This window comes from Camelus ferus, chromosome 22 (assembly GCF_009834535.1).
Source record: "Camelus ferus isolate YT-003-E chromosome 22, BCGSAC_Cfer_1.0, whole genome shotgun sequence".
Taxonomy (NCBI): Eukaryota; Metazoa; Chordata; class Mammalia; order Artiodactyla; family Camelidae; genus Camelus; species Camelus ferus.
Window position 1 is genome coordinate 18,445,519 of NC_045717.1, and position 221,280 is coordinate 18,666,798.

Sequence of the window (221,280 nt, forward strand, 5' to 3'; positions counted from 1 at the left end):
CACAACGCCCTTTTTAAAGATGGGAAGAACATGTCCCTCAAATTTTCCAGGAGGCTGTGTGCTGGAATTATGGTGATTTTCTGTATTTGTATCTGTTTGCTTGGTTGTTTTCTAGGTGGCCATGTATATTAGTCTGCTAGGGCTGCCACAACAAAATAGGATATGGACTGAGTAGCTTAAACAACAGAAATTTGTTTTCTCGCAGTTCCGGAGGCTGGATGTCCGAGATCAAGGTGCTGGCAGGGTTGGCTTCTGATGGAAGTGCTCTCCCGGCTTGTGGGTGGCCACCTTCTCACTGTGTCCGCACGTGACCCTTTTTTCTGTATATGGAGAGAGAGCTCACTGGTGTCCTCTGGTTCTAAAGCTTAAGCTCTTCACTCTACATCTCATGGCCGTGACAATGCCACGGCCCTATTCCCTTTAATGTTCCTTTGGCCCCTTGACCAACTGCTTCTGTGCTGCTCCCTAACCCTACGGATTCCTCATAATCCCCAATGTGCCCCTCCACCACCCACAAGCCTCTGGGGCTTTACAACCCACCATTTGATTGATAAAGATCTCCCCAGATGGAGATATGAATCCAAGATAACAGCGACAGGCAGAGGCACCAAAACATGTGGAGTAAAAAGTGCACCTCCAACCACAGAACACCGTGGGGATGGAGACCTTGGTCAGAAGCCCCGAGGAACAGGGTGGGAAGGGATAAATTGGGAGTTTGAGATTTGCAGGTACTAACTGCTATATATAAAATAGATAAACAACAAGTTTATACTGTAGAGCACAGGGAACTATATTCAGTATCTTGTAGTAACTTATACTGAAAAAGAATAGGAAAATGTGTGTGTGTGTGTATATATATATATATTCATGTGTGGCTGAAGCATTATGCTGTACACCAGAAATTAACGCAACATTGTAAACTGACTATACTTCAATAAAAATACATTTTAAAAAGAAGCCCCAAGGAATGGAGGACGCTAGCTGCCAGCCCAGGACTAGAAAGTGGAGGAACGGAGGGATGGCTGCTATCAAAAGACAAAGAGCTCAGGAAATTCTGGGAATTGGGGGAGAAAGAAAGCATTTCTCTTAACCCCAAAGGAAGTGTTTCTGGGGCTTTTAATTTGCAGAATAAGCCTCCTCTCCCCTACACTCCGTTGATGAAGGAACCCAGACCCCAGTGGGCACTCCCCAGCTTCCATCACTAATGGGGCTGGCTGGGCAGACTCACCTCCAGGGTTCAGGGCTGCAACTCCCTGTGGCAACAGCAGCAGCATGCAGTGTGCTGGGGCAGAAAGACAGAGGTGACAGAAAGGAGGATAGAGCTCCAGTTTCACCCTCTGTCCCCAAGGCCACTGCCTCCCTGCCTTTCCACTAGGTGAGTCTGGTCCTGCAGCCCACAGCTTTCCAGCAGAGTCCTGGAGGCTCCCCTGCACCAGCCTCCTGCACTTTGCATAGAACTGTAGACAGGGCTTTGCCCTCCAGCTCCCAGGATCCCCAGGGAATCAGTCACCAACAGCCACGTCCCTCTTCGAACATCATGTCTACAGGTAAGTCAGAATATAGGCAGGCAGCTGACAACAGGGATATGTCTTGGAAACTTCGGTCTCTCCCAGTCGATGGGATACATGTTAAGGGAGAAAGTCTTCAGACTGGTGTGCCTTTGTCCCTATCCAGACAATAGATGGAAGATGTCTGCCTTCCCTTCAGGAATTTCACTCGCAGAATTAATCCTCTACCTATTCCAGGGCATACACGTGGAGAGCGGGTTTTGAAGTCAGACAGCCCAAGATTTCAATCCTAGCTCCTCCACTGGCTGACTGGACGACTTTAGTCACTTAACCTTTTGAATCTCAGTTTGCTCAACTGTATAATGGGTACTATATTAATGAAAATACAATGCCGTAATTATATAGGGATACTGTCAGGGTTCATTGAGATGTTAAATGAAAGTGCTAAGTAGAAAAAGAAAAGGAAGAAGCAGTCCTTCCCTTTTCTCTCTACAATTTTTTTCCTGACCTGAGGCACCCCTAACTCTGAGTCGTACTCAAGGATATGGCCATAAATGCCTTTCTTGGCCTGGGCCTCCTAAGGACAAGATTCTTGCCCTTTTACTGATTCCCATTCTCCCCAGGAAGCCTTCTTCCCTTTGCCCACGTGGCACAGCATGATGTTCAAGTGGGGGAAACCCCACAACAAGATGGCCTGAGTTCAGTCCCCAGCTCTGACAATTTTTAGCCATGACATTGGGCAAGCCCCAGTATCTTCATCTGCAAGACGGGAATTATAAGAGCCCTTACTTGCAAGGCATTTGTGAGTCCATGACTGTAAAGATGGAGAAGAGGGCTTGGCACCTAGTAAGTGCTTAATAAATGTTAGGCTATGGTAACACCTCCCTGAGTTTCCTTGTTATCAGACAGGACAGTGCAACTCGAGTAAATTATCCTCACTATTACGTTTCTCTTGTGGAACTTTACTATTTTATTCAGAAAAATAAGAATCAGAAAAAATAAATAAATGAGTAAATGGGGGGAATAACATTTAATTCCACTCCTTCAATCTTTGGAACTCATTTAACCTATTCAAAACTGGTCATTCCTTAAAAATACTTCTCTTGATTATGCTACCCTCCCACCACGCACACACATATGTGCGCACGCACACACACACACACAGTACTACTCTGTCCCCTTCCCTTTGTTGACAGATTTCTAATAGGCAGCGTCCAAGGTGAGTACCTGCATTTCATCACTTCCTACTCATTCCTGGGCACTACCTATGAAGATGTGGTGTCCAGAGTCAGAAGTGGAGGCTGAATCTGTGTCATTCAGGCCCAGTTGAGTGTCTCAGGTGTTCCTAGCCAATAGCATCGCTGTCAATAGGCTGATACTGACAAAATACCTGCCAATAAGCATGTGAATCCTTCCCCAGTCAAGCCTTGAGATGAGACCACAGCTGCAGCCAACAGCTTGACTGAGGCTTGATGAATTTTTGTGTGTGTAAACCTGTGTAACCAAAAAGTCAAGACATAAAATATTTCCAGTACACCAGAAAGTTTCCTCTACATCTTCCCAGTTGATAATTCCCCAAGGCAGGCACTATCCTGTCTTCTCTCACATTGATTATTTTTTCCTGTTCTTAAAGATTCCCAAATAGTTTGACGTGGACTATACAGGTGATTAGAATTGTACCTTCCTGGGAGAAATGGTAAATACCTACTCTTTATGGTGCAGAGGCAAGCAAAGTCAGCTGTGGAGAACTTTCTACTTTTGCTTTTAAGTTAAAAATTTTCCTATTCAAATAAACCACATGAGAATTCCTATGTGTGGGCTCCCTAGATAAACTGACAGGAAATATCTCGCAAGGGGTGCTTTCTTCGTCACATTTTATTATCAGATCCACAGTTCTGCTTTTTATTCTTGACATTACCAGTAACAGTACAGCCAGCCTACTTGCTGGTGATTCAGATTTCCTATCAATAAGGAAGCAAAAAACGTGATTATGCCCTGCCCCCAGAAAGGAAGTTTTCTGATTAACTCACCGTAGGTAGCTTTAAGTGAGTAAGTCACGGGATCCAGGTCAAAGTTCGCAATAACCTGCGTGTGTGTAACAAATACATGTACATGTACGCATGCGCTAGGAGCATGAGTCCGCATTATGAACAATACGCATGCGCGGGCATATTAAAAGGACAAGTGCTTATGCCTGAGTGTGCGTGCCACCCGCTTGTACTGCAATAAAGTGCTGTTTTGCTCCATGTGGGCTCCTCGCGCCTTCTTCCAGTTGGGCAGCTCACCTCCTCGAATCCCTCTTCAGCCTCCCCACGGCTGACACTCACTAAAGGATTCCTACAACTCCGTAAAATGAGCATCAATCTACTGGTCATTCAATGAGGAAATGTGTCTGATATCACAAAACTGGTGACTGGCAGGGCCAAGAATCAGATTCTAGGCTGTTTACTGGCAAAGCCTGTGCTCTTTCTACTAAATTGCTCTTGTTTAACTAGTATAACTAGAGTGGATGCAAAGAGAAAAAGGAAATGAAAAGAAAAATAACTTGAGAACATAGCTCAGTGCCTGGCAACACATAGGGATGGGCATCAAATGTGAGCTTTATGGCATTATTTGTAAGATGAAACCTGAAGAATGGATAGGCAATAGGCACCGTGGGCTAAGGGATAAGACGATGGAGCATCTCAGAGGTGGATTTTCTTCCAGATAAGTAACTAGGATCACATGACTACAATCCTTCAGGGCCAGGCTAGGGAATTTGAACTTTATTCTGAAAGCAGTAGAGGTCCATGTAGGAATCTTAGGGGAAGGATGTTTGGCCAACCAGAATCTGTGGGAAGTGTGTGTCTGGGAGGAGTTAAGTTGGAGGTCAGCACAAGCCCAAGATCCCTCTACACTGGGGACCAAGACTCTAGCTGGCATTCACCTCTGCAATACAGAAACTCACTGGGAAGTCTATTCCTACACAGAAATCAAACAGGCATCCAAACACCAAAGAAAAAAGGGCTTCTCTGTTAAGCTGCCAACACTGAGGCGATCAGAAGAGCATCACCCACAACCCCCGATTCACTGGGTATGGCTGTCAAGCAACAAACGTAGGAGAATCAGTCTCAACCTGTCCCCTTCTGAGGAGTCATGGAATTGCAGGAGTTTGAAACAGAAGTCGGATATCTCCAGAATCCCCAACCCGGAAGTCCTGGAGTCTGGACCCAGAACTGGAAGTTCAAAGGGGCTGTGATTCTGCCTAGGTTGGAATCTATCAACCCCGGGATTTAGGAGACCAGAGAGTAGGTCGGGTAGACATGGATTGGGATTCCTGAGGTCTGAGCATGTCTGATGGCCAGCCTGTAGTGTGTTTGTTTGGTTGGTTGGTTGGTTGGTTGGTTGTTTTCAGCCTGTAGTGTTTTGGGGAATCAGCAATTGGAGTTAAAATGTGGAAGGACAAAAAAAAAAAAAAAAAGTAAATTTGAAGTGATCAGGTGACCAACAGACTCTGAGGAACCAGGAGGCAAAGCCTTGGGCAGACTGACCCTGGAATCCACCTTCTTCCAGTGAAGGGCATGGCCTCCTCCTGAGGTATACCACTGTGAGAAATACAGAACTCTAAATCCAGGGCTGTTCCCAGAGCCTGCACTGAGTAGAACTGGTATAAAATCCCTGTGATGAATCCATTTGCTGCTTGCACTCCTCTCTCCTCAACTCCCCTCTGCCACCCACTCATGCTTTTTATCCAATGAAGATGACTTTTAGATGGCTATCTAAACCAGAACCAGAACCAAGGTCTCATGCTTTTTATCTAATGTGGATGGCTTTTAGATGACTTCATCGAATCCAATAACATGGATCAACCAATGGCTTTTTCTGATTAGCAAAGTTTTGCACTTTCACTGAAAAAAAAAAAAAAAGGAATAAACATAACAGCAAAAAAGGAGTCTCAAACATTACCTAAAACCCTGCTTATTTTGGCTACCACCTAGTGTGTACTTTTCCAGCATGCTCAACTTACCCTTTAGTTTATAATCCGGAAGTACCCCTCTTGGGACAAGGTTTCCTTTGAAGGTTTGACAAGGGGATTCGTCTTCTCAGGTAGTCTTTGATCCTCACACACACTTCTTTTGCCCTGTCCAGAGTCTAAGAGTACAGCCTCAGGCTGACCCAAATGCCTAAGAACTGCCTCTTATTAAATTTTCCATGGATGCCAGGCACTGTGCTCTCTTCATTCTGAGTAGAGACTGCTGAGCAGTGGTGAATTTCAGAGGCAGTGGCTTTGATTCCTTGTGGGTGAGAGGAAGCAGACCACAGGAACCTACAACCTAATCGGCTAAGAGATCATACATGCTCCACCTAGGAGCATGTGCCACAATATGAATTCATGTAGACGTTATACCATCTGAAAAGCTTGTTTTCTGCCCTGCGTAGTGCTAGGCCTAAAGGAAGTCACAATGAACGAGCTCCATGTGGTCTCTGATCTCAGGGAACTTACAGAAAAGAGGAAAAGAAAGTCCGATAAGCAATTCCTGGAAGTAGTGTGTTTTAGGAAGTAAAGAACCCCAATACTATACAGCTACAGTCATCAAGACAGCATGGTATTGGTACAAAAACAGACATATAGAACAATGGAACAGAACAGAGAGCCCAGAAATGAACCCACAAACTTTTGGTCAGCTAATCTTCGACAAAGGAGACAGGAATATACAATAGAATAAAGACAGTCTCTTCAGCAAATGGTGCTGGGAAAACTGGACAGCAGCATGTAAATCAATGAAGCTAGAACACTCCCTTACACCATACACAAAAATAAACTCAAAATGGATCAAAGACTTAAACATAAGACAAAATACAATAAACCTCCTAGAAGAAAATATAGGCAAAACATTATCTCACATACATCTCAAAAATGTTCTCCTAGGGCAGTCTACTCAAGCAGCAGAAACAAAAGCAAGAATAAACAAATGGGACCTAATTAAACTTACAAGCTTCTCCACAGCAAAGGAAACCATGAACAAAACAAAACAACCAGCTATGGAATGGGAGAAAATTTTTGCAAAAGATGAAACTGACAAAGGCTTGATCTCCAGAATATATAAGCGGCTCATATGACTTAATAAGAAAAAAACCAAACAATCCAATCGAAAAATGGGCAGAAGACCTGAACAAGCAATTCTCCGAGGAAGAAATACAAATGATCAATAGGCATACGAAAAAATGCTTAATATCACTAATTATCAGAGAAATGCAAATCAAAACTGCAATGAGGTATCACTTCACACCAGCCAGAATGGCCATCATTCAAAAGTCCACAAATGACAAATGCTGGAGAGGCTGTGGAGAAAAGGGAACCCTCCTACACTGCTGGTGAGAATGCAGTTTGGTGCAGCCACTGTGGAAAGCAGTATGGAGATTCCTCAAAAGACTAGGAATAGACTTACCGTATGACCCAGGAATCCTACTCCTGGGCATATATCCAGAAGGAACCCTACTTCAGGATGACACCTGCACCCCAATGTTCATAGCAGCACTATTTACAATAGCCAAGACATGGAAACAGCCTAAATGTCCATTGACAGATGACTGGATAAAGATGTGGTATATTTATACAATGGAATACTATTCAGCCATAAAAACCGACAACATAATGCCATTTGCAGCAACATGGATGTCCCTGGAGAATGTCATTCTAAGTGAAGTAAGCCAGAAAGAGAAAGAAAAATACCATATGAGATCGCTCATATGTGGAATCTAAAAAAAAAGAACATTAATATGAAATAGAAACAGACTTATAGACATAGAATACAAACGTGTGGTTGCCAGGGGGGAGGGGATTGGGAAGGGACAGACTGGGAGTTCAAAATTTTATAGATACTGACAGGAATACATAGAATAGACAAACAAGATTATACTGTATAGCACAGGGAAATATATACAAAATCTTGCGGTTTCTCACAGCAAAAAAGAATGTGACAATGAATATATGTATGTTCATGTATAACTGAAAAATCGTGCTCTACACTGGAAATTGATACAACATTGTAAATTGACTATAACTCAATTTAAAAAAATGTTAAAAAAAAAAAAAGGAAGTAAAGAACCCGGTTTATTGGATGCAGAAGCCTGTTATGCCTTGCTGCCACCATAGCCAAAAGAAAATGCTGAATAATTGACAAAAACGTAACTTTCTTGAACCCATCAAGAGAACTGAGTTCACAGGCAACCAGCTAGCCTGAAATCTAGAAGAGAACAGACAGGAGCGCTAGCTCACCTGTAACAAGGATGAAGACAGCACCACCTGACAAGAGAGTAAACTTTCTCCTAAAAATCTTTAACCAGTTGCTAAGGCCAAATGTGGGCTGGTATGGTAGAGAGTCTAGGGGCCTCGGGCACAAGGAAGATTCTCACCTACTCGCAGGGTCTCCTTGGACCACCAGGTACTCACGAGGAAGCCTGTGGGTAGGACCAGAGATAGGGAAAAGCCTCCCTCCTCAGCCAGATCCACGACGTTACTAAGTACACGTTCTATCTTCCAAGGTACCGCAGACATTTTTTGCCAGTTGTTTCCCTCCCAAATAACTACATAGCCTTCTTCTAACATCTAGTGGCAGTTTTCTTGTATTTCCAGCCATTAAGCTGCTTTCTTGCTGCTGAGTTTTAAAGTCAATGCCTATTTTAAGTTTTCGTGACAACAACATCCTATTTCTGACACTAACTTCTGTGTCTGTTATCTACTGCTACCTAACCACCGTTGTGTGCTCATAATTCCGTGAATCAGCAATCTGAGCTGAATTCAGCTTGGCAGTTCTGGTGCCCAGGGTCATTTATGCACCTTCAGTCACCTGGTGGCTTGTCCGGGGTCAGATGGTCTAAGAGGGCCTCACTTGCTTGCCTGACGATTGGTGCTGACGATCAGCAAAGCCTCTCTCCCCATGTGGTCTCCCATCCTATAGGAGGCTGGCCCAGACTGCTTCACACTCTGCTCTCAAGAGTCTAGCCACAGACAAAATTTAGAGGGCAAAGGCCAATGTGTGTTTCAAGCCTGTTTCTATCATGCTTAATAATGTTCCATTGGCCAAAGAAAGTCATGTGATCGAGCTCATCTTCAAGGGGTAGGAAAGTAAACTCCACCTCTTAAGGAGCATCAAAGTCACATCAAAAAGAGACGTACGTAGAGGGACGGGCAAAATTATCATGGCAACAATCTAACCACATCATTGTTCACCAAAAAAAAAAAAAAAAAAAAGAGGCAAATTAAAACACAAGAAACCACTTACCCACTAATACAGCTAAAATTAAACTGACAGCACCACATTGTCAAACAAATGAAACTTCCATTCATTGATGATGGAAGTATAAATTGTTCCAGCCACTCTGGAAGACTGTTTGGCAATATCTACTGATGCTAAAGCTACCCTACCCAACACTTGCCCAGCAATTCCACTCCAAAGTTTATACCCAAGAGAACTGAGAACATACGTTCACAGTAAGACTTGCACACAAACATTCTCAGCAGCTTTATTCATAAGAGCAAAACCCGGGAAGAACCCAAATGTCCATAAACAGAATAGAGTTTTTAAACTGCAGTATATTCGGGCAATGGGATACTACATAGCAATTTTAAAAGAGAATAAACTACTGATAAAGTGACAAAGACTTGATTTCATGGACACTATATTAAGTGAAAACACCGGGCACAAGAGGGCATACTGTGTGGTTCTATTTCTCTGAACAGGAAAAACAAAACTAAGGTGATAGAAGTCAGAACACTGGTTACCTCTGGGGATGGGGCTTATTATTGACTGGGGTAGGACCCAATGGAACCTTCTGGGGAGATAAAATATTTGTATCTTGATGTGGGTGGTGTAGACATACATAAAATTCATTCAGGTGTACACTAACACTTATGAACTTTTACATAAGTTATACCTCAATTAAAGAATATTAAAACACAAAAACAGATCCCTGTATGTACAGGTAAAAATGGAGAATGGCCCCAGGAGTGAAGCTCTAGAGAGCATGGATCTTGGAGCCAGACTCTGTCCCTTAACATCTGCATGACCTTGGTTAACTCACCTCAACTTGCCGGGCCTCAGTTTCCTCATCTGTGAATTGGGGATAACAGTACCTTCCTCAAAAGTGTCATTGTGAGGACTACATAACTCCAAAGATGCAAAGTTTAGGGTAGTAGCTACTATCCAGTAATAGTAAGCTCTAAATAATTATTTGCCGTTGTGATGATGAATGAGTGGATATTCACAGAGAGATAGTCACTCTAAGATAAAAGGAACAATTTTCTGGAAACTTATAAAATGTCAAAAATGTTTTCACTTAATTCCATTGCTTCAAAATACATAAGTGTTTAAGTTGACAGAATTACAAGATATATTCAGGAACCCATAATCATGGTGGGAGAGTTTAATGTAGCTTTCACAGTAAATGACAGATCAGAGACTGCTAAGGACTGAATGTTTGTGTTCCCCAAAATTCATATACTGAAGCCAATCCCCAGGGTGATGGTGTTAGGAGGTGGGGCCTTTGGAAGGTAATTAGGTTAAGAGGGGGGGATTAGTGCCCTTATAAAAGAGACCCCAGAGGGTTCTCTTGCTCCCCTTCTGCCACGGGAGGACACAGCAAGCAGATGGCCATCCACCAACCGGGAAGCAGGCCCCCACCAGACATCAAATCTGCCAGCCTTGATTTTGGACTTCCAACCTCCAGAACTCTGACTGTAAGAAATAAATTCTGTTCTTTATAAGCCACTCAGTTGATACTATTTTTGTTATAGCAGCCTGAACTAAGACAGAGACCAGTATTTTAAAATGTGTAGACATTTCACTACTGTATCTAAAATAGATAAACAACAAGGACCTATCATATAGCACAGGGAACTATATTTAATTTCTTGTAATGAGCCGTAATGGAAAAGACACTGAAAATATATATACGTGTATGTATATGTATAACTGAATCACTTTGCTGTACACCTGAAACTAACATTGTAAATCAACTACACTTCAATAAAAAATAAGAAAAATAAATAAAATAAAATGTGCAGACTTTGAAATACAAATAATATGCTCCATCTAGTGGACACATGTAGAATACAACACACTGACTTCAACCATTCATAAAAATTGACCATATGCTAAGGGCATCAATTAGAGACTGCACTCAGCCACAATAAAACCAGCCCAGCCTTCCCCCCAGACTCCCCCCCACAAAAAAAAAAATGCAGTGTCATGTACCAGTAAGAAATATATCTTTTTTATATAACAAGATGTCCAGAAATAAACAGCCCAGGACTGGTACAGCCACACAAAGATGCCAAGTGGGGAACCAGGATGGTTGTGACTTCCGGCCACACTTCTGGCTTTCACTCTCATGGTCACAGGATGGCCCCTCTGGCACTGGACATGGTCTGCTTGCACAAAAGGCAAGAAGGAGAGGGTTCTGACTGAATGAAACCATTCCTTCGCAACATCTTTCCCAGGACTCACACCCAATGATGTCTCATACTTACACTGGCCAGGACTAGGGGGCGTGGCCTCCCTGGTGGCAAGAGGGACAGGGAAATAAAGGGCTTTTTTTTTTAATAGTGCACATTCCCAATCTGAACAGAAAAAAACCTAGGTGCTTTTGTAAGTAAGAAGGGACAAATCTGGTAGGCAAGTAGCAAGACATGCCACAATAGACCTAAAAGCAAATCTCCACAAATACTTAACATTCAACAACATAAAACCACACACTCTGCTCATAGCGTAATTAAATGAGAAAGCAACAACAGGAAGGCAACTTTAAAAATACCCACATACATGCAGGAACTTTCCAGAATGAGAGCAACAGTATCTTGAACGGGGTGTGGATCACACATGTGTATACCTCTGTCAAACTCATCCAAATGTACACTTAAGACTTATGCATCTTCAGTGTGATTTACACCTCTATAAAAATATCCCCAGGAACTGTTATTTAAAATCTAATTCCATTTAACACATGCATCAAAGAATAAGTGAGAATGGAAACTAAGACAATATGGAGAATTAAACCAAAATGAAAATACACATTGAAAGGTGTGATGTCGCTAAACAAGCACTAGGAAAGATGATTACAGCCCTGAAAGTTTGCGTTTTTTACAAACTGGAAGTTAATCAGCAAGCGGCCCACGGTAGGGAAGCGAAGCTGATAAAGGCAGGCCGCCCATCCTGACGCCCTCCCTCCCGGCGTGAGTCCTCTTATGCACGGTAAGCGAGGAGCTGTGCCGGAAGGCCTTCTCACACTGGTTACACGCGTAGGGCTTCCCCGCCGTGTGGGTCCGCACGTGCACGATCAGGTGCGAGGACTGACCAAAGGCCCGCCCGCACTCCTGGCATGCGTAGGGCTTCTTGCCGGTGTGGGTCCTCGAGTGCTTCCTGAGGGACGAGGGCTCGCTGAAGGCTCGCCCGCACTCCTGGCACGCGTAGGGCTTCTCTCCCGTGTGGGTCCGCATGTGGCTCTTAAGGGTGGAGAGGCGGCTCAAGACCTGCCCGCAGGTGGCACACTCGTACAGCTTCTCCCCCGTGTGGATCCTCTTGTGGACATTCAGGTGCGTGCTCGTCCGGAAGGGCTTCCCACACTGGCTGCATTCGTACGGCTTCTCTCTGGTGTGGGTCCGCAGGTGTGTCTTCAGCGACGAGTGTTCCCTGAAGGCTTTCCCACACTGGCCACATTCAAAGGGCTTCTCTCCCGTGTGAGTTCTCACGTGGCTCCTCAGCGACGACGGCTGATTGAAAGCCTTCCCGCAGTCCTTGCACTCGTAGGGCTTCTCGCCCGTGTGGTTTCTCTGGTGCAAGATCAGGTTAAAGTTCCTCGTGAAGGTTTTCCCACACTGACTGCACTCAAAGGGCTTCTCTCCAGTGTGGGTTCTCAGGTGTCGCCGCAGGTTCGAGGAATACTTGAAGGCCTGCCGACACTCCTGACACTCAAAGCACTTCTCCGCCGTGTGAGTCTTCTCGTGCCTGAGGAGGTCGGAGCTGTACCTGAAGGATTTCTCACATTTGTTACATGCGAAGGTTCTATCCCTGCTACGGGTCTTCTCAGGCACCACCAGGTGAGCGGTCTGGAAGAAGGACTTCCTGCTCTCTCGGCATTCACAGGGGCTCCCTCCAGCATGAACCCCCTGGTACTGAAAAAGTGGTTTGATGCTGTTGAAGGGTTTCCCAAGTTCACTGTATTTATAGAGTTTTTCTCCAGTCTGAGGTTGGTCCTGTCAATTGAGGAGAACGGGAGACCAGAGGCTTTACTGCATTCACGGCTACTATATCCTCCCCCAGGCGAACTGCGTGGAGGAGACAGACTCTCCTACAGCTGCCACCTCTGCCAGTTTAGTGAGTCTACACCACTGCCGCCCTGAGTTCCTCCAGGCAGGCGCTCCACCACAGAGTGTCTTTCATGGGGCCTCTTAGATGTAAACTTTTTCTGAATTGTTTAAGGCTAAACTAAACTTTCAGTGCTCTACATCTAGGTCAGATTTACGAAGATGGTTAGCTGTGGGGGCTCTGTGAAGACACGTCTTGCCCTACATTTAGAGTTTTCCCCCAGTTCGTGCCAATCACAGACTCTCCCAAGAAACGGCTTTCACTTGGACGAGTCCCGCTTGCCTTGACTCCCTCTGGGCTCCTGGGCTTTGCTTCTAACCCACAGCCGCCCTGGGCTTTCCCTTCTGCGCAGGACCAAGAACAGCCCCTTGGTACCTTACCCCTTTCATGCCAAAGGATGGAATCCCCGCAAAAAAATCTTGGTTAGGAACTGAGTCTTGGGGTTGAAGTTGAGGTTCTGGAATGAATTAAGGGGAGACAGGGATATTAAGTGCACAGAGAAGGAAACTGTGGAATCGAGATGACCTATAAAGTAATCTAGGCACATGCAGATTTTTTTTTTAAACACTGATTGTTAGTATAGGAAGAAGCTGTGAAGAGGAGGAACGTATCAAAGTGCAAAGGAAAATTTTAAGGTGTTTGGCTATGTGAGGAGTTACCTAATCACAGAAACGATGAATGGAGATAGTAAATAATTTGCTAAGAAAGGGTTCTATGAAAATCGGGACTGATGTTGAGAAAAAGCACTAGTAAGAACACTCAGTGGGGAGGAACTGGACGAAATATACACACGGAAATGCTACGTGTGAAAAGGAGGTAGGATGATCTGTCCATGAAACCAGAGCAAGGTATTAGAGATGAACAGGGAATGGAAAGAGGAAAGAAAGTGGAATTTACTAAGGGAGCTCAGCCAAACAGCCTTCCCCACCAAGGGCGCTGAAAGCGGTTCTTCTTCCCGACAGTTTCCAAATCTAACACTTCTCCCTCCCCATCAAAGCCGGTGCTCCCCTAATCTGCTGGATGCTCACCTGCATGGGCTCCTGGGAAGAGCCCTCTCTCGGTGATGCAGAGCTCCTCTCTTGGCTCCAAATTGGAGAACATACTGGGTGTGCAGAGTTGATCTCCTGCTCGTGCGGAAAGATGCAGGGGGTGAGCAGACCGTGCCTGCCATGAGATGGGGGCCTATATTCTGGAGTCTTTAGGGGCCCTGGAGGTGGGAACAGCAAAATGACAGCACCTCCACTCTGATGGCACAGCTGAGGTCTCTCACTAAGGAACCAAAGTACAGGCTCCCTCAATGGGCCCCGGAGGACACTGGGACTCTCCAGTCCCCAAAACCTGGGGCCTGACTCAGGGGTGGACTTGAGAAGCCCAGAAATAGCAGATAGACCTTCATTTCCGCAGGGAAGCCACTAGACTATAAGCACCACGAGGACAGGACTCGTCTGTCTCTTCACCTCTCAGTTTCCCAAACCATCATCATACCAGGAACGCACCGAGGCCGCGGGAGTGTGTGGATGAAGCACCAAGGCCGGCCTTACCCACAGAGGCCAGGTTCCTATAGTTCTCCAGCATCACGTCTCTGTACAGGCTTCTCTGAGCAGAGTCCAGAAACAGCCATTCTTCTGGTGTGAATAGCACAGCCACATCGGCAAAGGTGACTGGTTCCTAAAATGCACGCACACCCACCCACTCCAGCTCAGTCAGGGGCCACCCCCCCCCCAGTACTCAAGAGGATGGTGGGCGGCTTGCAGGCCTGGGGAAGGGAAAACTCCAACCCCACCCCACACAGAGGATTTTCAGACAGGGTTCTGAGGTCTCTTGGCTCAAGCCTCAGAACCAGAACCCTTCTCCATCTACTCTTCCCTCCCGAAAGACAGCATCCCGAGGTGTGGCAGCAAAGGACCTCAACTTCACGTCAGGGCTTAGGACCCTCCAGCTCCAGGGCCCAGCGGACCTGAGTGTGCTGCAGGCAGAAGGAGGACACTTGGTAAAAGACACCGTTTGCTCTTGGGAGACTGACGACTGTGAGACAAGGACAGCTCACATCCTCACCCTGCTTTCCCTCCTGCTGCTCAGCTGAACATGGCCCCCAGTTCCCCAGGGAAGGCCTGGATGAGGGAGTGTGGTCACTGCCTCCCCACTGCTAGAAGCCCAGTGCCTGGAAGCCTGGAGACCAGCTGAGGGGACGAGAAGCTCCCAGACAGGGGGAGGGGACAAGGAGGCAAAGCAAGAAAAAGGCTAAGGATTTCTTACTCACCTGCAGACAGGCGGTCAGTACCCCAGGAGCCACAGCTTCACCCCCTGTGCTCACCTCCTGGGGCCAGGCGGGGTCCTGAGTGGGCAGACCTACAGGAGAAGAGGGGGCCCTGAGGGACTGGGCTGGCCCAGTGAGGACATCAGTTCTTCGGGATCAGGACTGCACCCTTATGACCTCATTTAACCCTAATTACCTTCCCTTGAAGCCCGGTCTCCAGTAGAGTCCAATACATGGGAGGTCAGAGCTTTAATATACGAATTTGAAGGGGAGAGTCCATAGCATCTGAAGACATTCTTGGATGTCATGTCTAGGATGTTATGGGCTGAATAGTGTCCCTCCAAAGCTTCATATGTTGAAGTGCTAACCCCAGTATCTCAGAAAATAACTGTATTTGGACACAGGGTCTTTAAAGAGGTCATTAAATTAAAAGGAGGTCAGTAGGGTAGGTCCTAATCCAATGATTGGTGTCCTTATAAGAAAAGGAAGTTTGGACACAAACACGGACAGAGGGAAAACACAGGAAGAAGATGGACATCCACGAGCCAAAGAGAGATGCCTAGAACAGATCGCAGCCCTCAGAAGAAACCAACCCTGCCAGCACCTTGATCTTGGACTACTGTCCTCCAAAACTGTGAGAAAACAAATTTCTGTTGTTTAAGCCACCCAGTCTGTGGCAGTTTGTTATGGCAGCCCCGGCAAACTAAGACAGAGGGAGGTGGTATCTGGAGGCCAGTGAGTGGAGGCCAGGGATGCTGCTAAACATCCCACAGCACACAGGTCAGCCCCACCGCAGAGAATGACCCAGCCCCAGTGTCAGTAGTGCTGTGGTTGAGACTCTGGTCTAAACTCACATTTCCCACAGTTCCTCTCTGCCCCCCAAGATAAAGCCCTCCTGTTATATGTTTCCACTGCCCTCTGGTCTCCATTTTAAAATCTGACCACCAAATATATCCAGGGGAAATTCTGATTTGAAAAGATACATGCACCCCAATGTTCACAGCAGCACTATTTACAACAGCCAAGATATGGAAGCAATCTAATGTCCATCGACTGATAACTGGATAAAGAAGTTGTGGTATATGTGTACACACACACACACACACACACGTATACATACATACATACATACAGTGGAGTATTACTCAGCCGTAAAAAATGCCATCTGCAGCAACATGGATGGACGTAGAGACTGTCATACTAAGTAAAGTAACTCAGAAAGAGAAAGACAAATGTCATAGGATATCACTTATATGTGGAACCTAAAAAATGATACAAATGAACATATTTACAAAATAAAAACAGACTCACAGACAGAGAAAACAAAATTATGGTTACCAGGGGGAGAAGGTGGGTGGAGAGATAAACTTGCAGTTCAGGAGTACAAACCACTACATGTAAAACAGATAAACAGCAAGGTCCTACTGTATAGCACAGAGAACTATATTCAGTATCATGTAATAGCCTATAATGAAAAAGAATATGAAAAGGAATATATATATAAAACTGAATCGCTATGCTGTACACCAGAAACTAACACAACATTGTAAGTTGACTATACCTCAATGAAAAAAAAAAACCTGATAGCCCAGCCCAGCCACACTGCCAGCTCTGCAGGGGAGGGTATCAGCGTCCTGTCTGCCATTGTTTCCAGTGCCCATCTCCCCACCGGGTGACAGTGTCACTTCTAGAGTACTTCAGGAGTACAGAGTACTCCAAGGACTTCAAGAGGACTTCACAGCAGGGCCTGGCACAGAAGGCTTACCAAAAATACACAGGAGAGTGACATATAACCCAAACCTAAAAATTACTTCCTGTCCGTGATCTGGTACAGATTCCAAATCTAAGACTGGATGATCTTGTTGAGAAACAAAGTTTATTTCTCTCACTCCAAGGCAAGATGGAAGGAAACCAATGCCTTGCAATTAAAGCTAAGATGTAATTTGTCCTCCAGAATTAACTTTTTCCCCCACATCTCAGGAGATGTGGCTTTCAACCTCATTTTTTGTTTTAAAGCTCAGTTCAAACATGTGCTGTTTATAGTCAATTCAAATTGTAACCTTCAGCATGGATGTGATTGCGCAGGGAAGAATTTAACTGTGCCCAAAAAGAGATCTGGCCATTGCCATAGCTGAGTGGGGTCTGCTCTTTCCTAACAAAAGGATCTGAGACCAAAAAAAAAAAAAAAAAAAAAAAGAATCCCAGCCCACAATCCTTAGAAAGTGCCCTTCCCCTTGCATACAGATAATGAGCAATGACTTCCTGTGTCCTCTCCCTGACGCATGGCAGTGACTACAGTCAAAGGAAAAGGCAGCAGGATGCAAATTCCCAGACACAGGACAGGAGCGGGGGCCCTGCGGCTGCCAGTTCCACCCAGCGCTCACTCACCACAACCTCCGGCCACCCACAGGTTGGGGAGGCCCCGCACAGGCTCCAGCGTGGCCACCCTCTGAATCTGCACAGCCACCTTCGGCCCCTGGACAGAGTGACGGGAACAGAGGAGAGTCACACAGTCAGTGGGATCCGCTCACACCTGCTCACCCGGACTGACTCTGCATGGCTGGCCCTGCTTTGGGGAACATACTAATAAAAGGAGGGACATGACCTGTTTACCTGGTCCAGACTGACAATTCTTCAATACAAAGCTCATCACTGTCATAGAATTTCAATTCCAAGATGGAACGGAGATAGGGGGCCCTGGTAGAGGAGGCCTCCTCTGCGTAGCCTCCAGCAGTGGGGGAAACGCTGGAGCAAACAGGGGCAGGGGGTGGCCAGCAGATGAAGGTGTAGAGAGAGGATACAGAGATGGACCCCTGCAAATGAGGGGAGGTGTAAATTATTCCCACATGGAAGCCCTGTGTGGGAGAAAGGACTCTCCTATACCGCCGGCCACTCCCTCCAGAAAGGTGTTCCAACTGACTTGCATTTCTAAGGGATGCCTCTGGTCTCTGTGTCCAGGGTGGGACCCAGTGGCAGCTGGCGCCTGTCCAGAGCAGTTCCCGGGGGTCCAGGAGAACTAATGGGGGCTCTGGGCAGGGTGGTGACACTAGGGCCAGGAGGAGCAGTCAGAGGTAGGTTTATATTTTGGAGGAAAAGCTGGCAGGAATTGGTGGTGGGCGGGAAGGGCAGGGCCTTCAGAGCAGGTGATGGGCAGGGACAGGTGAGACGAGGCCCCTTCTCCTCAGGGCAGGGCTCAAAGCACACCTTAAAGTGTCCTTCTCTGTAACTCTCCCCACCTCAGTACAAAAACACAAGGCCCTAAGCCAAGGGCTCTGTTACAGCCTGGACACTCCTGGCCCAGCCCTTGGATCACAGGACTCACTCATTGCTGTAGGCTTCCTGGCCATGAACTGGGGGGAAATGAGGGTGGAAGAATTGGAGGGGAAAAGAGCTGGACCCAGAGAGGCAGGGCCTAGGCCCCAGGTGCAAGCCCCTCCCCTAGGACTGCTCTGGGCCCGACATCACACTGGGGATATTTGCATTCAATACAGAAACGCTTGTTCAGTAGTTCTTACCAGGAGCTAAGCCCGGACCGCCAGCATGTCCCCAGTTCCCAAGAGTTGGCCCTAGATTCCTCCCTCCCTCCAACTTCCGCACTCACAGAAATCCTGAACCCCAGGCGTTCCTGGCCGGGGTTGGGGCCCTCCTGGCAAACCACTTTTCAGGCTTACTGTGTATCCAGAAGACCAAGGTGACTCCCGGAGGGCTGACCGGTCCTCTGGAGTTGGAGGTGCTCCCCTCGCTCCCATCGCGGGCCTGATCTGCATCCTCAGGTCCAGCCCTGATCCCTGGGGAAAGGCGTGCAGGGTGCTGAGCAGGACAGAGGTGACCTCAAGGCCCTTCTCACCCTCGGAGACCCTAAGTTTGGGGTCAGTGCCATCAGAAGTTGGGGAATGTGGGTCTGGCAGTTTCAGACCTGGTGACACCCGTTCCTACACTGTGGGCGCCAGCCACCAATGAGGGTCTTAGAGGATGGATTATGCTAGAGACCTGGAAACAGACCGACCTCTTTCTGGTTCTGGGGGGCCCTGGCTGGAGGTTAGGCCACAAGCCCTCGGAGGAGCTGCAGGACATGTTGCTAGAAAGGATTCTGTAGAAAGGCTGGGAGCCCTTGCCTTGGCTCTGAACATGAATGCTGTTCTGGTTTCTAAGAGTCTGCATTTGTCTATTTGGCATCCACCAATCACAGGCCCAAACTCATGGCCACGGGTGTTTACATCTCCCCTGTGATCCACAGCCCACACCCTGAGCCACCTTCTTTATTTAGTGCTCACACACCAAGCCAATATTCCTCCCCCAACAAATCACCCAGGCCAGGTACCAGACAACTGGGGACAGCCCCTTTGCCCCAAGGTCCCCAGAATTACTCAAACTCACCAATCCTATTCTGTTCACCCTGTTCTGCCTTGCCTTTCCTGCAGAAACCCCAATAAAGCTCTGGCCTAGACACCCTCCTCACTCCCGTCTGCCTCCTGACGGACCCTGGTGCTTTCCCATGTGGCCCTGTGTGGTGTGGCAAGCGCTCTCTTCTCAGGAAATGTAAGTCACAAAAACCTTCTCTGTGGACCCAACCTCTCCACATCACCACTCAGTCACCTCCAGAAATTAAAATCCTGCGGGCACTTTTTTTTTTTGTCTACTGAGGAACGGAAAGATGGCAGAAAGAGTCCGTGGTACCATTTTGAGACAAATGTTCTGAACTGAATAATTCTGAAACAGATTACTCTTCTTGAAGAAAAGGTTTTTAGGGGTTCAGCCTATTTGTTCAACATATACCTACTGAGCACTGCTGGGGTGGGCACGGTGGATCCAACAGAAGACAAAAGAGGTGAAACCACAGCCTCCAGGAGCTGGGTGTTGGGATCCCTGACAACTTTCCCATGTTCCTTACAATCAGAGTAGCCCTCCCTCCTGCAGTTCCAGCTCCTCCAGGAGCCTCTCCCACCACAGTTAAATCATCAGCTGCCTCCTCTCCAGGCAGAGTTTGCCCCTGACAAGGAGAGGATGATGACGAAAAGCTCACCAACATCCATGCCACTGGGGGCACGTTTTCATCGTTTTCAGAGGTGTGCCTTGTTCTCTGAGGACAGTGCAGGCTCCACCACTGGGCTTTCTCACACCTGTAACTTTCCCAGGGCGTCTCTAACAGGCAGCACGTCTCTGGTCGCTGCTGGAGAGCAAACCGTACTGCACACCATCGATGCCTGACTCTCGCTGATGGACACGTTTACTCGGGGGAATCTTGCAGGAAGAGAGAATCTTAAGCCATAGGTGGGGGTTGCCCACATTCATGAGTCACCGGTGCTCCCTGCAGACACTTCACGTCCTTGAGGAAGTGCCCTGGCTCAAACGTCTGCCTGGCCCTGGTGTGCATTTCCAACTCAGGTATGCCTCGACTTCTCCTATGAGAGGGAATGAAGAATCATCCGTGAACCTTACCATTTGCAAATCATGGGGTGAACCTGCCTCCAAGGCATCCTGCACAGGACTAGACCCTCTGGGTTTAAGCTGAGATTCCCAGTCTAAAATAAATAGAAAAAAAAGAAAAATTACCTTCTTTCAGAAAGAAGCAGTGGTATGAAATTGACACACACAACACGTACTTTTTTTTAGTACTGACCCTAAACTTGGGATAACACTGAAAGGGAAGAAGCTATCAGTGAGCAAAGGGAGACTCTGAGGAGCAGGGCTGTGTGTGGAAATTGGCAGTGATGGGAATGAGGTGGAAATAAGGGGTTTTTTTACCCCAGCGGAAGAATCCATGAAGATTGAGACTGATGTTGTCAGAAAGAGAGGGTTATCTGACAAACAAGTAAGAAGTGATTAGGTAGGGAACACACAAAGAAACGTTCACTTTAAAGAAGAAATGTACAATGAGTGTGTGTGACACGGAGAAAGCGGAACCCGCATCCACCGCTGGTGAGAAGGCAAAATAGTGCACCTATTTTAGAAAGCACTTTGGCAGTTCTTTGGAAAGTTAAAAAAATAAAATGACCCAGCAATTCCGCTCCTAAGGATATACCCCAGAGAAATGAAAACATGCCCGCATAAAATCCTGTACACAAATGTTCAGAGTAGCTCTACTCACAGTCGCTAAAAAGGGGAAACAACCCAAATGCCCATCATCTGATGAATGGAAAAACAGAATGCGGCCCATCCACATGATGGAATGTTGTTCGTCCTCAAAAAGGAACAAACCATTCCATGCTACAACATGGATGAACCTCAAAAACGTGATGCTGAGGGAAAGAAGTCAGATATCAAAGATCGAATGTTGTTGATTCCACTTCTATGAAATGTCCAGAACAAGCAAATCCAGAGAGACAGACAGTGGATTAGTGCTGCTGGGGGGGTGGGGGTGACTGCTAACAGGTACAGGGCTTCTTTCTGAGGTGATGGAAGCATTCTGGCATTAGAGAGTAGTGATTATTGCACAACTCTGTGAGTAAGCTAAAAACCTCTGAATGTACACTTTAAAGGGATGAATTTTACAATATATGAATATCTCAATTTAAAAAAAAAGAGACAGATATCAGAACAGATCTTTTTCTGAGGCAAACAGTAAGTGTGACAGGGCAGTTAGAAAGTAAAAACAGAAGAAAAGCTAAAGGAACTCACCCCAAATAGCCTCACTTCCCCTCAGAATAAAGAACCTTGAAAATGCTCTCAAATTGACACTTCCCAGCAGTACCAACCCCCGGACTGGGTGGGTCACAACACCCTACACCCCTGGTACTCACCCTCACCCGTGGTGCAGAGAATGCCTCGTTCCACTGCCCTCAGCTCTTCTCTCAGTGCCCCCTGGGAGACCAGACTGGGTTTGCATGGTGAAGTCCCTGCTCGAGGAAAAAGACACACATGCTGAGGGAGGGAGGGAGGGCTTGCAGAGGAAAATATATGCTTCTCCAGCCTGCCCGCCTTCCACCTGGGCCTCAGTTCCTGACCCTGAGCAAGTATTCGGGATAGTTAAGTGATCACGTCCAATATCTAATGAACTCAGTGAGTTTCTCTCACAAGGGCCCAAACCGCAAACACCCTCCTCTCTGCCCCATGGAGCTGAGGCTCTCTGAGTCCCCAAGCCCAAGACCAAGCTCAGTGGGACCCACACAGGTCCTGACAACGGAGAGAATTAAGTGGACGCAATACATGGAGCTGTTATCCCGGGGAAGCCAGTGAACATCAAATCCTACGAAATCCACACGGCAACTTTGTGGTCACATGGCAGGCACCTAAAAAGCATTTGACGCCTGCGTACAGGAAGGATCAGAGCAGTGCCAGCCTTACCCCTGGGAGCCAGGGTCCTGCAGTTGTCCAGCAGCACGTATCTGCACAGTTTCCTCCGAGCATCATCCAGCAACGCCCACTCCTGCATGAGCCCCACTGCCACATCCTCCAAGGTGACTGATTCCTAAGGCAGCACATATATTCCGGCTCAGCAAGGACCACCCCCACCATTCTGTAGGACGGGCGGTTATCACTGGGGCGGGCAGACCCACTTTAAGGACAGACAGAGTGCTCTCTCCAAAGCAGGGCTGGGCAAACCCAGCCTGCTCCCTGTTTGTGTAAATAAAGTTTTACTGGCACACAGCCACACCCATTCGTGTATCTCTATGGCTGTTTTTGTGCTAAGGGCAGAACTGAGGAGTTGCTAAAGGGAGATCATATGGCGTGCCCAGCCAAAAATAATTACTTTCTTTTAACATCTGGACAAACCTGGAAGTATAAGCTTTGGCTCTTTGTTGCTCCACTAACCAGTGAAGACAGAGCCTGATCTCAGCTTTAAAGACCTTTACCTAAACTCCTTATTTAAGTTATCAAAAGTTTTTTGTTTGTTTGTTTGTTTGTTTGAGGGGAAGGTAATTAAGTTTACTTATTTAGTTATTTAAATGGAGGTGCTGGGGATTGAACCCAGGGCCTCATGCCTACTAGGCACGTGCTCTACACTGAGCTCTACCTTCTCCACAAGGCATCAAACGTTTGGGCTTGACCTTTTAATATTCATGAAGTCCCTAGGACACCTCCGCAGAGATATATAAGACATACATAAGTCATCTTTTATGCCTGTTAAAACAGGACTTCCACTGCATCTGAGAAACTTCATGACCTTTTAATCTCAGAGTCTCTAGAACAGCACTGTCTGATAAAGCTCTCCGTGACGGTGGGAATGGCCAATGCCCATACCTTCCAAAAAGGCAGCCACCAGCACCTTTCCAGAAAGGCTGCTGAGCACTTGAGACATACAGCTTGGCTGACTGAGAAACTGAATTTTTCATTTTGTTGGGACTTTAATTAATTTTATTTTTATATATCCATGCGTGTTTTCAGGAGGTCTCACAAGGCATGGCAGGGACAGCCCCGGCTCTGAAGGAGCCCTGCATGCAGCCAGACTCCAGAATTAGGCCCAGAGTCGTGGAGCATTTGGGGGCACCCTCCTCCCAAGCCAGTTCCCTCCGGAGGTCAGGCATTGAAGGAGGTTGTCAGGTCCCGAGGGGCAGGGCTAAAGATGCCCCACACTTCCCCTTCCCTTTCTTCCTCAGTTGGGGAGGGGGGCAGGGAGAGAGGGGACAGGGCCCAGAGTACATAACTGTCCACCCCCCCAACCATCCCGACTCCCCCTTCCTCCTCACCATGACACCAGCGCCAGGGTTTAAAGTTTCAGTAAGTATCCTCCCTGCAATAAAAGAGACATGGAGGTAAAAGAAGAAATGAGGGTGGAAGCAGAACACCGAGCAGGTGTCTGGCACAGGTAACCCCATTTTTGTAGGCCACCAGCAGGACAGCCAAGCAAAACAGCGATACATGGAAATTATCTCAATAAGCAGCATGTTGGGCCCCGAGCCACCTTTCACACCACAGCCCCTGACCTCTTCTACTGGTTCCTCCCACCTAATAAAAGGATCGTTTCTCCTCTTATGTCCCCTCAAAACACCTCTAACACCCTCTCCTTTTCCTCCACTGCCCTTACCAAGTTGTGACTTCCATATTTATTTGTTTAGGTGAGTTTGCCTCGCTCCGAATACAGTGTAAACTCTCGAAGTATAGACCTGTGTCCACTTTTTTCAGGACTCCAAATCCTGCCACCAGCACAGCACGTGACGCCTACTAAGTACTTTCTGTATTAAAGGTTGGCAAATTTTTTCTGTAAAAGGCCAGATAGCAAAATGTCTAAGGATCTGGGGGCTATATGATCTGTATTGCCACTATTTCACTGTGGTTGTAGCACAAATATAGCCACAGAGAACACATAAACACGTGTGTTCCAATAAAATTTTATTCACAGAAACCAGCATTGGGGCATATTTGGCGCGCAGGCCATGGTTTGCCACCTCCTACTCTGCATCACGTGGTAGAGACTACATCAATCACCACACTCTCAATTCTACCTCCTACGCGTCTCAAACATTCCAACTTTCCCACTTCCACGGCCATCTGAGACTTGAACTTACTCAAGCTCCTACATGTGGACTTTGCATTCATTCTTGTCCAGCCCAAACTCCATGCTCAATCCAAAAGCTGGTGTTTTGTTTAAATCACAAAATCATATTCCACCCCTACTTAAAACTCTGATTCAGTGGCTTCCCAGTGGCCTTAGAACGAGGTCCAACGTTAACCATGACCTTCAGGGCTTTGCCTTCCTTTCCACCTGGCTCCTTCACTCCACACTTTTGTCTTCTGTATCTTAGCTCTCCCTGTCTTTCCTCAGCTCCTGGAATACGCCAGGCTTTGCACTGCCTGATGCACTGTGCTTCTCATGTTCCTTCAAATCTCCCCACTCCCACTCCACAGCCTGCTCCCTTGTCTAGTTACATATAATCCCTCTTTTAGGTTCAAACATTTGTCCCTTTTAAGACATTTTGCCTGACCTCCTCCTCAGCTTCTTCTGTTCTGTGTCTCTATATCACCCTTGTCATTATTCATTTAAAATCTGTCTTCCCAGCTAGAAAAAAGCCTCCACATGGGTGAGCACAGTATCTATTTTGGTTGCATTGTTTTCCCTATGCAGAGCCTGGCTCATTGAGGGCACACCAAAGGAAAATATGGCAAACAATCAGCACTCCCCAAGAATAATTCAGTATGGCTAGACTAAGAAGGCACGTGCCTGCGCCCCACACTCACATACAAGCACACAAAACAGCACAGAAGTCAAAACTGAAAATGACTTAAAATGCCTGTCCATATAACAAAAATCACAACATTAGGTTTCAGGTATCTTTAAGAAACATTAATTCTTTCTAAAAAGGCAAGGTGGGACATGAATTCTCTTTGAAAACAAACACCTCACTCATTACATTGAAATCAGATGTTTTTCTCCAGAATTAATTTTTTCCCCTCATTTCTCATTAGAAGTGAGCCCTTGCTAATTACCCCATAAATAAATAAATAAATAAATAAACAAATAAATAAATAAATAAATTAAATAAATAAAATAAATAAATAAAATAAATTAAATTAAAAAGAGGTGTGCCTTACAGGGGAGGGTCTAGCACAGTGACATTGTGTAGCTTGCTCGGCATGCATGAGGTCCTGGGTTCAATGCCTAGTATTTCCATTAAAGCAAACAAACAAACAAATAAACCTAATTACCTTCCCCCTCTCAAAAAAGAATAAGCTAAAGTGAGATTGAGAAATGTAAAAGGTACTTAATAAAAAGATTTTTTAAAAAAAAAAGAAGTGAGCCTTAAAACCCTAATATTAAAAAAAGACATCCCATTTACAGCCAACTCAACTTCAATTTCCAGTACTAATAAAGTTTGTGTCATCTTTTTCCCGGAGCCCCCATGTTTTGAAGCTTTATGGTGATTTATAGGATGGAGCCAACTGGAAAAGAACTGAACAGTCTTACTGTTCCTTGATGTTAACAAGGCTTGTGACAAGAGAAATGGATTTCTTAAGACACGCTCCCCTTGCAATGAAGAAAACTGATACTCACAAAGTAAAAGTCACAAATTAAAAGCACTGTCAAAAGAATAAGGAAAAGAAGTAAGGAAGAGAAAGGAAAGGAAAGGGAAGGGAAACGCAAGTTTAACTAACAGGTCCTAAGTTAAAGAACTGCAAATCGTCAGTCACCAAAAAAAAAAAAAACCTCATCTAATTCATCCCTCTATAGAGAGTACATTCAATTATTACAATTCACAGGCGAAGTCACTCAAACCAATTTGCGTATGTAGACTCAGATTTAACTTTTCATCTGCAGAGCTAGATAATATGAAATGTAGTATGAAATAAAACGTGATGTATTAGTAAACAGTTATCCTGCATAAGGGAGACTGGGTAGGCCTACAAATCAAGGAGGACGAGTGAGTGCTGGGGCCAGCCAACGTCACCATTCATTTGCTGCAGGACCTAGACTGTACTTCGTGATTTCCCTTTCAATAGCTGGATGACAGCCCTCTGCCCGAATAAGGGGGACCCAAGGGCGACAGACTGGGCAGGGGGAGCCCGGCTGCAGAACCGAGCTGTGGGGGCCCCATCCCGGCCCCGGGGCGACCGCGGGGAGGAAGCACCCTAGCCCGGGCAGCCGTCCTCAGCGCTCCAGCTGCTCCCCGCGCCCGAGGAGCCCTCCCCGCCCTCCCGAGAGGCCGGGCCGCACCTGCAGACAAGCCGGAGACACTCCCACCGCAACGCGCCGCGCCGCGCCGCGCAGCTCCACGCCGTCCCACACAGCCACCGCCGTCCGCCGCCGCTGCGCACTTCCGCTTCCGGTCTCAGAACAGCCGGAAGCGGAAGTAGCCGGGGTTCCGACTCTCAGGCAGTGGTGGAAAGGTTAACTCCTTCTTCATCCAACCTCGGAGGAGAAATTTTAGTTTCCTTCCAAGTGGGAGTGAGCTTAGGCTCTGGGGTGGAGTCGGACCAGACCAGGAGTGTGGGGATAGGGGCGGGGTGTACTCCAGATGAACTGGTCTAAAGACCGGGCTTAAGCTGAATGGGCGGGGATTGAGGAGAGGCGTGGTCTCGCTGGCACATTGGGATGTTCAATGTTTTTTGTGTTGAAGTGTAGTAGGTATACAGTATTATGTTTCTGGTGTACAGCAAAGTGATTCAGTTATACATATATATATTCTTTTTCGGATTCTTTTCCATTATAGGTTATTATAAGATATTGAATATAGTTCCCTGTGCTACACAGTAGGTCCTTGTTTATCTCTTTTATGTAGTGTGTGTATGTTAATCCTGAACTCCTAATTTATCCCTCCCCCACACTTCCCCTTTAGTAACCATAGTTTGTTTTCTATGTCTGTGAGTCTATTTCTGGTTTGTAAATAAGTTCATTTCTATCCTTTTTTTTTAGATTCCACATATAAGTGATATCATATGGTATTCTTCTTTCTCTTTCTGGCTTACTTCACTTAGAATGGTGATCTCCAGGTTCAACCATGTTGCTGCAAGTGGCATTATTTTATTCTTCTTCATCACTGAAGAGTATTCCATTGTATAAATATACCAAGCTTCTTTATACAGTCATCTGTCAGTGAACACTTAAGTTGTTTCCCTGTCTTGGCTATTGTAAATGGTGCTTGTTGCAGCAGTATTTATTATAGGGTAAAAATGGAAGCAGCCTAAGTGTGTTGTCCATCAGTGGGGGGTTGAATAAATAATTCCTTACAGTGCAATATGATGAAGACATTAAAACTGAAGTGGCTTGTATTTTAAAATACTTACTCAAAATACATCAGTAGTATGAGTTAATTATACAATATCCTTATTTTTTTCTCCTCTGACATGTACTTATTCTCAGACTTGCTCTGCACCCACTGTCTGATTTTATTACCTAGAAGTATTTCCATGAAAAGTGTATTTTTTAACAAAGGGAAGAAAATCAGATTTTGTTAGTACTGTGAATGCATTCCTCCTGAATACTAAATGAATTGGCAAGATTAACCCCACTTGAAATGAGAGAAAAATTGAGAGTGAGTGAAAGTAATCACCCTGACATAAAATCACTGAGCACAGAGAAAGTATATCTTAAACATTTGCTGGATGGATAAGTAGATGATAGGTGAATGGATGGGGGGATGATGGATGGGTAGGTGGGGGGATGAATAAGTGTGAAGACCAAGTTCCTACCTCCCATTTTTATGTACTTGTTACAAAGTTAAGCTTATTAACTTAATGAGAATCTTTAGACCTGAATTTTCAAGTGCGATAAGAACATACTAATAGATTTACGGTGATATGTAAAGGAACTAGTTAATATCTCTATAGGATTTGCTTCAGTCTTCATACCCCAAAGATTTAGACCTTCTTCTATACCTCAGTCCTGCTTCATAAACCCAGCATTTGAAAGTACTTTGAATTTCTTATTCCTTAGTTTTCCCAGAAGGTGGCAGTATGGTGTAAGGACTAAGTACTCTCTAGTTCCAAATTGGATTCAACCATTATCATCATCAATAAAATAGTATTGATAACTAGGGACTTTATCTGCGCTCTTCCGTAATCCAAGTATAATATTTCTTTTTTTCCAGGCATAAATGTATGTTTAAATTTTTACAATAAACAAAAACATACTTCTAAGTGAAGGTTTTCCCATATTTCCAAATAAGATGTTGAACATACCTTATAATGAATTTTGTATTTGACCTTTTTTTTTTGGTAAATACAGTTGTGAATATTGAGCTACAGACTCTTTAAAAAAAAAATTCTCCCCTTGAAAGGGCGGGGAGGGATAAATTAGGGGGTTGGGATTAACAGACACACGTTACTATATATCTAATAAACAACAAAGACCTAATGTATAGCACAGAGAATTATATTCAGTTTCTCATAATAACATATTAATGGGAAAGAATCTGGAAAGAAACTATATATGTATGTGTATGTATAAGTGAATCACTTGGCTGCACACCTGAAACTAACATTGTAAATCAACTACACTTTAATTTAAAAAAAAAATTCTTAAGTTCTCCTTAACATGCACCTTTTCTGAGATTGGTCAAGACAGGCACACTAAGGCAGCAACATCCAGGAAGATAATCTCCATTTTTTATCTTTAGTTTGAAGCCTTAATATCAAAAGAAGATCCTAAAACAATTCTTTCACAAAAATAAGTCAGCTTTATGCTGTAAAAACATTAGTTCTTTGTCAAAGGTCATGTTCATCTGTCCTCATTTGCTGTCGCCACCTGTCAGCATCATCTGGAAGAGATCAGAGATTTTTTCTTCACAGTGACTCCTACATGCAGCTCGTTAGCTGTCCAGGTATGATTTACAGCCTAAATGTCTAGCACTGTCAATCAAACAAGAGCTGCACTGTGGTTTCACGAGCCTGAACATGCTGACCTAATCCTAGTGTCTTCTACACGACTTGGCAGATCTTGGAGGGACAATACTGGAACTCCTCATCACAGTCCTTTCTGCTTTTGCCACAGGTCTCATAGCACCTGTGACGTTGGTTGCAGCACTTTGTTGGGGGAGGGGTGCCAATATTCAGATGAACCCCAGTGAAGGGCCACATCCATCTGGCAGGAAAAGTACATAACCATCACCTGGGAAGGTTTTAGACCCATCACTGCACTTACACTGGCAGAGCTGGTCCTCACCTCCCAGGAGGCCCAAAGTTCGTGTCTATCAGTCTGTGGTCTGGGCCTGCTCCTGGCACCTGAAAGCAGAGGTCAGGAGGAGGAAGAGGAAGAGGGGGCACGTGGACCGTGGGAGCAGCCCCACCCAAACCGCCCCAGACCCTGTGGGTTCTGGAGCCCCCTGGATGCCCATAGATGTGCGTTCATCACCAGTTGTGGGTTCTGGCCAGCAGAAGTCCCACCGAGATGAAATGATTTACTCAAGACTCTGTGGAAAAGTCAAGAGAGCAAGAGGGAGTCGAGAGCCAACTCCACGAGCCTCTCAAATCTCCCATATTTATTGAGTACAGTCAAAGGAGGAATACAGGAATTTAGGGAAGGACAGGGTGGGGTGACAATGAGTACAAAGGCTTTGTTTGTTGTTAGTGTTTGGCTCAAGGTCAGAAGACCCTTTTTGGTGAATCATGTTTGTGTTGAGCCTTTCAACTTATAACAGCAGAAAGTATGAGAATCAGCTGCTTAACAGCTTGGACTCATGTGGCTGTGCCTGTCTTAGGTTGCCCCCTTCAGGGGATCTTACCCGTCATTGGCTACCCAGCCTTCTCACCTCTGAGTCTGCAGCTTTTTATAAGTTGTTTACCATTCCAGCACAAGGCTGTTTTGGGGATAGAAGACTAACAACATGCACACCCAACGTTTATAGCCGGGGGCCTAGGTCATTGCTAAAACCTCAAGGCAGTTACTAAGTACTTCTTCTTTAAAGAGATAAGAGGCTGGGATCTGTTACAATTTGTTAACCCAATCATGGGCTCCCACACAGAGACTCAGGCCACGGCTGGCTGCATGCCCAAATCTCCTTCCCAGCCGAGAGACTGACCCTCGCGGTCTTTACTGGGTTCCCATGGGGAGGTAGCTCAATGTACAATATTTCTAAATCTTTTCTCAGAAAAAACACAGAAGGAGCTGGAAACCTTGAATTCTTTTTTCCTGTTTTGGTGACATAACCAAATAAACAAAGGATTGTGTTAGGTGAGGCGTTGGGTGCTCATGATTTGTTGAGGTTGCTACCAGGAGAGAGTGAGGAAAACTGGGTAAGGTAGATGAAGGAGTTGGGTAAAGATGTAGGTTCAGCCAGAGTTAAGAATCACCCTGAGTCCACGAAGAACTCTGGAGCATGAGTGAGACCACAGAGTTGCTCTCACTTTGACACCATGGGCTGGCCTTTGGTACCCCCCATCTCAGCCCATCATTGGCTTTCAAGATGCTCCCTGAGGATGAGGGTCACAGCCTCCCAGAGTAGCTTCTGTTTAGTTGAGAGCAATTCTCTGGAGGAAGTGGCAGACATAAGTGATAACAGCCAACTCACAACAGCTGGGGGATAGGTACAAAAAGAAACACCCATTTGTTTTTTGCGGGGAAATACATTCATGAAATTAGCAAATTTTAATTTTTCCCCTGTATTTTTTTAATACGTTTTCATGTATTAAAATGTATAGTTCTAAGCAGTAGACCAGTAAATGGGGCCTAGGGCAGGCACTAACAGCATCCCCTATAGAGGTCTACACCAACATTTACTTGAATTAACTGTGAGTGACTTAATAATCCTTGAGACTCTAAAGAACTGAGAATCACATGTAAGCTGCTCCTTGGCTTGATCATGTAATAGTGCAATATGGCTTATGGGAAATCATTATTTTGAACACTCACTTTAAAATTAAGAGGATGTAACATTCATATTCTGTGTAGCAACTCTTGAGGCAGTGGGGAAACAGCCAGACAAAGGTTTGAGCCATAGTGGACACTCCTGGTGCTCTGCCTGTATCCCATCCATCACTTTGCCTGTCAGGTTATGTCCCCACGCACCCATTCACGATGGGTCATCTCCACGGTACACACTCCAGAGCTCCCCCATGGAATTAGCTGGGGCAACCCCTATCCTCCCTAAAAAAATCATGGACTTCCCAACCCCTGCTCCCCACAACGAACCATGCACATCCCAACAATTACTCTCTGACAAATTATTTGCATGCTAACCATTACTCCACTCAACATATATGTGCATGCTAACCCTTACCCTCCCAAAAAAAAAATCATTTGCGTGCCAACCCTTACCCCTCCCACAAATTATGTCATCCCAACCCTTATTACCCAAATCATGTGGTCACAACCCCTGCCCTTCCGACAAATCATGTACATCCCAACCCTTACTCCCTTCCCCCAACAAATCTTGTGCATCTTAATTCCTACCTCAAGATCTGCTGATAGGCAGCTGGCCTAAGACAACCACATTATTATGCAAATGAATTAGTATAGGCTACATTTGAAGCTATTGTGAAGATTTCCTGGGAAGAAATGTATCTTCTGGATCTGAGAGTTGAAAGGGGATCTGGGGTTATAGAAAGGGAATTTCAGGTAGAGGGAACAGCGTGTGCAAAAAAAAGACTTCAGGAGAATGGAGATTTTTGCCTGTTTTGTTCACTGTTTTATTCCGTGGACCTAGAATGGAGCGATGCCCTCTGGGATGAGGCTGGAGGCTGAGCCTGGACTCTGAGATATGCAGTTGCCCAGAGATTCCCATTGTTGAAAGCTGCTGGCCCCTCTAGGACCAATTGATTCTGTAATCCCAAAGGTGATCAACAACAGCTAGGAAAACCTACTACAAAAGAAGCGTAAGAAAACAAGTGAAGAAAAGGTGTAGAAAATAAAGAAATAAAAAGCAGAACCATGGGTCTGGTGGTGAAAGACAGGAAGAAGTTTACTTTTCTGATAGCAATTTCCTGAGTCGGCTGACCTAAGACAAATGGCAATTCTCATGAGATTTCCTTGAGACAGGAAAAGTGGTCGGCTTAAAGCCCAGTAGGGAGCTTTGAGAGCTGGCTGGCGAGGGTCACCTGCACACAGGAATGCGAGGGCCACCGCTTCTTCCAGGTATGTGTAACCTTGACAATAACTGTACCTTGACCTACTGCCGATCAGGAGCTACATGGTTTGACAATTAGCTGTCTTTTCCTTCTCCTCGTTCTTCTGCTCTGTTTTGAACAGTCTCCTTTTTTTTTTTTTTTTTTTTTTTTTTTTTTTTTTTTTCCTGCTAAGAGTCCTTTTATTCTTATTAATATCGTTGAAATAACTTTCTAGGTCCAAAATAGGAGCTGTTCTTACTTAGGTGCGCCAGTTCAGCAAACCAAATCTTAGATAACTCTTGTTTCCCTGTCAATGCTCCAGTCAAATACAAACACAGTATATCTAGCCAAGCTAACTCTGGACGCTACACTTATTTCCTTGTTTCTTCTCACTCCAATTGACCCAGCCAACTAGATATTTTCTATTTTTTCATCTTCTTGTTCTTTTTTTTTTTTTTCATTGATGTATGATCAGTTTACAATATGTCAATTTCTGAAAAGAAATATCCCTAAAATTTTCCTTATGGTCTAATCCAATGAGTTGTTCATCTTCTTCACAGGTTTTTTTCCGAATTGATAGCTTCTCCTCCATGGTAGCTTCTGTGACCTAGCCCTGCCCTGACATTTTTTCTACCTCTCTTGATATTCTTTCTTTCCTCTTCCTTTTTCCTTTTCCTGAATATTAATAATGATAACCAACATTGGGCATTCACTATGCACCTTGTGTATTAATCCATTTAATCATCATAATAGGCCCATGAGATGGATACTAATATTATTACAGATGAGACAACTGGGGCACAGAGAGGTTATGTTACTTGTCAAAGGTCACACAGCTTATAAATGGCAGAGCCAGGATTTGAATCCAAGCCACCTGGCTCCAGATCTTTACTAATATGCCTTTGGTATTCTTCTCTTTTTCAACTTCCTCTCCCTGGAGGAATGCCATGAGCCCATGACTTCAGCCACCACCTCTGTGTAGATGGTTCTCCAAATCTGAAATCCCTTTCATTCTCTCCAGATCAAATAACAATATCAATAGCCACAATCTCAAAAGCCACAATATCAACCAAAGCTAATATATATTGAGCACCTGCTTTAGCCTGGCCTCAGGCTAAAATTGCTTTACATTCATTATTGCACAGCATTTCCACATTACAGATACAAAATGGCACCACAGGAAGGTTGCTCCAAGTCTCACAGTTATTTTAGTTGCAGTGGCAGGTCATAGATCATAAAGTCTATCAAAATAATATAAGCTACTTGAAGATAAAGGCCAGGTCCCTTCACCTTTGCAGCCCTTTCCACAACATCTTACATATAAGAGGTATCAGTATATATCTGTGGAATCAAATTTAAGTGCAATTTTTTATATATCAATTATACCTCCATAAAGCTAAACAACTTTTTTAATGAGAGACACTCAAACAAGATGTTTCCTGATTTTCGACAACTGCAGGCAGAGTCCCGGAAACTTCTGAGATGGATTGTTTACGAATTTTGGTAATCCATAAACTGCCCACATCACTAGATGGAACAGGCAGTCTAGTAGAATGAGTATCAGGTGAAGAATTAAAATAGAATTCTAGAGCAGATAAAATGATAATACTCTGCTTTACGCACTCCCTCGTTTATGTCATCACCCCAGCCCCAGGAGGGAGGCAATGCTGTCACCCCTGTTTCATGGAAGGAAATTTAGGGAAGTTAAGCAACTTACCAAAATTTACACATATGGTTTCTGAAGCACTTGACCCCTGGGGACCTGTTTCCTCATCAGCAAAAAGAGTCAGCTAATGATTTCTAAAGTGTCCTAGAAGTCTGGGGTTCTGGCATGCTAATGGCTCTTTGAGACCCCTAACCTAAGACCTATGCCCATATTATTGAGCATGGAGTTTCTGGCCGGGCTGGAAGGAAACCCTGAAGACCCGCCTCGAGGAAACGTGATGGTGCCCAGATTGCCTAAGTTTTAGGAACCTGGAAACTCTTTTTACTGTACTGGCCACCTCTGTGAACTATAGTCATCATTGGGACAGCTGAAATGTTACTGTAGCTGCTGCAAATTAGTTATTATACCAAAGTAGGGAAAAGGGAAATTTAAACCTATTAAGGAATATGACAGGATCTAGCCATCAAGTGATTCACGTCCCAGCTGAGACTATATTCATTGGAGAATCAAAAATATTCAAAATGCTCTGTGAGGGCAGCTGCATAAGTAATTGATCACGAGACAGACCTGGCAACTTCTTTGGGGAAAGCATAAAAACTGGGGAGAATGAATAATGCCTCCCTCCAAAGATGTCAACATCCTAATGCCCTGGAATCTGTGAATAGGTCACCATATATGTATGGGGAGGTAAAAATTCTCCTCTACCTTCTTAGGGTCTCCAGCTGGGAATAAGGATTAAACTGACATAAAATATACATCTATCAAAATTCATCAAAGTGCGCATCTGAAATATGTGTAGTTTACTGTACAGGACCCATGCCACCATAAAGGTGCTTTTAAAACTAAAACAAAAACTGAGACTTTAAAAAAAATTACACCGACATAAAACAGATTAATAGGAGAGAAGCGTACAAGTGTAATTCAATTTTAACGGGTACATGGGAGCCTTCACAAGAAAATAAAGACCCAGAGAAGTGACCAGAGCACAGAGCTTTTACACCTTTTAGACAAAGACAGGGTAAATTTGCGAGGAAACGAAAAGACAAGGGGGTTTGGGCGAGGTGCAAAAAATTGTGAGGAAACATCCAGGAGATACAGAGAAGGGAAAATTAGTGGAAGATACAGTTAGTTTAGTACGTGTGTTTATACAGATCTATTTCCGTGCCCATTCCGAGTCTCTGGTAGTAAAGGTGTTCTTATCCTGGTACAGGGAGGGCGACTTTCTTACGGGAAATTTTATAGCCGGTTTTTAGGAAGAAAAGGTCATAAACCCTTCCTGCATCTTTTGCCTCTCAAGTGCCTTCAGCTCAAAATAATCAATATGCCAAAGGGGCATATTTGAGGGTGGCATGTCCTAAATTCCTTTACATGGTCGAAGGGACTTGGTTGCAGAAGTGCTAAAGATCTTGAGATGGAAGGATTATCCTTGGTCATGCTGGTGGGTCCAATATAATCACACAAGGGAGGCAGGAGACCAGAAAGGAGAGAAGATGCTATGCTGCTGGCTTTGAAAATAGAAGAAGGGGCCATGAGCCAAGGAATGTGGGCAGCCTCTAAAAACTGGAAAAGGCAAGGAATGCATTCTCCCCTAGAGCCTCCAGAGGCATCAGCCCTGCTGACACCTTGATTTTATAGCCCAGGGAGACTGATTTTTGACAGAATTGAATTCCCTACAGAATTGTAAGGGAATAAACTTCTGTTATTTGAAGCCAGTAAATTCACGTAATTTGTTACAACGGAAGTCGGAAACTCCTACAGGGAGATCCAAAAAGTGTTAGTATTACCCTCCCTCCCACTCTTAAAGGGCCCCTGCTAGTCCTTTTCTTCCAAATCCTGCGTTTGGTCTGGATTGCCTCAAATGACCAAAGTAGCATATCACACCCTTACTGGACTTTGAGACTCCAGTCTAATCTAGAGAGTGGTATCTTCTGGAAGAAAAGGCACCCCTTCCTCAAGTCACTGTCATAATAAACATGCCAACTTGGTGTCTACAATCTGAACAGCACCTCCTCACATGCCCCACTGTGTAGGATTCCCGAAAAGGAGGTCATGAGGGTTGGCAGGTTAGCAGTGGAACCCAGAGACGGGTTTTAATCTCAGCTCTGCTGCTGAGTAGCTCTGGAAAATGGAGCAAGTTACTTACCCTCTCTGTTCCTGTTTCTTAATCTGCATACAATGGGGTTAATACTGATTGTACTCACCTCCTAAAGTTGTTACAAAGCTGAAATTCAGCTGCTTAAAATGCTTAGAACAATGCCTGGCATGTGGTAAGAGCTCAATTCCCCTTAGGTGTTGTTGAATCTGACCTTAGAATTTTGCCCAATCCCCTCCAACCAAGGAAATCTTCTCCCCAAGACAGGAGTCTCTCTTCAAGTTAGATTTCACCGGCTCATTCATAGGCAGGAGGGAAGTGTGTTTGCATCACAGGGCATGCCACATTTTAATCCATCTCCTCCAGGTCTTCCTTCATAGCCACTAGCTGCCAAATCTCCTGAACCTCCCTCCCCAAGGAAGCCTAGACATCCCCTTCCCAGCTTCTCCAGACTCTCAGCCTCAAATGGTCTCTCAGTCCCACCACTCTCAGTCCTCTATGCACAGGAATCAAAGTTTATCCCAGCTCCACCAAACTAGTCCACCCTCACTCAACCCATTATCCAACTTGGTAAACAGAGACCTTCCATAACCAGGACCCACTACATTTTGTGATGATGGTTTGTTACACAGCGATCGATGACTGATACCCAGCCTTTACAGAATATCCTGGAATCTTTCCTCAGTCATTTCATGTGTCTCCCTTCTGCTTCCCTGTTCCAGGACTCTGCTTTCTGCTGAGCTTGTCAGGAGTCCTGGCTCAGAAATCCAAAGGTGAGTGCTCAAAGCCTGACTTTTCCATAGCCAGGGATCAGGGAGGGTGTAGACAAATGATGCACCTGGAACCACTCACATCCTCCAACAGGCTAGAGAAAGGGGACTTCTGGGAACAGAACTGGGGCAGGCTTGCTCCTGTAATTCTTTTTAATTCATCATTTCATCAAATTTGGGTATCTTTTAAGTTATCTTATTTTTTTAACTACTATTTGTCTATTTGTTTATTTTTAGTAATCACAATGTGCCCAATGTAGACAGTAAATAAAACACACAAAGTCTTGTGAAGCAAACATTCTAGGCGGGGAGAGACAGAGCATGATGATAATCATTTCATTCTGATCACAAGCAAGTCAACAAGAAATGAAAAGATCATTACAAGTTAACTTTAATCCCTTAGCAATTTCATGAGATTCTCAGTCAGCAGGTCTGGGGTGGGGCCTGAGATTCTGCATTTCTAGCCAAAAGCCAGGGGACGTGTTCTGAGGAGGCAGGCTCTGCACGTGGCCCCCCATCATTTCCCAGCCTCCACTCCCTGTGGACCCTTAACAGTTCCCAGATTTCTCCATTAGACACAAAGCTTGAGGTATTTCCTCAGCCCCATTATTTCCATTCATTTTCAAGGGGCCTCAAGTTAAGATCTTTAGTGATCTCCATCCAAATGAAGTTATACGTGGGGTTACAAAGATAACATGTACCCTTATTAGACTTTACCTCCTGTGGTACCCTACAAATTCAGGTTTTTATAATCATAGCTGACACCTATTATGTGCCAAGCACTGCCCAAAGCGCTTAATATGTATTAATTCACTTACTCCTTATAATAGCCCATTTGACAGGTGAGGGACTTGAGGCACAGAGAGGTTAGAACACATATGCAAAGACACACAGGTAGTAAGTGGTGGAGCCAGAATCAAACCCAGAGTCCAAGATCTTAAAACTTATTCCCTTTTTATAAACTTGGCAATGATCTTGAGACTAGCACAATTACATTGCATGGAAATTTTGTGTTAAAATTAACTTGTTTAATGCCAACCCTGGCCCTTTATCATGCACAGGAATCACACGTTTTTTCCATAGCTTGGGTTTGGTATCTCTAATTTTTTGATGTACTGAGATCAAACAGAAGGAAAAAGGTGCAGCTTCCTCAGCCTTGAGCGGCCTTGCTCAGAGGCAAAACAAAGTGATAACAGGAGAGCTTCTGATGCCAGTGATGTCTGACCTGCCTCTCTTCTTGCAGGGACCTGTCCTCAGTGCCCCTTAAATGCTTCCTGTGTCAATGGTACTTACTGCACCTGCAACCCTGGATACACTTCTCAATCTGGGCAGAAATTCTTCACATTCCCCTTGGAGATATGTGAAGGTAAAGGGATAATATTCAAATCACCTGGAGGTGGAAGTGGGAGGAAGGCAGCACGAGGATTGTGGGGAGGTAACTGTAATGTGTGATGCTGAGAGCTCTGCCAAATCAACCTTCACCAAGAAAGCAATGCTCTCACGAAGTCAGGAAAGTGGGCTCTTCCAGAACCTAGCTAGATCTCAGTTTTCTTCTCCATAATGTGAGGATTATAATGTTAATGTCACTTCCATAAATGTTCAAAAAGGGGATAACCTCTACAAGTGTATAGCATATATAATTTTACCTTATTATTTTTATTATTCAGAATCTTTACATGTCAAGTATATGTGTGCATATTAATGAGTAATGTGCATTTGAATCACCTGGGGATCTTGTTAAAATGTAGATTCTGACCCCGTAGGTACGGGGTGAGCCCTGAGGTTCTGCATCTCTAACAAACTCCCTGGTGATACCCATGCTGTTGGTCCGAGAACCTCACATTGAGTAGCAAGAGTTAAAGCCATTGTTCAGCTGGTATTTTGTAACTGAGAGCGCAGGCATTCTCATGGGCAAAGTGGCCCAACCTGTAGGCATTCCTCCCTCTTATGTTAGATTAGCACTTCCAAGTTCTTGTTAGCTTCTCTCGTTTTCTCTATAATTCAGACTTCTAAAATATTACATTATTTAACGATTTAATAAAAATTATTCTATTTAAAGATATTTCAAGACCATGCAGCTTTCTTTTTATCAATACAAAATGCTCTTCTTTACCTGGCCTCATGCTTCTTTGCCTTGGACTCGACTCTGTATGATGTTTATCTTGATTTCTTTTTGTTTGAATTTTCCCAAAACGTGCCTTCCTTTCTCTGTTTCATTTCACCTTTTCCCTTCCAGTGTTTTCTGGGATCATCTCCCAAGTAAATACTTGCACTTGAATCCTTATCTCAATGCCTGCTTCTTGGAGAATCCAACCAAAGTCAATGAAGAAAGGAAAAAACAAAGACAACCATGACTTTAACTGAGTTGTCTTGGAAAGCCAGGATAGAACCAGATGGAAAGGGTGTAGCTCTGGCACATAATAGATGCTCAATAGGTCTTTGTTGAATGAATGACCAAGTTTCTCCTTTGTGTTCCAGATATTGATGAATGTAAACCACCCATTAGTATATATTGCGGAGTGAATGCTGAATGCCAGAATGTTGAAGGAAGTTTCTACTGCCATTGTAATGCTGGGTATAAACTCCTCTCTGGGAATGCACACTTCAATAACTCCAATGAAAACACTTGTCAGAGTAAGAACATTCTCTTCTCATTTCCCTTTCTAATTTTTAATTGAATGTGATACCAGAAAACATATATTTGTGGTCCATACATTTGTAGTGGGGCCAAGATGTATTTCTATTTTCTGGAGGGAAATGGGTGATGGAAAGAGGAAGGGGAAAGGAAAGAAGGAAGTTTGGAGAAATAATGAGGGTAAGAAGGCGAGTGAACTTTGGAGATGGAGGTCACTGAGATAGGATTCTTTGAATGGCAAAATAGAGAAAGCCACTCAGGCCAACTTAAGCAGAAAAGATGATAAGGATGCATGGCTATGTCTTGGAACTCAAGGACAAGAATAGAACTGGGATTCTGGAATGAACTGAAGCTGGGGACCCAACACTGTCAGGGTGTCCCAGTCTCCCATACTTTCTGGATCTGCTCCTTTCTTTTGTTTCATTACAAACTGGCTTTCTCTGCTTCCTAGTTCACAGGACTGGAAATATGGCCACAAACAGCTCCAGATCTTAGCATTGTTATTGATGCAATCACCCAAAGAAGGATCAACTGGTTCTTTCTTGGACATAATTACAAATTCTTTGGAAATATACAAATTGGCCCAGTTTAAGTCACATGCCTACCCTTGGATATTTGTCCGGGGAGAGGTGCTGTGTTGGATAAGCAGGACCAATGTCAAAGAAACCATATAAATGGGGAAAATCTATCCACAAGAAATATGGGACTTGGCAGACTATCCATGAGGTATTGGCTACAGTTGAAATCATACAAGAAAGAAACTTAAAAGCTAAATTTTAGGAAACTGATGAATGGAGAAACAATAATTCTGATAGATAATATTTATTTCATTTGTACTACATGCCAAGTACTACACCAAGTGCTTCACATTCGTTATTTCATTTTCAATAATTGCATGATGTAAGCACTGTTATTACAGATAAAGAAACTTACAGATAAAGAAAGAAGCACCCAAAAGTTAAGAAACCTGCCCAAGGCCAGCCAACTAACAAGATGATTTTTAACTTGAATCAGCCAATATTGAAAGTCCACACTCTTAGTCACTTGCTGCATAGCAACACGGGTCTCAGGGAAGCTATAAAAGGAACAAAGCACTCCTTTTCTGGTGCAAAATAAATGATAATCAGTCAAGATCCAGCCTAGAAAACAGAAACCACACTAGGTCTTTCAAATGTAAGTAATCTCATATAGAGAATTGGTGAAGGAAGGGCTGAGAAGTCAAATGGATAGTGAAGCAACCCAGAGATTAGCAAGAGAAGAAGTTGGCGGCCATCCTATACCTAGAGGGACAGGAGAGAAATGGTATTACCAGGACCCAAGAGCTGAGTCCATTTAATGAGAGCTGGAAATTTGGAAACTATTCAGCCAATGCTGGAGATACCACAAGAAGCAGGGGTGGGGGTAGGGTATAAGTACCCTGGTTCCTCCCTTCCTCTGCTCTCCAATATTCTACCAGTTATTTCCCATCTATCAGGAAGCCACAGGGCAAGATATTCTGTGAAATGGAGCTCTCCGTGAAACAGAACAGAGCATGGAAAAGGTAGAATGTGAAGGCAAATTGACAGTTGACTGGCAACCTCTCTTTCCCAAGAATATGAAGTCTTTTGCTTATAAATCTAAATTAGGGTGGGAGCCTGGTGAGACTTACCACAGAGATAGTCCATTTCAGCCTGTGTTGTCTAAATATGGCTGGTGGTTCTTATGATTTAGAGTAGTGGAGGGATCACTTCCTTCTTTCCAAGCTTTCTTCAAGAAGTGAAACTTCCTTATGAATCTCAGTTTCTACCTCTATGTTCTTAAATTTGTCCTATTCCATTTTTATCCTCCCTTAAGTAGTCTCTCAACTTTTCTCTTCAGTGTTGAGATTTTTGGTCACTGGGTTCATGTCTGAGCCAAGGTTCATCACTGATGACTCCAGTTGAGGGGGTAGGGAAAAGATCGTTGATAATGCTATGGGAGAAGCTGAATGACAAGTGTCTCCAGGAGTTCTCATCCTTCTCACTACTACTAACCCCATAGCTGTCACAGTTCCTTTGGCTTTAAGTAATATGATGCCTGACTGTAAGTGACTTATCAACAGGAATTATCAATGAGTCTCATATAATAAGAATCCCAGAGAGAGATAGTTTCTGAGTTTGTTAATGTGGCATCTCAATAACAGAAGAGTTCTAGACTGGCCTCTGTTGGCTCTCCCTCATGGTTCCAAAATGGCTGCCATTGCTCCAAACATCATGCCTTCATATATCCATACTTCTGTTGGAAAACAAAGAGAAGAGGATAGGTACTCCTGAGCCTCTCTTTTTACCACAGGATATATATATATATCTCCTCAGAAGCTTCCCAGAAGACTTCCCCTTATGCCTGTTTGGCTGGCTCTGGGTCAAATTCCCACTCCTAAACTCCAAGTTCCTGAAATAACAGAAAGAGACCTCTGGGCTTGACTCTAAGGGGAGGGCAGTGTCCACTTCACACATCTGAACAAAATCAGTGTTCTGTTAACAAGAAAGAAAAGGGGCATGGCTGCTGGGTGGGCATTCTCCAGAGTGTGACATGACCCTCAACTTTCAGATCCCTCTAATGATATGTCCTCCCCAATATTAGGTCCTAAAAGAGATGACGAGAAAAAGGAAACCCATAAAGAAAAGACTAGTAGATAATCCCAAGAGGATTATTATTTATTCTTTTTTAGCAAATAGACTGAAACAGCTGAAAACCAAGGCACAGTATAGCTATAGACTTAACCTCAGGTTCATGATAACAGGTATGTAAACATTTGCTAACCTTTTATCATCTTTCTAAAATAGAAATGGTTACCTACTGTGTAGCACAGGGAACTATATTCAATATCTTGTAAGAAGCTATAATGGAAAAGAATCTGAAATATATATATGTATATGTATATGTATAACTGAATCACTTTGCTGTACACCCCAAAACTAACATAATAAATCAACTACACTTCAACAAAAAATTAAATTAAATTAAATAGAGATGGTTATCCTCACAAAGTACAAGAAGCAACACACCAAGGTCTCGTTAACAGCTGATGATCGTAAACTGACATTCCTGTTGCCGTTGTTATTCCCAGCCAGGCTGAATTTTTAAACCTGAGGCATCTAATTTTCTGTTTCCTCAGGCATTTCAGTTATAATGCTCAGCCAGGACTGAATTAAAAAATTTGGAGCTTACAATCTTTTGCTTCCTCTTGAGCATCACCCCAGGCCTCCATGCACTCAATGCCAGTAACATACCTTTCGCCCCCAAATTGTGACCACCAAAAATATCTCCAGCCATCATCAATATCCCCTGGGGACAAAAATCACTCTAAGTCGAAGAGCACTGCTATATGGCACGACGTGGAATTTGGACTCTGATCCCCAAAAAGAGCAAATGACCTTGTCAGTGAATGTAAAGAGCATGAGTTCAGACCCTCTAGATGCAACAGCGTTATGCACCTTACCTGCCGACCTATCCACACTTTCACTCTCAGTTCCAACAGTAACTTCCTTTGATGTCCTTTTCAGAAACCACTTCTTCAAACACAACCACAGGCACTAAAGAGGTGAGTGGAAGCTGAGTCTTGGAGCCTAGCCAGGTAACAAACATTTACAGATCTCAAAATCAGCAAATGGAGGTGAATACTATATTTATATGCACTGTATGTCATATAGCATACCTATGATATTTACACTGTATGATTTATGACAACATATTTTAATAATAACATGTTAATTACATAGAATATTATGTTATATGATATGTATTATGTATAACTATGACATATACATGTATATTGCTATGTTTATCACTATATGTAGATCACTGTAGATCTCAATACAGATATAGATGATAGACACTGTGTGTGTGTGTGTGTGTGTGTGCGCGCGTGCATGTACTGCACCCTAAAGACAGGATCTATCCCAAGAAACACAGACTAAGCAAGACTGTATTAGGGTATGCTGAGATGCTACAACAAAGAGACCTAAATATTCAATGGCATTAAAAAGATGGATCTTTATTACTTTCTGAGTTAACAGTCCAGAGATGAGCAATCCAGGCTGGTGAAGGGATCTGCTCCATGAGGTCATTAAGGGTACCCATGTTCTTTCCCTACTGTTGCTCCACCACCCCCTGTCATCTTGTCCTCAACTATGTGGTCAAAGCTGGGTTGCTGCAGTGCTGCGTTTATACCAGTGGGGAGAGAGGGGAGGGAGTCCAGGGCAAGCTGTGTGGTGTGCAGGGTGAAGAGAGGAGAATGGAGAGAGAGGATGCATCTACTCACTATATGATGTGCTAATAAGGTTGTAATAAATTCCTTGGAGACGTGTGTTATGATGACAACCCAGAAGTTGCACATATCATGGCCAAACCTAGCTGCAAGGGAGCCTGGGACAATATGCTCTGTAGTTGGGCAGCATGCCCCAGGTAAAATCTGAGGTATTCATTCAATTGTTGAGAGTAAAATTAGGAAGGGGAAATGGAAATTGTAGGGCAGTTAAAAGAGAAAGCGACACCAAGGAAGTGCTTGACATGTAGTAATCATTCAGTGTCTGTAAACTGATTCTGAATTTTAACAAAGAGAATGGTCCATGTCTCTAAGAATCTATAGTCTAGTGGAATGGGCTTGTCCCTTCCTCCCCTCCCCCATCTCCCTCCCTCACCCTGCACTACTTTATTTTTGGAGGGGGTGGTAATTAGGTTTATTTATTTGATTTATTTGTTTTAATGGGAATTGAACCCAGGATCTCGTGCATGCTGAGCATGCACTCCTCCACTGAGCTTTACCTTCCCCTCCCTCCTGCACTACTTTAGGGGGACAGTTCATGCCTTGCCGTCCCAAGCTCCACACCTCCAGGTAAATGCTGTTCTCTCTACCTGAAACTCCTTTTTCCAGTCCTTCACTGGCTGATTCCTTCCACTCCTCCTTGATCGAGACTCAGTTCAGGTGTCACGTCCTCCCAGATGGCCTCCCTAAATGCCTCCATCTGAGTTAATATCCCCCGACTATATTCTTATGGTGGGGGACATGGGGGTGAGAAGTACAGACAGAGGTTCAAATTCTAGCAGCATAGTGGCAGGTGACATGGGCAACATGACAACTTCTCTGTTTTAGTCAGGGTCTCCAGAAAAACAGAACCAACAGGAGATATAAAGAGATTTGTTATAAGGAATTGTGGGGAGGGAAGTGGCTCAGTGGTAGAGGGCATGCTTAGCATATATGAATGAGGTCCTGGATTCAATCCCTAGTACCTCCATTAAAAAAATTTTTTTTTTAAGATTTGTTGTAAGGAATTGGCTCATGTGATTATGGAAACTGACAGGTCCCCGAATCTGCAGCCAATAAGCTGGAGACCCAGAAAAGCTAATGTTACAGTTCCAATTTGAATCCAGAGAGCTGAGACCCAGGAAGAGCTGATGTGTCAGTTTGAGTCTAAAGGAAAAAAATCAATGCCCCTGCTCAAGGCAGCCAGGCAGGGGGAAATTCCCTTTTAGACTCCCTGTTCTAGTCAGGTCCCCAACTGACTGGGTGAGGCCCAGCCACATCAGAGAAGGCAATCTGCCTCACTTCCTCCAGAAACACCCTCAAAGTCACACTCGGTGATGCTAGACCAAATATCCGGTAACCCATGGCCTGGTCGAGTTGACACACAAAATTAACCATCACATTCTCCAAGATCAGTTTAGTCATCTGTAAGACAGGAGTAGTAATGGCACCCACCTCCTTGGATAGAGGAGAAGGTTGGATGAGATAACATATGAGGATTATTCAGCACAGTGCCTGGTCCAGAGTACACATTCCATCCACATTATCCATGTTGTCTCTGGCAGACCGATCACATTCACGTGGTGTGTTGTCACCCTCTAAACAGTGAGCTTCCTGAGGACAGAATCAGACCAAGCCCACACTGGAAGTTCAACAACTCTTCATGGAATTTATGAACAAACATATTCATCATGTTATCAACAGGAACATTTCATTGTAAAATGTCATTGCCAGGTTCCTCAAAAAATTAAACATAGAATTACCATATGACTCAGTAATTCCACTCCTAGGAATACACCCAAAAGAACTGAAGGCAGGAACTCAAATAGGTATTTGCATACCTGTGTTCTTAGCAGCATTATTCTCAATAGCTAAAAGGCAGACACAGCCCAAATGTCCATCATCAGATGAATGGATAAATAGAATGCAGTATATCCATGCAGTGGAATCTTACTCAGCCGTAAAACAAGAAAATACAAAATTCTGATTCCCACTACAACATGGATGACTCTTGAAAACATTACGCTCAGTGAAAGAAGTCAGACACAAGAATTACATAGTGTATGATTCCATTTCTATGAAATGTCCAGAACAGGTAAATCCATGGAAACAGAAAACAGATTAGTACTTTTCAGAGGCTGAGGGAGGGCAGAATGGAGAGTAACTGTTTAATGGGTTTTATATGGGGGTGATGAAAATGTTTTGGAGGTGATGGTTGCATCATAACATCATGAATGTACTAAATTGCCTCTGACTTGTATACTTGAAAAGGTTGAATTGTATGTTGTATGAATTTCATTTCAATAAAAGAAAAAGCATTGCTGTAGAAAGATAGATGTAAAGTCATTATGTGGGTTTAGACACTAAAATAGCAATTCTGATGAGCCAATAGTTTGATGCCTTCTCTGTACCATAGGTCTAAACCAAAAAGACGTCAGCTGTCATTTAGAAGAGAGAGATGCTATATTTATATATAGGCCCCTAGCTCAGCTCAGAATTTCCACCAAGACTCATTAAACTAAACAAGTAGAGCATTAAATAGGTTTATCTGAACCCCAGTTCTGAAAGTCCCTCCAACCTTTTTTTACATATCACTCAGCTTATAACTTTTCGGTGTAATATCTTTTTCTACTGACCCTTGGGATGTAGATTTTTAAAATTTGTCAGATTAGATCTTTAAAGATTCTTTTTATCTTCAAAGCTGCAACAGGTTGTTAAGGACATTGAGTCACTTCTCACCAATAAGACTGCATGGGTAATGGAAGAGAAAAGAGACATCGCGTCCAAGGCCACATTTATTCTCCAGACTGTGGAATCAGACGTCATAAAAACTGCCTTGAGATCCCCAGACCAAAAAACCCAGAAAGTCCAAAACAGTACTGTGGGTAAGAGGACAATAAGGTGTGATACACACAGGAGGCTGGTTCCTAATTGGGTCTAGACTAAGCAATCAGATAAGTAAATATGTACAGCATGAGTCCATTTATATAACATTCTAGAAAATGCAAGCTCATCTATAGTAACAGGGAGGGGCGGGCGGAAGGGATGGAAAAGGGGCATGAGGAAATCTGGAGAAATTGTTGGGGGTGATGGAAGTGTTCCCCACCTTGACTGTGCGGTTTTACAGATGTGTGCACCCCACAACACTCATCAAAGTGTACGCTTTAATATGTGCAGTTCGTTGTATGTCAATTACACCTCCACAGAACTGGGTGGTTTTTTAATCACCAGTGGTTTCCAATCCTGAGTCTGGGATTCTGACTTAAAGGTAGTGTCTTTTTTTACTTCAGTGCCTATATAACCTGACAGTATATGTCACAGTGATGCTACATAAGCCACCCAAGAAAGAACATCTTAGTATATATTTTTAAAATAAAAGTGTCTTTATTATACTTGGCATACATATTCATTTTCTATCCATGTGATGAGATATGTTAATTAGCTCGACTGTGGTAATCATTTCACTATGTCTATATGTATCAAGTCTTCGTATCATACACCTGAAATACATACAATTTTTGTTTTTAAAAATAAAAACAGGGGGGAGGGTTTAGTTCAGTGGTAGAGCGTGTGCTTAGCATGCATGAGATCCTGGGTTCAATCCCCAGTACCTCCATTAAAAGTAAATAAACCTAATTATCTACCCCCTCCAAAAAGATGAAATAAAATAAAGAAAAAGAAAGTGCCTTAATAAAACCAAATACTAGGGGAGGGTATCAGAGCACGTGCAGAACATGCACAAGGTCCTGAGCTCAATCTCCAGTACCACCATTAAAAAATAAACATAAATAAACCTACTTGCCTCCCCCTCAAAACAAAACAAAAATATTAAAAACATGTATTAAATTTTTTAAAAAATTAGAAGAAAACACATACACAAAACTAAATTTAGACCAGCCAAATCTGCCCACAACCCAGTGCTCCAATCCAACGCCCACGCAGAGACATGTTTGGTGAAGAGTCACATATTTGTTGTATATGGTACGTTTTACTTTCAGTTGCAGGACCTGCTTTTCATTCATTACTAACATCTTTCCACGTAACTCATATACATCATCATTGCCTATGTTATTGTCTTCAATGGTTTATAGAGTTGCATAGTATATATAATTTATTTATACTATATCTTAACTTATACTATAATTTATTTATTTCCCTATTCTGGGAAATATGAGTTGTTACCAAAGAATCCTGTGACAAAGACCATAGAAAATTTATCTGTGTGTATTTGTTTGATATTTTCTTAGGATAAATTCATAAAAGAGGAATCATTGAGGTCAAAGAGGAAAAAACATTTTACAGACTTTTGATGTATATCACTGCAGTGGCCTCCAGAAATGCTGTGCCTTTGATTCAGCTCAGGGATGTCAATGTATTTGTGTATGCCTAGCCAACCCTTTTGTTTTACCAACTTGCATGATAAAATACTTTACATTTTATAAAAATTGTTTTTTTAATTTTTAATAACCTTCTTAGGAAACCACAATCTGGACACTTTCACTCAAAATTAAACCGGATTACAAGGAACTCTCATCTTTCCTGATTTGGCTAGGTCCTAATTGTTTAGTTGATGGTCAGTATCCTCACCTCAGTGGGCTTTAGTCTTCCCATCTGTAAAATGAGATAATAATGCTGCATATAGTGCACTTCAAACTAGGGCTGGTAATTGCTATAATTTTAATTCTTCTACTTTTCACTCTTTATTGTTAAAAGTTTTTATTTAAATAGTATCCTTTTCTCATATTCCTATCTACTTTATAATAATATCATTCTTTAAGTGCTATTTTGTAATGTGCTCTTTTTTTTAACTTTTTAACATATGCAAAAGGAGACATAATAAACCTACTGCATCTGTCACCCAGCTTCAATAATTTCCAGCTCATGACCAGTCTCATACTGTCTGATTTTTAAGATAAATATTTTCCTGAGCTTATTTCTTGTTTTTCTGTGACATCATTTTTATTGGAAGCATGGTTCCCCGTTATAGAGATAAGCCATAAATTATCAATTCCTTCTCATTAAACATTTAGATCATTTCCCATTTTTTACCATTATTGCCTTTGCTGCTGTGAACTTATAGCTAAATCTGCCCTCTTATCCATGATTGTCCTCCAAGAAGAAATTCCTGGAAATAGAATTGTTGCTTCAAAGATGGTGTGCTAGAGAATGTTATTTAAGAACTTGGTTTCAGGAGTTGGAGACTTACTTATATTCTGAACTTCAGTTTCCTCACCTGGATAATGGTCCCTCATGGGGTTATAAGATGACAGTGTATAAGGCTCTTAGCCCAGTGCCTGGTACATTCTAGACGTTCAATAAATGTGAGCTGTTTGTGTAGCTGTGTACATTTTTAAAGCTTATTATAATGGTAAGCTTGCCTGTTGTTTTTCTTACCAGCTGTTGAAACTCGAGTTGTCACAGACAGTTGCTCCAAGGGAATCATCTTCAACTTGATGGCCCAAATGAACTCATTGAGTATTCACTGCAATGACATCACCCAGGGAAACACACAAGGTAAATGTGGTGGCTGCATTCAGAATCCCTAAGACATACAGAGCAATATCCCTGTGTGAGTAGTAAGGTAGCATTTCCCAATGGCTCTTCCCTGATGGGTCTGTTACCCTAAGACTGTGTCATTTGAGTCTTTTCCTTTTTGGGGGGAAAAAAAAGTGCATCTTCCGAAAGTGGAGGCTTTCTATTCTTCAGCATGAAAGAGACTTCTTTGCAATTTAGAGGCTGTTCTGTCCAGGTCTCAACTTGGGTTCATTAGGAAACAGTCCCTGGGACAAGTGTAAGGAGTTCAAGTGTAATGATTTTATTCAGGAGATGATTCCAGAAAGCATCAGTCAGTATATTAGTCAGAGTTCTCCAGAGAAACAGAACCAATATGGTGTGTGCGTAGAGAGAGACAGAGACAGACAGGGACAGAGAGAGATTTTAAAGAATTAACTTATGTGATTGTGGAAGGTAGCAAATCTAAAATCTAGCCAGCAGGCAGAAGACCCAGGGAAGAGTTGTTGCAGCTCGAGTCCAAAGGCAGTCTCTTCCTTGGGGGAAGTCAGTCTTTTTCTTAACACCTTCCACTGATTGGATGAGGCCCACCCACACTCTGGAGAGCAATCTGCTTTATTCAAAGTCTGCTGATTTAAATGTTAATGTCAGCTAATGTTAATCTAGGTACTAAGATGTATCTATGTTGACACATAAAATTAACCATGGTAGGGGAGACAGGAGTGGGACAAGGAAGAGGAGGCAGCCCATATAGATATTATTATGTTAATGAGCAAATTACTGCTGGTGGTGACTGGGGTTCAATCCCACCAAGTTATCCCATTCAAGGAGAGGGAGCTGGACTGTTTATCCATCTGCTCTAATCCATCACTGGTTGAGAGCCCATCTGGGATGGGGTAGGGGAGTAAACTTCCAGGCTCTTCCAGCCTACCCTGAGTACAGATCAGACACATTCATTCGGGGGAAAACTCTCCAAGAGTTGCAGCTGCTAGTGGTAGCATCCAACAGCATAGAAAGAAACCACGAGTGCACCAGGGAATAAAGTCAGTGTCCCTAAAGCACCCGCTACAGCCTGTGTAAAAAGGAATGAATTGTTGCCATGAACTGTCCCAGTATTACCAGACTTTCTGATTTTTCAAGAGAAACCAAAAATTGGGTTGTTTGCACGAATACCTCCAATTTTTTAATTTGGCAAGCACACTTTTACTCTAAGCACGATGTAGTTGTAACTGCTATAGCACAACAAACTGGATCTTAAAATCCAGTCACATGAACATCGGGCACATCTGGTCTGTACTGTCACAGAAGGTCCCAGAGTAAAAACAATGAAACATACACAACTACCCACATGCTGAACTGAGAAAGTCCCACGAGGCATTAGTTTCTACCACTTCCTCTCCTCCCCCAGGAAGATAGGAACTTGAATCTTCCTCATCTGAGAATGGGCCAGGTGGAGGGTGGAAGCCAAAATCCAAGCACATAATTTCACGCTTGCATTGTCACCAGGTTCCTCAGTTCCTCACAGTTTGTAGAGAGAGCATGCAAGGCGTCACAGTTCAGGCCAAACCAAACATATCTGCAACTCAGTTTGCTCCTTGGTCACATTCTCAGGCACTAGGGGGTTAGGACATCAACGTATGAATCCAGGGAGGACACAACTCAGCCCGTAACAACTGTCTATGCTGAATTGTTTATGTGAATTATAAACATCACAACGCGAGTGCCACGTACCTTGGGGAGCACCTGGCATAGACATGCCCAGCAGAAGACTACTTATTTTCCCCTCATGGGCCCTGCGGTCTCACCTTGGAGCATTTGCATTGGCTGTTCCTCTGCCAGGAATGCCAACCACCACTCACTGGGTAGACTTTGACTCTTCTGCCAACATAGCTCAACTTTCACCTCCTCCTTGAAGCCTCCCAGGACTACCCATTTCCATCACAGCACCTTCCTTCCTCTGTTCTCCCCAGCATCTTGAACCCAACTTATGCTGGCATCTAACATGTTGGGTCATATCTGTCGGTTGACATATCCCTGTCTCCCTCACCATACTGGGATCCCTTAAGGGTGAAAACAATGAATTCTTTCTCTCTGTAGTCACCATTACTGGCACAGTATTGGAGAACAGTAACAAATGTTCATTGAATTAAATCCACATTTAGGTGGAGACCTGAACACTCCTAATGAGAGAGGAGAACCCATTGATGGGTGCATGACATAAAGGGACATTTTTCTGTCCTTCAGATTCTGCCATGGGCTGGATCATTCTTTGCTGTAGGGGCCATACTGTGTCCTATAGGATGTTAAGCAGTGTCCTTGGCCTTTATCCACTAGATGCCAGTAGCAGCTCCTCAGTTGTGACAACCCAAAATTCCTCCAGACATTGCCCAATATCGGCTGAGGTAGAGGGTGGCAGAATAGCCCCCAGTTGAGACCTCTGGTCTAAAGTTACCTTATAATTTATCTCCAAATGGTGGACAATTTTAATATTAGAAGGGGGTGCTATAAAATTACACCAGGACACCAGGTGTGAACTGGGATGTACAATTGTAGGTAACCCAAGATGTGCAATCACGTGACTCCTCTCCCTGTAAACCATCTCAGAGGACAAACCCAGGTCACAGAGACAGACCTTGGAAACCTCGACAGCCACTCTTCCCTTTTCTGCTTATGATTTTACTCTTACACCGACATATTGCAGCTCAAAAACAAGCAGTTTCCAAGTGTAAGATCAGGTGGATCTATCACCTGCGGAGTCTTCCAACCACCTACCACTGTTTCGTTCTGACAACGGAAACTGCTGTTAACTCAGAGAAACAGAAGTGAATTACCTACTTCTCCCTGGAGCCAGGCCAGAGAAGACTTGTTAGAAAAACCTGTTGAAGGATTTATTCCAGTAGGATGAGGCACACAGCTAGTAAGTGGCAAGGCTGGGATTTGAATCCAGAAACCTGGTTCTTGTCCCTAGATCCTTAAGTCCTTGCTGTATATGACCGCTCTGTCCTGTGGACTTCTCAGTAGCTGCAATAACAAATATTTACTGACATGAGAGTATGTTCATTACCATGTTATCACAGATACATGTATCCATATGTATACACATTACAGGTGTGTGTGTATGTATGTGTATATACGTTGTATGCTAGGGCTGCCACGACAAAACACCAGACTGGTTTGCTTAAACAAGAGAAATTCACTTCCTCGGTTCTGAGGCTGAAAGTCCAAGATCAAGGTGTTGGCAGGGTTGGTTTCTTCAGAGGCCTCTCTCCTTGGCTTCAAGACAGCCACCTTCTCACCGTGTCCTCACATGGTCTTTTCTGTCTGCATGCATCCCTGGTCTCTCTTTGTGTATCCAGATTTCTTCTTATGAGGACACCAGGCAGATTGGATTAGAGCCCGTCCTAACAGTCTCATTTAACTCAGTCACCTCTTTGACAGCCCTGTCTTCCAATACAGTCAGATTCTGAAGTCCTATTAGGACTTTATCATATGGATTTGGGGAGGGGACACATACTTCAGCCCATAATACTTTTAATGTTCATTGTAAATATTTATATATACACATACATATATATAAATATATTTTAAAAGTTGAACACGGTTAATGCCATTATTTCACATTCAGCACAGTGAGAACATTGTAAAAGTACCTAGCTGAAAAATCAACAATTTTTTACCAAGCACACATCATGACATTTGGCTGCATGTTGCCAAAAAGCTGTAAAACTGTATGAATTTTTTTTTACCCCACTAGAGAATACATACAAAGTCAACACAAATTATGCTAAGTATTACCCTTAACTTCTCATTTAGGAGAATATTAAAATCCATTACTTTCTAATCCATAAAACAAGAAAAATACACTTGGGTTAAAATCATTTGGCATTTCTCCTGCAAATAGCCATATGTCAGCCCCTAACACTACTGGTCTATGTTATGTGCATATTCTAATATATTTAAAAATTATAAATATATACATATTTTTTAGCCTATTAAAGTATGTTAAATTATGGCATTTTTTTCTTAAAACCCTCCAATAGCTTTCCACTGGCTTAAAATAAAAGCAAAACCCTCTCCAAGGTCCCTAAGGCCACACAGGATCTGCCCCCATCACGGCCCTGCCCTCACCCCCTCCCACTGTCCCCCTGACTCTGCTTCAGCTGCACCGGCCTCCTTGCTGCTCTGTGAGCAAGCTGGGCATGTTCACGTCTCCGGCATTTGCCCCTGCTGTTTCCCCCTCCTAGAGCACTCTGCTCTTGGAAGTGCTCCCTCTCTTCACTCTGCTGTCTGGAAACTGTCTAAAATGGGACCCTCCCATCTCTCACTGCCCCCTTACTATGCTTAACTTTCTCCATAGAATTGAGTAGTTTCTGATATATATCCCTTTATTTGTCTATGTTTGTCTGTATCCTGCAGCAAAAAGTAAGACCCATAAGAGGAGAAGCTCAGTTTATTTTGCCCCTCACTGTCCCCAGAATAATGTCTGGAATATGGTAGGCATTCCACCAAAAAAATTTTTTTTTGACTAAATGGATAGATAGATCCTAGATAGGTGGATAGATAGACGGATGGATAAAGATTTCTATATATGTTATCTAGATCTAGATCTGGCTTATTATATATATAGAGAGAGAGAGGAAACAATTAGACACAAATAGAATAAAGGTAGAAATTCGTGTAACCCAGCTGTAAGTGGATTTCTTTGGGTCCAGTCTCAACATTCTGTTTCATCCAAAAGAAACACAAACCAATTCTAGAAGTCTTGAAAAACAAGTTAGTCATTACTGAAGTCTCCTCAAGAGGCAACAGAGGAAGTGGAAACGCAAGAATTACCCAATTTCCTTTTACAGTCGTCCCTCAGTATGCAAGAGGACTGGACCCCCAGGACACCAAAATCCACAAATGTTCAAGTTCCTTATATAAAATAGTGTACAGTATTTCCATACAAGTTACACACATCCTCCCATTACTTTAAATCATCTCTAGATTACTTATAATACCTAAAACAATGCAAATACTATGTAAATAGTGGGTACAAGGCAAAATCAAGTTTTGCTTTCTGGGACTTTCTGGAATTTTTTAAAAAATATTTTCAATCCAAGGATGGTTGAATCTGTGAATACAGAACCTGCAGATGCAGATACAGATACAGAGGGCCAACTGTTCCTCATTTTTCCTTTTTATGGCTGACCCAATCTCTCTCCCTTCTACCTCCCTCGAAATTCCATCTGCCTCTTCTTTGCCCCTCCTCCCAATTTTTCTCCTAAGGGTAGATCCATGTCCTTTCTTATGTAAATCAGCTTAGCCTCTCTTTGTTTTAACATCTCCTCTTGTTTACCAAGTTTTAGCCAATTCAATACAAAAAGAGGTTCAGGGCCACAAACACAAAGTTTGCCTCAGAATGTGAGAAGAGGGGAGACACTGTGAAAGCCTTTATTTATTTTGACCCACATATATGGGTGTGTACACATGTGTGTGTGTATGTCTATACACATATATGCCATTTTCAAACGGGTAAATAATGACTCTCAGGCAAATATAAATGAATGCATATCAAAGATCATATTCAACTCATTAATTAATCAGGGAACCAATAAAATGTTAAGACAAGCTCAAAGGCAATTCAAAGAGCAGATATACATGCACACAAATATTCACATGTGGAATAGTCACAAATGCTGAAATCAATATGCTAGCGGTGGGGAGGGTATAGCTCATGTGCAAGGTCCTGGGTTCAATCCCCAGTACCTCCGTTAATAAATAAATAAATAAGCCTAATTACCTCCCCCCAAAGAATTTTTTTTAAATAATAGTAACAGATGCAAAAAGTGGTTAACATCCTATAGGGCAATACAATGCAGTGTCTGTCTATAACACAAAACAACTACATATCTACTAGAAAAAGGCTTTTGTGTCTAGGGAAAGAACCATTTCCACTACTATCAATTTGCCTACAGAGTTGTGAAATTGCCTGGCAATACGAAAGTCAATAAAAGGTGCAACAGTCCTATAGAATCAGATAATCCCCAATACTCAGCTCTGCATTTGAAGGGAAACTAGTCATATATTTTTCCCATTAACACATCTTGGACATATTTGATACACATACATATACTTAGAAAAAAAATCCACAACGCCAACAGTGGCTATCTCTCAATGGTACAATTTTATATAGATTTTATTTTCTTTTTTCTCTTTTTCTTATCAAAATTACATCATTTATCTTTACAAACAAGTAAGTTGTGGCATAGCAGTATGTGATATTCTACAGTAACTGAAATCAATAAACAAAATATACATGTATTGCTATGACTAAGTCACGAAAATATTAACTGGCGTGGCAAGAGAGAGTTGCAAAAGGGTACCTAACATGGGATACTGTTTACGTGAATTTTTAAACAGAGGAAACAATACTGTATATTATAATGGAAACATATATGTAATAAAATTACAAAAGTATTCAAGGAAAGGCTATACTTCCACACCACGTCCATGATTATTTCTAGAGAAGAAAGAAAGAGAATGAAATTGTAGTGGGAACTTTATTCATATCTAAAACACCTTATTTCTTTTTTTTTTTAAATTTTTTATTGAAGTACAGTCAATTATAATGTGTCAATTTCTGGTGTACAGCACAAGGTCCCAGTCATGCATCTACATGCATATATTCATCTTCATATTTTTTATTAAAGGTTATTACAAGATATTGAACATAGTTCCTTGTGCTATTACAGAATAAACTTTTAAAAACAATTTATATCTTTAAAAAATAATTCTGAAGCCAATATGGCAAAAATATAATATATGTTAAACATAAAACTCTGTAACTATAACATATATTAAAATGTTAACTTGCAAATGTCTGTTATGTCTTTTTCAATAGTTTTCTGAGTGTTTGAAATATGAGTTAAACTTTTTTAGGAAATATAGATGTTTTTAAAGAATTCACCATTTCCCACATGCTTGGCAGTGTGCTGGGGAGCCCTGTGGTTTCCAGATGAAGCATCCTGTATAGTCACTCAAGTCGTTTATTGGAAAAATAGAATTCACTTCACAGGAAATCATTAGCAGAAAATTGAATTTTCATTGGCAAGGCAGGGGCTGCCCTTGAAATATGAATTCAGAGAAAGGAGCATCTCAAGCTGCCTGAGGCTCTGGGGAAGACGTCCCAAGCCAGAGGCTGGGCTGGAGCTGGGTCTTTGAGGAAGAGCTATATTTGGGTAGGAAGAGGCATGAGAAAGTGAACGTCTTAGGGACACCTGAGCACAGGAAGTGGCGATCATAGGAGCCTGGAAGATGCGGGGCAGGAAAGAGGACAGAAGGAATGGTAGCACTTTTAAAGACTCCGTTGTTCTCTTTTCTCAGGTCCTAGTGCAGTTGCCTTCATTTCATACTCTTCCCTTGGGAACATCATAAATGCAACTTTTTTTGAAGAGACGAATGAGAAAGATCCAGTTTATCTGAACTCCCAAGTAGTGAGCGCAGCTGTTGGGCCTGAAAGGAACGTATCTCTCTCCCAGACTGTGATTCTGAGTTTTCAGCACGTGAAGGTAGGTGAGAGCTGCAATTTGAACTTGCTTAGGATTCATGGATGTTAGTCCAAACAATTTGCTTGTACTCTCCAGTTAGTGGTTCTGGACCTGCACTTTCCAACCAACATCATAGCCAGAAGCCAACTGTAATTATTAAGCATGTGAAATGTGGCGAGTCCGAATTGAAATTTTGAAGACTCCATATTTCTGGAGTTAGACTGAATATTTCCAGACTTTGAAGACTTAGTAAGAAAAACAATGTGTTAAACACCTCAATAATTTTATATTGATTACATGTATTTTCTTATATTGACATATTAAAAGATAATTTTGAGTATAGTGAGTTAAATAAAATATACTCATAAAATTAATTTGCCCTGTTTCTTTTCCTTTCTTAACGTGATAGCAGAAAACTTCAGGTTACATAAGTGGCTCACATATTTCTCTCGGGCAGCGTCATTCCAGTGCATGGAATTATTTTAGTTACAGGTACCTCCTACGTCTGTGAAAGTTGAACTGAGACATAATATTCATTCTCACACAGAAGCCTAGAATTAATTATTAAGACTGTATAACTCAGTCAGAAGAAAAACTTTTTATTTAATCCACTGCTTTTTCCCGTTCTCTGCCCAAACTCTTTTTTTTATTAAAATTTTATTTTGACATAATTGTAGATTCTCATGCAGTTGTAAGATATAATAAGAGAAATCATGTGTACTCTGCCCAATTTTGCCCAGTGGTAACATAGTGCAAAACTTTAGTACAAATATCACAACCTCTGCCCAAACTCTGAAGAGGCAGGAGGGTTAATTGTTAGACATAACCCGCTCTGTTTAGAAAGTAAGAGCTGAAGGAAAACCTGCCATTCTGACAACATGGATGAACCTTGAGGGGATTATGGCCAAATGAAATAAGTCAGACATAGAAAGACAAATACTGTATGATCTCATATATACATGAAATCTTAAAAAAACTAAACTCATAGAAACAAAGAACAGATTGGTGGTTGCCAGGGACAGGAGGTGGGAGAGATAATTATGATCAAAAGTTACAAACTCCCAGTTGTAAGATGAGTAAGCTCTGGGGAAGTACTGGAGACAGTGATGGCTCTAGTTAACCCTTGCTAACATTACTGTATTGTATATTTGAAAGTTGCTAAGAGAGTAGCTTTTAAAAGTTCTCAGCACAAAATAAAAATCGTAATTATGTGAGGTGATGGATGTTAACTAACTTTGTTGTGATCATCATTGTGCAATATATACATGTATCAAGTCATTACATTGTATACCTTAAACTTACACAACGTTGTATGTCAGTTAAATCTCAATAATGCTGGGGAAAAAATAAATTCTTTTTTTTAATTTTTAATAAAATAAGAATTAAGTAGGGGAAGGTGAGGAGAGGTAGGTTTTCTCTATTTGATGTGTAAAATCTAGGACTGGAATTTTTGATGTATGGTATGGGGCAGTGGGAGTGGGGAAAGAAATCTGAGGATGGTCTAGGGATTATCAAAGGAGATAAAGCCCGCAGACATCTGGAGAGCATCTGACTCATCAACTTGGCCTCCTGAAGTGATGCTCTTGGGACAAAAAGAAGAGGTTGGAGGTTAACTTTATTCTCTCTCTCCTGGTGTTGAGTCTTCCTACACTACCCCTGTTATCTCATGAGCAATTATTCTGTTGTAAGAGGTCAAGAGCAGAATGGCTGTGAAGGGACCAGAGAAATCTGACTTAGAAAGTATTGGGGAGAAAACTTTGGATGAGCCTTACACCCTTTTTGTTTGTTTGTTTTGACTCCCATGGTGGCAGACCAAGTCTTGAAACCAATCACGTCTTGTAAAATTCTGGCTGCCAGAGAGAGAGAGGTGGTCTTGTTTCCTGTTATGTGGCATTCCAATAGAGCTGGGACTTTGGGGGCAGGTGTCCTGGTGATCATCCTCTTCTCTTGAAATAGAAATCACCTGATCTCTCCTAACCCAAATGTCACCTAATTTGCACCCCACCAGCATAGACTGACTCTCTGAGAGTTGTCCCTCCCAAGAAAGAACATGATGAGTCCATTCTATTTTCAGATGAAGCCCCATGTCAAAAGGACCTTCTGCGTCTACTGGAAAGGCACAAAGGAGGGCGGCCACTGGTCCAGGGATGGCTGTGTCCTGATACAAGCGAACAAGACTCACACCACGTGCAACTCCACCCACCTGTCCAGTTTCGCTGTCCTCATGGCCTTTGACAGCCAGGTATGATGTAAATCTTTAATTCCTCCAGCTAATCCTTTTTGAGGCCCTGCTCCATGGTGATAAGTGCTCTAAAGAAAAGTTTAAAAGATTGAGCATCTGGAGTGTCTGTGTGCTACTTTAGACAGAGTGGCTGGAGGAGAATTAAATATTCGAGCTGAAATCTGACTATTAAGTCAGTAGTGTTACAATGTGGAATGGACCTCAAAAACATATGCTAGGGGGTAGGACATAATTCAGTAGAGCACATGCTTAGCATGCACAAGGTCCTGGGTTCAATCCCCAGGACCTCCATTAAAAATTTTTTTAATTAATTAAATAAATAAACCTAATTTCCTAACACACACACACACACACACACACACACACAAAGCAGAGTGAAGGAAACCTGACAAAAAGGACCATATGTTGTAGGATTTCACTTACATGAAATGTCCAGAATAGGCAAATGCATAGAAATAGAAAGCAAGTTGGTGGTTTCTAGGGGCTGGGGGAAACAGAATAGGGGGTAACTTCTTAATGGGCATGGGGCTTTATTTTGGAGAGATGAAAATGTTTTGGAAATAGATGGAAGTGATGGTTACACAAGACTATGAATGTACTAAATGCCACTGAATTGCACATTGTAAAATGACTAATTTTATATTATTTGGTTTTTTACCTCAGTGAAGAAAGTTCTCCGGGAAGAGCATCCTAAAAAGAGATACATGTATGTGTAAAGGTCGTGAGAGAGGACAAACTTGGTGTGTTCCACAACGAAGTGCAGTTGGAGCAGAGGGAATGGGAGGGAAGCGTTAGAAGTCAGGTTGTAGAGTCAGGAGCAGGGAAAATGCCAGACCTGCAACGGTCTGACAAACCACGGTCAAGAATTTAGATTTCATTCGATTTGCAATGGGAAAGCAATAGAGTATTTCCTTCAGAGATGCTGCATAATTATGTTACTAGAAGGTACCTCTGGCTCCTGGGTCAAGAATAGATGATGGTGCAGCAGGAGTGGACTGGTAGAGAGACGATGGTGGCTAGGATTTGGGTGGCGGCAGCAGAGGTGGTGGGAGAAGGTCTGACCGGACACACATCCTAGAGGTGGGGTCAGAGGACTTACTGATGACTTAGGCTGAGTGACAGCACACAGAAAGTCCTGCATCCCACTCCTCCCTGCAGAGATGGAGGAGGTACCCCCAGAACACATGGTGGAAATCTCTGACCTCTCCCATTACACAGGGAAGTGGGGAAGCTAAAATGAGTTTTAAACATAAAACGCTTCTTTCATTCATCATTACATTTAGAAAATTCATCTATGAGTTGAGCATAGCCTTGGTTCATCCATTTTCATTGCTATATAATATTTCCTTGTGTGACTGTCGTACAATGTGCCTATCCATGCTACAGTTAATGGGTATCTAGGTTGTCTCCTGTGGGCAGCTATTAAAAGCAATGCTACTTTTCTGGGATGAAGCATAGAAAATCCTATGAGGGATCCTCTAGGGCGATGAGGAAGCAGCAAGTCTGAGATGGTTTAACTACAAGATATCAGAGCCTCTGTTAATAGGTTTCTGAATGACTATGTGGAAAAGAGTACTTTTCCATCTATATAAAGTTTAAAAACAGGTGCAACTAAACTATATTTTCAGGGGTTGCATGAGAATACAACATGGTGGTAAAACTATAAGAAAAAACAAGAATTGCTTGTCATAAAAGGATCAGGGCTACCTCTGGGGGAGAAGGCGGTTGTGAACGGCTTCTGGGGTAAATGTCCATGGACTAGTGAGTGTGAGGAGGATGATAGCCTCTGCTACACGGGTCTCCCCACATCTCTTTGGGTGCAAGGCTTGGTCTGGCATGTCCATTCGTTTCAACTTGAATCTGCAGTACATAGAGCCTATAGTTAACAAGATGGTGCTGTGCACTTAAAAAACATGTTGGGGGTGTAGATCTCATATTAACTGTTCTTACTCTACCTCCAAAAAAATAAAGCAAGAGAATACAAGAAGTCTTTGGGAGGTGATGGATATGTTTATTATCTTTTTTTTTTTTTTAAGAAAGAAAACTGATGTTTATTGTGTCTTTTTTTTTTTAATGGAGGTACTGGGGATCGAACCCAGGACTTTGTGCATGCTAAGCATACGATCTAACACTGTGCTATTTCCCTTCCCCTACATTTATTACTTTAATTACGGGGGTGATATCATGGGTATGTTCAAACTCATCAACTTGTGTACATTCAGTATGTGCAATATTCTGCGTATTAGGTATACCTCAATAAAGCGGGGGGGAAAGACTTAGTCCAGCAGACATTTCCCACACTCTCTATCATCCAGTTTCATGGCTATGTTTGGGATGCTGCATCACAAGAGGGGGTGGAGTACAATCCCAGAGCAGGGAAGTGTGACTGTGGTCTCCTCTTTGCTGGGTCCCAGGAGGAGGATCCTGCACTGGCTGTGATCACCTACGTGGGGCTGAGCCTCTCTCTGCTGTGCCTCCTCCTGGCGGCCCTCACCTTCCTGCTGTGCAAAGCCATCCGGAACACCAGCACCTCGCTCCACCTGCAGCTCTCGATCTGCCTCTTCCTGGCCTACCTGCTCTTCCTCACAGCCATCGACCGAACCGAGCCCAAGGTACTGACGGAGTCCCAGAAGACTCCTTGCCCTGCCCCATGGGATGCTGAGTTCATGGAGCCATCAGACACCTTAATAAGATGGCCTTGGGTCCCAGAGGGAGGTTGGAGGAGTGGTGCCCTGGTGCTGGCATTGATTATCAACCACCTGTATTTTCAGTGACCTTGGTCGAACTTCAGGTGCTCTGAACTCAAGGACAGGGTAAAAGAGAGGTCTTCAGGCCATGCCCCACCCTGACAGCCCCGCCTGGTGACACCTCCCTCCTTCCCCAGGTGCTGTGCGCCATCGTAGCCGGTGCCTTACACTACCTCTACCTGGCCGCCTTCACCTGGATGCTGCTGGAGGGCCTGCACCTCTTCCTCACTGCACGCAACCTGACGGTGGTCAACTACTCCGGTGCGAACAGGTTCATGAAGTGGTTGATGTTCCCTGTGGGCTACGGAGTCCCGGCTGTGATTGTGGCCATTTCTGCAGCATCCAGGCCTCATCTATATGGAACACCTGATCGGTGAGCTTGACTCTCACCCTGTGCAGTGGACAGATCGGAGGGAAGTGTTCATGGTGTCGACTGGGACACCCACATCAAATGCACTCTGCTTTCCCCTTGCGTGTGAGGGCTTTCACCTCTCTCCCAGTGAAGCAGGGAAAGATGATGTGGAAAGTTCTGGAAGGAGGGAATTTTGCAGTTAGGTCCCAGCTTTATCTCTCCCATAGTTTGGTAACATGAGACCCCAAGTCTCAGTCCCTTCACTAGTGAAATTAGGATGGTTCCACCCTCACAATACTGGTGTGAAAATTCACCAGGACTGTGCTTGTAAGATGTTTAATGTAGCATTAACACACAGTAGTGAGCAATCAAAGCCTTCATTGTCACCAGCTGACATTTCAGGAGACATTGAAAAAGTTCTCTGTTAGGGAAAGGTGTCACTTCATGTCCATTTCATGTGCTTTCTCTGATCTCTGTGTCCCTTTTCCCATTGTTCTCAGCTGCTGGCTCCACCTGGATCAGGGATTCATCTGGGGTTTCCTTGGTCCCGTCTGTGCCATTATTTGCGTGAGTAAATATGTGACTCTGATGTCCCTGACCTGAGAGGTAGCTCCAGACATGCTGGGTGCAAGATAGCACAAGGAACTTGTATTTTCTCAGTTGTATGATTTGTTTTTTCCACCTGTTACCAGTTCAAACCCCTGTGCAGGGAAGTAGGAGTTGTATGCAATTTACAGGGGACATGGTACATTATAATTTGTATTCTACATGGTCTGTGTCATTCCTACAGATGAATTTCATATTTTTCCTCTTGGTTCTATGGATTTTGAAAAGGAAACTTTCCTCTCTCAACAGTGAAGTGTCAACCATCCAGAATATAAGGTAAAATGGGGTAAAGGTTGTTTTCTAACCCCCTTTTCCTCTACTCATCTCCTCCTGGTCCCTCCTACATATTCAAACAAACATACACCCCACAACCAGACTCTAGACTAACAAGGCCACTGCCATCTCCCACTGTCACAATTAATGAGACTCTGTATTAGCCAGAGTACAAGCTAAACTGCTGTGACCCAAAAAAGAGAGTAAAGTAGAATTTTATTTCATTCTCATGTCACAATCCAGAGATGAACAATCCAGGGCTGATGGGGGAAGCTCTGCTCCACAACGTGATCCAGGGACCCAAGTTCTTTCTATTTTGTTGCCCCACCATCCCCTAGGAAGTTGTCTTTATCGGTATTCCATCCATGAGAAGGCACTGACAAGGAAGCTGCAAGTTCCACACTTGCTCATATCTCATTGGCTGGACCTTGGTCACATGGTGACACCTAGCTGCAAGGAAGGCTGAGCAATGTAGCCTCTAACTGGGTAGCCATGCGTCCTTGATAAATCTCAAAAAGAGAAGAGATCTAACACTGAAAAAAAAAAAAAGAAGAGGAGAATGGGGTGGGGGGGGAAACCCAGCAGTTTTTGCCACACAACCCAAGAGACAATAGGTTTGGGAAGGATTTAAGTTAAAGTGTATTTTGTATAATCCTATTTCAAAAAAATCAGGAGCTGTGAGTATTTTTTTTTTTAATTTTACAGCATCCAGCTTGATTTGATTTATTGTTGTTTTCATTTTAATCACAAAAATAACACATTTGTTTTAATTTTTTTTGAAGTTTTCAAAATATACAAAGTTAAAAGTGAAAGTGGTCTACTCGCTTTTCCTGATACTTTCAATTGCCAGCAAAGCCACGGATAACAAACTGTATAATATGTGTGATATGACATATGTGATATTCTCCCAGGCCTTTTTCTGTGCATCTTCTATAGAATAGACAGGCATACATACAACAGCATCGCACGACACAGATTCTTCCTCAGCTAGCTTTTCTCACCTATGTAGTATTATACTTCAAAATTAAGGATGTATGGGGGATGGATAGAGCTCAGTGGTAGAGCGTGTGCTAAGCATGCATGAGGTCCTGGGTTCAATCCCCAGAACCTCCATTTAAATAAATAAATAAAATTAAGGACACATAGATACACAAGTAGGGTGACCTTACATCTCAGTTTGCTTAGGACAGTCCCAGTTTATGTTTATTGATGCATTGTAATTATTAGTGGCACCCCTTTTTATCTAAAAGCCTCCCTGTCTGAATAACAAATTATATGACCCCCCCATCTATACATGATATAGAGAGAGAAAGATAAAAAGCTTTATCTTTCTTTTTTTTTAGAATGCTTTATGTATGTATGGTACTAATTTTGTTCTGTATACTGTCCTAAATACTCTATGTATGTTGAAGTCTCATCTAATCTTTGCAGCAACCCTATGAAATAAGACTATTATAAAGATGAGGGAACTGAGTTACAGAAAGGTAAATTGCCCAAGGTCACACAGTTAGTTCGCACTGGCTTGGATTTAAACCCGGGCATTCTAGCTCCAGAATCCTTGCCATTAACAATGATGCTATAGAAGTGTTCATGTCTGTTATTAGCTTTTTTACATTATTAATTATTACTCCCCTCAGGATGCTGACACTCAAAGCGATAGCTCAGGTCTTCATCTTGGGCTGCACGTGGTTTCTGGGCATCTTGCAGGTGGGCCCAGCTGCCCGTGTCATGGCTTACCTCTTCACCATCATCAATAGCCTTCAGGGATTCTTTATTTTCCTGGTCTACTGCCTCTTCAGCCAGCAGGTAAACATTGACCTATCCCTTTATTGTTTTAAAGTTAAGAAAAATTTGGAGGTTAGTAGCTTAATGAACATTTAAATCCACGTGCTCTAAATTTTCATATGAGCTTGTGAGCTGTGTGTAAACACTACCTATATTTTCTCTGCTGTGAGATGCTATTGATTGTAAAATACATCAATTTACTAATGGCTTTCAGAAAGTAAATAATGGCTACATCAAGGAAATATCATGGTTTTTTTTTTTTTTCAGCTTTCCCATTTGCAATGGTTATCTGTTGCTGTGTAACAAACAATCTCAAAAATCTCAGTGGCTTAAACACAAACATTTACTTTTCTCATTCTTGAGTCTATAGGTTGATTAGGGTTCAGCTCAGTTTGGCTGGGCTCCAGGATGCAGATAGTGTTCATGTCTGCTCTTTGTGACCCTGAGGCTTGGAAGAAAGGGGAGCAGCTCCCCAACATTAGTTCTTCTCATAACAATGGCAAAATCACAAGAAGGCATGCCCTACTGAGCAAGGCCATCTCAGGCCTTGTGATTCTGTTTGCATCACCTCCACCAATATCTCATTGGCCAAAGAAGGTCCTATGTCCAAGCCCAAGGTCAATGGGATAAAAACACTCCATCCACTGTGAAGCTAAGTGTGTAATACTACTATAAGGGAGTGTGTAACTGAGATCAATAAAGCACCCCACCTTAACATGAATTCTTAAACACATTTCCATGTGATGGTATAGACTCTCTACTAATGCTTTAATAGCTCTATAATGAAATTACATAATAAGATAGCTTTTCCAATTTTATCATGAACATTTTCAAACATGCAAAAAAATTTAAAGAATCATGCAGTGAACACATACATACCAATCACCTAGATTCGGTAAGTAACGTGCTATATTTGTGTTATTGCATATCTACCCACATACCTATCCTTCTATCCATCCATCCATCTCATTGTGAACATCTAAAGCTTACCTATCCAGCCAAAGAAAACTGTAAGCAACTCTTCTCTGTGGATGTATGCACCTGAGTGAGCACAGTGACTTATGTGTACTCTTCCCCTCTATTCATCTCAGTTCCTGAAGCATCTCATAGTGTGAGCGTCCCGTTCTTCAAGATACATATTTTGTATTCAGTATGGCTACTAAACACAAGTCAATTCATGTATCTGTAGCTGAACAAAAAAACAGTGTGTGTATGACACTTGGGACTTGTTGTGATAAGCCTCTAAGATGATGTCTTGCTAAGGGGTGCTTGGGGATAATGTGGACTGCATGCTGGCTCTAGAACTGGACCCCAAGGAAGACGCAGCTCTACTGTATAGTACTGAACTATGTTGACATACTTTACATAGATTTAGCTAAGTTATTCTGCATCTTTAGAACAGGATGCTGTGCAACCATGAAATATAATGTAAAATACTGAAAGCCCAATGAAGCTGGGATCCATGTGGTCCAGGCCATGAAACACAGTGGCCAAATAAAGATATTCCAGCAACCAGAAGAAATACAAAATCACTCAAGGTCTTTGTTTGTACTTCTCAAATACCATGAAGAGGACACGCAGTCCAGGGACTCCTTTGTTAAGTTCAGCCACTAAGATTTGGTGGTGGTTTGTTACTGCAGCAAAACATGTCCTGACCGATATTCTTTCTTTCCTGGTATTCTTCTTCCTCTTCCTCTCCTCCTCCCCCTCCTCATCCTCCACTTCCTCATCCTCGCTCTCCTCTCTCTCTTCCTCCTCCCTTCTCTCCCTCACCCCCTCCCTCCCTCCCTCCCTCTTTTCCTCACTCTGTATCTCCACTTCCAAAGAACCAAACTGGGAAAGGAAGGAGGAGGAGGAAGAGGAAGAAACTGAGCCAACAGGACAGACACTCCCCAGAGAGCAAAGGATGAGCCTAGGCTTAGAACATTCAAATGTTAATTTTTGTCCATGTATAAGACTATTTGATATTCAAAATATATTAGTGAAAAGGCAAGTTTCAGAATATTGTTCCAGGAGGGTTCCATTTTGTTTATATAGTGTATATAAATATTCATTGCTTACGTTATTGTTATATATTTATTTACGTGTGGGTAAGGGGGTATATGGAAAAGTGCCAATTATTCTCAAGCAATTTTGCCACCTCTGGGAGGACAAACATTTTTGATTGTCACAACTAGGGGGAGGGGCACTACTGGCATCTATCTAGTGGGTAGAGGCCAGAGACATTGCTAACCATCCTCCAGTGCATAGGACAGCACCCACTCCAAAGGATGATCCAACTAAAATGCCAATAGAGCCAGAGTTGGAAACTTTAGCATAGCAGATGCTGTTGGTGGCCCTCTCCCGTCCCTTTGACATTCTGTTCTACATGCCCAGGGTTGCTTATTGCAAACACCGGTGACTCTGTGCCTGTGGGCTTCTTATTACCCTTAGGACGTGCCTGGTCCATGCACAGAGCAAGCTGATGGTTCCAAAGAATAATGGCCCTTGAGACCAGCCATCGACCAATGACTGATGGGAGCTGGTAGACAGATGCCCCAGCTCCCATGTCTCTGAGGTGGGATGACTCTGAGGTGTGCCCTATGCTGTCTCCAGAGCCCCTCAGTTGGACTGAACCCCAGTTGTCCAGAGTGGAAAGGATTATGCACCCTTTACTAGCTGCTTTCCCTTCCCTATCTCACTTCCCCTCTGATCTACTGGTGTTTCCTGGGATCACCCCTCAAATGAACTTTTTACACTTGAGCTTTTGTCTCAGATACTACTTCTGGGGGACCCCAAACCAAGACAAACGGAAGGATACCACCAAAACACCACCACTGACCTTTCACTCAGTTGAGGAATTATGTGTGACTTCTGCTTTCTTCCTTTGCATAAGCATATTTTGTTAATTTTCTACACTACAACAGTGATGTATTCTGTAATATGAAAAAATGCAGTAAAATTTATGTAACATAAATTTTACCATTTTAACCATGTTTGAGTGTATAGGTCAGAGGCATTAAATACATTCATATTGTTGTGCAACCATCACTACCATCCATCACTTTTCAATCATCCCAAACTGAAGCACTGCACCCTTTAAATGATGACACCCCATTCTCCCCTGCCAAACCCCTGATAACCACTATTTACTTTCTGTATCATAATTTGACCACTGTAAAGATCTCATCTAGGTGGAATCTCACAATATTTGTCCTTCTGTGCCTGGCTTCTGTATTTCATTCAATGTAATGTTTTCAGGGTTCATCCATGTTGTAGCACGTGTCAAAATTGCATTCCTTTTAAGGCTAAATAAGTCTGTTTTATGTATAGACCACATTTTGTAGGAAGTTTTTTCAAAATGTCTCTGTCCTCTTCCTAACTCACTGGCTTTTCTCTTCTCTAACGTTAACAAAAAATCATCCTGGTATTTCCTTTGATGTTCCAGGTCCAAAAGTGGTTTAGAGAGATCATAAAATCTAAATCTGAGTCTGAGACTCATACACTTTCCAGCAGGTTTGGCCCTGATTCAAAACCCAGTGAGGTAAGAGGACTTGTGACTTATTCTAATGTTTTACTCCTTGACACCCCCAGCTTCCTCCCCTTGTCTTAGTATGAGCTCCCTTTCCTGCAGGGTATGGGGAGGAGCTCTTTTCCTGATGACCTGGTTTGCATTTCTCATTCAGTGACCCTTCCCTGCTCACTAACAGTGCTTAAGCTGGCTTTTGCATATATTCTTGTCTTTCAAATAAGTATGGGTAAAGCAAATCCCCAGCACCACGACCATGTAAAGTAAGCTCCTTTAGGGGGAGACTTAGAATCATGGACATAGCAGAGTGGTCATCATCCCCTGAAATCTCATTATCTCATAGAGAGGTGGACTTGAGCCCAGTAGAGTTGGTGAATACCCTGGAAAGGGTGCCAGAAGAGGGACCCCACCTCTGATGCTCTACATAATTATAGGGGAGGAATGCCTATAATCACAGAGCCTTCCTGGGAGAACAGATGGTCCTGTTAGAGAGGGAACCTCTCAGGAACTTGGTTACTGGTTTTCATCTGTTCTTCCATTGAGCTAACTCAAGATCGATGCGCTAAGAAATGAGCTTCCAGCACAATCTGAGACTTCTCTCCACTGTTGTTCTATATGTGTTCTTTTAGAGAAATGAGAGAATATACTTGTAAGGAGGCATGTCACTAGATGAGTCGAATGGACTCCAAAGCTCATAATCCATAAAAATTCTCCCAATCCGATTTGGTTTTATGCCTTCTGTGTACATGCCTCCCACATCTGCTAGCCAAAGAGCCTTAGAATCTGTTGTTTTTAAGCTAAACAAAATTGAGAAATTTATGATACATGGATTTCTACATTTCTTGAGGAAACTGTGGGATTTTCTTCAGCAGTTACTGAAGAAAATTCTATTCCGTATTGGAGGGAGGGAAGGGGAATTCATTCTAATTTTTTCCAAAAGGACCAAGAGGAAAATGGAATCAGGAAAAAAAGTTTTAGAGCAGGCATGTCAACTAATTAGGGAAAAAAGTTATAGATATTAAGTTTAATCATTCTCAGTAAGAGTAAAATTGTGGGAAGTACTAACCATTGGCTGTGACCTTTGAAATGTTTGCCAGATAATTCAAAACAATTCCCAAAGCTGCCAGCACTCCAGCTTCTGGTTTCCCACAATGAATAAGGAAACTTTTTTATTATTGTTGCTTAACATTGTGGAAATTGAGTAAGACAAGTATGTCTTTTAAAAGGGAAATGTATATCTTATATTTATATGATCTGTTTTATATTTATTACACATTTAATATGTAGCTGCATTTCAGAAATACATTTGCTTTAATTAAAAGAATTTCATAAGCTTTTATTTTTTCTAGGCACAGAGTATAAGTAAAAAGCTAACAAAACTCTTTGTCCTCTATGGGCAAGTTTGGTCTTGGGTTAACGTTCTAGCTCTATACCCCAGAAACATGGCAACGTTGGAAGGCCAGTTGTATAAGTAGGCAATACTGTTAATGGGGGGAGTCACGATTGGCTGGACAGGAAGTTCTGTAAGTGAACTATAAATACGAGGAGGGAAGGCATGGCTTTGAACTTCCTGCACACAGTGACTCATAACTAAGCCAGATACTCCTACCCTCATGGGCTGCTGCAGGACATACTTGTTCTCCTGTGGGGTCTGAGGCTTCTAAACCACCCTGTAACTTGTAAGGGAATATCTGTTGAATTCCACAATGTGTCAGATACTATTGCAGGGAATGGACATACAAAAAGCAACAAGACCATCACAGTGCCTGCCTTCAAGGAGCTTAGAGTCTAGCCTAACTTCATGGACAAAAAGCAACATCCAGGGAGCTGAAATTCTAAAGTGGGATACATATCCATAATTTTTTCCAAAAAAAAATTCTTCATCTTGGATTTTTGAGAAGTCCTCCCACTACAAGCTAAAGAAGGCCACACCTGTCCTAGGATTCCAGAATGCTAGGATCATGCCATCTTTGCCTGCTGGGCAGAACTTTCTGTCTTTAACCCATTCCTACTGTTTCTCTCTGTTTTGTTGTTGTTTGTCTGTTTGTTTTATCCTTACATCTACCTTTAATCTAAACATCTTTCATTGTGGCAGGGGATGTTTTCCAGGGCAAGTGAAGAGAAAATATTAAAACTAGAACATTCAATTCCACATGGAAAGTGATACCTGTGGATCTGGTTGATATCATGAAGAATGAAGATTGGGACAGGAGAATCATTACACATCCCTGGAGAGGAAATGTTTAACCTTTACTTCCTGAAGTGTTTGTTCTTCATAAGGGGCTCTCAGTAAATGTGTGTTCAGTTGGATTTCTCTTCACTATGATGTATTCAATCAAGGCTTGTTCCCAGATATCCAAATCATGACCATTGCAAGTACTCCCTGTATTTTTTGTAAATGAGGAATCCCCCTCCAAGGCCCTCTTTCAGGTTCTTAGTCTCTCTCATCCTAAACTCGCTCTTGAAACTCATCCAGTCCCTCAAGCCGTCAGCTTATTCCAAACCATCGACTTTACCTCCTTTCTTATCCAAGCTAAATTTTGTGGCCAACCATGTCAAATGATTCTCACCCATACTTTCAGCACCTTTGCTTCCTCACTCTGATTCCATACATACCTAGGAAACCCTAAATCCAGGACTGATCCAGTCATAGCAGGCACTGTGTGTTGTCCACTCAGCAGCCATCACCACCATCACATGCTCCTTATTAACAGAATCTTGATTGTTTTCATATTTGGGACAGCAATGTGCCTGGGCTCAGGGGGTCAGTTGAGATTGGCCTAAGCCTGGTGACTCTCAACTTGAAGTGGTTTCTACCCCCCATTAGGGACATTTGGCAATGTCTGGAGACACTTTTGGTCATCCTGACTAAGGTAAGGGGTGATGCTACTGGCATCTCAGTGATAGACGCCAGGGATGCTGCTAAACATCCTACAACGCACAAGACAATGTCCACATACACAGCAAGGAATTATCCATCCGTAAATGTTGGTAGTGCTGAAGCTGAGAAACCCTGATGATATTCCTATTTGCTAGAAGGTTTATGATAGGCATTTGGACCAATTCTAGCCATTGAGATATAAGAAACACCTACTGGAACATACTTTTTCTCCTTTTAAACCCAAGACAAATTCAAGGAGAGCCTGCCTATGACTTCTTAGTTTTAGCTGCTATCATATAATAATATGATGCTTGGAGAAAAGATATCATGGATGAAAGGATGGAAGAGTGCAAAGATAGAAATAATCTGAGCTTTTACGAAATTATTGTGTTGCTGAACCAACCCTTGGATTTTTTCATATGTAAAACAAAAACCTTTTGTTAAACCACTTTGTGTCAAATAATCTGTTACTTGCAGCCCAAAGCATCCTTCCTTATGAACCAACTATGTCTCTTCTCCACTCTCCATCAAGGCAGTGAGATCCCAGAATCACTCAGGGAGGCCCCACTACAAATGCATGCTTTCTGATCTAAACAAGACCTTCCAGGCTACCTGGAATTCACTCTTCCCATCCCTAGTCAACTTCCCCACATGAGGAGTTCCAGTTTTTCAGTTCTTTCCTCAGTCTGCATCCCTTTTCTCTAGATAAGGTAGAAGACATTGTCTCCTACTTCACAGAGAAAATAAACACCAGCTGATGGAAACCCCCTCAACTTTCTGACATTCCTTACAGTCTACCCGCATCCATACCCATCCTTGCTTCCCCCATTGATGCCTGGGGTGTCCTCCTCCATTCTTCCTCAACAGCAGAGGGGTTTCCTCCTCTTGTTTAAAAGCTAACCTTGCCTTCTTTGCTTTGGATCCTGTCCCCTCCTGCCTCTTTGGTGACCTTTCTCCATTTATTATCTCCTCTCTCTTCTGAGTCCCCCACCTCTCTCACATCCTTTCTCCTGATTCTTCTCCAGTGGCATTTACATATGTTAAAGATTTGTGAGCAAATTTTTCCTGTAAAAGGCCATATAATAAATATTTTAGACTTTTCAAGCCATATATAGAGATAGATAGATAGATAGATAGATAGATAGATAGATAGATAGATAGATAGAGGTAGATAGATAGACAGGCAAAATATATGTATGTGATATATGTGTAAAGGGATATATGAGTATATCACTTTAGAAGTGTAAAAACCATTCCTAGCTCACTGGCCATACAAAACCAGGCTGCAGGCAGGATTTAACACCACCACCACCCCAGGCTGCAGTTTGCTGGCCCTGTGCTAAAGAAAGAGAGATGGCAAATTCTAGGAAAATGTCACCTGCACACATCTCAGTTCCTCTCTGCTCTCTACCATTGTGTAGCTGCCTCTTTGAACCAAAAGTCTGCTGGGACCCATGGCAGCTGAGTGGGCATGAGAGTGATATCTTTTGGGGAACCCCCAAAGGGAAATCTGGGGTTGAAATTTCTCCCCCATGTACCAGGTGGAAAGTTCTAAGATAAGATGAAGAGTGCTCTGGGTGAAAATCAGACACAGTTCATCCTCAGAAGAGTCTGCCCCACAGGGGTCCATGAACCTCCTGGGATGAAGTCAGCATCACGGCCATGTGTGTTTCTTATCTCTATGCCCCCAAGAATTCCAAAAGGAGCCCTGCTCCTGCATCTAGAAGAAAGCAAGGAGACTGAGGAGCAAGGAGACACCTCTGCACACCTAATTAGTACACACATGGACCCCCTGGAATGGAGAATCCATCTCCTTCCATCACTTGGGAAATTGCCACTGCTTAGAGTTCTCAACCCCCATATCTGAGCCCCAAAGAAAATGACAGCCCATGACAGGTCCCAGCAGCTGAAAAGAGGATGGTCCAGTATAACTGTCATCCAGCAAAATAGAGCTGCTGGAGCAGACAGAGAACTTTAAACAAGAATAATAGCAATAAGAATGTCAGGAAATTCAGGTATAGTACCAAAATGCTCTATGGAACAATATTTTTGAGGGAATAAATAAAAAGATAAATTTTGCTGGGTGAATTAAAGAAGAGGATGATCACCATCAAGAGCCAAATTAGTGGGGAAAACACCTCAAAAAACAGAGCAAAATGCCACAGAAGGAAAATCATGAAGGAAAAAAAATCAATCTGGGAGACCCAGGAGATCTATGGGTGGAGGGGGTTAAAAGAGTAAGGAGGAAGCATGTTCAGGTGTCTTCCAGCCAAAAAGTCCTCCCTGCTTCAATAACCATTCTCTCTCTCTCTTTCTCTTCACAGCCAAAATTCTAGAAAAGTTTATACTCTTCTGTCCCCACTTCCTCCCACCCCTCACTGCTCAGCCTGCTGCAGTCTGATTTCTGTCTCCAGCACACCCAAGAATGACTCAATGTTCCAAATGCTTCCTCAGTGCTAAGTCCACTGGCTTTTCTAAGTTGAACTTGGGGCCATATTTCATTCTGTTGGTCCTCCTTTCTTCTGTTTTTTTTAAATCAAGTATTTTTAATTTTTCCAGCTTTATTGAGATATACTTAACAAATAAAAATTGTATATACTTAAGAGGTACAACGTGATGATTTTATCTATGTATACATTATCCCCTTTCCTTTCTTGAAGCATTCGCTTCTCTTGGCTTCCCTAACACCACACTGTCCTCCTATAAGGGTGGTCAACTCACCCCAGTTTGCCCAGGACTTTCCCAGATTTGGCACTGAAAGCCCTACATCCCAGGAACCCCTCAGTCCCAGGCAACCAGAATCGTGTTTCAACTTCATCTTCTCCTGTCCCATAGTGTCTTAGTTTGGGCTCCCACAAGAGCAAACTCTGAGACAAGGATTCGAGTTTATCTTGGAGGCAATCCCAGGAAACACCAGCAGGGGCGCAAAGAAGTGCAGCAGGGGAAGAAAGGCAGCCAGCACAAGATGTGTTCAAAGATGTGTGCTAGAGCAGGCAGTGGGAGTTTACTCTCAGCAGACACCTCTGGGAAATCACACAGGACACGGATCTCAGAGTCCACTCACCTGAGGGGTGAGGGAGCTGGGGTATGCGCACACCAAGTACCGGCTTTGGCTGAGGACTGTCCTAGGAAGCATTTACCCCCAGCACTTCTCACCTGCCATCTGATGGATCAGGTGGGCTCCAGTGGCAGCTGCCGGCCATCAGAAATCAGTGAAAACAGGAGGATCAAGAATATAAGCAGAAGTGGGGGGTGGCTATGGCTCAGTGGTGGAGCATGTGCTTAGCATGCATCAAGGTCCTGGGTTCAATCCCCAGTACCTCCTTTAAAAAACAAATATAAATAAATAAATTAATTTAATTACCTACCCCCCCAAAAATTAAAACATAAAAAAATTAAATTAAAAAAAATTTAAGAATATAAGTAGGGCATGACCACATCTGCTACACACAAGATTCCATCCTTGACTCAAGAGAAGTCCTAAGAACTCAGCAGGAGTTCATGAACAACCTAAATTTAAGTGTGCTGTTTGTGTAAGCATTTTTTCATTCTCCATCTCTAGTAACCATAACTCCTTCTTTCCTGTTACTTGAGCTGAAAACCGTGGAGTCATTCTTTAATTTTCTCTTTCTCTCACACCGAACATCTAATTCATCAGCAAATCCCATTAGCTGTCTCTTCAAAATAGATCCAGAATTCTTTCTGCCCTGGTCCCCTGGTCCCCATCACCCCTCATCTGCATCATAATAGCCCCAGGAGAGCCACACAGATTGTTATCAACAGATCCAGCACCCAATTCCTGGTCTCCTGTCTCAGCCCAGGATGTCTGTTCTTCCACATCATAGTGTTCCTTTCCCATAACTGCCAGCTGAGGCATGAGCTACAGGGTTAGAGTTTTCAGGGATAATTCAGGTTTACAGTCCCTTGAAAGGCAGCAGGTGCTACAGAGAGAGATCAACCATTGGAGGCACAGACTGAATCCAAATACCAGCTCTCCTACTTATCCACTCAACACAATGGACAAGCTATGAGACCGCCCTGAGCCTCAGTTTTTCCAGCTATAAAATGGGGTTGATAATTATTCCAACCTCACAGAATCATCATGAAAATTAAATGAGAGCTGCTGTATCTATCTAGTGCACAATATATGCTTGATAAACTGTGGCATTTTTTTAAAACCACCAAGAATGCCCAACCTGTGGTCCCCTGGACCCAAAGTGGTAAAGAGAACCTCCTTCACATTTTCCTCTCTACCTGAAATTAGACAGTCATGAGAGATGTAGAAGAAAGATAGGTTTGGACTGGCTATACTGTGGACCACTGCCCCTCAGCCTGTCTCAGAGATGTGACCACAGCCCTTCTGCTTCCCCATTTCTCAACACACACAATGGGAGTTTCCTCTTCTGAGATGGGGGAACTTCCCCTGACCCCAGATAAACAGTTGCTTGGGCCAAAGGTCCCCTGGGTGGAGGGCTTAGAACAGGATGTCCACCCACTCTGTAGTCTATGCTGTATGCAGGATTAGCTTCAATATCGATGAGTTGGGGGCAGGTGTGGAGGTGAGAGGAGACAAGTACACGGGGATCAGGAATTGAACTGAACACCAATACCCCCCAACTCCCTGCTTCCCCTGCTCAGAGCCTCCTCGCCTTGTTCTCAGTCAAAACAGGAATGAATCTACTATTAACTTGTTGAATGCTAAATCGATTGGTTTGTACCCACCCCTGGAGACAATTCAGGGATTATCCAAAGGGATTGCTGTGTTGAGTTGTGCTCAGCCGGGGGAAGTACCAGCCATCTAGGGCGTGTTTTTGATTGGCACAGGGACAGGGAGGGGTACCTCTGGCTTTCAGTGGGTGTTACAGGCTGAATTGCGCCCACCTCTAAAACTCACATGTAGAAGTCTGTAGGCCCAGCACCTCAAAGTGTGGCAGTATTTGGAGGTAAGGTCTTTAAAGAGGTAATTAAATTAAAATGAAGTCCTTAGGGTGGGCTCAAATCCAACATGACTGGTATCCTTAAAAGGAGAAAGATTATGACACAGACACTTACAAAAGGAAGAACTTGTGAGGACACAGAGAGAAGACAGCCATCTACAAGCCAAGGAGGGCGGGCTCACCAGAAACCAACCACGCCAACACCCTTTCTCAGCCGTCCAGCCTCCAGAACTGCGAGACAGTACATTTCCATTGTTTAAGCCAGTCTGTGGCACTTTATTATGGTGGCCCCAGAAGACTAACAGTTAGCGAGGACCTCACGATGAACTGGCATTTTGAGAAGCTCTAACATTGCAAGAGCTAACAATCCAAGAAGACCCACTTATAAGTAGGGTGAATTACTTCATCAAAGAGTTGTACAGACCACAAACAGCCTCAAGGTACATGTGGGTAGATATCTCCATTGTCATCCTGAGGATCTGGCCAAGAGACACCGAGAACGCAGCTTGTCAAGAGTAATTTTGCCCCACCTGTTTCGCAGAAGCTGTGCACATCAGGTGGGCAGTAGGGATCTCAGTCCCAGAGCATCATGCCCAGAGGAGGCAGGGTATTTTCAGCTCCAGCTCAATCAGCGTCAGACCTGGAGCTCCCGGGGCCAGCATCATTTACTAAGAGCCATGATCAGGGGCTTAGTGAATTTCCTCCAGAGCCCAGAACTGGGAGACCATTACTAAGACATGGAGTCCCTTCAACTCATCATCTGCTATGGATTGAGCTGTGTATCCCCCCACCAAAATAAACTTCATATCCCAATCCCCACTGTGATGGTATTAGGAGGTGGGGCTTTGGGAGGTGACTAGGTCATGGGGGTGGGGCCTTCATTAATGGTATTAGTGTCTTTATAAAAGCCCCCCCCCAGAGCTCTCATCCCTTCCAGCATGTGAAGATTCAGCAAGAAGGGGGCATCTAGGAACCAGGAAGCGGGATGTCACCAAGCACTGAGTCTCCCTGAGCCTTGATCTTGGGCTTCCCAGCTTCCAGAACTTCGAGAAATAAACTTCTGCTAAAGCCGCCCAGTCTACAGTATTCTGCTACAGCAGCCTGAACAGACTAAGACACCATCCAACTGCGCAAGCCCCCTAGTCCTCGCCCTACAAATGGTCTGACTTGCACCCCAGGAAACTTGCTCCATCCAGGCTTTCGGCTCCGTCTGGGGCACATCCGTGTCAGTTCTCAGACGGAGAGGAGGTTCTCATGTCCAAGACCCGAGGGGCACCGGGTACAGACTCCCGCCCAACCTCAGCTCTGATGTTCAACAGGAACATTGCCGCTCACAAATCCAATATGTAGTTTTGTCGCAAGAGAGGTCATTCCAGGTGCCACCTCCATTCATGCTGGCACAGTCCTCATTATGGAGGTTGTTGGGTTCCTGTGGGTCCCAAAAGCTGGATGGAGGAAAAAGTGGGTGTGGGGATGGATGAATAGGTGGAGCACAGGGGATTTTTTCAGGGCAGTGAATCTACTATTCCATACGATACTGTGATGGTGGATACATGACATCATGCATTTGTCAAAACTTATAGAACGTACAACACAAAGAGCGAACCCTAATGTAAACTATGGACTTTAGTTCCTAATAAGTATTTCTATATTATTTTATCAAGTGTAACAAATGCACCGCCCTCATGCAAGATATTAACAATAGAAAAAAATGTGTGCAGAAGAGAAGGAATATGGGAAATATTTCTCTTTAACTTCTGCTCAATTTTTCTGTAAATAAATCTAAAACTGCTCTAAAGAATAAACTCCTCAGCCATAAAAAAGAATGAAATTTTGCCACTTGCAACAACATGGATAGACTTGGAGGTTATTATGCTGAGTGAAATAAGTCAGACAGAGAAAGACAAATACTGTATGATATCACTTATACGTGGCACCTAAAAAATACAACAAACTAGTGAATATAACAAAAAAGAAGCAGACTCACAGATACAGAGAACAAACTAGTGGTTATGAGTGGGGAGAGGGAAGGGGGAGGGGCAATATAGGGGTAGGGAACTAAGAGGTACAATTTATTATGTATAATATAAGCTACAAGGATGTATTGTACAACATGGGGAATATAGCCAATATTTTACAATAACTATAAATGGATTATAACCTTTAATCATTGTGACTCACTATATTGTACACCTGTTACTTATATACTCCTGTACTTCAATAAAAAGACAATAAAAGATTACAGCTCAGTGGTAGAGCACATGCTTAGTATGCACGAGGTCCTGGGTTCAATCCCCAGTACCTCCATTTAAATAAACAAACAAACAAACAAATAAACCTAATTACCTCACCCCCAAAAAAATTTTTTTAAAGAGGGCATATTTATAAAAAACAATAAAAGAAAAAAAGAATGAAGTCTACTAATTAAAAAATATATATCAGAAAAAGAAAAAAAAAAGGCCTTCATTGTTCAGGGCTCTTTCTTCCATCAGAATAATTTCTTCAGCCTTTCAGAATTAGCTGAAGATGCTGTATTATCCTCTTCACCCTAACTTGTCTAACTCAGCCCCACCTCCCTGTTCACCAGGAAGTCTCCCCACTCCTGAATCAGTTTCCTGCATCTGGTCTGTGTCTGCCTTCTCTTCCAAAGAATATTTCTATTACACCTGCGTTCCTCCCAACCTTCCAGGTATTGTAACGTCTTAGGTCATATTCCCTTAAAGCAGAGCCAGATTGGGCAGTTCAAGTGCATGGGATTTATTAAGGGTTGTTCTCAGGAGAGAAGGAGTGAAAGAAACAGGATGGGGCAGGGTAGGGAACTGAGCAAGGACGTGGGTTCTGCCTGGTCTAGTCTCAGCCTAATCCTACAGGGAGCTCTGGAATGTGAAGACACGACAGAGTTACCCCAATTTGAAAAAAGGGGTCCAGGTTTCTCTTAACCAGTCAATGTCTGTGGGATGACCCCAGTGGGAGCGGGATGAACTCCTAGTTGAGCAGGCTTCCATTCAGCTGAGGTCAACTCTCTGGAGGAAACATAACTATTAGCAGCCGATGCCCCCTGCTGGCAGAAGCCTGCACCAGCCCCATCAAGGGGTCTGAGCCGAGCATCTGCTGTGCCACACCATGTCACACCATCTCTTTTTACAGAGCTGTGCTTCCTTCCAGGAATCTTTAATAAAAAATAAAATCCCCAGACAAAACACTAATATCTCTAATTTATGAAGAGCTCTTAGAACTCAGTAAGAAAAAGACTGAATTCCCAATATAAAAAACACAAAATATGAATAGATAACTTACAGAAAAGTTAATACCTGTGGCTATTAAACATATGAAAAGATACCCAGCCTCAGTCATAAAAGAAATGCAAATTAATACTGCATTGGGATCCATTTTTCACCTACAGTTAAAGCAGCAAAATTTCCTAAAGTTTGATGACTGTGTGGGCAAAAATTATAGTCAAGCTAGTGAGAGAATAAATTGGTATAACCAGTATGGAGGACAATTTGTTAATATTTATTTAAAATACAAATACAAACTTACAACCAAGAATACTCTATCCAGTAAGGCTCTTGTTCAGATTTGATGGAGAACCAGTAAGGCTCTTGTTCAGATTTGATGGAGAAATCAAAAGCTTCACAGATAAACAAAAGCTAAAAGAATTCAGCACCACCAAATCAGCTTTACAAAGAACATTAAAGGAACTTCTCTAGTCATCAAACCACAAGGAAAGAGAACAAAAAGAAGAAAGAGAAAAAAAAGACCTACAAAACAAGCCCAGAACAATTACAAAATGGCAATAAGAACATACATATCGATAATTACCTTAAATGTAAATGGATTAAACGCTCCAACCAAAAGACATAGACCGGCTGAATGGATAAAAAACAAGACCCACATATATGCTGTCTACAAGAGACCCAGTTCAGAGCTAGAGACACATGCAGGCTGAAAATGAGGGGGTGGAAAAAAACATTCCATGCAAACGGAAGCCAAAAGAAAGCTGGAGTAGCATTACTCACACCAGACAAAATAGATCTTAAAATAAAATACAAATACATACACTCCTTGAGAAAGTAAAGCATAATGGCTAAGAACACAGACTTTGATGCCAGGTTGGTGGCACTGCCTCTTGCTAGATATCTGACCTTGGGAAGGTTGCTTACCCTCTCTGTGCCTCAGTTTCCTCACCTTTAAAATGGAGGTAATAATAGTACTTCTTTATAAGATTATTATGTTGCAATGGAGGGAAATTAAAAGTACAGGGTCCAGAAGCCCTATCAGAAACAAAAAGCACCCTTGTGCTTCCCCTGTCCAGCTCAGCCTGGGATTCTAGAGAATTTGCTGGTTTGGACTGCACAAGGACCCACAAGGAGAAGAGATCTGAAGAGACATGGATACTTGCCTCAAAGTGATAGGTGACCCATCCAGCCACCTCCAGTCCCCTTCAAGTTTTCTGTCATTCAGCCCCAGCCAGTGTACCCGCGGAGAGCCATGAGCCTTGGACACAAAGATCTGCAAGTACAGACTTCATTCAGCCATCAGTTCTCCATGCCCTCTGCTCTGTCACACACATTTAGGGCTTGTGAATGCCACCCCCGATACCCCTCCCAGTCCCTATGGTGTGCAGAGCAGGATCAACACCTTCCTACCACTTGAGCAAGTGCAGTGGGAACAGTCATGCTATTTTCTCATGCAATCTATGCTATATTAGCTACTCATACAAACGATGCTATGAAACAGAAAGATTTTTTTAAGGGACATAAAGGAAAAAAAAGTAAGATGGTAGGACTAAATCTAACCAAATCAATAATTACATTAAATGTAAATGGTTTTAAAACACCAATTAAAAACCAGATATTGTCAGATTGAAATTAAATAAAAAAAGACCCACCTATATGCTATCTATGAGAAATCTATTTTTTAAATAATGACATAGATAGGTTAAAAGTAAAAGGATGGGAAAAGGTAAACCATGCACACACTAATTATACGGTGCTATGAGGTTGACAGTCAAAAGCATGGACTTTGAAACCAGCTTCCTGGGCTCAAATCCCAGCTCCCGGTTACCAGTTGTAACAAGCAAGGTGCTTCAGCGAAATATGCCACAGTTTCCTCATCTGTGAAGTACTGGTATGTAATGATATGTCCTGTGTATAAATGCTATTACCACCTGGCTATAGTAACATTAAGTCATTAAAGTTGTTTACACATATTCCAATTCTCCTTCTATTTACACACAGCTGAAACTGTGTTTCCCTACCACCTTAAAGCATAGACATGCCCGTGGGACTTGCTGTACGAGTGCACATAGGTAGAAGCTCCAAGAGCCAATATATGACTTGCCTCATTCACTTTCACCATTGAGCTATAGGGACAGTCTGTTACTTTGGCGTAACGTAACCTCTCCTGACTCGCATACTAATTTATGAGACTGTCCTTAGAATTACGTTAATACATGTAAAATGTTTAGAATGCAATCTGGAGAGCAGAAAGTGCTACCTAAGAGATAGCCATTATTATATCTCAGTGTTAGAGAGAAAACAGAGACTCAGAGAGGATAAGTAAACACAATTAGGATGTAAACTCAAGCAGAGCATACCCCCTTAACCTTGCTATGCAAAGTCTTAGTGACTCAAAAGCAATTCCAGCTTCTCTACATCCAGGCCAGAGAAGGATGCATGAATCTCAGAAGAGAGGGAGGTTTGCCCTGCTGTATCTCAAGGGCTTGGAAGGAATGGCTCACCTGCTCAGCAATGCTACTGATGATGACCAAATGAGAGTAATTCTCCTGGCAGAACTTCCGGGCTTCATCCCATGACTTGGTGCTTGGAGAGAAGTAGTAACACTTACCCTGAAAAGGGAGCCAGCCTTCAGAGCAGGTGACGCTGGTACTATCTGGGGACAGGAGAGGATTCTGTCAGAGTGGCCCCAGGACCAGGGTCATGTACAGTGCACCATGCACAGTTGTGCAGGCTGTGCTCTGCTCAACTCCAGGGGGCACCATTCACATAGACTGCCCTGGGAATCACTCCCGTGGATTTGTGCAATGTACCAGCTCTGCCATGCCCCCCCGAGGAACTTCTCAGGGAAGTTCCTCAATCCTCCTCACCTAATAAACCCCGAAGTTCCAGCAGGGACTGGTTGGTGTAGGCGCTTACGTGATCAATGTCCTTCTTCAGGCCGGCCAGCCCTGCCATGCCGGTCACTGTCAACAGGGATGGGCTGGAGGGTTAGAGACCCAAAGCCCCATCTACCCACCTACCCACCACTGACTGCAGACACACCAGAGAGAAGCAAGAGCTGTGCTGTTGCACACATGCCACAGGGACAGGGACTATGTCTGATGTGGTCACAATCCTACCCACCCACCCGCCCCGACCCTGGTACCTAGCACAGTGCCTGGCAAAGATGGGGTCAGGGTGGGGTTGACCTTGAAGTTGGCTTTGAGGATCATGTTGGTGCATGGCTTGAAGGGATGACTGAAAGCACTCACCGTTTGCTTGCCATTCCATCTGCTGTAAGGTTAACATCCTCAGTTCTTCCACCACCTCCTGGTCTATGAGAAGGAGTCCAGCATGAGCCCACGTCCTCCCATACCTCTTCTCCAATTTCTCTGCATGCCCCATCCTTGCCTTACTCACACTTAATCAGGGTCACAACCAGACCAGTGCAGCCCATGAGCAGTGACACCACCACCAGCAGACACAGGTACACCATCAGTCTCTCCTCCTGGAAGAACCTAGAACCTCCGGACTTCTGACTGAGACAGGGCACTGGAGTCGCTGGGGGGGGGGATGGGGACAGAGAGACTAACGCTGGTGCTTCAGATAGTGAGGAAGGGACCCTTGAACTTTTCTCCAAGAGCAGGGAGACAAAGGTCTGTGGTCATGACTGTATCACCAGAAGGGGTCATCAAGAGAATGTCAGGGGGTGTGAACCCTGAGGAAGCCCAGAGCATTTATGGAACACACACTATGTGCTAAGCATTCCATTACACTCGTTATCTTATTGGATTCTCACTCTTACAATACTGATTTAAATATTCCCATTTTGCAAAATAGTAAACTGAGGGCTTGGAGACATCAAGCACAACCTCGACCCAGCTCTGCCCTTAACATTTATGCTGCATTATCTTCTACTTTCCAGCAACCCCTGCCCAAGCTGCTCCCAGGGGGCCCAAGCTGTGGACCCTTGCATCCGGAGCAGAGAACATTTCCTGTAACGGATGCATGTGGGAAGTGGGGCCTGAAGAGTACCTGGTAGACACCCTGGGTCCCCGGGGGATCTGGTCTAGACTCAGAAAGGAGGAGCTTCTGAAAGGAAATGTTTCTCTCCCAGGGTCTCACTCCAGAGCTACTGGTCTCAAATAAACTGGCCACCATGAGAGGGGAAACAGAGGCACATCTAGAGGACTTACTGGTTGTAGGCGGCTGGAATGGAGGATGCTCCAGATTAGTGCCTGGGAGGAAAGTGAGAGAGGTTTATTCAGAAGTCACTGAAAGACTCTGTGTTTCAAGATCAACAACCACGCGCCCCCTCCCCCGTGCCCTCTGATTTGCTCTCTGGGCAGAATTGGGGAACTGGAGGGAAGACGCCGGGTGTCCCCTCTCAGGCTTCTTAACAGGTATTCCCTCTTCTCACCAGGTTGAGGAGCTGTGCGGGAGACAGGGGTGAGGTTCTGTCCTGGAAGGGGTTGGAAAGACAACAGTCATGCAGAGCAGGGCTTCAGCCAGGTGACCAAGAAGGTCCCAATCCTAAATCCTTACCTGTGTTCATTGGAAGCTTGCAAGGAAGTGGGGGGTTCTCCATTTTCTTTCCTGAGGAGGTAGGAATGATTGTTCAGGCCCAGAGCAGGACAAATCCAGCGCTGGATCTCCTGTACCCACAGCCCAGCTCACCTGCTCTTTGAGGCCTTGGTGGAGCCACCGAAACTGCAGAAATGAAGCCCAAAGTTAGAGCTGCTTTGAGAATGGGAATGAGACTGAAGGCAGTGATGGAGACAGGATTGGGATTACAATGGAGGATTAGGGATAGGGTTGGGCATGAGACTGGAATTGGGCTTGGAGATGAGGACAGAGTTAAGATACAGTGACCAACCATCCTGAATTACTCAGGACTTTCTTACTTTTAAAACTGGAAGTCATTAATCCCTGGGCAAACTGGGACAATTGATCACCCTAAATTAAAGACACAAGTGAATTTGTGTATGGGGATGGGGTCATGGAGTCAACGCTGCAGTTGGAATGAGGGTTTGGACTGAGATGAGGATGGGGTTGAAGAAGGATCAGCAACAGTAATGGACGTAGGAATAGCACTGTGATTCAAGATAAGTTTGGGATGAAGAATGGGGTTATAGCTGCATCTAGGAAGAGGCTGAGATTGGGTTGTAGTTATGTTGGGGCTTGGTGATGGTTATGCATTTGGACATGGACATGGGATATGACAGGGGCCCAGATTTGACAAAGATGGGGATAGGGTGGGTCTTGAAGTTGGGTTTGGGGGTTGTGTGGGGCCAGGTTGCAGTTGGAGACAGACAATCAAACAGCAGAGTCCAGTTCACCTCCTAACTCATACTGAGCTCTATGGTCCCCTGGGACCTCCCAAGTTGACCCCCATCTGGACTCATAAGTGAGAGATGTGGAGCCAGATGGAATGGCCCCTGTCCGAGGATATTCAGGGGACCCGGCGGGAGTTGACTCAAGGAAACCTCAATTCCTCCACTTTTATATACACTTATCAGACTCTTGTTGAATCCCCAGCCAGGCAGGGACCACTCAAGTCTAAAGGCAAACCTGGGCCCCGGGTGTGAATGCGAGGAGGTTTGGGAGACAATGGTCTTTCTACCATCCCTCGAGTCCCACTCCAATGTCCCTTCGTCTGACCCCTAATCCTCCCACCAGTGAAGGGCCCTTCCCTCAGAGTCCCTCCCCTCTTGCACCACCTCACCCAAGACTGTACCCAGAACTGCCTCCCCAACCAGCCTGAAAGACCTCAAGGTGGAGGCATGGATTCTCCTACCACCACGGTGCCTAGCTTGGGCAGGCTGACCATGTACATCTGCAGTGCCTAGCCAGCTCCCCCTGAGGACTCTGCTCCCCCACCAGCCCCCACCCCTCAGGTTACGAATCCCTTCACCTAGCCTCTGAGAAGTCCTCTTACCTGGCTTGGGAGGAAGGTCCCTGTAGGGTGGTGCTGTGTTCTCATAATCATCATCATCATCCTCCTCTCTGGACCCTTCCAGACGAAAGGCAAGTGAGAGCCCAGCCCGTCCCCTTCTCTGTCCCTCTTGCCTTGGTCTCCAGCCCCAAGGGGTGGATGATGTAACATGCGTCCTGACCCACCCCTGGCCCCCAGCCCGTGCCTGGCCAGCGCCATACCTGGAAGGCCCCCACACCGAGAGTTAGTATACAGGGCGCACATGGCTACAGCTAACACAGGAGCCTGAGAAGGAGCAGGCGAAGCTTGAGAGCTTCTGCTTCTTGTGCCCCCTACTCAGGTGCCTTGGAAATCTCTCATTTCCTTTTTTCTTTACAAGTCAAGAAGATGCAAATCCATCTTGAGGGTAACACCCCATACCACACACACACACACACACACACACTTTCTCCCCAGTTTGGACTCATGTACAGAAGTAATAATGACAACAACCCCTTCATTTGAGTTCCTACAAAGCACCAAGCCCTGGGTGAAAAAGACAGATAAGCTCTTTCCTTCATGGAAATTCCATCAGGACAGGAGAGACAATAAACCTGTAAAGAAATATAGAAATGACCAATATGGTTTGGGTTTTTTAAAATTTTATTTCCAATAGTAACTAAGTATTATTTTAAAATAAAACAGCATAAAGGTACAGGATGGGGGCTAATGTAGAGAGGTGATCAGGGAAGGTCTCCTGGAGGTGGTGACATTTGCAACAAGATGTTAAAGTGATAGGAGCTAAGTACTCCCACATTCCACAGTGAAGTGCTAGGCTCAGTTAACTATGGCTGCATCACACATTAGGCACAAAACTTCATTACTTAAAATGACAATAGCAATTTATTACCACACAGTCTCTGAAGTTAAGGAATTCAAAAGCAGCTTAGCCAGTTGGTTTTGCCTTGAGAGCTGTCATGTGGTTGCATTCAAGATGTTGTGTGGGGCTGCAGTCAAAGCTGGGATGGGGCTGGAAGATCTGCCTCCATGATGGTGCCTTCACATGGCTATTGGCAGGGGGCCTCAGTTTCTTGCCAGATGAGACTCTCCAAAGGGCTTGCGTGTCCTCACAACATGGCAGAGGCCAAGGCGGAAGCCACAGAGACTTTAATGATGTAGCCTCACAAGTCACAAATTATGATCTCCACTATACTTATCACATGGATCAGCTCTGAGTTATTATAGGAGGAAACTATGCGAGGGCATGAGTATCAAGACCTAGGGATCATTTAGGGCCAACTTGAAGGCTGCCAACCATAGTCATACACACAGAACTTGCAAAGGAAGATTTTTCATGCTGCGCTTGTCATCAACTGGAAGATGTTTGAAAAGTGAATGTTAAAGAGAGAGGGAGTGATCTGTCCATCCCATGGATGAGGTTTTGACTCACACCCCAAACAGCGTGAAGTGAAAGGGTGGACAAGGGGGAAAGGGCTGCAGTAGGAGTGGCTGCATCTTTCAATACAGCAAGTATGTGGGAGTTTCCTGTGAACCCCATGAAGGCAGTGGAATGGCCAGACTGAGGCCCACGAGGCAGCCTGCCTGTTTTCAGAAAGGACCACCATCAGCCTTTGGGGCAAACAGTCCAAGACTTATCCATGACTCCTCCTTTCTCCCTCTTTCCACAGCTATGGAAAATTAAGTTTTCAAAAGATGGCCGCAACAATGTCTCATGTCCTACATGCTCCTGGGCAATGTGAGCATGCCACTCCACCAAGAAGTAGAGTCTAATTCTCCTCCCTTTAAGTCTAGGCTGGCCTTAGTGACTCTTTTAACCAATAAAATGTGGTGGAAGTGACAGCGGCCATGCAGCTCCCATCTGGCTCTCAGGAGGTGTGTCCCCGGCCACCATGTTGTGAGGAAGCCCAAGCCACATGGAAGTGCTCCCCTCGACAATCCCACTGAGGCCAGACTTCAAGTAATCCCAGTCCAGGTGCCAGATATATGAGTGAAGACACCTCCCAATGACTCCAGCCCTCAGGACAGTTAGAGTCACCTCCAGCCCTTTGGATCTTCCCAACCGAGGCCCTAGACTCTGTGAAGCAGAAAAGCTGTCCCGACCATGCCCTGTCCCATAGAATGCATAAGCAGAACAAAGTGGTTATTTTATGCCACTAAGTTTGGGGTGGTTTATTAAAGACCCTAGATAACTGGAAATATGTCCAAGCTGCTAGTAACTGTGGTTGGGCCTACCTTCACAACATGTCCAGCATCTAAGCCCTTTTCACCTCTTGGTCTGAGCCATCATCATTTTCCCACTGGATTACAGCAATAGTCTCCACCTTGGCCCACCTGCTTCTGCCCTTGCTCTCTTTGCAATCAAACTCATAGAAGCAGAGAGGTGGTTGACAGGGGCTGGGGGGAGGAGAAAAACATGGATGGATGTTGGTCAAGGGATAAAAGGTTTCAGTTATGCAAGATGAGTAAGTTCTGGAAAATCAGCACAGTATGACTACAGCGGACAAGACTGTATTGTGTACTTGAAACTGGCTAAGAGGGTAGATCTTGGATGTTGTTAACACAAGAAAGAAAAACTAAAAAGGAAATGGTAACTGTGAGGTGATGGATATGCTGACTGGCTTGGTTATGGTGAATATTTCACAATGGAGATGTCCATTGGGTTATCAGCTGGTACACCTTACATGTATACAATTTCAATGGTCAATTATATGTCAGTAAAGCTGGAAGGAAAACAAACAACCACAACTGTCTTTAAACTTTTGATAATTTTTTCACCATGGATTTTTTTCTTTCACTTTTTCTAAATACTGCATGAATATATAATTTAAAATGGTTGGGGGGAAAGTCTGAAATCAAGGTGTGGGCAGGGCCACACTCCCCCTGGAGGCTCTAGGAGAGGATGCTTCTTCGCGTCTTCGAGCTTCTGGGGGCCCCTGGCATTCCTTGGCTTGTGGCTGCATCACCCCAATCTGCTTCTGTCTTCACATGCCTTTTTCTCTGTGCATGTCTGTGTCTCCAATCTAGATGCTACACTGGTGGTTTTGGAGATACAGAAAGGAGCCGTGAGCCAAGGAAAGCAGCTCTAGAAGCTGGAAAAGGCAAGAAAACAGATTGTCCCACCAGAGCCTCTGAGAGAGAGTGGCCCTGCTAACACCCTAGTTTCCGCCACATGAAACAACTTTGAACTTCTGACCTCTGGAACTATAAAAGAATTAATTTCCGTTGTTTTAAACCATTGAATTTGTAGTAATTTGTTACAATAACCATAGGAAACTATTATGTGCCCCACAAGGCAAGACCCCCAATTTCCCCTTTTGAGGGCTTTACACTGAAAGTAAAGGGAAATACAACTCCAATTGGCTCAAACACCAGGTAAACCCAGTCAGGCCCATCAGTGAACAAGGTAGAATATTAGGCTGGTGGCTGTCACAGAGATTCAGAACAAGAGTGACTTAAACAAGATGGAATCTATGTCTGGGTGGAAACTCTCCCCCCAGCACGTGGGGAGCGGGGTGGCCCCAGCCTGAGTTGAGGTGGGAGGGCAGCCGCAGCCCAGCCCCTCTCTCTGGAGAAAGCTCACCCCAGGGGCTGGGCTCTCCCCTGTTCCTTTGATGCAATGTGCAGAGCCTCCCCAACCTGCAGGAGGTGTGGGTGTGCTGTCCCTGCTCTGCAGATGAGGACATGGAGACCTGTCTGAGAAGGGAGGAAAAGCCTGTCTGCCCAGCAAACACCCACTGAGCACAGCCAGGGAGCGTCAGTCTCCAGACGGGTATGGGGGGTCAGTGTGGAGGGACAGGGAAGGGACGAGGGGACACACCACCTGAGAGGACCGACAGCACCTCTGCCCGTCAAGGGCATCCTTTGAGGTGGGTGGGCCTAGGGCAAGGTACATGCAGTGAAGGCTGGGTGGTCTCACTGTGAGGGTGATGGCCGCATGGCCAAGGCCATCCAGCGAGACCTGGCACACAGTAGGTGTGCAGGAACTGGGAGCAAACTCTAGTCCCATTAACTGGGTATAGCATAAAGCCATGGGCCCAGGCCAACCCCAGAGCTGCCCCATTCCTACTGTGTGACCTCAGGGGAGTAGAACAACATCTCTGAGCCAAGGTCTCTTGATATGCCCAATAAGGATTGGGGATTCAGTTGTTCATCTAGTCAATAGATATGCATTGGCGACCTACTATGTGTTAGGCTCTATTCTAGGTACCAGAGATACACTGGTGAACAACAACAAAAAAATCCCTACCCTTAAGTGTAATAACAGAGGGACAGAGAATGAATAAAATAGATAAACAAAATATCTTATATAGAGATATAGTGGTTACCAGTGGGGAGAGGGAAGTGGGGGAGGGCAAGACAGGGGTAAAGGATTAAGAGATACAAATTATTATGTATAAAATAAGCAAGCAACAAGGATATACTGTACAGCACAGGGAAACATAGCCATTATTTTACAATAACTTTCAATGGAGTATAATTATAAAAATATTGAATCACTATGTTGTACACCTGACACTAATATAATATTGTAAATCAATTATACTTCAATTTAAGGAATATCTTAAAAGTTATGTTAGATAGTCATAAGCAGGAAAAAAAAGAAGAAAATAAAGCAGGAAAGAGGAATCAGATGTACGTGGCAGGGGGCTGGTGGGGTGCAACAGTAAGGAAGATCACTGAATGGAAATCATACAAATCATGGTCTTGGGCCAGACCCGAATTATACTAGAAATCACCGAATGATTATCTGGGAAATCCACAAGTCTTTGGAAATTAATTCACACCCACAGGTCAGACAGGAAGTCAAACGTAAAAATAAGTGAATGAAAGTGAAAAAACATACCATATCAACATGTGTGCGGTGCAGCTAACGCACTGCTAAGAGGGAAAGGAAGGGCATTAAATGCTTATTTTTAAGAAAGTGATCAGATATATTTGAAAGTTGCTAAAGGAGTAGGTTGTTTTCTTTTTTTCCTAGAAACATTTTTCTTTGCCTGTGTTTCTAGATACTTCCCTGCCTGCATTACAGAACTATCTGCACATTCATTCACTAAAGTAACACTGTTGGCAAATGGACGAGCAAGAAACAGCCAAAGAACGTGTTTTTACACACGAGTCCTAAAATACACCTCTACAGGCAAAAGCAAACAGTCAGCACATCACTTACTGATGTAATGCTCTGCTGATTCTGCTGAACAATGAGCACTGTCAGGACCACCTTCTTTACTTCTGCCTCTAAACAGTTCCTTACATGTATTACAGAACGTGTATCTGATCCATGCCCTTAAATAACACTGTTTTCAGATAGTAAGTAGCTCTTAAAAGTTCTCATCACAAGGAAAAAAATTCTGAGTCTGCGGTGATGGATGGGTGTTAATTAGACAGTGCAGATGACCACTTCACCGTGTATACAAATCTCACATCGTTCGGTGGTACATCTGAAGTTTATATAATGTTAACTGTCAATTATACCAGGGTTTTTTTTTTCTTTTTGGGAGGAAGTAATTAGGTTTATTTATTTTTTTAATGGAGGTACTAGGGATTGAATCCAAGTCCTTGTGCATGCTAAGCAGGTGCTACATCCTCCCACCCCAATTGTATCTCAATTTAAAAAGGAAGAAAAGAAGAAGAAGAAAAGGGTATGGCAATTGAAATCGACTGAAGGATGTTGGGGGAGGGCCCTGTAAATATCTGGAGGAAAATCATTCCAGGCTGTGCTAAGGCCCTGAGGACAGCAAGCTCTTGGTGTTTTCAAGAAACGGGAAGTCTGAGATCCAATGTCCCCTTCTCAGTGAGACTTTCTGAAACGACCCTATTTCAAGTTCCAAGCCAGCCCTTCTCCATACACTCCATTCATTACATTTCTCCTTAACAGTTATCACCATCTTATCACACATTAGATGTCTGATAGATGCTTGTTGAATGAATGAGTGACCATCTTGCCCACCAAGCCCTGACTAAGCCAGGCCCCTGCAGGCTCGCTCGACCCTCCACCGCCAGTCATGCAGGCACCAAAATCCCAGGGCAGCTTCCGGGCTCGATTAGAGGTGGCATCGGTCAGCCCAGCAGGCAGTGGCGAGGTCTTCCCTGGGGACTGTCTACACCACGCTGACTAATTTTTCCTCCTCCCCCGAACCGAATTACCCAGAGCTTCCGATCCCCCGTTCAGTGGACCGTAGGGAAGCGCAAACTCCGCCCAGAATTTTCTCCTCCACCCCTAGCCCCACCTGGGGCTGCTGAGGCTTTTCTGCCCACAAAATGCTAATAGAGACCCTGCCTGGGGCCACCCAGGGTGCGGTGGAACGGGATGGCGAGGGAAGGAGGAAGAAAGGGCGGGGAAGTTACAGGCAATGAGGAGGGCACCTCGGGGCGCGGGCGGAAACACAGGAAGGTCTCCTTGTCAGATGGTTGGTAGAGAGAAAAAAACAGGAAGATTGTGGGGCACGGGTGACTGAGGCCCGGTCCCCTCCTCACCCCAACACAGGGTGCCTAATATCACCCTCACTCTAATAGCATCGCTGCCAGGTCCCCAACTCTGAGTATGGACAGACCAGACCAGGCTGAAGCATCTAAGTCCAGGGACCTCAGGACTGAATGGTCCACATCCCCACCCACCCAGAGTCACCCCTGGCTTGGATCGCTTCATCCTTTAAAGAAACGACTAGTCGTGGGAGCTTCTTCTGGTTGTCTGTCTAGTTAAACAGTAGGACCCCAATGAAAGTAATAGTAGTGAGCATGTATTGGGCACCTCCTAGGTGCCAGGCAGGAAGTACTTGTCGCGCAACCATCTAACTGACTCCCCCAAACCACCCCCTATTCGTTTATTCATTTGTTGATTTTTGTCAAATATTTACTAAGCACTTACTGTGGGCCAGCTCCGTTCTAGGTACAGGAATACAGCTGTGAACAAGACAGATAAAATTCCCTGCTCTGAAGAACTGAAATTCAAGAGGAGAGACCAACAGTAAAGATATATAAGTCAAATGGATCTCAGGTTAGAGGATGCTAAGTGCTCATAAGGAAAATAAAGCCATGAAGGGGGTGGGAGCTGTTGAGTGGGGACCCTGATTGAGAACATTACAAACTAGGCATTATCGATCCCATTTTACAAATGAGTAAACTGAGTCTCTGAAAGGGGAAGTCACTTCCCAAGCTCACTCAGGGAAAGTGAGCTGGGACTATGATTTGCCTCTCTGGGTCTCCTCCCACTTCTGGCCTCTGGGTGAGCAGCTGAAGCACAAAGGAAGTAGGAGAAGAGATACACAGAACAGGGCAGGGCTGCCTGGTACTGCTGTGCAGGCTGTGCACTGCGCAACTCCATGGGTGCCATTCACAAAGACCATAATGTGAATGCTGCCCCCTGGAGACAAAAAGTGCACAAGAATCACAAATTGATGCCATGATCTGGGGACAGGTAGCCCTGGAAAGGAAGTCTCAGTCACCATTGGTCTGTCCTCTATAGCTTGCTTTTTTCACTTAATAATATATTGTAGCCACTTCTCTGTATCAGCACAGGAAAATCTAGTGAGTAGTTCTCCCAAGGTTGGTCCCCAGTCCAGCAATATCACCATCACCTGGGAACTTGTTAAAAGTGCAGATTCTGGGGCCCCAGACCTGTTGAGTCAGATGTTTTCAGGCTGGGTGTGGCTTTTGCTTCACATGAAATGGAGAGCTTCAGGAGGGTTTCAGCAGAGGAAGGACATGATCTGATTTCTGTTTTGATGTGTGCGCCCTGAGGGTGAGCAATTAGGGAAGGTGAAGACCAGGAGAAGACTACTGCATTCCTACTGGAGAGGTGGCCATGCTTTGCATGGGGCTGGTGGCCATAGAGGGAGGAGGAATGAGTCGTGTTCTTGATAGATTTCTACAGTGGAGCCAAAGGAATCTGCCAATGATTTGGGTGCCTGGAATGAAAGTAGGTCAAGAGTTGAGTGTGACTACCAGGTTTAGGGCTTGACCACCTAATGGAGCAGCCATTGCCCGAGACAGGAGACAGAGGGGGAAATGGGTTGAATGAGTGCAGAGAAATCAGGAGTGTGGTTTAAGTGTGTATTGTAGACTCCCTCTCCCCCCTCCCCCCCCCAAAATTCATATGTTGAAATCGAATTCCCAATGTGATTATATTAAGAGGTGATTAAGTCATACGGGTGAAACCCTCATGAATGGGATTAGTGCCCTTATAAGAAGAGACATGGGATCAAGTTCATCCCCTTTCCCCCATGTAAGGCCACAAAGGAAAGTTGGCAGTCTGCAACCCGGAAGAGGGCCCTTGCCAGAATTCAACCATGCTGGCACCCTTACTTAGGATATCCAGCCTCCAGAGCTGTGAGAAATAAATTTCTATTATTTATAAGCCTTTGTGAGAGCAGCTCAAAGTGACTAAGCCTGTGAAGTTTGAGATGCCCAAGGGAGGTGCCAGTCGGTGGTTAGATATATTCATGCACCTACAATTCAGGGGAGAGGACATATCTAGAGACAGATTCAAGGGTTATCCACCTATAAGATGGTATATTTGTTTCCTGGGGCCGTGCAACACATGGCCATAAAATGGGTGGCTTCACACAACAGAAATTTATTTTCTCAGTTCTGGAAGCCAGAAGTCTGAAATCAAGTTGTTGGCAGAGCCATGCTCCCTCCAAAGGCTCTGGGGAGATTCTGGTTCCTCGCTTCTTTCAGCCTCTGGTGGCTCCAGGCATCCTTGGCTTGTGGCTGCATCTCACCAACCTCTGTCTCCATCTTCACAGGACCTTCTCCTCTTTCTTTGTGCCTTCTCTTCTGCTGATGTCAAATCTCCTTCCATCTTTCTCTTATAAGGACACTTGTCATTGGATTGGGGGTCCAGGGACCTACTTGGTTACTCCAAGAAGATCTCATCTCAAGATCCTAAACTTAATTACATTTGCTAAGGCACTTTTTCCAAATAAGTTCCCATTCACAGTTTCCAAGGGTTAGGGTATAGACGTACCTTTTGGGGGACCACTATTTAACTCACCACAGGTTGTATTTAAAGCCGCAACGTAGGACTGAGTGTGAGTGGACAGAGATGCCCTCTACTCCCCTCCCTTATCTTCTTGTTCACCTCTGTGTCTTCAGGGTCTGACACAGCCTTTCATAAAAGTATGTAGCAGTAATAATAAGTAACACTTATCTAGAGCTGTGTGCAAAGCACTGCTATAAGTACTTCATATAATGGACACAGTCAATGCTTATAACATTAAGATTAATATCTCCACACATTACTGTATATAAATTAGATAAACAAGGACCTACTGTACAGCACAGGGAACTATATCCAATTTCTTGTAATAACATATAACAGAAAAGAATCTGAAAAAAAGCTATGTATATGTATAACTGAATCGGTTTGTTATACACCTGAAATTAACATTGTAAATCAACTACACTTTAATAAAAAATAAAAATTTTAAAACATGTTCCCAGGACAAAAAAAAAAAAAGGAAAAGAAAGAAATTATCTCCATTTTACAAAGAGCTAAAGGCACTTGCCGGGGCTACACAACGAGGGTTCTAATCCAGGACACTTGTTCTCTCAAATAGCAGGAAACCCCTTTGACCCAAGGGATCTTGCTTGCTTTAGAGGACCTCACGTGTTACATACATGAAATAAATTTAAAGAACGCGGGACGGCACTATCACCTGAGATCTTGTAATTAGTGCTGGCACAGAACAACCATAACTCTAAACATCATAACATCTCTTAATATCAGTGCCACTCACACCCCAGAGGAAGTGTTTCCCCACCTCTCTAGCTGATACCCTCCTGTACCTGAATTCCGTGATTCTGGTTGTGCTGATGCCAAGGCTAGAAAGAGATGCTGCTTTAGAGTGTGAGGAGGATTCAGGCACCAGACATGTTTAGATAGGAGAAAAGACAAATGATCCTGTGTATTTGTTCCCTGGGGTTGCCGTAACAAAATACTATGAACTAGGTGGCCTGAAAGAACAAAAATGTATAGTCTCACAGTTCTGGAGGCTGCAAGTACAAACTAAGGTGTGACCAGGGCCATGCTCACTCTGAAGGCTCTGGGGTCCCTGTGAGCCTTCCTGGCCTGGGATCCTTGGTGTTCCTTGACTTGTAGGTGCATCACTCCAATCTCTGCCTCCAGCATCACATGATATTCTCTCCGTGTGCATGTCTGTGTCCAAATTTCCCTCTTATAAGGACACCAGTCGTTGGATTAGGACCCACTCAAGTCCATTATGACCTCATCTTAACTTGATGACATCTGCAAAGACCCTGTTTTCAAATAAGATCACATTCACAGTTTGGGGGTTGGGGGAGGTTAGGACTTCAACATATATTTTGGGGTAGGGGACACAATTCAACCCACAACACCTTGTCAAATGAAATCTAATCTTGCATAGCCACCTATCACTTCCCAGTGTTGCCAAGCACTCATTGAACAGCTTCTCTTTCGTATTCCAATGTGCAGGATTCCAAAGAGAGTAACAAATTAACACAGCATTTGTTACAGGTGTATATTGAGGCCAAGAAGCATTTGGCAGTATTAAAGCAAGTATTATACTCTTGAATATACTGTAATATCGATTCTTTACAGTGGCAGCTAAAGGGATAGTAGAATCACAACTTATTTTTTACAAAAGTATTTAGTCAGATTTATTTAAAATTTCAGTTTCAAACAGTTTTATTCATAACTAACTTCTATTTGCTTATTTAAATTAAATTTAATTAAAATATTTATTTTGAATAATTGTATTTAAACTGTTGATATTTGCAAATTATATCATCAGTACTGTGTAGGGGTTTTTTATGACAAATTCGGATATTTTAGAATAAAAACATTTTTGGAATATGATAGAAAAAATAGTTTTCATCTGTGCTGTAACTTCGGGAGACCAGGGGCTCCCAGGGAGAGTGGGAGGAGAGCCCGGGCCCTCACCGTCCAACCTCCCGAGCTTGCCCACATTTTCAGAAGCTGGGTAACTCCCTCTGTCGATCAGCAGAGTGGGGCGCGAGCCTTGCCGTCTCGGCCGGAACGCCAGGTGGCGCCAGAGGAAGCTGAAGTCCTCCGGAATCGTTCATCTCTATGATCTACGCCGCGGACTGCGCAACCCGGAAGCCGTGGCTGACGAAGGGGTAGTGCTTCCGGGTAGGAGCTAGGTGACCCCGGACGCCGCAGGAGCCTGCGGCGACAGCAACGATGGGGGCGCACCTGGCCCGGCGCTACCTGGGCGATTCATCGAAGGAGCCCGACCCCCTGCAGATGCCCACCTTCCCGCCCGACTTCGGCTTCCCCGAGCGCAAGGAGCGCGGTGAGGCCCAGTGCGCAGGCGTGGCCGGCGGGAGTGGGGCGCGGGCGCCGGAACCCTAGACCTGCGGGTCCGCACGGCTGGGCTCGAGCATCATATACTGTGTCCAGGTTATCTGGGTTCAACCTTGACCTCGGCCCAGAGGACTTTAGAGGACGCGCGTGACCTTGTCTGAGTGTGAAGGCATTTCAGGCAGAGGACACGGTTTGAGCAAAAAGCCCGGGGGCAGAAGAGAGTGGCGATACTGGGGCTAACGCTCGCAGCTGGGCATAGTCCTGGAGACAGTGGGGAAGCCATGGGAGGGTTGATACGGAAGGGATGTGCTCATTGTACCTCTGTCCAGATGTCACTGCTGTTTTTAGGTATGGTCGAGAAAATACAAGTAGGGCTTACGCCGCACATCCCTATATTATGTATTAATATTACAAGCATATGGAGTGCCAGTCCTGGGCCAAGTCCCAGGTTGGGCACAGAGGAGGCAGCAGGCACTGACGAATGGGAACTCACAGCCCTGTGGGGGAAACAATGGAACCTGGCGGATCTTGTGGGGGTTTGGGGGCACCTCGGAGTATCCAGACGGGCTTCCAGAAGGCTGTTACTGGAAGCGAGACCGGAGGAGGATGCGGAGGAGTTGACCACACGAAGACCAAGGAGAGGGGAAAGCTTATGTTTCTAAGCATAGGAGGGACACTCAGATTTGCTTTGTCAAAAGGTCGCGATGGCTGCCAGGTGGGCGATGACTTGGATAGGAAGACCCCTAAGGGTGGGGGTAGTGCAGAGAGGTTGGGATTGGGGAAAGTGTTGGGAGGTAGACTCCTCCAGTGTCTCAACTCCTGGGTAGTTGCTTCAGCCCCACCTGAACCTGCAGTCCATCAGTGCGTCCACCTCTTACCACGTTAACCCTTACCACTGCCCCTCACACCCTGCTTTGCCCATAATCAGTTTTGCAAACACCCACAGCCCCCGCTCCTCTCTCTTGCTTAACCAAAAGCCAGGTTAAAGCCAGTGCTTCTCCTTGGCTCCTATGTTGATGCAGCTGAACATCAGGGGAGTAGAACACCCAACCTCCCTGCCTGGTCTCCAGTTGACCCTCCCTGTTGCTGATTTTCCTGTCTCATCCCCAGACCCTTCACTCTTTCTTGCTCCCCTCTAGACCACCGTCCCACGCCTTCTCTCTCAGACTCCAGCACCTCTTTTCAGCTAGCCACTTTGCATCCTCTTAAGAAAACAGAAGCAGCCAAGAGCCCTGTTGGGCGCTCTTCATCCCTGCTTCCTAAGAACCCCGAGACTCCCTCTTCTCTCCTTTTCCTCTAGATGATCTGCTTCTGCTGTAGTTAAGCCCCTGCTCCAGGTGAACCCTGTTGATGCCCTCTGTCCCATCCTCTCACCTACCCAAGGGCTACCCACGCCGTTCTCCCCTCTCGCAACATCAGTTTTCCCATCAACATGCAAATACACTATTATTTCTCCTATTTTGAAACCTCCTGTCCCCCCCCCCAGCATCTCCCCACTCTGTCCTAAGACAGGGCCTGGTCAAGCTTCCGCCCCACATCCACTCCAGTATCAGTTCTCCACTGCAGCAGCATCAGACACAGCTAGTCACTGCCGCTTCCTGGAAGCCCCTCCTCACCTGGTTCCAAGACCCCACAACTCCTTCCCACCTCCCTGCGTTGCAAATGCTGAGGTGCCCCATTCCATGGGTCTTCTGTCTCCACTCCCTCCCACTGCTCCCTTTGAGTCTCCACTAGTCCCCTGGTTTCAAATTCCTTCTGTGTGCCAGTGCTGGAGTTTTTATCTCCGGCTGGGCTTTAACCCTGAACCCTAGACTCATGGACCTCACTGCCTGCTTGGCATCTCCACTCGATGTTAGCGGGCACCTTGCCCTCAGCAGGTCCAAAACAGAGCTTCCTACCTCCTGTACTGAGCCCATGCCTCCCCCCAGCTCGGACCACCACATGCTCTGGCTGACATCCCTGGGGCAGCCCACCTGCCCTCCCATCTCAAGGCCTTTGCACCTGCTGTTTCCCTACCGAGAATGCTCTTACCCCAGGTGTCTGCGTGCCTCACTCCCTCACCTTCAGATGCCACCTTTTGAGGGACCCCTCCATGTAAATTTGTGACCCACCTCCCTACGCTGTCCCCCAATCGTTTTATTTTCTCCCCTAACACTTAGCATTGCCAGACATCCTGCAGCGCTCCAGCTCTACCTGTTTGTGCTGTGTCTCCTTTCAAGAGCAGTGATCGTTGTCTGGCATGTTCCCTAGTGTATCCCCAATGCCTCACGCACAGTAGGTGCCCGATAAATCCTGGCTGCTGACCAATTATGCTGGAGCATCAGCAGTGAGTGGCACCACACTGGCATGGAAACCATCAGGGGGCTGCAGGTGGACACAGGCCTGGGGCTTAGAAGAGCTGAGGGTGAAGGGACCAAGCTGGGGCTGATCTGTCTACTGGGTGGAGATTGAAGCTGTGGATTAGAATGAGCAGAGAGCTTTTAGCAAAAATTGCCAGAAGCCAACAGGCAGCCTTAGAGATGGGAGGAAGCCTGGGGAGGGTGTGGCGGAGGGGAAACACAGGAAGAGAATGTTCTAGAAAGAAGCAAGAAGCTGAGGTGAGGAAGAGCGGTGTCCTGGGGTCCCGACTGGCTCTGGAGAGGGCCAGTGTGTGGGCAGTGCTGGGGCAGAGTAGGGAAGCTGGCCAAGAGCAGGGCGCAGCAGTGGGAGTGAGGACCTGGGCCAGAGTGAGACAGAAACGTGGCTGGGAAGCAGAGGGGAGAGGAGCCAGCGCAGGAGGGTGGCATGTGAGCAGTGGATACTTTTTGATGCTGATGGTAAGGAGTTAGGACCAGGAAAGATGTCAGGGTAGTTTGCTAGGTGGGAGTGGGGTGCCCTGAGGTTGCAGGAAGGCTACTCAGAACCCATGCTGGGTAGGGACGGAGCTCAAGAACACTGGCACAGCGGGTATGGGTTGGGGTGTGTGCCCACAATTTCTAACAGCCCCAGTCGGCCTCATATAGGCTGGTTTCACCCAAGACGGGTTTATCGGGTGGGTGGGGGCACCAGGACCAAGGGTTATTAGTTCATAAGGCCAGCACCTAGGCACTTTACATACAGTAGCTCGGTTCACTTTGGAGCTGGGGACTGTTAGTCTACTCCTTAGGGGAACAAGCTGAGGCCCTGAGAGGCTATGCCTCCCTCCACTGAGAGGACAGAGCTGGGATCCAGGTCCCCCAGAGAGCCTGGCGCCGGCAGCACCAGGCAGAGGGGAGTACTGGGAGAAGGGTGTTCCTGAGCACAGGCGCTGTGGGGTGGGGCTGTCTGGAGGGTGATCTGGGGCTGGGAGGAGGCAAGAATCTAGTGTGGATATTGAGGTACCCAGGGTGGTGGCGGGAGAGGGACCCTTCCCGTCTGGGCTTCAGTGCCCAGGTTGCCTCTGTGCAGGTTAGAATGGCACTCCTGTCTGTCAGAGGATGGCCAAAATCCACTGCCTTCTGCCACCAAGTCATGGATGGGGGTGCCCCTGCACTGTGGCCCCCAGCACACGGCCTGCCTGAGTCTCACTGCTGTGATGCCCCCCCCCCCAGTTATGCCCCAGCCAGCAGGCCCTGGCTGAGCCCCACCTGTTCCCCGCAGAGATGGTGGCCACTCAGCAGGAGATGAATGATGCGCAGCTGGTGCTAAAGCAGCGGGACTACTGCGCGCACTACCTCATCCAGCTGCTCAAGTGCAAGCGGGACAGCTTCCCCAACTTCCTGGCCTGCAAGCACGAGCAGCACGACTGGGACTACTGCGAGCACCTCGAGTGAGCCCCACACCCGCCCCAAACCCCCACCAGGGGGTGGGGGGACCCCAGGCTTAAACTACAGCACACAGGTCTTCCCTACAAGGGCCTCCCCAGAGTGCCACAGACTGCCCACTCCTGTCCTGTCAGCTTCCCAGGCCACGGGGGCAGCCACGTCCCCGCCCGGGGGCCTGACGCCCCTTCTCGTGCTCTGCCCCCAGCTACGTGAAGCGCATGAAGGAGTTTGAGCGGGAGCGGCGGCTGCTCCAGCGGAAGAAGCGGCGGGAGCAGAGGGAGGCAGACATGGCCAGAGGTCAGGGGCCTGGGGAGGTGGGCCCCGAGGTGGCCCTGTAGTGGGCCCACCTACCGCCCTGTGGACCAGCCAAGAAATAAAAGCCTCCAGGCCCCTGGGCCCACGCTCCGCCTCTGTCTGTGGTGTGCTGGTCCCAGAACCAACCCCCAAAGAAACACGCTGAGTCTGAGTCCAGCTGGGCAGATGGGTTTTATTCCAGATGCTGGAGAGCAGTGGTTCCCTTTCTTCCCCTAGAATGACACCTGGGTAGGGGGATGCGAGCCCACGCGGCTGCGCCTGGGTGTGGGGGAGCCGTTCAGAGCAGGAAGGGTATGATTGGCATGCGCAGGGGCGGGTAATCTCGGAACTCCTTCAGGTAGCTGCGGTGCTTGCCCTTGGCCCAGATAGTCATCTGGGTGAAGCCCACCAGGGAGAAGAGGGCCACTGTGGGGCAGAGCAGGGGAGTCAGGGAGGGCTGCACACAGGCAGGACGGGCGGGGCCCCTGGGGAGAGGCAGTGGCTCACCTGGGAGACACTGTGTCATGATGGCAAAGCCAATCCAGGACCCCACCTGTGGGCAGAGTGGGCAGGGTGAAGGCAGGCAGGGCTGGGCAGCCCTCTGGGCTACCTTCCCACCGCCCCTTCACCAAACTCCAGTGTTTGAGGGGCTTTGAGTAAAGGGTGACTCATGATGAAGCTGCTCCTCAGCCCCCAACAGCCACAAGCCCAGCATCACACACCTCCCAGCCCCCAGCGAGGCCAGTCTCTCCATCTCCAAGTGTTCCAAGTTCAAACTGCAAAAGCAGCTACAGAGCCAGGCACCTCTCTCCTAGAGGCCAGCCCCTCCACGTGGGACCCCATGCCTCAGGAGGGAGAGGGGAGGAGAGCAGGGCAGACCCTCACCTCGTAGGTGTAATTAGGGCAGGACACCAGCAGGAAGAGCCATGTGAAGGGGTTCTTGGTGGGGTATGGGATCTTCCTGGTCTTGGACCCTGGGAGGGCAGGACAGGGGGAGTGAGAATCCCCGGCCCTGCCTACTAGTGCCCCCTGCCCAGGACAGGCCACTCACCAGCTGGCCGCAGGTCCCGCAGGGCCATGTGGATGGAGAAGTTGCCGAGCTGGCAGATCTGTCAGAGAAGCAGGCTCAGCTCCGAGCCCCCCGACTCCCCCAACCCCGACATCCACCCCAGCCTGCTTACCACAAAGATGGCGAGTGCCAGTTTAACCTGCTGAGCTCCGTAGGCTAAAGAGGAAACAGAGAGGGGAGGTCCTGAGGGGAGAGCTGGGGGGCGGGGTTCACAGTGGGGGCACGGCATCCCAGGCTACTTACTGGGGGGTGTGTAGAGAGGGTGGTTGATGTAATAGGCCATCCATGCAGCAAAGCCCCAGTAGTAGGTGCAGTTCTGAAAGGGAGCAGGGCCGGGATGGAGCCAGGCCCAGTGGAGGGCAGGACCCTGGGTGAGGGGAGCTGGCGGCAGGGACGAGGTGGGGGTGAACAGGCCGGCAGCTGGAGGCTCACCTTGAAGATGTTGCGCAAGGGCATGGTGCCGTGGGAGAAGCGGTGCACGAAGAGTGTCTCCAGCAGGCGCTTGATGTAGTGGAATGAGTGGCAGATGCAGGCGAGGCTGTAGGGGTAGCCAGTTCAGCCGGGGCAGGTCCAGCGGGCCTTCCCCCGCCCCCTGCCACCCCTCCCACCTGGCCCCACTCACTGCACCACCGTGTGCCGACTGGACGTGAAGTCGTATTTGTGGCCGTAGATGAAGGGCACTCGGAAGTAGAAGAGCAGGTAGATAAAGAGGGGTCCCGCATACTCCGTCAGGAAGACCTGGGCAGGGGAATGGGGAGTCACCCTGAGGTGGCAGATGGGAGACGAGGCTGCTGGGAGAGGGGGCCTGGACTCACCGTGACCCAGCTGATCTGGGCCCCCAGGTCTCGGAAGTAGAGTGTGGCCGTGGTGCCCACGGGCAGCTTCTGCAGAACATCCTCATCCTTCAGGGACTTGCCCTCTGCGGAGAGGCAGGCCAGGGCTCAGGGGCTGCCCACTGCCACCCACGAGCCCAGGCGCAGCCAAGCAGACAGCTGTACTCACTGGGGTCCAGGCGGAGGGACTGGCGGGCAGGGTACCACTGCGGATCTGTGGGGAGAATTGAGTGGCATAGCACACAGCCTGGTGGGGCCCTGGGACCCAACAGCTCCTCCAGCCCCCGGGCAAGACCTCTGAAGCTTGTGTGGCTCCAGGACACAAACCGGAAGAGCAGGCAAAAGCAGGATGTTGTCCTTCCGAAAGCCCAGCAAGGGCGTTCCTGCTGATGGCCACACGGGGGCACCCACCCCAGGGAAGCCCAGAGAAGCCTAGGCCACAATGGGGGCATCTTCCGCAGGCCCTTGGGGGAGACGCATGCAGGACGAGGTCCCACCTAGAGGCCCCTATGCAGAGGGGTCCCGGAGGGCAGTGTTGCTGGGCCCTGGACTTACGGCTCTTGGTGAATAGGTTCTTGATCTCTGCAATGGTGGCTTGGGGCTCCACCTGGGGGAAACAGGCCATGGAGATATCAGCCCTGCGAGAAGCCCAGACCCAGGATCCCTCCTGGTGAGGCGGGATGAACTGGGGTCCTGGACAGCCACTATGGGAGCAGGGAGGGTTGGAGAGCCTGGTCATGGCTGACTGGACAGCCGCAGGCCTAAGGGCCATTTTAACCAGGCAGCCAGGATGCCCCCCCGCCCGGGGCCTGGCTGGGAGATGGTGTGATTGTGGGGAGCTGGGCTTACCTCTCTGCCTACCTCTCCAATCCACCCCCACCCCCACCCCCTCCTCTCTCGCAGCCCCCTCCTCCCCACTCCGAGTGAAGGCCCTCCCTGTTCCAGACTTCCTCTGGGATTAGACAAGCCCCTTCCCCTGGCCTGGCCTCACAAGGGGGCAGGTCTTGGAACTCCACCTCCTTCCCAGTCCCAGAGCCAAGCAGGGTCCACTGAGGCTGTGAGGTCCTCTCACGCTGGGAGGCCAGCTCCCAACCACACCCAGGGGCCAGGGTGCTCCATCCCGAGGGGCCAGCTGACTGGGGCAGGCCCAGGGACAGTCCCCCTCATGCACACCCGGCAGAACGGGGGTGGGTGTCAGGACACGGCTGGGAGGGGCACTCCCCTCTCCCTTGGGGCCAGGAGCCCTGGGATGGGGTGGGTCCCAGGCCTAGCACCCTCAGCATGGCGCAGCCTGCACCACAGTCCCACCTTGTCCAGGAAGCACAGCTTCTCCCGAGTCTTTGCGTCCAGAATCTCCACCTCAAAGAAGAGAACAGCCTTTTTAGGTTTCTTGGCTGCTTTGGGGGGCGCAGGCCGGGGGAGGCCATTGAGGCCGAAGACAGGTCCGAGGCCCTGGCTGGACTCCCGGGCCACCACGCTCACACTCAGGTCCATGCCGCCCCACTCTGCCTGGGCAGCCAGCGGCCCCAGCTGCCGGCCGTCAGCCCCCACCACAGACCTCCCCACGCGAAGTGCTCTGGGCCGGGCCGGCGCGATCAAATTCTGCCGCGGTGCTGGAAGGGAGCCCGCGCCTGCCCTGGCACTGCCGGCTTCTGTGCAGATGTAACCTGAGTGGCCCAGCAGCCATGGCCTGGCTAAATATAAAACTGCCCCACGCTAAGCCCCCCAGGAGTCATGCCACACACAACCCAAGGGCTGGGTTGTCCTGAATATGAGGCTTTCAAGTGGACACGGACCCACCCCAACAGCACTTGGGGAAGGGAGATGCCCAGAGGTGGGCCCCCCTGCCCAGTGCAGAGCAAGAGCCAGTCACCAGGAGGAGGAGGAGAGGCGAGCGGGCAGCCCAGGCCCCAGCACCCAGCTCAGGCCCACAGAGTTCACTGGGCTTGGAGAAATCCCAGTTATTTTGAGAATCCATGAGATAGATCATCCATTTTCCCTTCTGAGCTGTAAGAGACACTCTGGATTATTTTCCTTGTGCATTTGTGTTTCCAGGGAGGTGACAGATTCCGGGGTTACTTGTGCAGAGAGCCTGTAAGTGTGGAAAGGGTCAGGAAACCAGGAACTTGCCAGCAGGCGCCCCCAGCCTGGGCTGAGACCTTAGCTCCAGCCTCCCTGGCCTCCCTCTCCACCTTTTTCTCACTAGGTCCACCCAGGCCTTGTTCAAGGCCACCTTCAGGGCAGTCTTCCCACCAGGTCAGCCCAACATAGCACCCTCATCCAGGCTTTGAGTCCCCCAAAGCCCAGAGCCAACAGTGGTGGAGCAAAGGAGCAGTGCCGGGAGGGAGGGAGCCCTCAGGGAGATCTGACGCACCTATTCCAAGCAGGTCCGAGAAGGCCCCTGGGCCAGCAGTGACCATGAACTGCTGGGAGAGCTGGAGTGCAGCCTAGGGGCCCAGACCCATCATGAAAGGCCTGAAGGCCCCATTGCAGGGCTTGGCACGGATCCTGTCAGACATGGGGCTGTGGAAGGCAGGGTGGGTCTGACCCCAGGTTGGCCACTGGGCAGCAGGTGCTGAAGACCATTCCAGTGCCTGGTAGGCCCTCGGTCAGAAGCAGCACGGGGAAAAGAAGCGGAACTCAGAACCCCAGGGCAGGGCCCCAGACAGGGTTCTTGGACGGCACACCCACTCACCCAGAGCCCAGGCAGACATGTCCACTGCAGCCAGAACCCCTGCAAAGGGAAGGGCTCCCCTCACATCCCACTGCCAGTGGGGGAGGCAGGGGCATGGTGTGCAGCACACGGGACTGAATTGGCCCTGCCACACAGTCACTGGGTGACTCCAGCTGTCACTCCTCTGAGCCTCAGCTTCTCTGGGCAGGTAAGGTGCGTACCTCAGGGGCTGTGAGGGCCCCACAAGACAACGCAAGTGAGGTGCTGACAGGAAGGGCCCTGAAACCTCAGGCCATGAGGACAGGTGTGAGGAGACCCTGTGGTGCTGGGACGAAGGGAAAGGCACAGGCCTGGGTTCAGATCCCGGCCCCCCTGCTGGCCAGGAGGTCACTGCCACAAGCGGGCCTGTTTGCCCATCTATGCTATGCCCGCCCCAAGCCGTGGATGTGAGGGTGGGAGAGGGCCCAGCAGCCAAGAAGTCCTAGCCAACCCTACTGCTGCCGCGCTAGAGTGCGCCTGCTGTCACCTGGGGGCTCTGCTCGGCCACGTGGCCTTCGGGGGCAGGTTACTGAGCCCCTCTGAGTCACAAGGTAACAAGGCCAGACAGCGGGACCAGAAACAGGAAACCAGAAACAGGGAGCTGGTCATATCGCCTGTACCAAGGGGACTCTTGGGAGAGCGAAGGGGCACATGTGGAATGTGCCAGAAAGGGCAAGAAGAGCAGGTCCCCGGGCAGGCACGGGGCCTGCCCTGTGGCTGCAGGTGTATTAATAGTTCCTGGGTCCCAGGCGGGCAGTGCCCACGTGCCTTCGGAGCCCATGTGGTCCGCAGGAAGGCAGCACCGCACCGACGGGGAGAGCAGGCCTCCGAGTTCCTGCTGAACCACTCAACAGCTTAAAATACAACCAGCCCCTCTCACGGCCGGCCAGCTGCTGGGGGAGGGCTGAAATCCTACCCTGTCCCCAGACCCGGGCACCGGACCAGGACCCAGGAGGAGAGTATGGGCCGTCGGGGGCCCCGACTGGCTGCTGGGAAAGGAAGCTGGGCGGCAGGAGGGGCGGCCGGGACCGGGGCCACGCTCCCAGTAGCCGCCGCTGCAGCTGTTGCCACCACCCGCCGCCACCGCCGCACCCAGGCCCGCCGGAGGCCAGAGAGGAGCCGCGGTGCCCTGCAGAGGTAAGCCTGGCCCTCAAGGGCCTGGCCGCTGGGGAGGGGACTGCCCCAGCCCAGGGCCACTGGGGTAGCACAGGTCCTCATTTGTCATTGCCTGTCCCCAAATCCCGGGCCCTGGCGCCGTCTTTACCCAGAGAGAGATCGGAAGGGCCCTGGGCCGGGGTCGGGGGAGGTAGAGGGGAGGGACCCAGGACCTCTCTTACTATTTTGCAACTCCCTGTGCCTATATAATTACTCCCCCAAAAGTTTAATTTTTACATTTTTAAATGCCAGGTGGGGAGGAGGGGAGGCTAGGTGAAAGAAGCCAGATAGAAAGGGTCTCCTATTTATGTGAAATGTCCAGAATAGCTAAATGGAAGGAGACAGAAAGCAGACTGGTGGTTGCCGGGAATGGGGGAGGGGAGGTGGGAGTGCCAGCTAACGGGGCCTGGTCTCCCTTTGGGTGATAAAAGGGCTGTGGAACTAGACAGAGATGACACCGTCAATGTGCTAAATGTCACCGAACCACTCACTTTTAAATGGATTTTAATTGTATGTTATGTGAATTTTACCACAATGAATTATTTTTTAAAGGGGGAGCTAACAAACTGGTCCCAATTACCCATAAAAAGAAAAGGTCCAGGGACAGAGTAGCAGGTTCCCCACTCTCCCGCCCCTCAGGGCTAAGGGCCCAAATGTGAGACCCGATCAAGTGCTCCCCAGTCTTCAGTCCCTAAGCTTACCCTCTACTGCACCCCTCCCTCCCCACTGCCACCCCCACCCCCTGCTGTGTGCCTGAGTACACATCTCCCCCCCATGCTTGTCACACACACTCACACACCCCTGTGCCTGCCTAGGCCTGAGGCCAGAGTGGGGTGGGGACCAGGAGAGGCCTGGGACTGCTGAGCAGAGCCCGAGACAGCGGTCCTGAGCACCGCAGGGAGGGAGGCAGCAGGCCCAGGCCCCATTCCTGGGGAGAAGGCCAGGGAAGGACAGGGAGTAGCGGTAGGCCCTCCTGAGGGAGATGGGGCAGCCCTTCCTGCCCCTGCAGAGGGAAGGGGCTGGGGCAGGGGGCTGATATGTTCAAAGGATGAATGAAGCAAAGCCTGTGAGGGTGTGTGTCACTGACCTGAAGTCCAGGCACTGGCCACAGGCAGTGGGTGTGGCCCCAAAGCCTCAGGCACAATGGCCAGACAGGGGACAAGGACAGGGCAGGAGCCCTGGCCTGAGGCACAGGAGGGTGGGTCTGCGATGACAGTTCCCTATCCTGGGAGGAATTCTCACCCAGAGTCCCCAGATTCCGGGGCCCAGCCAAAAGCAACTCGTGGCAGCACAAGGTCAGGGCTTGGGGGAGAGGGGAGGGCAGGACAAGGGGCAGGGCACAGCCCACCCTGCAGGAGGGGTAGGGGAGGGGCAGGCCCAGAGGGGAGCACCCAGAGCCACTGTGGGGCAGCAGGGCCCAGTGTTCACTGCCTTCGTGGAAATGAAGATGCTGCTGATCAAGGGAGCAGGAGTAGAAAAGCCCATTTTCTAAGCACCTGTTTCAAGCTAGCATGGGTACCCAGAGTCAAGCAGGCAAGGGTCCCAGGATGGTCCCCATCTGGTAGATGAGAAAATTAGAGCTCAAGAGTAGGAGAGGCTCAGGGTCTTTGCACATGCTGTTCCCACTGCCTGAACCGCTCGGCCCTAGGCCCCACAGGGCTCCTCCCTCACCTCCTCAGGTCTTGAGACAACTTCTCAGTGAGGCCCTTCCTGACCATCAACTTAAAATAGCAACCCAGACATTTACCATCCACCTCCCACTGGATCTGCCTCCCACTGGATGGTCAGGGAGGGCAGGGACTGTCCTGTTCTCAAGTCATTTCCCAGCACCTAGAACAGCCAGGCGAGGAGCTGTGCTCACTAAACACCTGTGTGAGGCACCAGCCCAAGGTCACACAGGTGGGGCCTCAAAGCTCCCTCCCCACCATGCTCTGAGCCAAGGCCTTTCCCTCACTCCTCCATCACCGTGCTCTGGGTGGAGAGGGGGCCGCCCACTGCCCAGACCCGAGGGCAGAGGCAGGCGCCCCAGTGCAGGAGCTGGCAGGAGGCTTTCCCTATCCTGGGCTGGGGGCCTGGCTCCAGGGAAGCCTATGTGAGGCCTGCGGACACACACCCACCCCCCCAGCTCCGGTGACCCTGTGGGGCCCAGCACTCTGGCTGCCAGACCTTCCTCCCGGGCTCTGGGGCACTGCTCACCGAAGGGAAGGGTCAGGGATGGTGCCAGCTCTCCTAGGAGCCATCTGTCTTCACCAGCAACCCCACGTGGCTGACAGGCTCCACACAGCCTGGGCTCTCGGAGGCGGCACCACAGGCCCAGCAGCCCCTCACAAGGAGGCTCTGAGTTCAGAAAGATTCAGCTATTTCCTGGCTGTGTGGCCCGGGACAAGTTACTCAACCTCTCTGAGACTCCATTTCCTCATCTACAAGTGGGCTGCCCCACTCCTGCTATCTCACAGGGTCACTGTAAGATTTCCAGATGATAACCACCACCACTCTGGGTGTGTGTGCTGGGGGAGAGTGCAGGCAGCAGGGACAGATGATAGTGACGTGCTTTGCACCAAGAGCTGTGGAGAAAAAGAGAATGGCGGAGGCAGGAGTGGGAAGAATGGCCATTTTGGATAGAGTGGTCAGGGAAGGCCTCCCTGAGAAAGCGCACACACATGTCCAGTCTAGAATAATTCTAACAAAGAATAAACGTTATTAGACCTATATGAGCAAAAAAGAAGGGGTCGACACACAGGGAGCCGGGCCCCTTCTCCCCAGATTCTGACCATGGCCATGAAGGGGCCGAACCACACCAAGGTCACAGAGGTGGTGCAATGAACTGGTGACAGTAACCCTGAACCCTAACAATAGCAAGACGCGTGCGATGGGAGAGGCAGGGAGAGGCGGGGCGCACCGCCGGCTCTACTACAGCTCACCACCACCAGGAGCCTGCTGCGCTCCCCACCGCCCCCTTGTGGCCACGGCCTCTGCTCCCACCACCCGGAAGGGTGTCCGCAGAAGCCTGAGCTCCAGGTAAATGACCCAGGTACATCTGATGCAGGATGGGATCAAGAGAGCCTCACATTCATTCACTCCCTTCCTTCTTTCCTTCCTTCCTTTCTTCCTTCCTTCCTTCATCCTTTCCTGCCCCCCACTCTTCCCCTGGGTACTGCAGTGAACAAAACCAAACCCCTTCCTTCACAGAAGCTGCATTCCAACCTGTGTGCTGGGGGGCGGGGCAGACAATAGTGGCATGTTTTGCACCACGAGTTGTGGAGAACAGAGAAAGGTGGCAGGGGTGGGGTAGGGGAGGATGGCCATTTTAGACAGAGTGGTCAGGGAAGGCCTCCCTGAGGAAGGGGCATCTAAGCAGAGGCCAGGGGAAGTGAGGGAACAGACCATGCACACATCAAGGGAAAAGCGTTCCAGGTAGAGGGAACAGCAAGTGCAAAGGCCCTGAGACTGGACTGCCTAGAATGTTTAAGCAGCAGACCAGTGTGGCAGGAGCAGAGTGTGCAAGGTGGACAGAGGGGAAGTGTGAACAGGGAAGTGATGGGCAAATCATGCATGGCGCTGTGAGCCACAGGGGGGACTCTGACTTTTACTCTGAGTGAGATGGGAGCCATGGAGGGGGTGAAAAGTGGGAATTTTGAACAGACAATGAAGATGGAGGTGACGAGGCAGATGGTTTGAATTGGGGGGGGGGGAGGTCTAAGGTTCTGACCTGAGCCTCAGGAAGGAGGACCAAGTAGAGGGGCAGCAGGAATGGTAGGCGCCCCCTGATCCCAGGTTGGAAGAGTTTACAACTGCAGGTCCCAGGCACCAGTGTCCAGAAGGCCTCCCAAGCCAGGAGCCCAGGCCCCTTTTGACCTTTAGTTTCCCCATTTTTAAAAACAGAGTGGGCCCAATGTTCCTCAGGCCCCTCCCATCGGTAAACAAGACTCCCAGCCGAGGGTGCAGGAGCCATTAACTCCATTTCACAGATGAGGAAGCCAAGTTCAGCGGGGTGAGGAGTGCACCCAGGTCATGCAGCAGTGAACTCCTGAGCCCAGACCCCCCACCACACACACAGGCTGCTGGGCCACACCCCGAGCCAGCATGCAGTCTGCAGAGGGCCCGCACCCTGCCTAGAGCAGATTCTCTGGGACCCCACAGTGTCTGCCTGCCAGAACAGGGCCCTGCAACTGAGCCTCCTGGTGCTGGGCAGCCTGGCACAACCCAGCCAGCACCAGCACACAGGGGAGTGTGGGCTCCAGCGGGCGACATCTTCTCCCAAGGCTGGGGCCCACCAGGCCTGCTGTTGGGGCAAGCCCTGCTCCGTGCAACCCAGGACTCCAGGCAAAGATGCAGAGGGCCCAACAGGTCCTTCAGCCAGCCGGCCCCCACAGCCCCGGCGCGGGGCTCAAGGGCTGGTGCACCCGGAGGATGGAGGCCTGGCCCCAAGCAGCGCAGTGCCGGCCCAGCTCCCCCACTTCGCACATGCAGAGGCTTCAGCGTGTTCACCTGGACTCAGCAGCTCAGCTCTTTCGGCTCCTTCTCCCTTCCACTTTCCAGAAATATCGAAGTCACACTGCTCATGCCAGGGCAGCTGAGGAGACATTGGGTTCAGCTGCCAGGAAGCCAGCACAGGCCACACCTGCTGGGCCAGAAATACCTCCTTCCCCAGTGGCCTTAGCTCATGACCCCACTTCTCCGCGGCGTCTGGAGTGGTTGCACCAACCTCCTTGAGGTGCCACAGTTGGGGGGAAATGTCACCCAGGGTGGGAAGGGCAGAGAGGCTGACCACCCACTCCCAGGCCCTCAAACAGCTCCTGCCTCCCACCTGCACAGGCCAGGGTCTGAATGCCAAAGATCCAGAGCCAGGAGAAGCTGGCGCAGCCCAGGAGCATCTAGCCTTGGAGGACATTCTTCGGGTGCTGAGCGCCCAGGCTGGCTGCTGTGACCACAGAAGGCCCAAGATGAAGGTGATGCTGGGCCAAAACACAGTGAGGACTCTGGGTTTCGAGATCTTTGACCAGCAGGTCCCTGGTGCCCACAGTTACAGGCTGTGCCTTCAGGGCCTCCAGGGGGCGCTGTCCTGGCAGAGCAGAGCTGCGAGGCCCTGCTCTGTTGGAAGTGCTGCCACTAGTTTCATCTATCAGATGCTTACTTTGTGCCAAGGACTGTGCTAAGACCTTTACCTGCATATCTCACCTAGCCTCCCTGGGCCTGTAAGCTAAAGACTGTGACCCCAGGTAGGCAGCTCAGAAACTAGGGCTCAGAAACAGGGGGGGCCCTTGATCACAGCACGTAGCCAGGAAGTGCCAGAGCCAGTGCCAACCCAGCCTCCTTGGGCCCAAAGAATCCCATCACTCACCACACAAAGCAATACCTCCTCCACGCTGAAGAACAGGGCTAAATGCTAACAGAAAAAAAGGGGGGAACAAACCCTGGACCGAGTTACCTGGAAGGTACCCTTCCCCGCTCCCTGCTGACATTCCAACTCCAGCACATCCAGTCTTTGAAGGTCTGGTCTCTGCAGAACCTGTCAACTCCACAGGGAGGGCCACTGGGAGGCTGAGCCTGCCCCTCCCCTGGCCCCACCTCCTTTGGCCCCAGCAGAGTCAGGCCACACCAAGGGCAAAAGGCCTGTCACCCCCACCGATACCACCCAGAGGGGCCCAGGCAGGGTCAGCAGCTGTCTCGACACTTCCCGCAAGGCTTCCTGCCACAGGACTAAAGCCACCAATGAGCCCGGAGAGATGATGCCACGGGGGGTGGGGGGGCCTCCAACACTGAGCAAGAGGCGTTGCTGCAGAGGCCAAAGCCAGACCAACGTCCCTGTCTGAGCCCTGGCTTCTCTACCTGGTAAACAGAATATTCATTAGAGGACCTGACAGAGATGATTCCGGTGGCAGATGTGGGAGGGCCCTTCCCCGCCCTGCCCTGCCCAGTGGCCCTGAACCCTGACTGCTCGTGAAACACACACGAAGAGTCCTGGCCTGGACAACTCAGACAGGGACATCGGGATCTCTGATGGAAGACCAGGCATCTACAGCTTCAAAAGCTCCCAGTGAAAGATGGAGGTAGCCAACTCCCCTGGGCTGCCTTCCTCAAACAGGCTTCTGCCCTATGGATGATGCCCCAAACCCTTACCACCCAGACCCTCCCACTTGGGCGTGAGCCAACCCAACCTCCTCGGTCGCTCCCCACCGCTTCCCTGCTCCCTCTCCCAGCGCCATCAAGCAAGGTTAGGTTGGCACTGTCACCCCACTTTACAGATGAGGTGGCCGAGACTCAGAAGCACAAGTCACCAGCCCAAGGACACAAGTTACAAGCTCTAGGGGCAGGGCTCTGCCTGTTCTTGCTCTTAAGAGCTGAACACTCTTCCTCCAGGGCTGTCCCTAGGGTCAGACCCCCGGAGGACAGTCCAGATCCACACCCCTGCAGCACCCCCTCGCAGGTTCAAGGCTGGTGACCACAAGGTCTCTCTGCATCTCTGGGCAGGAAGGAACTGTCGGGCCAGGAGGCTGGAAGAGGTGGAGAAGCAGAACCCTATGGATGCAGGCTGACCTCGAGCTGACCACAGGCTGACAGGAGCAGCAGAAGGAGCTCACGAGGCCGACTCCCGAGCTGCGCCCATCATGCCCAGCCCCAGTGCAGCAGGCAGGTCAGTCCACCCCTGGGGAGTGCAGCTTGTGCAACAGCCCAGTCTGGTGCCCCCGTGGCCGGCCTGATACCCGCAGCAGCAGCTAACGCCTCCAGCATGCTCATGGTGAGCCAGGCATGGAAGCAAGTCCTCGACTCAATTATCTCCTATACTCTTAATCCCCTTTCACAAGTGAGGACACTGAGGCTTATTCATTCACTGCATAAATAGTGACTGAATACCTACTATATGCCAGGCACTGTTAAGGGCTCTGGGGGTTCAGCCATGGAAAGAGACAGAAGTTCTTGCCCATGTGGAGCTGACACTGCAGCAGGAACAGAAACAATAAAATAGTTACACATAACGTAACAGAAGATGACATGTGCCATGCGAAAAACAAAGCAGGAAAAGGGGACAGGGAATGGCAGGTGAAGGGAGCTGGCAGTTTCACACAAAGTGGTCAAGAACGGACTCCGTGAGGAGATGCTGAAGCAAGTGCTGAAGGCCGCGAAAGAAAGGGGAGTCAAGAGATCCAGGGAGCACATCCAGGCAGAGGAATGGCCTGTGCAAAGGCCCTGAGGTGCAGCATGCTTGGTGTGCTCAAGCAACAGAGCTGAGGCCCGGGGGGGGGGGGGCAGGAAGGGAGGAGAGGAGGTAAGGGCAGGGAGGTGACAGGTGGTACAGGGTCTCTTGGGCCAGGTAAGGTCTGTGGCTTCTACTCCGAGTGAGGTGGGAACCATAGAAGGTTCTGGGTCCCCCTCGGGAAGTGACCTGACTTGGGTTCTTAAAGGATTCCTCTGGACTGTAGGGAAATAAGGATGGAAGCAGGAAGCCCAATAAGAGGTTATCAAGACAAAGGATGGCTTAGACCAAGGGGTCGGCAAACTATGGCCCACAGGCCAATTCTGCTCTACCACCTGTTTCTGTACATGCTAAGATGATTTTTACATTTTTAAACAGTTGGGAAAAATCAGAAGCAGCCTATTTCATGACACCTGGAAATTATATGAAATTTAGATTTCAGTACCCACAAAGTCCCAGGCACTGGGACACAGCCATCCTGTCTGGGTGACAGCAGCAGAACTGAGAAGCTGTCACAGGGGCTGTGTGGCCAGCAAAGCCTGAGATATTTATCATCTGGCCCTTCACAGGTAGAGCCTGCCAACCCCCGGCCTGGGGCTGGTGATGGCAGCAGGGCCATGAGAAGTGGTGTAATCCACATGTATTGTGAAGGCAGAAATACAGGATTTGCTGCCTTTGGGACATGAGGCGTGAGAGAAAGAGCCAAGTCAAACAGCCTGGGGTCTGGTGATGGGAAGACTAGAACTGCCATTAATTGGGGTGGGAAAATGCAGTTGGCTGGGGGAGGTGGGGGCAGATCTGGGCTCAGTTTTGAACCTACTAAGTGTGAAATGCCCATTAAATATCCCCGAAGAGATCCAGCTCACTGAGAAATACCACTCCTCTTCCCCGGAATCAGACAGAAACATCCACAATAGAGCAAACTCAGCATTCTTTCAACACTTTCTTGGTCACGTATCCCTAAAATAATTTTGCAAGCTGTACGTACCCTCCATATCCATTTTTAAGTTGACATCTAATATTTTTTACCTGAGATTTAATAGTTGCAAAAGATGTCATTTCCAGCCTACTGTAGATATTGCAAATTTTATATAAACATTCATGAGGCTCTATTAAAACTTGCTAGAGTCTCAATACCCTTTAAAAAGAAAAAGCTATAAACAAGTTCTTTACTATTTACACCTTTTTTGCCTTGAAGTTGAATTCTGTTCCTGTTCCCCTCCCCATGGGAATTTTATCCCAATACATGCTCGTGACTGAAGATCACTATTAAGCATCTTAATTATTGCTCAAATTGAAATTTAATTTCTTAAAAACATTTTCATGACCTAAGGCTCTACATTTAAGAAGAAAGTCCTTCACGATGAGTTATTATTACGATATCAGCTTAGCATACATCATAGACATAAACCATCAACACAGCATAAATCTATCATAATAGTTACTAAACATTAACCATAAATAGTAGGTAATTGGCACTGCCTCTCTCAATGGGATGGATGCATCTTTTTTCCCCTTAGTTCCTGTACCCAAGGTAAATTTTTCTGACTGCTAGAATGAGATAGGGCTTTTATTCTGACATTTCTTCATTCTTCTCCTTTTTAAAGTAAACGCTAAGGGGTGAGGGTATAGCTGAGTGGTAGAGTGTGTGCCTAGCATGCACAAGGTCCTGGGTTCGAGCCCCAGTACCTCCATCAAAATAAATAAATACCTAATTACCTCCCCCAAAACAAAAAACAACAAAACAAATAAAGATAAGCCAGTTCTTTAAAATTAACTAATTAGATAAAGTAAACACTAAGAGGCCATGTTCACAAAAATAAGCAGATGAGAATGGACAGTTTTGTTAAAGCAAAAAAAAAATCTCAGTTGTAAACTCCTTCTGAGTTACAGGCCCAAAGTCTCACAAAGATCTACTATCAGAAATATCTGTAAGGATCTTCCAGCTGACTAGCCATTAGGCACCACTTCACTGTTTTTGTGAAATCAGTGACTTGTGTCCCGGTCCCAGACACTGGCAACAGGCCCCAGGCCCCAGGGCCCGACGTTGCTCACTTTCTCACCCCAACGCAGAGTAGCAAGAGCCAAGGAGCATGACAGGCATTACCCAGTCGGGGTGGGAGATCCAGACTCCATCTCCCAGTCCAGACTCAGCCCCGCAGGCCACCCATCTCCCAGAGCTCTACATGCCCAGAGGAGCTCCAACTAAGCACATCAAACCTCCAAGTACACAAGCCAGCGGGCTCTGCCCAAGGGTGGCTGCAGCCACCTCCTGCATAGCTCTCCAGCTCCCTGTGCCCCTCGGGGATGCCAGGCCCAGGCCAGGAAACCCACACAGCGCTGGAAACGGTGTCCGGGGCCCAAGCAGAGCTAGGGTGTGCCTGCTACGTAGGGACTTGCAAAGGGCTCAACTGCATACAGAGGGCATCTGGAACCCCCAAAAGCCTTTTCTGCTGACTGAGAAGTTCCTGTTCTTCATTTGCTCAGCAAACACTTATCACAAACCTAGATGTACCGGGCCTATGCTAGGTGCTAGACAATGAACAGAAAGACCTATGTGTGACAGCTGCATGCTGGGCAGTGTAGCAGGGGCCGGGATACAGTGGCCCAGAACCCCCTCCCGGACCTTCTCACGCTCAAGGGGAACATGGGCAAAGAATCCATCACATAACACAAGGTCAGGATGTACCAGTTGCTGGAAGAAAAGAATAGGGCAGGGAGCCCAGAGGACCACACGAGGTGGTCAGGGAAGGCTTCTCTAAGGAAGTGTGGTTTGAGCCAAATTGAAGGCCGGCATGAGGTTCCCTGAGGGAAGTACAAAGGCCCTGAGACAGCACAGAGCTTGGCAGGCCTCCAGAAAATCAAAAGACTGGAGCACACAGTACTTGAGGGCGAGCAGCTATGGAGGAGGCTACAGCGGAGAGCAAGACAAGTTCTCTAGGTTTGACCGTCGACTGATGAGAAGTTGCCAGAGCCACAACCCGGTTTGGTTTTGAGAAGGATTCCTCTGGCTGCTGGGGACAAGGCGGGAAGCAGAGACGGCAGTGAGACTCTTGTAAACAACTTGGACTAAGGCATGGAGGTGGCAAGTGGTGCAGAAGACACCATAGTTCCTGCTTCCTGAGGTGCCACTGATTCAAAACAAGCTGTCAATTTTCGGGAGGAAAAAAACACATATGTCAACATATGATAAAGAGGTAGACAGATATAAATTGTAAGATGCATCCCAACTTCAGGAACACGAAAATGCCAAGGGGAATAAATGCACATCTTGGGATGAAGCGAGGAGAGTAGTAACAAGTGAAAGAGGATTTTGGCAGGAGTGCCGGGCTTCTGGAATATTTAACAGGCCTAGCCGCATCTATAAAGGGAAAGGCGGTTTAGAAGATACTCAGCAGCAGCTGTTGAGAGAGGGGTGCACGAAGCTGCCCCTGGTTGTCCTCTCCCCACGGTGTTACCTGCGAGCAGCAATACAGGCCAAGGCCGCCTGAGCCTCTCCCAGCCCCACGGCCTCTGCCAGCTCCGCTCTGCCGCTCTGGTAGAGAGTGAAATGAAGCAAAGGAAACCGACCCCGGAGTCTTCACACGGACACCCCTCCTTATGCTTCCACCGCTTCCTGCCCGGATGCTGCAGGTTCCCAAGCCCAGCTGGAGAGACTGGAAATGGTTCCACTTCAATGGAAACGGTGCCATCCACGGAGGCGCCAGGGGAGCCAGGATGCGCTGAAAGCACAGGGCCTGGGCCCGCTTCTCAGACTGCGCCCGGAGGAGCCTGGCGGGAAACAGTCCTGGGGCTTGCCGGTCATGGTTAGCGCTTCCTAAAGGATCCCCATCTTAGTCTTACACGAAAAGTCACAGTTCAGGTAACTTTGGGTCAAAGGGGGAGGAGAGGGAATGGCCAAATTCCAACATACCGCAAGATGAGCAGTGGCCAGCTTCACGATGCAGGAGCAGGCACAGGAGCCCACACTGCGGCCCGGGTCCCAGGGAATGGCCAAGCATCCCACAAGCAGGAGGCTCCCTCCTCCTCGCTGGGTTGTGGCCCCTTCTACCATGTGCAGGTCTCTACCAACATGCAGGTCTCTACCAACATGCACGCAATGGCTCAATCCACAGCCAGGGGTGCAGAGGAGAGCCTCACACAAACAGCGATCAGAAGGTGCTAAGTGCTACTCAGACAAACAAAACAGGAGAGGCGACAAGGTGACAAGTGTGGCCTGGGTGGGTCAGAGGGCGCCTTTCGGAGGAGGTGATATTTGAGCTGAGATCTGAATGACGGGATTCCCAGAAGGGACAAGCAGAGCCACCTCTCCTGAAACCGTCCCAGCACTGGATTTCCCCAGCTCAGCCCCAGCCCATCCTCAGTGGATCCCCACCTCCAGCCAGGAGATTCTGTGCAACCTGACTCTCAGCAGTGCAGAGTATTCAACAAAGTACTCTTTCAGACTGTACACTGCTCCCCAAGAATTCTGCTGTTACCCTCACCCCCCCAGCAGAGATATGCTCCCCCAACCCCACCTCCTGAGGTGCATCAATTCGGTGACTCCCCCACCCCACTCTTCTCCTTCCGAGTTAGATTCCTGAGGTGTCCTGGGAGATGGCTTCTCCTCACAAGAGACTGGAGGCTCCAGCTCTTAGACCCCTTCAAGTTCAGCCTGCTTCCTGTAGTCCATGAAGCCCCAATGCCAGTGTTAAAGTGCCCTCCCCCCCAACTCAACAGACCCCCTCCCACCCTGAGGACAGGCACCGTTCCCTTGGACCCCACACACAACTGGCATGGTCCCCAGCTAGTGCTCCCTGGTCCTTTCAAAGTGGAAAAAAGAATTCCGAAGGAACCGGGAGACAGCATAAACCCTGCAGTCTCCCAGGCTGCCTGAATGGCCCAAGAGCCCTGCTTACATAAGAGCCTGGTTCGAGTAGGGACAGGGACAGGGCTGTGCCAGCCTGCCAGTCACCAGGAGCTACTGAGAGGCCCTTTATCCCTCAGAGGGCTCGGAAAGGCTCGTGGCTCATCTCTAACTGACCATGGGACTGGAGGCGGTGGGGAGGGGGAGTAAGCCCCAAACACCATGCACAGCGCACTTGCCAGTAATAAGGAAACACCAGTCTTGCACATTTATCTAACACACAAACACCATAACTTGAGGGCCCTCCAAGAATTTAACAATGAATTGCCCTCTAAAAGTTAAACTAACAGGAAAGAGAGACTTCCATCACCTTTGGGACAAAGTCCACAGGTGTCTGGGTGGTTACACAGTCTTGCCTGGCCGCCGGGGTCCCAGGGAATGGCCAAGCATCCCGCAAGCAGAAGGGTGGGACATCTCTCTCATCTCTCGACGTGGGAAACCTGGCCTCCGGGCCTCTGCACAGCTCTTCTCCCCTCTTCCCCAAAGATCCCCTCCTTCAGGCCTCGGCTTAGATGAAAAGACCCTGAGGCAAAGGCTGTGTTTCATTCAGCCCAGGATTCCTGGCGTATGATTAGCATAGGGGGAAAAAATATATGTTGGAAAAATGAACTAATAAAAAGTGATGGACTGGAAAACAGATGAGTGGAGCGCACCAGGGGAGAGCACCCAGACTAGCAGAACCTGTCAGCAACTGTGCAGCGATAGGCAGGCCCACCTCCAGAACTGGCAGCTCCTGTCTCAGCCTACCCAGGTTCCAGGAGGAACGGAACCACAAGGAACAAGCCACTTGTGGAGAGGGTGGACCCAGGGCTTATGGCCACTCATAAAGCTGACTTCTCTAGGTCAGGGCCACTCAGGACTGGCTGCATGGGGCCACCTCAGCCTGACATGCATGACAATGGACTCATCCAGGTCCCTGCAGCAGGCCCCAACTCACCCTTCTACTACCCATGAGCCTGACCACAGGCAGAAGAAGATGCATTCATCCATCCATTCCTGAATCATTCATTCAACGAGGAGGCACTGGCCAGAGGCTGGGGAAGCTGCAGGAACAAGACACAAAGGGATCCTGCCCTCACAGAGCTCACAGTCTGCGAAGGTAGAAAGACCATCAAGTACCCAAATGAAAACGCAACCCCAGCCCAAGGACAGCCAGAGGAGATGAACAGGGTGCTGGGGTCACACTCCAGAGAGGATGGTCTAGGAAGGCCTGAAGCTGAGCACTCAGGAACAAGAAGGGAGCAGGCATGGGAAAAACAGAGGGAAGAGCATTTCTGGCTGAAGGAATGGTCTATGCTCAGGGCAGGAACATGGCTGTGGATGTCTGACATGAAAGCAGTGTAGCAGGAGGGAAGCCAGGGGTAGAGGAGGACAAGAAGCCTCTGGCGGGGGGAGAGGGGGGCGGGTTGAGGCACAGAGCGCTAAGATCCTCCCCTCTCTGTGGGAGAAGACCCCCGGCTGCCACCGGGTGGGCAACAAAGCCTGGAGGGGCAAGAACGGAAGCGGTGCACTTCCGAGTAAGGAGGCTGTCACAGGCAACAGATGACCAGGCCCACTTCCAGCACCAGCTTCCTGGAATGAGTTCTTGTCACAACAGGTTAAAAGTGGGTCTGACTGTGCTTTGACTTCGCTGAGATTTTGCCACAGAGAAGGAAAGAGGAGATCATCCCAAAATGTGACTTGAGCGTGTGTGGTATCAAAACTGATCATTGGCATCTGGGTCCTTCCTTCATCTTCAGGGCATGTAATTGGCATGAATCCATCTCCAGGAGGCTGATGCGCCTTGTTCATTGACAAGTTTTGAGGCATTCAAAAAAAGAGGCCACACGCAGAAAGCATTTCAAGTGGCCTCACTGATGCAGACCTGTCCTCATCTTCCTAATGGTCTGTACCTTGACTACCAGCCAGGCGGTGTGCTGGGCACTTTACACTCCCCAGTGGTCCTCTGAGACAGGTGTCTTTCTCCTGGCTTCATAGATGAGAAAACTGAGGCTCGAGCAGGTTAAGTAACTATCCCAAAATCTGGTGGCCTCCAAAGGCCATGTCCTCACAGCCACACTTCATTCCTTCCTCAATGCACAACCACCTGGGCCCACCCACAGTGAAGCCCATTTCAGGTCTAACAGAATCTGGGCTCTGCCACTCACTAGCTGTGTGACCTTGGGCACATTGCTTTGCTTTTCTGTGCCCCAGTTTCCCTATCTGTCAAGTAGGGATAAGAATAATACCACCTTCATAGGCTTATTGGGAGGAGTAAACGAATTAATAGATAAAAAGCACTCAGAGCGAGCACTGTATTAGCAGAGCGAGCACTGTATTAGCAGTGGCTTTCATTACTATTCCTATGATACGCTGGCTGTTCCCAGGTACAAAAGCATGCTCAGCTGCCACTGTTAATATCAGCAAGAGGGTGTTAAGACCCAGCCTGAACTTGACCAACCAGCCTAAGGTCTCTGGCCTTTCTCATCCAGCCAAGCCTGACAGTGAAAGTGCAGGGTTTCCCAAACGAACTCAAGTGCGTTAACAGAGGAGCTAGTCTTTTGGAAACACAGCCCCATGCAGGGCCATCAGCCCTCCACTTCTCTCACTCCTCAGGAACCAGTTATTCAAGAGGCTCCGCTGGGCTCAGGGCTCCACCCGCCACCACAGTCTCCCACGAATGGGTGCCAACAGCTGCCCCACCCCACCGCCCGCCCAACCACACCCACCACTGGCTTCTCCCATCCACTTCCTCGGCCTCGGCCCCGCCTCCTCCACCCAGGCCCCGCCTCCTCCACCCAGGCCCCGCCTCCACTCTGCCTCCTCAGCCTCAGCACCACGGTTTAGGTCAACAGAACGTAAATGTTCTCTGCTGTGCTGTGCCTGGCACTGAGCTGAGCGCTCTCCCCGCATCTCCTCATCTAATGCTCACCAGAGCGGTAAATCCTTGAAGCGATAACCCCGTGATGAAGGAACCATTATGCCCAGCACTGTGCTGGTCAATGTGCAACATGGGGCTGGGAAGGGGGAGGAACCTGATTTGCCTTTTTCTATGGTGTAAATACCACCCCAGACCCCTCCCCTCACCATGGCTGATTTCAAGCTGTCAACCTGATGTCCCTGAACGCAGAGTTGGGAAGATGAGTACAATGAGAGCCAATGCAAGCCAGCTAGGGCACACCCTTGCCCTAACCCCCATTTCACAGACGAGAAAACAGGCTCAAACGGTTACAGAACTTGCCCACGGGCTCCACACTTTGTACGGGGCTGTTAAGAATCTAAACCCAGCTCTGATCCAAAGCTTTGCAGGCTTTGCTATCTTCCCAGGGGGGATATTGCCCAACCCAAAGGGGAACTGACTGTGTGGCCCCAGGAAAGCCCCTCCTCTCTGAGCCTCAGGTCCCACATCTGAGAGTTCTAGAGAGTTCCAGAGCTCATTCAAGCCCAGGGACTCCGAGGTTCTAAGTACCCACAGCAAGGGAGTGGCTGAAGTGTAGAGCTACAATACCAAGGGTTAGAGAAAAGGGCTCACCAAGAGAATCAGCCAATGTGAATTACCACCTACTCAGAGCAAGAAACCTGCTCTGAGGGTGTGGAAAAGCTCAGACAGCCCCCTCCCCAGCCCCAGGCTCTTGGCTTGAGGCACAGCAACACAAGAAAGGTCATTAAAACTCACCCTGCTTTCCAGACTCCCCAGTCCCACTCTAGCTCTCACCTCCGAAACTCTTGAGGGGCAGCCTATCCGATCTGAGGGCAGAGGGACTCCCTCTGCCAGTGAACCACACTGGCACACAGTGGCCCTCTCTCCCACCCACCCCACTTCAGGGATGCTGTGTACTCAGAAAAGCACAGCTCAGCCACCAGCCGCCTCAGGGCAGCACTGCAGGGAATTGTTGCAGGGCGAGAAAATGAAGTCTCACAAATCTGAGGCCAAGGCCCAGCTCCACTGCTTCTTGGCTCTGTGACCCTGAACAACTTAGTCGACTTCTCTGAGGCCCAGTTTCCTTAGCTGTAAAGTAGAAGTAATACTCATGGCCACCCGATCAGGTGCTCACAGGACTCAATAATTGCTGGTCACTGTTACGGCAGCATTATCAGCACCACTGTGGCCCTGGCTCCCCTATGCACAGGAATCAGACAGGCCTGGGTCTGGATCCTGTCCCCACCACCACGTGACCTTGCACAAGTTCCTTCATGTTTCTGAGCCTCAGGTTCTTTATCCACAAAACAGAGGGACAAAGGGTACCCACCTGTCAGGGCTTCTGGAAGAACACAACAAATGTGACCCCTCCCTGGTACTATTATCATCAAGCAACAAGAAGTCGCCCAGGAAGAGGGGATCAGAACCGGGGCCCCATCCTGTCAGCATATGCAAAATTGATCCCAAAAACATTTTCTGAAGGCCTGTGGATGCAGCAGGAGGGTGTGAAAGTGAAGAGATCACGTGGCCCCCACCTCAGAACTGCTTGCCTTCCTGCAAACAGGCACCAAATTTAAAGTGCAAAAGTCAAAGAGCCCCACATGTAAAAAAACAGGACCTGATGGCCAGAAAAACCCTAATTATCCCTCAATCTTCTACTTCAAAAGGACACAGGAATTCAGAGGAAAAAAGTATGGGAAACAGCAGACACTTAGGATTCCGCCTCCCAAGTTAAACAGATATTTATTTATATTTGACTCTATTTACAACAGATTCCTTAAAAAAAAAAAAAAAAAAGACATTGCGGAAGCCTTCCCTACGCCTTTCCCTCCCCCTCCATCTCTTCCCAAGCAACAGTTCCTCTCACTATCATGTAATTCCCACACATTTCTCACTTCATATTACAATTTATCCTTACTTAAGCACATATCCATAAACAATACATGAAAGTCTGGTATGGTATGTTTTTTCAATTTATAAAATCTTTGGCAACTGCTTTTTTTCATGCAACATGATGTTTGGAGATTTATTAAAGGCCCAGGTAAATCAAACTAGATAGTTTTTCATATAATGGAATCAGGCACAACAGATAAAATAAATGAACCAGAGCTACATGGAGCATCTCCCCCTTTTATGCATGCACCTTGATGGCCGATTTCCAGCAATTTCATAATGTTCTTTAATACTGGCTTTTACTGTCACACATAAAGAGATTTTGCTCCAAGGGGCTCAGGAAGATTAAGTAACCTGCCCAAGGTCACAATTATTTAGTGAGTAGCAGAGCCAGGCCTATCCAAAGCACACACACCTATAACACCATTACACAGGAGTCTACTTTCTCAATTTTCACCTTCCTACCAAGTTCTAAACAATTGCCTCTAGACCACAACTCTACTTCCTGGACTTCCACGTATTTATTCCTGTGTTGGAAGCAAAAGCAAGAACTGTGTTGGTCTAGGATTATCCATAAGATGAGCACCCTTTTTGGGGGGGGGGGGATCCTAAATGGGACAGCGGGGACCCCAAGAGGATGAGGCTTCCTTGCCTCCGGCTACCCAACTGTGGGAAATGGGCAGTGACCTGGGCTCAAGGAAGCTGAGAGGGACTGATCCTCCCAGGAATTGACAGACTCTTTTACAGGATGGAGTAACTATTTTTCCAGTTGCTGCTAGGATCACTACTTTGATTTCTCATCTGCAATGGCAAAACAAAAGTAAAAAAAAAATCCTATAGCCTCAGATAAGCAGTTCCCATATTGACCCCAAGACAATCCCAAGGCCTGCTCTGTCCTTCAAGGAGCTGCTTCACTGAAGACCCAAGAGTAACCTGTTCTACCTGCTGCATCTCAATTAGGCCACTGAAGGGACACATTTTCCCCTCAAAGCATAGAAGGGAGAATGGCAGTATCAGCAAACTCCTACCGAAACAGCAACAAACCCCCCCTCCAGCTGGAATCCCACCTGCTGAGAACATCAGATACCAACCTTCACTGTGGGACACGGAGCAAGTCTTGCAAACTTTCTGAGCGACAAATCTATCACTTTATGAATTGTGCTTCATCATCTCCAAGGTCTCCCTCGGAGCCAAAAAGGTCTTTTTTGGGGGGTGTTAATCTCTCAGTGGACTAGGGGTCGCTTAGAGGTGAAAGGATGGACTTAGTCCCAAATAGAAACATATTCTTTGATGTGGAGAACTGAAACCTTTTATCAAACTGTTAAATGTGAAGGAAAGAATCTCTGCTGTTTTTATTGAGCCACAACAAACATCTAGAGTAAAGCTAACCCACCTGCTGTGCAAACTGGGCTGGAAGACAACTGCTCTTCCTGCACAGAAACTCTGGAGCTATGGCCTCAGTGCTTACTTGGCAAATGTTAGCAGAGAATAACAGAGAACACAGCAAAATAACGATTTTATTTTTTTCTTCAAGGTCACGTGAACAGTGGGTCTGAAGCTCCCCCTTTGTTCTGGGAGGGGAAGGGTTTGAGTAAGGTAGAGCATGTCCTCCAGTCCTAGCCATGGGCCTCAGGGTGTGCCCAGCTTCTCAGAACCAAAGAGCCCACCTCAAGCGTCCTCAGGGGCCTACCTTCTCTGCCTGCCAACTAGCAAAATTGACTCCTATTTTGTAAAAAGACACATGTATCTTCCATCCTGCATCTTTCAAATTGAAAGTGGTTTGTTCTCTGAGGTGACATAGAGGGTTTGGTGGGGGGGACTATATTAGAAAAGCTTTATGATAAGAACTTCATTTTATAATCATAAAGTTGAATGAAGCATGAGAGATTATTGAATCCTACCTCCTAATTTTTGTGCCACATCATACAGACTTCTGGGTTAAAAGCTTCAAAAGATTCTGGGTAAATTACCCCCAAAAGTATTCATAGTAATAGTAATAATAATAGTAAAGGAGGTGGGCAGAAGTAGTGGTATTCAACTTGTGAATAAAAACATAGAGATCTTTCCTTGCACTGACATGAGCCACCTAGTATAATCAAATTCATAGAGACATAAAGTAGAATGGCAGTTGGGCAGGGCAGAGGAGAGAAGGGGGGTTAGTTTTTAAGGGGTAGAGAGTTTCATTCATGCAAGATGAAAAGAATCGAGTTCTGGAGATGGCTGGTGGTTGTGGTTGCACAACAATGTAAATGTCTTAATGCCACTGAACTGTACACTTAAAATGTTTAAGATGGTAAATTTTATGTTATGTGTGTTTTACCACAATTTTTTTAACTGGGAAAGAAACAAAAAATAACGACAAAAAACCAAGAAATCTCTCAACCTGCTAATTTTCATTTGGGGACCAGCATGGCATACCGGCTAACAACTGAGACTCTGGAGTCCTCAGTTTCTCTCTCTGTTCTGCACTTACTAGCTGGGTACCTTTGAGCAAGTCATTTGACATCTCTGAGACTGTTTCTTCATCTACAAAAGTGAGAATAATAATTAACAGTTTCTACCTCACAGGGCTTTGAGGATAAGAAAACAAGGTAACAGAATCTACTAGTACAAGAGTAAGTACCCTCTAAATTATTCTTATTATGAACTTTAACAATACACTAGTTTATTTGTTACTTTTAAGTCAGCAATAATTAACTGGTATTTAAATTGGTAACATTATATTATCAGCTAGGTTGATAAATGCATCAGAACACTTCGTTTTAAGGGAAAAAGAGGCCCAAGTTAGGAGCTAGAAGACTTCGACTTCAAGAGTGGTTGTGGGCGTGAGATTTCTCCTCGGCGACATGCAGGGACTAACTGAGATGATCTTTTAGAATATCAGAAAGCAAGATCAGCTTTGGGCTCAGTAGCGGTAGCCAGCACTAGAGCTACATCTCCTTCACCGCCTAAGCTTCTCAGAGGGAGACGACCCGGGCGAGGGAAAGGGTCCAAAGGTCGTGCCAAAGAGGGCTGACTGTAAAATCCCTTTCTAAGCTCGAGGCATGGTGCAAGGTTTGTGCAAGACATCGTCGGATCGGGAACAAAGGTCCCACATCCACGCTCCTCCCCTGTGCAACTCATCCTGCAGGGGGAACTGCAAGGAACCTACAAGCTTCCCAGGTTCGGCTGGACCCCAAGAAAACGCACCCCTAAAACAGCCTGGGTTGCAAACTATAAATACCTCCCGCGCGCATGCGCACTGCGATTTACTAGCGGCCCCGGGGCACAGCGCACGCCTATTGCGCTTGCGCCGTCTGGCTCTGCTTCGGGGAACAGGGTGAGAAAGGGGGATCCCGTCATCTCACGAAGGAAAAAGAATGGGTCTGTGGCGGCCGCTCGGTCCCAGTTTCCTCGTTTCTTACCTCGTAATGCTTCATGGCTCCCTCACACAGACGCTACCGCTCCTGCTGCTGCTGCCTACCTGCAAGAGACACAGCACAGGATACCTCACGCGCTCACCACCGCCGCGCAAGACTAACCGCGGCTCCGCGTCCGCCCCGCCCCTCCCTGCCGCGCGCACCCCTCCAGCCAATCAGCATGCGGGGCGCCCACCTTCGCCCCCACCCCTCAGGGCGGGTCTGAGCGAGAACTAGCCGCTGTCGCCACAGAGCTAGCCAATCAGCTTGCGGGGCCCACAGAGGGGGCGGAGCGTGGGTAAAAGGGAGGTGGATGGAGAAAGAAGGGCTTGGCTACCCACCAATCAAAGGGAGCCTCCGGGCCTCTAGCACCCTCGCCCCGCCCCTTAGTGGCGTCGCTGTGGAAACCAGGGGAAGCGACGGTTACTGCAAGGCGCGGGGCAGGAGCAAGCAGCTGAGTGACAGGGAGGGCAGCATCCACATGGCGAGCAGCTCGGCTGGGTGAAGGTGGGCGGCCCCCGGGAGGTAGCGGGGAGCTTCGGGAGAGGCCTAGAGGTTGGGGGCGTAGGATGGAAAGGCCTCTCCGTTTACCGGAACCCTGTCGTGAACGGGAGGAAAGAAAAGGGGAAATGGTTGGCCAAAAGCCCTCTGGAATCCCCCCAACCTGCAGCCTGAGCTCTCACCCCATTCTGGGGATGTCTTCACTGCCCTTTCAATGCAAGCCCCCGCTCCACCTTGCCGGGCCCTATGGGCAGTGAGACCACATTTGTCTCTATCTGCACTATCCACTATGATCACCAGGGGCCAATGTAGCTACTCAAAATTGAGACGTGCTGTGAACATAAAACACAACGATTTCAAAGACTTTGCATACAAAGGATAATGTAAAAATTATATATATCAATAATCTTTTATGTTGATTACACATTAAATAATATTTTTGATATATTGGATTAAAATACATTGTTAAAATTAAGTTCCCTTGTTTCTTTTTACTTTTTTAATGTGCCTATTTATTGGAACATTTAAAATCGCAGACACGGCTCACCTTTGTAACAGGCAGTTGTGCCTCTCATACTAGCTCTACTGTACAGCGCTTGTTTGGGGTCATGCTATGCTTTTGCTCCCTTGATTGTCGTGATCAGGCTGGGAGGGTTGGGTGCCAACACACACACACACACACACACACACACACACACACGGACTCATGCACACCCTCAAGACAGGACCTGGCACAGTCCCTCACCTTCTCTCCTTTCTCCTGGTTCCAGATCCTGCCCCTGAGCCTTCATCAGCTGTTGCCCTCTCTGGAACTCAGAGGCCTGGCATCAAGGACATGGTGAGAAGTCCTAAAGGTGGATCGCTGATTCACAGGAGAGCATGGTGGGGGGAAAGGTGAGTCAGTGCTCAGCACTTAGTCATCCAGGTTAGGCTCTAGAAACTTCTGAAGCTTCAGCTTTTAGGGATCCCTGTCTCTGAGTAAAGGAAGCCAAGGTTGTGGTCTTCAGAAACTCATTACCTTTTTCACTGGGCCTTATCTAGGCAAAATAGATGAAAACACAAAGTGTTTTATTCTTGTACTTTCCAAAGCACAGATCTTTTCCTGTTGGCAGTTGTAGGGCTCGCAGTACCTTGAGAATCTTTGTGCACCCACAGGCCTCACTCCCTGGCCTCACGGAGAGGGATGGGGGAGTAGTCACTCAGAGGCCACAAGTTTAAATCCTACCAAGTTGAGTTGCTTGAGGTATCTACTTGTGAGGTGCTGAAGGGGCAGAGTCAAACCCCTAAAAGCTAACCACGTTTTGCTACTTGGCCAGTTCTGCCGACTTCCAGCTTCTCTAGTGTGATCTGAGTAGGCATGTCTTCCCTATTGCTGGGTTCCAGCTAGGTAAGCTGTGTGGTGTCCAAAAAGATGTCTTTTTTTTTTTTTTTAGTGTTTTTTAAAATTATTATTGTTGTTGTTTTTATTAAATTAGGTTTATTTATTTATTTATTTATTATTTTAACGGAGGTACTGGGGATTGAACCCAGGATCTCTTGCATACTAAGCACACATTCTACCACTGAGCTATACCCTCCTCCCCCCGTGTTTTTTTGTTTTTTTGGTTTTTTTTTGAGAAATTCCACACACATTTCTACAGACTGGGAACATTCTGGAATTCCCCTTTTGAGACTGCTTTCCTGAGCCCTGAGCTCACTCAACAGGCACCAAATCTTTCACAAGCCTAGTATGCTGTGTGCCAGCCAGGGCATACAAATAATTTCCACCCCTCCTCCTCACTTACAAGAAACTCATAGAAAGGCAGGATCCAGCCTGCAGAGAATTCCTCTTTGTTTTTGATGGGTATTACAGGCGTGGGGACCCCTTGTTGGCCTCATCTGGCTCCCAGTAACCAGGCTGTCGGCAGAAATCAGAATCACCCTGGGAATGAAGACTGGCCACTTTGTTCAAACCTTTCATGACACTGTATCATGGCTCTGAATGTACCTGTCAATAGGGACAGCTAGAGTCCCCAGCACAGTGGCTGATTCATAATGGTGACAAGTAAATACATTTGGTGTTTGCTGCGCCAAATGTAACAAGCCCCTTAAGGTAGTTTCCAAAGGGAAAATTCCAGAAAGGTCTTGTTCTGTGGCAGTGTTGAAGGATGAGCAGGGCCTCCTTGGGTCTCAGACTTGGGGGAACCCACAGTCATTTGGATGTGGAAGATCCAGTTGTGTCCGTTTCACAAGCTTTTTTGGGATTTCCCACGTGCGAGTAAGATAGGATCTTGATTTTTCCAGGAACCTGGCTTGGCTTGTTTTCGGGTGTGATCAAGCTGGTTCAGAGCTGGGTGAGGCAAGGTAAAGCCTACAGCAGACAAGCCAAGGCTGGTTAGCAACTTTCCGCTGTGTCAGGAGCCTCAGAGAGGTTTCCTGAGCCCTATCCTAGCTAACTTTTTAATTTTTAAATTCACGGGATTTTTTTCTTTCTTTTTATTGAGTTTTAATTTTCTTAGTGTACAGTACCAAATAAAAACAAGTTGTGTAACCACAGCCACAGTCAAGATATAGGACATTTCCATCATCCCCCAAAACCCCCAGTATCCCTTTGTAGCAGACCCCAGCCCCTGGTAACCATTGATTCATTTTCTGCATCGGTACTTTTGCCTTTTCCAGAAGGTCCTTTAACATGCAATTACACAGATAATAGCATTTTGAGTCTGGCTTCTTTCATCACATAATGCGTTTGAGGTTCATCTGCATTGTTTCCCGAGTCAGTAGCTTGATTCATTTTTATGGCTGAATAGTATTCCATCGTGTGGCCAGATCACAGTTTGTTTATCCATTCACCCACTAAGGGGCATATTTGGTGGGGGAGGTATTTGGTTTATTTATTTATTGAACCCAGGACCTCCTGCATGCTAAGCACACACTCTACCACTTGAGCTATACCTTCCTCCCAAGGACATATAGGTTTTAATGGTTGTTAGTAATGACAAAGTCTTAATAAATGTTCACTCACGGGTTTTCATGTGAACATAGGTTTTTATTTCACATGAGGAAGATTGTTGGTTTGAATGACTGGAATGCTTTGGAAGATTTATTTATTTATTTGATGAAGAGTTGAAAAGAGTGGTGATGCTTTTTCTTTTAATTAAGGCTTTATCATCATCTGAATCACATCTTAAACACACTGAGCACTTACCATAAATACTCAGTGTGCTGAACACTTTACACCTCAGCATTTTACTCACTAGGTGACCTCAGGCTAGTCACATGAACTCTCACAGCCTCAGTTTCCCTCCCTGTAAAATGGAGGCAATGATAGGCCAACCTGATAGAGATTATTGTCAAGATTAAATGAGTTAATACAAATTGAGTGCTTGGAACCAGCTTGGCACATAGTAGGGCCATGTCAGTGTTAGCTGTTATTATAATGTTCATTTCCTGGTCCCTCTCAAGTTTCATCCACATAGCAAACCTGGGACATAAGATCTACTCTTATCCTCATTTTATGGAGGACATACCTAGCAATTAGAGCAGTAAAGCAAGTTGTGCAAGACCACGCAGGCAGTAAATAAGTAAATAGTGGGTCCAGGATTTCAACTGAGGCCAACTGACTCCAGACTTACCTGCTCCATCCTTATATTAGTCAGGGTTCTACCAAAGAAACAGAACCAATAGGATATATGTGTTTGTGAGCATATCTGTGTATTAAGAGACTTATTTCAAGGCATTGGCTTACACAATTGTGGGGGCTGGCCAGGCAGGTCTGAAATCTGTAGGACCGACCAACAGGCTGGGACTGCTGCTTCATCCTCAGGGAAACCTCTGTATTTATTTTTAAGGCCTTTCAGTGTTTGCTTTTTAAGTCTTTCAACTGATTGGATGAGGCCCACCTGCCATATTGAAGATTATCTCCTGTAGTTAAAAGTCAACTGATTATAGGTGTTAACCTAAGCACATCCACAAATACCTTCACAGCTACACTTAGGTAAGTGTTTAATTGAATAATTGGGTATTACTGCCTAGCCAAATCAATGCATAAAACTACCCATCACATCTTCCCTGAGTTGAGAGCCTAAACCTCTGCTCAGGCTTCTGTGGAGACCACTTTTCCAGTAACATTCCAAAATGCCTAGTAAGTGTCCAGGTCAAAGAATCATAGCCATAAAAAGAGATGTTGAGGGTTTTTCTTTTTTTCGGGGCGGGGGAGGGTGCGAGGGGGTTAAACAATTAAAACTCGAACATGGCCCAGGCTTACTCAAGGAAGGGAGAGTCCCCAGCCCTAAAGTTGTCTCCAAACACAAGGACACTTCTTGCATGATGTTTTTGGCCCAGCCAGAGCTATGTGAAGACCTTTGGAGGCCGCCACATTTGTAACTAAATTAAATTCATAAGTGTGAGGAAGTCTACAAGCTCTGGGGTTTTCCCCATGATGACTCTCCCGCTATCTATTTGTGTAACTTAAAAATCAAACTCTTCCCCCATCCACCATGATTGGTTTAGGACTCCTGTTGTGCTGTGCTCCTGGGCACCCAGCCCAGACTCGTCCTCCCAGGTGGGCTGGTGTGTGTCCTAATCTAGAGTCCTTACGACATGGTCACCCTGGGGTCCGTGAGTGGCCAGGGAGAGACGGATGGAATACCTCTGCTGGGCAGCAGCAGAAGGCCATGGTCATCTTAGGAATTCCAGCTCGGGCAAGGGTGGGTTTTACCGGAAGCTTTTTTCTGTGAGGGCTGCCAGGAAGGGGGTAGTTCAACAGCCCACCATTCAACCAGATGGTTATCACCCCTTTGATAGCACTTCCTCTAGGCCAGGCCTGTCCTGGGCACTTCACAAATGTTGACTCACATCAACCCCACAGCCCTGTGAGGCAGGTGCAACTACTACCCACATTGTACAGATGAGGAAGCTAAGGCCCTGGAAGGCTCAATAACCAGCCCAAGATCACACAGCCAGGAAGTGTTGGAATCAAGAAAGAAAACTGGCCGTCTGGCTCCAGAGCCCCTGTCACACCACCCACCCAGAACTCCCAAGCAGTTCTTCCAGGAACCTCTCCTCTCCGCAGGCCACCAACACCTACCCCCTCTTCCCTTCTCAAGTGGTACCCCTTTCTGAGCCTCCTTTCCCTAACAGCCCTGTCCTTGACCACAGACACCCCAGACTCTCAGAGCCAAAAATTCATGTTGCCCACAGATGAGGAAAGAGAAGCCCTGGGAGATGTATGACACGCCCATGTCTCCCCAAAATCATAAAGGTAGTGGGGACAGAAAAAGAAGCACGAGCATTAAAAACAGGAACATTTTCCAAGCGTCGGTTCCAGGCATCATTCCTGGCACTAGAGACCCAGCACTGACAGGAGTCAGTCCCTGCCCTCGTAGTGATGGCAGTTTGGGAAAGAGGGGGCATTTAGCATGAAAACCATGGAACAAGATAATTTCAGATTTCAGTGGCAGGTGTTCTTGACAAAACAGAAAAGTGAAAGGCTTGTGGGGCTGGACCGATACCTCTCCAGGGAGGTGACCTTTGGTCCCGGGTCCTCACCGCTCTTTCCAGGGTCCAGTATGGTCCCTCACTTTACAGGGACAGTCCTGGGGCTCCCAACTGTATTCTCCCCACAACTAGCAGAAGAGGGCGGGTGGGTACTCTTACTCCTAGAAGCAGGGGATATGTGGGGAAGAGAGAGATTAGGCACCTGGCCTAGAGTCAAACCGGCAGGAACTAATTCCTGAGCCCGGTGCGATGCAGGCGGGAACGTTTTCATTCTTCATCCGCTAGGGAAGGGGCGGGGCCTTCCGTAGCCCCACCCCTTCCCGAAGCAGCGCGTCGTAGCCTGTTGACCCAGGCAGGAGGCGGGGTGCGCGACAGGCCAGAGTATCCGGAGCAGTGAAACAAGGTCGCTATTGGCTTCTGTGAGGGGCGGGCGGAGCCTCCGTCTCCTGGAGCGCGCGCCGCGGGGAGGCGTTGCCGAGGTAGGAGCGGGAAGGGGCGTGGCCGCTCGAGGGTGGCCGTTGGTCACACGGCCCCGCCCCGGATGTCGCGCGTCGCAGCCTGGGCGGCGGCAATTGGTCGCTACCGCATGGGGGGCGGGGCGGAAGGTTCTGGAGGGGGCTGGCGGGCTCTGGAAGCTTCCGCCGGACGGGTATATAGAGTCCGGGACGGGGCGGCGGCGGAGCCGGGGTACGGCGACATCTGGGCTGCGGGTTGTAGGCGGGGGCAATGGGCAAGGACTATTACCAGACGTTGGGCCTGGCCCGCGGTGCGTCGGACGAGGAGATCAAGAGGGCTTACCGCCGCCAGGCGCTGCGTTACCACCCGGACAAGAACAAGGAGCCCGGCGCCGAGGAGAAGTTCAAGGAGATCGCCGAGGCCTACGACGTGCTCAGCGACCCGCGCAAGCGCGAGATCTTCGACCGCTACGGGGAGGAAGGTGAGTGCGCGCGCGCGGCCGGGGGCGCGCCCCCGCCGTTTGACAGGCGGAGAAACCGAGGCACGGCGGCCCAGCTGCGGCATCCCAGGTGGGGGCGACCCAGCACTGGGGGGCGAGTAGCCGCCGCGTACTGGCCACACGCGCCTCCGCCCTCGGATTGGCGGCCTCCCGATGGGAGGAGGAGCCCTGGCCGCGCAGCTCGCCCAGAAGCTTCTAGTATGTCTGGGGCGGCGCCTCCACCCACGTCCCCGATCGGTCGAGGGGTGCGGGTGCGAAAGGAGAGGGGTTCGGAGGTCTAGCTTGGCTGATGGCGCTGCGGCCCTGCGGGCCCTGGGCTCACCTGGGCGAGGTGGGAGGCTCTGCCTCCCCGGGGCTCAGGGCGGGGACTCTGGCAGAGCGCGGGGCACAAGCTGCGTGTGGTGAGCCTGCAAATGAGAGTGCCAATTATCGCCGGGCGGTCTCCCGGGCCTCCCTGAGGGTGGAGTGAGGTAATCCTGTAAAGTGCTTACCTAGCCCCGTGCCAGGCACGTAGTCGGCCGTCAAGGTGCAGGGAGCAGTGGGGCCCGCCTCTGCCCAGCCTCCCCCGGGTAGCCCGCTTCAGGGGAAAAAAAAGAAGCTTTCTTGTTGTCCAGTTGCCCGTTGATGACTCAGGCTGGCTTCTGGGCTTGGTCCGAAGAAAGAAGTGACTTATTATATAAGAATGGTGGCAATTAGTGTCAGCGTGTGAGAATTTGAAAATCTCCATTTACTCTTTCGCCTTCATGTGTAGTCTCCCGACACACCTCTAGCTCTGAAGTATTTAAGAGTAAACACTTAGTGAAAACTGACCCTGGGTCATGCTTTTTTCATAGGTTATCTTAGTGATTTCTTTGTACTTCTCATCACATTGCAGGAAGGATGGGTCACTCAAATGTGAGGACCTGGGTGGTGCCAGCAGATAGCCATCTCAGAGCTTGAGCCCTTCACCACGGTCATGCCACAGTGAACTGGCTAGGGGGGTGGGGGTTTTGTTTCTGCTGCTCCACCTGGGAGGTAAAACCTTGAGGGTCGTTTTTGCTCCCCTCTAACAGGCTAAAAAAAATTACTCCTCAGTGGCTCCCAAGGGTTTTGTTTTGTTTCTCCCTTAAGGAAAACTAGAGAGAAGCTCCTGGCCAGCCATATGATTTCTCTACTTTTGCTTTTCAGGCCTGAAAGGTGGTGGCCCCAGTGGTGGGAGCAGCGGTGGTGCTAACGGTACTTCTTTCAGCTACACATTCCATGGAGACCCTCATGCCATGTTTGCTGAGTTCTTCGGTGGCCGAAATCCCTTTGACACCTTTTTTGGGCAGCGCAACGGGGAGGAAGGCATGGACATTGATGACCCGTTCTCTGGCTTCCCCATGGGCATGGGTGGCTTCACCAATGTGAACTTTGGCCGCTCCCGCCCTGCCCAAGAGCCCACCCGAAAGAAGCAAGATCCCCCCGTCACCCACGACCTTAGGGTCTCACTTGAGGAGATCTATAGCGGCTGTACCAAGAAGATGAAAATCTCTCATAAGCGGCTGAACCCCGATGGAAAGAGCATTCGCAACGAAGACAAAATCTTGACCATCGAAGTGAAGCGGGGGTGGAAAGAAGGGACCAAAATCACCTTCCCCAAGGAAGGAGACCAGACCTCCAACAACATTCCGGCCGACATTGTCTTTGTTTTAAAGGACAAGCCACACAATATCTTTAAGAGAGATGGCTCTGATGTCATTTACCCAGCCAGGATCACTCTTCGGGAGGTAAGGCACCAGGCAAGGTAGTGTAGCATCTGTGGAAGGCGAGGCTGGTTTTTGAAGCAGTTCAATATTTGACAGATGTTTCTGAGCACTTTGTGTGTGCCAAGCAGTAGCAATAAGACTGTCCAGGGGTCCGTTCTTTCTGAGTTTCTGTGCAGGTGACCTGGGTAGACCTTGGGGGCAGGGTGTTAGCTATAAAGACCTGATGGCATTTACCCTACACTAAGCAGCCTGTGGGCAGGATTTGAGCTTCCTAAGCAACTCTGTCTCTAATGTTGTCCCTTTGCTTTCCAAGGCTCTGTGTGGCTGTACAGTGAATGTCCCCACTCTGGACGGCAGGACCATACCCGTTGTGTTCAAAGATGTCATCAGGCCTGGCATGCGGCGAAAAGTTCCTGGAGAAGGCCTCCCTCTCCCCAAAACGCCCGAGAAACGGGGGGACCTCATTATTGAGTTTGAAGTGATCTTCCCTGACAGGATTCCCCAGACGTCAAGAACCGTTCTTGAGCAGGTTCTTCCGATATAGACACCTGTGTTCCCCAAGGACTGACCAGGGACCTTTCCAGAGCTCAAGGATTTCCGGACTGTTCCACCAGTTGTGGACCCGCGAGAGCGCGGGAGGGCCCAGGGAGGGCTTTCATACTGCTGAACGTTTTCCAGAGAATATATTACAATCTTTCAAAGTCGTGCACTAGACTTAAGTGGTTTTTCGAGCGATAGGGTGGCAGGTGGTGGGGACAGCAGGTAAAGGCAGTCCAGTCTGGCCCGCTGGGTCCTGCAGCCCTCCAGGATGGGCCAAGTCCTCCACCTCCAGGCCATGCCCAGTGGGAGAGGTAGGCCTGCGGCTGGACTCGATCTCTCTGTAGCCCCTTTGCTTGCGGATGTTAGGTTGTGTCGATCTGCCTTCTTGATTACCAGACCTTGTACACACAGTTTCTGTTGTGTGATCAGTTCATGTTGTATTCTGTATTTGTCTCCCACATCTTGCTCTTCCCCTGAAGAATCCTGTTTTCTCTTTTGCCATCTCAAATTGAGAACCTAGGGTATTTTGCAGAACTGTCTGGCTGGCTCCCACAAGCAATACCTCTCATGTTCCAGCAGGACCAAGGGAGCCGGCCTCCAGTGAGTGAGTAACTTGTGCAGCTGCCTCTCCCTCAGGGGTCAGGGGCCCTGGCTGGAGCATAGGGCCCTCTCAATCTCTGTCTCTGAGGCTGAGCACACTCACCATCCTTTTCAGTGAGGCAACCTTTTGGCATACCTGGGATTTACCAGTGGCCCAGGTAATTTTTTGTTTAACGGACTCTGGACTCTTTCAAAGGGATTTGATCCTTTTGAATTTTGCACAGCCCCAGATATAATCCCTTTTGATAAAAGGGTCTTTGCTTCTGATTACAGGAGCACTGTGGAACGTCTGTAAATATGTTTTTATAATTCCGTGTAAAGTTGGTGTGCACTCAAATGAAACCAGTCCACGGCAGCTGCTGCTCTCTGTATAGGGCCATGGTGGAATTCAGAAGGAACCCGGTGGGGGGTAGGGGGTGCTGGAACAAACGTCTGTTTCCTGCAGGCCAGTCTGGTGCTCAGACCTTTAGACTCATTGTAAGTTGCCACTGCCAACACAAGACCAAAGCGTGTGACTTGTCAATGTGCAGCGTGACAGCATTAAAGACTGATGATAAACCTCAGGGGAGTCCTGCGACTCTGTTTGAGGGCTCTACTGATGGGCTGGGGTGGGGTCTAGGCATCCTTCCAGAGGCAGTAGGGGTGGGGTGGAAGGGAGGGGTGGTAAGGAGGCAGGAGTCCTCTGTAAGGGAGAGGGAAGTCTTCCTGAGCTGGATGTGGGGTGGAGAACATCAACTCACTGGACTCTGGATCCAGGCACCCAAAGAGCCCAGTGGACTCAGAGCTTGTTTCTTTGTGAAAGTTGTGGCCAAAGTTAAGCAGATCCCTCCTGGTCTTCCAAGGTCTGGTTGCTGGGGCCAAGAGGTGTATACTCTGCCCTCATAATCCCCCTACCTCTTTCTTTCTACTAGTACAGGCTGTGTCAGACCGGCCCTTTCCAAACCAGAGCAGGATTCCAGCTCAGAACTAGCCCTGCCCTGGAGAAGACCTAGTTCCTGCCCTCCCTTTATTTGCAGGCCAGGGAAACTGCTTTTACTTTGTAACTTGCTTTAAGGAACTGGTTTTATTATAAGGTAAGTAGTTACACAGCCCCAAAACAGTGTTAATCACTGTTTTGCTACAAAACGTCTGGAAGTGAAAATGTAGCACACATTTAAAGTCAACGTAGGAGTGGCTTTCCTTTCCCACTGAACAGTTTAACCACTGAAAACAGTCTAAGGGTAGTGCTGTCCAAGAGCACTTCCCGCAGTGATGGAAACGTCGTATGTCTTTTTAAAATGGAAATTCTTTTAGATTCAATACAAAAAATTAAGTTGCTTGGTCTCTCCAGCCACATTTCAACAACCACACCTGGCTAGTGGTGACTCTTGGCTAGCACAGATTTAACAGGGCTTTTCACCCAAATCTAGTATTTGGGTCTCTTCTTAGAAGAGCAGCCACACTGAGCCCAGAGGGGCCATCCTAGTTGGGAGGTGACCCCTGGAGTATCAGCCAAAAGGGACCTTATCACAAGATCTGTTAGCTGCCTCAGGTTCCAAGATAACATTTACTGCAGAAATGGCCCTGGGTTCAGCTGGGGTCAGAGACACCCAGGGCTGCTACCCACCCCACCGCAGTCTCCTTTATTATGTAGCAGGTCCCTGTGAACTTCATACCCAAGGGCCACCAGCACAAATGTGTGCAAAGCCTAACAGTTCTGGGAACTTCCAGAAATAACCTGCCCAGGGTGGTGGGCGGGGCAGTGTGACTCTGGAGGAGAATGTTAACAGTGAAAAAGACAAAAAGGACCCTAGTGGGCAGAAAGCCTGCCCCTCAGGTGCGGGTTTTTGCCCACACTGGACCAGGTTGTGTCAGGCATTTGGTGCGTCAGCAGGCAGACCTCTCCCTCCTCACTTCTTTACCTTCCCCCTAACAGTTATTTTATTTTCCCGCACAGCCTGTGTGAGCCCGTTTCAGAGTTCCCTCCACGACGGTGCATGCGGAGCTGCCTCTCTTGGACCTACCTCATCTTTGCCGGTAGCACCAGCAGCATCACATTTTTACATGATTCACACGGTATAAAATTCAAAATTTACATTCTGCCTGTGGTGGAAAGTCCAGTCCCCTCCCTCCCCAAGGCCAGCAGCTCCCTTTCCTTCTGTACCGCTGCACACACCCCATGGCGTTAGAGATTTTTCCCTTTTATTAAACGTGTGTGTGTGTGCATCCTCAGAGAAAGTCTGCTTATATAAGCATAGCATAATTTCTAAATTTTCAGTTTCAATTTTTGGCTGTGTAATCGCAAAACCAAATTCTCAAGGGCACAGAGTAAAAATCCTCCCTCCCACCCTGCTTTCCAGTCCACCCCCAGTGAATGTTCCCAGTTTCTCCTGTGCCTTTCCTGAGATGCTGCATGAATACATTTTTCTTTTTTTACACAGTGGTACATACTGTACACTCTGCTTTTTTTCTCACATGTCATGGAAATAGCTTCCTCATTTCTGTTTTTTTACACAGTCATTCTGCCAAGCCTGCCCAGCTGGGTGTGAAGATCTAGTTCAGTGTTTGGTGGCCCCTCCTCCTCTATTGTTGCTCCTACCTCCAGGTTTGAACCTCAACTTGACCACTTTCTAGCTGTGTGGCCTTGAGCAAGCAACTTAACCTCTCTGTGCCTCAGTTTCTTCAACTGTAAAATAGTCATAATAGTAGTCCTTTTAGGGTTGTAAGGATTTCCAAATACAGAGATAAAAGCTTTGCACAGTGGCAGCATCATAGCCAATGAGGTTTATCCGAGGTGCAATTTTTGCTAACAGATACAGAGATATAAACACACAACAGGGCCTGGCATGGAACAAACGCTCTGCATCAGCGATCATCACTACATCCTAATGTGAAAGTTTCTCAGCGCACAGCTCATAACCCCAAAGGCTGAGATGAGTTCAGGTCAGTGCTCTCGGCTAAGCTCCAGGAACCAAATCCCCAGGCAAGCCCCTGAGACCCTCAGCTCCAGCCCTGGCCCTCACCCAGCTTGAGGAAGCCGTACCTAAAGCAGGCTCACTCCCACACTGTCCTGTGACAACTTGTTCACTCAGCTGCAGCAGTGGAACATCAGGATCCGGGTCTGAGCAACCCTGGGTTTGATTCCTGGCTCTGCCACTCCTGCTGTGTGTTCTTGAGCAAGTGACTTCACTTCTCTGAGTCCCATTGGCCTCCTTCAAAAATGGGATTAATGAATATACAGACTTTATAGAAGTGTTGTGAAAACCGGGCAAGGAAGGGCATTGGAGAAGCCAAAAAACAGGGCCTTAAGAACTTGACTTCTGGAGGGTGGCTGTGCGGAGTTCAAGGTCTGCTCACTGCATTCCTGCTCACTGCATTCCTCTCAGAGCCTCAGTTTCTCCCCATATGAAACAGGTAATCATAGCCGCTTCCACCTTCTCACTCCCCCAGAGCCAGAACTCAGATAGCTAACCCCTGAGAAGAACTTCCCACAGGCCCGGCTTCTAGCAAGTGTGCATTTAACATAAGCAAATATTTCTAATGCACTTTGGAGAAAACCTGCCCCAAGTCTCCTTAAATATTAGTTATTCTCATTAGTTGTTAATTATTGAAGCACACAGCATAGTGCCCAAGACATAATAAGTACCGTCCATTGAATAAACATGTATTGAATACCTATGGTGTGCCCAGTCCTGTTCTTGATGCTGGGGACACAGCAGTGAACAGAACTGACAAAAATTCCTGCCTTAGCAGAGCTGACAGTTGAGTGGGGGGAGAAAGAAATAAGAATAAATAAGTAAATCATCAAATATGGTAGATAGTGACAAGAGTGATGGAAACATAATAAAACAAGTGGGCAGGGAGTGTTGGGTCCAGTTTTAAGTAATGTGGTTGGAGAATGCTTCACTAAGAAGGTGACATTTGAACAAGAATTTGAAGGAGGTAAGGGGACAGTCTTGTGAATACTGAGGAAAGGGTCTTCCAGGCAACGGGAACAGCATGTGCAAAGGCCCTGAAGCAGGAGTGTGCCTGAGTTTAAGGAACACAGAGGAGTCCAGTGAGTCTGGACCGGAGTAAGGAGGAGGTGGGTGGGAGGCGCAGGCAGGGTGTGTTGAGGCAGGTGGTGCAGGAGTGGGGAGGCCACTGGAGAACTTTGGCTCTTCCTGAGTGAGGCAGGAGCTTGAAAACGTTGCGAGTTTTACTGTGTATTAATTTTCCTTTGTCGGGGAGAAGTGAGGGAGAACGTCATTTTATTGTATAACTTCAAGTACCTGAACTATATCATCTGTCTCTTGAAATTTCAACACACCAACCTTCCATTTCAAATTAGCCCCAAACAAACAACAGACATCATAGACATCTATATTTTCTATTAAAATCTAGTCCTTAAAGTACAGAAAGCGGCGTTCCCTCCCACAAACCAGAATGCTTTCATGGTCTGCTGATTCCACACTTGGGTGCTGGGAGGGGGTGGGCAGAGGGGGAGACAGTGTGTCTGATTTCTTCTGAGTTCTCAAACTCTGGGATTATTCAGTCAGACAACTTCCCTCTTTGTCATGAGGGGAGGAGAGACAGCCTTGGGAACACTCCAGAAGGATCCCCTCCAGAGCAACTCAAGTTTCCTTGAGGTCTCCAACCGTGTCCTAGTAATATCTGCATCACCAGTACCCAGTACAGCACTTATCCCAGAACTGACCTTGTGAGTGTTTGTTGAATGAGTAATTGACTGACAAAGTGATTCAGACCTGCAGTATTTACCTTGTCACTTCTCATGTCAGGGAGTGTGCAGAGGAAGAACCACCCAGCCCTGAGGTCTGCTGGTGGTTCCTCCTGGCAAGGGGTTCTCCACACCCCACTTCCTCCAGTTCCTACCTGGAAGAAGTGAATATTCTCTCTAGCCCCAGGGGAGCCCCTCTTCCCTAGGGTCCTGTTCCTACTTCACGATTCACATGTTAGTCACTGGGCACAGTTCCTGAGGGCCAGCTCAACACTGGGCCCCAGGAGACCAGCGAGAGGCAGACAAAGCAGTGGTGGCGGGGGTGGAGGTGGGGGTGGGGCTCACAGTCTTCCGGAAAACACAGACCTCTGTTTCAGTTTCCTGTGGCTTCCGCAAGAAGGTAAGACAAACTGGGTGTCTTAAAACAACAGGAATTTATTCTCACAGTTCAGGAGGCCAGAGTCCGAATCCAAGGTGTGGGCAGGGTTGGTTCCTTCTCTAGGCCATGAGGGAGGATCTGTTCCAGACGCCTCTCCTGGCTTCTGGCGGCTGCCAACAGTCCTTGGCAGTCCCTTGGCTCGTGGCTGTATCACTCCAATCTCTTCCTTCTTTATGTCACGGTGTCTTCTTTTCTGTTTCTTACAAGGAGACTGGTTAGATTGAGGGCCCACCCTAGTCCAGGATGATCTCATCTTGAGATCCTTCATTTAATTACTTCTGCAAGACCTTTACCCCAAATAAGGTCACACTCATAGGTTCAGGGACATGGGCATATCTTCTGGGGGGGGGGCCACCATTCAACCTACAATGGGCAAAGTACTTCCCATGACCAAAGAACTTGGAGAGAGGAAGTCTGGCAGGCCCTGGGCATGCGGGCCTAGGGACAGGAGCTTGTCAGGGCTCAGATGGGCCATTGGAGCTGCAGCCCCGTGGATGAGGCTCCTAGGCAGGCCAGGGGCGAGGCTGAGCCCAGCCAGGAGCATGAGGCCCTGAGGCCTGGAACAGAGAGAGCAGGAGAGAGTAGAGTGGGGTGTGCCCAGTATGAGACAGTGCCGGAGTTGGGGCCCTGCTGAGGCAGGCCTGCATGCCTGAGGCAGAGGAGAAGCCAGCTGAAAAAGTTTGGGTCAGGAGGGACATGGGTGATTTGCTTTCGCCTGGAAGTTGGAGTTAAGATCTAGGTAGTTTGTCTCACCGGGGGTCCAACTTTTTGGGAAAAGATTATTCTGGACAGCAATGTGGCCAGGCCTGACTCCAGATGAAATATTTCATGGAAGGATTTGAAGGGCACATGGCTTCTTGGTGGGGGTCTTTAGCAGGGAAAGGATGGGACCTGACTTGGGTGCTCACAGGTGCCCTCTGGCCACTGTGGAGGGAATAGACAGGGATGGGTCCAGGGCGGGGCTGGGAGATCAGGAGAAATCAAGCCCAGAAGGTGATGAGGCTGGATCAGGTGGGGGCAGAGGAGGTGGTGGGCAAGGGCTGGAGATGTATTTTTGAAAGGAGAACTGCCCATTGGCCCTCCAGAAAGCAGCACTACTAGTCGGTTCTCTCATGACCTCCTGAAATCCAGCAGCCAAAGGCAGGTGCTGGCACTGGGGCTGAGACCTGGGGCCACAGGACCCAGCCTAGTTAGGGACATCTCCTCTGCCTTCCCTCCAGGCCCATCCTGCTGAGTCTAGTCTTGCCAAGCTAACAGGGGGAGCCCAACCCCAGGCCACAAAGAGCCAAGCCATCAAACTCCAAGATCACTGGCCAAAACAGTGTCCATCAGTGCTGTTAGTCCTGGGTCCAACCTGTCCCCCACATCTCAGGAACAAGCTCTGCTCTGAGGAAAGTGCAGAGAGATATCACCTGTGCTGGGATGGAGCTAAAGCGTCACACCTACTAGTTGCTGTACAACTCTGAGCCAGTGGCTGCCCCTCTCTGAGCCTCAGTCACCTCCTCTATAGAATACAGGCAATATCCAGTGGAATTACTCCTGACAAGCAGCTAGCACAGGGCCTGGCACACAGTAAGAGCTTAATATATGTATCTATTTCTATCGCGTTTCTATTATGAATACTATTTATTCATCTTTATGCCCTCAACAGTTTAATAATGGTAACTGGTGTTCACTGAGCGCTCACTTGACACAGAATAGCTCATTTCATCTTAATATAATCATAAGAACTTTAAGAAGTGGGTCCTATTATGATCACCATTTTACATAAGAGGAAACTGGGCAGGTATATAGGGGAAGGGGCTCACCCAGGGTCACAGAGCTGGTGAGCAGAGCAGATTATGGAGAAATATGAGTGTATCCTCCCCCACAACATGAGGTAGAATAGAGATGGAATAAAGACACAGGAAAAGAAAAAACACAGAATGGGTTTTTAAAAAAAACAAAACCTCTGGGATCTAAGCGTGGAAAGGGCCTCCTTAATGAAATTTCACAGGCACAAAACACAAAATGTATATGTTCTGTTACTCTGAAATTTAAAATTTCCTTCCAACAAAGAATAACATGGACAAAGCGAATCATCACCTGACACAGTGGTGGTAGACTATGTTTGCAATGTCTGACACTGTATCCACCTCACACAGTTGTTAGGAGAGTTGAATGGTTTACTAAAGTTCTTAGAACAGTGCCTGGCGCATAGGGAGCTCTGTCTACACATTATCGTTATTGAAACTGAAAAGGGCTTGACAACCCAGCACTATCCAATAGAACCATGCATATGTGATTTTAAATTTTCTAGCCACCACATTAAGATAGCAAAAAGAAATGGGTAAAATTAATTTTAATAAAAGGAAGAAGTCATTCAATTTGCATAATTAAGTATGATGTTAGCTATAGGTGTTTTGGAACATTCATTCATTTACGTAAAGAACTGATTTTGCCTTTCATGACATAGATCTGTTTGAAGAGTCCAGATCATTTTTTTGTTTTTGTTTTTGTTTTGTTTTGCTGTATAGGGTTTATTGACAAAGGCAGAAATTCTTCAGCTTGTTTTTGTTTCTTTAAAGAATATCTCTCCATCAGGATGTGTCTGGTTTTTCCCTTGTGATTAGATTCAAGTTACTTTTGGCAGGACCAAGTTCCTCGAAGGTGATTTTGTGTCCTTCTTGGTAATACAGCATAGCAGGGGGCATACTGAGGACTGCCTGTTCCATCAGTGGTGATGTTAACTTTGATCACTTGGTTAAGGTGGTGACTGCCAGGTTCTCCACTGTGCCTTTTCCAAGGGATCTTTCCTCCACTGAAATGTACAAATTATCTGTGATCTGGTCCTTTGAGACTGAATATCCACTTCCCCATTGACAGGCAGTGCCTCAATCAATCATTCCTCTGGCGGCTGCAAAATGATGATTTTCTAACTCATCCGTTCCTTCTGCATGTATTAGTTGGCATTCTGGAACTCCCCACCCTGAAAGGGGCAGAGGTAGCACTCAAATCTGATCTCCTCACCAGCTGGGCCTCCTAGCCTGTTTTTAGGCATGTCTCTTGAGCTATTAAATCAAGTAGGAGATGTCCAGTGTTGCTCTGTGCCCTTGGGCAACCCCCTCACCCCTCCCTGGGCACTTCCTCATCAGTCAACAGGTGGATTCAGGTGGATTCTGCTGTCCCCATGGCCCACATACTGTCCTCTCCAGGTGTGTAGGAGACAGCTCAGATGCCAGGCACAAGCAGGCCAGTAGACACAGTCCCACCGAGGGCGCTAGCCTAGCCAGAGGCAACTGATCGCTCAGTGTGGGTGGCAGAGGTCAGCAGAACAGGAAGAGAAGGACAATAGCTGCGCCTGTTGCTGCGGCAGTCTTGGTGTTTGCCAGCTGGGTGGGGCCGGCTGGGCAGTCCTCATCAGTTAAGCCCAGGGCCCACTCTTCCCTTTCACTTTGTCCCTCTGCAGGCCCTCGCAGCGCTGGAATGTGGAGCAGCTTACGCAGGGGCTACAAAGACCTAATCATTCAATGAGGCTCAAGCAGTTAGACTTCTCCTAGAACTACAATTCCCAGAATACACAGCGAACTCCTGGTCCAGCCCCAGCTGCCTGAGTGGATGGCTTGTTGCTAGAACAAGGAAATCTCACCTGTCCTGGGAGCTGAGTGTCCTGGCCTAGGCAAAGTATGATTGTGTCTTTGTTTCTTGGACCTGCTCCCACCTGAAAAATCCCGGTTGTAAGCCAAACCTGGAGATGGTGAAATTACCTACTTCTTTCATCCACACGTGTACTGAGACCCTGCTCTGTGTCAGACTGGGGTGAGGGGAACAGTCAGATAGAGGAGACAGACTCATGAAAGGTCAGCTCCCTGAGGGCAGAGGCTTGGGTATCCTTTGTAATCTAGCACATAGTATGTGCTCAATAAATATTCGCAATAAATAAATTTAGTCAACCAATATTCAAACAGGCCATCTTGCTCCTGTCTTCCTCTCCGTTGCACCCTTTCGCACTGCTTTGCTAGCTCCTGCGATATTGTACTCCTACAGTGTGCTTTATCTCTCCGTCTGACCTCCAAGTCTTTGCACGCGCTGTTTCCTTTAGCAGGAGCACATTCATTCAGCTTACTCGTCTATGTGTCTGTAGAGACAGGATAGAGCCTGGCACGGAGCAGGGGCACGGTAAATATTTGATGAGTGAGTGAATGAATGAATGAATGAATGCCCTTGTCTATTGTACATCCAGGGCGCAGGGACACTCGGGACCCTTCCTATTCATCTCGGACCCCACTCCCCGCCCGCCCCTAATGAATGCAGCTTTTTATCCTCCTCGAGGATGGCCGGGCTGGGGCAGGGGCAGGCTGGGGGCGGGGAGGACTGGATTGGGGGCAGCCCTTGGCCTCCTGCCGGGTCTGCTAAAGGGTCCACTTTTCTGGACGTTGGGAGTTTGCAGCCTCTCCCCGAAACTCAGCCTTGTTCACCTGACTTCCACGACTAGTCCCCCGCCCCTCACCACCCAGGGCACCCCACGCGGACTCTCGGCCAACAGCACGTGGTCCAGGGGCCCCAGCTTCCCATTGGCCGCTGACCTCTTTCCTTCCCTGAGATTGGCCGCGGCCCAGCCACAGCTCCCCCCTCCGCAGTCTTGCGGTGGTACAGCCCGCCGCGGCTTAGGAGGGGCGGGAAGATCCAATGCCCCGCGGCGCGGGGGAGTGCCGTGAAGCCGGGTGAGGCTCAGGGATCCCTCTGGAATGTTTCTTTCTGGTCCACCCGGAGCGGGGCGGCGTGGAGCGGGATTGGCCGCGAGCGCTGGGCGGCCGCTCCTGATTGGTCGGACGCCGGCGCTGGCCCCTCCCCCTGGCCGCGGCTGCAGGAGAGGCCCGGGCCAGAGTTTGCCGAGGGCCGAGCCGGGCGCGCGCAGGGCGGTGGCGGCGGTGGCGGCGCAGGTGAGTTTTCCCCGTGGACAGGGTGAATCGCGGCCGCTCGCAGGACCCGGGTGTGGACCCGCGGAATCACGGACCCGCGGGGATCCGGACGATCCTGCAGGGTGGGGCCGGCCTCATGGACGCGACTGGAGGTCTCGGCTGAGCCGGGGGATGCCCCAGGCCCCTTCCCAGCGGGTCGTCTGCCTTCCTACGAGGGGCAGGGGTACACGCCCCCTGCCGCCGGGATGAGGTCTCCAGCCGCACCCCAGCCCTATGCACCTTTGGGCAGTTATGGTCCCATCGGGGACAGGCACGGGGTCGGTATTTTTGAGCCCTGCCCGGGCAACTTTCCGGAGCTGGCCACATCCCGGTCTTCCAGGGCCTAGAGGGGCCTGGAGAGGACTAAGGTCCGGATGATAATAACGAAAAAAATCATCCTGGCTAGCATTTATTGAACACTTCCGTGTCAGATATTTACCACGTGTATCACTTAGTCTAAACACCTCACGGAAGGTGCTGCTCCTACTTTCAGAGGTGAAGCAGCAGACCCAGAGAGGTGGAGTGACTTGCCCAAGGTCACACAGCTAGTAAATGGCAGATCTGGGATTCAAACCCATGTCTCGGTGTCCAGAACTGGTCTCAATCACTAGACTAGATGCCCAGTGGCTCCAAGGCTCAGGTGTTTCAGACTAGCTCCTCCCTCTCCAACCCCTCCAACCAGACAGGCCATCTAGGCCACACCTGCTGGTCTTTGCTTCCCCCCAAGAGGTCACCAGACACCAGGTGCTCAAACAGAAAGCTGCCCCCATGTCCCTTCTCCCCTGAGCTGGAAAGCCAAGGCCAGAATACCTGGGTCCTGAGAAGACAGTGACATCTACGGGAGAGATGGGCAGAAGGCCAGGACGCTAGGGTCCTGTGCCTGCTGGGCCCCCCTGGGAAGCCCGGGTTGAGGACAGTAGGCGTTCTCCCCGGTAACACCCAGGAGCCGGTTTTTCAAGACTGAATCAGAGGCTTCCCGCCCTCCTCTGCCAAGCAATAACCCTGCTGAAAAAGGGGAGCTTGAGGGTGGTGGCCCCCCTCCCCCAGCTTATGTGAGCTCCCAGGACCCCCCCCCTTCTCCCCTTCCTGCTCCCCCCACTGCAACTCTGTGTGGCTGTGGGGTTATTAAGTTTCTGGCCCTTCCCAGTCAAGAATGGGTGGGGATGCTGGGATTCCGCCAACATGCTCTGTGCTGGGGCTGAAACTCCTTTTCTCCCACCCGGTGTTCAGGTTTGAGGGGAGACCGGGAATGTGGTGGGCAGGTGGCACTTAGCAACTCTACAGTGGGAGTGTTCTGAGGATAGGAGGGCTCAGCGAATAGTCAGAATGGGGGCATAAGACATTCATTCATGCTACCCTTATGTATTGAGCACCTACCGTGTGCCAGGCACTCTTCTTGGCACAGAGGATACAATAGTGAACCAGACAAAAATCCCTGTTCTTGGGGAGCTGCCATTCTAACAGGGGGAGACAGGCAACAGACAAGTTAACAAGTAAATAAAGAAGATACTTAAAGAGAGTGATAAGTACTATGAGAGGATGGCTTGGTAGTTCCGTGGGGATGGGCAAGGGGGCTCTTGGAGGAGGCAACTTTGGAGCCAAGGTCTGAATGACAAAAAGAAGCCAGCCTTGTAAAGATCAGGCAGGGGGCACAGCCAGAGGAGGCTCTGAGGCTGGACCAAACTTGGAATAGTGTGGCTGGGCCAGGATGCACCCAAAGCAGCAATTCTGCAGGGGTCTTTGGGTCACATGAAGGAGTTTAGAGTTTTTCCTCCATCAGGTGGGAAAATGTCGTAAGATTTGAGGCCAGAGAGTGATGCGATCTGGTTTACATTTTAAAATAGAGTCATGAAGTTAAATAACAGCCTAAGACTGAAAGACAAGCGTTCTGCTAGAGCAACATGTAATTTTAACTTCATGGGCCTGAGCCGTCTGGACCACAGGGGCAGTTCCAATAGGCTGGGGCAAGCCGGGGAGGCAGCCTGGAGGAGGTGGCCTGAAGTAGGCCTTAGCATGCAGAGAGGACTGGGATGTTCTGGGCAAGGGAAGAGGCAATAATAATGATGACAATAATAATAACAACTTTCTTAAGTCGAACGTTAGGCAAAGTGCTAATCAAGTTAGTTGCGTGATCTCTTTGGATTCCCATAAGCACTCCAAGAGACAGGAATTCTGCCTGTTTTTCAGATGAGGAAACTGAGGCCCCATCAAGTGAAGTGACTTGCTCACAGCCACACAGCTGGTAAGTGACAGGAATGGGATTTGAACCCACGCCACTCTGCCTCTTCTGGCCTGGAAGGCAAATTCATTAATCACCACCCACTTTCCTTACCACCATCATCCCTCCCTCACCACCATCATTCCCTAGGTGACGACACAAAGCCAGGCTGAACCAGGGCATCAAGTGTACGCAGAGTAAGGAGGTTGGGAATTGGTGGTCAGGATGTGGGGCCCTGGGGAAGAGAAGGAAGTTTGAATCTTGGCAACTGACTGAAGGATGATATGGATGGAAATAGTGGTAATAATCACCAGCATTTATAGAACCCTTATTATGTGCCAGGAACTTTTCCAGACACATGCATGATTTCCTTGGAACTCAGAGAATTTAAGACACTTGCTGAAGTCCACACAGCTAGTAAGTGGAGAATCCAGGTTTCAGATTTATGTTCTTAGCATTCTGCTAAGATGTATGAGGGGATGGTGGAAGGGGAACCAGGGGAGGCGATGATGTGAGGATTTGGTGGGGTTTTTTTTTTGAGATTTTTTGTTTATTTGTTTGTATTTGTGGGAGGGATTAGGTTTGTTTGTTTGTTTGTTTGTTTGTTTTAACGGAGGTGCTGGGGATTGAACCCAGGACCTTGTGCATGCTAAGTGCCAACTCTACCATTCAGCTATTCTCTTCACTCTTTTTTTTTGGTAGCATCATTGAGTGTAGTGAAGTAACTTGACGGAGCAGTAATGATTTATTCCTTCAGAATTTATTTTATTTTTAGTACCCAGAACATATTAAGAGTTCCCACAAACCAGTAAGAAAAACGATGGGAGCTGCAATTAAAAACAGACCCTGCAATTTTAAAAAATGGTCAAAGCCTTAAACAGGCAATTCACAAAAGGACAAATCCAAGTAGTTAATAAATCACGAAAAGTTGTTTAGTATCATTGACTAGGAGGGGAGTGAGAAACAAAACCACAGTAAAAGGTGAGAGGGATGCACTCCCTGTCTTCTGAAGCACCTCCTCTGTGTCCAGCATGAGGCTGGGAAGTGAGGGATGGGGGACCACAGAGGTGGGGCTTGTGTTCTTGCGAAGGAGACAAGAAGACCCTGTTGAGGGCAGGCACTACGGCCCGTGCTTCTTTGTCTCCCCAGAGATGGGCACAGAGACTGGTGGGCTGGTGAATATTAGGATCATTCGTCCATCCATTCATTTATGCCACAAATATTTATTGAGCAGCTGCTATGTGCCAGGCACTGTTCTCTGCACTAAGACTAGAGGAAGGAATAAATCAGACAAAGTTCCCTGCCCCTTCAGAAAACAGTAAACAAGCTGAATGAATGACATATGTTTTCCACCAGAAAGAAGTGAGAGTTGTGTGGATACCAGAGGGCACAGCCGGTGCAAAGGCCCCGAGGCTGGACTTTACCTAGTGTGTTGAAGGAACAGGGAGGAGGCCATGTGGCTACAGGGAATGAGCGATGTAGGTGCCCTGGGAAGGGTTGGAGCAGAGAACCAATGTGACATGACTTATGTTTTACAGGCTTACTCTGGCTGCTGTATCAACAAGAGACCGTGGGGGCAAAGGTGGAAGCCAGGAGACACAGAGAAGGCAACTGCACTAGTCTAGGTGAGTGGTGATGGGGCTGGGCCAGGTGACACTAGAGGAGGTATTGGAGAACAGATGAATGAATGAATGAATGAATGGGGATGGGTGAAGCCCAAGGGCTCGACTGAATCCAGGACAGCCCCCTGGAAGAGGGGTCTAAAGGGAGGGTTAGGGTTAGCAGGAAGTCCCTTTTACACAGAAAAATATAATTTGGCATAATTTGATCCTCACCACAAGCTGGCCAGGTGGACAGACTTTCCCCATGCAGACCAGGCATCTGAGATCCAGGGACATTGAGTTGCTTTGGGGACAGGATCGAAGTTATGACCTCAGGTTTGGGAGTCAGACAGGAGGGTGCAGCCAGCTTCTGTGACTTGGGAATGTGTGATTTTTTTTAATTTGTGTGTGTATATATATATATACGTATATATACATTATATATATATATATATATATATATTTTTTTTTTTTTTTACCAAAGTATAGTCAGCTTGCAATGTTGTGTCAATCTCTGGTGTACAGTATAATGCTTCAGTCATATATATACATACATAGATTCATTTTCATATTCTTTTTCACCACAAGTTACTACAAGATATTGAGTCTAGTTCCCTGTGAAACATCTTTTTTTTAAGGATGTGTAACTTAACAGTGAAATCTGAACTCTTTCTGAGTCTGTAAGGCCCTGCGCAGTTGCCCGCCTTCACCTCTTTTACCTGCCCTCTGCCTGTTCTCCCGTTGCTTATTCCACGCCAGCCACAGATCTCTAGCTGATCTATGAGTCTGCTCAGAATCCCCCATGACTGCCACCTCACTCAGACCAAAAGCCCAAGTCCTCCTTCTGGCCCACAGGGCCCTGCACAATCTGCCTGTCACCTCTTCCTGCTACCCCCTTTCTCTGATCCAAACACACGGGCCTCCTTGCTATTCCTGAAGCATGTCAAGCACTTCCCCACCTCAGGGCCTTTGCACTGGCTATTCCCTCTGCCCAAATGTTCTTGCCTCACATCCACCTACGGATACTTCTTCCTGTCATTCAGGCCTCAGGTTCAGCTTCACTTCCTCAGAGAGGCCCTCCTTGACCTTGTCTATAACAGTTATTTCATTTTATTGTCTTCATACACTCTTAGAAATTATATTAGATATTTACACATTTGCTTGCTCACTGTGCATCTTCTCTGGACTGTGTGCTTCTGGACAGTGTGGACAGAGCCCCAGCTAGCCTGTGTAGCACCTGGGAGTAAATCAGAAAAAGGCAGCACCTCCTCCCAGCAGACACATCACTGCACCAGAGTCTGGTGCTTTTGCACAGTGAACTTCCTGTGTAACTGCTCATGGTGGCCCTAGTCAAGGACCTTGTTGCTTGTCCTTTTTTATTATTATCATTAAATAACAGAAGCTATTTTAATATTATCAGCATACATTTTGCACAGGAGTTCAATAGTATGCTTGAGTTATTCATGGAGATTTTCTATCTTTTTGCTTTGTTTTGTTTTGAGGGGGGTAGGTAATTAGGTTTATTTATTTATTTATTTTTAATGGAGGTACTGGGGATTGAACCCTGGACCTCATGCAGGTTAAGCATACACTCTACCACTGAGCTATATCCTCCCCGCTTCTCTCACCTTCATAGATGTACCTTGTAGCAAACTCTTTTGAAATTACTAATTACAGCTTTGAATTATGATTCATAAAGCTTTTGAAAACATATACACACACACGTATATATATGTATCCACTTAAACACATACATGCATATATATATACACGTACATATGTATACATATGTGTATGTGTATATGTGTGTGTGTTTGTAAACTCTTAGAATTTATCCATGTGAGATTGTTTTCTTCATCCATTACCCACTCATCACAGTCTCTTTATTTACTGTGGGTAAGGAAATGTGGGACTTTGCTTGTCTTATGGAAGGTGCATGAAATATAGTAAGTCCCCAAAACATATTTGTTTGAAGGGAGGGAGGGAGAAAGAGAGAGGGAAAGAAAGAAATTGAAAGAGAGGAAAGAAAAAAGTATATTGGTTAGGATAGGTTTTGTTGTAGTAACAAACATCCCCCGAACTCTTAGCGGCCAAACTCAACAAAGGTTTATTTTTTGTTCCTGATACATGTCCATTGCAGCTCAGCAGGGAGTTCCATTCATCGTGGTCACTCAGGGCCAGGCCTGATGGGGCTCCCACCATATCAGATGTGGCTGGTCACCGTACCAGGAGAAGTAGACCTCTAGAGGCACCTGCTCCAGTAATTAAATCCTTCAACCCAGAAATGTCATGTGTCACTTCCTCTCACAACTCATTGGCCAGAACTAGTCACATGCTTGCCCAGGCACAAAGAGGTCAGTAAGTGCCATCTGCCTATATGTTTTGAAGGAGGAGAATCAGAAATTTTTGGTACACAGCACTTATAAGTACAGCCGATAGGAAAATAAAGGGAAACAACCTCTATGAGCCACTGTTTTCTCATCTGCTAAATGGGCATGATCACATACTCTGGCATATCCACATCATCACATACCGCATTGTGGGGAGGATACTATGGTCCCCATGATGTGGTGTTAGGATTCAGATCACAGAGCAGTTAGCATGGGGTTGTGGTAGATACTAGCTGCTGTTATTACTTCTGTGCAGGCATGTAAGTGCTGGGACTGGATTTTGAATCGAGGCCAGTCTGTTTTCTAAATATTTCATTGGACCTGGAGGGGAGAGGCAGCCTGAGGCCACGGCCCAGGCCCTGAGCCCAGTTTTCTGTCCTGCAGATCTCCTGGGCACGCCCCGTCTTCTCGCTGCTCATGCCGCTGGGACTGGGGCGGCGGAAAAAGGCGCCGCCTCTGGTGGAAAATGAAGAGGCTGAGCCAGGCCGTGGTGGGCTGGGCGTGGGGGAGCCGGGGCCCCTGGGCGGAGGTGGGGCTGGGGGGCCCCAAATGGGCTTGCCCCCCCCTCCCCCGGCCCTGCGGCCCCGCCTTGTGTTCCACACCCAGCTGGCCCACGGCAGCCCCACTGGCCGCATCGAGGGCTTCACCAACGTCAAGGAGCTGTACGGCAAGATCGCTGAGGCCTTCCGGCTGCCAGCTGCCGAGGTACCCACTGGGGAGCTGGGCACTGGCGTCCGTGATGCTGGGCTAGAGGAACTGGGGGGCCACAGCCAGATGCTGCATTCCCATCAGGCAGTGGGAGGCCTGTGCCCCAGTGGGTTGTGGGGGCTGGAGGTCAGATGCAAGATTCATTTCTCCTTGATTCATCGGGAGGTCCAACCCCAAGGACTTTGGTGGTCAAAGGAAGGGAGACAAGAAGGGTGACAGTGGGACTGAGCAGGAAGTAGATGCAGGGGTCTCGGTAGGCAGGATGGGTATCTGTGCCCCTTCATTCATTCCACAGTCATTTTCTGAGCACCCACAGTGTGTCAGGCTCTGTGCCCTAGAAACAGCAGAGTTTTTGCTAGGACAGCAGTCCAGCCCTAGCAGAGCTGACATCCTAGTGGGGGCCCTGCCCTGGCTCCATGGGTGGTCAGGCACTGGGGTGGGGACCCCCTAAGGCCTTTACCAGCTCTCCTCTCTTCCCCCTCCGGTGGTGATTAACAGAGGACGCAGGAGGGAGATGTGGGTTGAATGTCTCCCACCCCTGCAGGTGATGTTCTGCACCCTCAACACCCACAAAGTGGACATGGACAAGCTCCTTGGGGGCCAGATCGGGCTGGAGGACTTCATCTTTGCCCACGTCAAGGGGCAGCGCAAGGAAGTGGAGGTGTTCAAGTCAGAGGAGGCGCTGGGGCTCACTATCACAGACAACGGGGCCGGCTATGCCTTCATCAAGGTGCCTGGGGGTGGGGCACCTGATCTTTAGGGTAAGGACCCAAGGGCAGAGGCACGGGGGCTGACAGCTCCTCTCCCCACAGCGAATTAAGGAGGGCAGCGTGATCGACCACATCCAGCTCATCAGCGTGGGTGACATGATCGAGGCTATCAACGGACAAAGCCTGCTGGGCTGCCGGCACTACGAGGTGGCCCGGCTGCTCAAGGAGCTGCCCCGAGGCCGCACCTTCACGCTGAAGCTCACGGAGCCCCGCAAGGCCTTTGGTGAGGGGCTGTGCGGCTTGGTCACCCTGTTGACTTGGTCCAGTCTGCAGTGCCAAGGGCCACCAGCAGGTGGTGCCCCAAGCCCAGCTGGCCACAGTGGAAAGGGAGGGCCCGCTCCACCCTGCCCTGGGAAGGGGATGCTGGCTGGCTGCCCAGCCTGGGAGGAGGATGGAGGCAAGGAGGAAGTTGCCCCCACACCCAGCTTCCAGGAGCCATTAGCCCAGCCAAGCGCCCCCAACCCTGGCCAGCACCCCAGCTCCCAGAAGCCAGGCTTGGCTGCCCTGTGCCAGCCTCCCCACTTTTCTGCCTGGCTTCATTAACTCCCAGGAATGGTCCCAAGGCCCCTGGGGTGGGGGTGGGGGACTCTAAAACACTTCCCCAGGCAGATAGGGCTGGTCTGTGGCTATACCCCCTCGGCCTTGGGGAAAGCAGCTGGAGACCCAGAACCCACCCACTTCCTGTCCCTCAGGCCCTGGGAGCAGAAGTAGGCCCCTTCAGTCCCCCCTCCAGCCTTTTCCATTCCCAGCCCCTGACTGCGCCTCCTCCACCCATGCTAAGACCAAGTCAGGAGTCCTTCCCTCCTGGGGTCACCGCAGCCCCCAACTCCCCCAGAGCCTACTGAAGCTTGGAGAAGGTGGACGGTTGCCTGAGGCCGGGCCCTCTGGGTTCCTGACCAGAACACGCTGGAACTGGGCTTCTCCAACCCTCACCCCTTCCCTGCCTCCCACAGACATGATCAGCATGCGTTCAGGGGGTGGCCGCCCTGGCTCCGGTCCCCAGCTGGGCACTGGCCGTGGGACCCTCCGGCTCCGATCCCGGGGACCTGCCACAGTAGAGGATCTGGTGAGTGTTCCAGTCAGGCCCCAGCCCCCCTTCCCTGTGAAATTCATAGGTGGCAGCATCACCTGTTAGCCGAGGGGCTCTGAGCATTGGATGCAAATCTACCTCTGCCACCTGCTAGCCCTGGGACTTGTCTTGGGCAAGTGGACCTCAGTTTCCCATCTGTAAAATGGGGGTAATAATACTGACAGCTGCAGGGTTGTGGTGAGGATGAACTGTGGGCTTATATACTGAAAGTGTATACACTTTACAGTTATATTCACATTATTTTGATGTCCCTCCTTCCACCCCCCAGCCTTCAGCCTTTGAGGAGAAGGCCATTGAGAAGGTGGATGACCTTTTGGAGAGTTACATGGGCATCAGGGACACAGAGTTGGGTGAGTGGGGATTACCTGGGTCTGGGGAGGGGTGGGAGTTTGGGGGAAGGGGCTCCTAGATCCCATGGGGCTGGGTCTCTCTTGAGTATCTCTGCCATCTGTGTCTCCATTCTGTTCCCCGTCACCCTCCAGCGGCCACCATGGTGGAGCTTGGAAAGGACAAAAGGAACCCGGACGAGCTGGCTGAGGCCCTGGATGAACGGCTTGGTGACTTTGCCTTCCCGGACGAGTTCGTCTTTGACGTCTGGGGGGCCATTGGGGACGCCAAGGTTGGCCGCTACTAGGCCTCCTGCTGGACCTCAAGATGACTTGGGCCAGGCCTGGTGGGAACCTCTGGGGTGGGGACACCACAGCCCGGACCCCAGCGTCCAGCTTGGGCCTAGCTCAGTAGCCCTAGGACGATGTGGAGCAGTTGGGGTGGGGGACCGGGCCTCTGCCCCACTCCAATCGGTACCACCCTCTCGTCAGTTCCCAGCGGGGTCCCCAGCCCCCCCACCTCCGCCCTGTTCCCCACCTACCTCAGCCGGGTCAGGCGCGGGGAGGGACCAGCCAGATTGGGCGGCCACCCAACCCCCAACACTTTCCGCATCAGCTGCCAAACTGGTCCCTCTGTCTCCCTGGGGCCTCGGATTCTGTTTGGGGGTCGTGACCTCCCTAGTTTCCTGACGCAGGGAATGCAGCAGGGGGGTGTTCCCCCTGAGCAAATGCAATAATACCCTCCCCCTCTACCACCCCCCACCCCCAGAGGAGCCCCCTCACTGTGGAGTCTGTTACCTCCGCATTTGAAACATGAGTCTGCTGTGAAGCCCCCAAACTCCCTTCCTCCCTGGCCCCCTGTGTCTCCCTCAGCCCAGCCCCGGACCGAGGGGCAGGAGGCATGATGGCGGTGGGCTTTTGTATCTGAATTTGCCGCCTTGAACATAAAGAATCTATCTGCTGTTGGACCTGTGTGGTGGTTTCGGGGTGGGAGAGGAGGGTGGGACGGGGCTGGGAAAGAATGCAGCAGCTGAAATCCATCCTCTTCGGGCTCCAAATTGAATTAGGAGCTGGCCCCAGCCACCCGCCCCCTCCCACTCGTTCCGCCTGACGAGGCTCTTGGCTGCAAGCCACCAGGCTTCCAGGCAAGGCTGGAGCTTCTCAGCCCTATTGAGGGTGCAAATCTTGGTCTCTCTCGAAAGAGGCTTCCCGCCACCCCTTGCCTGATGTGAACAGTGGGCGTGAGGCTGTTGGCTATTGCCCATTACAACCGAGGACTGCAGACAGCCCTGGGCCAGGAGGCATGAGGAAAGCAGGATGGGGTGGGCTTAAGATGGAGTCTCAGGTCTGTCCCCACGAGTGCTGTTGGGGAGGAGCCACGCCCTGAGGCTTGGGGAGTGCCTTGATGCAACCCTGCCCCAGTTGACTCTGGATGTGCAGGGTCTGCCGGCGTCTATGGCGCGCCGTGCTCTGTGCTGGACATAAACCCAGCGTGCTTGTTTTGACAACCCACTTGATCCTTGAGGATTGAGAGCGGGATCAGGAAAGGGGGAGGTGGGACCCTGGCCAGACCTGGAGGGAAGAGCCAGGATTGGAGCGAGGGGAACCGGGCCAGAGGTCCCCGCAGGAATGTTTGGGGGCAAGTTGAGAGGGGAGATCTGAGCCCAGCCTGCTCCTGCTCCCCACTTCCAACGTGCAGGTTATGGGCCCTGAGAGGGGGAAGTGGGGAGGATCGGCTGGGCTGGGGGCAGGGACGGGGGTTACTCCGGGCATCCCTGGGCACCTGCTGACACTTCATGTGTCTGTGCTAATAGCTCTGGGTGCAAAGGGGTGTGGCTGTGTGAGTCTTGGTGTTGAGTGGGTAGGCCTATTTGTTGGTGGTCTGTGTGCAGGGGAACAGGGTTTGACGACTGCCTTCAGGTTCCAGGGTGTTTGTGGATATCACTGGCAGAACCCATGTAGGGTGTGGCCCGGTGCTCGCATCTCAGGCTGTTCAGGGCTGTGTGTCTCTGGGTGTTGCTGTTTCTAGGGGAGGTGCTGAGTGGCTAGATCTTGGGGTGTCCAGGGGATGCCACTTCTTGTGTCTCAGGTGTATGGCGTGTGCACCTGTGGGCCCTGTCTTGGACCATTAGGGGGGCATCTGCAGGTGATATGGGGTGTGGCTGAGGGGCTGTGTCAGCGGTAGCGGATCGTGTGCCTTGCTCAGGGTGCTGAGTGAGACTGTATTTGCCAGCACTGAGGGGTGTGATGGTCCCATTCTCAGGGAACTGTATTTCAGGGTGTTGAGAAAAGTGGGTGTTAGAGTCGGTAACTGGGCACCTCTGGTGCTAGGGGTGAGACTGTCTCCATGTGACGATGGTTGACCCCAAGGCTCCGAGGGGCGTGGCTGTCGCTGCACTGGAGTGATGGTGGCTGTTCTTGGGGTGCTAAGGGATATGATTGTGTATCTTCAGGTGTGAGACTGTATTCGTGTGCCCCTCAGGGATGTGACCCTACTTCTCAGGGCAGGAGGTGAGGCTGCAGCTGTGTGTCCTCAGGTGTGGCTGTCGAGGGCTTGGGACTTCTGCGCGCATATGCACGCGCTCATCACGTCCTGAAGAAGGATGCAGGAGAGAGTCCACTGGTCACCGGACCTCCTGGTTCCCCTGCCCCCTCTTCAGCCTCCTTCCTCTCTCTTCCCAGGGTATGACTCGCTGCAGCCCTAGCCTGGGCTTTAAGCCCCTGTGTAAATAATGGGCGGATCTCCTGGGCAGGCTGGGCCTGACCCAAGCTGATCCACCCAAGGCACTGCCCACCACGACCCACCCACGAAGGCTCTGGCAGGGCAAGTGGCTGCTGCTGTCCCTACCCAGAGCTAGCCCTCCAACCTGGCAGTCCCGGTGGGGGAAGCGGCACCCCCTGAGCCACCCCAGCCTGCCTTGAGCGACACTCACATTTTCCAGTGTTTAGATTTTATCCGCTTTATTAATGAGGCGGGTGAGAGGCCCAGGCCTGGGGGGGGGCTGCTCCCACCCCGCCAGGGGGAGAGGGTCATGTGGGCCCAGGCCGACTTCCCAGGTCCCCCCTTCCTCATGAGGGAGCTGGGGCCCAGAGTGGCCCCTGACCATTGCCAGGAGTGCGAGAGGGGTCGCTGTCACCCCAGGCCCCCTGCGGGCAGCGTGCTGAATGAACCAGCCCCTGGAAGCTGGAGCGGGCAGCGGGAGGAGGCAGGGAGCGGAGGAGCCGCCCAGGGAGGGAGGGAGGGAGGGAGGGAGCGGCCTGTCGGAGAGCTGGGGCGAAGCGGGCGCGGGCGCAGCGGGGCGCAGCGGGGCAGCCGGCGCAGCGGGGCAGCAGGGGCCAAGCAGCAGGCAATGGGGACCCTGTGTCCCAGCCAGTGCCGGGTAAGAAGGCTGGGGCACAAGGATTTCTAGTGGGGGAGGAAGGCAAGGAAGGATGGGGCCTTGGCTCTTTAGTCTGTCCTGTGTTTGACTCTCAGCCCCATCTGTCTGTCCAACCTCCCTTCCCATGTGAGCCAGCAGGCAGTTCAGTCCTCTCAGCCCTCACCAGTGGGGTATCAAGGAATGGGTGGTGCTGGGTCAGCCTTGAGGCCTCTAAGGCAGGGACATGGAGCTGGCAGGAGCGGAACTATGGGTGTCCTGGGTGAGGCAGCAGTGGTCAGAGGTAGAGCCTGGGTGAGAGACAGCAATAGAGCTCAGAGATGGGAATGTGGGGTCCAGGGATGGGACTCTGGGGACAGGGAAAGGGCTGTGGGGACAGAGATGTGGCCAAGGGGACAGAGATGGGTTTCTGGGGACAGGGACGAAGCTGTGGGGGCAGAGATGGGTCTGTGGGGACAGAGATGTGGCTATGAGGAAAGAGACAGTGTGGTGGGGAGATATGTGCCTATGGTGGCAGAGGTGGGGCTGTGAGCATCCAGGATGGGACTGGGTTAAAGGTGACATGGTGATGGTCAGAGATGGTCAGTGGGTATCAGATGGGGCCAGAGGTCAGGAATTTGCTGTGGTGTCAAGATGGGAGGTGAAGGTGTGAGGCAGGTGGGTAAGGCCAGAGGTGGGGACAGAGACAGGTGGGGCTGGAGCCCTTGAGCCGTGGTGGACAGTGAAGGGGGCAATGAGGGCAGACTGAGGCCAGAAGCAAGAGATGGGCTGGTGAGAGGCAGAGAAGTGGGTCAGGAATGGGACAGCCAGAGTCATCTGGAGTTGCCAGGGGCAGAGGGGCCACAGAAGAACACCATGGCGTCAAATGGGTCCTGATGATCTGAGATGGGACCACCGGCTGGTCTCCGCCCAGCGGTGGGACCTCACCATCCCCTCCTCTCCTCTCCCCAGCCCCACCCCCGGCACCTGACATGAGCCCTTGTGGGCCTCTCAACCTGAGCCTGGCAGGCGAGGCGACCACGTGTACGGCACCCGGGGCCCCCAACGCGTCTGCCGGACCGCCGTCGGGCCTGGCGGGCGCGTCGCCCGCGCTGCCCATCTTCTCCATGACGCTGGGCGCCGTGTCCAACGTGCTGGCGCTGGCGCTGCTGGCGCAGGCAGCGGGCCGTCTGCGGCGCCGCCGCTCGGCAGCCACCTTCCTGCTGTTCGTCGCCAGCCTGCTGGCCACCGACCTGGCTGGCCATGTGATCCCGGGCGCGCTGGTGCTGCGCCTGTACGCGGCGGGGCGCTCGCCGGCCGGCGGCGCCTGCCACTTCCTGGGAGGCTGCATGGTCTTCTTCGGCCTGTGTCCGCTGTTGCTGGGCTGCGGAATGGCCGTGGAGCGCTGCGTGGGCGTCACGCGGCCGCTGCTGCACGCGGCCCGCGTCTCGGTGGCCCGCGCGCGCCTGGCTCTGGCCGCCCTGGCCGCCTTGGCCTTGGCCGTGGCGCTGCTGCCGCTGGCGCGCGTGGGCCGCTACGAGCTGCAGTACCCGGGCACGTGGTGCTTCATCGGCCTGGGTCCGGGGGGCGGCTGGCGCCAGGCGTTGCTCGCTGGCCTATTCGCCGGCCTCGGCTTAGCCGCGCTGCTCGCCGCGCTTGTGTGCAACACGCTCAGCGGCCTGGCCCTGCTGCGCGCTCGATGGCGCCGCCGCTCTCGACGGCGCTCCCCGGCCTCCGGCCCTGACAGCCGCCGTCACTGGGGAGGGCGCGGACCCCGCTCAGCCTCCGCCTCGTCCTCTTCGTCCGTCGCTTCGGCCTCTGCCGTCCCCGGCGGCTCCCTGGGCCGCGGCTCAGCGCGCAGAGCTCGCGCCCACGACGTGGAGATGGTGGGCCAGCTCGTGGGCATCATGGTGGTGTCCTGCTTCTGCTGGAGCCCCCTGCTGGTGAGGGGCGCACACGCCCCTCCAACCTTGTTCCTTCCTGCTCCCTCCTCCGCCCCTCCCACGCTTTTTCATCCTGCGATACCTGGGTACTCTCCCTGACCCAGCCAAGGCTCCGCCCCCTCGAGGCCCCACCTGCCAGCCCACGCTTTGCCTTGGCTCCTTCTGATGTCCCACTTCTCCCAGTCCCCTTATCCTACTCCTTCCTGGGGTCTCTGTAGTTCATCCCGACCCATGCAAGCCTCTCCTCCAACCCCACCCGTCTAGGTGCCTTAATTCCCTAGCCTCCTCCCACTAACACCACCCCTTTTCTCTTCTCTTTAACCCCTTTGTCCTTTGGGATACCTAGGACTTCTTTCTTGCCTGGGCGCACATCCGCCGAAGGCCTTTGCTTCTGCCAAGCCCTCTAGCCCCGCCTCTCTCGCTTCTTCCCTCTCCACAGCTCCTTCCCAATTAGACTCCTGTTTACTCTCACTGTGGCGCTCCGTCCCTCCTCACAGCCACCTTACTTTCCAGACACGCCCCCATCCATCACAGCCCTTACCCTTCGCCGGTCCCCCTTCCTTACACCACCCCACTGCTGACACCTTCTTCTCCTGCAGGTGTTGGTGGTGCTGGCCATCGCGGGTTGGGGCTCCAACTCCCTGCAGCGGCCGCTGTTTTTGGCCGTGCGCCTCGCTTCGTGGAACCAGATTTTGGACCCCTGGGTGTACATTCTGCTGCGCCAAGCCGTTCTTCGCCAACTGCTTCGCCTCCTGCCCTCAAGGGCCGGCGCCAAGGGCAGTCCCGCGGGTCTGGACCTAACCAGGAGCGTTTGGGAGGCCAGCTCGCTGCGCAGCTCCCGGCACAGTGGCCTCAGTCAATTCTAGGTGCGCCCGGCGGCTTAACTAGACCACCCCGGGCCTCGGGTCCGCACCGTGGAGACTTCGGGGAATAAAGGTTTTTGTGGACAAGCCCAGGGCAGTGTGTCCCGTCGGGGATGCAGCACCCTCATGGCCGCGCGGGGGCGGCAGAGGCGCTCCATGCGTCTCTCGGGTGTGGCTCCTGGACTTGCCACGAGGGGGCGTAGAGACGCAGTGCCGGAGCCGCAGGAGCATGCGCACAACGCCCCGACCGCAGTCCTGGGGCGGGGGCTCTGCTGGGAGCAGAGCGAGGGGGTTGAGGGGTGCTTCTTGCCTGAGCAGCTGCCAGGACTGACTCTCGCAACCATTCACTGACTATGGCCCTGACTACCCCAACACAATCCCAAGGCCGTACCCCCAAACTACGCCCCACCACAGGCCTCTAACTCCCCACATCCCTCAACACAGCTCCGAGCCCCTTCCCATCGCGGCCTGCCTACGCTCCCCACCATAGTAATAGTCCCAAGTCCCCACCACCACGTGGCCCTCTTCAGATGGCCCTCACCATAATCCAAGACATCTCCCCATCACTCCTTCGCCACCCATCGCATCCACCCCCTATCCCAACTCTACCCATCTCCAAGCACGCCCCCCACTACCACTACTGTGCACAAGATGAGACGGAGGATGCATGGATGGGGAAAACCCCAAAGGCCCTTTAAAAACTACTAACAGCTCTGTCGGGGCAAGGGTAGGGGGGAGGGGGCTAGCAGCACCCGGCCACGAAGTCGAAGTCCTGGAAAGCGGCCTGCTCCGTGGCGGTGAGGGGCCGAGCGTCGCGGGGTGGGCTCAGCGTGGGGGCCTCCCCTGTGAATTCCTCGTCGAAGTTGCTGACATCAGTGCGGCCAGACAGCGTGGGTACGAAAGGCGGCGGCAAGCGCCGGGCCAGCAGGGCATCCCAGCCCAGTGTCTGCAGGGAAGGGAGAGGGGAGGTCAGCAGGGGAGGCTCTGGGCAGACTGCAGGAGGAGTCTGCTCCTTGCTCTCTGTCCAGCTCTGGATCTGTGGGGGTCAACATAGGGAGTCACAAGATAGAGGGGGAAAGTGGGAGGCCTGGGGACCCAGGAAGGATCACAGTGTGAGTGACGGAGGGAGGCTCTGGGGGTCCCTTCCGGGCAATCCTGGGCTCATACACAGGCAGTGCTCCTGACCAGGCCAGCCTGGAGCAACTGTGGGTGTAGGAGGGCCAGCGGGGGTGAAGGAGGGGGAAGGAGAAGCAGGCAGGTATCAAGGAGAGGTGACAATGTTGGAGGTGAAGCCACTAGGCCTGGGGGGTGGGACTTCACCCTGAAGAAAGGCTGTTTTTTCACATCCTCTGCATCCCTCTCGCTGGACCCCAACCTCCGCTCTGGATTCCTTCGCAGCAGCTGGGGGAAGGGAGTGCCGTGTCAGTTTTCCCCTTGCAGGCCCCAGAGCCACTCCCCTGGCCCATCCCAAGTTGGGAGTCCTCACCCTGCGCATGATGCCAATGGCTTCAGCTGACAGGAAGCGGGGGTAGCGAACCTCATCATTGACAATGCTGTCAAATACTTCCTCCTCGTCGTCCCCTGGGAACGGGGACTGCGGACAGGGAGAGCCGGGGTGAATTAGGCCCCTCTGGCAGCACCATACTCAGCTCCACCCAGAGCCCCAGCTGTGCCTTCACATGGCTCACTTCGGAGGGTAAGTACCCCATTTACAGATGCAGAAACTGAGGTCAGGGAGACAGGGCCACCTGCCCCCAACCAGACAGCACATGGTGGAGACCAATTTTGATCACCCCCCAACCCCCGCCCACCGGGCACACACCGGTACCAGGGAGCCGCCTTGGGCCTGCTTTACCTCGCCAACCAGCATCTCATAGAGCAGCACGCCCAGCCCCCACCAGTCCACTGCCCGGGTGTACGATGTGTCCGTCAGCACCTCAGGTGCCAGGAACTCCGGGGTCCCGCAGAATGTGCTGGTCCGGTCCCCATAGCCCATCCCTGGGGACAGCAGAGCCATATGAGGTTATGGTGGGGAGGGGAGGCAGCTCTAGCCCTGCCCAGCATGAGGTGGTCCAGCCAGCCAGCCCTGCCCTAGGACCAGAGTACAGGGTAACCCAGGTAGGGCTGGGGACTCTATTCCCTCCCCTTTCTGTCTAAACCCCAGAGGCCAGCCCCTCAGATCCCAGCCCCGCCCCTCACCCTCCTTGCAGAGGCCAAAGTCTGCGATCTTGACATAGCCCTCGGTGTCCAGGAGCAAATTGTCCAACTTCAGGTCCCTGTGAGGGAGTGGGGGGATGTAGAGACGGATGAGTGGGGATCTGGGCCCTGCCTGAAGCCTGAGGGCCCCCCAGTGGGCAGAGCATGCATGCATGAGCATGTGCATGCACACACACACACACACCTGTAGACAATCTTGTGTTCATGGAGGAACTGCAGCCCCAACACGACGCAGGCCGAATAAAAGCTGCGGAGAAAGGCTGGTGTGAGGGAGCCAGGACTCCAGGCAAGGGAGGAGGATCACATAAGGCTCTCACGTCCTCAAAAGTCCTCCAGTCCCCCCAAGTTCCAGGAGCCTGGGTTGGGGGGAGGCAGGGCCTGCGGGTGGAGGTGTGTGTGTGTAGGGGGCAGGCTCACATGGCTCGGGGCTCGGAGAACACGTCGCTGTGGATGTGCAGCATCAGGTCCCCGCCGGCTGAGTACTCCATCACGAAGCACACGTGCTCTGGTGTCTGGAAACAGCCAAACAGGTTCACCAGAAAGGGGTGTCCTGCACTGGTCACAGCTGCCAAGATCCGCTTCTCACACATCAGGCTGGGCAGGATGAGGAGGTGGGGGTCAGAGACCACGGCAGCTCCCTAACCCCGACTCCCCGATGCTCTAGAGGTCCGCAATCATCAGATATTTGTCAAGGGCCCCACATGGCTGTGCACCCTTGAGCAAGTTGCTTAATATCTCTGAATCTGCTGAACAGATACTCAGAATCCATCCATTGTCCTAGTAACAGTCCCCCAACTTCCATTTGGGGAGACGCTGGGGGGCTGTTACTTCCCTTTGAAGCACCCAATCTCCCTAACCAGGAATTGGTTCACGAATGGGCAAACCAAGGCAATGGGGCTGAATCTCAGGATTTCTGCTGGAGTTATTAAGGAGGAAGGGCTAAAGATGGCAGATGAGCCTTAAACTATTGGGATGGAGGACATTCTGCCCCCATGAGGGGACAGCAAGCAAAGCCCACACAGAGGAAAGCAGAACTGAGAGACATGAACTGAGCACCTGGTTAAAGCCATGCCTGAAGGTAGTCCATCCCTGGCCTTTTCTAATCCAGAGCAATAAATTCCTCTATTTACCTGTCTAAATTGGGTTCCTAGTTAATAAAAGGGTGTCAAAAAGACTGAGGACAGTCTCGGCATCTACAGGGGGCAAGGCACTGCAGAATGCTCTATAGGCATCCTCTCATTTAATCCACCTGGAAACCCTGCAAGAATGGCATTATTACTCCTCTTTTATAGATGGGAGGCTGAGGTTCTGAATGGTGAAGGGACCTCCTTAAGATTAGGATTTGAACTCAGGGTCCTGACCCAAAGAAGAGGATGTACAACGGCACTATTAATACCACAGCCTTCAGAACTCGAGTCCCTAAGTTCAAATCGCGGACCTGCAGCTTACCTTGGGCAACTCGCTCCACCTCTCTGTGCCATCAGCAGAATGGGGACAATAACAGTATTTACCTCTTAGAGCTGAGGAAGGAGTTACTGAATATAAAGCACATGGTGGGTGCTTTCTAAGGGTCATTATTATTATTGTCAGGGCTAGTTTAATAAGTATGAAAGACTGTTATGAGTCACTCTCACAGCAGCTGCAAGGAGCGGACAGCTCTATCTCCCATTTCCCAGAAGAGAAAACCAAAGTGCTCAGAGGGCCTGAGCAGGGTCCCCACCTCTCCACCTCGTCTCGGGCCACAATGTCCCCTTTCTTCAAAGCCTTGATGGCAAACAGCTCCCCGCTGGGCCGGAATTCAGAGAGCAGCACCTGGAACCGCAGGGTGGTAGGGGGAGGCCTTAGCGGCCAGCCCAAGGCCCTGGGGGTCTGGACCCTCCAACTCCCTGCCCCCCACCTCACCTTCCCAAAGTGACCCCGGCCCAGCACTGCCAGGAACTTGAAATCCTCGAGGGTCAGGGGTGACTTCCTCAGAGGGCTGTGGAAAGAGGAGACTGGTAGGGTTGGGACAGCGGGCAGGGGTGATGGGTGGCGGAGAGGGGAGGGGTATCACCTGCACAGGGCGGGGCCTGAGGTCTCCTGGGTCTGCGAAGGCAGCTCGAGAGTGGTGGTACTTTCCTGGATCGGGGAACTCTGTGGCGGAGAGAGGAGGTCAGAATAGCCACCAAGGCTCCTGTCACCTCTTTGACCTCACCTCTCCTCCCACTCACCTCCTCCCTCAATCCTCTTTCAGCCACAGTGTTCCATTCACTGTGCCCTGAACACACCAGGCACGTACCCACTCCAGGACCTTTGCACAGGCTGTTCTTGCCACCAAGAACTCTCTTTTCCCAACACCTGTAAGGTTCCTCCCTCACCTCCTTCAGGCCTTTATTCAAATGTCACCTTCACAGGTGGCCAGCTGACTGCCATACTAACTAACTAACAGAACCTCCAACACTCCCTGTCCCCCTTTTCTGCTTTAATTTTCTTCCCAGCACATTTTATGCTGTAAATATATTTTATCATTTATCTACTTATCCCTTTATTGGCACTAGCCCCATGGAACTACCTAACGCTTTATATCACATGCATATGTATCTCTGAAAAGAATCAAAGTTAATCTTTAATTTAAGAGGGAAAAAAATTACCTCCTGGTCCATCACTCTCCACTATAGACACAGTTCTAAAGGTTCAATCAGTGCAAACAGGTGTACAGGAGGAAACACGGTCTGCTCCTGCCCCAGCCAGCCTCCCCAGAGCCAGCCGCTGTTACTCATTTCCTGAGTATCTTCCTGGATGTATTCTATGCCCATTCAAGCAAAAGTGCAGGCACAGACTCTGTTTTCCTTGCACCCATTGTTGGTCATATTCCAATCTCACCTCTCCCAGTGGACCATCTGTCTTGGAAATCAGTCTACGCCAGCACACAGAAAGCAGCCTCATTTTCCAGTGCTGTGTACTATTCCATCCTGTCATTTATTTAGCACTGCTTCCAAGGATGGACCTTGAGGTTGTTTCCACTTTTTTGCCCACACAGAACTGCCATGGTGAACATCTGCATGTGTGTTTTTGTGCATGTGTGTGAATGTTCCTCACAGATGTCCAGGAGTGGAATTTCCAGGTCAAGATACTGCCCATTTTAAAAAAAATCTTTAATGGAGATACTGGGGATGGAGCCCAGGACCCTGGTGATGCTAAGCCTGTGTTCTACCACTGAGCTATACCCACCCCTCAACACTGTCCATCTTTAACTGAGCCAGCTGTACCCTCTGAAGGAGACGGAGTGACTCCCTTGCCTCCCACTGACTGCCTGTTTCCCTGCATTTTCCCCAGCATTCAATGTTATTAAACTTTTGGATTTTTTTTTTTGTTATCAAACTCATTGAATTTTATGAGGCATTTCATTTAATCTAATGCAGAAAGTAACCATCACCCTGGCAGGCTCTCTTGTGTCCCCTCCTATCAATGCTGCCCCCTAACACCCAGAGAAAACCACCATCTTGACTTATGTCATTGACATGAGTTTTAAATGTGCTCGTTTTACAGGACAGTGTACTAAGCACAGAGAGGTGAAGCTGCTTGGTGTGGGTCACACAGCTGGGAGGCAGTAGAGCAGGGACCACCCAGGTGGTGGCTCCCGAGCTCACGTTTTTATCCAGAATAGAGAATAGGACCCAGGTTCTGGCAGAGATGTGCTGTGTGACCCAGGGAAGTTCCTGGTAGTCTCTGGGTCTTGAGCTGGGAAGGAGGTCCCCCGACACTGCCCAGGCCAAGGGGGAAGCTCACCAGACTTGATGGGCTGGAAGGAGGGCCCAGAGGGCTCTTCTGGGGCGAGCTGTCTGAGTCAGCCCCGAGGTGCAGCTTCTCCACAGATACGTCGCTGCAGCACAAGCAGGAGGGTGCATCTAAGACCCAGCACCCCCAGAAGCAGCCAGGGCAGCTGGAACCCCAGGGTCCTCCCTCCTTACCCTGAGGACCGAGCCTCGGGTCCTGGAGAAGGCCCGGGGCTGAAGGTGCCGGTGGCCGAGGCGTTGGGGATGAGCCTTCGAAGCAGCCGCACCCAGGTGGCAACATCAATGTTCATCTGCCGAGCGCGCTGAAACGCCTTCCCTGTGGAGAAGGGGGCAGGTGTCACCCTCCAGGACACTTCCAGGACCCCTGGTCTCTCCCCTGCCCTGGTCCCTCCTCTCACCTTGCTGCTTGGAGAAGATCTTCTTCTGCCTTCGGAGCCGGGGTATCCTCTCAATGACAGGGTTGCGGAAGGTGACCTGCGGGGACGGGCCTGCGTGTGAGGACCGTTGCCCACCTCCGGGCAGCTTGGTGGGGAGGGCCTCAGGATCACAGGTGTGCAAACGTTGCAGGAGTCCAATCACTGTGGCATCGCGTCCAACCACAGAGTACTATGCAACGTGTTAAGGGGTCAGAAAACCCAGTTATCCTTCAACAGGGCCACCTCCTGAAGTGTCATCTTGGAAAGACAAGAAGCAGGCAAGCAGGCCCCTCTCCAGGGGTGGGCAGCGGGTCTGATCCAACAAGACGTACGTACAACTCTAGCAAACAGGTCCTACACTTTGTCTAGTGTCCCAATTCCCCAAAATGTGGTCCCAGCCCAATAGCGTCAGCATCACCTGGGCACCTGCTGGAAATGTAGGTTTTCAATCGCATCCCCCCCTCCACCACTGGACCCTCTGAATCAGAAACACCGGGGATGGGGCCCAGCAGCTCGTGTTTCACCAAGCCCTCCAGGGGACGCTGCTGCCCACCCACGGGGGGATACCACTGGTCTAGCTGGATTCTCCCAATTCCAAGGAATCTTCTAGAAGGTGCTAATGTCACCAAACTGTGTGGTGGTTCGAGTGGCTAGCAGCTAGTACACAGGATGGCACGGCTATGGAACACTTCCATCTACAACAGAACTCAACTATTATCGGCTCATCGACGGCAGAACTGCAGGAAGTTCTATTGGATGGCACTTCGGGGGAGGAACAAGAACAAAATAGAATGTTAGAAGTAAACCTTGAAGGCAGGCAGGACTGCCTCAGAATCTGCCCGAGGGCCACCCACCACCATCCTCCACGTGGGTTCTGGATGGTCTTCCTAATGGAAGAACAATTTAATTTCATGGCTCTGCCGTTGGAAGTCAGCCCTACTCTGCTCCTTTCCTTCAGGGGTCCTTGGTTATGAGATCATATAGGAACTTCTGCCTGGGTATTTAGACACGGGGAGACACACGCACACACACGCACATGCATATATACATAAAATAGGTCACATTTATATGTTAGGGGCAAACTTAAATAATTTGTGAGGATGATTTTGGTTAAATGAGGGGGCCTCGGTTTCCTCCTCTGTTAGATGTGACCAATAACCGTCCCACTTGCACTGGGTCACTGTGAGGATTAAACACTTAATGCCAGCACAGTACTTAGGACAGGGCCCGGCCACGTGACAGGGGTCAGCTAGCAATGTTATTTAGATCGTGGGCTCTCAACCAGAGGACACTGGCAACGTTTGGAGACTGGTTGTCACAACTTGGGGGAGGGGACCTTGCTACTGGCATCCTGTGGCTGGAGGCCAGGGATTTTGCTCAGCATCCTACAGTGCACAGGACGGGCCCTGCAACCCAGAATGACTATAGTGCCAGGGGAGGGAGGGGCGACCCTGATCTGGACCCTAACATTAACATCGCTGCAGAAGGACTCTCTCTACCCAATTGTGGCCCAGGTACCAATCTCCATGACATGTTGCCGGGTTTTGCTTTTCTTTTTTGGCTTGAACAAAATTTTGTTATTTCTTCTTCTTCTTCTTTTTTTTTTTTTCTATCTTGTGCCAGAACAAAACCAATCCCAGCTTAAGTTGGCATTGATGTAACTAATGATATGTACTTTTCTATCAATGTTCAGAGACCAATAGAAAATATGTTTTCTCCTTCTAGAAAACCAGGAGCAGGAGACACAAAAAGCATTTTCTGAGGGTGGGGGTCAGGCTGTACCTCGGCCACCAGGCAGCCCTGTGGTTCCATGTCCAGCTGCACCTCGTGCCTCTCGTTGTCCAAGAAATCCTCCAGCTTCAAGAATTTGAGGGCACACAGGCCCCGCTGGTCCCGCCAGAAAACAGCCAACTCCAGTTCCCGAGCCTCAGGGGAGAGGAAGAGGGCCATCACTGGGGATGCCTGAGGCCCCAAGCCCTTCCTCCTGCCAGCCTGGTTGTCCCTCAATCCAGCTCACCCTCTCCAGCTCCAGGGTGAAGCTCTGGTCCCAGGCGTGGGGGCCACAGGGCTTCCAGGAGGTCTGCCCCACCACGGTGTTATCCAGCTTGAGCACCGTGCTAACCTCACCTGGAATAGGGGTGGGGGTGGGGTGTCAGGAAATTTGGGTTGGTGGGGGTAACCGCTCGTATCTTATTAAAGAAGTCCTCTCTTCACCCATCACAGTCTACTGTGCTGTCTGACCCAGCTCTACAGTTCTGCCTTTCACGTTAAAGCCTTTAACCCACCTTCAGTTGATTTTTGTGTATGGTGTGAGGTGGGGGATCCAAATTCACTTTTACTCTAAATGCAAGTTCTAGCAATATATTCCTAAGTGCTCACCCTAGAAAAATGCAGGCAAGTGTACATCAGGAGATGCATAAATATAATGCTTCTATAATGCCCTAAACTAGAAACATCTCACTGTCTGTGAACAGGAGAATTAATATATACAAAGTGGCAGAGAGTATAGCTCAGAGGTAGAGTGTGTGCTTAGCGTGCACAAGGTCCTGGGTTCAATCCCCAGTACCTCCATTAAAAATTAACAAACAAATAAATAAATAAACCTAATTACCTCTCCCCCCCAGAAAAAAACAAAACAAAATTAATATATACATGGTAAGATAGTGTTATTAGCTAAACCGTGAAATTGCTGATGTTCAACTATTTTTTACCTAAAAAAAAAAAAGACAGCAATTTGATATGGCTCAGCCCAAGACAATGAACTATCCCAGAGGAGTAAAAATGAATGAATGAATGATAGTTTCATGCAACGATATGGACAAGTCTCCCAGACAAAGTTGGAGGAAATAAGCCATGACCATGGAATACGTTCTGTGTGATTCCACATATATGAAGTTCAAACACAGGCAAGTTAAACTATATTGTTTTGAAATGTGTATGTGGGTGCTAAAACTACAAAGAAAAGTGAGGAAATGATAACCATCAAAGTCAGGAGAGTAGCTACCTCGAGGACAGAGGAAGGGGCTGGAATTGAGGAGGGGGCATGAGGGGGCTCCCAGGGAATTCTATTTCTTGACCTGGGTGGTGGTAACATAGGTGGTTACTCTACTGTTACTCTTCTTTTATTCATTCTTTTTTAATGCACGTATTAGTGCTTTTTTTTTTCACATTGTGGTAAAATTCACATAACATAAAATTTACCATCGTAATCATTTTTAAGTGGCCAGCTCAGTGGTCTGAAGTATATTCACACTGTTGTGCATCCATCTCCAGAACTCTTTTCATCTTCCCAAACTGAAGCTCTGTTAGCATTAAACAGTAACTCTCAGTCTCCCTCCCCGCCCAGCCCCTAGCAACCACCATTCTTTCCATCACTACTAAGCAGACCACTCTAGTTCCCTCATATAAGTGGAATCATATACTACTTGTCTTTTTGTAACTGGCTGATTTCACTTGGCATATATGTCCTCAAGTTCATCCGTGTTGTGACATGTGTCAGAATCTCCTTCCTTTTTAAGGCTGAATATTATTCCACGGCATGCATGGACCACATTTTGCTTATCCAGTCATCTGTCAATAGACACTGGGCTGCTTCTACCTTTTGACCATTGTGAATAGCACTGCTATGAACATGGGTGTACCACTATCTCTTTGAGACCCTGCTTTCCACTCTTTTGGGTATTTACTCAAAAGTGGGATTGCTGGATCATATGGTAATTCTCTGTTTAATTATTTGAGGACCTGCCATACTATTTTCCACATTTTACATCCCCACCAAAAGTGCAGGAGGGTTCCAATTTCTCCATGTCCTCCGTAACACCTGTTGTTTTGTTTTCTTCTGTTTTGTTTTGCTTTACAGTACCCATCCTAATAGGTGTGAGGCACTAGCTTTTTAGAATGTTACAAGCGTGGGACATCCCAGGACCCCCCACACCATGACATCCCTCCCGGCCCTTGAAGCCCACTCACTGGTGTTCTCGGCCTCCGCTTTGAGGCTGCTCCGGCCACTGAGGCTTCCACTTCGGCTGTAAAGGCCCCGGGCTGGGCGGCTCAGGAATGGGGTACGGCTGTCGGGGGTCCCAGGCCCCCCTGCCGAGGGTGAGGGGTTCCAGGGGATGGTCTCTGGAAGGTTCCTGCAGCCCACCACACGTACTTCCAGGGTCCCTGAGGGAGGGGCAGGCTCATGGTTGTGGAGTCACATCAGATCAGAGGTCTGACAAGGGCTGGGGTCTATAGGAGGGCTGGTCTGGGGAGGTAGCGGCTGAGGGATCTAAGGAGGGTGGAGCTGGCTGGCTTGGGGCTGAGGGATCAGAGGTTCAGGGCTGAGGGGTCTGAGAAAGACTGTGAGACCGAGCTGGGGGACTCTGGCTGGAGAAAAAAGGGCCATTTGGGGAGGGGTGGGGAAAGTGAGGACGGGGAGATGGGGCAAGAGTCCAGAACCAGAGGGCAAGGTGGGGCGGGAAGTCCAGTGTTCATGGGGCTGTCTGGCCTGGGGAAAGGTGGCCCAGGGCTAGAGGGTTAGGGTAAATGGGGAAGGGAGAGAATAGTGGGATGTAAGTCCAGGGTTGGAGAGAGTGAAGATCAGGGTTGGCGGTCGAGGGGCTGTGGGACTCGGAGGGGTCAGGAGCTCAGAACTGTGAGAGTGAGGTCCAGGTGGGGAAGTCGGGACCTACCTGTGAGCGGTGCGGGCTTGCACAGGGTGCTGTAGTGTGTGGCGGGGAAGGGCCCGGCCAGGCGGGCACTGAAGGCAGCGGACGAGGCCGCAGCAAGTTCCTCTCGCAGCAGCCGGCCCTTCGGATGGTCGGCGGGCAGCTCCCCCAGCCTCCGCTCCAGCGCCTCCCGAAGCAGCCCCAGCTTCTGGTTGGACTCTGTCAGCTTCTCCTGAGCCTGCGGTGGGAGGAGCCTGGCCGGGCTGGGGGCGGGATCGGGCATGCCCCTCCCCGAGGGCAGACCCAGGGCCCTCCCCTGGACGGGCTTATTCCTACCTGCGGCTCCTCGCTCGAAGCCCAAGCCCTCAAACCACCTGGGTCCCACCCCTGGGATCCCAGAAAAGGAAGCTCGCCTCTCGGGGAAGAGCCACCCCTCCGGGTGGACGCCCCGCCCCTCACCTCGCTGACCGCCTTGCGGTCCGGGGCCTTGGCGGCGCTGAGCAGGCGCAGCACGTTCTTGGCGCCCTCGGCCACCGCGTGCTCGACTCGGAAGTGGTGCCGCAGCTCCTCAATGCGCAGCTCCACGGCCCCCAGGTCCGGACCCCCTGTGGGCGTGGGACACGAGGCAGTGAGGCCACCCTGGGCCTCGGGCCAACCAGCCCGGTTCCAGACTCGCAGCACTGTCCACAGACGACCACCACCAACATGCATGAGTTTCTCCCAAGGCAGGGGGTCACGGCGACACAGCCACACCGTCACCCACGGGCAGACAGCCACACTTCCACCTTGATGCTGTCACTCTTTTGCCCAGACACCGTGACGCACATGGATGGACCCAGGGATGTAAACTGTCACCCAGGGCACACTGTTAACACAGGCTTAGGGACAGATACGTTTTCAGGGTCCCACTTCATCCCCAGGGACTGTCACAGGAACACCATGGCAGTTGGAGAGCCACAAGGATATAGTCACGCAGACACAGAGACACTTAATAAAAATAGTAACTTTTATTCATTGCTGATGGGAATACAAGTTGCTTTCCAATGGAGGCACTTCGGCCATTTCGATCAGAATTACAATTGTATTTACCCTTTTTAAAAAAAACTTTTTTGTTTTCGTTTTGGTTTTTTTTGTTTTTTTTTTGAGGGGGAGGAGGTAATTAGGTTTATTTATTTATTTCATGGAGGTACTGGGGACTGAACCCAGGACCTCCTGCATGTTAAACACACTCTCTACCACTGAGCTCTACCCTCCCCCATGTATTTACCCTTCGATTTGGCAATTCCAGTTCAGAGGCTTTATTCCACAGACACACCTCTGCACTTGACATATGTTCACAATTATTCACAGCTTTCTTTCAAAGAGCAAAAGATTGGAAACAACCTCATTTCCTCTAGTAGGGGTCTGAGTAAATGAATGGTGACCACCCACACCATGAAATACAATGCAGTTGGGGGAACAGGGACACTGTCACTCATAAGGTGACAGTGGCATTATCACTTTGTCACCAGTGTAGGCACTGGAACATACCCACCCACAGGCAGAGAAACAGACACTTTCACAAAGATGCCGTCACACTGCCACAGAGGGACACTGTCACGGGGGTGAGGCCGATATCAAATAGATAGATGCCTTGTCAACCCCCAGCAAATGGACACTGTCACAAGGGCAGAGGGAAACAGTCATGAAACACAAACTCTTACGGGACACAGTCACATGGTGGCAAAACTCCCAGGGCTTTAACTCCAGCCCAGGAAGAATGACAGGAACACCATCACACTGCCACATGGGTAAGGCATAGGGACGGTAAGGAAATGCCATCACACTGCCATACAGGCAGGGCAGCATCAATAATACCCATAGACACAGAGACCCAGTGTCACAGAGAAACAGGCTGGCCACCACACCCAGTATGAAGTCACAGGGATGCAGCCATACCCCAACACAGGACACAGCCACGGTCACCTAATGGCCCAGGGACAGGTACAAGGATACATCATCACACAGGTGTAGGAAGCCTGTCACCCAGAGACACAAGGTTACAGTCACCCTTATCCATAGCTAGAGATCCCAAGGACAGTCTTGCTGTCCTGTATAATGACCCAGACTCAGACTCTGGCATTCGGTCAGAGTCACAGGCACCCACAGCTGTGTGGTACTCACCGGGCCTTCTGTCACATGTGCCCACTCACTAAGACTTTTACACTTACAGGGACAAAATCAAGCAGTCACCAAAGGTTACAGTGTCACCCAGGGGCACAAGAATGTGATCATACCTTCACACACTGTCACTGAGGAGCCCACATAGGCATTCAGGGTACAATCACACAGTCACACTGACACCTCCCTCCTACAGTGACACATACACTGTCATCTGAGTTACAGGCCCCATTGCTATCAGCTACATGCTAGTGTCCCTGCAAAATTCAGATGTTGAAACCCCACCCCCAAGATGATGGTATTAGGAGGTGGGGCCTCTGGGAGGTGATTAGGTCATGAGGGCGGACGCTTCACAAATGAGATCAGTGTCCTTATAAAAGGGACCCCAGAGATCTCCCTTGCCCCCTTGGCCAGTGAGGACACAGCAAGAAGGCAGCTGTCTGCAAACCCAGAAGAGGGCTCTCATCAGAGGCCAGATCGACTGGCATCTTGATCTTGGGGACTTCCTAGCTCCTAGAGCTGTAAGAAATAAATGTCTGTTGTTTAAAAGGTCTGCGCCCCCAGTCTGTGGTATTGTGGTATAGCAGCCAAGTGCACTAACACCCACCAACAGCTGACACCTCTCTCTCTCACGGTGACACAAAGTATTACAGTTACAGGGCATGCCTGCAACCTCCGGTCCCCACAGTCGGCATCACATTAGTACTGACACACACATCAGTAGCCCAGACACACTCACCCCTGCACACAATACATCAAGACCCTGTCACAAATTCAGGCTGACAATTGGGCTGACACCCCCCCAGGCAATCATCACTGGGACACATGCAGAGTCACACACATGCTGTGGAACCCACAGTGCTACACCACAGGGGTGACCAGGCAACCACCTTGTCCAGCAGTGCGTACATTTTTCCCATAAAGAGCCAAAAGGTAAATGTCTTTGGCTTTGCAGACCACACGGGCCCTGTTGCTACTACTCAGCTCTGCTGTCACAGTGCAAAAGCAGCCTCAGATGCTGGTAAATGAATGAACATGGCTGGGTGCCAATAAAAATTTATTTGCAGGGGAAAAAAAAAAAGGCAGTAGCAGATTTGGCCCACGTGCAAATCTTGAGTGGGACAAAAGAGGAAACTGAGGCCCAGAGGTCAGGAATGGGGTTCTAGTCACATCATGAGTCACAGTACCCAACTCCCTGCCTCAGAATGGGACCCTTCACGGGGCTGGGAACTGAACTCTGCAAGGTGGAGTGCAGGCCGGGCTGTTTCAGGGCAAGGACTCACCTTGGGCCTCATCCGGGGCCGCCTGGCTCTCCAGCTGGCAGGCCTGCAGTGCCCGGCGGAGCTGCATGCGGATGATGTCAATCTTGGTCTTACTATCCTGCAGCATCTGCTGGGCCGTCAGCAGCAGCTTCCGGTCCTGGAGGCAGAAAGGGGCCGTGAGGAGAAGGCTGGGCTGACGGGGGCTGACCACCAGTCCTGCCGTCCACACCGTGCAGGCCCAGGGCGGCCATGTGACAGAGCGCTCACGTGTGGGTGTGACTGCAGGTGTGTCTTTGTGTTCCCAGGTGTAGAGGGAAGACTCAGCCCATGGCATTTGAATCCTGGCTCTGCCACCTAACAGCTGCGTGATTTCGGGCAAGCCACTCAACCGCTCTGGGCCTGTTTCCCCATCAGCAGGAGTGGGAGTAATATTAGCAACACCCACCACTGGGCTGAGGATTAAAGGAGCTAATCTGTGTGTAGGGCTCAGAGCCGTGCCTGGCACCAGCAGGCCCTGTATTTGTGTCAGCTGTCAGAGTGGCGTACGTGTGGGTGAGTGTTCCCCGTGGTGGGTGTCGCCCTGCCTGTAGCCACGTGGGTGAGTCCAAGGGGGACTGGGTGGGTGGGTGAGGAAGTCTGCAGTAAGTGGGGGTCCAGATGTTTGCGTGTGCAGCTCAATACCCAGCGACGACTAAGCCTGGCCAAGGACCCCATGTGTGTATACAAGCCCCGGAAGCTGGTGGTGGATTTTTTCCATCTACTTGGTGCTGAAACCAGGAACTGCTAATCTGTGGTGAAAGAAACCTGGGGCTCGACCGAAGAGGGCAGGAGGGCGCTTTCTGGGTGACTGGAAATGTTCTGAATTCTGGTGAGGTGGTGTGTATGCAGATAAAAATTCATCAGGCTGTACTCTTACGTCTTCCACCCTTTACGTCTGTATGTTACACCTCGATAAAAGGTAAAAAAAATCTGCATTGTCTGTGCCCTCCCACGTAACACTCACACCTGTGTGTGCACACAAGCATGGGTGCTCCCTCAACAGTGAGTAGGGGTCTCCAGCTGTAGGTCTGAATGTGCTTGTTGATGTAAGCATCTCTGGGTGTTGGCAGAACTGGGGGGAGTGTCTGTCTGGTCTCTGGGTGTATATGTAATTGTGTGTCTGTGTGTCTGGGTGTACTGTTGGCCTGTGCTGTGTGCCCTGGGTGTTGTATGATGGTGTGTGTCTCTGTGTGTCTAGAGGTGGCCGCAGTGGTTACCCTCCACGTGTCTCTGAGTGTTGTTACTGCTGTGTCTCCAGATGTTATGACAGTGCTCTAGGTGCTCATATGACTCTGTGTGTCTCCAGATGTTGTCATGACCGTGGGTGTGCCTCTAGATGTGAGGATGATGGTGTGTGTGCATCAGGGTTGACCACGTGTACATGTGTCAGAGAGACGCCACCAGCAGTGAAAGGCTGCATGTTGCCCTGACTGTGGATGCCCTTGAGTCTCTGGGGGTAACTGAGAGACTGGGGGGGACAGTCTCTGCCGTGTGTCCGTCTGACATCACCCACAGTCACCCTGTTTCCCACACACCCCATGAGCTGCCCACACCCTAGTTCTGCTGCAGTCACCCACCAGCCCCTGTCTCCAGCCCTCTGTCCCACGGACTACCCCCACCCCCAAGCCTGGGATGTGCACGCAGTGACACGTGCACTCGCATTGCCCCCACCTTGGTGCTGCCATTGCTGTACGTCTGGATCATGTTTTCTGCCCCCTGCTTCACCTTCAGCTCGATGGCCAGCTGCTTCTCCAGGCCGGCCACGCGGCTCAGGTTGGTGGCCGAGCAGGCCGGGCCGCCTGCACCGGGGGACTGGGGGGCATCTGGATGGGGTGAATAGGACAGAGTCATCAGGGCCCTCACCTCCCTCTGCCCAGGAGGCTCTGCCCCAGCTGAGGGATCCATCCCCAGGGCCAGGGGGAGGAAAAGCCGGGGGCCAGGGCCCAGAGGGCCCAACCACCCAAGCCCTCCCAGGGAAACCCCTCAGGGCTGGGGCAGGATGAGCATGAAAGAGCAAGAGTCCTGCAAGCACCCAGGTGTGCTCGAGTCCTTGGTGTTGGTGTGACTGGATACACCTTTGGCCGGAAGTCCGCTACTTACACAGCTGTGTGGGCATCTGTGGCTGTGGCTGTGGTTACACCTGTGACCTGCGGGTGCTGGTGTAACTGAGTGAGTGTGAGTCTCCCTAGGTGCTGGTACACCCGTGAGTATGAGGTGTCAGAATGCCTGTGTGAGATTCTGGGTGCTGGGGTGACGATGCATGTGCTCCCGACTGTCGGGTGTTCAGATCTCCCGGCACTGGTACAACTGTGTCCAAGCGCCTGGGTGTTGGTACAGCCAGACATGCGTGTCTGGATGCTGGCATGGCTCTATGTGACTCTCTATGGACTCTGGGTGCAGATGTGACTGTATGAGATCTTGGGTGTTGGGTGAGCTCTATCTCTAAGTGTTGATGTGACCATGTTGGTCTCCAGTTGTTGACATTCCCAGGTGGTGTATGGGTGTTGGGGTAAAGGATGTTGAGTCTTTTGGCCTTGTCTGACTGTGTGCATGAGTCTCAGGCTGTTGAGGGGTTGGTGGACCTCTGTAAGGGTTGGGCAGCCGTGAGTGTGTGAATCTCTGGGGCTTGGCGTGAGTGTGTGTGAGTCTCTGGGTGCTGGGTGGCAGTATGGAAGTCTCTGCGTGTTGTGGTGAGTGTGTGAGTGCCTCTGGGTATTCATACGATAATGTGTAGGTCCTTGGGTGTTGTCTGAGTGCTGGCATGACTGTGTGTGAGGGTCCCTGGTTACTGATGTGACGTGTACATGGGTCTTTGGTCGCAAGATGAAGAAGTTCTGCAGACCCCTTGCGCAATAATGTGAATCTGCAGACCACTGAACTCTACACTTAAAAATGATGTATTTTATGTGCTTTTTGACCAAAATTTAAATTTTTTTAATAAATAAAAATTAAAGAAACTTTAGAGTCTTTGGGTATTGTCCAGGCGGTGGTGTGACTGTGAGCCTAGAAATGTGTGTGACACTGTATAAGCCCTCTGTTGTTGTCTAGGTGTGACCGTGTGTACCTTTCCCTGGGTGTTGGTTTTGGTGTTTGGCCTGACTGTACCTTGCAGCTCGGAGCTGTCGTGACCGAGTGTGTCTCCCCGGGGGTCAGTGGCGATGGGGCTGGCCTTGCTCTGGAAGACAGCAGGGGCGCCCCGGGCAGTGGAACCCCTGCAGTCCCGCATCCCGGGGTTGAGGTGGGGGCCTGGCTCACCGTGTGTGGCAGCTGCAGGGTCGGGCAGGACCACGTGGGCGTGCAGCTCCTGAAGCTGCTGGTGCAGCAGGTCGAGCCGGCGTGAGGAGCCCCGCAGCACCAGCTCCACGGGGCCCAGGCTGCGGCCCAGGTCGGTGGTGGCCCGCCGCAGGTTCTCGGCGCCCTCCTTCAACTTCAGCTCCTTGCGGATCTCTCGCCGCAGCCGCTCCCGCTCCAGCTCCAGCTGCTGCTGCACCCCGGGGGCCGCCAGGTCCGCGCCCGCCAGGCCCAGCTGCTCCAGCAGGGACCAGCTGCGCGGCTCGCTCTGCAGGGGACGGGGCAAGGTCAGTGGGGCCAGGGGGACTCTGCGGTGCAGACCTCGCTCAGGCCTGGCCTGGCCTCCTCCCAGACTGAAACTCCCAGCACAGGGCTTGCTCCGTGTCCTCTGACACGCCCCCCAAACTGGGAGGTGAAACAAGGCCCTGTCCCAGCTTTCTGACACCCCCAAATTGCGAGGTCCCAAGGGCAGGGCCTTCTTCCTTCCCTGTCCTCTAAGACTAGGGGGCCATAGGTAGAGTCCTGTCTCCCTTCATCCATCCTTACACAGTGGGAATCTAGAGGGCAGAACCCATTGCCCCACCACTGTGCCCCCCCAAGCTAGCAGGTCCCCGAGGAGAGGCTCTATCTCCCTTCTACTGTCCTCTCAAATTAAGGGGTCTCAAAGACAGGACTCGTCCCCCTTCTGTTGCCCCTCAAATGATAAGGTCCTGAGGGCAGACCCCCCTTCTCCCCTCTGTTGCCCCCCTAAACTAGGAGGTCCCAAGGGTAGGCCCCCATCTCCTCACCCCTTTCCTCAAAATTAGGAGGTCCTGAGGGCAGACTCCATCTTCCCCCTGTGGCTCCCTAAACAAGGAAGTATCAAGCACAGGCCTCTGATGTCCCCCCAAACCGGGAGTTTGGGGTCCAAAAAGCAGGCCTCTTTTCCTCACTGCTGTGCCCTCACACAAGGAGGTGCTGAGGGCCGTCCTCACCTTACCTCTGCTGTACCCCCAAGCTAGAATATCCTGGGGACAGTCCCCATCTCCCCTCCTTTCATCCTCTACAACCACGACCCTGAAGACCAGAGCCCTGTCTTCTTCCTCCTCTATCTCCCTAAGCTGGGAGCCCAATGGGCCCCAAACAGTTTCATCTTTCAAACAAAAACTCCAACGCCACCATCTCATCTCCTCTAGGTCCAAAACCAAGAGGTACTGAGGGCAGGGCCTCCAGCCTGTGCCACTGGGGTCCTCCTCTGCCTACCCCCCCACCAAGACCTCAGCCCCCACCTCCAGCTCCTGGTCCAAAGGGGCATCGGCCTCCGCCATCCTGGGTCCCGGCTGAGGACCCCGCCCTCTTCCTGAACCTCAGCCTGGCCAGGGCCTCTCGCTTGCCACTTCCTCTTTCCTGCTCGCTCCCAGCAACTCTCGCGACAGGCCAGCTCTGGGGCTCGGGGGCATCTAGAGGACCTTCCTCTTGGCCCCCACTCCTGGGATGAGCCTGCTTCTCTAGAGGTGTCCCGGGGATGGCCCCAGCTCCCTGTCCCGAGAGAATGCCCAAGGGGTACACAGCATGCACACACTCACAAGCCCACTACCATGGACGTGAAGAGCAGCCTCCCTGGGGTACACAGGCTGGACCTGGGTGTGTATACACTCATACACCTATAGGCACGTGCATGGAACACAGGCTGGCAAGTGTGTGCACACCCCCACGCCTACCCCTGTGCACACTTGAATGTAAACGCCCATGAGTGCTCACGTGGGCAGGCCAGCCTCTTTCCCGCAGACGCAGCCTGTCCCAACTTCCGGCTTCTGCTAAGTTTGGCCTCTGGCTGCTGCTGACCACAGCTCAGGGGCCTCAAGCCCCGGCCAGCCCAGTGGCACCTCCCCGAGGCCCACATGGTGAGGAAACAGCGCTGGAGGGTTGCGATGAGAGTGCCACCAATACCAGCGGCCCGCTAAGGCTCAAGTATGACTCCTACTAACAAGGGCGGTTACAACAAGCTGCCCCCGGGTCAACAAATGCAACTCCATGAGTCAGGTGCTATTATCACCCCATCTTCAAGAGGAGGAAACTGAGAATGGGGGAGGGGACAGCTCAGTGGTAGAGCGCATGCTTAGCACGCATGAGGTCCTGGGTTCGATCCCCAGTCCCTCCGTTAAGTGAAAAATAAACAAATAAATAAACCTAATTACCCCCCTTACCCCCCCCGCAAAAAAAGAGGAGGAAACTGAGCCCTGAAGTGGTGACATAACTTGCCCAAGGTCCTGCAGCCAGCAGGAGGCAGAACTGGGATTTCAAACAGGAGTGCCTGGAATCTGAGCGCTGGCTAGGTGGCAAGCATGACATAAAGACCCCCACATGCATTATCTGCTGCCACTGTGAGAAGCCATTTCACAGATGAGGAAAGTCATGGCTGGCTCCCGAGCAACCTCAAAGGCAGCTGCCCCCAGGGAGGATTTACTTCAGGGCAAAAGCATCATTCCCACGAACTGACTGACCCTCACATTTAGCCTGGGCAGCTGCCGTTTTTCTGCCCCACTTTGCAGGTGAGGAAACTGAGGCTCAGATGGCAGCAGCAGTTCTCAAAAGGGGGAGGGGGTTTCACCGCCACCACGCCACTTCTGGGGGGCATTCAGCAACATCCAGAGATATTTTTGGCAACTGGCTGTGCTACTGGTGTCTACGGGGTTCGACAATGCACAGGACAGCCCCCACCTCAAGAATGATTCAGCCCCAAATGTCAATAGTGTGGAGGCTTAGAAACCCTGGATTAAAGGACAGAGACTCAAACCCTGAGCTGCTGACTGTGACCACCAGTAAGGATTTCACAGCAGCCCCACCTGCAGAGTGTGCTGGCCTGGTCTCTGCCTTTCCCCACCATGAAAACCCTCTTAGCCTCATTTTTCCGATGGCAGAACCAAGGCTCAGAGAAACAAAAGCACTGGGCCTACCACACACCATGAGGAAGTGACAGCTCTGGAATTTAAATCCAGGCTCACCTAATACCACTTGCTACCAACCAGGCACCACCCACCCCCCAGCTCCACCCCATCCCCAGCAGGCAGAGCAGGGGTACAGCCAGGAGCAGGGCCAGGTCAAATGGGGGAAGTCCAGGCAGAGAGGTGGAGCAGGCTCCCTCAGCCCCACCTCCTCTGGCAGCTGAGGCTTGAGAATATGCAGAGCAGAGAGGCCCGGCCTCCTGGGTTCTCCCTTGGGTGACTCACTACTACCCAGGGCAGGGGTCACCTGAAGGCCAGCAAGATGAACCCATGAATCAGGAGCCTGGCCTGGCCTTGGAGAATCCCTACTCCCTCAACTCCCACCATGAAGCAGGAGATCCCAAGTCGAGAGAGCCCATCTCCCAGAATTCCCCTCTTCCCAGAGTGGCCAGGGACCTAGACCCCATGTCCGGAGATTTCAATGCTTTGGGTGTTTCCGGAATCTGGACAGGACATCCGTTTGCCGGACACAGAACAGACAGGCACACACTGGGACAGACAGAAGGACAGGTTAGCAGACCCAAGCAGCCATGAGAAAGGAATGACTAGGAAGAGGGAAGAGAGCAGGCAGGAGATGGGAAAGGGGACCAGGGCATGGGTCCAGCCTCGTTCCAGGAATCACAGCCTCTGTCTGGGTCATGTTTGCTACACACCAAGCGCATGCATGCGCCAGGGGATTCCTACACAGCCCTCCCAGGGCTGAGGGGTAGAGGCAGGGACCCCAGCCTTCCCCAGCCCCCAAGGTCTGACCTTGTGTGATCGGCAACACCAGATACGCCCAGCTCCTCGGCAAGGCTGGCAGGCCATCAGCAGGACTGGGGTGGGGGACAGGGGGTCACAGGGGAGACACAGAGGGGATGTGGGGGCAGGTGCAGAAGGAGACGAGAACCCAGTTACACAGCAACCACAGGACGATGGAGGGATGATGAGGCACTATTGGGGACACCAGAGGTACAAGACATGTCTCAGACTTGGGTTACTGAACCAAAGAAGGTCAGAAGTCACCCTGACCCTGCTTGTCACAGATAGGAAGATGAGTCCAGGGCTGTGATGTCCACAAGGTGGCACACAGAGAATCTGGCTGGGAGGCCGATTGTTGCCAGTCACCTGTGCCTGTGTGTATATGTGTGTGTGCAGGGGGGTGACCCAGCCCTGCCATCTATGCCCAGGCAGGATTCCTAGTATAAGAGAATCCCCAGCCTGTTGACCTGGACACTCTTCACCTGGAGTAAGGTTTCACCTGGTTGTGTGGGTCCCCAGTCCCCAGTCCCCAGACCTAATGAGGTGACTCGGGCACTTCCGCCAACAGGTGCCAATCTGGGTGGCGTCGGGACCATTGTAAAGCGTCCGGAGGCGAGGGAGGGAGGCCCCCCGCTGGAGCTTTGTTGTGCGGCGGAGGAGAACGGGCCTGGCGGCCTCCTCCCCTCCCGGAGCACCGCGCCAGGCACCTGCCCAGGTGGAGCGGCACCTGCCTGGAACCGAACGCTGGAGGTGGGGGGTGAGTGGCGGGGGCGACAGGCACCGGGATGCACAACCAGCCACAGACACCCGAAGTCGAGCCTCCGCCGCGCCCCTTCTAATTTTCCAGGAAGGGTGGAGCTTGGGGATGCTGCGGGAGCTCCCCGCTCCCCCACTGTGCGTACCTCCACCTGCCGAGAAGGGGACTGTGCTGGCTCCACGGTGCCGACCCAGGGAGGGGGTACCCAGGGCTGAGGGGGCCCCCGCCTTGACTGCCCTGTTCCCGGGGGCTCCAGCGGCGCGCGGGCGGGGATTCCCGGCTCCGGCTGGCCGCTGGGCGGCTGCGGACGCAGGTGCGCCTACCTGCACAGCGTCGCTGGCCATGTCCACGCGCCGCCCGCCAGGGGTCCCCGAGCGGAGGGAGGGGCGGTGAGAGGAGCGCGCGTGCGCCCCGCGCGGGGCGGGGAGGGGGCGGGCGCGGCACGACCCCCCCGGCGCACGGCCCGCTCCGGCCTGCTCCGCTCGGCCCCGCCTGGCCAGGCCGCCGCGTCCGCGCGCCGCGCCCTCCGGCCCCAGCGGCTGCCGGGCCGGGTCACGTGACCGCCGAGGTCGGCGCCCGGGGAGGGGGCGGGGCCGAGGGGGCGCGGCTCCCGGCGGCCCCCGGGGCTGCGGGGTCCTGCCGGTCGGACTCCCCCTTCTTTGGCCGAAACCACGTCGTCTGCTTCCGCCGCCTTTGCCTTTTTCAGGATCTTCCCGCTGCTCACGGGCCCCCCATTTGAGCGCGCGGGAACCCGAAGAAAACAGTGAGCCACGTTAAAGCGGGGAGCTGTGGAGGCCTTTGAGCCTCCGGGGATCTCTCTAAAAAAAACCCGAAACAATTCATCCCCCTTGATGTTTGCAAGTTCAAGCGTCTTAGAACGATCCCCCATTCAAGGCACCGGAGCTTCCCCATAGGCTGGAGACAAATTCTGAGCAGGCGTGGGTTCAAAACCCAGAGCCCCATGTCCCCAAACCCTAGAAGCGCCTCATCTGTGAAACGGGAAGGCTTTACTCACCCACCCCTTAGGTGTTGATAAAATTAGTGCATGCCAAGGGCTGAGAACACAGTAAGCGCTCAATAAAGGTTAGCTGCTGCGATTTTTAATGTTTTGCGTTGTTATGAAAAGGGGTTTGACCCCTAAATCCGTCACGGACTTGCTGTGGGCCCTGTGGCGCCTGAGCCTCAGTTTTCCCCGCTGTAAAATGGGGACCCCTCTTCGGGGCTGCTGCATGCAGATGGCGCTCTACAAATGCAGACTCGTGCCAGATCGGAGGCAGAGGGTGGAGACCTTTGAGGATCTTCTCCAGGGTCTCCGGAGTCTCTGGAGCGTACAGCTTTTATCTCGTGGTCAACCCCGCACTTCCTTTCAAAGTCGGTGACTGAGCCAAGCCGCGGTCCCTTGGGCGCCGGGCGGGGAGCGCTCCGTGGTGGCGCCTCCACTGTGGCGCCCCCACTGTGGCGCCCTCCTGGGACCCGTCAAAGCGCGGAGGGCTGCAGGTACCTTGGTTACCCGATGCTGTGCGTGGTTTGCACCGTCCCAAAGACCGGGGCGAGATGTTTTGTTTCCCTTTTTCCTTTAGGCGACTCTTTGGGGGGGGGGGGGTGGCGGCGGCTAGTTAACAGAGAAGGAAAGAGAAGAAGGAGAAATTATCCTAATCCAGAATCCCTCCACTTCTCAACCTCCCAAGGTCTCCAGTCTTCATTACTGTTTACTTGGACCAGCGCAGTCTCCTCTTCCCAGGTCTTTTGGCTCCTCCCTCGGCCTCATAGTCTGTTTTCCCTACAACAGCCCAAGGACGCCTATGAACACCTGAATCAAGTCACATCCCTCCTCTACCTAGATCCCTCTTTGGCTCCCACCTTCCCCAGAGTAAACCCAAAGTCCACAAAGCTCTGCACAGTCCGAGGCCTTCACCTTCCCTCTCTCCTTCCACCTCTTCCCCTTGCGCACTCCCTCAAGCTACACCTGCTTCTTGGCATTTCTTCAAATATTTATCCATTGGGGTAAAGAACTCTTTGAGCTAGTTCTTTGGCTCTTGATTTACAGTTAAGGAAACTGAGGCTCAGAGAGACGCCCCTCACCCCAATTATGAAGTCAGGATGTTTATGATCAAATTCTCCAGCCCACCCATTTTACAGATGGGGATGATGTAGCAAAGCAAGGCTGAGTCAGCCCAGGAACAGGGCCACCTTATCCAGGGATGGGCCCTATGCTGCCTGCCGGGTTCCAGGCTGCCTTCCCCGGATGGAGCTGGGGAACCCTGCCAAATTCTCACTCCAACCTTCTGGCATTCATTTACTCAGTGAATATTTATCGATGCCCACTGGGGACTTTGGTGGCAGTGGAAACAGAGTTGCACTCCAGGCATTAAACAGGGAGACCAAGGACTTATGGTATAATCTCATCCAAATATGATAATTGCACCAGCACCTCCCTGCAGCTCCTCTGGCCTCTCGCCAATCCTCTATGGGGCCCTTAGAAACCCTAAATTACAAGCTCACCCTCGTATTTGTCTACTGGAAAACCTGTTCCTGGCTCTCTGACACTCTTAGGAAAAACACCTGCCCCTCATCTGGTCTACAAAGTGGTCCTGTTAGGTCTCTGCCCACCTATTTAGCCACCTCTCTCTTCAGTCCCCTCACCCTAATCTAGCAACACTGGCCTTCTCTCTGTTCCTCAAATACCCTCAACTTACTTCCAACCACAGGGCCTTTGCACTGGCTGTTCCCTGGTCTGTAATGCCCTTCCCTCAGATCTCCCCTCGGCTGGTATCTGCTGATCATTTAGGTCTGTTTAAATATCCCTCCTCTGAGAGACCTTCCCAGAGCAACTCCAAGCCTGTAATCTCTGGCCCATGGCTCTGTTTTATTTATTTAAAATACCACTCTTCTCTGAATTTTCCCAGATTCTGGTCTAAGCTCACTCAGTCTTCATGGAAAGAGTGAATACATGTGGTGTGAGGTGTCAGGAGAAAGGTATCCCAGGCCAGTGGGTGCCTTGAGGAGAGAGCTGACCCCTTTAGAGGAGGCAGAAGGGCTGGCATTAAAGGACAAATTAGGAAACTGCAAAGTAGATAAAGTGGAAAAGGGTGTCTCGTGGAAGGAACAGCAGGGGCAAAGGCCTAGAGGTGGGTAAGGTAGAACCTGGCAGGCCCTGGTTCCTCTGCCCTCATCTCCCACCCAAATCCCCTGACTCATTCCACTCCGGCTGCATGGCCTCCTCACTGCTCCTCACACATGCCTATTCTGACCTCAGGGCGTTTGCACCAGCTGTTCTCACTGCCTGCAGTGCTTTTCCTTCTCATCTTGGCATTCTGTCTCTCTCACTTCATTTCCATCTTGGCTTAAGTGTCACCTTCTTGGAAAAGTCTTCCCCAGCTGCATCTCCACCTAAAACAAGACCCAACCCATCCTTACCAAACTCCACCCGTCACATAGTTTGATTTGTCTTCCTTGCCAATTTTCATAAATTTGACTTGACTATTTTCTTTTCTGTCTGACTTCACCAGGAAGATGTCAGCTCCCGGAGGGCAGGGATCATGGTCTTGTTCACTGCTGGGTCTCTGGCTCCTAAAACAGGATCTAGCAGACAGAAGGTACTCAAGAAACAGCTGCTGGATGAACAGATGCATGAGCCAACCGGCATGATAAAGTGTGGCTGGGGTTTTTAGTGCTGATGAACCTGGAACAGAGGGAAGGCTCCAGATATTGCAGATGGTGGGAGTGGAATTCAGACTTGACCCTGAGGACTGTGGGAACTACTGCTGGATTCTTAGCAGGGGAGGAACTGAAAGAGGGTTGTTTCTCAAAAGATAAGGCTCTTTGCACACCAAGTCTTCATCAGTAGGGCCCCCCCACCCCTGAAAGAAATGGGAATAGATTCATCTGACACCAGAAGAATTAAATGTATCAAGAAGATTAAGTTCAAAAATATCATGTGGAGGGGAGATAAAAAGCAAGCTAAAAAATGAGTTTGATATTATTTCTATCAATTACTTAAAAAAACAGAAAGTGAAACTGTGTATCAAGTTTTTGGACCTGTACAGAAGCGTGTGTTTGCAGTATGCCTGGCATTCTGGCTGAGGCTGGCCAGGCTCTGTGGGTTCAAATCCTGGTACCTCCAACACATGAAGACTGAGACCCTGGGCAAGTTTCTTCTCTTGCTCTGTGCCTCAGTGTCTTCATCTGTAAAAGGGGATAACAGTGGTGCCTACCGCATAGGGCGGCTGGGGAGCTTAAATGAATTGATTCTTGTAAAGCACAGAATATGGGTGCAGTAATAATGTTTAGTGTCATTACTTTTATTTAGGATGTTTCTGTTGCAGTGGATGGGAATGGATTTGGGGGGCTTCCACTTTAACGATAATGTGTTATGTCTTTGATTTTTAATTATTCATTATTTTGATTGAGGTGCAACTTACATATGGTAAAGTACACAAATCTTCTGGTGTGCAGCTCCATGAATTTTTATATGTGTCTAAACCCCTGTGGCCACCACCCAGCCCACTCCCTTGCTACATAAGTTTCACTTGTGTTCCTTCTCAGGTAACCTCTTCATGTAGATTCTATCCCCAAAGATTAATTTTGCTGTTCTTGAACTTCATACCTCATGGAATCATTTTATGATTAAAAAAAAGAAGTCTGGATTCTTTTGCTCAACATGTTTTGTTTTGGATTAAAATAAAATTCACACACCATACAATTCACCCTTTTTACATGTAGAATACAGTGACATTTAGTATATTTTTAGTATATCCAGGGAACACGCTGTTTTTGAGAGTCATCCAAAATGCCGTGTGTATCAATAGTTAATTCCTTTTTACTTCTAGTGGTACTCCACGGTGTCAATGGACCACAGTTTCTTTATCCATTCGTTTGTAGATGGACGTCTGGGTTGTTTCCAGTTTGGAGCTGTTATGTCTAAAGAATGTTCACTGTTCATATCTTTTTGTGGTCAAAAAATGTTTTGTTTATTCTTAAGTCTATATCTAGGAGGACTGCTTCGTCATGATGTTGGTGCCTGTTTAACCCAATAGGTCTCATCTGGGATGGTTTTTCAATCCCCTCCCCCAGGAGGGACATTAGCAATGTCTGGAGACCCTTTTGGAGACACTGAGGGGTTAGGGGGCAGGGTACTGGCTTTTAGAGGCCTAGGATGCTGCATGACATCCTACAATGCACAGGATGGTTCCCACCACAAAGAAAGATCCAGCCGAAATGTCAAGAGGGCTGGGGTTGAGATACCCTGGTTTACCTTAGTACAAACTGCCAAATTATCTTCCAAAGTGGTGTTCACATTTTACAAGCCTGCCAGCAGTGGATGAGAACTCTGGTTACTCCACAGCCTATCCAGGCTCGGTACTGGGAGGCTTTTCCTTTTTAGCCATTTGAGTGGGTGTTTTAAAATCTTTTATATCTTAAAATAATTCTGAAGTGAATCAAGCCAATATGACAAATGTTAACATTTGCTAATCTTGGGTGGCGGATGTATTTAGCAGGCTCTGATCTTTTCCGGATTTAAAATCTGTGGGGCTTTTTGTTTCTTGTTTTTTGTTTGGTTTGTTTCCTGTTTTTGTTTGTTTGTTGAATAGCAGAAGCTACCCCCTGGCTGCATGGATGGTGGGTGTGCTGGGTTTTTTTCCCTGTTTTTCCAGACTTCTTTGCTGGACTCAACTGGCTTCAGCCTTCTCCTCCTGTATCATCTCAGATGATCTAATTACTTCAAGTTCACCTCCCACCTGCTTTCCTAGAGCACCTCCTCTCTCCCTGGGGAATGGTTTTCCCCAGGCTTCCATCTTACCTGCCTTTAACCTCTATTTCCACTTGCAGAGGTTTCTGCCAAATCGACTGAACGGGCCTGGCCTGGGCTTGAATCTCTGACAACTGTGTGACTTTGGGATCGGGACAAACCCTCTCTGGAGCTCAGGTCACCCACCTGACAACGGATAGGAACAATGGATGTGCTAATACACGCACCTCATCTGCTCCAGGTGGGGATTCAATCTGTTGACGTATTTCAATGTCTCAGAACAGGGCTGAGCACCAGGACAGGAACTGGGGTGAGGAGAGTGAGGCACTTGCCTCAGACACAAAATTTAAGATACACGTTTTAATGCACTTTTTTAAAAAATCAAAATTAATGCTAAAAATCCAAATAAAGACAGGATCACTAGTCCTAATCACTTCCTTTTACTTCAGGAGCCATGCAGCTCTGTTACTGACCCTGTGTTTACTTAAAATGTTGATATCTTGTTCATCATTAGGTTTTTTAAAATTGAACAAAAATAATATCTTTATAGAAACTATTAATATATACCTAAATACAGTATTTTTAAATGAAATCAGGTGTATATAGCTATATTCATAAAGTAAGATAATCACAAGTTACACATTAACGTCAAGTCCAAATACAAATGAAGATAGTTCTCTGAATTCCATGCTTCATCGAGCATCAAAACCCACCCATCTTTGTATCCTTTTTTTGTACATTATTCTGTATCCACGTTCTCTGCATTGGATTGGATCCCTGGTCTCCCTTCATTAGGCTTTTTGGCTGAAGTTACTTGACTTCAGCTCTGAATTTGTTGTCTAGAGCATGGACCCCTGAGATAGCCTACACTACATGAAAAGGAAATGTTAGAACCTTTGGGGAAAACTGTGGAGGAAGGTTTAACTGTGTCACAGGCTTAGGGAGACTGGAATGCTGGAGCAGGCTTATCGTGCCTTACCTTCCCCCACCTCCTTCCCCTAAACTCCCAATCCAAACACAGCTGAGAAGACTGGCAGTACCAGGGTTGGGAGTAACTGGAATTTTCATAGGGTGCTAGTGGGACTGTAAAGTGGGACAACTACTTAGCTAAACTGTCAGGATCTAAAAAAGCTGAACACTCACATGACCTACCGCCCACCATTGCACTCCTAGGTATTTCCTACAGAGAAGTAAATTTGTGTTGACAAGACTTGTGCAAGCTTCATTAATAATAGCCAAACACTGGGAGAAACCAAATGTCCAACTACAGGTGAATGGAGAAACTATATTGGCTATATTGTGGCATAGCTGCACAGTGGAATTACTACTCAGGAAGGAAAAAGAAGGAAGTATTGAGATGTGCAGGAATGTGGAAAATCTCAGAACATTTTGTTGAGCAAGAGAAGCCAGACACAAAAGACAATCTACTGCAGGATTCCATTTATACAAAATTCAAAAACAGACAAAACTTGGTTGCAGTCAAGATGGTGGAGTGGTAGGACCACAAGCTTGCCTGTCCTTGCGACTACAACGAAACCACAGCTGAATGCTAAACAACCATCAAAAAAAAAAAAAAAAAAAAGACTGGAACCTAGCAAAAAAGATCTTGTGCAACTGGAAACATAAAGAGGGAGCCACAGCAGGACGGTAGGAGGCGCATGCTCATGATAGTTTTGGGTCCCATGTCCCCTGGAGGGGCGAACCACAAGCTGAAGATTTGTTAAGGCGCAGAGGCCCTCCCACGGGAGTGAGAGCTCTCAGCCCCACGTCAGGGGCTCCCCAACTTGAGTCCTGACATTGGGAGGAGAAGGAGACCCCAGGACATCTGGTTTTGAAGGCCAGGGGTGCTTGGCACTGGGAGCCTCACAGGACTAAGGGAAATGGAGACTCCATTCGCTTGAGAAGCATATACAGAAACTCACGTGCACCAGGTCCAAGGGCAGAGGCAGTGATTCACAGGAACCTGGGCCAGAGCTGCCTGCTGGATTTGGAGGGCCTTCTGGGGACATGGGGGACAGCTGTGGCTCACTCAGGGGACACAAAAGCTGGTGGCGGACATTTGGGGATTGTTAATCTACATGAGCTTTCCTAGGGGCTGACATCTTGATTGGATCATTAGCACCAAGCCCTAACCCCACCCAACAGCCTGTAGGGAAGCCTCAGACCAAACATCATACAGGGTGGGAACACAGCCCCACCCATCAGCAGACTTCTTAAGCCACAAAGGCCTCTAGATACCGCCCTACCCACCAGAGGTCCAGGACCAAGCTTCACCTAGCAGTGAGCAGGCACTGACTCCTCCTGTCAGGAAACCTGCATAAGCCCCTAGTCCAGCCTCATCCACCAGGGATAGATACTAGAAATAAGAAAACAATAATCCCAAAGCCTGTGGAAGGAATCCACAAACACAGAAAGATATGAGGTGGCAAAGGAATATCTCCCAGGCCAAGGCACAAGATAAAATCCCAGAAGAGGAAACAAGTGATGAGGAGATAGGTAATTTATCTGAGAAAGAGTTTAAAGTAATGATGCCCAGGGTGTTCAGAAAACTCAAGAGGAGTATAGATGCACAGAGTGAAATTTTTAGCAAAGAGTCAGAAAATATAAAGAATACCCAAACAGAGCTGAAGAATAAAATCACTGAAATGAACAATACACTAGAAGGAACAAGAATAGACTAAAGGAGGCAGAAGAACAGATCAGTGAGCTAGAAGACAGATTAGTGGAAATCACTACTTCAGAACAGAAAAAAGAAAAAAGAATAAAAAGGAATGAGGATAGTTTAAGAGAACTCTGGGACAACATGAAGCACTCTAATAGTCACATTATAGGGGTCCCACATTATAGGGGTCCCAGGAAGAGAAGAGAGACAGAAAGGACCTTAGAAAATTTTTGGAGAGATAATAACCGAAAACTTCCCCAACTTGAGAAAGGAACAGTCACCCAAGTCCTGGAAGTGCAGAGACTACCACACAGAATCAAACCCAAAGAGGAACACGCCAAGGCACAAATTCATCAAATTGACAATTAAGGAAGGATAAGGAGAAAATATTAAAACTAGCAAGAGAAAAGCAACGAATAACATACAAGGGAACTCCCATAAAGTTATCAGCTGATTTTTCAGCAGGAACTCAACAGGCCAGAAGGGAGTGGCATGATATATTTAAAGTGATGCAAGGGGGAAACTTAAAACCAAGAATACTCTATCCAGCAAGGCTCTCATTCAGACTTAATGGAGAAATCAAAAGCTTCACAGATAAACAAAAGCTAAAAGATTTCAGCACCACCAAACCAGCTTTACAACAAATGTTAAAGGACCTTCTCTAGTCATTAAACCATAAAAAAAGGGAACAAAAACAAGAAAGAGAAGAAAAAAAGAGACCTACGAAAGATTGCTTTGGCTGTTCAGGGTTTTTTGTGGTTCCTTATAAATTCTGGAATTGTTTGTTCTGGTTCTGTGAGGAATGTTCCGAGTATTTTGACAGGGGTTGCATTGGATCTGTGGATTGCTTCAGGTAGTGTGGCCATTTTGATAGTGTTGATTCTTCCAATCAAAGAGTTCAAGAAATCTTTCCATTTCTTTGTGTCATTTCCATTTTCAGAATATATGTAACCTCCTTGGTTAGGCTTATTTCTAAGTATTTTGTTGTTTTTGATGTAATGGAAATGTCTCTGCCAGTTATAAAATTCTGGTTTTTGAAGTGAAAAAAAAAAGTGAATGAAGGGCCACAAATGGCAAAATATTCTTCTTTTTTATGGGTGAGTTGTATTCCATTACATATATATTTATATGCTGCATCTCCATTATCTATCCAGCTGTTGATGTGCACTTGGGATGCTTCCACGTCTTGGCAATTATAAATAGTGTTGCTGTTAATAGCAGGGTGTATGTATACTTTTGAGTTAATTCTTATTTTGTGGTTGACTTTATTCCTTTGATAACTATGTAAATTTAAAAAGCTAAAGCTCTAAATTGTTCTTAGAAACAATGAACAGTACGTATATGTAAATTAAAGAATATATGTGCAGTAAAAAGGAAAGATCTATCAAGCCATGAAAGACATAGAAGAAACTCAAAGACATATTACTAAATGAAAGAAGCCAGTCTGAAAAGGCTACAAACTGTATGATTCCAACCAAATGACATTCTGGAAAAGGCAAAGCTACAGAAACAATAAAAAGATCATGGTCTCCAGGGGTTTGGGGAGAGGGAGGGAGGGAGGAATGACTAGACGGAGCACAAGGGATTTTTAGGGCAATGAAATTATTCTGTATGATATATAGTGGTGGCTATATGTCATTATGCATTTGTCAAAGCCCACAGAATGTACAACATCAAGAGTGAACCCTGATGTAAACTATGGACTTCGGTTGATAATAATGTGCCCATGTTGGTTCATCGGATTCTACCATATACCACACCGATGAGGGATGTTGAGGGTGGGGAGTATATATGTGTGGGTGGGGAGGGCTATGTACAAACTCTGTATTTTCTGCTCAATTCTGTTATGAACCTGAAACTGCTCTAAAAGAATAAAGTCTATTTAAAAAAATAAAAGAATCGTAATAAAAGACACTCAATTATCTAAAAAAAAAAAAAAAACAGAGAAAACTTTAGTGATAGGAATCCACATAAGTGGTTGCCTGGTGCAGGGCGGGAGGAAGGGATGTGGTTGACTTCAGAGAGGTACCACAGAACTTTCTGGGGTGCTGGAAATGGTCTACATCTTCACCAGGCAATTGTCACTTGGGTGTCAGTAGTCAAAACTCATGGACCTGGAATGGGGAGGGTATGGTCTAGTGGGAGAGTGCCTGCCCAGCATGCACAGAGTCCTGGGTTCAATCCCCAGCACCTCCACTAAAAGAATAAATGAAAACTCCCTCCCCAAAACCAAACTCATGGACCTGTTCCTTTTACAATAAACTTTACTTCGGAGGAGGGGGAGGGAGAGGGGGTTGAAAAAGGTTAGGAAAATTTAACACAAGGGAAAGTAAAATTAACAACAAAAAAGTTTTCTGACGAAAAGCGTCGTGGTTTTGGTTTTTTGGCCTGAACCTGCATGGCCACTAGCAGTGTCTGACCAGGACGTGACTCTCAGCAAACAGGAACTGTTGCTTTGGACCATTTCTCTCACTTCCACGACCTGAGGGGGCCCCTTACCCACTGCGGGTGGAAAATGTCCTCTCCACGCTGGAGTCATTCCAAGCTCCCAAGCCTTCTCAGAACCCTTGGAGAGCCTCCACTCTGTAGGACTAGGAGGCCGCGGATGGATGTACATTCCGAAAAAACTGAGTTCTGTGCTCAGCGTATAGGCCACGTTTGATTAGGGTGCGACACCCGCTCCCGATCCATCTTCCCGGCTTCAGTTGCCAGTACTAAAGATGGCGGCACCCCACCGCGAGCACAAACCAGATCACGTGACGGCGCGCTGGCGGACGCCGGCCTCAGTCAACCCACTCGGGCGCCTACTTTTAGATTGACCAATGAACCCGAGGCATGAGGCACGCCCTCTTTCCTCTTCCACCAATAGCCTCCAGGCCTCTCCTACAGAATCCAATCATCGCTTCCGCCTCTTTTGAATGAAAAGCCAGCGGTCCAGTGAGCGGAGCCGCAGTCAGACATTGGAGGCAGGAAGCGCTACGGCTTGTCTCGGCGCGAGACCGGTAACCGGAGTTGGGAGGTTCTCCTCGCAGCACGCGGAGGCGAACGAGGAATCAGGTGAGCGGCGCACCCAGGCGCGGGGCCGCGGGGCCGCGGTGCGGGGACGTCGGGCCTGCGGGTGAGCGAGCGAAGGGAGACGTCTAGGGTTGAGGGAAGGAGAAGGGGACGCGAGACAAGGAGGGCGGGGAGGTTGGGGTGTCCGTCGCGTGCGTTGGTGGCCGTTGGGCGTTGGGGCGCATGCGCAAAGTGTGGGCCGGCCGTTGGCGCGCGGGCCGTGGGGTCCGCTTCCGGGAGGGGCTGGCATGGCCGCCTGCGGGCTGATCCCGACTTGTGGGGGAGATTCTGCCTATTCGAGGAGGCCCGGGTCGATTTAGAGAGGGGGTCAGGAGGCGACGCTGGGGTCTGGGGCCGTGGTAGGAGAAGCCGGAGTTTGTAGGAGTGAAGGTCTCCAAGTTCGAGGGACTCCCCCCTCCCCCACTCTGTGTTCTTTGCGAATAGGGGGCAGATTCGTGAAACAGATTTAGGGCAAAAAAGATGTCCTAGTAAGAAACAAACTGAGATAGAAATTCTCCCCTGGGGCACTGGAGGGTGAAAGGGTAAGCATGCGAGTATGAGTTGTGACTTATTCTGGTGTCAACTTTCAAGTTCATCACTTCCTGGGGCCTCAGCTGTCTCGGCCACCCTCTCTGGGCGGAACAAACACCGCCGATCCCCTCGTGATCTAATTTGTTTTGAGTTTTAGATCCTGCCCAGCCACTTCCCTAGAAAATTTTGTGCCTCAAACTCTGTCCCTAAATTTGTCTTCCCATCAAAACAAAACGACTTGATTTGAACTCCTAATTTTTTATTCTTTTGAATACACCATCTCCTGTTACTCACCCAGGTTTGAAGCCCGGAGTAGATGACTCTGTCTCTTTCCTGTACAGGGCTCTCCCAGGGGATAGTCCCACCCTGTGGAGTGTTCCACCCTCTTTTTCCCTACTTAACAACCCCCTCACACTAGTTAATTCTCTTTCATTTGGTGCCTATTTTTCCCTGCTGCTGGTCTCTTCCGCCACTCCATCTTCTCTGGAGTAACTTGCTCTTGAGCAAATCCTGATTGAGTCACAACTCAAAAACCTAATCAGCGATTCCATATTGCTAGCAAATTAAGTATGAATGTTCTGGGCCTGACCATCTCTTCCAGCTTTGTCTTCTGCCTCTACTTCAAGCAGCCAGCCCTACTCTCCACTCCCCAAGAGGGTCTGGTGTGTTTTGGACTGGCCTCTCCTGGCTCCTGTTCTCTCTGCGGCCTGGGAACTGACTCCTTCCTGTCTCTTCCAGTTGGAATCTCAGTGCTAGTATCAGATGGCCTCTTTCAAGAGTGATAAGGCTACGTGCTTAACTTTAGGCCTTAAACCTTGCCTTGAGGCCTTGATTCGAGTTCCATTCATTCAGCCATTGCTGTTGAGTGCTTAACCTGATGTATGTCAGGCCCTGTTCTGGGTCCTGGGCTGGCAGAACTGGAGGGGGTGCTTTTTTAGTTAGGCAGACTGGAAATGGCTTTTTGGAGCAGCAGAGGTCTGAAAGAAGTGGGATTCAGGACTGTTCTCGGCAGCAGAAACAGCAAGTGCAAAGGTGCTGAGGCATGTCTGAAGCACAGCAAGGCCAGTGAGCCAGGGCGATGAGGGGATAAGCTCTGAGGGAGTCTCATTTGGAGCCTGATGGGCCTTGGTGAGGACTCTTGAGTTTTATTCTGAACACAGTGGGAACCTGAGGAGGGTTTTGAGCAGAGGAGTGACATTCTCTGACTTAGCTTTTATAGGCTCCCTCCAGCTGCCAGAGGTGGAGGAGATTGGAGGGAGTAGGGAATGGAAAGCAGGGAGGCAAATGAGGAGGCTGTTGCCATAATCCAGGCAAGAGATGATGGTGCCCAAATGCCTGCCTATCAGCTGACAGTGGATATCCCAGTACAACGGAATATTACTCAGCCATGAAAAGGGATGTTGGACTGATACATGCTGCAACATAGAGGAACCTTGAAAACATTATGCTGAGTGAAAGAAGTCAGTCACATGTTCTGTGATTCCATTATATGAAGTATCCAAAGTAAGCAATTTCGTAGAAAAAGAAGCAGATTGGTGCTTGCTAAGGGAGTTGGGGGATAGGATAGTGGCTGAAGGGTCCAGAGACTTTTTGACATGAGGAAATGTGCTAAAGCTGATTGTGGCACTGATTGCAGCTATCTCTGACTGTATAAAAAAAAAAAATCACTGAATTGTACCTTTTAAATGGTGACTTGTATAGCATGTGACTATCTCAATAAAGCTATTCTAATCTGAAAAGAAAGGTGATAACAGCCTGGGACCTGCAAGGTAGCAGGAGTGAGAGGTTGCCTCATGGTCCCAGTGGGATGTGTTGGCTGACTGAACAGATAAAGAGAAAGATGGAACAGTATAGAGAATGAAATTACCTTTCCTGAGGTGGGGGAAACAGACCTGCAGGGAGAAATGGAGAGTTTTGCTCTGGGCGTTTTGAGTTCAACTTCCAAGGGGAGAGGTGAAAAGCAGCTAGGTAACCGAGTCTGGAGTTGAGGGGAGAGTTTGTCCATAGAGACAAGTTTGAGAGACCTTACAGCAGCAGTTAAAGCCCAGGGGCTGGATGAAGTCAGAGAGAATGAGTGGCAGAAGGGCCAGAAACGGGGCCCAGGGCGCTCAGCATCCAGCTCAGGAAGATGAGGGGCTGCTGTAGCACTTTTGCCCCTAGACTGGAGGCGGGGGTGCAGCAGGGCGGACAGAAAACAGCATTCTCCTGTTCGGGTCCTTTGTGGCTTGCGCCCGGTAGGTGTTCTGTATGTATTGGATTAAATAAAGCCAGGAGGCGAGTGAGCTCTGAATGAATTCTGTTTATCCTCTCAGCTGTATTCTTACTGGCTCCAGGCCCAATGGGAGGTCTTTTCCCGAGAGCACCTAATTAGTCACTGTGCAGACCACAAATAGCAGGAGCAGCTGGGGCTGGGCAGACACTGCTCTCTCACCAGCTCCTGTCTCTCCAGCATCTCCAGGTCTTGAGTGGGTGGGAGGGGTGCCTCCCCCCATGTAGGCCAGTGGGGTCCTTGGGGAGTGAAGGGGAGGGGACTCCTCGAGGCTGGGTGGTCTGAGGCTATTCCTTAGAGCTGAGACCCTGATGCTGTGAAGGAAGCATTTGTGCCAAGACCTGAAGGCGGTGCAGCAGTGTGTTCCTGGCGGCCAGGGTAGGGGCTCCATGAGCATCAGCAGCCACATAAGGCTGGGGGTGGTTTGAAAGGGGTGGTGTGGGATGAGGTGGGCAGGGGCCAGTGAGGAGGGTGGAGAGGAGTTGGGATTTCACTTAGAGCAGTGGGAGGCCCTTGGAGGTAGAAGGCATGTGTGCCCATGTGGGTGTGGCTGCCGGGGCACAGGGAGAGGTGAGATGGCTTGGCGGAGGGTGGTGGAGATGTGGCCATGATAGGCTGAACCTGGCAGGTGCTACCCAGATGGAGTGGTGGGACCTGCTGTTGGAGTAGGAGTCAGGGGTGAGATAGGGAGGGACCAGAGAATGAGGTCTAGGTTTAGCTTCATCGGCTCGTAAGACCTGACCCCAGCACCTCGCCCCTCCCAGACCTGTGTTGACAGCCTGCGGCCTCTCCTCCCTCGCTGTGTGGGTTTTCCTGCATGCATCTTAGTTACCTTAGTTGCTTCTTTCCGCCCGTCCTCCGTCCTCTGTTCTCAGCACCATGGCGGAACAGGATGTGGAAAACGAGCTTCTGGATTACGAGGAAGATGAAGAGCCCCAGGCTCCTCCAGAGAATGCCCCAGCTCCGCCCAAGAAAGATGTCAAGGGGTCCTACGTTTCCATCCACAGCTCTGGTTTCCGGGACTTCCTCCTGAAGCCAGAGCTCCTGAGGGCCATAGTGGACTGCGGCTTCGAGCATCCATCTGAGGGTATGCCTCCCTGGTCTTTCCCGCCAAGGCCCTCCTCTGACCACCCTCATCCTCACCATGGTCCCCTCAGCCACCTGCTGAGGGACCTGCACAGAGGGGCCATCCGGTTTCTGATTGCTCACGCGCTCTCTCCCCCTCAGTCCAGCACGAGTGTATTCCACAAGCCATCCTGGGCATGGACGTCCTGTGCCAAGCCAAGTCAGGGATGGGGAAGACGGCAGTTTTTGTGTTGGCCACCCTGCAGCAGATTGAGCCCGTCAACGGACAGGTGGGTGGGCACCCTCCCTCCCAGGCCCAAGCTACCCAAGGCAGCAGGAGTCATGGCTTCTCTTGTTAAAAATTCTCATGCTCACATTCTTTTTGTGGACTTCTCAAGTTAAGTACCATACTTAATTGTAACGAAATCCCCCTAAAAACAATACACCAAGAGAAAAAACAGAAGTGCCCACAGTTTTACCACCCAGCAATATGGCTGTTACTTCCACCTGTGCTTTTCTAGGTTGTACACGTTGGTGAAGGTAGGATTCCACTGAACACGGTTTTGTTCCTACTGTTACTGCTGATGGGGCCTAGCTGTCCTCGTGTCCTGAACACTGTAGTCCACTATTTTGGGGGGGCGGTCACTGAGGTGTATACTGGTGTGCTGTTCGTGACATGCTGGGGTACACATCTTTGGGGTGGGTGGGTGCTTGAGCCCTCATTACCGACCTTGGGGGTGGAACGTCAAGGAGAGGAGGGCTTAGTGGGAGGCCGTGGTGTGGTCTCAGTGCTTGGTGCGGTGGCTTAGAAGGCAGGGGCAGCCTTCCCCTTGGCCCCACAGGCCAGCCAGAGGGCAGACTCTCAGGAAGCTGTTAGCATGGGGCATGTCACGGGCTAGGCTGGGGCTAAGTCCTAGCGTCGAGGCCTCGGTGCAGGTCCTGGTGTCGGGAGACACACCTCAGTAGTGTGAGAAGATAGGTGGAGGGGGTGAGCAGCAGGCGAAGGGCTGTGAGAAGATGGAGGCGTCTGGACTGGGCCAACCAAAGGCCTGAGGGTTGGGGGCTCTGGCCAGGGGAGGACTTAGGACACTGCCTTGAGTATCTCTCCCCCACCTGCCCCCCAGGTGACAGTCCTGGTTATGTGCCACACCCGGGAGCTGGCCTTCCAGATCAGCAAGGAGTATGAGCGCTTCTCCAAGTACATGCCCAGTGTCAAGGTGAGCCCCTCAGGCCGGGTTGGGCGCCACATGGTCCTCTCAGCTGCCTTGGTGGCCTCGGCTCTGGCCCAGCCACTGTTAACCAAGCTTGGCTGCAGCAGCGGCCTTTGAGGTTTGTGGTGGTTTCTGCTCCTTAAAAGCCTGATGAATTATGCATGGCCCCCGAGGCCTGTGCCAGTCCCACTCTGGGACTGCTTTTCAGTGGAGCTGGCGCCAGGCTCTCAGGCCTCTCCTATCCCCAGGCACCAGGCCCAGGGTGTCAGGGGTGCTGCTGGGGCCCCAGCTGGCGGGGCCGTTAGCTGAGTAGCTGTCAACAGAGTCAGATGTGAGCTTTTGGCCGCCAGATGGTTGAAAGCGACTTTCCACTGGCACAGGTGTCTGTGTTCTTCGGGGGCCTCTCTATCAAGAAAGATGAGGAGGTGTTGAAGAAGAACTGTCCCCACGTTGTGGTGGGGACACCAGGTCGGATCCTGGCACTGGTGCGAAACAGGAGCCTGAACCTGAGGAACGTGAAGCACTTTGTGCTGGATGAATGCGACAAGATGCTGGAGCAGCTCGGTGAGTGCCCGCCCTCAGCACCCCAGGCTTCAGAGCTACGCGGGCCCTGACAGGGCAGGCTGAAGGTTGCCCCCCCAGTGGTGTCACGTGGGTGGCCAGCACGCGGGTCTCCGCAAATGATTTTAGGGAAAGTTCTAGCGTTGGCGGAGTGGCCTGCTGCTTCCGAGCCTAAGCTGAGTGGGACCACAGGGCCCAGACGAGCCATGTCCCGGCACACGTCCATGTCAGCCCTGAGTGCCGTGGCCTTGCCGCCTGGGGAGTTAGTTCTAGGCCCCCGCTGGCCCTCAGTGAGCCCTGACAGGGCTGGTGGGAGATGGGGCTTGTGTCCTGGGAGGCGGCTGCAGCTCTCACCCCAGCGGCTGTCTCTGCCTCAGGCTCCCCTCCCTGAAGCGTGGCTCAAGGCGCTGGCACGGCTGCTCCGCTCTGGCAGCGTGTAAGTGGATTGCCGCTCCTCCCGTGCCTGTGCTCGCCCTGAGTCCGGGGCCCCAGGCACCTGGGACTCTCCCCTCCCGCCAGTCCTCACTCGCATCGCCCTCTTCATGGGGCCAACGGGCTCCATGGCACAGGTTGGGAGGGGCTGGATCTGGTCTCGGGTGGGGGCCGTGGTCTGGTGGTCACTCATGCCCACCTGTTTCTTGTCCTTCCCACGCAGACATGCGGCGGGACGTGCAGGAGATCTTCCGTCTGACCCCGCACGAGAAGCAGTGCATGATGTTCAGCGCCACCCTGAGCAAGGAGATCCGGCCCGTCTGCAGGAAGTTCATGCAAGACGTGAGTAGGGCGAGAGAGTGGCCTGGACCTCAGAACAGTAGCCGCGGCCGCCTTGGGTCCGGGCTCTGGCCGCTCCCCAACACGCGCACTGCCCTTGTGGCACAAGGATGCTGGGAGGCCGGTGGAGCCCTCTTCTTCTCTTGTCAAACTGGGAGCTGAGCTTGGCCTGCACCAGAGCCAGACAGACCTTAGATCCAGCTGTTGGGAGAGAAGTATTTACTAGGGTACAGCAGGCCCTCTTGGAAATACCACAGCAAAGGAGTCGCCGCTGGAAGGTTCTGGGCAGGCAGGAGGCCTGCACCGAAGTAAGCCCTGCCTGCCCCTTCCTGCTCTCCTTCCCGCACAGCCCATGGAGGTGTTCGTGGACGACGAGACCAAGCTCACGCTGCATGGGCTGCAGCAGTACTATGTCAAACTTAAGGACAGTGAGAAGAACCGCAAGCTCTTTGACCTCCTGGACGTGTTGGAGTTTAACCAGGTGACGCTTCTGCACTTCTGTGACCTGTCCCAGGGTTCTAGGCCTCTGGGAGCGATTCTGGCCCTGACTGCTGCTCCGTTCCTCGCAGGTGGTGATATTTGTGAAGTCGGTGCAGCGCTGCATGGCCTTAGCCCAGCTCCTCGTGGAGCAGAACTTCCCCGCCATCGCCATCCACAGGGGCATGGCCCAGGAGGAGCGGTGAGTGTTCACCGCTCTCAAAGCCCCTGGCAGGACCCTTGTAGGGAGCGCCACCCGGGAGCCATGTATCTGATGGCCGCCCCTTGTCCCTCCTGCACCCAGCCTGTCACGCTATCAGCAGTTCAAGGACTTCCAGCGGCGGATCCTGGTGGCCACCAACCTCTTTGGCCGAGGGATGGACATTGAGCGTGTCAACATTGTCTTCAATTATGATATGCCCGAGGACTCAGATACCTACCTCCACCGGGTGAGTGGCCCCACGGAAGTGTCACCTCGCTAATGCCCCCCTTCCCAGGGTAGGGCCTGGATGAGGACCTTGTTTTTCTTGTTCTTAGAGCCCCAGCCTGTGTTTCTGTGGCCTGACCCCTGCTTCTGTCTCCCTGCAGGTGGCCCGTGCAGGTCGCTTTGGTACCAAAGGCCTGGCTATCACTTTCGTGTCTGATGAGAATGATGCCAAAATCCTCAATGATGTTCAGGACCGGTTTGAAGTGAACGTGGCAGAGCTTCCAGAAGAAATCGACATCTCCACATACAGTAAGTGGCTCAGACCGGGCTGGGGACCAGGGTGGTGGGTCCTTCTCCCCCTGCCCCCTCCTCACTGGCCTTTCCTGTGTGTGTCTTACAGTTGAACAGAGCCGGTAACCACATGCCCTGACGGCCTGGAGCTGCCCTGCTTCACATGTGCTGCTTCAAGTCCTCTTTCTAGGCGACTGTGGTCCTTTCTTTTTACTGTTTGAAAGTTGTAGGTTTGTGTAAGAATAAATTTTTATTATGGAAGCCTGGCTCCCACCCCATCTGCTATTGTCGGCTCTTAGCATTTCAAGGACCTCATTGGTCAGTGAGCCTGCAGCCAGCAAGCAAGATATCAGCGTGATATTTAATTTTAAGTCAATGTGGAAAGGTTTATACAGATAAAATAACATTACACAACGTCCACAGTCTTGACAACAGTGAGGATCCTCTGCCCTGGGGCAGATAGGCCTCTGTACCGTGAGCCTTGGTGAGCAACTGGAAAGGGCCCTGCCCTTCACCCACCTCTGACTTCAGTCTTAGCTTAACTGGGAATCTGAGTCCCAGCACTCTGGCCTCTCGTTCTGTAGCAAAGACAGATGAGGGGAAAGGGCCAGGCCTGGCACAGGAGCCCTCAGTCTTTCCTGGCCTTGCGTACCAGGGCAAAGGGCTACAGCCCCGGGCCAGCTTCTGTCTCTACCCTGGGTCCTGGCCGGGCTGGAGCTGAGAGGCAGCCAGAAGCAGGCCCAGTAGGTCCAACTGTCCACCCTTGCTAGGTCTTCTGGGGTCAGTGGCAGATGGCAGCTGTCACCCTCCCCTCCATGGTACACACGAGGAAGGAGGCAAGAGGGCAGAGGGAGCAGAGCAGTCGGAGAGGAGGAGACATTCTTCAGCGTGTGCAAAAGCTGCTGAGGCCACGGGAGTTGCTGGCCTGGCCAGAACATGGCTTTCACATGCCTGACTCTGATGGCCTGAGGGCCTGGAGAGGAGGGAGCCCCATGAGAACTGAGCCCTGAGCCCAGGCCCGTGCCTTCTGTCCTGCACCCTGGCCCCGGGCTCAGCCCTTACCCGCGTCTGACTGTGGCTGGAGCCAGACCCCGACGTGGATGTGGTAAACTCCGAGTACTTGTTTCCGGCGACCATGCAGGCCCACTTCCGGTATTCCTCTCTCACCTGTGGGGCACAGGGTGCTGGGTCAGGGGAGGAGGGGGCCCCAGGCCTAGGGGCTCAGCCCTGCCCACAGCCCGGCCCACGGCCCACCTTCTTGTTGAGCAGGCAGTACAGCACGAAGAGGAAGAGGCCCTGCAGGCAGTTGAGGATGGTGAAGGTGTAGGACAGCACCCAGCTCTGTGGGTCGAAGAGGAACAGGCCAAAGACCCAGGTGCAGCCCAACACGACGAGCTGGGCGATGGCTGTGATGGTCAGCACCCTGCCGGGAGGCAAGCAGTTGTAGCATGGGGGCCCCTACCTCACACATCCACTCCTGCCAGTCCCCCTCCCTGCCCCGGCTCTCACCTGGCCTTCTTTAATTTCTTTATGTCTGGGTTGATTTCGGAAAACTTCTGAGTGAGTTTCCAGACAGTAATCACGAAGATGACAGCATTGCACTGGGCAGGGAGCATAGAATGTGGATTAGGGAGCGTCCTCGGAACTCCAGGGAGAAAGCTTCTATGTTGGGGCTCAGTGTGGAGCTAAGTGCGCAGGTTTTCAGTGGGGTGGGTGTGGGGTGGGGCGGGGAAGTTACCAAAACGATGAAGGTTACAGGTCCCAGGAAGCTCCAGAGGAAGCCTTTGTCGTGTTCCAACCAGCAGCTGGGTGAGAAGGGAGGGATCTGATCAGCACTCTGAGCCTAGAGTGGAGTTGGAGGGGAGCATCCCCCACGCTCTCCCGTGTTGCCCCATCACCCCGCACTCACTAGAGGGTGCGGCCATAGCCCTGGCTGTTGACGGCGGCCGAGATGGCCACGATGAGCAGGGGCACGCCGTAGCCGATCAGGCATAGCCAGCGCTTTTTCAGGCCTTCGCCTTGGAAAACGCGCACCACTAGGAAGTAGAGCTCCACGCCCTCAAGGCTCATCCAGCAGAAGGCAGCCAGGAAGCAGTAGTGCAGCAGTCCCGCCACCAGGCGGCAGCGCATCCCCACCTGCAGGGCGTGGGGAGTCGGGCGGGGGCGCAGAGTTGTTGGGGGAAACGGGTGGATGATGTCAGTGGTGGGCGGGTCCGCGGCCAGATCTGGGCGGGGCGTGGCCACGCAGGCGCTAAAGCCTGCGCATTGGCAGGGCCACAGGCTCCCAGGGCGGGTCAACCGGACTGAGCCCCGGGGTGAGCAGGGTGACTCCCGGCCCTCGCAGGCCTAGCGCTCAGGTGAGAGTGGGGCCTTCCACGGGGCGGGGCCTCACCTCGCCGCCTTCATTCTCGATACCCGCCAGGAAGATGGCGGAGCCCACGAAGAGGCAGATGCAGAGGTGCAGGTGCACGGTGGTGCGTGAGCCCTGGATGGGCCGCACCAGCAGGAAGGTGAGAATGCAGAGCAGCAGGCAGACCAACGACAGTGCCAGTCCCACCTTGGTGATCAGGGCCAGCTTCGGGTCCTAGATGCAGGATGGTGGGTAGGGCTCAATCAGCACCCTAAGGCCTTCCTGCCCTCCTTGTGGGCCCTACCACCCAGACCTACCTGGGACCTGACCTGCAGGACTCTGATCAGGTGGCTCACCTCCCGCTACCTCCTCCACCATCAACATCTGAGTAAGCCTGCTGTGCGTCTCATCCTAAATACCACCACCCCAACACCCATGGGTGCAGCAGGGATCCCCTGTTCCTCCAGATGGCCCTCCCCACTGCACATCCAGACTGCTCTCCTGTGAGAGGCTCCCCAGTGAAGCCTTAATGGCAGCAACCTTTCCCAACGCTGATGGGCCCACCTCTCCGACCCTCATCTCATGCCCCTCCTACACCTGGCCACACCTATGAGCTCATCAAACCCCACACTTTGGCCCTTCCTGGACCTCCAACTTCCCTGCTCTGCCTGGCCCATCCCATTCATTCACTTGGCCCAGCTTATCTGAGGATCTCTCTGAGGCCACATATGGAAAGTTGTGCTCCCTTAGGAGACTAGCGATATTTAACAACTAGCTAAGGGTGGGCAGTCAGAGGGGCACTGGCAGGAGCAGGGCCTGTAGTGCCAGGTCACTCTGTTTAGCTGCTGGGTCACATGGAGGTCCGGGGGTCCCGGGGAAGGGCTGGGGCGGGATGTAGCACACCACCAAGAACTGGCTGCTTGTCTTGCCTAAACTGACCATGCCACCTGTGGGCTTTTGAGGGTGGCCCCTGGGCTGCTCACCTCCACGTCGTAGTGGGCCATGAGAACCGCAAAGCTGCTCAGGTGATTGCACTGGCAGGTGGTGCTTTTGTTCCCGCTGCCCAGCTTCCAGCAGCCCGAAGTGGCCCAGGACCCGCTCCCACTGTTGTCATTCTTCCAGAAGGCACAGATGAGCTCCTGGCGTGGCCCAAGCTTCTGCTGTGTCTCTTGCTGTAGGCAGGTAGAGGTGGTCATAGAGGTTAGCCTGGAGCCCACTCTTGTGTCCTAGGCTTGGGTTGAAACCAAAGAGGGCTGCTTTTCATTTGACAATTGTCTATGGAGAACCTATTGTGTGTGTCAGGCCAGGGGACACAGGAGTGAACAGGGAAGACACAAGTCCTAATAGTGGAGGAGACAGGTGGAAAATAACAAACCTAATTAAATAAATTAGATAGTGTGTTAGAAGGTGACGAGTGTGAAAGAAAGAAGAAGGAAGGAAGGGAGGAAAAGAGGAAGAGAGAGAGAAAGAAAAAGGAAGGAAGGAAGGAAAGAAGAAAGAAAAAGAAAGGAAGGAAGGAAGGAAGAAAAAGCAAGCAAGCAAAGCAAGCAGGCAGGCAAGCAGGCAAAGGGGAAAGGTGTGGTGTGACTACAGATAGTCATTAAAATAAGCAGATCAGGGAAGGCCTAGAAGAGGTGACAGCTGAACAAGGACTGGAGACAGGTAAAGGACCGAATCACATGGGGAAAGGATGTCCCAGGCAGAGGGCACAGCAAGTGCAAAGGCCCTGGGGTACATTTAAGTAAGGAACAGAATAGGTGGAGGTGGGGAAATGAATGCTGCAGAGGGACCATAGTGACCTTGACTATGGGGTGAGCAGTAGGGCTGATCCTCGCCCCCCAGTAAAGACTCACAAGGTGAGAAAAGGCGAAGGTGACGTTGAAGTCGAGTTTATCCGTGTTCCTGTTGCTCAGAAAGACCGAGCTGACGGCTGTGAAAAGGCTGACCTTGGCACCTCGGACAGGACATCCGTGGATCTTTTCCAGCTCAGCATGCTTCTCTGAGTCCAGGTCAAAGGAGGCGTTGGCCAGCAATTTCTGCATGTTTGGGCTGGAGAGGATCCCCACCACAGTGGGGCCTGGGGGACAGACATGCTGGCTACCTTCGGTTCTTCCTCCCATGCCCTGTCCTTCTTCCTAAGACATCTAATTCAGGTTCGCCAGTCCACCGTGATGCCCAGAGTCCCTCCCGATTGGTCCATTTCCAGTTGCTGCACATTCTGAACCTCACCCCTAGCCACATCCTGGCTCCTCCTTCCCTCTCCCTTGGGTGCCCACTCTGGATCCTCGCTGTTACCCGACTCCCTGGCTCCAATTGCCATGGTCCAGTTCAGCAGCATCCGTGCATGGCTCTGGCCCACAGTGATGTTTCCATTCACCGGCTCCTGGACCACCAGGGACAGCTCTGAGGGGAGAGGGACAGTGATCGGGAGCTCTAAGTGGAAGAAGGGGTTCGGCACTGGGGCAGGGCAGGACAAGGCCTCACCTGTGTCCCCAGGGGAATGGTAGGTGAAGGAGCCATTCATGGTTTTGGCCAGCATCCTCAGGACTTCTTCAAGGTTTGAGAGCAGGAAGGTGGCTATGCGGTGTCGGGCAGCCAGGTCCATACCCAGGTCCCCTGGGATTTTCAGCAGGTCATCCACTGACGTGATGAGGTCCTGAGGGTGATGAGTGATAGCTGCTGGGTCATTGTACCACAGGGGCCACCTGAAGGATCCTGATCTCCCCTTCCCCTCCCCTGCCCCCCCGAACTGGGGTACACACAGGAGAACCACCTGGGTAGCCTGGGGCACAGGCATAGGAGAATTATCGAGACACTACAGTAGCCAGAAGACAAGTAAGAGGATTGAGGATATGCCTCTGTGCACATGTTATAACCTCAACAGCGCTTAATGTTTATCAGGCACATGCTTTATGTCATGCCCTGTTCTAAGTCTGCACTGCCCAGGAAAGTTGCCACGAGCCACATGTGACAATTGAAATGTGGCTCTACGTTGGAATGGTAATATTTTGGATCTACTGGGTTAAATGCAATTTTCAACATTAACTTCACTTGTTTCCTTTTCCTTTTAATTTTTATTTATTTATCTTTTACTTTTACATTTTAAAAATGTAGCTACTGGAGGAGAGAGTATAGCTCAGCAGTAGAGTGTGTGCTTAGCAGGCATAAGTTCAATCCCTGGTATGTCTATAAGAAAAAAAAATTAAACTTAATTACCTCCCCCAACCCCACCAAGAAACAGCTTTTAAAAAATCACTGATTAAGTGGGGAGGGTATTGCTCAGCGGTACAGTGAGTGCTTAGCATGCACGAGGTCCTGGATTCAGTCCCCACCACCTCCATTAAAATGAATAAATAAATAAAAATCCTAATTATCTCACACCAAAAAATGATAACAAAAATTTTTTTTAATTAAAAAATGTAGCTACTGAAATTTCAAATGACATAAGGGGCTCACATATTTATTTATTTTTAATGTATGATTATTTTTCAGGGGTCCACATAATTCTACCAGGCTAAGCCCATATGTTAGAACTTACATAGAGCACTTATATTGTGTGCCAAGCACTGTTCTTTGAGCTTTAACTTCTATGAGTTTATTTAAACCTTTTCACCAATTGTATGAAGTCAGCACCATTTAGGAAGTGAGGTGACTGAGGTCCAGAAACAGGGAGTCACTTGCCTCGGGTCACACAGCAGGAAGTGGTGGCAGGTGGCATGGGGTGTGTTTGAACCCTGTGGCCTGGCTCCAGAGGCAAAATTCTCAACTGCTCCATCCTATTGCCATTATATGCCTCTCAAGCTACTGTGTGTGTGTGTGTGTGTGTGTGTGTGTGTGTGTGTGTGTGTGTGTGTGTGTGTGTGTGTTTTGGGGTGTATATGTATGTCTGTGTCCATATAATGTATATATTTGGTGTGTGTATATTGTGCCTACAGTCACATGCGTTTCTCTGACCAGAGGCCCCTGCTTCGGCTTCTCCACTGACCCTGAAGCGTCTCCCTGCCACCCCACACACGGTCCTGGGCTTCCCCCCAGGGCCTGCCCTTACCTGTATAGTTTCCTGAGCCGAGTCTGGCTGGAAGTCTCTGCTCATACTCTGGACTTTTTCAAAGAAGCGAGAGAGATTCTAGGGAGAAGTTTGGGGGGGGGGGGGTGTCAGGGAGTCTCATGTGTGGGTGGGGGGGCTTGGGGCAAATGGGTAGGCAAGGTGGGCTGCTGGGAAGGATTCTTGCCTCCCGATTCCTGCTGGGGCCCCTTACCTGGCTCTTGATTCCAGGGGGTGCGGTCCAGGTGGCGAAGATCTCTGCAGGGGAGAGGACAGCGGTTCATTGGGTGTGAGAGCATCTGTGTTTGTTGCGGGAGGGGTCTCGGGTCAGGTGAGGACAGGTACCTTCACAGACGGTGGTCACTCGCTTATCCTGGAATCCGGGTTTGGGCAACCAGCCTCGGCGGCAGCGGCACGTGTATGAACCCACCGTGTTGCTGCAGACGGTGGAGCTGTGGCACCGATGCTGCCCGGAGCTGCACTCGTCCACATCTGGGAACACGAAGAAGGGGGTCAGGCTCTGTCCCAGCCCCGATGAGGCCCCTCTGCTCTCTGTGCCCCACCTCCCTTTTCCCATATGAGCATCCCCTCAGCGCTGAGGAGGGGATGGCACCTGTGACCGCACATCACTGAGTGGTGGACACAGTTCTGACACACAGCAGGGGAGCCCCGTACAGGGTTGTGAAACTACTGAGATTTCTTCATCCCAGTTAGTAATTAGCTGCTGCCTGGGTTTCCTGGGAGCCTTCCCCTTGGTACCCTGGCTCCTTCCCCAGGACCCCCCAGATCTTTTTACATTAAGCCTCAAAAGAACTCCTGGCACAGCAGGGCCCCCCCAGCGTGCATTCTGCTTGGTTTGTGTGGGGCCGCTGAACGTGTGATCGGATGTTTTGAGTGTGGGTCTCCAGGAGTGTAGCATCTGGGCTCTGAACCTTCGCAGATGGTGTTGTTTGGGCCGTTGGGGGACCCAGGAAGCGGCTTCCAGCCGGGGCGGCAGCGGCACTCATATCTGCCCACGTAGTTGAGGCAGTGGGTGGAGTTGTGGCATGGGTTTCTTCCCAAAGCACATTCATTCACATCTGAGGACAAAGCCAGAGGGTCAGGCATCCCCTCCACTTCTCACTGTACCCGATTCTCACTGCCTGGCACCAAGGACCCCATCGTGACTGCATGTGCCATCACCTGGTGACCTTCAACTTCACCTTCCAAGCACCTTATGGTGACCTCCCTGCAAGATGGGTGTGGGTCCCCAGTTCATAGGCGGTAAAACCAGGAAGGAAACTGAGTCAGGGGCTGGACTTCCTGACCAAGGACTCTTGACTGCCCCGTCCTGGAACAGGAGGTTGACAGCTTCTGGGAGGTTCCCCTTCTAGGAACAGGAATTGACAGCTTCCTTTGTTCAAATGTGACAGATGAGGAAGGGCTGAGGTCTAGGGGGTGCTGACAAGGGCTCCACAAGGGAACCCCAGGCCCAGAAGGCTCTGCCGTCTCCATGGCCTACAGTGGGAGCTTTCAGGGAGGCGAATCCTTGGGCAGGGCCTGGGCAGGGCCTTGGCATTGCAGGAACCTGGGGGTCTCCTTCTCCCTCCTCCTTGGGCTCCAGGAACTGCCTCGGCTCCTTTCCCAGCTCCAGTCCGGCCTCAGAGTCTTCCCGGGGCCTCTACCTTTGCACGGCTCCGGGCCCTCTGGGTTGAGCTCCAAGCCGGGTGGGCACTGGCAGGTGTAGTTGCCCTCGGTGTTGATGCAGATGCTGCGGCCTTTACAGATTCGGGGTTTCCACTGACATTCGTCCACGTCTGCAACGGGAAGGAGAGGGTGATGGATGCCTGCGGCTGCAGACGGCCTTCCAGGGCCGGGGGTCCACCATGTTTCCTGGCATGGAAGCATCTGGAAGGCCCCACTCTCTCTTCCCCGGCGGGCAAGTGCCTTTTCTAATTCACATGCAGACATCCTATGGGCGAGCATGGTGGCACACACAGTTGTCCTGATGTGACCAGAAGTGGCCCAAGTCCTCCCCATCTGCCAACTCTACCAACTCTGGCTCCCTCAGCCTCCCTGGGCAGCTCCCAGTTGGAGGGGGAACATCACAGCTGCCTGTGTCCCAGCCTGAGGACTCCGACAGAGGCCTGGGTGGGCCTTCCTGGGAACCGAGTGCAGAGGAAATGCTGTGTTCCTTTGTCCTGACTCCCCCAGGGCGGGTGCTGCCAGCTGAGCTCTCCTCGCAATCCTGGTGACCCTGGCGGGACAGTGCTCTTCCATCCACGCTAACTCTGAGGCTCCAGCTCCATGGAGGTGGGCCCCTCAAGGACGAGGCTTTTGTGCAGTGACACAGAAAATGAGGATGACGCCAGAGGGGCCAGGGCCACCCGGACAGTGGGCCCCAGGCCGTGCTGCACAGTACAGCTGATGTCCATCCAGGCAGCCTTGGGCTGTGAAGGTGCCTTTTTCTGATTCCCATGAAGTCATCCATCCCCTGAACTGGCAGGAAGCAGTAAGAGTCCACATCTGAACAAGGCCGGCGGGGGGCGAGGGCTGGGTGGCTGGAGCAGGGAGCAGATGCTGATGGACAAGGGGTGGCAGGCGTTTCTGCCATCTTGGCCCTTGGCTCCCACCAGGCGCATGGACCTGTGGGCCCTGCCGAGTGGGGCTTAGCCTCCATCTTCCGTCCCCAAGTGGTTTGTGTCATCATGGGGCCTGGGGTGATCGTCTCAGGGTCCCAGGGTCCACCATGGCTTGGGGGGGTCTGAGAGGGCTCCCGTGGGGGCAGGTCTCATCCCAGCAGTCACTGACGATGGTGAAGAGGACAGATACGGTTCTGGAACACACGGTGCTGTGAGCTTGTTCAGTATCTTGAATGCTATCCTCTCTTTTGCTTTATGCACGTAAGATGCCAAGTGGGCAGGGCGGATGTTCCAAATATTTGGAAGTGACCCTCTGAAGAAGGTTCTGAGCCTTGGGCCAAGGTTCAGAGATGGTCGGGAGACTAGGTAGGTGCACAGGACAGCCCGCTGATTCCTGGAGAAAGTGGGGCGAGGAGCTGAGGGAGCAGCTGGGGTCTCCTGCCCATAGCAGACCCCACCCCACAGCCAGAATATGGGTGGACGCATCCTCCAGTGCCATAAGGGCTGGAATGCTGAGGTGGGGGTGCACAGACAGTCCAGCTGAGCCCGTCACAGAAGTAGGTCTTTAGGTGGCTGATCTTGATCCAAACCGATGGCTGCTCTCTCCCTGTCACCCACCTCACTTGTTCATCCACATCTCTGCAGGGGCTCACAACAGGGGTGGGTGGCATCCCTAGTCCAGACACACTGAGTGGGATCCATGACCATCATATGCTGTTGTGCAGGTTGCTCACTGCACAAGGGGCAAGTCGGGGAGGAAAACCAGCTCACTCTCCATTCCCCAAACACATGGTGTTCACCTGGAGACAAGGGACTTTCTCCCAATTCACAGGAAGGCTCTGGCCAGGCCATATTTCAAGACAACATCCACCCACAGAGGCCTCAACGGACCAGCCGTGCCTCCACACAGATGCAGGTCCCCTCTTCCCTCCCACCAGGGGGGCTCGGCTGCCCTCCCTCTGCAGGGCAGGAGGGAAGGGGCCGGGACCAAGGTCGTGGGCTCTTCTCTCTGCAGCAGGGTGAGACTGAGGACCCTCCTCACAGTCCTCCGGACCCTGGCCTCACCCTCCTCCTCACCTCCCACCTTCACTCTCCTCCCCTCCCAGGCTACAGGTTTCTGCTCTAACCCCCTCTCTGGATGAGCTGTGGCCCCCATCTGCCCACTGCTGGCTTCATCTGCCCTTCTGGATGCCTGAAGCCCCTTCCCCTACGTGCCTGCTCCCCCTGGAAAGGGGGCAAAGCATGGAGATGTGTGGAGGCCAGACTCCTCCTCAGGTCCCTGCTGAGGGTGGACCAGAACAGCTGCCCTCTGAGCACCCGCCCTGGGGCACAGCCCCCCATGAATGCCCACCCTGGAGAAGATGCGTTAGATCATAATGGTTATAAGTTAAACACCCAGCAGCCACCACTGTTTTGTGCTTTATGATATTATATACTTTCCCAGCAATTCTATAAGGTAAGCACCATTGTCACCACCTTTTTACAGATAGGTAGACTGAGGCACAGAGAGGTGAAGTAACTTGTCCAAGATCAAACAGTTAACAAAAGGCAAAGCTACTTTTGTTTTTATATGTAAAACTTAGGGACTCTTTAAAAAGAAAACATAAAATCCTAATGATATTACCACACCTAGCATGTTATCAGTGACTTCTGAATAAGTATCCTGGCCAGTGTCTCACACACAGAAGTCAGGATTTGGGCCCTTGGCTCGCGCCACCCTGCCTCTCTGTGCAGGTGGGACAGGCACAGGTTCACCTGTCCCAGCTCAGACCTGGGCGCTACACCTGTAACCTAGGCCCTGCCTCTCAGATGCTGCAGGAATGACTCTGCATTTGGGCGACCCCAGACTTCATGGATGGAGAGGTGGAAGACACAGGGTCATTCTTACCTTGACACATGTTCTCGCTCTCATTCCTGAATGTTGGTGCCCCAGAAACAAGCGCGTATCCTGGGATGCACATGCAGTAGTAGCTCCCTTCTGTGTTCTTGCAGTCTGCCGATTGTCCACAGGACACTGTCAAGGGTGGTCCGCACTCATTGATGTCTGGAACACAACAGGGCAAAGGGTCACCTTCCAAAGGCATGAGTTCCCTCAAGGCAGAGATCCCCATCCCTTACGTGACTCCTCAGCATTGGGCCTGATGCTTAATCAGTGTCTTTTTGGAAAGAATTAGACTCCCAGGCAAAACTGCAGAGGCTGGGCTGCACCTGGAGCAAGCCATTCCTGAAGCTGTGAAATCTGCTCTTCTTGGCCCTCTGGAGTTGGACACAGTGAGAAGTGCTGAAGTCAGGGGTGGTGGAAGCTCTGAACCCCCCTCCCCAGTCCTGCAAGGACAAACTGAGGCACAGACTGCTGGAGACTCAGCTCCTCTCTCCCCAGGGAGCCATGCTTATTCACCTCTTATCTCTCCACTTTCATAATTTTCCTTCCTCCTTTTTCTGTCCTTGATGACAATTCTGAGGACAAAGGGTGAGGTCCCCAACCAATACTCATGTCCCCCACGGTCACTGCATTGTACCCCACAAGCTCTGCAGGTCCGTCCACCACCCCCAAGTCTCTGTACCATCACAACTCTCCAAGAGGCTGGTGAAGATCTCTGAACCAGATGAAGAACTGAATCCCGGAAGGCAGCGACAGGAGGTACCGTTGACACATGAGGAGTTCGGAGGGCACCACCGAGCACAGGCTGCGGGGGCAGAGACCTTGGTCAGAACATGAGGGCTGAGCCAGGGGCTGGACAGCGGGGCAGGATCATCGCTAGAGAAAGGGGTGTTGGGGGCCTCTCTCTCGTTTGGGCTGAGGGGTGTGAGTGGCGGTTTAGGGCCCCTTCCCCAGGCCCCGGCTATGGACTGAGTTGCTCCCAGCAGACTCACCCGTGGAGTTCTGGGATCCAACTTCTGGTAGAGTCAGCAAGACACACAGCACTGGAACAGAGAGAGGGAGGCTCAGGGGGGACGCCGGAGCAGGGAAGGGTAGATTGGGTCTTACGGGTGATGAAACCAAGAGGAGGCTGTTGACCGCTCCCAGGCTTGAGGTCTGTCCACTGCTCAAGGAGAGAGTGAGTAGATGGCATCTCCCTGGGATCTGACACCTACGGCCAGAGGGTCTGCCACCTGTCATCTGCGAGTGGGTTTCAGAAACCGAATGGGGAAGGGGGCCCAAGCATCGTGGCAGTCCTGGCTCCCGCTGACTGTGGGCTGGGTGGGCACCAGTTCAGTAAACAGACTGGAGCCAGGTGGCCCCAGTTCAAATCCTGGCTCTCAGAGTCTCAGTTTCCCCTTCTGTAGAATGGGGATGGCCATGGGACCCATTTCCTAGAGCAGTGTGTGAATTAAGCTTGCAAATATCACCTGGTGTGTCAAAGTGTTTACTGTCATCACATCATCGTGTCTTTATATAAGAATGAGGGTGTTGAACCAGGTGTTTTCTTAGCTAACTGCCCCCCAAAGCCAAGATCCTCTGGCTCCCCACCCTTCCTTGGGGACACAGGTGCATGCACACCACACCCACAACATCTGTCAGCCCCGACGGCCATCCCGGGACCCGGTGGTGACATTTCACCTCAGGCTCTCTGTGCACAGGAAGATGCTGTGGGTTCACTCTGGGGAGGTACTGACGGAGTCCTCCTCCCCTGAAGTTCCTGCCGTTCAGGGGCACCCTACTCTCAGGGCATTATTTTGGGGGGCCTCTTCAAGTCATCAGGGGCCTTAGAGATGGGGATCTCCACATTGCTCACCAGAGAGAGAGAGAAGAAGACAAGAGATGGAGAGAAAATAGAGAAGAGAAACAGGGAGAAAGAGAGACAAGGAGACAGGCAGACGGAGGGAGAGAAACAGGCTGAAGTTAAGACAGGGATAGCGAGAGATGAACAGAGAAATAGGGAACTCAAAGAGAGAGACAGAAACGGCAGAGATTGGACAGAGAAACACAGAGATATAGAGATTGAGAGTGAGGTAGAGAAAAACAATTAGAACAATTAGAAAGGGGGGGTGGAAACAGGGGAAGGGAGTGAGGGAGAGCAGCTCAGTAGCAGGTAGAGGTGTGGAGAGAGCCTCGGGGAGGCATCCAGTCCCTGCCCATCTGGGAATTCCAGGGGGCAGCACAGACCCCAATGATCCAGAAAGACCCCAAAGAGGATAGTGGGCGGAGGGATGGGGGCCAGGAGGAGGAAGGGCAGGCATGAGTCACTTCCTGGGCCAAGGGAAGGGATGACTCATGGCTGGTTGCCCCCGGAGGAAGCTCCCAGGGGAATTCTGGGGGGCTTTCATTGTGAGCAGGCTTGAGGGGCTCTGGGGTGGGGTGCAGACTGGAGGGTCCCCTGACCACTCAGCCCTTAGCTCCGAATGATATCCCTCTGGCCAGCGGAAAGCAGGGACCCCCTCCCAGAAGCTCTCCCAGCCACGGTAAACTGAGGTCAGAATGCCTTCCCCTCCCTTGGGTGAGGATTTCTCTCTTCTTCCTCTCTGGCCACAGAGCTTGGCTAGTTTTCCCCTCGGCCAAGGCACAGTTCCTCTTTGCAGGACAGACCGCAGAATGACAATCCCTGACAGGATAGGACCTGAGCTGGTTCGTCCCCGGCTCCCAAAGTCTCCAACAGCCACTTTCATGCTCACAGCTGCCTTAGGAGGCAGGCTCCGTGTCCATTCTACAGATAGACAGACTGAGGCTTGGCACCCAGAAAAGGCTCAGGAGGAATCTGGTGAACAGAAGCACCTGGAGAAGATGGAATTGAGGGGTCAAGTACTCCTGACCCTGCAGGGGAGTGGGAGGGCTCTTTTGTGGGCTGGGTTTTTCTCCCCTACCACGGAGGCTCCTGGGCCAGGCTTTTTCCAGCTGGATCCTTGGAAGTCACCCAAACAGGAGCCTGGAGAGGAGCTGCTGGTCATTTACTCCCAGCCCCATCTGGTTTGCATTCCCCCTGCGGAGCCCTGAGCAGTAAGATTTCTGGGGTGGGGGTGGGGCAGTCATTTTCTCCTTGCTCCTCCTGCTAAGGACCCCCCAGTGCATCCCCCAGACTTGCCAGTGAAATAACAGTAGTAGTAGTAGTAGTAGTAATAATAATAATAATAATAATAATAATAATAATAATAATAATAATAATAATAATAATAATAAATATTGTTTACTTAATTCCTCCTGAGAACCAGGAATAATTTCTATACGAACTCCATTTTACAGATGTGGAAAGTGAGACTCAGGGGCCCTGAGATTTGGCTCCAGTGAAACACTGTCCCCCATCAGGTGTGTCCCACGCAGACTCCTGTTTCTTGCTTCTGAGAGTCCTGGGAGGCCATTGAGCTCACACCTGCCACCCTGGCCGGCACGGCACGGGGAACCCGTCCCTGTGGCCCCAGGAAGCTCTGGTTGGTACCTCAAATGCCATTTCTACATTCTCTTTGTTTCTTGGTTGCTCAGGCAACGAGCTGCCCTGATAACCGTTGGAGCCACCCTGGGTGGGGCAGGCAGGGAGGCCCTGAGGAAGTTACAGTAAAAGTCAAGTTCAAACCTGGAGCCGGCAAATCCTTTCCACCCACAGCTGAGTTCCAGCTGGGTCTGAGGGAGCAAGACTGTGGGTCTCTGGGGCTGCCCCTGCCACTGAGATGGTGGGGGGACATGGGAGTACGCCCACAGGGGAGAGGTCCCAGCCCCCCACCCTCCAGCTGCCTAGCACCCCTCCCCCAAATGCCCTATGTCAAGAGCAGCTGTCTGCCAGGTCCCAGCACAAACTTTTGTCCCTCTCCTTCTCCAAACCTCAGTTCCCCCACACCTCCCACGTGGATCCAGCAGAGAACTCAGATTTCTCTGGGAGGGGGAACAGGCTCTTAGAGCACCCTGGGGGATCGTGCCACGGCATGGGGGTGCCAGCCCCTCTCCCCATGTGCCCTCAGTGCTCGCCTGACCATGTGGCTTTCTCTGAGACCGGCCCCAGAGCCGACAGCTGCACTTGGCATTTCTCACCAGAGAAGAGGGGGTTGCGGCACTGAACAGTGCTGCCAGGAGTCCCCTTGTCCTCTTCCCCAACTCCCTCCCACAGCAGGGCCCCCAAATTCTCACCATGAAAGAAGAGAAAGGACAGAAATTCACCGCTGCTGTGGGGGCCTCCCATGGTCTGAGCAGCCAACAGGGGATGCAGAAGATGGGGCAGGTCTGCTCTGTGTCCCCAGGCTGGGCAGCTGGGCGGGCTTTCCAGAGGCCGCCAGACCTTTATAAAGTGGGGGGAGGAGCAGCCGGTGGCCCAGGGCCCTCCCCGGAACTGGCGGGGCAGCTGGAAGCCAACAGGAAAGTGCAATAAAAACACTGACCCAGGGGCCCTGCACACACAAACACACACACACACTCACACGTGGTGTTGCGGTACAACCTGCCCTTGGAACGTCTGATCAACTCTCTGGTCCCTGTGGACATGGGCTGGCCTATCCCAGGAGGAAGGGCTGAGTCTAGCCCAGAACCTGCTTGGCTTGTCTGGGTGGGAGGCATTTTTAGGGCTAGGGAGGTGCCACGTCAGAAACAGCTCTCCTCCAGGCGCCTGCCTCGGGGGTAGGTGGGTGGGATCACCCCATGCTCACTGCCTTGGCTGGCTGTGCTCCAGGGCCAGCCTCTAACAGGACCTTCCTCTTCTGTTTTTCCAAATGGGGAAACCGAGGCACAGAGAGGCCAGAGTCCAAATAGTAGCTGGGGGAGCATGGAGGGGCCCTTTGTGGATGTCCGGCAGACACCAAGGAGAGAAACTGCGGGGCTCCGGGGCACCATCCTCCGGCAGCTGGCCTTTTAGGGCCAGGGTTTCGCTTGGTGGGAAACTTACAGTTGGGGGGGTCCTGGGCCCTGCGTTAATCAACAGAGAATCACATGATAAGGGAATTGTTTCCTTTTCAAATAAGTCCTATGACTGGCTTGTTTCTGGAGCCATCTAATAATTTTTTTAACATTATTTCTAAAGCACTTAATCTGATCCAGGCTTGGCTCTCGAACTATTTCTTTCTCTATTTTTAACTCATTTCCATCTCGCAATTCCTTAGAGGCAAGTGCTGCTAGGATTCCCATTTTACAGGAGGGGACGCTGAGGCACAGCTAACAAGTGGCTGAGCAGAGATCCGCAGGCAGGCGGCCCAGTCCCCAGGTCCCTGCAATGAGCCCAAGGTCCTGGAGAGCCAATGTCTCTATTAGGTGCTAATGTGTCTTTATCACTTTAGTGGCCCTGAGGTTTATCCAGCTGGAATCCATGGTTTTATGTTCTTTGCGTTATTTTTTCTTTTTAAGTTTATGGACTATTGGTGGGGGGCAAGGAGGAGAGGTTTCCAATGATGACACCAGTATAAAGTTCCCTTGTTTAAAGTCAATGGATTCAAGGATGCAACAGGGTAGAAAATTAAATAAAATATTAAGAATACAATAGTTCAAAAAGAGAGGCTTGTAGTCATGGAAAAAAAGGTCACCAATGGCCAAAGGCAGGGAAGCATTATACTGGGGATGGTGGAGCAACCCCACTCCTAAAATTAACCTCTTCCTGTCCTTGCTGTGGCTGTGACCTGGACAGGGTGTGGGAAGGGGTCCTGCCAGGGTGCCTGAGGGGTCTGGGGGAGGGGAGTGGACATGGGTGGAGACTGGGAAGGGAGGGGGCCAGACCAGGTCCCGGAGGGATTTTTTTTAATTTATTTTATTTTTAAAACTTATTTATTATTTTTGGGAGGAAGTAATTAGGTTTAATTTATTTTGATGGAGGTACAAGGGATTGAACCCAGGACCCCGTGCAAGCCAAGCAGGCACTCTACCACTGACCTATTACCTCCTCCAACCCTGTCCCTGCTGGATTTGTGGCCTTTCTACCAGAAAACTGGAAACCACAGGGCTGGAGATCACTTCAGGTCCCAGGTCTGACAGCTAGTGCTTGGAAAAGCTGGGGGTGGGGGTTCTAGCCTGGGGGAGCTGCTGGCTGAAGGTTGCAATCACGCCTTTTCCTCCTGCGGATGTGTCTTGGGCCCTTGGGGTAGGCCTAACCTCTCTGGGACTCAGATTTCCTTTCTGGTGAATGGGATTATAATGCCTTCGTACTGGCCTCACAGAGCAGGGTAAGGAAGGAACCAGTTATGTAGGAGAGAAGGTTTGAGGAAGGCACCCCACTCCCACTCCACCCGCCATAATCTGACCTGTCAGCAAGTTCTATGGCTTTGCCTTCAAATAGACCCAGAATCCTTCCACTTCTCCTCTTTATCGGCCCCCATCCTGGTCTAGCCCCATTATCTCCTGCCTTCATGCTCTAGCTCCTACCCTGCACAAACTTTTCCCCCTCCCAGTGGCCCAGGGTGCCCGGGAATGCTTGAGTCACATCCCTCCTCTGCTCAAGAACCTTCCATGGCTCCCACCTCATTCAGGGTAAACCCCCACGTCCTCCCTCAGCCCACAAGACCCTGCCTGCTCTGTCCTGTCACCTCCTTGCCCTCACTTCCTCCCACTCTCCCCTTGGTCACTTAGCTACAGTTTTCCTTATGGAAAACCCCAGGCATGGTCTGACCTCAGGGCCTTTGCACAGGCTGTTGCCTCTGCCTGGAGCACTCTTATCCCAGATAAACTCAGAGTTCCCTCCCTCCTTTCCATGTTTTTGCCCAAGCATTTCCTGACCTACCCTTCTGCCCCCCACATCATAAATTTAATCCTCTCTCATCCCCACTCTCCCAAATACTCCCTACTTTCTCAGTTCTCTGTGGTCCTTCACCATCCCCCCACCCCCACTAGACATTCAGCCCAGAGGGCAGGGCTTTGGTCCATCTGTGTCTCTGTAGAACCAGCGCAGAGCCTGCACCCAGTAGGGCTTCAGAATTAGTAATACCACCTCCCACTGACGGA

General features: G+C 49.5%; 11 protein-coding genes and 1 long non-coding RNA gene across 22 annotated transcripts; 7 read left to right on the forward strand and 5 right to left on the reverse strand.

Moving 5' to 3' along the window:
- Positions 1-10,741: 10,741 nt before the first annotated feature.
- Positions 10,742-26,817, reverse strand: ZNF333 (zinc finger protein 333). Of its 3 annotated transcripts, XM_032465428.1 has the most exons (12): positions 26,701-26,811; positions 23,738-23,781; positions 22,395-22,518; positions 21,851-21,946; positions 20,550-20,632; positions 18,782-18,898; positions 17,499-17,586; positions 15,114-15,202; positions 14,395-14,521; positions 13,882-13,977; positions 13,234-13,310; positions 10,742-12,741 (listed from the first exon to the last, which is right to left on the reverse strand). In XM_032465428.1, the coding sequence occupies exons 2-12, from the start codon at positions 23,738-23,740 to the stop codon at positions 11,644-11,646; spliced, it is 1,998 nt and encodes a 665-aa protein (XP_032321319.1). In that variant the 5' UTR covers positions 23,741-23,781; positions 26,701-26,811; the 3' UTR covers positions 10,742-11,643. The 3 variants fall into 3 exon arrangements, with proteins under 3 accessions (XP_032321319.1, XP_032321321.1, XP_032321322.1); XM_032465430.1 differs by lacking the exons at positions 20,550-20,632; positions 22,395-22,518 and adding an exon at positions 20,134-20,512 and having other exon boundaries at positions 26,701-26,817; XM_032465431.1 differs by lacking the exon at positions 22,395-22,518 and having other exon boundaries at positions 26,701-26,817.
- A 5,616-nt stretch (positions 26,818-32,433) lies between these two features.
- On the forward strand, positions 32,434-74,203 carry ADGRE3 (adhesion G protein-coupled receptor E3). Of its 2 annotated transcripts, none has more exons than XM_032465432.1 (16): positions 32,434-32,553; positions 37,006-37,056; positions 38,297-38,419; positions 39,532-39,687; positions 43,213-43,250; positions 46,654-46,837; positions 49,350-49,466; positions 56,829-57,013; positions 59,067-59,234; positions 61,649-61,846; positions 62,119-62,354; positions 62,834-62,900; positions 63,124-63,215; positions 64,850-65,018; positions 68,425-68,520; positions 70,601-74,203. In XM_032465432.1, exons 1-16 carry the CDS (start codon positions 32,529-32,531, stop codon positions 70,667-70,669), a joined length of 1,974 nt encoding a protein of 657 aa, XP_032321323.1. In that variant the 5' UTR covers positions 32,434-32,528; the 3' UTR covers positions 70,670-74,203. The 2 variants fall into 2 exon arrangements, with proteins under 2 accessions (XP_032321323.1, XP_032321324.1); XM_032465433.1 differs by having other exon boundaries at positions 73,711-74,203.
- Positions 74,204-75,907: 1,704 nt separating this feature from the next.
- Positions 75,908-85,806, reverse strand: CLEC17A (C-type lectin domain containing 17A). The gene is made up of 12 exons (XM_014554001.2): positions 85,701-85,806; positions 85,483-85,557; positions 84,222-84,254; positions 84,090-84,140; positions 83,965-84,006; positions 83,741-83,782; positions 82,965-83,105; positions 82,817-82,879; positions 82,433-82,528; positions 82,067-82,218; positions 80,726-80,835; positions 75,908-77,768 (listed from the first exon to the last, which is right to left on the reverse strand). Exons 1-12 carry the CDS (start codon positions 85,741-85,743, stop codon positions 77,636-77,638), a joined length of 981 nt encoding a protein of 326 aa, XP_014409487.1. The 5' UTR covers positions 85,744-85,806; the 3' UTR covers positions 75,908-77,635.
- A 10,780-nt stretch (positions 85,807-96,586) lies between these two features.
- Positions 96,587-100,971, forward strand: NDUFB7 (NADH:ubiquinone oxidoreductase subunit B7). Its single transcript, XM_006173027.3, has 3 exons — positions 96,587-96,773; positions 100,403-100,571; positions 100,772-100,971. The coding sequence occupies exons 1-3, from the start codon at positions 96,662-96,664 to the stop codon at positions 100,902-100,904; spliced, it is 414 nt and encodes a 137-aa protein (XP_006173089.1). The 5' UTR covers positions 96,587-96,661; the 3' UTR covers positions 100,905-100,971.
- Positions 100,972-101,033: 62 nt separating this feature from the next.
- TECR (trans-2,3-enoyl-CoA reductase) lies at positions 101,034-127,069 on the reverse strand. The gene is made up of 13 exons (XM_006173028.3): positions 126,928-127,069; positions 104,071-104,121; positions 103,318-103,369; positions 102,932-102,976; positions 102,745-102,848; positions 102,552-102,667; positions 102,362-102,467; positions 102,173-102,245; positions 102,042-102,085; positions 101,912-101,969; positions 101,746-101,834; positions 101,368-101,413; positions 101,034-101,286 (listed from the first exon to the last, which is right to left on the reverse strand). Exons 1-13 carry the CDS (start codon positions 126,940-126,942, stop codon positions 101,159-101,161), a joined length of 927 nt encoding a protein of 308 aa, XP_006173090.1. The 5' UTR covers positions 126,943-127,069; the 3' UTR covers positions 101,034-101,158.
- Positions 127,070-133,352: 6,283 nt separating this feature from the next.
- DNAJB1 (DnaJ heat shock protein family (Hsp40) member B1) lies at positions 133,353-137,285 on the forward strand. Its single transcript, XM_032465434.1, has 3 exons — positions 133,353-133,837; positions 135,023-135,603; positions 135,896-137,285. Exons 1-3 carry the CDS (start codon positions 133,627-133,629, stop codon positions 136,124-136,126), a joined length of 1,023 nt encoding a protein of 340 aa, XP_032321325.1. The 5' UTR covers positions 133,353-133,626; the 3' UTR covers positions 136,127-137,285.
- A 9,392-nt stretch (positions 137,286-146,677) lies between these two features.
- Positions 146,678-156,868, forward strand: GIPC1 (GIPC PDZ domain containing family member 1). 2 transcript variants are annotated; one of them, XM_032465436.1, is made up of 10 exons: positions 146,678-146,779; positions 148,985-149,039; positions 150,554-150,640; positions 152,757-152,970; positions 153,391-153,711; positions 154,259-154,444; positions 154,527-154,707; positions 155,438-155,550; positions 155,843-155,924; positions 156,057-156,868. In XM_032465436.1, the coding sequence occupies exons 5-10, from the start codon at positions 153,424-153,426 to the stop codon at positions 156,206-156,208; spliced, it is 1,002 nt and encodes a 333-aa protein (XP_032321327.1). In that variant the 5' UTR covers positions 146,678-146,779; positions 148,985-149,039; positions 150,554-150,640; positions 152,757-152,970; positions 153,391-153,423; the 3' UTR covers positions 156,209-156,868. The 2 variants fall into 2 exon arrangements, with proteins under 2 accessions (XP_032321327.1, XP_032321326.1); XM_032465435.1 differs by lacking the exon at positions 152,757-152,970.
- A 2,288-nt stretch (positions 156,869-159,156) lies between these two features.
- Positions 159,157-162,149, forward strand: PTGER1 (prostaglandin E receptor 1). Of its 2 annotated transcripts, none has more exons than XM_032465444.1 (3): positions 159,157-159,280; positions 160,229-161,285; positions 161,799-162,149. In XM_032465444.1, the coding sequence occupies exons 2-3, from the start codon at positions 160,249-160,251 to the stop codon at positions 161,998-162,000; spliced, it is 1,239 nt and encodes a 412-aa protein (XP_032321335.1). In that variant the 5' UTR covers positions 159,157-159,280; positions 160,229-160,248; the 3' UTR covers positions 162,001-162,149. The 2 variants fall into 2 exon arrangements, with proteins under 2 accessions (XP_032321335.1, XP_032321336.1); XM_032465445.1 differs by having other exon boundaries at positions 160,229-161,199.
- Positions 162,150-162,726: 577 nt separating this feature from the next.
- On the reverse strand, positions 162,727-184,882 carry PKN1 (protein kinase N1). 3 transcript variants are annotated; one of them, XM_032465438.1, is made up of 23 exons: positions 183,880-183,884; positions 181,141-181,205; positions 179,837-180,140; positions 178,253-178,404; positions 176,564-176,699; positions 173,580-173,725; positions 173,145-173,358; positions 172,441-172,635; positions 170,489-170,598; positions 170,254-170,397; positions 168,454-168,529; positions 168,230-168,371; positions 168,048-168,141; positions 166,333-166,412; positions 166,182-166,257; positions 166,000-166,091; positions 164,697-164,873; positions 164,464-164,526; positions 164,262-164,338; positions 163,918-164,060; positions 163,549-163,656; positions 163,383-163,463; positions 162,727-163,008 (listed from the first exon to the last, which is right to left on the reverse strand). In XM_032465438.1, exons 2-23 carry the CDS (start codon positions 181,177-181,179, stop codon positions 162,805-162,807), a joined length of 2,853 nt encoding a protein of 950 aa, XP_032321329.1. In that variant the 5' UTR covers positions 181,180-181,205; positions 183,880-183,884; the 3' UTR covers positions 162,727-162,804. The 3 variants fall into 3 exon arrangements, with proteins under 3 accessions (XP_032321329.1, XP_032321331.1, XP_032321328.1); XM_032465440.1 differs by lacking the exons at positions 181,141-181,205; positions 183,880-183,884 and adding an exon at positions 184,678-184,882; XM_032465437.1 differs by lacking the exons at positions 181,141-181,205; positions 183,880-183,884 and adding an exon at positions 183,607-183,671.
- LOC116659026 lies at positions 184,096-191,685 on the forward strand. Its single transcript, XR_004314299.1, has 3 exons — positions 184,096-184,354; positions 190,184-190,344; positions 191,277-191,685. It is a non-coding gene; the product is annotated as an uncharacterized LOC116659026 (long non-coding RNA).
- A 4,005-nt stretch (positions 191,686-195,690) lies between these two features.
- DDX39A (DExD-box helicase 39A) lies at positions 195,691-203,700 on the forward strand. Of its 2 annotated transcripts, none has more exons than XM_006173031.3 (11): positions 195,691-195,822; positions 199,495-199,706; positions 199,847-199,974; positions 200,809-200,901; positions 201,276-201,459; positions 202,112-202,230; positions 202,577-202,708; positions 202,797-202,906; positions 203,009-203,153; positions 203,293-203,440; positions 203,532-203,700. In XM_006173031.3, exons 2-11 carry the CDS (start codon positions 199,499-199,501, stop codon positions 203,546-203,548), a joined length of 1,284 nt encoding a protein of 427 aa, XP_006173093.1. In that variant the 5' UTR covers positions 195,691-195,822; positions 199,495-199,498; the 3' UTR covers positions 203,549-203,700. The 2 variants fall into 2 exon arrangements, with proteins under 2 accessions (XP_006173093.1, XP_014409539.1); XM_014554053.2 differs by having other exon boundaries at positions 195,767-195,883.
- A 64-nt stretch (positions 203,701-203,764) lies between these two features.
- Positions 203,765-218,647, reverse strand: ADGRE5 (adhesion G protein-coupled receptor E5). Of its 3 annotated transcripts, none has more exons than XM_032465442.1 (20): positions 218,494-218,647; positions 215,313-215,363; positions 215,003-215,125; positions 214,327-214,482; positions 211,482-211,613; positions 210,750-210,896; positions 210,163-210,309; positions 210,032-210,075; positions 209,821-209,898; positions 208,257-208,428; positions 208,068-208,175; positions 207,626-207,849; positions 206,756-206,944; positions 205,815-206,006; positions 205,332-205,558; positions 205,161-205,227; positions 204,932-205,023; positions 204,677-204,845; positions 204,485-204,589; positions 203,765-204,395 (listed from the first exon to the last, which is right to left on the reverse strand). In XM_032465442.1, exons 1-20 carry the CDS (start codon positions 218,543-218,545, stop codon positions 204,366-204,368), a joined length of 2,505 nt encoding a protein of 834 aa, XP_032321333.1. In that variant the 5' UTR covers positions 218,546-218,647; the 3' UTR covers positions 203,765-204,365. The 3 variants fall into 3 exon arrangements, with proteins under 3 accessions (XP_032321333.1, XP_032321332.1, XP_032321334.1); XM_032465441.1 differs by having other exon boundaries at positions 208,002-208,175; XM_032465443.1 differs by lacking the exons at positions 210,750-210,896; positions 211,482-211,613.
- Positions 218,648-221,280: the final 2,633 nt, after the last annotated feature.

Excerpts from the sequence above, each read along its gene's own strand:
- NDUFB7 (XM_006173027.3), top strand. The coding sequence starts at position 96,662 with ATGGGGGCGCACCTGGCCCGGCGCTACCTGGGCGATTCATCGAAGGAG. Across the intron at positions 96,774-100,402 it reads CCCCGAGCGCAAGGAGCGCG|AGATGGTGGCCACTCAGCAG; the intron begins GTGAGGCCCAGT and ends TGTTCCCCGCAG. Across the intron at positions 100,572-100,771 it reads GACTACTGCGAGCACCTCGA|CTACGTGAAGCGCATGAAGG; the intron begins GTGAGCCCCACA and ends CTCTGCCCCCAG.
- DDX39A (XM_006173031.3), top strand. The coding sequence starts at position 199,499 with ATGGCGGAACAGGATGTGGAAAACGAGCTTCTGGATTACGAGGAAGAT. Across the intron at positions 201,460-202,111 it reads CAAGATGCTGGAGCAGCTCG|ACATGCGGCGGGACGTGCAG; the intron begins GTGAGTGCCCGC and ends CTTCCCACGCAG. Across the intron at positions 203,154-203,292 it reads CAGATACCTACCTCCACCGG|GTGGCCCGTGCAGGTCGCTT; the intron begins GTGAGTGGCCCC and ends GTCTCCCTGCAG.
- ADGRE3 (XM_032465432.1), top strand. The coding sequence starts at position 32,529 with ATGCGAGGGCCACCGCTTCTTCCAG. Across the intron at positions 37,057-38,296 it reads CCTGGCTCAGAAATCCAAAG|GGACCTGTCCTCAGTGCCCC; the intron begins GTGAGTGCTCAA and ends CTCTTCTTGCAG. Across the intron at positions 38,420-39,531 it reads CCCCTTGGAGATATGTGAAG|ATATTGATGAATGTAAACCA; the intron begins GTAAAGGGATAA and ends TTTGTGTTCCAG.
- CLEC17A (XM_014554001.2), bottom strand. The coding sequence starts at position 85,743 with ATGTGCGCCCTGTATACTAACTCTCGGTGTGGGGGCCTTCCAG. Across the intron at positions 84,007-84,089 it reads CAAGCTTCCAATGAACACAG|GACAGAACCTCACCCCTGTC; the intron begins GTAAGGATTTAG and ends AACCCCTTCCAG. Across the intron at positions 80,836-82,066 it reads TCAGTAGCATTGCTGAGCAG|ATCTTTGTGTCCAAGGCTCA; the intron begins GTGAGCCATTCC and ends CTGTACTTGCAG.
- GIPC1 (XM_032465436.1), top strand. The coding sequence starts at position 153,424 with ATGCCGCTGGGACTGGGGCGGCGGAAAAAGGCGCCGCCTCTGGTGGAA. Across the intron at positions 154,708-155,437 it reads GGAGCCCCGCAAGGCCTTTG|ACATGATCAGCATGCGTTCA; the intron begins GTGAGGGGCTGT and ends TGCCTCCCACAG. Across the intron at positions 155,551-155,842 it reads CTGCCACAGTAGAGGATCTG|CCTTCAGCCTTTGAGGAGAA; the intron begins GTGAGTGTTCCA and ends TCCACCCCCCAG.
- ZNF333 (XM_032465428.1), bottom strand. Across the intron at positions 18,899-20,549 it reads CACCCCATGATTTGCAAATG|GGATCAGGGCTGGACCTGAG; the intron begins GTAAGGTTCACG and ends GCCTTTCCCCAG. Across the intron at positions 17,587-18,781 it reads CTTGGTCTTCTGGATACACA|GGGCCGAAGGTGGCTGTGCA; the intron begins GTAAGCCTGAAA and ends CACTCTGTCCAG.
- PTGER1 (XM_032465444.1), top strand. The coding sequence starts at position 160,249 with ATGAGCCCTTGTGGGCCTCTCAACCTGAGCCTGGCAGGCGAGGCGACC. Across the intron at positions 161,286-161,798 it reads TTTCATCCTGCGATACCTGG|GTGTTGGTGGTGCTGGCCAT; the intron begins GTACTCTCCCTG and ends CTTCTCCTGCAG.
- DNAJB1 (XM_032465434.1), top strand. The coding sequence starts at position 133,627 with ATGGGCAAGGACTATTACCAGACGTTGGGCCTGGCCCGCGGTGCGTCG. Across the intron at positions 133,838-135,022 it reads CGACCGCTACGGGGAGGAAG|GCCTGAAAGGTGGTGGCCCC; the intron begins GTGAGTGCGCGC and ends TTTGCTTTTCAG. Across the intron at positions 135,604-135,895 it reads CCAGGATCACTCTTCGGGAG|GCTCTGTGTGGCTGTACAGT; the intron begins GTAAGGCACCAG and ends TTGCTTTCCAAG.
- PKN1 (XM_032465437.1), bottom strand. The coding sequence starts at position 183,663 with ATGGCCTGCCAGCCTTGCCGAGGAGCTGGGCGTATCTGGTGTTGCCGA. Across the intron at positions 173,726-176,563 it reads GGCCCCGGATGAGGCCCAAG|GGGGTCCGGACCTGGGGGCC; the intron begins GTGAGTCCTTGC and ends CCACGCCCACAG. Across the intron at positions 164,527-164,696 it reads TTCTCCGAGCCCCGAGCCAT|CTTTTATTCGGCCTGCGTCG; the intron begins GTGAGCCTGCCC and ends CTTTCTCCGCAG.
- ADGRE5 (XM_032465441.1), bottom strand. The coding sequence starts at position 218,545 with ATGGGAGGCCCCCACAGCAGCGGTGAATTTCTGTCCTTTCTCTTCTTT. Across the intron at positions 214,483-215,002 it reads CCTCTTGGAGAGTTGTGATG|ACATCAATGAGTGCGGACCA; the intron begins GTACAGAGACTT and ends GTTGTGTTCCAG. Across the intron at positions 206,007-206,755 it reads TGGCCCACTACGACGTGGAG|GACCCGAAGCTGGCCCTGAT; the intron begins GTGAGCAGCCCA and ends TCCTGCATCTAG.
- TECR (XM_006173028.3), bottom strand. Across the intron at positions 102,849-102,931 it reads GTCCCTCCGCCTGGACCCCA|AGGGCAAGTCCCTGAAGGAT; the intron begins GTGAGTACAGCT and ends GCCTCTCCGCAG. Across the intron at positions 102,086-102,172 it reads CCCTCTCTACACACCCCCCA|CCTACGGAGCTCAGCAGGTT; the intron begins GTAAGTAGCCTG and ends TTTCCTCTTTAG.